Genomic DNA, 276,854 nt, shown 5'->3' with positions numbered 1-276,854 from the left:
ATAGTGCAGCCACGTCTCGATCCCTGAGTCAACAGATGGGGACATTGGCAAAACAACGACCATCTACACGAACAGTTCGACGGGTTCAGGAGGATAATACAGAATGCCGTGCTGGATCCCAATGGCCTCGTATCACTAGCAGTCACGATGACAGACATCTTATCAGCATGGATGTAATGGATAGTGCGGCCACGTCTCGATCCCTGAGTCAACAGATGGGGACATTGGCAAAACAACGACCATCTACACGAACAGTTCGATGATGTTTGCAGCAGCATGGACTATCAGCTTGGAGACCATGGCTGTGGTTACCCTTGACGCTGTGTCACAGACAGGAGCGCCTGTGATGGTGTACTCAACGACAAACATGGGTGCACGAATGGCAAAACGTCATTTTTTCAGATGAATCCAAGTTATGTTTACTGCATCATGATGGTCGCAGCCGTGTTTGGTGACATCGCGGTGAACGCACGTTGGAAGCGTGTATTTGTCATTGCCATACTGGCGTATCACCCGGCGTGATGGTATGGGGTGCCATTGGTTACACATCTCAGTCACCTCTTGTTTCCATTGACGATACTTTGAACAGTGGACGTTACATTTCAGATGTGTTACGACCCGTGACTCTACCCTTCATTCGATCCCTGCAAAACGCTACATTTCAGCAGGATAATGCATGACCGAATGTTGTAGGTTTTGTACGGGCCTTTCTGGATACAGAAAATGTTTGACTGCTGCCCTAGCCAGCACATTCTCCAGATCTCTCACCAATTGAAAACGTCTGGTCAATGGTGGCTGAGCAACTGGCTCATCACAATACGCCAGTCACTACTCTTGATGAACTGTGGTATCGTGTTGAAGCTGCATGGGCAGCTGTACCTGTACACGCCATCCAAGCTCTGTTTAACTCAATGCCCAGGCATATCAAAGCCATTATTATGGCCAAAGGTGGTTGTTCTAGGTACTGATTTCTCAGGATCTATGCACCCAAATTGCATGAAAATGTAATCACATGTGAGTTCTAGTATAATATATTTGTCCAATGAATACCTGTTTATCATCTGCATTTCTTCTTGGTGTAGCAATTTTAATGGCCAGTAGTGTAAATGTAAAGCACCAGTTTGGTTTTGTTTCACAGTATTACTTTTATGGTGTTAACCAGTTTCTGGCTTACAAGGCCATCTTCAGACATTAATGGGTATTGTCACCAAAGTAGTTAAAGTGTTTGCAAACAACACTGGAAGAGAAGTAACACCTCTAGACTGAAGCAGAAACATATAGTAAGTCACATCTTTGACAGTGTGGTGGTAATGCAATGAAAAAGTAAAAAATTGAACAGTAAATAAATAAAAATGGAGTAGACAGGAAAAACTTTATCAGGAAATAGGCACAGCATTCCTAGAAAACAGTTTCTATTAATAGCAAAACGAATAAAATAAAATAAAATTAGTACTTGACAAGGCTACATCAGGAGTTGTAAAACTTGGAGAGTGATACACAAATCTATTAAAAGTAGAAACAATTATCAATGTTGCTACAGAACACATAAGGAAGTTAAGCAATACCAATAAGATAAACAGAAATAAATAAATGCAGGAAAGTGGAGGAGTTTGAGGGAATATACAGTAACTGGAATCTTTGAGAATGTGGTGTTACTGCATTTTAACATTAACATTATATTCAAAACTGTGGATATGTAACAGTTTGCATTGAATAACTGAACCAAGTAAAATATAAACAGTATCTGATGAGACAACTACAAGAGGTTAAAACATGGATAGTAATACAAGTACCAGTTAAAAGAAAGCCTTAACTATTAAAACTACAGTCAATATGGAATACATAGACAACTTCAATAAAACAAAAGAACTTAATGAACAAAGGAAAATGGAAATATGTAGGAGCAGATAACATGGGAAGTAAACAAGAACAGAGATGTTCATATGAAGTTTGGGAGAGGGGAAGTGTTGAGCTGTGTCTTCTCATTTAGGATTAGATCTGGACTGTGAGCTAGATGTTTGTTAATTTCCAGGGATTCCAGCAGGTTGAGTTTATCGCCTTTGTATGCTAAGCCAAGTACATGGGACACTGGCTTGTAGTTGCGGTCCTCACTCAGTACATGCTTAGCACATGCAGAGTCAGAATTCGGCAACCAGCAGCTATGTTCACGCTCAGCCAGCCTAGTTGCTATGTCCCTGCTGACTGAGCAACGTAAAATTTGTCACAATCAGGACAGGTGATTTTGTATACCCCACTGCTGTCTAATAACTTGATCTTATCTTTGCTATTAAAAATACACAGAACTGTTGTGTTCGTAACATAGTGGGAAAGCCTATACTTGCAGGCTTTCAGTGCTTCAGCTACAACCTGTGATACCTCACTTAGATATAGTAGTGTACACTATTTCTTGCAGACGGAGAATGGGGAAGCAGGTGAGACATACAGGAGGGGTATAATTTTCTGTTTTTGTTTGATGTGCAAGATGTCGTCAATAAGAACTAGACTGTAGCCATTGGCTGTGGCAATAAATTTTATTGTATCTAACTCTGCTTTAAAATCATCTCTGCACATGGGGATGGATATGAGATGGTGTACCATTGAGTGGAAAGCTGAATGTTTGTGAGCTATGGGGTGTTGTGAGCAAGAAGGCATTACTGTGTCAGTAGTTGCAGTTTTTCTATAAATTTTTAAATAATATCTATGTGTGTTGTGGTGTCAATGGTGAGATCTAAGAAGTTTTTGGTTTTGTTGCCAATCTCCATTGTGAACTGAATATTTTTATGTTGACTGTTAAGGTTTTTCAAAAATGTGGTGAGTTGTCTTGTTGTACCAGTCCACATATGCAGGACATCATATATATATATCTAAAGCAATATTTGATATTTGCACTCAAAGGTTCTGTTTTTAGAAAATTTTAGAATATTTTGTTCAAAATGGTCCGTAAAAATTTTAGTCAACAGTGGATTAAGAGGGGAACCCATTGCTAAGCCATCTAATTGTTTATAAAGAGTCCCTTGGAACTGGAAATAGTTCTGTGCCAAGCATGTCTGAGTGGCCTGTCTCAAGTTATTCAGTTCCACAGGATTGACACCACATTTGTGCATCAGCTCTGTCACAATATCAGTGTATTTCACCACTGGTATGTTGGAAAACAAACTGTAGACATATACCTTTTAACTTATTTACTAGGTCCACAGAGTTTGAAATACCATGCTTTGGTTTGAATTTAGTCTTGCTCTTATTTAGGACATCCAGTTTACTAGTTAGTTTGTAGGATGGAGCAGTGAATGATGATACAACTGGATGAATAGGAACATCTTGTTTATGCAGTTTAAGCAACCTGTACATTCTAGGAGGCACTGGGTTCTCATTAGTTAGCAGTTTTGCTTCAAACTATGAGAATATGTTTTTGCATGAATTGGTTGCATATCTAACATCCAATCTGAATAATTTAGTACGGTCTTTAGGAAGGACTCAGAAGCCTGTTCAAAAGTACAATACTGTTGCCTTTATGAAATTTTGTGGCAATGATGTCTTGGTGTTGTAATTTCTGTTTTAAGGACCAGAGAGTGTGAAAGTCAATAGACCAAGCGATGTTACACACAAATCTGGTTTCATTCCTTAGTGCATTGGCAACCAAACATTTTACAGTGGTGTTTTTAGTTAGAGCATATTCGGTATGTAATTTCATAACATCCAGTTGTTTCTTTCTAAACTAATTTTAAATCTATGTTAATGAATAACTTTTCTATCGATTATACTAAATTTCCAAATGGCAAAATAAAACCAGAATCAATTAAGGTTAAATTAATTTTTAAAGTATACAAGTTGTAAGTATGAAAGAGCCAACTGATATAAATGACGTGGTGAAAAGACAATATTTAGTTAATGAAGTAAAGAATCTTGTTACTAAAGCTGAATATACAAATATTTTAGTATATTTAAGTAATTATATCAATAAAATCGTTTTTACCAGCTTAATAAAGCTAAATCCGGCTAATTACTTTAGAAAAGTTTTTTCACAAGCCTTACACAATAACTACTGACATCCAATCAGTAAAAATAGTATGTAAATCACATTTTCTAATTGTAAGATAAAGAGATTCGGTTAAAACTGTTCCAGTTGATATAAAGTAAACTATATTTGGTAAAATAATTTAATTATTTTTTATTCTAGTGGAGAATAATAATCACATAACTGTTCGAAATGTAAAAAGTTTACTAAAACACATAATCCTCGTAGAATGAAAGTTAAAAATGGAAAACAAGGAATTGAAGGTCTTTGTTTGAATTGTAAAATTAAAAATAAAGTTTGTTAAAAATTGTAGGTAATGAGTTAAGTATTCATGAAGAAGTTAGCAATAAATTACATAACCAATGAGAAAAAATTTTGAAAGAAAAAATGTAATTTCTTTGGAATATACGATTTATGGCAAGCCAATTTAGTAGAAATGGATTCTGAAATTCAAAAGGAATTTCAAAAACTATTAAGAATATAAATTTTTATTAACTGTTATAGATAATTTTTTCAGTTTGGTTTGGATATTCCCAATAAAAATATAACTGAGGAATAGTGTTGACTGTTTTGAAAAAATATTTGAGTCAGGAAAATCAAAAACTTAACAGACAGTGGTTAAGAATGTTATCATACAAAAATTTCTAAAATTCATTAAAAAAACTTAATAGTAGTCGTTATTCAACTTTTAGTGAATTAAAAGCGTATGTTGTTGAATGATCTAGTAGAACATCAAAGGAAAAAAATGTGGACAAAATTTGACTTAATTGGAAATTATGAATTGGTTGAACTACTTTCGAAATTAGTTCTGCGCATCTGACGTCACAAAACACAGTCAGCCAATGAACAGAGAACAACGTTGCCAGATCTTGACAGCAGTGCAGAGCACGGACGAGTGTCTTCAGTTTTAGAAACGTTCAGTCATAAATAACGTAATAGAACAAAAGCAATGTCTTGATAGCAGACTTTCTTTTACAGAAAGTTTGGAAAAAGCTTTCTTTATACCAATTGCTTCATATTCTATTAATTAATTAAACGCCGGCCGCAGTGGTCTAGCGGTTCTAAGCGCTCAGTCCGGAACCGCGCGACTGATACGGTCGCAGGTTCGAATCCTGCCTCGGGCATGGATGTGTGTGATGTCCTTAGGTTAGTTAGGTTTAATTAGTTCTAAGTTCTAGGCGACTGATGACCACCGATGTTTAGTCCCATAGTGCTCAGAGTCATTTTTTGAATTTATTAAACCAAACAAGCAATAAGACTCCTAATTCAGGCGATAGCAAGGAAAGGTGTTTGTTTCAATCTCATGAACTGCTTTTTTGCAGTAAAGAACAGCGGTAATTGTTTATTTCCTATTGTACTTCGACGAAGCGTGAGTAATTCATAGTCATACCAACAGTGTTTATAAATAGTTGCATGAGGTGTTAGAGTCCTTACGGAGATACACTGTTCGATGAGCTGAGGTAGCGGAACGGTTAAAGTGTTGAGCTGCCAAGTGAAAGGTTATGAGTTCAAACCTTGTGCGGTGCTTAATATTGTCTTTATTTAAAAACAATATTGGAGTGCCTTACTTCACGAATTTTATTCGTTTGAATGAAATTTCTAGTGCTTTGCCTCTTCATTAACTTTTTCGCTGCTGCAGACACGTGCTCCCTGCATTCCGTGCTGTGCCCGATTTTGCCATCACTGCACTTCTCGCCTGTGCAGACACATGGTGTTCCCACTGCTTTGACACACTTATCATTCGATTTCACAAAAACTATTTGGCAAAAAATTTGATTTTTACACGTCTTCTTGCCTGATACCTTCCCCCCATAAATGACTTAATTTTGTTTTGATGTGCAGCATTAAATGCAGTAAACCATTGCACGAAATTTTGAAGAGTTTGCAGAGGTAAAAGTCCATAGCGTATACTTTCCGTATGGTCGATTTTAGTTTCCACAATGTTGAGAATGAAATGTGGACAAGATACTTAAATTTCATATAATATTTACTGTATAACATTATCTTATTTAATTTAAGTACCACATAGGTGTTGTATGTAATATTGAGAAATATTCCGTCTTTCACGACTGTAATAAAAGTTTTATATACACACGGCGCGTTTGGCTTTATTTTAAAGCACTTCCATCGGTGCAAGGTATGGCACATACACAATGGTATTCATGTTCTATTTCTTGTTTTTGTTCCACAGTCGCAGTTTTACCAATGATATTGAAATATATCCCTCTTCTGCAACTGTAATAAGTGACTTATTTAGAGCAGACGCGTTTCTCTCTTTTGAAGCATCGTAAGAGGACTGTATTTAGTGTCCTCCATTGCCAAGTCACCTTTCGTAGTTTTGTGCTGTGGTAGCACAATATTCAACGTTTGTGTTGGCTCATCAGTGTTTTAGCAAATAAATGCTGTTTGTGTGTGCCAGACACAAAATTATATTTGACATAGCTCTGAGCACTTCACTGACAGACGGTATATTCAAGTCCTAATGTTTTTGTAAGTCCACAGTTTTGTTTAATGTATTTTGTCTACTTCCTTTTGATTGATTGAAGTGCTTCAAAATAAAGCCAAACGTGCCCAGTGTAAGTAAAAGTTTTGTTACAGTCGCGAAAGGTGGAATATTTCTCAATATTACATACGAGACTTATGTGGTACTTAAATTAAATGAAATATATAGGTATCTTGTCCACATTTTATTCTCAACATTGTGGCAACTAAAATCGACCACACAGAAAGTATACTCTATGGACTTTTACCTCTGCAAACTCTTCAAAATTTCGTGCAAAGGTTTACTATATTTAATGCTGCATAATAACTGCGTTGAACAGTGAAACAAAATTAAGTCATTTATGGGGGGAAGGTATCAGTCAAGAAGTTAGGTAAAAATCTAATTTTTGAGTCAAATAGTTTTTGTGGAATCGAATGATACAGAGTGTCAAAGCAGTCGGAACGCAATGTGTCTGCACAGGCGAGCAGTGCAGTGACAAAATCGCCCACAGCGCGGAATGCAGGGAGCACGTCTTTGTAGCAGCGAAAGGGTTAATGCGGCCGTGGTGGCTTTACTTCATGAACTGCGCGCTTCCCCCTACACGTAAGCTTGCGAACTATGCTATACTATGGCGCTGCTTCTATTGGCGCGTGCGTCGTGTGCAACTGGCAACGCAGCAATCTCCAGCGTCCGGGCGGGCATGCGCGAGCCGCCAAGATAAAAGAATTGAACTATAGTCAACAATAAAGAGGAACCCAAGGGATCTAAACAAAGAAAATGTAATAAAATTAGTGAAAATGTTCATATAACAAATATATTAGATATCAATCCCAAATATAAAATTTGTGGTAAAGTAATAACAAGTAAATTAAAAGGATTTTTCGAAAAAGATATATATTTCAAATGTGTCAACAGAAATTTTTGAAATTGATGAAGTTATTTATTCTAATCCAATCGCATATAAATTTAAGATTTAAATGCTGAAGTAATAAAAGAAAATTTTTATGAGTTTGAACTCTTGAAAACGAATTTTCAAGATGATAATCCTGTAAAAATTTTGATAAAGGAAGGTAATAAATTATATGTTAAGTGGTTAGATGCTGACAATTCACAAAATAGTTGGGTAAATAAATGTAATGTAATTTTTAAAATTGCTAATATATATATCTATACAGCCTTAGTTACTGAAAAACCAGACATCTCTGGTATTGATTATAATTATTGAGTATAATTATCATGATGATCATTGTTTTATTAAAGAAGATTGAGTATATTATGATATTCAAATATGCATTAACAAAAGTGATTAAATGTTTGAATATTTGAAAATTTTTGAATTTGAATAAATTGAGTCCAATACTTTAATGAATGTTTATTAAATGTACATACAAATCGTTATGAGTATTAATAAAAATTTGATCAGTTAAAAAGGGAGTTGAAAATTTGTATTATAAAAATCGTTTGATAGTTTTTTATGTCACCATACAATTGATCCTACGAAGAAGTATTCATAGGACTGAAATAATTTAACAATAAATAAATCTTGAAAATTCGTTGATATGAATTTACTGAACTTGTCACATAATTAATTCTTAATAATGCTTCAATATTGAATGTCTATTTCTCACAAAATTTATTTGTTTTTTATATTGAGTTTGTATAACGTAGTAATCGAAAACATGTAATCTTAAAATAACAAAAGTTGGTCTTACATTCGATCAATCGTTTGAGGAACGAAATGTGGTAATAATCTATTTATTTGTTCATTTCTTTCACTTATAATTTCGACTGTTCTCTGATATATTTTATGTGATTTTTAATATAATTTTCCTTAATTTTATTCCGGTTTTAAGTGATTTGTATACCTTCATAGAAATGTTTCACATTAATCTTTATTTTTCATTCGCCATATTTTCTTATTCTTTTAAAGTTTTGGTTACTTCTTTTTTTATTTAATTTTCGAAGCATATAATCCAGACTCATTAATAAACATCGTCTGTTTTTCGGTATAAGTTAAGCCCTCCAATTTGGAGGATCTTAAATTTTCTAAATTTCTTTTGTCTTCCTCTTCTCTGTGTTTAAAAGCCTTATATATTTTGTTATACTCTGAAATTTCTACAACATTTTTTGCTTTAAATGATGGGTTATTATTTTCATCAACCTATTATTAAAAATTTTTATCATAATATAATATGTTTGTTATTTTTTATATCAAAATGCAACGCCATTTATATTATAAAAAATTAAATACATCTTATTTTTTTAATTCTAATATTTTTTCCCTATGTAAATGCAAAATGAAGGCAAAATGATTTATCCATTGTACAATTAGTCGAAATTAATTCATAAAGAAATAAAGACAACGAAACAGAATATACCTTCAAAAATGGGTTATATTTGTTGTATACAAAAGAAACTGAAGAATTTATTTGTCAACATGTGCATTATTCCCAGTTTTTCATTGTGAAAATTTTTATTTCCTGCTAATTCTTCACCATGGACTAATGCTAATCTACCAATTAATTGATGTACAGCATTCATCCAGACATATTTGACTGCTTTTTTGCTGAATATTGTTTTACTAAACTGTCACCAGTTTTTTCTTCATCACTTTGCAATGGATCATCAAATTTTTTGTCTCAGTGCTGGAAAAAGTAATCAACAATTTCTTTATCCTATATGAATTTATTTCATTTACATAAGATTTTATTTTATTTTTATTATTATCAGAATATAATGCTCCTGTTTGGTATAATATATCTGATTAATTTGATAAATCAGGAACTGTGAATACTGTATTCATATCTTCCAGTTATCTGTTTTATAGTTAAAAAATTCATTAATCCATCTGTATCTTCATATGTCCTATCACCAATAGTTGATTTATGTCTATTAGACTTTACTGGTACTTCACTAACAAATTTAAGTGAGCCAGTTGCTCTTAATAGAGAAACTTTATTTTCACTGTTATTAATATATTGTAACATTTTTCACATACATTTATTTTTTAACATTTTCTCTCTCTCTTTTAGATACATTAGAAATCTTGTGTTTCTGATTCTCTCAAAGTACAGTCATGTTGTGGTGTTTCATATCATTTAGTTGATGATATATCATTAAATTCTTCTAACAAAGAATGAGAATAAGGAAACATTTGTTTTTCAACTTCTTTATTTTCTTCAGTTGCTTTTAATACATTATCACCTAAGCCTTCGATTCCTTGTTTAACTTGTTCAATTTTATCGAAAAGTGGTTGATCCTCTTTTTAAATTTTTCATGTCCAGTTTATTGTTGTTTACTCGATTTTTTAAAATTATTCTTTTAATTGTTCCTTTACTTTTCTATTTAGCCTAGCTTTTTTAACAACTTCTGGATCATATTTTCCAATTATTTATTGGAGATGGAAAACAGTAACTAAACATTTTTTAACATTTATGTTTAATGTTTATGTTTTTATGAAGTTCTGTGTCTTATTTCTGAACTTATCTTCCTTCGGTTTTCTAGTCATGTCTAGCATAAAAAATCCAAATTGATGCCAACATTTACTACATATTTCTTTAAAATCATATAAAGTTTAAATCACCACCAATGACCTCATAACTAATGTGATTTAACATTGTATCATCTTGTCTAAAAATATTTAAAAAATTGTGATTATCTCTAACTAATTGTTTTGGTATTTTTGAAGGAGTTTGAGCTATTCCTTTATGTTTTCCTTTAGTAAAATATCCTCTAACTATATCTTTATTGTCAAGAACACAGTCACCGAATACTACTATCAATTATCTACACATTGATCTAATGGAATAATTTCATCATTATTTTCAATAAATGTGGTAATATTTTATTATGTTTATTTTCCTTTTCTTCGTGTCTTTTTATAAATTCGCGATATTTTGATTGTTATAAGCTTTTAGAATAAATGTACAAATGATTAATTTTTTTCCAATTCAACCATCCTGGAGCTAGAATATAATCATGAATCAATAATGTTTTTTCCCATAACCACTTGGGCCTATAATGGCACATTGAATAGAATTTGGCAAAAATACGTCATGTTTATTTTTTCTTCCTTTTCTGGAATCCTTATTTTTATTCTCAATCTGTGCATCCACTAAAGCAGTCTTGATTAAGTTTAATTTATTTAATAAAAATTTTTAATAGTAAATGAACATATCATTTCAATTGAGTGATAAGTCATCTGTTCTCAAAAAGAGATTGACTGTACTATACGAGATAATTTTAGTAATGATGCACTCGTTGGTTTTTATTCAATGTTATTAAAATGAAATATTACTTCGAAAAATAATAAACTATATTGATACACAGAAAAAATAAAAGTTCGTGTTGGTCAGTACAGTTCGAAAAATTTAGAAATTTATTCAGTCGAAAAGCAAATATTTATATTAATGCAGATGAAATTTTAAATAGAGTTATTATTATTGAAAATGATGTTTAATTATTTATGGATAAAGAAGATTGTGTTGGTCAAGTTTTAAGAATTAATAATCAAATTATTGAGGCTAATCAAAAAACTATTGCCAAAGATGCTCCTAAAATCATTCCATTTGAATTAATTAATGTAAATTATAATTTGGCTGATGGTATGTTTTTTAAACATAATGATCATTTTTATGGAGAAACTAATAATATTGCTTCATTCAATCCCATTGCTGAATTTGGTGGTCGAATAATTCATGAACCGCATTATCCTGTATATATTCCAATTTTTGAAGCTACTCAAGATTTAGAAATTATTGTAACTGATGAAAATGATAATTTGATTGACTTTAATGGTGCTTGTGTAACAGTAATCTTAGAAATCTTATAGTCACAGACTAAGTTGCAGACTAAAATCAGTTATTTGCTGATGCAAAAGTCTGTTTTTTCTAACACTAATAAATTTTTTTGTTAATAAATCCTGAACAAAATCGAGAGTTCCAATTTTACCCATTCCTAGGAAATGAGAAGACAAAAAATAATGTAAATCATCCCAACAAGAACACAGAGACTAAAATAAATATTGGAGATTGTTGGGTTCATCTAAATCATGCTCATTTGTACATGAGCTTTAGTATTATTGGCGCTAATGGTACATATTATCCATCATTTGATGGAAAATCAAACAAAAATTAACTGGTAACTCTGTTGCAAAGTTGTTTGAGGTCATCACTATAAAGAAAGGAAACCGTACCTTGTCTAGAATGGAAGATCCGTTTATTTCTTCGTCTGTCATGAGATTAACACCATCAATAGCTCATGAGTTAACCATTGGAGGTCATATCCTTAATAACGGTGAGAAGAAAAGTAAAAAAAAAATGAAGTACTTTTACAACTAGATTTGTTTGGTTGGTTTTTCAAAGATTATAAAGAACTGCTGTGGGAAGGAGATTTTAAGAGTAATTTTTTCTTGGAATTCAGATGCTGGAGCTGCTATTCTTAAATGGATTGATAAATACGATGCTGGAGTTGTAATAAAAGAAACAATTCCAAAAGAAGGTAAAACTGTAATAGAATCAATGGAAATTCGATTTCCTGGTGTAAAATATGAACTAGAATGTTCACTAGAGTTAGAAGAAGAAAGACTAAAAAATCCAAAAATTCCAGTTTCTTTTTTTTTAATCATAAAGAGGTGAAATAGCCATATTAGAAGGCAAAAGAAATTTTGAAGTAGATATTATCAATTATTATAATTCTTCAGAATTTGATTTTCGTTGTTTGCCAAACTAATTGAAAAAATAGTGAACTAATTGATTCTTCCTTATTTGATCATGACAAATTAAAAAATATTTATGCGAAAAATGGAAGAAATTAAGTTTTTCCTCAAGAATTATGGAATCTTGATCCACCTAATAATTACGTGAAAGCATATGACGCTTTCCTCGATTTGAAGAGAGTCACTCAATTGTATGATGATGTCAATGTAAATCCCTTCAGACCTACTGAAAATTTTCCTATTTTTGTTATAATATGTCTAGGAGAATGAATGTGTTAGCCTCACAGAAAACTTTTAATGATAAGATTCTGAAAGATACAGTTGTGTGAATAGTTAGTATGGTATCAAAAATTTAACATATGATGCTCAGCATAGAATTTTGAGTGAAAATATTTAATGTTTTTATTTTTCATTCCTTATAATTGGATACTCTGCTGAAAAAGCTTAATAATGCAAGCAATTCTAATTTGTTTAAGAAGATTAGTGAGCTAGAAGTAAATGAATTGTATTACACTACAGGATGTGAATATTTAAAAACTAGACATGGAGAGAAAATTTGTATGGAGCTTGATACAAAATTTAAAATTATTTTGCCAGACAGGTTTAATAAAATAATAACTAACTGGGACTTCCAGTTTTTGAAGATGGTAATATTAAGCTAAAATATAAAGGAATAAAGAGAACTAAAAATAATTATAACGAATTTCATGATCTGGAGTTCATTGTTTGAATAAATTTTTATTGATTTAAATTTTTATATTTTATTTTTGTGGTTGAGTGAGTTTGATCATTAAAAACCCCCCTATGCGCTCAATGTGGCCACTTACTACTTGTGTGTACAGACATTATCTTGCTTAAATGTAAGTCCAGGTTAGCTTGCCACGAAGGGCAACAAAATGGGATGTACAATATCATCGACGTACCACTGTGCTGCAAGGGTGCCATGTATGACAACCACAGGGATCCTGCTATGAAATTAAATGCCACCCCAGACCATCAGTCCTAGCTGTCAGGACTTATGGCAGATGATATTCAGCTCGATATCTCACCACTGCTCAAGGCGTCTCCTGACCCATCTTGGCTGGTCTTCATGGCTCAGTTCGAAGTGGCTGTCATCAATGAAGACTATTCTGCTCCAGTTAATGACATTGCAGGCCGTAAATATATCTGGAGACAAACCCAGACTGTCATAGGATGTTCATCAACAGGACATCCAACAAAATTATCAATCAATGCCAAACCAAATAACAGTTTGCATAAGGGCCAGAGATGGACCAATGCATTATTGACTGTCTCAGTTTGTGAAGTTCCTTCTCTTCAATAAATCATCCAATTTTTCTGAACCTATCATTTTCTTTTTCTTTTTAATTTTTTTCCCTTGGAAGGTATCCAATGTATATGCAGCTTTCTGGACGCTGACATTACTATTCACACACAGTGACATAATTATTCTTGGTTATTGCTCTCAGTTTGCTGTTCAGGGCTTTAGCATTTGTTGTCGACGATTCTAGGCCTTATGTTTGAAGTCTTCTCAGTTTTGTCCTTTCAGGTTTTATGTTCGGCTTGCTGTCGTCCACTCGGTTCTTTTCGATCGCTTACCATTTTCTGCAAAGCCCCACCTGTGTAGTGTATTACTACAGTGGCTATGAAGCTGACTGTTGCGTGCGAAATAGTTCGTAACAATGAATCGAAAGTTTCTGGAGTTTTAGCAGCGTCAAATAACGATGCAGAAAGAACAGGAGGAAGAGATGAGAGAGCAACACTGGATACAAGAGAAGCAGATGCAGGACCTGATCAAGCAGAACGTGGAGCTAATTTAAACCTTGGACATGCAGCCTGCTGGCAGAGTACCTGTGAGGTAACCTTCGCCCCCGCACCTGTCATTTGCTCTTTCTGATGACACAGTAGAGAAAGGGGAAAAATATTCAGATAGATTTATGCTCTATATCAAGGTAAGAAACAAATCAGATCTCTTAGTCCAGTGTGCTCTGTTACTTAGCAGTAGCAGTAGTCTTCATGAAACTGTGCAAAACCTCCGTTCATGCATGGTCCAGAAAGGCTTCAAAAATGGTTCAAATGGCTCTTAGCACTATGGGACTTAACTTCTGAGGTCATCAGTCCCCTAGAACATAGAACTACTTAAACCTAACTAACCTAAGGACATCAAACACACCCATGCCTGAGGCAGGATTCGAACCTGCGACTGTAGCGGTCTCGCGGTTCCAGACTGTAGCGCCTAGAACCGCTCGGCCACACAAGCCGGCTCCCCAAGGCGTCAGAGTTCACAGAACTGTATAGTCACCTGTCTGAGGTGGAGATGGAGTATATTTACCACATTGACACAATACACTCGCCCTGATGTGCTTGGGGTCACAATACACAGTCTGCAGACATGCAAACTACTCATAAATAACGAAACAGACATTTTTGCTAATTGTAGCCTACACACATTCAAACTACTACACCGAAATAATTTCAGTACACACCTTGGAACAACGCCTAAATAATGCTGCACGGTGGTATGCAGATACAAAACCGTAAACTGTCCAAATAGGGCATAGCGCAGCATACAGACCGGCTCGCAGAATAATGCAACAGACACTCAATCAACGTGCGCAAGCAGCCTCCAACACCTCCTGTCCACTAGACTGCACAGGAGGTTAACGGCAGACCCCGTGATGTGACGCGGTCGTTACCTGTTAAACCACACACAAACGCCCCTTAAAGTCCTGCACACATGAGGTGGTGGCGCTCCAGTCATACTTGACATCTGAGGAATTCCTCTCCAAATACATATTCACATAGGCACCGTTGCTGACACAACGGGAAGCGTGCGCTGTCACAGTCGTGAGCCACCATCGGACGCAGGTTAAAGTTGCCTCTATTTTCGAGTATACAGTCACTGTTATACTAACATCAAAGAACTCCAAGGCGTGCTCATGCAGCCTCCATATGCAAGACACCCCCGGGCAGTATGTGTCTTTACTGTTGATGACAGAGTAGCTTCAAACCTTCGCAAAGGCATTTAACAATGTTATCAAGCTTATACTCATGTCACGTGACTTTGTGAAAAATGAGAACTCACTCGACCTAGCGGAAATTGTGTATTGTCCCAGAAATAGTTAATGCTATCTTTCTTGATGTCTCAGCTTATATGTACGAGAATTCTTGCCCTAACAGAACCTGTTTACGAAAACAACGCGGAACAACGCGGACCTAACGTGATAGCCAGTCCATCACGTGTTACCCTTGCTGCTTTCAACACACACAAACGGTCCCTCTGCTATGTAGAGACTCCTATATCCCAACACAAAGGATGTGGATGAATCGAGTGTTATGATTGGCTTTTATAGCATTTACCTGCCGTTATCAATGCACCATCCACCTTTTCTTTCGTTCTGCAGATGTGACTTTCAGAAGTAAAATTATTTTGCACAGATCGCTAAAGTGCATTGACAGTTAAACACGTAAAGTTGTCTACACATCATCAAATACACATGAGACTCACAAGAATATTGGAAGCCAGGAACATATTTACCAGTCTAACTACAATTAAATATTATTACGATGCCGCAACAGTCTGACACCGATCGATGTACACGTAATTTCTGCTCTTGATGGTTGTGCTTCTGGAATGAATCTCATTATCCATAGCGCACATAATTTACCACGTAAAAAAATCTCTGGCGGTTATTGAAGTGCTGAATCTATACATCTATCATGATATGACATCCAGTCATCCTATCAAGTTATTCCACAACATAAAGCACAGTAACTTTACAATGCAATTTATACACATTTTACACAACGTAAGCCACAGTAACTTCACAATACAATATATACACATTTTACACAAACAATGCAGTTTTCTTTTATATCTGTACAGCACCAGAAAAAATTATCGTATGCCTACACTCAAACTTGCTATACGTCACGATGCTCCTCAACCCTAGGGAAGAACCGTCAGCCTTTTTTTCTTTCTACAAATGTGACATTCAGCGGCAATAAATTATTTTACACTGATCACCATATTGCGCCGCCAACTAAACCTCACAAAGTGCCATACATATCTTCAAATACGGAAAGACTTACTCAATTACACTGCGCTCCCACTGAGGACAGGAGCTTGAATATTGGAGTGTGCAACCGATCTCCATCCCAGCAATAAATCACCACATAACGTATCGATCTAGTACGCATACAATTCATATCCTCCACCAAACAAAAGCGTCCCTTTTACATCAGAGCACCCTCAGCGGGCCAAAGTTGGACTCAGAACTGTTCTACAAATTCGGAATTGTCAGCCCTCGGCACAAATGCGTTACTGTTTCTGATCCAAACGAGCTTCCTGCTTGCTCGCTTTCCTACACACATCTCCAGACTCGGGAGTTACAAGAACACGTGTATTTTTGCGTGGTTCACCATAATATTATACCATTTTCGCGGTATTTCTCGTTATCAAGGACTAGGCAGCATCCTACCGATCGCTAGCGCGACATAGTTCCCAAGATATAGACTGGAAATTATTTCTCTACAAACCCCAAACTTTATTGAGGTGCATGCTGTAAACCACTGAGTAACTAGAAACAAACAGAGGACACTGATATTTCCAGTCTTGAATACCGATGTCGGTCATGTAACAGATTCCAAATCATCCCTATAATTTACAAGCCAACTAAGGTCTTTTCCATATTTAGAGAACAGGCAAATGTGTCTTCCAAATGCTACATCCACACACGACAATCGATCTACCACATTAAGTCCGCAAGGAAAACTGCATTCGGTGTTATTCCGCGCTGTTTTCGTAAACGGGTTCTGTTAGGGCAAGAATTTTCGTGCATACAAGCTGAGACATCAAGAAAGAGAGCGTTAACTATTTCTGGGATAATATATAATTTCTGCAAGGTCGACGTAAGTTCTCAAATTTTACAAAGTCATGTGACATAAGCATAAGCTTGATAACTTTGTTAGATGCGTTTGTGAAGGTTTGTAGCTAAACAGTAAAGACACATGCCTGCCAGGAGGTGTCTTGCACAAGGAGGCTGCGTGAATGTGGCTTGGAGTTCTTTGACATTAGTATAACATCGAAATTATACCCGAAAATAGAGGCAACTTTCACCTGCATCCGATGGTGGCTCGCGACTGTGACAGCGCACGCTTCCTGTCGCGTCAGCACTGGTGCCTAGGTGAACATGTATTTGGCGAGCAATTCCTCAATTGTCTAAGTATGACAGGTGCGCCACAAGCTCATGTGTTCAGGACTTTAACGGGCGTCTGTGTGTGGTTTGACAACTGATGATCGCGTCACTTCACGGGGTCTGTCGTTAACCTCCTGTGTGATCCAGTGGACAGGAGGTGGCAGAGGCTGCTTGTGCACGTTGATTGAGTGTCTGTTGCATTATTCTGCGAGGGGGTCTGTAGGCTGCGCTATGCGCTATTTGGACAGTTTACAGTTTCGTATCTGTGCTGCATTATTTAGGCGGAGTTTCCAGGCCTGTACTGAAATTATTTCGGTGTAGTAGTTTGAATGTGTGTAGGCTACAATTAGCAAAAATGTCTGTTGTGTTATTTACGAGTAGTTGGCATGTCTGCAGACTGTGTATTGTAACCCCAAGCACATCAGGGCGAGTGTTTTGTGTCAATGTGATAAATATACTCCATCTGTAAGTAAATTGTTCCAAACAAAGCACACTCCTTGCTCTGTTCTGCAGTCCAGCACAGGCCGAGTTATTTTCCCACCAATTCCTAGGAAGAGGTGAGCTTTGTATCCCACAATTTTCTAGGTTGGTAGACAAATCCCCAGCTACCTTTCTTTACTGCCAAAATTGAAACTCTGTGCCAGTTCATACGATGAGGTGGCGGTCGGGGTGACTTAGGTTAGTTGAGGTAGTCCCAGTGTCCATTCTTTCACGCCATTTTCTTAGCTTAGTAGAGATACGCGAATTAAGTTTTCTTCACCACCAAAATTCAAACTTGGCGCCAGTTTGTAGGAAGAGGTGGTGGTCGGGTGACTTAGGTCAGCAGATATAACGATGGTGTGATGCATTATCATGTTGGAATTTGAACTTCCCATCATTTTTCTGGGGGTGGCGAGGGGAGGGGGGTTGGGTTAGTGGATGAAGCCAAGTGACCTGTCTTCCGCCAAAATTCAAACTTCAGGCCAGGGGGTGTGTGGCAATTCTGTCCCCAACTGACGTCACAGCTGCCATCTTGGATGACGTCATGCGCTGTACACGTTAGTACACCCTATTGCATGTTAGTGCACGTTAGTATACGCTTGTTCACGTTAGTACACGTTAGTGTACGTTAGCCCGACAACATGGGTTGGTAAGGGGACATGGCGGTCGGTTGAGGATCGTAGTGGAGACTTTAACTATTTCCTTCCAAGTCCAGGTGAGTGTGGCATTCGCCAAAATTCATTCAAGTCCACGGTAGCGCTCTCTGGTGGTGTCAATACGTACTAGGCCTCGTGGTGAACACACTGTTTGCCGCCATCTTAGATTATGTCACAGGTGAGAGCGCCCTCTGATGGTGGCGCTGTGTACCAAGTCAGTTGGAGTCCGGACCTCTTAGAGAACACAGCGGATGGTTGTAGTGCATGAAAGTGTTTAAATAAAGACTTATGTCCAAGTCTTTTTCCCACGAATCCTTAGGAGGAGGTGGCAGTCATGTGACTGAGCTTAGTCCAAGTGTGCTTTCTGTCGCACCATTTTCTTAGCTTAGTGGAGATAACAGTGGTGTGATGCATTATCCTGTTGGAATTTGAACTTCCCTCCATTTTTCTGGGTGAGGGGGGTTAGGTTAATGGAGGTAGCCCAATTGGCTTTCTTCCCACCAAAATTCAAACTTCCCACCGAAATCCTCCATCTTGAATGACATCATGGCCACCATCTTGGATTTGGTTTGTTTTAGTTTTATATTGGTTTTAGGGCGCAAAACTGCTATGGTCATTAGCGCCCGGTCCGTGACTTAGGAAACAGTAAAAAACCGAAATTGAAAACCAGCAGCAATGGGAACGAAAGTCATAAAATTGGAGAAACTAAAAGCAGAAGGAAGACTTAATAATCCACTACAGAAAGGGGTTGGTTGTCCCCAAAAAAAGCTTCAAATGACTGACGTCATTTCACTGGCACTAACAAACTTGAGAACGCAGTCGGCTGAGCGCGTGTCATCTGTTAAAATCGACGATATATCAGGCAATAGCTGGAGACGGGAGCGTAACGGATTAAAATAGGGGCACTCAATTAAAAGGTGTCTTACCGTCCACAGCTGAGAGCAGTGGGGACAGAGTGGGGGAGGATCGCCGCTTAAAAGATGTCGATGGCTAAAAAGACAGTGCCCTATCCGGAGTCTAGTTAAAATTACCTCCTCCCGACGACGCGTTCGGGAGGAAGAGGTCCAAGCACAAGGAAGAGCTTTCACGTCCCGCAATTTATTATGGGGAAGTGTCAACCAATGCGTGTGCCATAAATGAACAACACGACGACATAAAAAGCTCCGTAGATCGGCGAAGGGAATCGATTGAATAGCTGGCCGAAGAAGAGAGACTGCAGCCTTGGCTGCAATATCGGCCGCCTCATTTCCAAAGATACTAACGTGTCCCGGGAGCCAGAGGAACGCCACCGAGACGCCCCCCAGGTGGAGCAAGCGCAGACAGTCCTGAATCCGGTGGACCAGAGGGTGCACAGGATAAAGAGCTTGGAGACTGAGGAGAGAGCTGAGAGAATCTGAGCAGATAACGTACTGTATCCGCTGATGGCGGCGGATGTAGTGGACAGCCTGGAGAACAGCGTAAAGCTCCGCAGTACAAACCGAACACTGGTCGGGAAGCCGAAAGTGATTTGGGGTGTCGACAACAATATAGGCACTCCCTACACCTAACGATGTTTTCGAGCCGTCTGTGTAAATAAATGTGGCGTCCGTCATTTGTGCACATAGAGCAGCAAATGCCCGACGATAAACAAGTGAAGGGGTACCATCCTTGGGAAATCGACAAAGGTCACGGAGCAGGCAGATCCAGGGACGGAGCCAAGGTGGTGCTGTACCCCAAGTTGTCAAGAAGGTTTTAGGAAAGCGGAAGGAAAGAGAATGGAGCAGTTGACGGAAGCGGACTCCCGGTGGTAGTAGGGTGGAGGGGTGGCCTGCATACCCTACATCAAAGGAGGCGTCGAAAAAAAGGTCATGGGCTGGATTAGCAGGCATGGAAGACAGATGGCTAGCATAACGACTCAGAAGGACTGCTCGCCGATTGGACAACGGAGGTTCAGCAGTCTCAGCATAAAGGCTTTCCACAGGGCTGGTGTAAAAAGCTCCAGACACTAAACGTAATCCACGGTGGTGGATAGAGTCGAGACGCCGAAGAATAGACGGCCGAGCAGAGGAGTAGACTATGCTTCCATAGTCCAATTTCGAGCGCACTAAGGCGCGGTAGAGGCGGAGAAGGACCACTCGGTCCGCTCCCCAGGAGGTACCATTCAGGACACGGAGGGTGTTAAGGGATCGCAGACAGCGAGCCGAAAGATAGGAAACGTGGGAGGACCAGCACAGTGTTCTGTCAAACATAAGACCCAAGAATTTAGCGACGTCTGAAAACGGATGGTTGACAGGACCTAGATGTAAGGAGGGCGGAAGAAACTCCTTACGTCGCCAAAAATTAACACAAACGGTCTTACTGGGAGAAAAACGGAAGCCGGTTTCGATGCTCCAAGAGTGGAGGCGATCGAGACATCCTTGAAGACGTCGTTCAAGAAGGCTGGTCCGTTGAGAGCTGTAGTAGATCGCAAAATCGTCCACAAAGAGGGAGCCCGAGACATCAGGAAGGAGACAATCCATAATTGGATTGATGGCAATGGCAAACAGTACAACACTCAGCACGGAGCCCTGGGGTACCCCGTTTTCTTGGGAGAAAGTACGGGAGAGAGTAGTGTTCACCTGCACCCTAAATGTGCGCTCTGTCATAAATTCGCGAAGAAAAAGGGGCAGCCGACCTCGAAAACCCCAAGAGAACAGTGTTGGCGTTTCCGGAGAAAATTGTTCATGATATAAGTGGAGAGAGCAACAAGATGGTCAACTGCAGAACGATGCTTTCGGAATCCGCATTGGGCAGGTGTTAAAAGACTGCGGGATTCCAGCCACCATGCTAAACGGTAATTCACCATACGCTCCAAAACCTTACAGACACTACTCGTGAGAGAAATGGGGCGATAGCTAGAGGGGAGATGTTTGTCCTTTCCAGGTTTCGGAACAGGAACGACGATAGCTTCCCGCCATCGTCTGGGAAAAGTACTGTCGGTCCAAATTCGATTATAAAGGCGAAGGAGGTAACGCAGACTATGGGTTGATAAATACAGCAACATGTGGACGTGGATACCATCCGGTCCTGGGGCGGAGGAGCAGAAGAAGAGAGTGCATGTTGGAGTTCCCGCATGGAGAAAACAGTATTGTAGCTTTCGCGATTTTGAGAGGAGAAAGCAAGAGGTCGCACTTCCGCTGCACGTTTCTTCGGGAGAAACGCTGGCGGGTAATTTGAAGAGCTCGAAATCTCAGCAAAGTGCTGACCCAACGAGTTAGAAATTGCGATGGGGTCCACTAATGTATCATGTGCGACAGTGAGCCCAGAGACCGAGGAGAAACTAGGTGCGCCTGAGAACCGTCGAAGCCGACTCCAAACTTCTGAGGAGGGAATGAAGGTGTTAAATGAGCTAATAAAGAATTTCCAGCTTGCCTTCTTGCTATCGCGGATGACACGACGGCATCGCGCTCGGAACTGCTTATAGCGGATACAGTTGGCCAAAGTAGGATGGTGGCGGAAAACGCGGATAGCACGTCGCTGCACACGTAATGCATCACGGCATGCCTCGTTCCACCAAGGAACTAGGGGGCGCCGGGGCAATTCGGAGGTGCGTGGTATTGAATGTTCCGCAGCTGTAAGAATAACGTCGGTAGTATGTGTGACCTCATCGTCGACGCTGGGAAAGTGACGGTCATCGAATGTCGCTAGAGACGAAAAAAGTGTCCAATCAGCTTGGGCAAACTTCGAGCGTCGCGGGCGCATGTATGACAGTTGAGGCTGCAGTCTAAGGACACATGGAAAGTGGTCACTCGAGTGTGTATCGTCGAAGCGCCGAGCTAGCGGAACAGTACCGACCGCGAGGTCCAAATGAGAGAAATTTGTCGTGGAGGCAGACAAAAATGTAGGGACCCCGGTGTTGAGGTAAACTAGATCCGCTTGGTGGAAGACGTCTAGCAATAGTGAGCCACGTGAACAAGGATGCAGAGATCCCCAAAGCGGGTGGTGGGCATTGAAGTCCCCAACCAGCAAATAGGGGGGTGGAAGCTGACCAAGAAGATGAAGGAGATCAGCTCGTGCCATTGGTGTGGACGATGAAATGTATACAGTACAAAGAGAGAACGTGTATCTGGAAAGGGAAAGACGGACGGCGACAGCTTGGAAGGAAGTGTTTAAATGGATTGGGTGATAATGGAGAGTTTCATGGAGAAGAATCATGAGTCCTCCATGCGCTGGAGTGCCTTCAACAGAGGGGAGATCATATCGGACTGACTGAAAATGAGGGAGAACAAAGTGGTCATGGGGACGCAGCTTTGTTTCCTGAAGACAGAAGATGACCGGCGAGTAGGATCGTAAGAGGATCGACAATTCATCCCGATTGGCTCGAATACCGCGGATATTCCAGTTGATAATGGACATAGGGTGAACAGAAAATGGAGGAATGTGATCAAGGTTGCTGTCAACTCATCGACTGCTCAGAGCTTGCGACCGACAGCATGGAATGGCATTCAGCCGAAGGCAGAAGATCCTGATCCATAGGTTGTTCTGGAGCAGCTCCTGCCAACAGCACTCGGCCGGTTGACCGGCCGCCAGCAGTGCGCCTCGGCGACACAGAAGACGGCCGAGGGCGATTTCCGCCAGGTGGTGCTGTAGATGGGACACACCTTGGCGGAGAAGGAGAGGAACTGGGTTTCTTTGTAGCCTTCTTGGAAGTATGATGTTTAGATGAAGGAGGAACCGATGGTTGGGAAGTTGCGGTACGTAAAAACTCTTCACGAATATGCTCTTTTTTCGAAGTCTTGGTGTCTGACTTTTGGGCTCGAGATTTAGCAGAACCCGACGAAGGGTGAGCCAGAGAATAGGCAGGCGAAAGTGGTGAGGTTTAACAGGCGATCTTTGCGCTGGCCGACCTGACGACCGTGGCACTAAAGGTGAGGTCGCAAGTCTGCGTGGCCGCCTCCTTTGTTGGCCGAGGAGAAGCAAGGACAGTGCTGTATTTTCCTGTCTGAGGCACGGTGGGCTTTCGACTGGTGAATAATTTTTGAGCAGCAAAGGGAGGGTATGCAGCCCAGAAAGGAAGGAGGGCCACATTAGCTCGGGGTCCCGTGCTCGCTATGCATGTATCCACAAACGAGTTGTGGACCCCCTGGGGGGACCATCTTGGATGATGTCATGTGCTGTTGCGAAGTCTACATGCCGCCATCTTGGGTGACGTCATCGCCGCCATCTTGGATATCTCTTGCAACAATGGAAAATGAGGCTGTACCAGTTTTGTCCCAATACTTATAATTAGCAGTACTGTCTGCTGTGAGAGTCACCTGCAGTGCACCCCTCTACACGATGTTATCTAATTTAGATACCAACCTAGTGACTGGAACAATTCTCATAACTGCCACTACCTGTGTTAAGTTGCTAACTGTCAAGTTTTACAGGAGTCTCAGGTAAGCAGATCCAATCAGCAGCTGACTAAATTAAATGGCATATAGAGCTCGCCATCTGTCTGCTTGGTGCATGTGTAAGGCGTAAATGTAAAACTTGTTTGATGAATCCTCTCATTAGAAAGTGTACACACTTAGTTTTCTTGTTATCTCCTGTACTTTTCTGCAAGGAATGCAGCAGCCTAGACAGAAGGTAAGATCGGAAGAAGGTTAACTTTACCATGGCTTTATCGGTGCTTTCTTAAGTCTCCCAAGTACTCTGGGCGGATTCAGTATGGATGTTCTGATCCATTGCTCTTCAAAGGGGTATCTAGATACTGGAGCTGCTCCTTAACATCCAGAGTTGGAATCTGAAAACCACAAATCTGAAACATGCTTCGAGCCTGTGAAGCACACATCTCAGTGCCTGGGATACGCACAAATCGGAGTGCCTTGCACACTGCGGGTTTGAATCCCGTTTAGTTTCCATAACGAACTTATCCACCAACCACAAAGTAATTTCATGCCGTCACGAATGTTTAAAAGCAGCACTATTCATCAGCGACGTCAATTTCAGGGATTCGAGGCTCTTCAATCGTCCCACATACTCCTCTCAAACGTCTCTCATGAGATCATCCACAACAACATTAACGATAACAGACTTGGTGGGTCTTTCTGGTTAACAGCTTCCTTAGTCAGGATATGACCTATTACTTCCCAGACTATCTAAAGTTGTGATATAACTCCGCTACAAGAGCTCTGAATGTACTGCAGTGTTGCTTCATTGACCACATGAAGCCAGAGTGCCTGATAGATCACGTTACAGAAGACTTGATAAAAGGCCTTCAGTTAGGTCCAGAGCAACTACACACCACAGATTTTCTAACCTAACTGTCTTCTCTAATTATAACGTACATCATTGTAGTCATATTCCCATCAACAGACAATAAATCCCCTTAAGGTACTATGAAAGTCAATAACTTTTGACAACTTAAGGTAAAGGTCTTGTTTAACAGCCTTGTTATCTGCACTAAATAATGATGTATCTCCAATTTCCTTGAAGCGAGCCGGCCGCTGTGACCGAGCGGTTCTAGGCGCTTCAGTACAGAACCATGCTGCTGCTATGGTCGCAGGTTCGAGTCCTGCCTTGGGCATGGATGTGTGTGATGTCTTAGGTTAGTTAAGTTTAACTAGTTCTAAGTCTAGGGGACTGATGACCTCAAATGTTAAGTTCCATAGTGCTTAGAGCCATTTGAACCTTGAAGCAAGAAGTTCCTCTCTTTACACAAAAAAAAGTCTTGCTCTTAATAAATACAGACAGTAACTGCCCTTGTTTGTGGCATTATACACAGCCATTAACCCAGCTCAAGGAAGATAGGGCACCTACCCTCTCAAACACTTGGGTAATTCTTGCCTGGTGCATCCACGCTGCAGGTGTGGGCATCCTCCCATCAGTAAGCCAGTGTGAAAGGATGACTAAGTTCAGGTAGGGACACAGCCCCACAGGGTATAACGTTAAACACATGCCCTTGGCTAAGGGTGAACACCTTAACAGCATTGTTGGCAGACAAGGAGGCATTTGGAATGGCGGAGATGGTGGATGAGTCAATCCATCCTCCCTGTGGATAATTATAAGAGGACACCACTATCTTGTGGAGAAGATGGATCTTTAAAGGCTAAGGGAATAAACCCTGAAAGAAAATCCTCACCTGTATTATGCCTAGCAAGTCACCAGCTGAGCAAGTATATACTGCTTTCAAACCTAAACCAATGAATTGAACACAAGACATGATAGTTCTTCTAGTACCTCTCAAAGTAATGATGGACAAATGCCTGATGCTCATCGAAGATACCAGAAGGGACAAAACCCTCCAAAAAGGAACGACTTAAAATTGATAGACTCAATATCCTCACTCTCACCAACAAATGTGAAGAACTAGTAGATCTTATGGACAGGGGTAAGCTCAGGATATTGTGGTTGAGTGAGACAGAGTGGATAGCTGCGGGAAGAAACCACTGAGAGATGAATATATGCTATACTGGAGTGGTAACAGCAGTGAATCCAAAGATGGAGTTGGCTTCGTCCTCCATAAAAATATAGACATACAGACAGATGTAAAATATGTGAGTGACAGGATCATCCAGATGACGCTAAGAGCTGGTAATACATAGCATAGTGATTTCCAAGTGTATGACCACAGACAGGATGCTCCATGGACGAGAAAGAGCATTTCCTTAATGAACTTGAAGAACAAATAACAGAGGAGAACACCATTGTTATGAGCGATCTGAATACTCAAGCTGGTAAAGAAAGACTAGGATGTCCTCATGGTTATGGGAACAGAAACCCATAAGGAGAGAACCTAATTGATTTCTGTGTGCAAAACAACTTAGACATAAAGAACACATGGTACCAGAAGAGGGAAAGTCATAAAATAAAAGATACAGCTGAAGACTACAATAGACTTCATCATCACTGATAGAAAAGCTGTTTAGTATGTTACGGATGTTAATGTCATACCCAATGAGTGCCTAGATAGAGACCACTGGCTGTTAACCACTGACCTAAAAGATGTTCAAGTGTCAAAATTTAAACAAAAGAGAATGCGAAAGATTAAGACTTGGCTGTTGAAGGACATGGAATAGCAGCCAAGTTACCCAAAACTGAGGAAAGAGGAGCAGAAGAAGAATGGTCCTTGTTCAAAGAAACCATTTCTAGAGAAGTCTCGGACGTCTGTGGAAAAACGAGGGCCACACCAAAAGAGAAGGACACAATTTGGTGAGTTGATCGGATAAAGACAGCAGTAAATGACAGGAACGTACTGAAAAGCATAAAACAGATGATAGACGAAATGAATTAGCAATTGAACATCAAACTCAGGAATACTGGAGAAGACTTTACTACAAGGACAGAGCAAGACTGTCAGGTAAGTAGTACTAAAGAGTAAACGAAATGACTATGTAAATATCATTGCCCTGGAAACAGATGATGGTAACTTAATACGAACAGAGGATGGGATCAGGGATGAAATGAAAAAGTACTTCAACAGGCTGCTAAAAGGAGATGGGGACATCACAACCATAAATGAGTATAGAATAATCAATGAAGTCCATACCAACTGAACCAATTAACATTGCGTGAGGTAGAAACAGCATTAAAGAGCATGTGGAGTGGAAAGTCGACAGTCTTTGATGATCTCAGCTCGAACATGATAATGGCAGCTGGTATATTAGGCTTAAACTGGCTATATAGAGTATTATCAGTGGTTTGGAAAGAAAACAAAATCCCAGAAGACTGGAGTAAAGGAGTCATCACCCTCTGTTGAAAAAGGGCAATCTACGAAAATGTGGAAGTTACAGAGTCATCACACTGCTGTCACACACCTTGAAGTTGCTAGAAAAGATCATAGAAATGAGAATTAGAAAGATAGTAGAACCCTCGTTTAAGGAAGAACAGCATGGGTTCAGGAAAGACCGACGTAATATGGATCTTATTTTTGCAGTAAGATTGTTGACATAAAAGTACTGGGAATATGGAAGAAATCTTGTGATTGAATTTGTGAACATTGAAAACCATATGACAGTGTTCCTTGAAACAAGATATCAGAATGTTTGGAAGACCTAAGGGTGCCAAAGCACCTAATCGACAAAGTCAAGATGCTGTACCAAAAGTGTTACAGCTGTCTCCAGACAGGAAACGGACAATCAGAATGGTTTGAGGTATCCTACAACGAAGTCCCCTATCACAACTACTGTTTTATTAGTAATGGACAACATCATAAAATTTATCAAGAAAATAGACAGCGAACTAAATGCCCTGGTTTTTGCTGATGATTTGATAGTGTGGGGACAGGCAGAAGCTGAAGCACAGAAGAAACTTAATGATTGGAACAACACATTCAAAAATTTCAGAGTAAAAATAAGTAACACAAAGACAGTAGAAATGACCATCAACAGCCAATATATATATATATATATATATATACAAGGAGTCAAAGTAGAAATTGTTTTACATTTCAAGTAGCTAGGAAGTATTATCTCGAAAAACAACACCATTAAGCAGGAAATAATCTGCAGGGCACAGAAAGCATCCAATTTTTACAGTCAAATCAGAAATCTTCTCTGGGATGATAAAACGCCGCGAAAAGCAAAAGCGACCGCGTACACGTATTTTGTAACTGTCCTAACAAATGGTTTTGAAACATGTACCCTCTAAACAAAGACGTCAGCAGAATTCAGGCAACGGAAATGAGATTCATTAGAACTCTGAAGCAAACAACAAGAAAGAACAAAATCAGCAGTGAGGTGAACAGAAAAGTAGCTGGTATTGAGACACCTGTTACCAGTGTCACAAAGAAACGCAGGCTTCAGTGGTGTGGGCACACAATGAGAATGAACAGCAAAAGACCTGCCAAAAGGTATTTCAACCTGAGTCTCATAGGAAGAAGACCACGGGGAAGAGCAAGACTACACTGGGTACAGACTGTAAAGAGAAAGGCCACAAGTGGGAAGCTGTCCTGGAATAGAAGATCTATGAAGACAGAACGAGACAGTGAGCGCTTGTACACCACACCGAGGAAAATGGAGCTGGAAAACGATGATGATTATGATGATTTACCAAATACACTGACGGATAAAATCGCAATACCAAAAAATAATTAATGTAATGACATTTTGGGACTAGATTTAAGCAATTAACATTGTAAGATCTCAGGTTAATGTAAGCTAGAGGTAAACCATTGCAAATGTTAAATGCTGGTGCATTAATAAACGGTGTAACCGCCAGAATGTTTAATGCAAGCATGCGAACATGCATGCTATCTTTTGTACAGATGCCAGATGTCAGTTTATGGGATGGAGTTTCATGCCTGTTGCGCTTGGTCGGTCAATACAGGATGGTTAATACTATTTGTGGATGACGCTGCAGTTGTTGTCCAATGATATCCCATATGTGCTAGGCTGGAGACAGATCTAGTGATTGGGCAGACCAAGGCAACGTGCTGACACTCTGTAGAGCATTTTGGGTTACAACAGCAGTATGTGGGCGAAAAGCACCCACTGGTATGCTGTTCATGAATAGCAGAAAACAGGTCGAATCATCAGACTGACGTACGAATTTGCAGTCAGTATGCGTTGGATAACCACGAGAGTGCTCCTGCTATCATACGAAATCACGCCTCAGACCATGATTCCAGGTGTAGGGCGAGTGTGTCTAGCATACAGGCAGCTTGGGTGCAGGTCCTCAAGTGGGCTCCTTCTAACGAACACGCAGCCATCACTGGCACCGAGCCAGAACCAGTTTTCGTTTCAGAGCACAACATTCACCCTGCCTGCCAACGAGCTCTCGCTTGACACCGCTGAAATCGCAAATAGTGGTGGCGTGTGGTAGGTGGAATACATGCTACAAGGCATCGGCTTCGGAACTGTTCTCAAATTAACCAATTTGTAATAGCTGCTTGTGTCGTGTGGTGCCAACTGCTGCTCTTGCTGCTGCAGATACAGTATGACGCGCTAGAGTCATGTGACGACACTATGGTCTTCCCTCTCGGTAGTGCCACATGACCATCTTGAGCCTGGTCTTCTTGTGGCCGTACGTTCTCGTGACCAGCGCTGCCAGAAATCATGTACAGTGGTAACATTCCTGCCAAGTATGTCTGTAGTATCGCAGAAGGAACATTCAGCTTCTCATAGTCCTATTACACTATCTCATGCTGATAATGGATTACGAACCCGAGCACTTACCGCTGTGCCACGACGCTGTAGAAAATTATTAATCGTAGAGAGTATTTCACTGCAACGGTTTCTTTTAAATGTCGATTTTCTCGACAACGGCTGAGAAGTGCATCTTGGTGCTTTGCCACATTACACCTCTAGCCATGAGCTTTTATTATGCGCAGTATGAATCGAATCTGAATTTCACAATTGGCGGCCTCCCCTTGTCAGTCCGGAACCGCGCGACTACTACGGTCGCAGGTCCGAATCCTGCCTCGGGCATGGATGTGTGTGATGTCCTTAGGTTAGTTAGGTTAAAGTAGTTCTAAGTTCTAGGGGACTGATGACCACAGATGTTAAGTCCCATAGTGCTCAGAGCCATTTGAACCATTTTTTTGCAATATCTCCCAGGGAATCACACAAACACGGACTGGGCCATGTATTGATTACGTTTGTTTATATAATATGGTTATGGGTTACATTATCACTGGTTTAGACTGAGATTTGTTTGGGTGAGGTTACATTTATATTTGAGTTTAGTTTGTTGAGGATAGGATCAGTTTAGAGTAGGTTAGAATGGACTAGGCTATATGTGGTGAGGTTTAGCTTAGCTTAGGTCAGGTTAGGTTGGGTTATGCAACATTGCCCATCAATGACCTATGGTGGCCAGTTTGACAGAGCATCACAAATGTGCTGTCATATCCTGCTTGCAGCTGCCATCGCTGCAGGCTGGCATTGCACACCACCATCACATATATATACATACCACACACCGATGGTTGCCAAATCGAGTGCCACTACTCGCTGCGATATTGGCCTATTACTTTATGAAGTAGGATGCTGCCCCACCATCAAGCATGTACACTCCTGGAAATTGAAATAAGAACACCATGAATTCATTGTCCCAGGAAGGGGAAACTTCATTGACACATTCCTGGGGTCAGATACATCACATGATCACACTGACAGAACCACAGGCACATAGACACAGGCAACAGAGCATGCACAATGTCGGCACTAGTACAGTGTATATCCACCTTTCGCAGCAATGCAGGCTGTTATTCTCCCATGGAGACGATCGTAGAGATGCTGGATGTAGTCCTGTGGAACGGCTTGCCATGCCATTTCCACCTGGCGCCTCAGTTGAACCAGCGTTCGTGCTGGACGTGCAGACCGCGTGAGACGACGCTTCATCCAGTCCCAAACATGCTCAATGGGGGACAGATCCGGAGATCTTGCTGGCCATGGTAGTTGACTTACACCTTCTAGAGCACGTTGGGTGGCATGGGATACATGCGGACGTGCATTGTCCTGTTGGAACAGCAAGTTCCCTTGCCGGTCAAGAAATGGTAGAACGATGGGTTCGATGACGGTTTGGATGTACCGTGCACTATTCAGTGTCCCCTCGACGATCACCAGTGGTGTACGGCCAGTGTAGGAGATCGCTCCCCACACCATGATGCCGGGTGTTGGCCCTGTGTGCCTCGGTCGTATGCAGTCCTGATTGTGGCGCTCACCTGCACGGCGCCAAACACGCATACGACCATCATTGGCACCAAGGCAGAAGCGACTCTCATCGCTGAAGACAACACGTCTCCATTCGTCCCTCCATTCACGCCTGTCGCGACACCACTGGAGGCGGGCTGCACGATGTTGGGGCGTGAGCGGAAGACGGCCTAACGGTGTGCGGGACCGTTGCCCAGCTTCATGGAGACGGTTGCGAATGGTCCTCGCCGATACCCCAGGAGCAACAGTGTCCCTAATTTGCTGGGAAGTGGTGGTGCGGTCCCCTACGGCACTGCGTAGGATCCTACGGTCTTGACGTGCATCCGTGCGTCGCTGCGGTCCGGTCCCAGGTCGACGGGCACGTGCACCTTCCGCCGACCACTGGCGACAACATCGATGTACTGTGGAGACCTCACGCCCCACGTGTTGAGCAATTCGGCGGTACGTCCACCCGGCCTCCCGCATGCCCACTATACGCCCTCGCTCAAAGTCCGTCAACTGCACATACGGTTCACGTCCACGCTGTCGCGGCATGCTACCAGTGTTAAAGACTGCGATGGAGCTCCGTATGTCACGGCAAACTGGCTGACACTGACGGCGGTGGTGCACAAATGCTGCGCAGCTAGCGCCATTCGACGGCCAACACCGCGGTTCCTGGTGTGTCCGCTGTGCCGTGCGTGTGATCATTGCTTGTAGAGCCCTCTCGCAGTGTCCGGAGCAAGTATGGTGGGTCTGACACACCGGTGTCAATGTGTTCTTTTTTCCATTTCCAGGAGTGTATAACTCATGCATCACTTGTGGTTCAAGCAAGGCCATGACACTGTCAAATACCCTCTGCCCTCGTTGTTGTTTGGCAGCAGCTGTTCGCCTGGTGCACAAGGGCCATGTTCAGACCATTCAGTATGGATACGCGTCAGTTCTGTAGAGCCTTGTCAATGATATGTGTTGGCCTGTGAAATTCCGCATTGTGCCGTGAAGTACATCTTATGCACTGTGAAAGGAAAAAAAATGTTGTGGCCAAGGGGTCAGTGTCCAATCTGTGGCGCCCTGTAACTGTTCTGCTTTGGCCACTGAGAGGAAGTGTCACCCACCAGATGCTGGGGTGTTAGTGAGTGGACCAAGGACTCGTGCAGTACCTGCTGTTCACTCATGCTCACAGCAGTTCTCCTGTACCCAGACCGTTCAGACTGCATGGAAACTTTAGGTAGCTGAATGAGTTACTGAAACTCCCAAAAGCCTAAACTATATGTAATAGAAGGTAGCCCAGCTGTGCTCTACGTCTTTGTGCCTGGGATCGATATGTGGTGCCTCTACTGGTAGTATCTCTGTGGTGATGTCCGAGTCTCTAGCCTCCATGGGATGGAATTTGGTTGTAAATAAGTTACCGTACGGGTAACCAAGGCTAACAAAGGAGTGACTGATCTTGCAGCCAATCATTTGAAGTGTTACAACAGCCTTATCCTGTACTAATACCCGAGATGGGTCTGAGTACCAGGACTGTAGTTTGAGGTGTCAAGACAGTTATACTGCATCAGTATCTGAGACAAGTCCTTAGTTGACATAGACCTATGGGCATGGAGTGCAGGTTTTGTGGCCTGACCACCTGTGTCTTGAAACAGACACTTTAGAATTGCAACTGTACAAGCAAGTGGATTCACATTGGAAGACTGATGAAATAGCTCTCCCTCTTATTTGGTGGATTCCATGTATGATGACATACACAGTATGGAATGGAATGCATCAGGTTTGGGTGGCAGTGCTATGTGCTCTGAATGTTGTGTGCATTTATTAGCAAGAACTGTGCATGGCAGGAACAGCAAATTAGGTGATTTATGGGTCACTGTTGTGTTTCAAATCAGGACATGGGTCTAAGTGCTCACACCTTAACCAGAGTTTTCCAAATGAAATTGGACAAAGATGGCATGAAAAGTGCAGCCAGTTTGTAAAATTTAATAGAACATCGCTTGGTAGGCTGGCACCAGCTCGATGGGGAGTCTGAACGGATGTTGAAATGGAAGAGATTGCTATGCTGACATTGCAGTTGTCTGAGTCCTACTCTACTCAAAAATGATTGAATACCAAATTGGAAAAATGTTTAGGGCGTTCTGTGGATGGTATTACGAAGCAGGACATTCATCCAGACCATAGACAGATCCTAGATTCAAAGCAAGAAAGACTACATCAGGAAGAATGGTCAGATAAACCTCATTCTATTTTTGACAGAGAGATAGGAAATGACCAGGATACTGTACCTATTCCTGATAACATGGATGTTGGATGAATTGCGAATCCTTTTGTGACAGAACACCAGAATTCTTTTAGAGAACAGTACTCTAATTACATCAAGTGTGTGATTGATATATACTCCAACAGCTTGAATAACTGGGAGGAAATCGACTACTGGCTTCGTTAATAGTCTTGTACCCTGGTGGGCGGAGACAAGATGCATGCAGAACTGCAGGTAGGTATGCAGAGCGCCTTAGCAAAAAAATGATGTGAAAAGAGAGGCCTGTTGGGAGGACAGAGCCAGTAGATTCTGTAAAATACAATACAGATGGGTCAGTGATAGAACTGAGGTCATTCTGGATGCAGATGCAAGTGGAGAGACCATGCAGCCAGAGGTTTTATGAGACCTATTACTCAGTAGGGGATGGGATTGAAAAGCAGAAAGAACTTGTCTATAGGGAACCAGAAAGCATTAAATCGAATTCGTCTGCCTTGTCGCTGCAAGAATCTCAACTTTGTGTGAGGAAGTTAAAGAGAACTGCCGCTTGTATGGATGGTGTCACTCGTGAGCACATCAAACATATCCAGACCTTGCATCTGAATACCCACTTGGCCGGCCATAGTGGCCGAGCGGTTCTAGGTGCTACAGTCTGGAACCGCGCTACTGCTACGGTCGCAGGTTCGAATCCTGCCTCGGGCATGGATGTGTGTGATGTCCTTCGGTTGGTTAGGTTTAAGTAGTTCTAGGGGACTGATGACCTCAGAAGTTATGTCCCATAGTGCTCAGGGCCATTTTAACCATTTTTGAATACCCACTTGAACGTCATACACTGATGGAAAAAAATCTCAACACCAAAAAGGAACCGTGGGACATAAAATAAAGTAGACAGGTGTGTTTCTACATCTGAAAGATGGTCTACACAAATTTTGCGCCAGTCACATGTGAGTGACGCTAGCAGTGCTAGCGCGAGGATGCAAACCAGGTTTGCTTTAAATATACGCTGTAAAAGTCCTAAACGTTGGTTATCTTTGAGACTGGACATGGTGAGTTGATGTTTGTTAAGGTCCTTTTTAGCAGAGTTAGATGTTTCCTGTTTGACGATGTTCCAGGCTGCTTTGCTCTTGTTTTCAGCTTCAAGTAATATTTTGTTATTTGAAAGTTTTTTTGCGGCTAGTAACACCTTTCTGTAAATTTTCCTGTACTTTTTGTAGCATTGCAGAACTTCTGGGTTAGATTGATTATTTTTTATGGAGTTGAGATATCTAAGAGTTTCTGAGGATTTTTTGATACCTGTAGTCACCCACTGATTCCTCTTTGTAGTTTTAATTTGGTAAAGAGTTTTGGGAAACATCTCTTCAAATCTGAGTTTAAAAATTGACATGAACTTGATAAATTTCTGATTTGCGTTGGTTTTTGCATAGACTTCCCTCCAATCTTCATATTCTAGCTGGGATTTAAACTGATGCAGGGCTGATTTGGAAAACATTCTTTTGTATGTACAAAGTTTAGGAGGAGTTTCTACATGAATGTTAGTTTTTAAGATCTGGCAGAGGTGGTCTGCTAGGCCAAGGTTTTGGACAACAATATGACATTTTTTACTATCAATATCTGTAGCTACATGATCTATAGATGAGGAGGATTCTTTCGTTATTCTAGTTGGACAATTAACAAGGGCGGATATTCCATAACAGCTTAGAATATTCACATATATGTTGCTAGCCTTATCAGGCTTCATCATATTAATGTTTAAGTCACCACAGATAATTACATTTGCTTTTGGTCCAGAAACCTTGTCTAACCTTTGATTCAGTTTTGAGAAGAATATATCAATGTCTCCACTAGGAGAGCGGTACACACAAAATATGACCAATTTTTTTGCTATGCCAGGTCCTATTATTTCAACAGCGGAAAGTTCGAAATGTTTGTCCTCACCTAGATCTAAAAGATCATATCTTACTTTAAATGACATACCTTTTTTTACATAGATACATGAACCTCCACCATTCATTGAGATTCTGCTATAGTAACATGCAAGGTCAAATGAGGCTAATGCAATGTGTTCAATTTGCTTCCCTTTGCACCAGTGTTCAGTGATACACAAAATTTGGCTATCAAATTTTTCCAATTCTACTTCTAGCTGTTGTGCTTTGTTCTGTATGGCTTGAATGTTTTGGTGAAACAATGTTAGGCATTTGTTTTCACTTATCTTGGTGGCGCCTTTCCCTTTAGACCTGATGCTAAAAAATCCTTCAGATGAGCTGGTGGCATGGTTATTCTTCTGTTAATGACAGTGGAGTTGAGTCTGTTGCCGGTTTGACTTGGAAGTTGGTGTATCTGAAGGTATCTGCCTTATGTTAGTCTTCTAACTGAGGCCGGGTACCAAAAATCCCGCAGAGTTGAAAGTTTCCTGGTTCTTGTGCTTCTTCTGTTTGCTTCTGTTACTGCTGATGATGGTGAAGCTGGTGAAAAGTCTTTCACTGTTGAAGACTGAGGAGCGGCCAATACTGATGAAAGGTCATTGGCTGTTGGCACATCAGGCGTTTTTTTTTCTTGTTAATGATGCAGTTGCGTAGTATGTAGCTGCTTCTGCTGAAGCTGGTTTGGAAACTTCTGTCCTAGTTGAATCATTTATCTCAGCTGTTTTTGACGAAAGTGGAGATTCTAGCGCTGGACCTGTTGTCAGTGATTCAGTTTCATTTTCTTGTTGGAAATTTTCAGTTGCTGTGTTTGGTGGTGGAAGTGGTATGGTCGTGCTATTCTTGTCCTTAACTGCCTTCACTGCATTAAGGATTTCTCGACTAATGAATGATATTCCGAGTTTATTTCTGTGAAGCCCATGCCTTGTAAAATGACTTCTCTCTGCGGACGGTACGTCCACATATGTGGCATTTGGGAGGCTTCGGCAGATTTTCTCAAATTTCCTATTAGTAACTGTGATTTCTTTGTTGACACAGGATTCTTCTATAAGATCATGTCTTTGTGGGATACTGGCAATGAAGAAGTTAACATCTGTAATTTTCTGTAATGTACTTCTTAGAGCTCTTGTGGCGAGTTTGCCATCGTTCCCATAAACATCATTAGCGCCTCCTATTATTAGACAGTTGCTTCCAAGCTTCAAAGAATGTTCACAGTCTTTTAAAACTGCGCGAAGGGTCACCCATTTTCGTTATTCCACTAACCTTGAATATACTGTTCAAACAAATTTCGGGCTTGCAGCCGGTCGTCGTTCAATACTTCGCACGATATTTCAACTGGGCACCTGCCAGTCATCTTCAGGTGAGCCGTCGCAGACTGGCGATAAAGTTCTCCGCTCCGCAATATATAGCGTACTGTAACTGTTCTGCGCATGCGTCGAAAACTTGATAGTTGAGCCAACACTGCCCGCCGGCCGCGCCCTCGCTGGTGGAATAGCGGAACTCAGTCGCCCTCTGCGTTGCTGTTTGCCACGGCCATCGACGCACTCTGTCGTCTTCGATTTGAGCAAATCGTGGAGATGATGGGATTCCATGCACTGTCCAGCTGGTAGCCGCTGTCACGGTTTAACAGATTTTCCGCCAGTCGTATTTCTACGGATTCTTTAATAATGGAGTCCCAGAAAGACGTTGCTGTAGACAAAATCATTGTTTTCTCATACTCCATTGAATGTCCAGTAGAAATACAATGTTCAGTAACAGCGGACTTGCTTGGCTGCAAAAGGCGGGTGTAACGCTGATGTTCAGTGCAGCGTTCTTTCACGGTGCGTGTGGTTTGACCTATGTAAGCCATACCACATTGGCACGGTATCTTGTAAATTCCGGCCTTTCGTAGTAACAGATTGTCCTTAACTGATCCCACAAGGTCCGCAATCTTCGATGGTGGGCGGAAAACCACTTTTACCTGAAATTTTCGGAGGATTCTTGCTATTTTAAACGAAGTGTTGCCAACGAAAGGAAGAAAAGCTAAAGATTGTTCCGGCATGTTCTCCTCCTTATTCACTTCCTGCTTCTTAGTTTTAACTGTTAGTGCCCTGTTAATCTGCCGGATGGAATACCCATTTTCGATGAATACTGTCTTTAGATGGGCGAGTTCTTGAGATAAGCTATCTAGATCTGAGACAGTATGAGCTCTATGAACAAGCGTTTTAAGCAAACTCATGGTTTGCGATGGGTGATGGCAACTCGATGCTTGCAGGTACAAATCAGTATGAGTGGGTTTCCGGTAAACTGAATGCCCTAGAGAACCATCATTCTTCCTTCGAACCAGGACATCCAAGAAAGGCAAACAACAATCTTTCTCTATTTCCATGGTGAACAGGATGTTGCTATGAATGGAGTTGAGGTGATGTAGAAACTCCATTAATTTATCTTCTCCATGAGGCCACACTATGAAAGTGTCATCCACATAACGCCAAAAAACTGTTGGCTTCAGGGCAGCTGATTCAAGCGCTCTCTCTTCAAAGTCCTCCATAAAAAGGTTGGCGACCAAAGGAGAGAGGGGGCTACCCATGGCGACACCGTCAGTCTGTTCAAAATATTCTTGATTAAACATAAAATAAGTTGAGGAAAGTGCGTGCCTGAACAAAGCAGTGATATCAACAGGAAACATGTTACCAATCAGTGTCAAAGAATCTGCAAGAGGAACTTTTGTAAAAAGTGAGACCACATCAAAACTTACTAGAAGGTCTACACTGCTAAGACGAAGAGCCCCCAGTCTATTGATAAAATCAGCTGAGTTTCGTATGTGATGTGAGCACTTGCCTACAAAAGGTCTCAGTAAGGAAGCGAGATGTTTAGCTAAATCATATGTAGGAGCTCCAATGTTGCTCACTATTGGACGCAGAGGAAGACCCTCTTTATGAATCTTTAAAATTCACAAACCTTGAATATAGTTTGCATGATACACAAAATGTCGGCTAAGCCCTTTCCATGACTGTCTGAAAGTATGAAAATATCTTCTTTTTTCTTCTTACCTGTATTGGTAGATATCTTGTTTGCACGATAAGTATGTTCCATGTATTTTCTGGTATTTACTTTCTTGTTATTACAGGACTTCGTAGGCCTACTGAAATGATTTGTGGTCGCTGCATTTGATGGAAGTACTTCCTTTCTTTGGCTCTTTTCACATATTTCATATTCATCACACGTTAAAAATTCAAACTTATTTGCTTGTGGGAGACGAAAGTTGTTTTCGTTACGATTAACACGACAAAACTTTTTAGGCCGTTTTGTTCGTTTACAACCGTTTCACTATCCTTTGAATGGTCTACCACTTCTTCCAGTTTCTGTACACTATCACTGATTCAAGCTTCTCTATATATAGTTTAGCTAACATAAGATCATATTTTAATGAAGAAGTCGTGCATTCTTCTTCGCATTCAGTTTGTAAACACACTATATGACGATAGTTACAGTGCACATTTCCACAGTCACAGGTCATGTTTTTTTCCTCTAAGACATTTAAACATTGACGATGGATCCATTTCTGTGACCACGAACATAATTTAACACCATATTTCACCTTCTTACTGCATTTTACACACACAGGATTTAAAAACTCGTAATTTTCCGCGGATCGGTTTATTAGTACGTCTACACGCGCCGCCATCTTACAAATGACCTTTATGAATTGTTCTTGCTACTCCCACAAATAACAGTGATGACTAAGTTGACTGGCTCATTGTCCTGCCTACCCATGTAAGGCTCGATACTCTGTGAGGGCGCACTCCTCCCAAAAGCTTTGTTTGCAACGCTGTCCCCCCAGTGCCATGCATCCATCTCCACAGACTGGGTTGGTGAGGCTCTGGCATCTCTCCTCATTCATGTTTTATCTCTGCTTTGGGCTTTGCCCAAGTTCGAGGGACCTTTTACCAGCAAACACAGCCTTTCTTAAAGACTGGTCACTGCAGTAAGTTAGGTATCTCAGAGAAGTTAGAACCAAACCAGGGCACTTTGAAATCATATCACGAATGATTATGGTGTGCAGTTTCATAAGAAAGTCTTATACAACCTTTTCCATCGAAGAAGTAGAAGCACTGGCTCTTCCACAGAGAGTTATAGTTTGTTGTGTAGTTCCCACACAGATTGAGTGCCCTGCATCAAGGAGCATTGCAGCAAGTGCACCTGAATACCAGGTTCTGGGCTGCCCCTCGCTGATGGCCCATGAGTCAGTTGGTGGTACCTCTGATAACTGGCCATGGTGGAACAGCCACGGGCCAGCTTAAAAGTGACACCCACCTCTCAGCCAGGGACATGTTTTCCCTTTTCCAGCACAAGACATACTGCACAGCACAATGCAGACTTCCACATCGACAGACAATTGTAATGGCATGCCACTTCTGAAACAATGCCTGGACATGTGTACCTGACTGGCCCATACCTGGCCCTGACACTTCATGTGAACTCCTGCAGCAAGCAAACAGTGGGGCTTATGCTGGTGCGGTTTATGTAGTGTCATGGACTTGGGTGGCTACAAGTTCTGGAGCTACAGCGTGGCCCAGTGACAGAGTGGCACTCGAATATGTTGCCCCATAAACTACTGCTCCAGTTAGCCAAGGCACTTGAGTGGGTGGCTGGAGACCATAGGCATGAAGTATGGGCACACCTGCAACAGCAGTCAGCAGTGTGTGATCCCAGCCTCCAGAATACTCGACGATCCTTGTCTGTTAGTAGATGAGGTCTGCCTGGGGTTGGTTTAGGTGAGAGTGCTCCTTTGCTTCAAATTGTTCCTTTTCAAATGGCTCTGAGCACTATGGGACTTAACATCGATGGTCATCAGTCCCCTAGAACTTAGAACTACTTAAACCTAACTAACCTAACGACAACACACACATCCATGCCTGAGGCAGGATTCGAACCTGCGACCGAGTTCCTTTTCACAATCACCTTATCAACAGTCGTCGACCTCGTCAGCTTTAAAAGAGTTGAAGTTCCCTAATGGATATGTTGCACAGGTGACATCCAATTATTAGCCCAAGTCGAAGTCACTGAGCTCTCGTGACCAAACCATTTTGCTGCTACTGCTTTTCTGCTGAGAACCCAATATGCCCTGCGTCCTTTTATACTGAAGGGTGCATCTCTTGCAACATCTGGTGATCAATTCTACACTGCAAAGGATACTACTGGTCAGAAAGTGCGTTCACACCACAGTGTACTGGTCAATTATAATTAAACTGAAAGTGTGGGCTATGTACATCACAGGATGCTGAAACATCGTAGGTATGTTCATTAATTCCACTTTCTGCGACCAGATGAAAATATGGCGCTGCAAGCATCAGAATGTAAAACGTTTCCCGCTGTTTGTCGCTTGGTGAGGCATGTTGACTTCTTTCGTGACGTGACTGTTGGTGTAAAGGGTCAAGAAGGTTGACGTTCTCCACACAGAACGCAATGGCTAAAAAATAATGACAATAGACTGCTGGTGAAGTTGTCTTATAAAAACAGTAGCAGTGGCAGCGCTGCATTGCGGGAATATCGCTGATGGAAACAGCTGTGAAGAGGCCCCATGTCCACAAATGGGCTATAGAATATGATCAACAAATCTGAAGAAACAAGTGATTAGGTGGCGCAGTGTAAGAAGGAGTTGGCCCATTCCCAAGGCAGTTGTAGTCAAAGTTGCTGTCGCTACATCCTACTGTGCAGCACATGGCTCAGATTTAGCAACCAATGCTCAGGCTCTGCCATGGAAATCGCCTGTCCCCTGATCAACAATTCAAAAGATTTTGCGGAGCACTTTACACTGGTATCCCTATGGAAGAGCAGTTGAACGGAATGGATAGTGTCTTGAAAGGAGGATATAAGATCAACATCAGCAAAAGCAAAACGAGGATAATGGATAGTAGTCGAATTAAATCTGGTGATGCTGAGGGAATTAGATTAGGAAATGAGACACTTAAAGTACTAAAGGAGTTTTGCTATTTAGGGAGCAAAATAACTGATGATGGTCGAAGTAGAGAGGATATAAAATATAGACTGGCAATGGCAAGGAAAGCGTTTCTGAAGAAGAGAAATTTGTTAATATTGAGTATAGATTTAAGTGTCAGGAAGTCGTTTCTGAAAGTATTTGTATGGAGTGTAGCCATGTATGGAAGTGAAATGTGGACGATTAATAGTTTGGACAAGAAGAGAATAGAAGCTTTCAAAATGTGGTGCTACAGAAGAATGCTGAAGATCAGATGGGTAGATCACATAACTAATAAGGAAGTATTGAATAGAACTGGGGAGAAGAGAAGTTTGTGGCACAACTTGACTAGAAGAAGGGATCGGTTGGTTGGACATGTTCTGAGGCATCAAGGGATCACCAATGTAGTATTGGAGGGCAGCTTGGAGGGTAAAAATCGTAGAGGGAGACCAAGAGATGAATACACTAAGCAGATTCAGAAGGATGTAGGTTGCGGTAGGTACTGGGAGATGAAGAAGCTTGCACAGGATAGAGTAGCATGGAGAGCTGCATCAAACCAGTCTCAGGACATAAGACCACAACAACAAACAACAATCCCTACAAAAATCAGACTGTGCATCAAATGAAGCACTAGATAAGATACAATGCTGTGACTTTACGTTGTTTTTGGCATGCTTGGAAATGGATGACATGTTGCTGCAGGATATTCTTTGGGTGGACGAGGCTCATTTTACTCTACACTGTACTGTGAATGCACAGAACTGTCGCATATGGGGTTCTACTCCGCCACATGTTATGCAGGAACAGCAAATGCACTTAGCTTGTGTGACTAAGTATGTCTTTTCACAAGCTCCTTCATTCTCACTCCATTGTCCTTTGAGGAGATGACACCTCCTGAGGCTTCTAGGTGTACAGTGGCATCTGCATCTGATAAGGACCTCCTTGTGCAACATGTGATTCAGAAAGCAGGCCAGCACAGGGCTTAAAGACACGCTGAAGAGAATAAGTGATAGAACATCATCTTGCCATACAGGCCTGAAAGGCCACACCAGAGCTGACAACTTCCCACCACCACAGCTAACGATTGATCTCATCTCATGCCATCCTGGAATCCGTGAAGTGGCAGCTAGACTGAAGGCCTCTTCCATTCTCTACACAACAACCAATGCAGCATGGAGTATTCTGTAGGTGATGGAGTGGGTGGCTGGTGGTCCCAGAGCCACAATGTCATCTAGAGAGAGAAGTTTTGGGCCCAACGATGGGAGCCCCATAATGGCTGAAGAGACAGCCTGGACAACTGGAAACACAAAGGCGAAGGCTGTCAAGATGGGCAGAGCTCCTCACTTACTGCTGTTGTACCCAATGGTTTTATGGGGCCTGAAGGTGATGGTCGACCCTTTCAGTGGTGAAGAGGGCAGCAACAAATTGGGCTACCTGATTCTTGTGAACCTACCCACTCTATTGGCTTTTAATGAGCCCCAGCAAGCATTCAGGTAAGGTCTTGATTAAAGAACTAGCAGCCTTAATGGAAAAACCTGTCTCTGCACAGGTCAGGTGGCGCAATTCCTCACTTGACCAACTTCTTCCTAGAAAATGTATTCTCTGCATTCAGGGCAGCTAGATGGGCTTGTCAATGATGGACACCGAGTTCTGTTTTGGTGGTGAAGGGCCTGTTGCACTCTAGGCAGATGCTGGGGAACAAAGGCACTAAACCGCACTGGTTGGCGGGTTTGTGGATCCTACAGTGGCATGGCCAGCAGGATATTCATTACCCTTGTAGCTTCCATATGATGCATCAGCTATTGAAAAGGGGACAAGAAAGGTGGCAGCCACAAACCCCCTGAAGATTTACCCTGCTCTTTCTGTTTCAAGACCACTAACCAATATCATACTGTGCAATGATTAACAGTTCTCATAATGAGTCCTATCACGTGAGGGTCGGAGCTAGGATTTCCCCCTGAGGGGCTAAGCAAGATCATTGTCTGTCCAACATTGTAAGGAAGCTAAAGAGTGGACTAACAGCATCCACATACACTCGAAGAGAAAAAAAGGATGCATCATGAAGAAATTAACCAAATGGGATGGAAATCAATAGATATTATGTACGTGTACAGACAAACAAATGATTACAATTTCAAAAAAATTAGATGATTTATTCAAGTGAAAGAGCTTCGCAAATCAAGCAAGTCAGTTATGTATTGGTCCACCTCTGGCCTTGTCCAAGCAGTTATTCAGCTTGGCATTGATTGATAGAGTCGTTTGATGTGTTCCTGCCAAATTCTGTCCAATTGCATAAGATTGTCAAAATCCTGAGACCTTTGGAGGGACCTGCCCATAATGCTCATTTGGGGAGAGATCCAGTGATCAAAGTACGTTTTGGCAAGCTGTGTGTGGTCGAGCATTATCTTGCTGAAATGTAAGTCCAGGATGGCTTGCTATGGAGGGCAACAAATCAGGGTGTAGAACATCATAGATGTACCATGGTGCTGTATGAATGCAGCTATAAAAGGTACTGCTATAAAAGGAAATGTCATCCCAGACCATTACTCCTGGCTGTCAGGCCATATGGAAGGCGAAAGACAGGTTGGTATCCGATTGCTGTCTGGGGCGTCTTCAGACATGCATTTCACCTGAAATTTCATTCGGTGGAGTAGAATTGTCTTTGGCGATAAGTCCTGCTGCAAACTGAGCTCTAATGACCAGCAAAGAGGTGTATGGAGACACCCTGGACACTGGTGGGATGCCAGACTATCGATCACCATACACCCGACAACCAGGAGTGATGGTTTGGGGTCCATTCCTTTTCATAGCAGGAACCCTTTGGTTCTCATCCATGGCGACCTTACATCACAATGGTATGGTGACAGCGTTCTAGGCCCCATTTTATTGCTCTTCATGGGAAGCCATCCCACACACAACGAAAGTTTCTATAGCTTGTCTCTGAGCTTGCCAAATCCTGCCTTGGTCAGAAAGGTGCCCAGATCTCACCTCAATTAAGAATGTTTGGATAATTATGGGCAGGACCATCCAACCATCTCGGGATCATGGGGATCTAGTGCGCCAATTGGATCGAACTTGGCACAATATTCCTCACTAGCATATCAAAAACTCTATCCAAAAATGCTGTTCCGGGGTGGTGACTGAGTGGACAACCCATCTCATGACCAGGCACCTGTTATTTCTTTCTCTGTTCACACACCATTCTGTACAGTGCAATGCAAAGTTCCAAACACCACACTGCACTTTAATGACTGATGAACCAATTTTGGCCTTATTTTCCTGACTGATGGGCATGACTTGCACAATATCATGCCCTGCTCAGAGCACAAGTGGTGTGCACCACTGTATGGTCCCACATTAGCTAGTGCCGAACTTTGTGGTACACTGCTGGGTACAGCAGCAAATGGAGAGGTGGTCATGGACCACAGGTTTGCACTAGCATGTACATGAGATTAAGGTACGCAAGCCTGGCCACAGCAACAGTGGGTGTGGGCGAGGCAAAGGCAGGACATTTGTGGCTGATGAAATCGACATCTGCTCTTCCGGGCTGGAGGCCATGGGTTGCAGGTGTGCAATGTTGTATAGCCCAACCTATCCTGAACTAATTGAAATTACACCTAACTTCCCCTAGCCTAGGCCCACATAACTAACCTGACCCAATGAACCCAGGCTTAAACATTATGTAAATCCCTCATAATATAATGTAACCTAACTCAGAGTGCATAACTTAATCAAACACACCCGACACTCAGCTAAATGCCTGGATGGGTCCGGAAGTCTTTTGCACCACTCACTGGGAGATATTGCAATGTGTCCCTGATGCCCATGTCTGCTCCATTCAAATAGTTCAAGGCAAACATTACATTCACTCCATGGTCAGTATATTTCCAATCTACAAGTGCACACCTGCAATTACATGCATAGCAGTAGAATCTGGTATGATGATTGTTTCTGCAATACACTGCCAATACTTACAATATATTACTGCAAACCAAGCATCCTTACACCCTCTAATGTACAATTCACCTTCTAGCTTATTGGTTTGTACTAACAGTCCCATATGCACATCTTGGACAATGCCCCTCTGATGTAACATAACTTCAAGTTGCATCCAGACAGGTAGTATTCAACAAACAATATATCTTTTGGGTTACAAGTGCCCCACCAGACTAGTAATGGTTTTCCACCTGTTCCTGCATGCGTATCAGTATCTTTGCTGAAATGATGGGTGTGTTCTTCACACTGCCCATTCCACATAAAAGGGCAAATGGTCACTATTCAGAGAACAGCCACATATTTTCGCCCACTATAACACTGATCTGTGATAAAGTAAAACAAAATAAAAGTATATTAGGGATAGTGAGAGTCAGTACAAAGTCTATGACAGACCACAGGGAGAACTCCACCCCCAGGTAAGTCAGCTTAGAGTCCGGCCCAGCATATGGGAAACTGTCCCCACATTCAAATTAATGGGTACAGAGAATGCCATACCTAACTTTTTGAGGTACTGTATGTGATGTCTAACAGGTTGCTTATATTCTTTGCAAAACTTTCTGGTAGGATTATATAATTCGCAGTGCATCTCTGGACTGAAGCTGGTGCAGTTCTTACCAGTTTACATTCTTTGACCTACTTTCTCTGAGACCATCTTCTTCACTTGCACCTTTGTCTTCTCTTGACCTCACAACAGATAAGTTTATATCTGGGCAACGTGATCCTTCTTTCCAACCTTCCTCCCCTTTCCATATTTTCTCCATAAGGAAGGGACTAACAGTTCTACAAGCTAGGTATATATTTTTTCTTTTTTTAAATGCATCTGATGTGTGGCGAGGATGGCCTGTTAAATTTCTTGGAATCTCTAAATACATTCTCCCAGTTACATTCCTTGACGTTGATGTCATCCTCACTGAAGGTCAGCTACACACTTCTGTCCACATTAAACTTACTAATCAATGACAGTACTTAAATTTTGACAGTTGCCATCCTTTCCATGTCAAAAATTCCCTCCCATACAGCCTTGGCATTTGAGGCAAATGTTTTTGTTCAGATGCAGGCTCTTTACAGCAATACACAACGATTCTCATCTTGGCCTTCACTGGACATAATCACCCTATCAGCTCAGTTCAAATGCAGCTTTCCTGGACCATCACATCCACTCCTGGTACTGCTGATTCTTCCAAAACATAAGTTAGGAGTATGTCACTTGTCACTCAGTATTATCCTTGTCTTGAACATATTAATCAGCTACTCCAATCAGGCTATGACTTCCTAAAATCAAGACTTGAAATGAGGTCCATTCTGTCTCACATTTTGCCCACCATGCCTAGAATAGCTTTTCGTTGCCCTCCAAAACTCTGCAATACCCTTCTCAGGCTCCATGTTTCTTCTCCTTCCACCTCCCCACCCTAAGGGTCCTACCCCTGTGATCATCATCACTGTAAAACTTGTCCTATGCACCCTCATATCACCAACTGTACTGGCCCTGTAACTGGTAAAAGATGTACCATCAAAGGGAGATCCACTTATGAAACAACACATGGTATAACAGCTGTTATGTAAATGCTGTTTGATCTTTTACTTCGACAGGACTACCACCAAGTTATCAGTTGGGATGAATGGGAATAGGCAGAGGGTGTACACTGGCAACATCAAATATCCTGTTGCAGAGTGTGCTCTACAGTATGACAACTGTGACCTCGATTCTTCCTTCATCATATGTGCCATCTGAATTCTTACTCCAGACGACAGTTTCTGAGAATGCTGCAGGTGGGAACTGGCCCTACAGCATGTCTTTCATTCTTGACACACACCTGGCCTTAATTTATATTAATTTCTTCAGCCTCAGAATTGCTTCACAGTAACTATGCCTTACTGTACTTCCTTTTACATTTCTAAATCTTTCATTTTCTGACCTGTCTATTTTTTGCTGTCCCCCTTCCCACACCTGTTACATACAAGGCAGTTAGCTTTTCACTCTTATTAACACATGCATGATGTTTTGGCCATAATCTTTGTTGTGACGTAACAAGACTGTTACGCCACTTGAGGTAGTAGCCGGTGGAAAGGCACGCGTACACACACGCCGACGGGCGTCAAGTACTGGAACAGGCTACGTAATTAATGCTATGAAGAAAAGTACGTAGCTGGATTAATACTTATCTTTAATCAATCATTGTGGTACATCGCTCTTGACGATACACAGGAGACCTTAATTACAATCACGGTAAGGCTAATGGCGCCTTGCTAGTTGGTAGCCATTAACTTAGCTGAAGGCTATTCTGTCTCTCGGCTAATGAGAGAGAAAGGCTTCGTACATCTAGTCGCAAGCTAGGTCGTCCGTACAACTGGGGCGAGTGCTTGTTCGTATCACGAGACCTGTCTTGTGGTGGCGCTAGGTCTGCGATCACACAGTGGCGACACGCGGGTCCGACATGTACTAAATGGACCGCGGCCGATTTAAATTACCACCTAGCAAGTGTGGTGTCTGGCGGTGACACCACAATCTTTGTCTTGTATATTACCCAGTCTTCCACATTTAAGCTCTCAGGTTTTCAAATCTCATCCAGTGCAGTCCCCAACAGTCAGTCTTCGTTCTCATCTGATCTGGTAAGTCTCCCCTGACCTGGGGTTCTGGGCAATTTTTCCAAACTCCACCTCTTTTCCTACATCTCATCAGTCTTTTCCTTCACCCCTCTTTCTTCCCCTTCAACCCTACTGCCAGAAGAAGTCGTCACTGGCTCTGAAACCTTGCAAACTTTAACACCTTTTACTGCATGTGTGTTCTCCTGTCGTTGCTTGGTGAGTAGATTTGTTTTATCTATTCAGTCACTTTATACACTCCTGGAAATTGAAATAAGAACACCGTGAATTCGTTGTCCCAGGAAGGGGAAACTTTATTGACACATTCCTGGGGTCAGATACATCACATGATCACACTGACAGAACCACAGGCACATAGACACAGGCAACAGAGCATGCACAATGTCGGCACTAGTACAGTGTATATCCACCTTTCGCAGCAATGCAGGCTGCTATTCTCCCATGGAGACGATCGTAGAGATGCTGGATGTAGTCCTGTGGAACGGCTTGCCATGCCATTTCCACCTGGCGCCTCAGTTGGACCAGCGTTCGTGCTGGACGTGCAGACCGCGTGAGACGACGCTTCATCCAGTCCCAAACATGCTCAATGGGGGACAGATCCGGAGATCTTGCTGGCCAGGGTAGTTGACTTACATCTTCTAGAGCACGTTGGGTGGCACGGGATACATGCGGACGTGCATTGTCCTGTTGGAACAGCAAGTTCCCTTGCCGGTCTAGGAATGGTAGAACGATGGGTTCGATGACGGTTTGGATGTACCGAGCACTATTCAGTGTCCCCTCGACGATCACCAGTGGTGTACGGCCAGTGTAGGAGATCGCTCCCCACACCATGATGCCGGGTGTTGGCCCTGTGTGCCTCGGTCGTATGCAGTCCTGATTGTGGCGCTCACCTGCACGGCGCCAAACACGCATACGACCATCATTGGCACCAAGGCAGAAGCGACTCTCATCGCTGAAGACGACACGTCTCCATTCGTCCCTCCATTCACGCCTGTCGCGACACCACTGGAGGCGGGCTGCACGATGTTGGGGCGTGAGCGGAAGACGGCCTAACGGTGTGCGGGACCGTAGCCCAGTTTCATGGAGACGGTTGCGAATGGTCCTCGCCGATACCCCAGGAGCAACAGTGTCCCTAATTTGCTGGGAAGTGGTGGTGCGGTCCCCTACGGCACTGCGTAGGATCCTACGGTCTTGACGTGCATCCGTGCGTCGCTGCGGTCCGGTCCCAGGTCGACGGGCACGTGCACCTTCCGCCGACCACTGGCGACAACATCGATGTACTGTGGAGACCTCACGCCCCACGTGTTGAGCAATTCGGCGGTACGTCCACCCGGCCTCCCGCATGCCCACTATACGCCCTCGCTCAAAGTCCGTCAACTGCACATACGGTTCACGTCCACGCTGTCGCGGCATGCTACCAGTGTTAAAGACTGCGATGGAGCTCCGTATGCCACGGCAAACTGGCTGACACTGACGGCGGCGGTGCACAAATGCTGCGCAGCTAGCGCCATTCGACGGCCAACACCGCGGTTCCTGGTGTGTCCGCTGTGCCGTGCATGTGATCATTGCTTGTACAGCCCTCTCGCAGTGTCCGGAGCAAGTATGGTGGGTCTGACACACCGGTGTCAATGTGTTCTTTTTTCCATTTCCAGGAGTGTAGTTTCAAAAATAGACTATTACAGTGCATGCTAAGTTTCACAGGAAGTGTTTGGATGCTTATTTAATGGCCTTTGAGTATGTTTACCATGGAACTGGCTTTGACAATTGAAGTTATATATTTACATGTTCTTTTTATTTTTAACACATTTACAAATTGACGAGTCTCATTTCATAATTAACTTTCTGGTATATTTCATTACATGTCTACACAACCATTTTATACACACTGCCTCTTATATTGCATAAGCGCATGTTAATTACACAACACATATTCTTCCAGTCTCTCTCTCTCTCTCTCTCTCTCTCTCTCACACACACACACACACACACATTTCCAGAAGCAGTTGTGGTATGCCACTTGCTGGATTGCACAAAGGGCCATCTGTGAATTTTCTTTTATCTTACCTGTCATTGCAAATTTTCATCCTTTCAGGGGGGCTTTCAACTTTGGGAATAAAAAACAGTCCACAAAGGCCATGTCTGGAGAGTATGGAGGATGAGGCAGCACAGTGATTTTATTTTTTGTGCAACAGTCATGCACCAACAGGGATGAATGTGCCGGTGCATTATTGTGATGCAAGAGCCATGAATTGTCTCGCCACATTTCACGTCATTTCCTTCTCATATTTTCTCTCAGGCATCACAACACATTCCGATAGTACCATCAATCAACAGAATGTCACTGTGGCATGAATTCATAATGAACTGATCCTCCAATGTCAAAGAAAACTATCAGCATGGCTTTGACTTGACCTGATGAGCTTTTTTTGGTCCTGACCCATTGTGAAGACTGAACCTTGGTCTCAACATGATGAAAGTAGTCTCACATTTCACCACCAGATATGATTATCTTAGGGGACGTCTTGTTCTCATTTGCACAATCCAAAAGCTCTTCACAGACTGCACGCTGAAGGTCTTTCTGGTCTTGACTCATGAGCCATGGGACGAACTTGGTGGCAACATGATGCATTCCAAGATGCTGTGTCAGGGTCTCATGACATGATCCAACAGAAATGTTACATTCTTCTGCAGTCTCTCAGTCAGTCAGCTGTCAATTAGCACACACAATTTCATTAATGTTCCTGAAGTGAGTGTCATTGGTAGATGTCAAAGAATGTCCTGAACAAGGGTCATCTTTAACTTCCGTCCAGCCATTTTTTAATCATGTGAACCATTAGTAACACCCAGTGTGGCTTAAGCACTCATCACTGTAGGCTTCCTGCATCATTTGGTGTGTCTCTGTAAACGTTTTCTTCAGTTTCATGCAAAATTTAATGCAGACACATTGCTCCTCTAACTCTGCCATCTCAAAATTCACAAACTGTGTAACACAACATTCTACTCAATACAGCACTCAGTAATAACTAACAGACATACAACAATGAAAAGTTACACATTAAACACATGCATGTGCAGGCATGCCAATGACCACTGGTTCGAAATCACAAATGTTCCAGAATTTTTTGAACAGACCTTATATGTGATAATGAGTACATTAATGAATAAAAAAAGATGCTGATGTTGTAGAGAGATATTGGGTTTTTTAGTAGATCGAGAGAGAGAGAGAGAGAGAGAGAGAGAGAGAGAGAGAGAGATTTTGCAGAGCGGTGTTACAGAGATTTGATGTACTGGCTTATAGATGAGAGCTAAGCATAGTTAATTTACTGAGAGTGATGATGTTCCACTAAATCAGTGTGATTACAGAGTGACACTGACATTTTAATACATGCTGCAATGCCACCACAGAGGTAGTTATAACAGTCTGCTGAAATTCTGAGAGGTAATAGTGAATTATTGGCAAATGAAATACGGATTGGCTGGGCAGAAGACAGTTTAAGTTTCTCATTTCTTTCTTTGGTTGAGGTTTTATGTGCATTTATTTTCCTTCCTCTGCAGCAAAGCAAATGTATGTGATATTTTAAGTTTTCCTTCTTTACAGAGTATTGTGCAGATGAAAGTATGAGGTGATGTATATGGATCTCTTATTGATCAGTGATGTCATGAGTGTGGTGTGTGATTGATGTTATGAGTTAATAAACTAATATGTAACTATGTGAGGATGTGCCTCATTGATTAGTGGACTTATTTTAATGAATGTTGAGTGATTCTCATATTTATGATGGCCATAATTTTACTTCATGTGTTCTGAGGAAACACTTTCCCTTTTGTTACATTAGGAACAATTTATCCTCTCTCTCTCTCTCTCTCTCTCTCTCTCTCTCTCTCTCTCTCTCTGTGTGTGTGTGTGTGTGTGTGTGTGTGTGTGTGTGTGTGTGTGTGTGTGTGTAAAAATCATAGGTATTTATAATGTGTAAAGAACCAGCAAATTATGTGATATGTCTGTACCACCATCTCAACTGATTTAGGTGGTGCATACTTTATCCATTACTTTTCATTATCTCTTATCTATCACTTTTCATTTCATGTGTGAGAGGTATGTGCCATTTTCTTTGGAAATGTTTCAGAATCATTGCACAGATACAACTCTAAAGAAGAACTGATTTCTAAAGCTAATCATTTGAGGAGAGGAAAGGAAATGCCAGGATTTTGTGATTGTTTATGGACTAGACAGCAGAGGTATCAAAGAAAGAAGAGATGATTGAGGAATCTGGTTTTTCTATCAAATCTTGTAACGTTTGAGTAGTTAAGTTTTGTGGTATATTATATTTAGTGAACATGAATTTTTTAAGGGGTGATAATAAGCATGCATGAGTCAGGACACAGTATGCGGACTTATTGCTTAAGAGTATTAAAAGAGGCTTGCCTCTCAATCGACATATGTGTCTCACTGATGTTTGCAAATAATAGTAGCTGGGGGTGATTGTAGATGATAGCATGTTAAGATTATGGGTAATTAATGACAGTTTTGCTTCCAAAAAACCAGCCACATGTGGTAACTCAACCCTTAGCTGCACTTTCCGTATTAGCGTAATGCATAATTGATGCTGAGGATGTATATTTAGATATTATGATTTATATTCTGTTACCAGTGGCCAGTTACTGAAGAATTCTTGTATCCTCTACACTGATTGTAACATCATAGATAACAATGTGAAGGATGTGAAGTATGCAAATAATTTATAAAGATTGTCACGTGAATCAGGTCACTTTCAACACGGCAACTTCTATGGGTAAGTAACATATGTTGTTGACACTGCCATAAACTTATTCTTGATTATGAAAGAAGTGACAGTGATCAAAATTAATTGCACTGTATTCATGATAAGTAAACTATAGACATTACATAATTTTACTTTTCTTACAAGGTAACCTAAATCGTAGTGAGCTTGCAATATAAAGAAACTTTATTGATGAGTTGTATCAATGTATTTTTGGGGACTGATTCACACTTCGATGTCTTGATGATGCGAAATTTTTGTAAAATTGTTCCATGGTACACCAATGTGATGCAGCAAGGTGGACGCGTGGCCCCAGCTTCCAGGAATGGTGCCTTAGCAAATCAGAAATCCTGTCGCCTCCCGTGGTGCAACGATGATTGGCCAAGATGAGTGATCAGCTCAGTGGCACATTGTTCAGGGAACCTGACCTCCACCCCCAATGCACCACGGCAGCCGAACACAGGATCAATATCCTAGTTGTGGCGGTGGAAAGGCATAGGACAGAATACTGAGCAGACTGCAGTCTCCCTGATCATGTAATGGGCTAACCCTTCATAATGCCAGCTGGCTAACTACATGTGACCAAGCCACCAAAACACTGTATGGAGGAATGAGATCTTGGCAAAAACAGGTGAAAGTGGTATTCTCTCTGTTGTGAAGCCACAAGCTGACAACTTAAGCCCATTTTTTGGAACCGGTTGCTCCTTTGAGACCATGGCATGTTGAAAAACAAAGAGATAGCCCATGTGATGCTTCCCCACAGAACAGTCACGAGAGGTGGTTTCTTGAGACTGCAAAAGTCTAATGGCAAACAGACTAATTATGCTGTCAAAGTTGACTTTATGAAGATTATTTCTCTTGTGTCCATCTGTAAACAATGGACAATTCTAAGGTTATTACTCAATCCCCAGCAAGATCATGTGGCTTGGTGTGTATAAGTTCACATGAGAGATTCACCAACACATAGCTGGTTGTGAACTGCGGACAAATTGCAGTGTTGATTCAGAATGGACACAAGACATTCTTGACATTCTGTCAGTCTTGCACACTGAGTACTGTAAGGGAACTGTGAAGAGTTTCATCAGCAAGGACAGTTAGCACTACTTACACTGAAAGGTGTAAACGGTAAATAGAATAGACCAACATAAACCTTGATCAACTGGAGTTGTACAGTTTTAATACTTTGAAAGGGGCTCAACTGTAGGCATAATTGAGCAAACAATTATAAGCTAAATGCTGTTAACAGAACCAACATGACTTTCATGTGAGGCATGATCATTGAATAAGCTATCTATCGAGTACACAAGCCAATCTTTGTTGGATGTGTGCTGTGGAGGCTAGTTGTTGGAGAATCAAAGAGAGAGAGTAAAACTTACCAATGTTGTAAACTTAGAAGATGATAGATGGCCATCTGGACTGCACAATCTTCCACTTCACAAAAGCCATGTCTTTGACAACTACATCGTGTAACTGCCACCGCCCCTGTCACCTCTGAAGTTCTTCATATCATTCTCTGTGTAACAGGTGCACACAGTGAATTGCTATTATAAAGCGTCGTGTATAATGGCTCAGTAGTAAGCTGAAGTGTTCTGGAAAAGGAAATGTTTGTTCAATAGGTATCAGAAAGAAGACTGATCTACTTTATTGAGTTCTACTGATGGTAAAATCCAAATGCAATTTATATACGGTATGTCCATCGCCAATTTCCACTCAGTGAAAAACATTGTGTGATCTGGTGCACTCATTCATGTTGTTGTTGTTGTTGTGGTCTTCATTCCTGAGACTGGTTTAACGCAGCTCTCCATGCTACCCTATCCTGTGCAAGTTTCTTCATCTCCCAGTACCTACTGCAACCTACATCCTCCTGCATCTGCTTAGTGCATTCATCTCTTGGTCTCCCACTACGATTTTTACCCTCCACGCTGCCGTCCAATGCTAAATTTGTGATCCCTTGATGCCTCAGAACACGTAATACCAACTGGTCCTTTCTTCTCGTCAAGTTGTGCCACAAACTCCTCTTCTCCCCAATTCTATTCAATACCTCCTCATTAGTTATGAGATCTACCCATCTAATCTTCAGCATTCTTCTGTAGCACCACATTTTGAAAGCTTCTATTCTCTTCCTGTCCAAACTATTTATCGTCCATGTTTCACTTCCATACATGGCTACACTCCATACAAATACTTTCAGAAACGACTTCCTGACACTTCAATCTATACTCGATGTTAACAAATTTCTCTTTTTCAGAAACGCTTTCCTTGCCATTGCCAGTCTACATTTTATATCTTCCCTACTTCGACCATCATCAGTTATTTTGCTCCCCAAATAGTAAAACTCCTTTACTACTTTAAGTGTCTCATTTCCTAATCTAATTCCCTCAGCATCACCCGACTTAATTTGACTACATTCCATTATCCTCGTTTTTCCGTTATTGATGTTCATCTTATATCCTCCTTTCAAGACACTGTCCATTCCATTCAACTGCTCTTCCAAGTCCTTTGCTGCCTCTGACAGAATTACAATGTCATCGGCGAACCTCAAAGTTTTTATTTCTTCTCCATGGATTTTAATACCTAGTCCAAATTTTTCTTTTGTTTTCTTTACTGCTTGCTCAATATACAGATTGAATAACATCGGGGATAGGCTACAACCCTGTCTCACTCCCTTTCCAACCACTGTTTCCCTTTTGTACCCCTCGACTCTTATAACTGCCATCTGCTTTCTGTACAAATTGTAAGTAGCCTTTCGATCCCTGTATTTTACCCCTGCCACCTTTAGAATTTGAAAGAGAGTATTCCAGTCAACATTGTCAAAAGCTTTCTCTAAGTCGACAAATGCTAGAAATGTAGGTTTGCCTTTCCTTAATCTTTCTTCTAAGATAAGTCGTAAGGTCAGTATTGCCTCACGTGTTCCAATATTTCTACGGAATCCAATATGATCTTCCCCGAGGTCGGCTTCTACCAGTTTTTCCATTCGTCTGTAAAGAATTCACGTTAGTATTTTGCAGCTGTGACTTATTAAACTGATAGTTTGGTAATTTTCACATCTGTCAACACCTGATTTCTTTGGGATTGGAATTATTTTATTCTTCTTGAAGTCTGAGGGTACTTCACCTGTCTCATACATCATGCTCACCAGATGGTAGTGTTTTGTCAGGACTGGCTCTCCCAAGGCGGTCAGTAGTTCTAATGGAATGTTGTCTACTCCCGGGGCCTTGTTTTGGCTCAGGTCTTGCAGTGCTCTGTCAAACTCTTCATGCAGTATCGTATCTCCCATTTGATCTTCATCTACATTCTCTTCCATTTCTATAATATTGTCCCCAAGTATATCGCCCTTGTATTCATGAGCAAGTCTTTTATTATGGTCCGGCCAATTTAAATTGTGATATAATGTGTCTGTTGTGCCTTTCTTTCCTGTGTTTCAGTTCAATGTATGTGTCTGTATTTGCTGTTTTTTCATAGATATACATGCATACAGAACTGTCCTCCTAATAATGCAGACCTAACATCATTGGAAAACCTCCCCCTTCCTCCTATCACTCAATAATTGTAGTGTTCTAAGTGATCTTGATTGTGTCTCATTCTGTGTTTATTACTCATTGTTTATATGTGATAGCTACTGATTTGTTGTACGTGTAGAAAAGCTACTCTTGCAATATATGTTGCCTAACATTACCTTTAATTAACTCTTTGAGACTGAACACTTTACTTTACATTTCAGCCTTGTAACTTATATTTATGTTTGATGTAAAGTACTTGGAGACTAGTGTCGACTTGTTGGAGCCCAATTGAGGTGGTCAGTAATTTTATTCTTGAGGTGTTGTGATAACATGATGCATCCTTCATATCCTATCGTATTTGACTGTCTATGTGTTGATATCACCTAACTGAATGCTCACCACAAAACAAAGAACGAAGACAAAAAATGGATGATTTGGAGCTAGAGTTAAACCCGTATTTATTTTGTAGCCACACACAGAAGATGTAACAAAAATTCCTGCACCCTTCTCTTTTATAAAAAAAAATGAGTCTCTGGAAATTTTTCTGCAGGTATCCAAGTGATGACAGGTAGATTCTACTTGCACGTATCTTTCATAATGTGGATTTTGTTTGTGTGTAGCTTCCATAATTTCATTTCTGAACTGTTGTGGTTTTATATTTAATCTTTACGTAATCCACATTGTTCTGTAACATATTGATGCATGGGGAAAGGATTTCTAATAGACAATTTATCTTAATTTCATCATGTGACTACTGAGTTCAGCAGCCTCATTTGTTTCCATATCCCAGTTCCTTATGTAGCCACTTTTGAGAAAAGAGCAACATAGCATCTCTGGGGCAAAATTGAGGTGATTCCTTTCTATTTTTCCTCCACACCAGAGACAAGGGAAATTCATTGGCTTTCTCAAACCTTGACTGGCAGCAGTGAGCCACAAAGGTCACAGTGCACTTTCCCTCCGTTTTGAAATCCTAGTCTTTCAATCAGTGATGGGTAGATCCAGTGAAGAAGGCATGAGAAAGTCCTCTGTCTTCAAGGCACTGTGCACATTTGCATCCTGTGCTTTCTGCTGTCACTTTGACTGGCTTACTGTGGCACATCATGCAGTGGGCATTGGAGACTGCGACTGCCCCCATTATAAGATTTTTGCTCTGGACTCAAGTGTCCAGCAGAGGATGTTAAGTTCTGTGGGAGACTGCTGTGTCAGGCTTCAGGTAGTAGAAATGCTTCTGCCAGAATGTGGATCTAAGTAATAACTCAGGTTGAAATTTATGAGTTAGCAGGTGTTTAAATCTGATGGCATTAGCACCTCCAGGAGTGGGCAGTAATTCACAATATACATTGTGTTTATCGTTAGTGTATATTAATTATTTCATGTGAAGTTTTGGACTGAGCATGTGGGTCTTATGTTAGCCATGTATCACCCATGTAGTCATGTCATGATGTCAGTGGAGCATGGGGAATTTACACTTTTCTTTGGTTACTCAAATGCAGTTAAGATTGTGAAGCACTCACTCTGCAACATTTCTGAAATTATCATTTCAGCTGTAGTTTGCACTATTAAAGTGTGCCATAGGTTGCCAGTTTAAAGAGTGCCAATTTTCCCTGTTTCAAATAGTTTATTCAGAGCTTCATTGTTCTCAGCTGGAGTTGGTGATGAGACCATTCGCCTTCTTAGTTTCTGTCTGTGTGATCCCTTTGGTTGTGTGCATGTCTGATTACCTTTCACAAATTAGATGAAATTCACTGTGTCTGATGAGGCTAACTCATGCTGAATTCTCACAACCAAAACATATTTCCCTGTTCATATGTAAGGGGCTGTAGTAAGTCACTGATGTTTAATTGTGTTATGACTTATGCTGAATTTTTGTAATAAATTTTCAGGTAACTTAACACAAATTAATTTTCCTGATAGATAATTCCATATTACTCTCTACCACAGAGTATCCAGTCAATTCTTCAAAGAGTATCAAAGAAAATTCACACTGAATGCAATTCATCGCTGCATGGTGTACTGGATCTTACCCCTTTCTATTGCATTCATTTATTCCTTTGTCAATGAGATATATGAGAGAAATTTAGGGCCTTATATCTCAATCTGAATCAGTCATGGCTCAGTGCAGCCATTGCACATGCAGTGACTGGCTTAACTGCCAATGTGGTGCCAATGACAGGTGAAATCCTGCTCCGAGTGCTGCCCTAATCTAAATTCCATCCCCACTGTACGTAATTGCAGACACTGCAGAAAGGATAATAGACCATAACAGTAGTAACCCCCTTTCAGCTTTTCTCCATAGACAGAATATAATTTTTATTCTTAAAATTGTATCCCAACATTTTTGAAAACAAGTTATTTTCCTATGTAGGTTGCTTTTTGTCATATACTTGACATAAACTCTGTATTTCATTATTATGGAGTAACTAATTTTTCCCCCTTGGACATTATCAAGCTACATCAAACCAAACATTACATTACATTAAAAGCATAGTATGACCCCACAGCAATGTGGAGAGAACAACATGGCATCCCATATGTAGGTTTTGTCACTGTACAGTACATATAAGGCACTACCGAAAGTACATGAGAATATCCCCATAAAGATCAGAAAACTTACCTTACATCTTAATTTCAACCATTACCTTCAAAGTAGTACCCTCATACTTGTATGCAATGCTTCCAGTGGTTCTCCCATCATCGATAGTAGTGCTCGAAATCTGCTGGCTGAATCAAGTTCAAACTCAGTTGCAATTTCACTTGAATCTCCTCTATAGAATCAAAATCCTGCCCATTCAACTTCAATTTTATGGAGAGGAAATAATCTCAAGGCAATCAGGCAAATGGGGTGTGTGGAGGAATATTTGTCATGTTGCTGTTTGCCAGGAATTTCCTCACAATGAGCGATGTATGTGCACGTGCATTATCATTATGAAGCAACCAGCCTCTGTTCTCCAATTTCTCATGTGATGTGCATCTAACATCTTCCCTCAGTCCTCTCAAAACATCACAATACAACCTCCCTATGACTGTACGACCATCTGGAAGAAATTCTGTACAGACAGTTCCATAATGTTTCACTTTTTTTTGTTTGTTTGTTAAAACCACATACCCACATTATCATTGTCTTGATGTTGCTATGATTTTACACAATTTTTGGTCCAAGGATAGCACAGTGTCTTCCATCGTGAAGAATGCTTTTTTTTATTTCAGCATCATAACCGTAATCCATGATCCATCGGTACTTATGATTCTGGTTAGGAAACTTTTATCTTCTTGAACTGTTGTTGTAGCTCAGTGCACACATGATCCTGGCGGTCTTGTTGGTCACTGTTCAAAAGATGAGGAATGAATTTCACTGCAATTGGTCAGTTCACCAACTAGAATGTGTTGACATGTCCTATATGAAATTCCATTGTTTTCACAAACATTCAGGACTGTCTGCCCTCTGGATCACTTTATGGAAATGGGATTGGTAATTTGGATATAGAAAACTTAATATATGTCGTAGCTCATATATATTTACACTTAACACTGTGTCCATACAGAATGAACTATAACAAAGAACTGACTAAAGTAAAGTTATGATGGAGGCTTGACAGAGCACTTAGAGTTTACAGAGATTAAGTTTCGTGGTCAATACGAACTACCCACACACACACAGTACGGAGTACTATAGATGTCCAAGGGTGAAGGCGTGCAGGCGTCGACATCAGTGGAAATCTTGCGCGTAGGCAGGCGCACCACAGGTACTTCCATCTCGAACGAGGTGGATTGTGCAGGCGGAGCAGTGATAGGCAGGTCCACTTCATAGTCAGTCAGCCACTGTGGCCGGATGAGACGGCGGCCAGCCCGGGAGTAAGCGGGTGGGGCGGTCAACGGTGTGGTGGAGGCGTGTGTGGCCCTTAAGTGGATCAAGCCGTCCACAGAAATGAAACCACATAGAGATACTTGGTCACACTCGCACCCGAGTGTGAGGTTGTGTATCATGTTGACGCATAAGGGACCGTCCGATGGTGGGACCTCAGTGTCTGTCAAAAGAATGAGCACTCAGTTGTCGAACGTCACTACTGAAACGTCGTTCACTCGGTGCAGCGGCATGCTGCAGGACAAACTGATAATAAGTGTGTGTGTCTCCGATGTTGGAGGTGAGGGCACGAAACCTGCACAGGGTGAAACAGGGGGCGAGGTTGGGAAACCAGCGAATGGTGGAAGAGGTGTGTGGTGAGGTTGATGGGAGAACGTCTTCGTTCTTGGTCAAGGATGGATCATCTACAGAGTCCAACTATGGCTGTGTGAGACCATCAGGGTGATGAAAGCCGGTTTCAGAAGATGCAGAAAAACTGTCTGTGTGCGGTCTTTAATCATGATATCGAAAGTCATGTCCCCCACAGGACCTTGTAGGGTTGACTAACTGCATCATCACGCAGCATGACATGGGAGCAGTTGGAGAGTGCAGTGGGAACATAAGCCTTGGGCAGTGAGTGACTGATGGGTGGGTGTAAATGCATTCGTTGAAAATGCATGCACATTCGGCTAATGAAATCTGGTGAGGGGGGAAGATCCTCGCTAACATGGGAAAGAATAAGTTCCCCCAGTAGGACTGGATTCTCGCCAAAAACAAATTCGGATATAGTCCCCTGTAGGTCAGGTTTGTAGGTCAAGCGTAGACCAAGTAGCACTCACAGGAGAGCTTCTGAGCAGAGACAATCATGGCATCGAAGGGCCGTCTTGAGGGTGCGGTGCCATCTCTCCATCAACCCATTGCTCTGTGGGTGATAGGCAGTAGTGTGTATTTTTTTAATACTGCAGATATTGCAGAGGATGGTGAAAAGAGAGGATTCAAACTGTCAACCTGGACCGGTGGTGATAGTGGTCGGGCACCCGAAACGAGCAATCCACGAGCCAATGAAAGCCTTGGCTACTGTCTCAGCAGTAATGTTAGGGAGAGGGACACCCTCGAACCAGCAAGACAAATGGTCGATAGTTGGTAAGATATATCTATGGCCCTCTGAAGGAGGAAGAGGCCCGATCAGATCAATATGTACATGACAGAATTGTCCTGCAGGAATGTCGAACTTGCCCAAAGGCAGGGAGGTGTGGTGGCTGATCTCGTTGTGCTGGCAAGCGATGCAACTGCGTACACAGGTTTGACAGTCCCATTTGATATTCTCCCAAACAAAATGTTCTGACATGAGATGTGTGGTGGCTTGGCGGAACAAGCCCTGCCTCTGCCGGCCGAAGGTCGGTATGCGGGGGAGGCTGTGCCAATGAACGGTATGGAATGAACCGGCTGATGTTGCCGCAGCAGCGAATACAACTGGTCAGCGATGCGTAGGCAGGAGCCAATGGACTCGAACGAGTGTGGTAACTGATGGATCTGTAGATCGGTAGATGGTTTGGCAGACCATACAGCCCATAGCATGGCGTCAGGCATGGTGTGCTCGTTCACGAGCAATCGAAGTTGGTGCCAGAGTTGTGAAGGCGTGCATTCCTCCTGGGGCTCCTCACAGAGAATCTTGATTATTAGCTCTTGTGGCAAGCACACAAGTCGTTTCATTATGGTCTTCTTTCCAAACTCGTATTTTGGTGGAGGTAGCGGCGAAAGGAGCAGGTCACAAACCAAATCTGAGTTGTTGTGGAGGCATGTGATGAGACAGAGAAACTTTGAGTTGTCATCAGACACATGATGCAACTCGAACTGATGCTCGACGAGTGCAAACCATGATGCCGGGTTGTCCTCGTATAAGGGCGGTAGCTTCGGCAGGTGGCCAGGAGGGGGTGACAATGGCGGCTTCAGTGTCTCCTGGGGTAGCGGCTGAACTAAGTTTAAGTCAGAGGCTCGTGCAGTAGGCCCGTATTTAAACCAGGCGAGCGAATCCGTAGTAGCGGCAGCTGGCATAGTTGACTGTGTGTCATGAAAATATGGTGTGGTAGGCATGGATGGTACCGTGGAAACGGGTGGATGGATGGCACACAAGAGGGGCCTGGAAACTGGACCGTGAGTGACGAGTGCTGCATGGAAACGACCCGCTTCTGGAACAGGGTGAGAGACTAGCGTGGCAGACACAGACAGTGCTGTGGGAGCAGCAGGCAGTTGAGAGACCAGAAATAGGGATCCCCGCAAGTGGGGGAGGGGGGTTTGAGAACTTTGGAAACTTTCTGATGCATAACATGCCTGTAGTGCATGTGGCGGGCCACTGATGCGAGGTAAGGAGGTCCATGTCACGTAAAACACCGAGTTGTGCATGTAAATTGGACACAACTGGAACAGTGCATGCACAGAACAGATCCGGCATGGTTTGTAGTAATGGGGGCATTGCACATGGCCTGACAGTAACTGATGTAGCATGCTGGTGGGTGGCTAAACACGTGTTCAAAAGGAGATCACTTTGTTCTTGAAACACTCAATGTGAAGAGACACAATTTGAAATACTGTTCAGTTCACATTTCACTGTCGGATGGGCATAATCCGGTGGCACAAAGCCTGAGTCCATTGTTCGCTCTAATGGCATAGTTGTCGACTGTTGAAAACTAATTATGTTAACACACGGTGTTGGTTGAGAACATGAATCACTGTGAGTAAATGATGAATACGCCGTTGGCGAAGAAACAACAAAACTCGGTGAGCGGAATTGTGCTTCCACATCTTTGAACAAGGCATTGTTTGGTGTGGTCATTGCATAGTGCATATAACCTGTTGCATAAACACCGGCCTGGAAGACGTGAAACGCGAACAAACTGCAGGGTCAGCACTATGGGAATGGGATCGGTAATCAGGATATAGAAAACTTAATTCCCATATATGTCATAGCTCTTATATATTTTCACTCGAAACTGCATCTGTACAGAATGAAGTATAACAAAGAACTGACAAAAGTAAAGTTAAGATGGAGGCTCGACAGAGCACTTAGAGTTCACAGATATTAAGTTTCGTGGTCGATATGAACTATCGATGCCACAACTTCATGCATTTAATTGTGCTAGTTTCCAGGGTTGTGCCTGGAGTGTTGTCATCCACAGTCTTATGGCCATCTTTAAATCACGTAAACTACTCAAATATTCTTCCTTGCATACAGTGTGTTTCATCTGCAATGTGTGGAACTTTAGTCAAAACTAAATGCAGATCCTTTGTTCTTTCAAGTAAATCATTTCTAAATTCGCAGACACAGTAGAACAGGGTGTAAGGAAATCTGAAACAAAGTTCACACCGATAAACTCAGAATGAAGACACTTGGCAGACTGGCTGTTGAAAGACTCAACTTGAGGTGCCTAGCAGTGGGACTTTCTGCTTCTGATTTTTTGGGTGCAGTATTCTAATTCTCGCATATTTTGGGTAGCACCTTGTGACACATTAAAACAGGTATGCATAGTTATTCAGATTTTGACCACATGATATTTGTTTTCAGCTCTTCAGTTCAATTCTTTTAAGAAATTTATACAGTGTCGAAAATCAGTACAAAGAAAGGTTTCCTGAAGTGAAAGTACAAAGTCTAAAGCATGTATGTATCAAATTTACAATAGGAGTAGTAGATACACTTAAGACAAACAATAATGATCAAATTACATAGTTTCTTTCATAATACGAGTAACAAAATAAGCCATTTACATTTTCTGTGTGGAAATTGGTAAAAAGGCACTCATTGTACTGTTGTGTTACTGCACTATTTGTACTTTGTCCAACATCCACTCCGTTCTTCATAATTACCTCAGAAATTCTCTTTGGCATTGATTTTGTTAGGTTTTGTAGTTCTTGCAATGAAATTGTTGGCCACTCTTCTTGTGTCACTCTTTTCAACTCACAGAGCCTCAAATTGCCTTCCATTGTGATAAACACATTCTGCAAGTATTCCCCAAATGCTTTCCATGGGGTTCAGACCCAGGCTACATGCAGTCCAGGACAAGACATTGCTGTCTTTATCTTCAAACTACATTTTGGTTGTAGCAGAAAAATATACAGATGCATTATCTTTTTGAAACATTACACTTCCGTATTCTAGGTCCTCATACAATCTACTCAATTCCATCTCTAGCATTTCAGTGTACATGTTAAAGAGTTCATTCTAGTGTTCAGCCCAGCAAGGGGTGATTTACCTACGGTATAGCACAGAAGGCTCTCCAAACTTCTGCTCAATCTTACCTGGCTCTCTGTTCTCAGACCATGCCTGTAACTCTGAAATCCTCTCATCTATCTAAATTAAACTTCTTCTAATCACTGAAGATTACTTTATCCCATTCTGAAGTCCACAACAAATGTTTTTAAGTAAATTTGAATCCACCCTGTTGATGTTTGGATGTTAGAGCAGGTTTCCTCAGTCGTTTCTTGAATGCAAGATGTTTATCATGTGTCAAAATTTGTCATATACATCTGGTAGTTACTGGCAACAGTAAATCAGTAACAAGCTGAGACAAATAACAGTTTGAGGGTCTTGCTTTGTGCAAAAGTAACCATTTCGAAGCCTCAGATAATTTTCTAATTAGCATATATTTTCCATTCTGCTCATATCATGACCAATCTAACAAAATTATCAACAACTCTACTAAATGGCTCAACTTCTTGTCGATTTCACAATGATTTTAGCTTTTTTGTCACATAATAAATCTTTTCCGTACGGCATTGTCACAATCGTGATTTATGAACACACATGCACTGTCACTAATGGTGGCTGTGTCCTATTTGCAATTAAGGTATGTACAGACACACTAAAATGGTACAGAGCCAATTTCCCTTATACCGAACTTCACCCTCTACCACCTAAATTGTTGAAGTCTTGTTTTGTACTGTACTACTGAGATGAAATGCGATACCATTCAACTGCATTTGACATTGTACTGGATCAGATGCTATTGCATATACATTGTGTGCAACTATTCCAACCCACAATGTTAGTTTTCCCACAAATTTCAATTCTGTTATACTGATTTCCACCACTGTAGGAATGATGGACCCACACATTTAAAACTCACATCATTAAACAAAAACAGATAAAGTCAATAATTAGTTTTTTCTGAGGGTAGTAATGTAAAACTTTTTTTCACCATGTTTTCAAGTGTCCTACATGTCAGTGGTAGGTGATAATCTGAGGTTGGGGGTGGAGGAGAAGATGTAGAAAAGTTCACACTATGGAGTAACTCACAGGGCACTGTTACCGTGAATGAAGTAATACTTAAAATGCTTCCATAATGTATATCACTGACTTAAGGAAACTGATCTGAGTTATCGTCGAAGTTTATATTTAACATCAAGTCTTCAAGAAATATATATTATTTTTTCAGTCCCAAAAGAAACGTAGGAATTGGAAAATGTTTCAGTTGTTTTTATTGTGCGAGTTGAGTCGTGTGAAATTAGCACCCCTTTTTCGAGAAATATACATTTTTTCATAGTTCTTGATAGGCGTGCCACAGTTCTAGAGTTCTTTGTACAAAATTTCAATAGTTCTGCTCAATTTAGCGAATAAAACAACAATACTCGAAAAAATTTGGTCATGGAAACCATTCTTTGCAATTTTCGCAAAAAGTAAATTCGTACATCACTTCTGAAGGCAGTTTGGAACAGAACAGAGCAAAACAAACACATGAGCGGATACATTCACACGCGTCACTAACCAGATGGTGTCACACCTGTTGAGAAGCGCACCAGAGGTACAATGAGCTGTGGCGGGAGAGCAGTTGGCGTGGTTACTATGCAACTTACTTGATGGGCCCCAATACACCATTATATTAATATACAATTTCATGTCAACAAAGAAATCGCTGTTACTAATAGAAAATTTGAAAAAATATGCCAAAGCTTCCCGAATGCCACGTATGTGAATGTACCATCTTCAGAAAGAAGTCATTTTACCAGGCATGGGCTACACAGAAATAAACTTGGAAAAGCATTCATTAGTCGAGAAATTCTTAATGCAGTATTAGCAGCTGAAGACAAGAATTGCCATACCATACCACTACCACCACCACCACCCATCTCAGCACCTGAAATTCTCCAACATAAAAATGAAACTGAATCACTGGCAACAGATCCAGCAGTAGAATCTTCACTTGCTACAAAAGTAGCTGAAGAAAATGAAGCCCCCACAACAGCTTCAACAGTATCAGTAGCAAGATATGTGCTTACGGCCAGCGAGTCATCAGATACAACAGGAATTCCAGTATCAAAAGTTGCAGCACATCCAGAAGAAAGAAAGACAAGGTGCAGGAAATCTGTGTCCCTAAAGGAGTTTTGGTACCCAGCCTCAACACGAAGAAACCGTTGGCACCAGACAATACAAGTAAGAGTTCCTTTCAACTGAGTTGCAGCAGCTTAAATTTACTTAGCCTTAATATCCAGTGTCTCAAAAATAAAATTCTAGATCTCAAGATTGAGTCCATTGAATATTGTGTTGATTGTATTTGTATTCAAGAGCTTTGGTGCAAAAATTATGAATTAGAAAATATTAATATTTCCCATATACCTTGGTTAGTCATTTTTCTAGGAAGGAAGCCAAGAATGGGGGTATCTACATTTATGTAAAATCAGATATTAAAGTGAAAAACAGGCCTGAAGCTGAACTCCTGAGCGTAGAAAAACATTTTGATGCAACAGCAGTGGAAATGAATGTAAAAAATAGGAAAATAACAGTCATGTTAGTGTAGAGATCACCATGTGGTGACCCAGAATTTTTTAAAATAAGATTGAAGAACTGCTGAACATCTTACATGATGAGAAGTCACCAATAATTGTATGCGGGGACTTTAATGTCAATATGTTGGTAGACAGTTCATTTAAAATTAAATTCCTCAATATTCTACACAGTTTCAACTTATATTCTAATATAAACAGTCCTACAAGGGTAACAAACACTTCAAAAAGTCTTATAGATAACATATTTTCAAATATAGAAAACCCAGATACAGAAGTTTTAAATAGTGACCTAGGAATATCTGATCATAACGCACTTATTATTAAAGTGCTCACAGTTCCAGTACATACAAAAACAGTACATCTTATGTATAAGAAAATTTTCTCTCCTGAAAACTGCAACCAGTTTGGTGTCACACTGACTAACCAATCGTGGGCAGAAGTATTGTAGCAAACTGATACAGATGCTGCATACAATGTTTTCTCCTCTCTTTTCATGACAAATTTTGAAATGTGCTTTCCAAAATGATTAGTTAAAATCAACACATTTAGCCATAGACAACAAATTCTTGGATCACATCTGGCATTAAAAACTCTTCCAAGACTATGAAAAGACTAAACTCTGAAGTGAAAACTAATACTGATCTTAATTTTGAAAACCATGTTAGTAACTACCAAAAGGTATATAGAAGGGTAATTAATCTAGCAAAAGTATTAAGTAATGATAGACTAATCAGGAAGTCAGACAATAAATCAAGGACCACATGGGAAATTGTTACAAGAGAAATGGGAAAAAGCTCTAAAGACCAGGATATTGTACTTAAATCTAGTGATAACATTGAAATAAAGAAGGAAGTCTCACCCAATTACATTAACAACCACTTTCTAAGTGTACCTGATAATTTAAGCAAGAGCAAACAAGAGAAAACAACAGCACCAAAAGTAGTCAGTAGTATGATAATAAGTCCCACTAATAAATATGAAATACTGAAAGTAATTAACAGTATGAAACTCAAAATGTCTGCAGATCTGGACGAAGTGCCAGTGACAATAATAAAAAAAGTTGCCTCACAAATCTTGGAACCACTGGTACATATTGCCAATTTATCATTCAATGAAGGTGTGTTCCCCAAAAGGCTGAAAATTTCTAAGGTTAAACCATTATTTAAAAAAATGGGAATATACATAAGGTAGAAAACTATAGACCTATATCCCTCTTTCCATTTTTATCAAAAATTTTTGAAAAACTGATGAAAATTAGACTCATAAGCTACCTGGACACCTTCAATCTTTTAAATTGTAATCGACATGGTTTTCGTACAGGTCACAGCAATGAAACAGCTATACAGGCCTATACGGAAGAAATTATTATAAATTTAGACAATAACAAATGTATGGTGGGAATCAACCTAGATCTTTCCAAGGCCTTCAATACAGTAGATCATCAAATTCTCCTTGACAAACTGGAGGCAGTAGGCATCAGAGGAATTGGGAGGAAATGGTTTGAATCCTATCTCCAAGATAGAACTCAGGCTGTGGAACTCACCTCAGCTCAGAATAAGCAAAAAATAAAGTGGGTATTTGATGCTAAGAAAGTGGCAGTAGGTGTCCTTCAGGGTGGTGTTCTTGGCCCCCTATTATTCCTAATCCATATAAATAACATTGAAAGGCCGAACAGATCATCAAAAATTATGTTATTTGCAGATGATACAAGCATAATTATAAGTGATGACAGCAAATCTTTATTACCTACAGCTGAAAAGGTTATGAAGAGTGTGCAACAGTGGTTTTACACTAGTAAGTTAACACTCAATTTAAATATAACAGATTACATACAGTACGGTGAAGTAAATGAGAAGGATGATCACCATTTATCATTGAGTGACTATGGAATAGAGAAAGTCTGGTGTACGAAACTTTTGGGCATGTACATTGATCAGCATTTGAGCTGGAAAGGCCATGTCACATACATATCCAAAAAACTCAGTTCAGCATGTTTTGCACTGAGAATAATTACTAGAGTTTTCAGTGCAGAGTGTACAAGATTGGTGTATATGGTCTATTTTGATTCTATTATATCCTATGGAATAACATTTTGGGGTGCAACTAAAAGTCGCTTGAGAGAGGTTTTTAAATTACAGACAAGGGCCATTAGAATTATTACACACAGCTCTCCACAAACACACTGCAAGCTGTTGTTCATGCAGCTAAACATACTAACAGTACCATCTTTGTACATATTAAAAAGCATACTGCATACAAGAACACACTTGAGTAGTTTACATGGTAAATTCGGATCTTCATGACTACAATACACATATCTGTAAGAATCTGCATGTAGAAAGAACAAGAAAAACACAAACTCAAAAACATGTGAGCCACTATGGAATAAAGCTTTATAATGCTCTGCCACTCTGCATCAGGGGAACAGAAGATGAAGGAAAATTTAAGTCAGAAATAAAAAAAAGTATCTGATATTTTTATAGCACAGAGGAATATTTTGAATACTTAAATCACTAACTGATAGTTGTATTGTCAATATCATGTTGTTCGCAGTGTCAGTTCTATATCTTCTTTATACTCTTTCAACTCTAAATTACGTGTAATATGTGTTTTCCGAAATGTACTAAATATATATAAATCCATCACATACGGTACATGTTAAAAGAGCATGTAAAAGAACAACCCAGTAATTCAATGTTATAATTTTCAGCATATTATATAATGTTAATTTTGTGTGTTTTACTCAATATTTAAATTTTCAACATAATGTTAATTTTATGTGTTTGATAGAAATTTGTAATATTCTGCTGTACAAATTCTGGACAGTATTATGACGATTTCTATATCATGTAAATGATGCAAAGGATGATAATAAATGAAATGAAATGGAACCCCAAGAGCTCATATATATATATATATATATATATATATATATATATATATATATATATATATATATATATATATATATATATATATATATATATATAAAAAAACAAAGATGAGGTGACTTACCGAACAAAAGCGCTGGCAGGTCGATAGACACACAAACAAACACAAACACACACACACACACAAAATTCAAGCTTTCGCAACAAACTGTTGCCTCATCAGGAAAGAGGTAAGGAGAGGGGAAGACGAAAGGAAGTGGGTTTTAAAGGAGAGGGTAAGGAGTCATTCCAATCCCGGGAGCGGAAAGACTTACCTTAGGGGGAAAAAAGGACAGGTATACACTCGCACACACGCACATATCCATCCACACATACAGACACAAGCAGACATATTTCAAATGTCTGCTTGTGTCTGTATGTGTGGATGGATATGTGCGTGTGTGCGAGTGTATACCTGTCCTTTTTTCCCCCTAAGGTAAGTCTTTCCGCTCCCGGGATTGGAATGACTCCTTACCCTCTCCTTTAAAACCCACTTCCTTTCGTCTTCCCCTCTCCTTACCTCTTTCCTGATGAGGCAACAGTTTGTTGCGAAAGCTTGAATTTTGTGTGTGTGTGTTTGTGTTTGTTTGTGTGTCTATCGACCTGCCAGCGCTTTTGTTCGGTAAGTCACCTCATCTTTGTTTTTATATATAATTTTTCCCACGTGGAATGTTTCCTTCCATTATATATATATATATATGGTTGTAATAGAGGGTAACATTCCACATAGGAAAAATATATCTAAAAACAAAAATGATGTGACTTACCAAATGAAAATGCTGGCAGGTCGACAGACACACAAACAAACACAAACATACACACAAAATTCAAGCTTTCGCAACAAACTGTTGCCTCATCAGGAAAGAGGGAAGGAGAGGGAAAGACGAAACGATGTGGGTTTTAAGGGAGAGGGTAAGGAGTCATTCCAATCCCAGGAGTGGAAAGACTTATCTTAGGGGGAAAAAAGGACGGGTATACACTCGCACACACACACATATACAGACACAAGCAGACATATTTAAAGACCACATGTCTGCTTGTGTCTGTATATGTGTGGATGGATATGTGTGTGTGTGCGCGAGTGTATACCCGTCCTTTTTTCCCCCTAAGATAAGTCTTTCCGCTCCCGGGATTGGAATGACTCCTTACCCTCTCCCTTAAAACCCACATCCTTTCGTCTTTCCTTTCCTACCCTCTTTCCTGATGAGGCAACAGTTTGTTGCGAAAGCTTGAATTTTGTGTGTATGTTTGTGTTTGTTTGTGTGTCTGTCGACCTGCCAGCACTTTCATTTGGTAAGTCACATCATCTTTGTTTATATATATATATATATATATATATATATATATATATATATATATATATAGACACACACACACACACACACACACACACACACACACACACACACACACACACACACACACACACACACACACACAGGGTGTTACATAAAGGTACGAGCAAACTTTCAGGAAACATTCCTCAGACACAAAGAAAGTACTTTCCATGTGAGAGCTCATTTTATTACTTTTCTTCAAATCACATTAATCACGGAATGGAAACACACAGCAACAGAACGTACCAGCGTGACTTCAAACACTTTGGTACAGGAAATGTTCAAAATGTCCTCCGTTAGCGAGGATACATGCATCCACCCTCCGTCGCATGGAATCCTTGATGGGCTGATGCAGCCCTGGAGAATGGCGTGTTGTATCACAGAGGTCCACAGTACGAGCACGAAGAGTCTCTACATTTGGTACCGGGGTTGCGTAGACAGGAATTTCAAATGCCCCCATAAATGAAAGTCAAGAGGGTTGAGGTCAGGAGAGCGTGGAGGCCATGGAATTGGTCCGCCTCTACCAATCCATCGGTCACCGAATCTGTTTTTGAGAAGCGTATGAATGACTGAAATGTGCAGGAGCTCCATCGTGCATGAACCACATGTTGTGTTGTACTTGTAAAGGCACATGTTCTAGCAGCACAGGTAGAGTATCTCGTATGAAATCATGATAACGTGCTCCATTGAGCGTAGGTGGAAGAACATGGGGCCAAATCAAGACATCACCAACAATGCCTGCCCAAACGTTCACAGAAAATCTGTGTTGATGACGTGATTGCACAATTGCGTGCGGATTCTCGTCATCCCACTCATGTTGATTGTGAAAACTTACAATTTGATCACGTTGGAATGAAGCCTCATCCGTAAAGAGAACATTTGCACTGAAATGAGGATTGACACATTGTTGGATGAACCATTCGCAGGAGTGTACCCGTGGAGGCCAATCAGCTGCTGATAGTGCCTGCACACGCTGTACATGGTACGGAAACAACTGGTTCTCCCGTAGCACTCTCCATACAGTGACGTGGACACGTGGTCAACGTTATCTTGTACAGCAGCAACTTCTCTGACGCTGACATTATGGTTATCGTCAACTGCACGAAGAATTGCCTCGTCCATTGCAGGTGTCCTCGTCGTTCTAGGTCTTCCCCAGTCGTGTGTCATAGGCTGGAATGTTCCGTGCTTCCGAAGACGCCGATCAATTGCTTCGAACGTCTTCCTGTCGGGACACCTTCGTTCTGGAAATCTGTCTCGATACAAACGTACCGCACCACGGCTATTGCCCCGTGCTAATCCATACAACAAATGGGCATCTGCCAACTCCGCATTTGTAAACATTGCACTGACTGCAAAGCCACGTTCGTGATGAACACTAACCTGTCAATGCTTCGTACTGATGTGCTTGATGCTAGTACTGTAGAGCAATGAGTCGCATGTCAACACAAGCACCGAAGTCAACATTACCTTCCTTCAATTGGGCCAACTGGCGGTGAATCGAGGAAGTACAGTACATACTGACGAAACTAAAATGAGCTCTAACATGGAAATTAAGCGTTTCCTGACACATGTCCACATAACATCTTTTCTTTATTTGTGTGTGAGGAATGTTTCCTGAAAGTTTGGCCGTACCTTTCTGTAACACCCTGTATATATATTCGTACAATAGTTCTGATGACAGTTCTGGGCACCACGTGAAGAGTTCAATCGAAAAACCTAGTAGCATTTTTTTGGCAGACAATAATTGATGAGGTAATTGCAACTTAATTAGGAACCTCATAAGATATCCAACTGTAAAGTTGGAACCCTTTTTTCAGAAATACACATTTTTCACAGTTCTTGATAGATATGTTATAGTTCTAGAGGTTTTTTGTACAAAATTTGAATAGCCCTGCAGAATTTAGCGAAGAAAACAATAATACTCGAAAAAATTTTGGTATCGAAACTATTCTTTCTCGATTTTCGCAAAAAATACATTCGTACAACAGTGCTGAGGGCAGTTCTGAACAGAACACCAAGAGTTCTATCGAAAATCCTAATAAAATATTTCCGTGGCGATGATAGTTTATACGATAATTGCTTTAATGTTAGACCCACTTTCTCCAGAGAAAAAAATAAATTCGCACAAAAGTTTTGATAAACAGTTCTGGATAACACCCAAAAAGACTTCTATTGATAATCATAACAACATTTTTTTGTGGTGCTAATAGTTTGTAAGATAATTGATTAATTGTGGGGCTCACTCACTCTACAAGAAAAAAATATATCCATTCGTACAATAGTTCTGATGACAACTCTGGATAGTATTGTAAGAGTTCTATCGAAAATGCAAGTAACATATTTTGTGCAGATAATTGTTTACCAAGTAACTGCATTTAATAAGGAATGCGTATGAGCATTTCCCGTGACGTTTGCACCCCTTTTACGAGGAATACACATTTTTTCATAGTTCTTGATGTATATGCAATAGTTCTAGAGTTCCCTGCTCAAAACACGAACAGTTCTGCAGAATTTCGGGAAGAAAACAATAACTCGGCTAAATTTTGGTACAGTAAATAATTATTTGTCAGTTGGGAAAAAAATAATTTTTATAACAGTTCTGGATAGCACCGAAAGAGTTGTTTTAAAAATCCTCATAAAATTTTTATGGTGCAAATAGTTTATGAAATAGATTGTGTGTTCACTCTACAGTGGACGTGCGTCGATGTGAAACTTGCTGGCAGATAAAAACTGTGTGCCGGACTGGGTCTCAAACCCCAGGCTGTGACGAAGCAATATCTTCACAATATCCTTTCTTCCAGGAGTGCTGCTTCTGCAATTTTCGTAGGACAACTTTTGTGAAGTTTGGAACGTAGGAGATGAGGTACTGCCGGAATTATAGCTGTGAGGACAGATCGTCAATTCTCAATTTTGTATAGGAATTATGTGAGACATAATGTGCAGTGCAGTGCACAAGAAGCTCTTTTATCCGGACTAGGTGGGACAAGATGAAATCTGGAATACCGATAATCAGGTATTCTACTAAATACAAAAAGTCTAAATGTTCAGCAATGTGCTAATGCCGGTACAGCTTCTTAACACTAACTGTGGTACCCGTAGGTGGAAGCGTGGGATGTGCACGCTTAGATGATTCAAAGAGAGAAGGCTCGTCAGTGCAAAACATACAGATAGCTGAGAGAGCCGATACAGTCACACGTGCCACTAACCAGATGGTGTCACACCTCTCGAAAAGTGCACCAGAGGTACAATGAGCTGTGGTGGGAGAGCAGTTGGCGTGGTTACTATGTAACTTATTTGAAGGGCCCCAATACACTGTTATATTAATGTGCAGTACTTGAGAAACATTGTCATTCACACACTCTGAGCTCCTTAATCACTCAGTACTAGACTAAATTACTGTCCTAGTGATAAGCAGCCTATGTACCCTACCAACTACATATTTACGTGTTATAAGAAAAAGAAGAGTAAAAGACCAAGGGACACAAAATATGAACCCGGATAAACCGGAAATCCGGATTAGTGAGGGCCAAATAAACGAGGTTCTTGTTTACAAATTTTGAACTCCTTATTAACGTTAATACTGTATCCCTTCAACATAACAACAACTCTATCAGTCATTTAATGAATTAGGATTTTAACACACTACTTAGATCTTTTGTACAATATATTCATTTAAATATACTTATATTTCTAGGCATTGTATAGACTTTTGACTCTCATTGTAGTGTAACTAATTAAACTCCTCACTGCCTTTCTAACCAGAACAAATGTTTGCAACAATATTAACGATAGCAATTTCAGATTTACTCGTTTATGCACAGTACGTATTTTTTTGTATCCTAGAGTCTGGTGATGCTGCCACTTAACTTTCATTCGTGAGGGTCCTGGGCATATTTTTAAAACTGTTAGTGGGCCCTGAATGTCATGAGAGCTCAAAAAAAATAGTTTTACATAGTAAAATTCTTCTGTTTCTTCCTCATTCTAAAAACGTACACTTCATGTACAGTACCTCGTCATTCTCGTGCTTAAATGTCATTTTGTTTAATTTGGGCGCCGCAATTTCCGTAGAAACTCGTTATGTAATATCTTTGAAGAACCAGTTGACTGTCGTATCTGTAGGAAAAATGTTTACATGGCATAAAACAAAATCAGAATGCATTTCAACAGTTCCATTTGGGAACACTTGCCGAAATCTGTTTTTGTTGGCATTTCAGCGTTTCACATTGGTGGAATGGATGTAATAATATGTTTTAATGATGGAGTAAAAAGCAGATTAAAAACAATGAGCAGACGAGGCATCAAAACTAGGAACATGAAAATTGTGCTGACTGGACAGGCAACATGTCACAGAAATTGAAAAATCTGCTGAAAGCATGAAAAACGAGGCCAGAATAACAAAGAAAAGAAGTACAACTAAAGAAAATGAAAATGACACGAAAGGAATCGACAAGATTATCCAGGAATGTCGTCATTGAGAAGTAAATGACATACAAATCTTTAGTTTCACTTTTCTGTAATCAATGTGCTTGAATACAAAGAGATTGTTACCGGTATCTCATCCACTATTAAAGCTACATAATTCAAGTTATGGATGAACAATAATATAGTGCTTGCCTGCACACTGAACCACATTATTTAACAATGGATTAAATATTTTAAGCTGGAGTATGTCATATTATGTTCTTAAATTATTAGGAGAAAAAATTGACTCTTAAAATATATTTTTTAAAAATAATCAAAACATAAACTTATCAATAATACTGGTTTACTGTTTCAACAAGGTAATAATTCAAAGAACAAAATTTGTTTTTTAGCTTTTATTTGAAATAGTGTGTAAGTACATTGAACCTAAAATAACAATTACATGTAATTCAGTATGTAAGGAAAACATCAATGTGCACTGCACAATGTATTCCACTGATTTACAATTTTTTCAGCTAAAGCTCACAATATACTAATTGTTTGATAAAAGTTTCATTCCCCGATCTATTGACAGTCTTGCATTATTAAAATTCCAAACTACCGATAAAAACTATAGGCCATTATGTACAGGTCCCCTTAACAGCTCTCTTCAGGAAACACTAAAACACAGAAAGAAATACATATGCAGGAAATTCAGTAACAAATAAGCATAGAAGTTATGAGATGTCACACAACTAAGAAAAATAGGAACAAAAAATATATACGTGAAATTTAGGGCATAAAATGTTCATATTCCAGTAACTAAAACAGGAAGGCTGTGGTTCCAGAAACTAAGAATTAACGTAAGAGCTGTATTTGTAATATTTTTGCAGTTGCTTACCTTATAAAGCAAAGTTCCTATGTACAAACTACTTGTTTCATCTCGTCAGTCTTGCAGCTGCCGTTTGAAAATTTTCCTGTCTTGACATATATGAACAGGTGTGGAGTAATTATCGTTTCCTTTGAAACTCTCTGTGCATATTTATACAGGTCATTGTACTGCTTCCAGTAGGTTCCATCGAAGACATACGATGTGTAGCGTTTGATGGAGCTATTATAATGAATGGGACAAACGAGAGTGTTCTCTTGATTGTTGACTACGATTTCTTTCGTGATCGTTTGCAACACACATTTCTTCCTTTGATTCGGAGGAAACTGATCTTCAGTTAGTGGACAAGTTGTTATACTAGTATCCATCATCAAGTAGCATCTGAATTCCTTTTCTTTGACTGTTTCTCCTTTACATTTCTTGCATTTTATGATAGTCTTTAGACCTCCATTTGTTGCATCTACAGCCTCTTGTATAAAGTTATAACCAAGTCCGAAAAGCACATACATATCAACGGAAATATAATGTAGCTTCACATAGCGTGAATTTATGCACGTCAGACACAATATCTTTTTGTTGCAAATCGTGATATCTTTTAATATTGTTTCGTATAATTCCCCAAAATTTGACTCTGCATTCTGAGACAATATTTTTCGAGAGATTAGTCCTTTTTTTTTTTAGGAACAATATCACATATAAAATATCAAATCTCTGCTTAAAATGCTGGGAGTTTATGATTCTTTTGTCCAAAACATCCAAAGCCAGATCCAAAAATGGATGGCTCACCATTTGAATGGTACTTTTGAAATCATCGCTGAGTGATATTGCTTGCGTGAATAAGGTCATCAAAGAATCGAAACCGATGTTCCCTTCAAGTTTTAGGTAGCAGATTTGAATTTGCTTGAGGACCCATTTGAGAAAAGTGGAAAATTATTGTCTATGAATTTCTTAGTCGAATTCCAGTTTGGGCAATCATCTAAGTAGTTTTTCTTGCTCTTAGTTTGCATGCTCGATGTGACAATGATTTCATTTTGAAGCTTTTTCAGCATTGTACTCTCCTCCATTTCATTGTTACAGGTTTTCTTCTGTTTTCGAACCACAGGATGAAATTTCAATGGCATCCCCTGTGAAGTATGATTCGCGATAGTCTTGTATGGAATGAAATATCTCTTTAGAGTCCAAATTCGGCAGTAAATTATAATCTGTAAAGCGCTGAAAATACACACTGTTGTTCTCTGTATTCATAACACGTGTCCTCGAAGTAGGAGAAAATCTGTCTTCAAAACTATTCAAAATTTTGTTTAACTCTGTCCCATTGCCATCTTCGTGTTGGGGGTCACTTCATACGGTATTGTTCAGTGTGGTCTCAGAATTATCGAGTAGAAGATTGCTTTTGGAGTTTATTATCTTCAGCTTCTTATTTTTTTCCTCTCCAGTTTTCTTCTTCATGGTAAGGCAGTGATGCTTCAGTTGGTTTGTGCTTCACAGCTTGCTTTGAATCTTGTTCTTCCATCATAAGTGGCGCTAACAGTTTTGTTTCCTCATGCAGCCAGTTGAAATGATGAAAAATGAATTTATCTACTCATAAAGGTAGCATGTCAAAGCCCATTGTCTAGATAAAGGAATATGGAAAGAAGGACACATCACAGCTGTCCACAGTGGTATATAGTACATAAACTCTTTCAGCATCTCTGCAGCATTAGGAATGTTGTACAAATTCACATCAAAGAGATTGTCATCCTTAGTCTAATTCACAATGACTTCAGCTTCATTGTAGATACGTTTTGACCTATCAATCCATGCATTTCCAGTAGATTCCTTAGAGTTCAAAACTGATCCCAAAAGACAGTTATCATTGTTTTCAACATCATCAGTTTTCTTGTCATAATCTTTCTTTTCGTCAATATATGAATGATGTGGACCACCTCTAATAATGTTATCAAGGTGGCGCTGATGTTCCATTGATGAATATTCTTGACTGCACTCATCAATACCAAGATGTTCACTCAACCCAACAACCAAAAGCGAGCGCAAAGCGCTTTCACATCACGAAAATCTGTCATCATGTAAATGAGGGCCAAAACGCGAAGATAAAAATTGTTTGACTTGTGATTTGCCTCTTGAAAAAACATTTTCGCCTCAATATCATGACCATAAAGGTTTAAATCTATTCTCAAACAACACAGGGGAAGAATTACTCTTTCATGCAAAACAATATGACTATAACACCTATTCAAATAATCTGTTCAGTCCGAGCAATTGGCTATTGCTCTAGAAATTCCAACCAAAAACGGTTACTATGATTTTTGGTCTGGGAGCTCCAGATCTTACGATTTCCATAAAGAAAACTGACAAGAATGATACGTCATGCCTAGAGGATATCATCTGATAAGTTGGGCAACTGACTGATGGTAGATTGACGATATTTGGATCTTTACTAATGACGTTTACGTCGCGGATGCATTTGTACTGATACAGGTATATGTACTTTTACTTAATTTCCACAGAGTCAGCCCTGTTTCACAGATCCCAAAATCGTGAAATAACTCGAAATGCAACGCCACCTGTAGCATCTACTGAATCATATAAACTGCTATGATTTGACGACAATATTTGAGCAACTGACTTTAATCTTTCAACCAATATATATACAAGAATGGATCCAATCCGATTGCGTCAATTTCGTCCCGATGGGTTGTATGTTTTGCGATTTGCAGGTTTTCAACAGCTTACTAGTTGTTATACCAAATCGTTAGTCCCTTTCCTCTTCTTTAGCTTTTCTCAAGACATCAGCATTTGGAGGAATCGTGTCTCCGAAAGACATATTTTTCGATTCAGTATTTCACCAAAGAGCTGCAGGCATCCTGTTATCAACCAGTTTAGCAGCTACTGTTGTCTTCTCGTGCCACGAATTTATCTTCTTTGCAGGTGATTACTATCGTCTGAAAACTTTGAAAGTCTGCAGTTCAGAATAATATTGTTGTCCTCTTTTGGCTTCTTCAGAGCAATCCCTTCGAAAGTGGCTCTGCATTCTGAACATCTTCCTTTGATCTTCAAGAAGTACTTTGAACTTGATCTTTCACACACTTCCACGTATTTGAATGAAAAGGCACATGGAACTTTGTGATATTCATAAATTTTATCAGCCATCAAATCGATTTCCCTATTTCCAGTTTGAAGGCTTTCCAAGTTTCCTGTTTGTTGGTTTTATGGTAGACCATTTTTCTGCTGACATAATTGGGTCAAATTGCTTTGTCATGTCCTTGTTGCACGAAGAACCAAAAACATTCCATGACTCATCTTTGCTGTTGTCGTCTTTTTCTTCAACGAAACATTCCACCCTGAAGGCGTTCCTAACAAAAGTAAGAAGATCATGATGATCTTCTTTAACTGTTGTGTAAATATGTTTTGAAGACATTTTCGAGCCGATGTCGGCCATGGCATCGGACATTTTTGGAAGGCCGGATCAGATGAAGTGAATTGATTGCCTCTATCATCGATCATTTTAAATTTCTCCATGCTGATAAGACGTTTCAGTTCTTGTAGACTGAACATTGTTATGGGTATTGCGGTTCATAAATATCACTTACACAACAGGCACTGACTGCACAACAGGCACCGACTGCACAGGAGCTCTGACTGAAAGAGCATAATGATTATTCGCATGAGTGTGAGTAGTATTGTTGCGTTTACTCATTAGGGGCAGATCAAGGAGCGAAATGCGACGCTGGCGGGCGCCTCCACACGACGCAGTGCCCGAGATCCAAAAAGTGCAGCTGTTGTTGTCATTAGTTTTGATGATACCGCGAGAAGCTTTGACGCTACCACTATTGTAATTGCTACGCTGACGTCATTTGCCGATTGTTTAAAAGCGGCAGTACACGTGTTCATTGTTTTCAGATGTAGTGCCACAACTTCTGCGTTGTTGCTGTGCTTTGTTCATTATTTTTTCGTCTTGAGAGGTCTTAGGATGTATCATAGTTCTTATTATCCTTCCATCAGGCGCAGCTGTTCAGATTGATACACGTCGAAATTTTCTGTAAATTACTTTTCAACAACTGGTAGTATTGGCGCCTTCTCCATATGCTTTTCATTGTTGTGTGATTCTGTAAATTACTTGTCAACAAGTGGCAGCACTGGCGCCTTCTCGTAATAGCTTCCTTTCTCTGTATGCTTTTCACTGTTGTATGATTCAGTATTAGTCATGCACATAATAGTTCGCGACTGGGAACGTTCAGTTTAGTTCGCGGTTCCGTTGTGAACTACGTCACTCTTTTAGTTCGTTAGCTCCCATCTCGATTTCCAGAAAGACAGTTCGCTCGCTTTGCTACCGCTACTGCACACGCTCTTTTATTCGTTATGCTAGTCTTTTAAATAGTGACCAGTGTTGCCAATGCCTTTATTATTACAGTTTTATCTCGAGTAATTAGACTTCAAAAGGGCAAATAAACCAGTTATTCACACAAATGGGTCAAATGTGGTAGTCAACTAATTTACTTTATATGCAGTGCACTCGTAGTGTTTTAATATTAAAATATATTTATTTATTAGTTCATTGTAGGAATATTACTTACAGAATATGCTAAATGCGTTTTTTGTGAATAAAAATACACTCTCATAAATAATCGACTTTTTAAAGTTTTGGAAATAACCAACAAAAAATGTTTCTGCTTTAGGTACAGGTTAAGTACTATATGGCACAAACAATAATACCTTTATCATTAACAGAAGAAACATTAACACTTATAATTTCTGATTTGATCCGTTATAAATGGTTATAAACAAACTTATAATTTCTTACCAAACAATTAGACATAGAAAAATAACTGTGACCCCTGAGTGAGATCGTATTCTAAAGCATACTTTTTGTGCTTTGCATTATCATTCTTTAAATAATCAGTCTTCTAATTTTCAAGTGAAAAATTACAAAATTTTACATATTGTTATGTAAAATCATTAATTTGGAAACTTTGTTCGTTGATAACAGTGTTCTTAGTTCATCAAGGATTTGTCCCGTCGCCGAAAAAACGCGTTCGCTGGGCACTGATGTCGCTACTATGCAAAATCTCTTTAACACATATGCATATACATGAGGATATAACTGACGACGCTCGTGCCACCACTCAAATGGATCCTCTTTTCGATCTAAATACTCTTCATTGAGGTATTTATCGAGTTCGCGAATACCAGCAGCAAGTTGTTTATCTGGTCTAGTGATTTTGCTTATTTCTTGGTCATACTCGTCCCATATAGAGCCTTTTTTATTTTCATTACTGCTGCTACTAGAACAAGACGCCGAAGGGTCGCTAGCAGTAGGACAGCCACTAAAATATCTCGATTCTCCCTCTGAAGTAACTGCACTCTGCCAACTTTATTTTTGAGGCGTTGTATTGCAACTTCACAAGCTTTTTGATTTCTAAATCCTCTCTGTCTAAATCAGGGGTCCAGAATGGTGCACTCAGCGTATAGAATGTTATTCTCTAAATCTTTAAAACGGTCTTCCATGCCTTTCTTGAGCACTGATTGCACAGCGACAATTTTTTTATTGTTAGAAGCATGCTTCTGCAGAAAACTGTTGAGCAGGTTACAAAACACAATAACTTTTGACAAAAGTGAGATTTCTTTCGGCACTTATTTTTACCGTAATTTCATAGAATGGACGAAGTAAGAGCAAAACTCCTATTATTTGCCAGTCACTTTCTGTTATTGTTAGGTCAGAAAGCAGAAGTGCTAACGTAGCAATCACTGCATCCTTTACCTTCATTATTCGCTGAAGAATGTCAACAGTAGAATTCCAGCGGGTCTGGACGCCCTGTTTGAGCTCGAGGACAGGCAGATTCATTTGCTGTTGTATAACAATCAGTTTTTTTTGGCCTTGTGTATTACGATTGAAAAACTCGACAATATCTTTAACTTGCGCCAAAACGTCAGATATTTCTTTAGTAGATTCTTGTACAACAAGATTTAGAGAGTGGGCGAAACATGAGACTGATCGCCACTCACCAAGTCTGACAGCAGATAAGATATTTGCAGCATTATCGCTAGCAATAGCAGCAACTTTGTGGGAAATATGCCAGTCTGTCATAAGGTCTTTCATGAAATTCGCTCTTTATAATTAATACAACCAAGTAATGCCGACTGAAGTTTAGTCTCTTCATCTATAAAGTGGGCTACAATGGCTATATAGCTTTCATTATTCCTCGACGTCCAACCATCAGTACTGAGAGAAAACGTAGATACAGCTTGCACCTTCCTTTGTACTTCATCCATTATGTCATTGTGAACCCTTGATATTAAATTTTCCGATGTTTTTCTTGATGGAAGTTTGTAGTTTGGGCAATGAGAAACTAGTTCTATCAGGTTTCGAAAATCTTTTTCTTCCACAATTCGTAGAGCGTGATGCCCTTTAGCTACCATCTTGACAACTTGTCTATTTCTTCAACCTTTCGGACTGACGATGGTCTACTAATATATTGGTTCATTGATTGTTGGGAGGCTGATACCGAAATAACATTCTGCAATAAGGAGTTTGATTTGCTTGCAGTGAGTTTAAACTAGATATTATCGGTGGTTGTCTTTCCATCGTTATTGGGATTAAAGCGTGATTTGTTTTCATATGCTGGGTTAAATTTCCGTTTGAACCTCCTGCAATACTTATTAATGTTGAGCAGTGGTTACATTTTGCTTTTCTTTTATCTGTGTCTTCCGTGAAATGTGTTCACAAGGAGCTATGTTTCCTTTTTGATGACATCGTAATAAACAGCCTAAAACATAGTAACCCTATAATCAACCGATACGCATTACCGTACTCCACATCATCGCATTGTAGAAGTCCAATGTTATGTGATGATAGTCATTTTACATTACACATTTTAGTTACTGTACTTACCTAACGCTGTGTACGATTTTACTTCTTGACACAATGGTTACATGTTAGACACTGCAGTGCAGAATACCGTAAAACAGAAAATTCGCAGCACTGAACTATGTCACTGCAGCTGGCAGACGCTCAGCACGATATGACGCTTGTTAGGGGGGGGGGGGAGGAGCACGCGATTTTTTTAAGCCTACTGCGGACTCTCGCTCCGTCTCGCTATTGTCCGTCGGTCTTCGGAAAAGAGCGAACGAACTAAGTAGCGAGGTTATCCGTGAACTAGTTCGCCTGTGGGAGTGCTCTTCCGAACTAGTTCGTTCGCGAACTGCACAAGACTATTCAGTATCGACGCTAGTGCTCTGTTGATGAGATATGAGGCGACTGCTCATTTTTATCCACTGCGCCCTTTCGTATTTCATTTCAACAATTAATTTATTTGTTTATCTACGTAGTAAGTAGTACAAAGCTAATCCAGAATGTAAAATGAACAAATTCTTTTTGAACTGTTTAATCGTCAGTGTCCGCTGTCTGAACTTCAAATATGAAATTAATATACTGCGACTGATTGAGTTTTTTATATGACTTTTATTAAGGGGGATGTACTAGATCATGTTGAAGAAATCCAAAGCATATTGTTCAAAGAGGATAATAATATTCGAAATTTACCTGGACCAATAGGCGCAGCCAAAGCAGTAGTCTTTGTGATGCTGCTATTGCCTCATAGATGACGATGCTTTGTATATTGTAGTTTTGTATTCAAATCAGCATTTTGAGAGCGTCAAAGCTTCATTTCAGCGTGAGAGAGAGGTAAAATCAATATATGTTATTGAATTGAAAGCCTTCATCAGTATCTTGAGTTTAATTGTTGTTCACAAAAGCAACAGATAAAGCCTTCCGGATGATCTGTGTGGAACTGATGGGAATGGCATTGAAAAATTCCGCCTCTTAATGAACATAAAACGTTTCAACTCTTTTGTGGGGTGCCTTAGATTTTACAGTCACGCTATTCGTGATGAAAGAAGACAAGTAGAGAAGATAACAGCAATTCGGGAAATATTTATTGTGTTTGTACAAAAGTACCAGAAATACCCTCCGAGAAAATGTTGCAGTAGACAAGAAGCTGGAAGGTGCAGTTTTCGCCAATATGTACCTAGCAAAACAACAAATATGGATTTAAAATCTATGCTTTTGTGGATTCTTAAGTATTTTACTTGTACAATTTGGAAATATACGTTGTGTTGCAATCAGAAGTATTGTACCAACTGAGCAATAAACATTTCGATGTTCTGTGACTGTATATTTTTAATGTGTAAACTTATATATCAGTAAGATCGAAATGTGAAATCTGACAACTGGTTTACTATTATTGGATTAATAATAGAGCTATGAAGGGAGAATTTTTCTTTTGTTGGCACGATGAAGAAAAACAAGCGTGAGATTTTTCTAGTTTGCTATCAGTAAAGGAAGGGCTGCCCACAGTTCCATTTTTGGCTTCCACAAGACTGAACTCTAGTTTCCTCCGTACCTACAAAGGGGAAGTGTGTGATCCTGGCATCACGTTTGCATGAAGATAATTCGATACATGCTGACACTGGAAAAAACGGAAGCTATCCACTGTAAATTTTTTCAATAGCTGAATGCTTTGTAATGGTCAATACGGTTGGAATCTAGGCACAAGTGATCTATTGTGGCAACAGTAAGAATTGTATGAGAAGGGTTCCTGAAGCAGCTATTTTATACTTAGTTGTTTTCTTCGCAATAAGAACTGTTCAAATTTTGTACAAAGAACTCTAGAACTACGGCACATCTATCAAGAACTATGAAAAAAATGTACATTTCTTGAAAAAGGGGTGCTAAGTTCACACGACTTTCGAGTTGGTCTCAAAGGAACATAAATTTTTGTAATTTTGTTTATACACTATTTGAATAACTGAATGTTCATTGGGCCTTAACATCATCACATTTTACTGTTATATTTTTATTTATGATGTAAAAAGTACTCACATTTATGGAAATTTGGCAAAACAATTGTTTTTAAAGACACAAATGTACTTTGCACTTTTTACAAATCACTCTGGTATGTGACTTACATCCTGGTAACTGGCAACTTGAGGCTAAACTACTCTCAATGTGTTTCAGAAGGTGGTCAATCCTATTGCATTTCTTTTCAGTGGTTGGCTTTGGCACAACTTGTATTTGTACTGTCATCTGTGGGATGGTAATAATCTTCTTTAACTGTCCAATATTTCTACCTCACACTCAGAGAAATTTCTTTGGGCAGTGTTAGCGATTATACAATTTTTGAAGACTTTATCAAGTCATTAGCCAAATGAATTCTAAATTTTATAGGGGACATCCATTTTTTGTATCCTTCCACTAAAGAAAATTTTTTTGGTACATAATCCATGAGTTAATGATGGTTAAATCAGTGAAGAAAAGTTTGGTAGTCCACTTTTTGGTTCCGATGCTGGACCTGTAGCATGCCAGGAATCTGTTGCACCCATATTGGAATTATAGCTTTTTACTGTGGCTGGCTGTGTAACACTAACCTTTGCTTTTTCTGAACTGGACAGATGTTTCCCGGTATCCTCTGGTTCACTTCCTATGACTGAAGATAACAATATGAAGGGTTTATTGTCCTTCCATTTTAGGGTGCAAACATTCTGCTCCTCCCTTGTGTTCCTACAGGGTGTTTCAAAAATGACCGGTATATTTGAAACGGCAATAAAAACTAAATGAGCAGCGATAGAAATACACCGTTTGTTGTAATATGCTTGGGACAACAGTACATTTTCAGGTAGACAAACTTTCGAAATTACAGTAGTTACAATTTTCAACAGATGGCGCTGCGGTCTGGGAAACTCTATAGTACGATATTTTCCACATATCCACCATGCTCGCATTCGGGAGGACGACGGTTCAATCCCGCGTCCGGCCATCCTGATTTAGGTTTTCCGTGATTTCCCTAAATCGCTCCAGGCAAATGCCGGGATGATTCCTTTCAAAGGGCACGGCCGACTTCCTTCCCCGTCCTTCCCTAATCCGATGAGACCGATGACCTCGCTGTCTGGTCTCCTTCCCCGAAACAACCAACCAACCAATCCACCATGCGTAGCAATAATATGGCGTAGTCTCTGAATGAAATTACCCGAAACATTTGACAACGTGTCTGGCGGAATGGCTTCACATGCAGATGAGATGTACTGCTTCAGCTGTTCAATTGTTTCTGGATTCTGGTGGTACACCTGGTCTTTCAAGTGTCCCCACAGAAAGAAGTCACAGGGGTTCATGTCTGGCGAATAGGGAGGCCAATCCACGCCGCCTCCTGTATGTTTCGGATAGCCCAAAGCAATCACACGATCATCGAAATATTCATCCAGGAAATTAAAGACGTCGGCCGTGCGATGTGGCCGGGCACCATCTTGCATAAACCACGAGGTGTTTGCAGTGTCGTCTAAGGCAGTTTGTACCGCCACAAATTCACAAAGAATGTCCAGATAGCGTGATGCAGTAATCGTTTCGGATCTGAAAAATGGGCCAATGATTCCTTTGGAAGAAATGGCGGCCCAGACCAGTACTTTTTGAGGATGCAGGGACGATGGGACTGCAACATGGGGCTTTTCGGTTCCCCATATGCGCCAGTTCTGTTTATTGACAAAGCCGTCCAGGTAAAAATAAGCTTCATCAGTAAACCAAATGCTGCACACATGCATATCGCCGTCATCAATCCTGTGCACTATATCGTTAGCGAATGTCTCTCGTGCAGCAATGGTAGCGGCGCTGAGGGGTTACCGCGTTTGAATTTTGTATGGATAGAGGTGTAAACTCTGGCGCATGAGACAATACGTGGACGTTGGCATCATTTGGACCGCAGCTGCAACACGGCGAACGGAAACCCGAGGCCGCTGTTGGATCACCTGCTGCACTAGCTGCGCATTGCCCTCTGTGGTTGCCGTACGCGGTCGCCCTACCTTTCTAGCACGTTCGTCCGTCACGTTCCCAGTCCGTTGAAATTTTTCAAACAGATCATTTATTGTATCGCTTTTTGGTCCTTTGGTTACATTAAACCTCCGTTGAAAACTTCGTCGTGTTGCAACAACACTGTGTTCTAGGCGGTGGAATTCCAACACCAGAAAAATCCTCTGCTCTAAGGAATAAACCATGTTGTCTACAGCACACTTGCACATTGTGAACAGCACACGCTTACAGCAGAAAGACGACGTACAGAATGGCGCACCCACAGACTGCGTTGTCTTCTATATCTTTCACATCACTTGCAGCGCCATCTGTTGTTGAAAATTGTAACTACTGTAATTTCGAAAGTTTGTCCGCCTGAAAATGTACTGTTGTCCCAAGCATATTGCAACAAACGGTGTATTTCTATCGCTGCTCGTTTAGTTTTTATTGCCGTTTGAAATATACCGGTCATTTTTGAAACACCCTGTATCTCAGTGTCCCCACTGCAGCTCTTGATCCTTCTTGAACTTAGAAGCAACTGCTTTCATCTTATTTGTCATCACAGTTCTTGTACAAAATATATTCTTTTCTAATGAAACCTGAACAGATTTCAGAGTGGTGATAAATTTGTCACTGTAAATTACATGATTGCAATAAACACTGCAGTAAGAAAGTTAAATTTGTTTCACTTGCCAAATTATCCTTTGTTTTCTCTGGCATGCAGGAGCAAACCATAAATTTCATGGAATCAAAAAACTCCCATTTGCTCCTGTAAAAATCGTATCAGTACTTTGGCCACTTTTACATTCTTCATTTTTTTTTTTCATTTTGTTGATTTCCTGACCATATTGTTCACACAAATTATGAAATTTCCTACATAGGCCTACTTCTGCATCTGTTGTTTCATACTCTGTTGCAATATTTTCCAATGTATCCTGCTTCTCAATTATACTTTTAAAAACCACGACTTTTGTACTCACAATACAGGAATGGTTTTGACACTCTGAATTAACTGCAATTTCCACAACTCAACTTGTATTTTGATGCTGAAATTTCATACTGTATACACAATAACCTACCCCCATGAACCATGGACCTTGCCGTTGGTGTGGAGGCTTGCGTGCCTCAGCGATACAGATGGCTGTACCGTAGGTGCAACCACAACGGTGGGGTATCTGTTGAGAGACCAGACAAATGTGTGGTTCCTGAAGAGGGGCAGCAGCCTTTTCAGTAGTTGCAGGGGCAACAGTCTGGATGATTGACTGATCTGGCCTTGCAACACTAACCAAAACACCCTTGCTGTGCTGGTACTGCGAACGGCTGAAAGCAAGGGGGAACTACAGCCGTCATTTTTCCCGAGGGCAGGCAGCTTTACTGTATGATTAAATGATGGTGGTGTCCTCTTGGCTAAAATATTCCGGAGGTAAAATAGTCCCACATTCGGATCTCCGGGTGGGGACTACTCAAGAGGACGTCGTTATCAGGAGAAAGAAAACTGGCGTTGTACGGATCGGAGCGTGGAATGTCAGATCCCTTAATCGGGCAGGTAAGTTAGAAAATTTAAAAAGGGAAATGGATAGGTTAAAGTTAGATATAGTGGGAATTAGTGAAGTTCGGTGGCAGGAGGAACAAGACTTCTGGTCAGGTGAATACAGGGTTATAAATACAAAATCAAATAGGGGTAATGCAGGAGTAGGTTTAATAATGAATAAAAAAATAGGAGTACGGGTAAGCTACTACCAACAGCATAGTGAATGCATTATTGTGGCCAAGATAGACATGAAGCCCATGCCTACTACAGTGGTACAAGTTTATATGCCAACTAGCTCTGCAGATGATGGAATGTATGATGAGATACAAGAAATTGTTCAGGTAGTGAAGGGAGACGAAAATTTAATAGTCATGGGTGACTGGAATTCGAGAGTAGGAAAAGGGAGAGAAGGAAACATAGTGGGTTAATATGGATTGGGGGAGAGAAATGAAAGAGGAAGCCGTTTGGTAGAATTTTGCACAGGGCATAACTTAATCATAGCTAACACTTGGTTCAAGAATCATGAAAGAAGATTGTATACACAAAAGAATCCTGGAGATACTAGAAGGTATCAGATAGATTATATAATGGTAAGACAGAGATTTAGGAACCAGGTTTTAAATTGTAAGACATTTCCAGGGGCAGATGTGGACTCTGACCACAATATATTGGTTATGAACTGTAGATTGAAACTGAAGAAACTGCAAAAAGGTTGGATTTTTAAGGAGATGGGACCTGGATAAACTGAAAGAACCAGAGGTTGTACAGAGTATCAGGGAGAGCATAAGGGAACAATTGACAGGAATGGGGGAAAGAAATACAGTAGAAGAAGAATGGGTAGCTCTGAGGGATGAAGTAGTGAAGGCAGCAGAGGATCAAGTAGGTAAAAAGATGAGGGCTAGTAGAAATCCTTGGGTAACAGAAGAAATATTGAATTTAATTGACGAAAGGAGAAAATACAAAAATGCAGTAAATGACGCAGGCAAAAAGGAATACAAACATCTCAAAAATGAGATCGAAAAAAAAAAAAAAAAAAAAAAAAAAAAAAAAAAAAAAAATGGTTCAAATGGATCTGAGCACTATGTAGATGAAGATGAAATGGGAGATACGATACTGCGTGAAGAGTTTAACAGAGCACTGAAAGACCTAAGTCGAAACAAGGCCCCGGGAGTAGACAACTTTCCATTGGAACTACTGATGGCCTTGGGAGAGCCAGTCCTGAAAAAACTCTACCATCTGGTGAGCAAGATGTATGAGACACGCGAAATACCCTCACCTCAGACTTCAAGAAGAATATAATAATTCCAATCCCAACGAGGGCAGGTGTTGACCGATGTGAAAATTACTGAACTATCAGTTTGATAAGTCACAGCTGCAAAATGCTATTGCGAATTCTTTACAGACGAATGGTAGAAACCGACCTTGGCGAAGATCAGTTTGGATTCCACAGAAATGTTGGAACACGTGAGGCAATACTGACCCTTTGACTTATCTTAGAAAATAGATTAAGGAAAGGCAAACCTACTTTTCTAGCATTTGTAGACTTACAGAAAGCTTTTGACGATGTTGACTGGAATACTCTCTTTCAAATTCTAAAGGTGGCAGGGGTAAAATACAGGGAGCATAGGGCTATTTACAATTTGTACAGAAACCAGATGGCAGTTATGAGAGTCGAGGGGCATGAAAGGGAAGCAGCGGTTGGGAAGGGAGTGAGAGAGGGTTGTAGCCTGTCCCTGATGTTATTCAATCTGTATATTGAGCAAGCAGTAAAGGAAACAAAAGAAAAATTCGGAATAGGTATTAAAGTCCATGGAGAAGAAATAAAAACGTAAAGGTTCACTGATGACATTGTAATTCTGTCAGAGACAGTAAAGGACTTGGAAGAGCAGTTGAACGGAATGGACAGTGTCTTGAAAGGATGATATAAGATGAACATCAACAAAAGCAAAACGAGGATAATGGAATGAAGTCGGTCGTGCTGAGGGTATTAGATTAGGAAATGAGACACTTAAAGTAGTAAAGGAGTTTTGCTATTTGGGGAGCAAAATAACTGATGATGGTCGAAGTAGAGAGGATATAAAATGTAGACTGGCAATGGCAACGAAAGCATTTCTGAAGAAGAGAAATTTGTTAACATCGAGTATAGATTTAAGTGTCAGGAAGTTGTTTCTGAAAGTATTTGTATGGAGTGAAAACATGGACAATAAATAGTTTGGACAAGAAGAGAACAGAAGCTTTCGAAATGTGATGCTACAGAAGAATGCTGAAGATTAGATGAGTAGATCACATAACTAATGAGGAGGTATTGAATAGAATTGGGGAGAAGAGGAGTTTGTGGCACAACTTGACAAGAAGAAGGGACCAGTTGGTAGGACATGTTCTGAGGCATCAAGGGATCACAAATTTAGCATTAGATGGCAGTGTGGAGGGTAAAAATCGTAGAGGGAGACCAAGAGATGAATACACTAAGCAGATTCAGAAGGATGTAGGTTGCAGTAAGTACTGGGAGATGAAGAAGCTTGCACAGGATAGAGTAGCATGGAGAGCTGCATCAAACCAGTCTCAGGACTGAAGACGACGACGACGACGACAACAACAACAACACAATATTTCTGCAAGTTCCACAAAAACTTCCAGCAACAGGCAAACTCAGCAAGTTGTAGTGACTCATGCTATTTGTGTGAATGGACATACACCGTGATGCAAAGTGCAGGGTTATTACAAACGATTGAATCGATTTCACAGCTCTACAATAACTTTATTATTTGAGATATTTTCACAATGCTTTGCACACACATGCAAAAACTCAAAAAGTTTTTTTAGGCATTCACAAATGTTCAATATGTGCCCCTTTAGTGATTCGACAGATTTCAAGCCGATAATCAAGTTCCTCCCACACTCGGCGCAGCATGTCCCCATCAATGAGTTCGAAAGCATCGTTGATGCGAGCTCACAGTTCGGGCACGTTTCTTGGTAGAGGAGGTTATACACTGAATCTTTCACATAACCCTACAAAAATAGCATGGGGTTAAGTCGGGAGAGCGTGGAGGCCATGACATGAATTGCTGATCATGATCTCCACCACGACCGATCCATCGGTTTTCCAATCTCCTGTTTAAGAAATGCCGAACATCATGATGGAAGTGCGGTGGAGCACCATCCTGTTGAAAGATGAAATCGGCGCTGTCGGTCTCCAGTTGTGGCATGAGCCAATTTTCCAGCATGTCCAGAAACACGTGTCCTGTAACATTTTTTTCGCAGAAGAAAAAGTGGCCGTAAACTTTAAACCGTGAGATTGCACAAAACACGTTAACTTTTGGTGAATTGCAAATTTGCTGCACGAATGCGTGAGGATTCTCTACCGCCCAGATTCACACATTGTGTCTGTTCACTTCACCATTAAGAAAAAATCTTGCTTCATCACTGAAAACAAGTTTCGCACTGAACGCATCCTCTTCCATGAGCTGTTGCAACCGCGCCGAAAATTCAAAGCGTTTGACTTTGTCATCGGGTGTCAGGGCTTGTAGCAATTGTAAACAGTAAGGCTGCTGCTTTAGCCTTTTCCGTAAGATTTTCCAAACCGTCGGCTGTGGTACGTTTAGCTACCTGCTTGCGTTATTCGTCGACTTCCGCAGGCTACGCGTGAGACTTACCAGCACCCGTTCAACCGTTTCTTCGCTCACTGCAGGCCGACCCGTTGATTTCCCCTTACAGAGGCGTCCAGAAGCTTTAAACTGCGCATACCATCGCCGAATGGAGTTAGCAGTTGGTGGATCTTTGTTGAACTTCATCCTGAAGTGTCATTGCACTGACTGATGTGAGTGCATTTCAAGCACGACATACGCTTTCTCGGCTCCTGTCGCCATTTTGTCCCACTGTGCTCTCAAGCACTCTGGCGGCAAAACCTGAAGTGCGGCTTCAGCCGAACAAAACTTTATGAGTTTTTCTACGTATCTGTAGTGTGTCGTGACCATATGTCAATGAATGGAGCTACAGTGAATTTATGAAATCGCTTCAATCATTTGTAATAGCCCTGTACATAAATATTATGTGTGTCGATTTTTCCGTTATGTATTCTTTGATGTTAACTTTTTTCTCTGATTACTCCTTGCTTCTTACTCACTAAAGCAACTAGTGCTATGAATAGCACACACCCTGAAATTAATATACATGTGGACTACATCTGCATTTGAGCAGACTACCACGTATTTGGTGACACCGATGTGATACAAATACATTAGTACTTCAGCGCCAATTTCGACATTCCGAGTCAAATCAGAATGTACATGCATGTTAAATCTGCGCCAGCTGTGTTGGGTTTATTTTCAAACACAAATGAATACTTCAACAGCTATTACCGAGCCAGCCTAGAGTAGTGCGACGACTGGGAGAGTCACAATTCTGACAGAACAGCCCAGTATTATGGTTTGTGCAGCTAGACAGCCAGTTCATTTTAGTGCAAATTTCGTCAGATGAAACAAAAGTATAGTTACATGATTGCAGCACTAACAGGAAACTCGGCCACTGAGGAGCAAGACATCCTCGCAACACCAGCAGCAGTGGAAAGGTATGATGCCACAAAGAATGCTCTGATTCCACACCCATCTCAGTCAGAGCAATGCATGTTGAAAAACTACGGATGGAATAACTAGGAGATTGCACTCCATCACAGCTCCTACAGCACCAATGCACACTAGCCAGCAACACAGTCAGTGATGATGTGTTATGTAATATCTGGTTGTTGAGGTTACTTGCCAATGCTCAAAGAATTCTAACGGTGTGTCCAGGAGATCTGAATGCATTAGCACAAACAGCAGATAAGATCAAGGAGATGTAGCCCTCAACAAGCACTGCAACACTGATGTTGCAACAGCATAACGCAGCTGCAGTGACTTTAGCATGGTTGAAGTCTCAGTTAGCAGAAGTAAGTACACAGGATGTCGCATTGCAAACAGCCCATACCAAACAATGGCTGAATGGACATTCATCGAGAAGCTGTAACTGTTTGCATGCGGCATCAAACACCTGCTGATATCATAAAAAAATTCGCTAAGGACACATGAAAACGCATACCACCATGTAAATGGAAGCATGAAATGGCATCTGTGGCAGCTACAGCTACCTCCGCTAGTAATACGTGCCAATTATTCATCACACATTGCAGCAGAAAGTTGCAATATTTAGTGAACACATGAGCTAAAGTGTCAGTGTATCCAGCAACTAAATTACTGCATAGTAACTGGGATAATTATTAACTTATACGCTGGCAATGTGTTGAAGATTAAGAACTATGGACATGTTATATTCATACTCAATCTTGGTTTCTGCCAAGTGTTCAAATGGCAGTTCACAGTGGCCGATCTTGGGGGCTGATTCCCTGTCTTTGTATGATTTGGTTGCCGACTTGCGATGGCAGTGTGTAAATGATGTGACAACAAATCTAAATCTCAACGGAAGGTCAACTGTACTGCCCCCCATGACAGTATATGTAATCACTGAGGATACACAAAACCCATGACTGTTGAAGGATTTTCCTGAACTGCCAGTTGAGCATGCGACAGTGCACCACATTTCACCACACTGGGTCCATCTACCAACACCCATCCTATGTGCCTGGCATCTGAATAGCTATAAACAGTCAAGCAGGAATTTCGCAATGCATTATCATAAGACACCTGTTGAACTTCAAGCAGCAGATGGTCAGCCCCACTGTACATCATTCCAAAGAAGAACTATGATTGGCATCCATGTGGTGACTGCCACCAGTTAAATGCAAGGACCATTCCGAACCATTATCCTGTGCCACATATGTAAGATATACTCATCGATATGCATGACAAGACAATCTTTCCCACAGTCTAATTAGTACATGTATATTACAAGATACCTGTGGCCATGGAGGATATCCCTAACACAGCTGGCACCACATCTTTTGGAGTGTTCAAGTTTAAAAGAATGCTGTTTGGTCTCTGTAACACAGCACAAACGTTCCAGCATTTCAAGCATAAGGTCATGTGAGACTTCAGTTTCTGCTTTGTTTACTTCAAACAAATTCCACACTGTACTGTAATGTTTCTGGTGCAAGACCATGATTGGTTGTACCACAACAATTTCAAACTTAGGTGATAGCAGCTAGAATGTCAATTTGAAGCATGTCTTTTCAAGGCACTGGCAACATTACTAGTTATTAAATATGTATGTGCCACAACCTACCATCCTACAGCAGATGGCACAGTAGAGTGCCTCCATCGGCAGCCCAAGTCAGCACTGCACAGAAGTGGAATGAGGCACTGCCTATTGTGCTCCTTGGGATATGGCCATCTTGAAAGAGTTGTCTTATAGTCGTGGCAGCCAAACTCATCTATGGCCAAAAATTACAATTTCTGGCAGAATTCATGCATGATGGGACAGACGACAATGTAGCGTCATTGGATTTTGCTGTTAAATTGACAGTGCATACATGCTAGCTTCTGCCCCATCATCCCCAGAGAGCACTTAAACAGCTGCACACATGTACTTTTGCGCAATGACGCTCTTCGCAAGCCACTTACACCACCATATGAGGCATCACAAGCACTATTAAGTAGAGGCTGCAACACATTCAGAGTTGGTGTTCATGATGTGTCGACTACAGTTGCCCTTCACTGGACCAAGCTTGCATTTCTTGATATGCAAGACACCACTAAAAAGGTAGCACCACCAGTTAACAAAAAGCAAAGATGCCGCAACTAAAGATCCTTCTGCATACTGCCTTGCCGACAGGCTACAACAGACACTGGGCATTACTATGCAGAAGTCAATGTCGAACTTACTCACCCCTCAACCAGACATCCCTGGATTCAAGCATGCTGTGACAACACACACTGTGCATCATGTCAGATTCAAGGTGAAATATCGCTGACATGAGGAAAGGGGGGGGAGTAATTATATAGTGATTAGTGCTACTTCTGTGAATATGCAGACACAGTGATACAAAGTACGTAAATATTCTTTGTCTACTATTCTGTTATGTATTCTTTGACATTACTTTTTTCTCTGATTATTCCCTTCTTCTTATTCACTAATGTAACCCAAACTATGAATAGGATACACCCAGTAATTAATATATATGGGGAATAAATCTGCACTTGAGCAGACTACTACAATGTAACTGCAGCAAACTTTAATGGACTGTTTACACTAAGTTGTGGAACCTATGTCTGCAAGTTGAAGAACTTGTGGAAGTCAACTCGCTGGGTGTGTTTCCACATCAAAGAACAAGTGGAAGTAGCTTCTGCATGTGACTTGCGGAAATTTATTTGCTAGTCAACACATCCCTTAACCTTCCTGTGTGTCACTTGTGTCCTGATCCTCCAAATTATTCACAAAATGCAGATTGTTCCTTAATTTTTAATATCTGTCTCTCATCAGTGTTGATGAGGAATATCAAGTTGCATGTTCCTGTGAAGTCTCACCTGGGGCAGTTTCAGTGCACCCATCAATATCCCAATGGAAACAAGGGACAAAATTTTATTATTATTTGTGTCAAAATTTTAAAGCTCTTTTGACTTGACTTGAATTAGTTCCTGTCGTTCCCTCTGGAACATAGGGCTGTAATGAAATTCCTCCACCTGGTACGATTTCTAGCAAGTCTCTTCTCTTCACTCCAGGTTGTCCCATGCTCTGCAGCTTCTCTGTCGATCGTCCTTCTCCAGGTCTGTTTGGGATGACCATGCTTTCTAACTCCTTGAGTTAGACCGACGCCACCCTTCAAACAGCTCCATCTGGTTTCCTCAATGTATGCTCAATCCAGATCCATTTCTTTCCTTGATTTGTATATTGACTGGTTGCTAATTTGTCATTATATCTGGCCATCTCACATTTAAAATGCACTGAAAACAGCAGTTAATAAAAACTTTGAGCTGGCTTTTGATGTTGTTAGTCACATACCCAAGTTTTGCAACCATACGACTACAGCAATGCTGTTTTGGTTGGTGTTACAAGGCCAGTTCAATCATTCAGACTGTTGCTGCTGCAATACTAAAAGACTGCTGCCCCTCTTCAGGAACCACATGTTTGTCTGGCCTCTCAACAGATACCCCATCATTGTGGTTGCATCTGTGGTACGGCTATCTCTATTGCTGATGTACACAAGCCTCCCCACCAATTGCAAGGTTCATGGTTCATAGGGGGGAGGGGGGACGGCAGCTATACATCTTGTATCATACAGTGATATAATTTTGCATGCAACGAAATTGTCAAACAGTAGAAAAAGCTTTGAAAATGTTTGAAATTATGAGTAAAGTTTGGAAGTCCCAACGTGCTCTCATTCTCAAATGCTGGACAAATATATTCTGGGCAATTTGCATACTGTGAGTTACACTGACTCTGGACTTCTACACAGTTTTAACTTTATTACTTCTCTTATTGTATTAAACATTCAGTGTTAATAGCTGTTAATGAACAGATTATGGCAGGATTTTAAATTTTGCCAACAATTACATGAATGAAACTTACTGCCAGATTAAAACTGTGTGCTGGACCAAGACTCGAATTGGGACCTTTGCCTTTCGCAGGCAAGTGCTCTGCCAACCGAGCTACCCCAGCACGACTCACGCCCTATCCTCACAGCTTTACTTCTGCCAGTACGTCGTCTCCTACCTTCCAAACTTTTCAGTTAAGCTCTCCTGCGAACCTTTCAGAACAGCATTCCTGAAAGAAAGGATATTGCGGAGACATGGCTTAGCCACAGCCTAGGAGATGTTTCCAGTGCACACTCCACTGCAGAGTGGAAATCTCATTCTGGAAACATCCCCTAGCTTATGGCTTATTTAAGCAGTTTCAAATGTTTTATAGCAAAACTTGGAACAGTACACATGAAAGTGGCTTTAAAATCCCAGGAGATTAAAACCACATGGTGGACTAGGACTCAAAACTGGACCTTCAACTTTCCCTACAATGCTCTTACCAAGTAAGTTATCTGGTGAAGAAAGAAAGAAAGAAAGAAAGAAAGAGAAGTCATAGCATACTTTGCTGCAGAGGGAAAATTGCATTCTGAATTGAAAATTAACTAATGCATAATGTTGAAAATGTAGAATAAAAATTTTCATTAGATAGTCTGGGTTTCCCAAAAAGCAGAAAAATGTCATTTGGGGAAAGGGGAACTAGGATGTCATAAAGACACCAATATGCACGTACAACAACTTTATTTAAAAGTCACAGTAACAATAATGCAATTGTGAATGTTCATTAATGTTGTTGTGCATTATTTTAAAAGTGGCATAGTGGTTAAGGCACTGGTCTTGCATTTGGATGGAGGAGGAATCAAATTTATGTTCAGTCATTCAGATTTACGAGTGCTATCATTTCCCAAAAACACTGAATAGAAATATTGAGACGCTTCTTTTGAATTAAGATGCAGCTTACTGCGTTTCCCATTCTTCTCCAATTTGAGTTTGTGGTACGATTCTAATGAATAACGTTATTGTTGACAGTATATTAAAGCTAAATTTCTCTTTCTGCGCAATGCTATTTGTCTTCTGCACGATGATAAATGCAAATAAATTATATATTACATACTTTCCAGCTACAATGTCATTTAGGGGATCAATAGTTGGTGTTCACATTGCCGCAGGCAGCATTTTCATTTCAGTACTTGAGCACTGCACAGCTAGCGCTTACTACACAGTGGCACAACAGATACCTGATGCTGCTGAGAACTTCATGCCATAGGGATGGGATACACATATACAAGGTCAGTCACCTGGAATGTATTGGGCAGCAGTCTCTGTAAAATGATTTCAGGGTAAATGGTTCAAATGGCTCTGAGCACTATGCGACTTAACTTCTGAGGTCATCAGTCGCCTAGAACTTAGAACTAATTAAACCTAACTAACCTAACAGGGTAAATGATTTAATCACAAGAAAACCTGCTGACAACCACACATCTACATCTAAGTTTGTAATTTGTAACAATATCGTGAGACGGAAAGTTGCTACTCACCATATAGTGGAGTTGCTGATTCGCAGATAGGTACAACAAAAAAATTTTCACACTTAAAGCTTTCGGCCAATGGCCTCTGTCAACAATAAACACACATACGCACACACACACTCACGCAAACGCAACTCACACACACGACTCATGTGCATAAGCAATTTATAAGGAATCTGCACACGCAAACACAACTCTCACACACACGACTCATGTGCATAAGCAATTTATAAGGAATCTGCAGACTGCCTGCATTTTCCCAGTACCCTATGAATGAAATGAAGTTTACCACATGCTGCCTACAACTGAGCCTATGTGATCATTCCATTTCATACCCCCACAAATTGTTACTCATTATACGAGCTGACCCCCCCCCCCCCCCATGAACCATGGACCTTGCCACTGTTGGGGAGGCTTGCACGCCTCAACGACACAGATAGCCGTACCGTAGGTGCAACCACAACGGAGGGGTATCTGTTGAGAGACCAGACAAACGTGTGGTTCCTGAAGAGGGGCAGCAGCCTTTTCAGTAGTTGCAGGGGCAACAGTCTGGATGATTGACTGATCTGGCCTTGTAACACTAACCAAAACGGCCTAGCTGTCCTGGTACTGCGAACGGCTGAAAGCAAGGGGAAACTACAGCCGTAATTTTTCCAGACGGCATGCAGCTTTACTGAATGATTAAATGATAATGGCGTCCTCTTGGGTAAAATATTCCGGAGGTAAAATATCCCCCATTCGGATCTCCGGGCGGGGAGTACTCAAAAAGACTTCGTTATCAGGAGAAAGAAAACTGGCGTTCTACGGATCAGAGTGTGGAATGTGAATACAGGGTTATAAATACAAAATCAAACAGGGGTAATGCAGGAGTCGGTTTAATAATGAATAAAAAAAATAGGAGTACGAGTAAGCTACTACAAACAGCATAGTGAACGCGTTATTGTGGCTAAGATGGACACGAAGCCCACGTCTACTACAGTAGTACAAGTTTATATGCCAACTAGCTCTGCAGATGACGAAGAAATTGATGAAATGTATGATGAGATAAAAGAAATTATTCAGGTAGTGAAGGGAGACGAAAATTTAATAGTCATGGCTGACTGGAATTCGACAGTAGGAAAATTTTAAATTGTAAGACATTTCCAGGGGCAGATGTGGATTCTGACCACAATCTATTGGTTATGAACTGTAGATTAAAACTGAAGAAACTGCAAAAAGGTGGGAATTTAAGGAGATGGGACCTGGATAAACTGAAAGAACCAGAGGTTGTACAGAGTTTCAGGGAGAGCATAAGGGAATAATTGAAAGGAATGGGGGAAAGAAATACATTAGAAGAAGAATGGGTAGCTTTGAGGGATGAAATAGTGAAGGCAGCAGAGGATCAAGTAGGTAAAAAGACGAGGGCTAGTAGAAATCCATGGGTAACAGAAGAGATACTGAATTTAATTGATGGAAGGAGAAAATATAAAAATGCAGTAAATGAAGCAGGCAAAAAGGAATACAAACGTCTCAAAAATGAGATTGAAAGGAAGTGCAAAATGGCTAAGCAGGGATGGCTAGATGACAAATGTAAGGATGTAGAGTCTTATCTCATGAGGGGTGAGATAGATACTGTCTACAGGAAAATTAAAGAGACCTTTGGAGAAAAGAGAACCACTTGCATGAATATCAAGAGCTCAAATGGAAACCCAGTTCTAAGCAAAGAAGGGAAAGCAGAAAGGTGGAAGGAGTATATAGAGGGTCTATACAGGGGCGATGTTCTGGAGGACAAGATTATGGAAATGGAAGAGGATTTAGATGAAGATGAAATGGGAGATACGATACTGTCTGAAGAGTTCGAGAGCACTGTAAAACGTAAGTTGAAACAAGGCCCCGGGAGTTGACAACATTCCATTAGAACTACTGATAGCCTTGGGAGAGCCAGTCCTGACAAAACTCTACCATCTGGTCAGCAAGATGTATGAGACAGGGAAAATACCATCAGACTTCAAGAATCCCAAAGAAAGCAGGAGTTGACAGATGTGAAAATTACCGAACTATCAGTTTAATAAGTCACAGCTGCAAAATAATAACGCGAATTCTTTACAGTAGAAGCCGACCTCGGGGAGATCACTTTGGATTCCGTAGAAGTGTTGGAACACGTGAGGCAATACTGACCCTACGACTAATCTTAGAAGAAAGATTAAGGAAAGGCAAGCCTATGTTTCTAGCATTTGTACACTTAGAGAAAGCTTTTGACAATGTTGACTGGAATACTCTCTTTCAAATTCTGAAATAAATACAGGGAGCGAAAGGCCATTTACAATTTGTACAGAAAGCAGATGGCAGTTATAAGAGTCGAGGGACATGAAAGGGAAGCAGTGGTTGGGAAGGGAGTGGTCAGGGTCGTAGCCTCTCCCCGATGCTATTCAATCTGTATATTGAGCAAGCAGTAAAGGAAACTAAAGAAAAGTTCAGAGTAGGTATTAAAATCAATGGAGAAGAAATAAAAACTTTGAGGTTCGCCGATGACATTGTAATTAGGTCAGAGACAGGAAAGGACTGTGTCTTGAATGGAGGGTATAAGATGAACATCAACAAAAGCAAAACGAGGATAATGGAATGTAGTCGAATTCAGTCAGGTGATGCTCAGGGAATTAGATTAGGAAATGAGACACTTAAAGTAGTAAAGGAGTTTTGCTATTTGAAGAGCAAAATAACTGATGATGTTCGAAGTAGGGAAGATATAAAATGTAGACTGGCAATGGCAAGGAAAGCGTTTCTGAAGAAGAGAAATTTGTTAACATCGAGTATAGATTGAAGTGTCAGGAAGTCGTTTCTGAAAGTATTTGTATGGAGTGTAGCCATGAATGGAAGTGAAACATGGACGATAAATAGTTTGGACAGGAAGAGAATAGAAGCTTTCAAAATGTGGTGTTACAGAAGAATGCTGAAGATTACATGGGTAGATCACATAACTAATGAGGAGCTATTGAATAGAATTGGGGAGAAGAGGAGTTTGTGGCACAACTTGACTAGAAGAAGGGATCGGTTGGTAGGACGTGTTCTGAGGCATCAAGGGATCACCAATTTAGTACTGGAGGGCAGGGTGGAGCGTAAAAATCGTAGAGGGAGACCAAGAGATGAATACACTAGGCAGATTCAGAAGGATGTAGGCTGCAGTAGGTACTGGGAGATGAAGAAGCTTGCACAGGATAGAGTAGTGTGGAGAGCTGCATCAAACCAGTCTCAGGACTGAAGACCACAACAACAACAACATATGAGCTGACTAATTACAACTGTGAATTCCTGATATTCTACTTACAGGATGCTTTGATTTTGAATTCTGTGAAATACACAGTTTTACATATGTGACCATATATGAATTTTGCCAGTCTATTCATCACTTTGATGTTTTATCAAGATGAGCCTGAATACTTCTGCAACATTTGTAACAGTGCTGATAAGCTGCAGAAATGGCTAGGTTTCCTAAAGAAAAAATTTCTTAAAACTGCATACATTATGCTTAACTAGAAAAAAGTTGACTGAGAAATGAAATGGAGCATTTCCAGTTTAATTCAATCAATGATCAATTAATCCACATACAATGTCTTTTTCTTTCGTTAAAAATAATTATCAGAATGAAGTTCGAAGAAAATGATTGTACTGTTCATGTGTTAAAGAACCAATTTATATTGCTTCCACACTGGAATTCACACTATCTTTGGGTCAACAGAAGCGCCCGATTCCAACCGGCTGCTTTGACATAATGGTGTTGTGGTGTGTGATGTCGTAATGGCGCTTAGTTTATGAGTTGGTTATGTTTGTAGATGTTGTCTTGTTGTGTTTGATGGTGCTCTCTCTCTCTCTCTCTCTCTCTCTCTCTCTCTCTCTCTCTCTCTGTGTGTGTGTGTGTGTGTGTGTGTGTGTGTGTGTGTGTGTGTGGGATCGGTCACTTCCGTAATCCTCTTTCTTTAAATATCTCCACTTTGAACACACACACACACACACACACACACACACACACACACACACACACACACACACACAGAGAGAGAGAGAGAACTAAAGTTCTGTGCAGGAACATATTTTTGCAGTGTTCCTGCAACTACTACTAGGAAATGTGTAGTTGGTTGTCTATGGCACATTAGGTAAGGAATGTACTCTATGAACACTACAGGGCAGCTCCTATACCCAGTAGGCAGTCCACTGCTTTGTATCAGAGAAACAGTGAAAGAGAGAACAATTTTCATTCTAGAGTGGAGAGCAAATGAACTAAGAAGAAATACACAGTTATTTCATATTCTACATCAACTACTGAGATTAAAACTTCACATGCTTTTCATAAAATCATTTCAGACAGCTAGTTCAGTCTATCTGTACTGCCATTCCCTTCTTCTGGCCTGCTTGTGAAAACAAAGTTGAAGTTGTATCTCTAAAAATCTGATCAGAGCTGCTTATTGAGTTTTATATGCAGACAGCTCACTATGTGGCCTAGCAAGACAACTAGAGTTGAGTTAATGTGTGTTTAGGTAATAAAGTATCAAATTTTGGTTGCATTAATGAAAGTGTCTGGCTTCAGCAGGGTGGGCACATCATCATCCAGCTCTTACATAACCTTTTCCTCATGTAAACAGTGCTTTCTCTCATTCAGTTGTCATTAAACTGATGCAGAGTTATAAGACTAATATTCTTCTACTCATTCACTCAAGTTTAATTCCCAACAAGGAGCTGGCTTTTGTATGGCAGAATGACAGGTTATTTAATATAAACGATAACTACATAGCAGTTAAACCATATCTGTAGTGTGTTGGTGTATAATATACTCTATTTATGGGGAACTATCAAATAAAGGAAATTCCAGGTAAAGAAAGTAAATTATAAGTAGTTTTAAAGCTTGTAACAGTAACACTTTCATGAAAGAGATGCAGGAATATACTGGAAATAGAAATTTTGTTGTTAAGTCTACAACTGTCAAGTGAGGAAATTACTTTCAAACATAATAACATTAACAGGATATGTAAGTGATGTTAGTAACACTAAGAAAACCAACATGACAATATTAAGATACATTCAGCATCATTCCACGGTACAAATTTCACTTGCCTGACCGTACAAACTGTTGAGTGGGCCTGTTATCTTACAAAGCTTATAGGCTTATGATTAGTGTTTTCTATCATACCAGGATCACACTGTTCAGAATATAATTGTGTTTACTGAAGGTTCTATTCCTGACTTGGATTTCATGTGTCCACATCTTGTGTTGGGAACAAACTATATACAATGAGAATGAACAAATTTACTACTATAAGCAGTGTTTAAAAAATGATAACTTGTAACGTACTTAGATTACCCTCCTGAAATGTTGTAGTTGTGGTGACAGACTGACCTGTAGCTCAGTCCAAGTGCTACATTAGGTTGAAAGGTAACAATTTGGTTAAGAGTTGGTGAGACCAACAGATGTGAAAGCCAAATGGGGGTTATGGTAACAAACCAACCAGTAGTGTACTCTAATTTTTATGTCCATGCTATATTAAAAAGATGCATAGGGGGCATCCAATATGTAATTTTTACAATGTTTGTGATGTGCCAAGTAATTTTAATGCAGTTGCACACCAATTGACCCACTGTAACTACCCTGTGCTCCTTAATGGAAAACATGAAAGCCCACAACTACACATGATGATTAACTCCAATTTATAAAAAAGGACTCCACAAATAGTGCATATGTAAGTTCCAGAAAAAACTCAGGAGCCTAATACAAAGCTGAGATAACAATTTCCAAATAGTATTGCAAGAAAATTGTAAATAAAATCAGAAACAATGCAATTGAAACTAAAACTGGTAATACCAGAGGTTGAAAATACCGCTTCCGATATTAAATTCCTTTCAACATCCGGTATAATGCTCAGTTGTGGATGTTCATCCAACAGGATTGTTGAAACTAATTATATTAACTATGAATAATGACATTCCTGATCTCCTCCTACTAGACACACAATATAACTTTGCCTTCTTTGGGATTGCAGTAATCGGTTGAAACTGGATGACTTCAGCCCATTATGGATTGTTTCTATCGGTTGCCAACCTTAGCTGGGAAACAGTGCAGCATGCCACAGGGATATTTTGTTGTAGAAGTACCTGCGAAGGCAGTGTTGTTTCCAATGTTCTGCTTGGAGATGACACGAAACTGTAGCTAGGTGAGGGCTCAAGAAAAACATCTTAAACTGTAGGCCTGCCTGATAACTTCTACAGTTATGGAGAACTCGTTAAACCGAAAGTACCTCTATAACATTCACTTGTTGATTTTTAGAAATACCACTGACATAGCTCAAAGTTTTTACGAATGTCCTATCAATATCTAATTTGCAAAAAAGTGGTTAGAGTCTGATGACATCCTCCACCACAGTTTAACTCTTCTGCAAAATGGTGCCTAGTATACATACACTGTAACACTATTTTATCTTAAAATATATGCATATGCGCTACTATATACTGCAATAAATAAACTAATGGCTGGAAAGAAATTAAAAAAAATGAAGCACTACACAACTATAGTATTTTTAGTAACTAATAGTGATATGCAGCAGTCTTTCATACAATGTTATACCTAATCTACTCAAAAGTGATCACCTTCATTTATTCAGGAATTTCCATCGGTCAAAAAAATGAATTTCATTTTCGCAACATTCAATGGTGTTGATGTAACTCACGAACACAGCGAAAGTTTTCTTTTGTGAGAAAAAATCTGATTTTGAATGAAACAAGTTTTTCCTGAAAGAAATCTTTTTTTTTTTCTGATACAATGTACAAAGAACAAAAAATTGACACCTAATGATTCTTCCAGCGAACGAATTATTGGTAGTCAATCTAATCCAATGAAAACTGTAAAGCCTGTTGACTAAATAAAAACTTTTGACAGAATGCTGTTAACTGCTACATGGCCAAACTTTTTAGCGTTGAAAACGCTATCTGGATAAATCTGTTCATACATGATAATTATCATACCAGTTATATTACATACAGTTTCTTAGTTCGAGCATATTCCCCCGATTAACACCACCAGTCTTAGGCATTACCAATTTACCAGGCAAATAAAACAGCAGCATGACATGGGACACGCATTTCAAAGCACTTCTGTAAGAAAACACCGATATTCCTAATCTATTTTCATTTACGTTGCACATGGTCAGAGTAAAGATGGCGGCGAATGTGCCCGTTGTTGCAGGTAATGGTGATACTTTTTTCGTATACTGCCTACGTGTGAGTCTAACAGAAAGAACAAACTTTTTCTTGGTACACCATTTTTCATACTAATTGATATCTGAAACGACAGGGCTGGTCAAAGACACGTAGCACAATAATTTGTATTCGTGAATCCCGTGCTGCTGTTGTCACCATACGTAAGGGTGAAATAGATTTTATGGAATAGTATAAGACATCGAAGGTAAAGAAGTTGACTCATTTGATAAACACGTTACGGGAATTTTGACTACGAGGGCCCCTTTATTGTAGAGTTACTTTTGCAACTGTGCGAATCTAGGTTATGCGAGAGCATGTTTCTTTTCGTTTTTTACCGGCATTTATGTCTATCCAGGAAGTTCATTAGTGTAAACCATAATATTTTGCAAAACTAGACAACTCTCGCTTTATCTAGATTGTTGGCAGACACGCGTGTTTTATGCAGAGTTTGATTTTGTGTTTGACAGTTCGGGGATCAACGGGCATTTCAATCAGTTTGGGTCCACCCAGTTATGATCTTGTCTCATCGTTTGCAAGAGAGGACAGCAAAACATGCAGGACTATGGCATTCGATCCAACTGGAAAATACTTTGCCTGGGCGAACGGAACATGGTGAGTGAAGATGTTTGTTTTAAATCGCGGCGCTGCTACCAATGTTTCTTGTGTTGTACTCTGCGTTTGTGAATAGTTTTATGTAATGCTGTTGCAATAATTCTAACATTTTTGCATCCATTGGCAAATTACGTTTATGGACCAGTATGATCAATTACCATCCACTATTTACAGTCGCATTTGCTATCGGACCTCATGAGTCTAGTTTTCCCCATCTTTAAATAACAAGGGATTGTTTTAAAAAATGCCCCCTTGCATCTGAAAAACTACTGATGTATTACAGTGCAACAGCCATATGTCATATGTTTATCCCATCCTCCCAACATGTTAGCTGCACTAAAATGTCGAATACATGTGATGTTTTTGACTGGAATATTTAGCCTACTGAACTGGCCATTTACTTGAGGGCACCATCTGTAAATAACATTCTTTTTTCAGCGGCTGACACTTCTTTAAGATCTCTTCTATAAACCACAAATGCTGAAGAAATTTTGCCAGGAACTGTGTTGAAATAAATTTCTTCTCATCCTTGGTCACACAAATTGCATGAGAACCAGTTTTACTTTAACCAGAGTGCTGTCCTCCTCATTTTCAAGAGTTACTATGTAATGTATCCAGATCAAATAATTTTGCTTAATAAGAAGTTAAAACCAGATATGATACAATTGTGACCACAAGCCTGTAAAACCGTATTAAATAAATTTATTTGCAAGATGGTCAATGTGTTTCCCTTAAGCAGCATGTGTAGCCTTTGTACCTGTGTTGAATACCATAGGGATCTTCGTTGTTATGGAACTCATGACATCATCAAATATTGACAGTAGGCCTATCATATTTGCGAATGAATGCATGTAATTAAATATGTAATGTGAAGATACTGGGGATAAAGAGGAATGTTTGATACTAGTTGTCAGCTTTGGTCAGTGCCATAGGAAGCATGCGACAAATGCTGTAAACAGCGTAGCAATCGTGGCATCATATCAGTGGATATAAAAATGGGTGCAGCTAAAGGTCATACTGTCACCGTAGCCATGGATTTTTTCCCCCGCCTTTGCTAGCTTCCCCAACTAACAACTGAACTTTCAAAACACAAACCAAAAGGTGAAACCACAGCAACTGTTGACATTAAATCACTGGTCAAAGCCAACATTTAGTATCGAATTTTCCTATTGATCTGACACTGAAAGGGGGAAGAAATTTTCCTGCTGAAAATTTGAGCTGTTTTCCATTAGAGAGATATAGAGTGAGTTGTTTGTAAAATGTCATGGAATTTTTGATGAGAGTATTGCAACTATGCTTATTCATCTGTGAAATATGAAATATCTCAAATTACTATGTAATAGTAGTTACTGTAGGTGGTTTTTGGTTCTTGAATATAAGTAAATGACATAAAATAGAGGAGATAGAGCTTCATATTTTCTAAGTGGTTTTATTAAGGTCTGTTACTGCTGCACTGACTGATATTTCATTAAATGGATTCTTAGAGGGGCCTTCACTTATAACTAACTTAATTTGATCTTGGTTACTTATGAAATATGTAGATGTATTGTTGCCACAGTACTTTGATTCTGATTAAAATTACTATTTATTAACACTACTTTTGTTGCACATGAACAAAAACAATAACAACACCCTATCACGAGTGTGCATACATTTTAACAACTATGTTGCCAGGGATACCATAAACAAAAGTAAAAGACTAATTAATGCATTATGTGTCAATACTTGTAGCAGAATTTGCATTTTACAGTGTCAGCTACCCAGCCACATACAACTACCCCCTTAAAAACAATGTACAGGTATTTCTTTGGGAAATGCACTATGCAACCAGAATGGTTACTTTGTTGGATTGGTTGATGACACTCTGGAGTTTTAATGGCTGAAGCCGGCTGTTTACTTGAAGTTAATGTGGGCTTTATGGGATCTGTATTCTTCACCAGGAAGTCTGGCTTCCATCTGTGTATGGATACGGCCTTCTGACCTAGAAGTGTTTCAACAACAAAGTGCTTTTCAGAGCATGTACCAAATTTGGTCCATCCTAGATAGATGGGACAGGTGTCCTCTGTGTATCATGTGTTACAAATACTTTGAAGAGGTAGTAATTTCATGGTGGATTAAGGTAATTTTGTAGCATGATCTGGACCTGTATCAGTTTAAATAATGCAGCCTGCTGCATCGACTTGAAAATAAGGGTGGAATGTTCACAACCCACTGGTGTAGGATTAAAGAAACAATTGGAAGCCTTGTTGTCATGCTGTAAGTCATTTCTGCAGCAATGGAGTTATGTTCTGGAATCACATAAGCATGGAGACCCATTAAAATCAGACACTTGATGTTGCCTTAAGGCTATGATGTTTGTGGTCAACTTAACCGTCTGATGCTGGAGGTAAGCGTTGATTTTGATGAGGAGTAGACCTAGGTGTTTGTGAGGTGAGCGAACAGCTGACAGTCTCTGTCATCCTCTGTTGGTGGTGTTGGTTTTTAGGACTCCAAAATGAGCAAACCACAATGATAAGAGTGCAGTCAACATTTTCTGCAGAGAAGTCCTCTGGGCCATATGTAAGCCTGTCAATCACTGTTAAGAGATACACAGAGCACTGAGAGCAAGATAGTGGCCTCACCACACCAACGTGGGTATGCAGGAAGTAATTGTTAACTTCACAGGAAGTTCCCTGCGCAATGTTTGTATCATCAGAAACTTTTGCTCATTAACAGCAAATTCATGTTTTTGCCCACAACTTTACATCTTTTTTCAGTGAAGCCCATATGAAGCACTGTGTAATCCAGTCCACTGTGCGTCTGATGCCAGGATCAGTAAACTCGTGTAGTACATGGAAGACTTGTTGGTAGGATAGAACAACATGTGGTCTGAATTTACCTGTGGAATTATCAGAAAGTAGCTGCGACCCATCAGGTGAAAAATATTGTTAAAAATGGTAAAGAATATTTCTGGATCATTGCCTTCTGCCCTAGCAATGCCTTCATAAAGGCAAATGTTAATGACTTATGGCCTACATCTGCAGTCTACAAACCACTGTGAAGTGCATGGGAGGGAGTACATTCCCTAGTACGAAGGGCTTTTTTTTGTCCCATTTATATGTGGGTAGCAGGAAGAATGGCTGTTTAAATGCTCTTGTGCGTGCTATAATTAATCTAATCTTGTGCTCCTTATCCTTGAGTAATGTGTAGGGGGTTGTAGTATATTTCTAAAAGTCAACATGTAAAGCTAGTTTTTGTAACTTTGTAAGTAGGCTTTCTTGGACTAGTTTGTCAGTGCATGCCAGTTCAATTTCTTCAGCATCACTGTAACTCTCTCTCTTGGGTAAACCAAACCTGTGACAGTTCGTGCTGATCTTCTCTGTATACATTCAGTATTACCTGTTAGTCCTATTTGGCAGGGGTTCCACACACTTGAGCAGTATTATAGGATGTGTCACATGAGTGATTTATAAGCGATCTCCTTTGTTGACTGATTGCATTTCCCTGGTTTACCACCAATAAATCTAAGTCCACTACCAGTTTACCCATGACAAATGCACAGGTATTTGGAAGAATTTATTGATTAAAACTGTGGCTTGTTGATACCGTAAGCATAGGATACTACTTTTTTTGTTTCTGAAGTGCGCCATTTTACATTTCTGAACGTTTAAAGCATGTTGCCAATCTGTGCACTGCTTTTAAATCTTACCAAGATCTGGCAAAATATATATGCAGCTTCTTTTTGAGTGTACTTGATTGCAGATAACTTCATCATGTGATAAAAATCTGAGGTTACTATTAGTATTGTTTGAAGGTCATTAATGTACCCTATGAACAGCCACGGACCCAACTTCCTCGGGGCACACCCAAAGTTACATGTACATCTGTCAATGAATCTCCATCCAAGATAACTTGCTGCTACCTCCTACCAAAAAATCTCCAATCCAGTCACAGATTCCCCTTGATACACCATACAATTGTACTTTTGATACTAAGTGCAGACGTGGTACTAAGTCAAATGCTTTTTGAAAATCAAGGAATATGACAGCTATCTGACTGCCTTGATCCATGGCTTTCGGTACGTCATGTGAGAAAAGTGCGAGTTGGGTTTCACATGACTGACATTTCCGAAATCTGTTAGTTGGTGATGGAGGAGGTCATTCTGTTGGAGATAATTCGTTATATTGGAGCTCAGAATATGTTCTAAGATTTTACAAGTCAGTGTTGAGGATTTTAAACAAGGGTGATGATTCTTTTGGAAAACCTGGAATTGGTTTACATTTTAGCAAGAAGAAACATGGAAGTCTCAGGGAATTTCAGGAATTCATAAAATCTCAGGGAGTTATTTGTTTTTAACCTAACAGTGTAGTTTAATGTTATTGAGCTTTACAATTCAGAAGTTTTAAAATACTAAAAATGTGTGTCAATTGTTTGAATATTAGTTCATATAAATTATATCATTATTATTATTATTATTATTATTATTGATATTATTATTACAGGATTAATCAATAGAAAGATTAATTGATAACGTCTTATTCTATTCCTGTTATCCTCCACTAAACCTCTTTATCTAGCGCATCTATCTGATTTCCGAGGCTCCACTTTAAATTCTTGAGCTTGTGGAAGTTTCTCCCTGCAGGTCCGGCGGTTAGAATAGGCCCGAGGTGTTCCTGCCTGTTGTATGAGGCGACTGAAAGGAGTTTCACACATTTCGGCCTTTATGTGATGGTCCCCTGTAGGGTTTGACCTCCATTCTTCAAAATTTTCCTGAAGAGTGAGCCAATTGGCGAAGGGCGCCTTATGAGGTGCATCGTGTCCATAGTGCATTGAGATCTTTAGCTCAGTTTCTCGTCGTTGCATTGCAGTCCTGCCCATTCTCCATCTCTTGGGCGAGGACACCTTCCTGGGTGTGTTTTCCACCATGCACTACGCAGTGTCGATTTCTGCATCGACGATGACCATGCACTTCTTTGCACCTGATACTCAACACGGTAGCCAGTCTGTTGTGGTGGGGCCGCCATGTACCCTGTTCGTTGTAGCCCCCTGACCACTCAAGGATCGCTCCGCTGATGCCTGCGCCATTAACTCCCCACGTATGCCAAGGGGTAGATGCCCATTCCCCTGGGGCATTGGGACTCCCGGCAATGGCAATCCTGCCAAGTGGCCTTTGCTGCGGCTGGGTGGCGCCCGTGGGGAGGGCCCCTGGTCGGAGTGGGTGGCATCAGGGCAGATTACATGCGATAAAATGTAGTCCATCATCTCTTGCTGGTGGTGAAACACCAGCTGTTTCTAAGCGATCACGTGCTCAATTCAGCACACAGGAGTACGACCCCCAAATCGTTCACCTCCCTGGCCACACCATGGGAGGAATTTCAGGCTAAGGATGGCAATGGATCTTATTCGCACCGGTACCATGTATGTTTGAGATTTGATGGGGAATCTTTCATGACAATGAAGCCTCAGTTTTTTGTTGAGCATTTAGAGGACAAGTTCGGGGAGGTGGAGGGCTTGTCCAAAATGAGATCAGGGTCAGTCTTGAGCAAAACAGCATCCCCTGCCCAGTCACGGGAGTTACTCGCTTGTTACAAGCTGGGGGATGTTTCTGTAACCATCACGCCCCATAAGAGCTTAAATATTATCCAGGCTATCATATTTAACAGAGACCTTCGTTTGTAGTTCAACGATAAACTGCGCGCCAATTTAGAACGGCGTGGTGTACATTTCATCCAGGATGTCCACCGGGGTCCGAAGGATAACCAGGTCACCACCGGTGCCTTCACTTGACCTTTGAGGGTGATACATTGCGCGAGATGGCCAAGGTGATGGTCTACCGATGTGAGGTAAAGCCCTATATCCCTCCCCCAATGCGGTGCTTTAAGTGTTGGAAGTTCGTCCGTATGTCTTTCCTCTGTACTTCCAGCATCACATGCCGAGATTAGGGACGCCCATTACAACCCAATACTCCATGTGCCCTCCCTCACATCTGTGTCAACTGCGGAGAGCACCATTCGCCTTGCTTGCCTGACTGCAGGATTCTCCAGAAGGAAAGGAAAATCATGGAGTACAAGACCCAGGACAGACTGACCTATACTGAGGCGAAGAGAAAATTTGAACGCCTACATCCTATGTAGGCTTTACTGTATGATTAAATGATGATGGCGTCCTCTTGGGTAAAATATTCCGGAGGTAAAATAGTCCCACATTCGGATCTCCGGGCAGGGACTGCTCAAGAGGACGTCATTATCAGGAGAAAGAAAACTGGCGTTCTATGGATCGGAGCGTGGAATGTCAGATCCCTTAATTGGGCAGGTAGGTTAGAAAATTTAAAAAGGGAAATGGATAGGTTGAAGTTAGATATAGTGGGAATTAGTGAAGTTCGGTGGCAGGAGGAACAAGACTTTTGGTCAGGTGAATTCAGGGTTATAAATACAAAATCAAATAGGTGTAATGCAGGAGTAGGTTTAATAATGAATAAAAAAATAGGAGTGCGGGTTAGCTACTACAAACAGCATAGTGAACGCATTGTTGCGGCCAAGATAGACACAAAGCCCATGCCTACTACAGTAGTACAAGTTTATATGCCAACTAGCTCTGCAGATGATGAAGAAATAGATGAAATGTATGACGAGATAAAAGTAATTATTCAGGTAGTGAAGGGAGACGAAAATTTAATAGTCACGGGTGACTGGAATTCGTCAGTATGAAAAGGGAGAGAAAGAAACATAGTAGGTGAATATGGATTGGGGGGAAGAAATGAAAGAGGAAGCCGCCTTGTAGAATTTTGCACAGAGCATAACTTAATCATAGCTAACACTTGGTTCAAGAATCATAAAAGAAGGTTGTATACCTGGAAGAATCCTGGCGATACTAAAAGGTATCAGATAGATTATATAATGGTAAGACAGAGATTTAGGAACCAGGTTTTAAACTGTAAGACATTTCCAGGGGCAGATGTGGATTCTGACCACAATCTATTGGTTATGAACTGCAGATTGAAACCGAAGAAACTGCAAAAAGGTGGGAATCTAAGGAGATGGGACCTGGATAAACTGAAAGAACCAGAGGTTGTAGAGAGTTTCAGGGAGAGCATAAGGCAACAATTGACAGGAATGGGGGAAAGAAACACAGTAGAAGAAGAATGGGTAGCTTTGAGGGATGAAGTAGTAAAGGCAGCAGAGGATCAAATAAGTAAAAAGACGAGGGCTAGTAGAAATCCTTGGGTAACAGAAGAAATATTGAATTTAATTGATGAAAGGAGAAAATATAAAAATGCAGTAAATGAAGCAGGCAAAAAGGAATACAAACGTCTCAAAAATGAGATCGACAGGAAGTGCAAAATGGCTAAGCAGGGATGGCTGGAGGACAAATGTAAGGATGTAGAGGCTTGTCTCACTAGGGGTAAGATAGATACTGCCTACAGGAAAATTAAAGAGACCTCTGGAGAGAAGAGAACCACTTGTATGAATATCAAGAGCTCAGATGGCAACCCAGTTCTAAGCAAAGAAGGGAAGGCAGAAAGATGGAAGGAGTATATAGAGGGTTTATACATGGGCGATGTACTTGAGGACAATATTATGGAAATGGAAGAGGATGTAGATGAAGACGAAATGGGAGATAAGATACTGCGTGAAGAGTTTGACAGAGCACTGAAAGACCTGAGTCGAAACAACGCCCCGGGAGTAGACAACATTCTATTAGAACTACTGATGGCCTTGGGAGAGCCAGTCATGACAAAACTCTACCATCTGGTGAGCAAGATGTATGAGACAGGCGAAATACCCTCAGACTTCAAGAAGAATATAATAATTCCAATCCCAAAGAAATCAGGTGTTGACAGATGTGAAAATTACCGAACTATCAGTTTAATAAGTCACAGCTGCAAAATACTAACACGAATTCTTTACAGACGAATGGAAAAACTGGTAGAAGCGGACCTCGGGGAAGATCAGTTTGGATTCCGTAGAAATGTTGGAACACGTGAGGCAATACTAACCTTACGATTTATCTTAGAAGAAAGATTAAGAAAAGGCAAACCTACGTTTCTAGCATTTGTAGACTTAGAGAAAGCTTTTGACAATGTTAACTGGAATACTCTCTTTCAAATTCTGAAGGTGGCAGGTATAAAATACAGAGAGCGAAAGGCTATTTACAATTTGTACAGAAAGCAGATGGCAGTTATAAGAGTCGAGTGGCATGAAAGGGAAGCAGTGGTTGGGAAAAAGAGTGAGACAGGGTTGTAGCCTCTCCCCGATGCTATTCAATCTGTATATTGAGCAAGCAGTACAGGAAACAAAAGAAAAATTCGGAGTAGGTATTAAAATTCATGGAGAAGAAGTAAAAACTTTGAAGTTCACCGATGACATTGTAATTCTGTCAGAGGCAGCAAAGGACTTGGAAGAGCAGTTGAACGGAATGGACAGTGTCTTGAAAGGAGGATATAAGATGAATATGAACAAAAGCAAAACGAGGATAATGGAATGTAGTCAAATTAAATCGGGTGATGCTGAGGGAATTAGATTAGGAAATGAGACACTTAAAATAGTAAAGGAGTTTTGCTATTTAGGGAGTAAAATAACTGATGATGGTCGAAGTAGAGAGGATATAAAATGTAGACTGGCAATGGCAAGGAAATCGTTTCTGAATAAGAGAAATTTGTTAACATCGAGTATAGATTTAAGTGTCAGGAAGTCGTTTCTGAAAGTATTTGTATGGAGTGTAGCCATGTATGGAAGTGAAACATGGACGATAACTAGTTTGGACAAGAAGAGAATAGAAGCTTTCGAAATGTGGTGCTACAGAAGAATGCTGAAGATAAGGTGGGTAGATCACGTAACTAATGAGGAGGTATTGAATAGGATTGGGGAGAAGAGAAGTTTGTGGCCCAACTTGACTAGAAGAAGGGATCGATTGGTAGGGCATGTTTTGAGGCATCAAGGGATCACAAATTTAGCATTGGAGGGCAGCGTGGAGGGTAAAAATCGTAGAGGGAGACCAAGAGATGAATACACTAAGCAGATTCAGAAGGATGTAGGTTGCAGTAGGTACTGGGAGATGAAGAAGCTTGCACAGGATAGAGTAGCATGGAGAGCTGCATCAAACCAGTCTCAAGACTGAAGACCACAACAACAACAACAACATCCTATGTGTATGACATCATCTTACGCCACCGCTACAACAGGTCTGGCACCATCAGCTCTGCCAACCCAGGTCACCTGTCAGAGCCGGAAGACTACTCTTGGCCCCTTGATGGTGGGGGGCATTTTCCTCCCTGTTGCTCCTGCTCCACTTACTTCGGGAGCAACACCCCCCCCCCCCCCCCCCCCCCCCAACTATCAGGGATGTCCGTCCCCACTTCTAAGCCGGAGAAGCGTATGTCTTCTTCGGCTTCTCTCGCTAGGAAGGGAAGGGGTCTCTTGGGTCATTCCCTTCCCAGGTTTCTTCTAGTGGGAGAGACGACACCTCCCAGGGGCTGAAGAGCCCAAAAGCAGCTGGTTGTAGGGCTTCACGCTCATCCTCAGTCCTGGAGACTGACCCAGTGAAGTCCTGCCAGCCAGGTAAACCCAAGGAGCAGTGAGCAAAATCCAAAAGGAAAACCCATAAGACCAAGGAAACTGCAGTGGCACCTATACCACTGCTACCTACAAGCTCTGAAGATGGGATGGAGATTTTGGCGTCTGCTGAGGACCTAGATCTCTCCAGACCCTCAGACACAATGGATATAGACTGCTCAGGCAAACGGTCAGTGGCAGCAGGTGACTCTGAGGTGTAAACTGCCTCATTGAATGTTCCATGCCTTCCCAGTCTCACAGTGTCATCCTCCAGTGGAATTGTGGTGGTTTTTTCCACCGCCTGGCTCAGCTATGGCAACTGTTAAGCTTTACACCTGCTATCTGCATTGTCCTCCAGGAAACCTGGTTCTCAGCGGTGCGGGACCCCTGCCCTCCGCTGCTATAAGGGATATTACAGGAACCGTAGCGACTATAATCGAGTGTCAGGTGGAGTTTGTGTTTATGTCCTGAACTTGGTCTGTAGTGAACATGTGCCCCTCTTGAAGCTGTGGCTGTCAAAATAAGGACGATGCAGAAAATAACTGTCTGCAATGTATATCTTCCTCCAGATGGTGCAGTACCCCTGAATGTATTAGCTGCACTGATTGATCAACTCCCTAAACCTTTCCTACTTCTGGGAGATTTTAATGCCCATAACCCCTTGTGGGGTGGTACCATGCTTACTGGCTGAGGCAGATATGTCGAAACTTTACTGTCTCAGTTCGACCTCTGCCTCTTAAATACTGGGGCTGCCACACATTTCAGTGTGGCTCATGGTAGTTACTCGGCCATTGATTTATCAATTTGCAGCCCAGGACTTCTCCCATCTATCCACTGGAGAGCACATGACGACGTGTGTGGTAGTGACCACTTCCCCATCTTCCTGTCACTGCCCCAGCATCAGGTGCACGGACGCCTGCCCAGATGGGCTTTGAACAAGGCAGACTTTCACCTCGCTGTCACCGCTGAATCTCCCCCATGCGGTAACATCGATGTGATGGTTGAGCAGGTGACTAGCACAATTGTTTCTGCAGCAGAAAACGCGATCCCTCGCTCTTAGGGTGCCCGAGGCGTAAGGCAGTCCCTTGGTGCTTGCAGGAAGTCGCTGAAGCAATTAAGGAGCGTCGACAAGCTCTACAGCGGCATAAGTGGCACCCTTCCCTGGAGCACCTCATAGCCTTTAAACGGCTCCATGCCCGTGTTTGCTACCTTATCAAACAATGGAAGAAGGAGTGTTGGGAGAGATATGTCTCCACCATTGGGTGCCACACATCACCTTCCCAAGTAGGGCAAAAATCAAACATTTTTTCGGGTACCGGGCCCCAACAGCTGTCCCCGGTCTTACCATAAATGGTGTGTTATGTACCGACGCAAACGCGGTTGCCGAGCACTTTGCTCGAGCCTCTGTGTCAGATAATTAACCCCCAGCCTTTTGCACACTCAAACTGCAGCTGGAAGGGAATGTCCTCTCATTCACTACACGCTGCAGTGAATCCTATAACGCCCCATTTACAGAGTGAGAGCTCCTCAGTGCCCTTGCACATTGCCCCGACACAGCTCCTGGGCCTCATGGCATCCACAGCCATATGATTAAACGTATCTCATCTGACTACAAGCGACATCTTGTCATCTTCAACCAGATCTGGTGCGATGGCGTCTTTCAATCGCAGTGGCGGAAGAGCACCATCATTCCGGTGCTCTGACCCGGTAAAAACCTGCTTGATGTGGGTAGCTATCGGCCCATCAGCCTCACCAACATTCTTTGTAAGCTGCTGGAACGAATGGTATGGCGGCAGTTGGGTTGGGTTCTGGAGTGACGTGGCTTGCTGGCTCCATGTCAGGGCGGCTTCCGCCAGGGTCGCTCTACTACTGGTAATCTTGTGTCCATCGAGTCTGCCATCCGAACAGCCTTTTCCAGATGGCAACACGTGATTGTCGTCTTTTTTGACTTACATAAAGCATAAGACACGACTTGGCGACATCATATCCTTGCCACATTGTATGAGAGGAGTCTCCGGGGACCACTCCCGATTTTTATCCAAAACTTCCTGTTGCTCCATACTTTCCATGTCCAAGTAGGTGACTCCCATAGTTCATCCATATCCAGGAGAATGGAGTCCCGCAGGGCTCTGTATTGAGTGTCTCTCTATTTTTAGTGGCCTTTAACAGTCTAGCAGCAGCTGCCGGGCCCTCCGTCTCACCTTCTCTGTATGCAGACGACTTCTGCATTTCATACTGCTGCTCCAGTACTGTTGTTGCTGAGCGGCACCTCCAGGGAGCTGTCCACAAGGCACAGTCATGGGCTCCAGCCCATGGCTTCCAGTTTTCAGCCGCAAAGTCATGTGCCATGCACTTCTGTCACCGTCGTACCGTTCATCCAGAACCCGCACTGTACCTTAATGACAATCCACTCACTGTAGTGGAGACTTATCAATTCCTAGGACTTGTTTTCAGTGTTCAATTGACTTGACTCCCTCATCTTCGTCAGCTTAAGCAGAAGTGCTGGCAGCACCTCAATGCCCTCCATTGCCTGAGCAACACCAATTGAAGTGCAGATCGCTGTACGCTGCTGCAGCTTTACAGAGCTCTTGTCCAATCCCGAATTGACTATGGAAGTGTGGTTTATGGTTCAGCAGCGCCTTCAGCATTGCATTTACTTGATCCTGTGCACCACTGTGGGGTTCAGTTACTGACAGGAGCTTTTAGGACAAGTCTGGTGACCGGTGTACTGGTGGAGGCTGGTGTCCGTCCACTGCAGGTCAGATGTGCGCAACTGCTTGCCAGTTATGCAGCAAGCATTCATAGTTCCCCTGAGCATCCGAATTACCGTCTACTTTTCCCGTCTGTGGCAGTCCATCTTCCACATCGGCAGCCCAGATTGGGGCCAACGATTGCGGTTTACGTGCTGTCCCTTCTCTCTGAACTGGAGTCCTTCCCTTTACCACCTCTACTTGCGATCCTTTCACGTATGCCTCCATGGTGTTTGCCTCGGCCGCAGCTTCATCTGGACCTTTTGCATGGCCCTAAAGACTCCGTTAACCCTGCTGCTCTCTGCTGTCACTTCCTCTCGATTCTTGACGTGTTCCGAGGCTCTGAAGTGGTTTACATCAACGGCTCAATGGCTGATGGTCATGTAGGCTTCGCATATGTTCATGGAGGACATATTGAGCAGCACTCCTTGCCAGTTGGCTGCAGTGCTTTCACTGTAGAGCTGGCGGCTATATCTCTCGCTCTTGAGTACATCCGCTCATGCCCTGGTTAGTCATTTCTCCGGTGTACTGACTCATTGAGCAGCCTACAAGCTATCAACCAGTGCTACCCTCGCCACCCTCTGGTAGCGTCCAATCAGGAGTCCATCTACAGGGTGTATACGACCCGGGAGATCTGGGAAAAACCCGGGAATTTTTCGTTGTTTTAGTTTTCAGTTAAATTTTTGTAATTTTGATGGTAAGAACCGATACTCTAACAAAGGATATTACTGTAGCCCACTACTGCAGAACAAGCATTAAAACATGAACAAGAGAAAAAAAAGAAATAAAACTTAAATTGCAAAGGAAATGCACCATATAAAATAACACTGTGCACATACAAGCGTCTGCCAACAGCAAAATGGGTCAAAGGCTTTAGGAAGAACATGCAATGCTTCATAACAAATTACCTCCAATGAGCTTGACATTACAAGTGTTTGCATTAGATTCATTTAAGCAGTTACAAGCGGGCTCAGGCAAACGCGCAGTTACGTCGCATATGAGTAATACCTTCTCCTGCTTCTGGCTACAGAAGTGTGACTGTTGGCTGTGTAAGCAGCAGTAGCAGCAACCAGCCACATGGGGTACACGGAAGAATTTTACTGGCGTGCCCAAGCTGCCAGGCTCATGTGTCCGCAGCTGGCCCGGATCTAGTGGGGGACGGCGGCAAACCATGGTATCTGGACCGGGCGGCAATTTGGGGAGGGGGGGGGGCAAATTCATATTCTTGAGGAAAAAAAAACTTGTCTCACAAAGCACCTAGCATCCAGCCCACGTCGGGCTATCGATTATTCATATTCATATGATTTTGAAACGCACCCCTCCTGGTTTTTGGACATTTTTGAACACAGTCTATGTTGATTATTATAAAATGATTTTTCAATGTGTGCATAGTGTACGTGATGTCTCTGCCAGGGGAATCCTCGTTGCATCTAGAAACGAACTTTCCTGCAGACAAAACGGGATGGGGCTATACGAGTTGAGTGGAATGAAGCCGAACCAGTGAATGCCAACTGCTGCTTGTTTATGTGGTTGATTCGGTTTGCAAATGTTCAGCGTTGTTATAATTACTAATGAAACCCAGATTCAGACTACCAGAGTGGAAATAAACGACTAACACGAATAACAGGTAAGAAAGGTTATGTATTATCTTCACGGTGTATCCAAGAAAGTGAAATTCTGACAGAACACTTTTGGCCAGATCTCTACATGAGACAGGGCCAGTTGTTGTCCCCGGCTTAAGTTCCATTCTGGGAGTAGCGCAGAAAATGCATTGTACGAACACGTAATATAGCCTAACCGGAGAATAATCGCTTGGTAACTAAATCGGTGATTGCGGCAGGGTTAGTCAAGTTAACTGGAAAATGAGTTTTGACAGTGGTAGGAATAGTTACAGAATTAGTGATGACAAGATTGTTTATTAGAACGAGGAAGGAGAAGAAACGGGGACATCACACAAATTATGGAAGAATATGACGATTCCAAATTTATACAAAAATTTCATTCTACTACTTTTCGCTCTCGTGCATGAGAAACTGGAGCTAATGAATGAAATGTGAAACTATTTCCTAACATAAAGCTTTTTGATTGTAGTAGGCCAAACAGGTATTTCGTATTGGTACTTCGTGAATTATATTGTCGCAGTATAAAAATGATCATTATTGCCAAAGCAGTCTCACTTTTTTGGTGTCTGTTAAAATTGCTGCAATATTAGAAAGGCCTATTTCGTTTTGTCCAGCACATGGTGACAAAATAGATGTAATCAGATTGAGAAACCACACCAGTCTTGGGTACTATTTGTATTAACAGCTTTTTATGTATTAGACAATGACATTTCGATTTTTCATGTAGCAAAACATTTGATGAAGTTTGATGAAGTAATAGTTCTTTCCCAGAAAGGAAAGCATGCCATGTAAAGCTGTAGCAAGATCAGAGAGAAAAATCGCTAGGACCTAAGGATTGAAGAAATGTGTGCTAATTTTTTAATTTTTTTTTTATTTTTAAAAGGGGCAAGATGTCAAACCGGCCTACTGGGAGCAGGAGAGGCACCACAGGACATTTTAATTTCCACTGTCCTGAATATAGTTTGATGGCATCCATTACAAAATATACACGTTTGAGTTCCGCAGAGCGAAATACAGTGACGTGCGTTATAAGAATGTTGTTTGAAGAGGCGTGGCACTGCACTTCGGCACACTTAAGACCAAATAACATGTCTTACATTTCCTCGAAGGTATATCTTTTTGTATCAAACTCCTCAGAATGATGTGTGCTGCAAAATGAACTTATTTTTGAAAAGGTTTATTTTTATTTATTTATTTTTTACCTTCTGATGCACAGAGAAGTCAGAGTTAGAGGGGGAGGGAGGATAGTCACCACGTGACCCATCTTTACATTTTCCGCTTCATTTACTGCTCTCACGTCAAAAGAAAACAAGACGTATTTCTGTGGCTGGTAGCTATCAAGTGAATTAAAATACATCACATAATTATGGAAAGCTAAAAAATATGTTACTAGTTTCAGATTTTATTTTATTTTATTTCCACCTTTCTGACAGTCAAGTATTAATCCCCTCGCAGAGCAATAAAGGTTTTTTTTGTCTGTTTGCTAAAGAAATTTGGCTTTTATTAAGCTTTCATGCTGAGGCAGTAAATTTATTTGAAATGAAGTGTTTAATTCCACACTATTCGGCTAGTTTCAACTGTTCGCTGCATTTCATGTGCACGTTTTCACCTTCTAGCACGTATGGCATTATGCCATAATAAAGAACCAAACATGAGATAATACAGCACTGGTACTCCGAGAAAATTTACGTCCTGAAAACCACACTGAAAAGTTTCATATCAGGTCGAGGTATACGTCATTTGGAATCTGGACATACAAATGTGCACTGTATGGCGAACCATGCATTTTAGTGTGGTTCACGAAATTCTGACGCTCTTGGAGTATCCTCTCATGTCTTGTTTCTTAATCTTCGAGACAAATATTATACCATAAAACCATATCCATTCAAAGGATTGATAAGTTTTACTGTTCCGACGGAAAATCCCCGGCAATGAACTTAGCGACAGGCTGGCCAAACAGGCGACACAGAAACTGCATTCTGTCTTACACTGCAGGTTTTTCCGGCTTTGGGAGACGGAATGGCATAACAGCACGCACAAAAAACTGTGTGTCATTAAGGAGACTACGAATGTGTGGAAGTCTTCCATGCAGGCCTCTCGCAGGGAATCAGTTGTCCTCTGCCGGCTTTGCATTGGCCATACATGGCTAATGCATGGTTACCTACTCTGTCGCGAGGACCCACCTCAGTGTCGCTGTGGCTCCCAAATGACAGACGTCCACCTCTTGCTGGACTGCCCACTTTTAGCCGCTCTGCAGCAGAGTTTTAACTTTCCCAGCACTCTGCCTTTGGTGTTGGGCGACAATGGCTCCACAGCAGCTTTAGTTTTACGTTTTATGCGTGAGAGTGGGTTTTATACTTCTATGTAGGTTTTAGCGCATATCATTTGCCCCTCTGTGTCCTCCAACCTAGTGCTTTTAGGGTGGAGGTTTTAATGTGTTGCAGAGCGGCTGGCTTTCCCTTTTTATTCTCGTGGTTGGCCAGCCACTGTAATCTACTCTCATGTTTTACTCTCTTCTGTTTCTAGTGTTTCTCTGTTGTTTTCCTGTCCTCTTTTGTTCCTTTTAGTGTTCTTTGCCTTCCCTTCGTTCTTGAGGCTTTTCCTTTTTTTGTTTTGTGTTGTCTGTTTCGTCCGTTGTATCCTCACACTTGTGGCATTGTTTTATTAGGAACAAGGGACCAGTGACCTCATAGTTTGGTCCCTTCTCCCGCCTTTAAACCTTATGGAAGCTTTTTTGTGGATAATGGGGTGCTGGCCCGTTAACCCAACCCCCAACTAGGAGGACCAGGATTTGACATCAGGGTTTACTCCCCTAGGAGGGTTGCCTTCACCACACCTATAGAGACCCCCATTCCCTAGGTGGGACAAATTTCGTCTGGCTCCTCCATTGAGGCCTGTCCAGCTTGGATGACCCTGCCAGTAGCTATGCTACCACTGGCATAGCCCTCAACTTCACTGGAGTACACAAATCCTCCTGCCCAATACTGAAGGTACCTTCGATAAGGCAGTGTCCCTTGGGAGGGAATATAAATTATCAATGTGTAAAAACTCCAGTTAAACTACAGGCTACTGCCAAGAGGAAAGAAAAGTCACTATTGTGATGTGCCTACTCCCCACTCACCCATCCACCTATAATTTCTCCATAGCTGGAATTCTCAGGAAATTTTTTTTCTTCTTAGTTTGGGTAGCCACCTTGTTGGACAGTAGTTTTGTGGGTCACTTCTACTACCCGTCTTGTGGATAAGTGTGACCTGCGCTTTTTTTTCCAGCTGCTTGGTAGGGTTTTTGTTAGTGGGATCTACGATAAATTATAGTTGACAAAGGGGCTAGCCCAGATTCAAACTGGGTACAGAATCTGACAGGGATTCCAGCACTCCCTGGGACTTTGTTCAGTGTCAGTTATTTCATCTGTCTCTCAACAGCACTGACACTTACATCTGTTTCACTCATCTTTGCAGTGGAATGAAACTTAAATTGGTGTAATACTCCTAAGTTTTCCTTTGTAAAAGAACCTTTGGAAACAGAGTTTGTGAATAGTGTGAATTCTCTGCCCTCTATAAGATAAAGAAAGTGTTTGACTACCGAATAGGCTGCCACCTAGTTAGTTTCATGACCTATGGATCATTTGCACAATAAATTGTGATGATGTGGAATGAGTCATTTTACATCGTATCGCAGATTAATTTATATATGCAGATACATGGTGAGCATTTATGAGTGTTTATATATTGCAAAAGTCATGATAGCTATCTTTTGTCCCAAAAAATGGTAACAAATTAAAAAAATTATGAAATATACAAACAGAAGGTCAGTTAATATTTAAATATTACGTGTAGGGAAATGGACGAACACGCACACCACCATAAAGATAAGAAAAAGTCGAAAAAAATGTTTGTCATTGCAAACATGTTTTACTGTCAATTGCAACAGCACACCTCAGTACATTACAAAGTATGCACATTCCATGGCATCAGGAGTCTCCCCAAGAGTCCAAAGTAACATAACATGATGTGATGCTAGTTGGCAGTCCTTTCCAGGAGAATGAAGTGTGAAGAGATACCACAGTGTAATTTCAGCAGCCATTCAGGATAGATGGTCCCCAACTTGAATAGTGCTCTTACATAAAGACTGCAGCTCACCATGGAAGGAATGCGTGACAATGAGGCAAGGAGCTTATGGAAGTGGTAGGAAACGCCATTCTACGTACTAAATGGTTGCTCGATGGGTAAGTCCATTCAAGCATGGCAGAGCTGCAAGGGCGTATCTGCACCGGTCCGGGTGGCCTGTCGGTGTGCGTACAGACTGTGCTCGTACCCAGGTCGTCCAGTGCTTGGAGAATGACAGAAGGTGGGCGCTGGAGGAATTACTCTGCCATACTGGTATTAAGAAGACAAGTCTACAGGATTTTATGCAACAAGCCACACATGCATTAGTTTGCTGCTAATTGGGTGCCTCGTGCACTAAGTGATATGGGAAAGTGGACACATTATGGAACTTGTAGTGTTCATCTAGCACATTGTGAGACAAGGGAGACAATATGCTTACGAGAATTATCACCATAGATGAATTTTTTGCCAGTGCCTATTAGCCATAACTGAAATGCCAGTCTGCAGATCGGCGTCTTCCACGCTCACCACGCACGCATAAATTTTGTCGCAATTTTTCTCCTGTCAAATTAATGTTCATCATAGCCTTTGATGTTAGAGGAGTGTTTTTGTGCCATTTCATGCCACATGGACAAACTGTTAATGTACTGTACCACTGTTGCACATTCCTGCAATGACGCCTACAAAGTGCTGTTCAGGAGAAACATCCTGAACATCTACACATTGCATTATGACCTCATACCAAAACTGAAAGGATGACGCCTACAAAGTGCTGTTCAGGAGAAACATCCTGAACATCTACACATTGCATTATGACCTCATACCAAAACTGAAAGAATCAAACATGTGAAGACATTGCCACAGCAGTGACGCTTGAGATCTGACGATTCGCTCATGGTAACATTTACATATGAACTAATCTTCCACACAGGTCAGAATTTTTAAATTAATTACCATTTTTGAGACAAAAGATAGCTGCCGTAACATTGTAAATTATGTGCAACAAACTTCATGAGGGAATAAATGTACTGTCAAGCAGTAGCCAAAATTCTCACTTCCTTAAAAAGACATTTAAAGGATGATTGTGAGTGAGCACTATAAATTATTGTTACAGCACATTTTGGAGCAATTCACATTTTATTTTAGATAAAATTTCAGCGAAATTCTTCAAGAAAAATACAAATGGTTAAGGAGTTTTTTCTCATAAGTTCTTCATTATCTTTTTGGATGATTTGTCGGCTGTATCAGTCCTTGTAAGAGGATCAGTCCATATGAAATCAACCAATGGTCTGGTTCTTTACATATCAGATCTTGATAATTTTTATGTGTATTTGTAGTGGTAATTGTTTACATGAAAAATCTCAGATTGAAGTTTTTTGGACCTCTCATTCCGGAATTACTTTTTAAAACCTCCAAAATTATTTATAAAATTCATATCATTTTATTCTGTTTCTTGTAAGCTTTAAAAATGTGTGCTAATTGGCGATATTCATAAGAATCCTGAATTTTCCCAGATTAAATTATTTTTAATTTTGGAAAATTCAAAATCTGATTTTTTTGTTTTGGGAAAAAAGTGTGTTTTATTCGTTAATGCATATGCCAGATTTCCTGATGGTATTCCAATGAGAACATATTAAAATAAATTTCATTTTACTGGTAAGTGCAGCACCTGATACGTAGCCTGTAGGACTTTGGACTTGTTATTGAGGTGTAAGATGGCAAAAACCAAGTAAGGGTGTCAAATTATTATTTTTTTATTTAGTGACAATCAGTTCATTCCATTATTAAAACTACATTTAAATTTAAATTCACATTTGACTATCCCGTGTTAACCGTGAACATATTTTAACACCAACATTGACTCCATATGAAACTTCTATGCACAATGACAGTACAATATTATAAGAAAGCGTAGGAATATAGCATTCAGTCGCAATCCCGTAGGGTTTTTATTATTTGTGCATATCCAGATTTCAACTATACATAGCCATCTTTAGTGCATTTGAGTGAGTTATAATCCAACGAAGTCCTAGCGGTTTACGTCACGATAGGACTTTATTGGTGTACAGGCAGGAGTTTGGTGACATGTATTGCAGGGAGTTTGTTGAGTTATAACTCATTGAAATGCACTAAAGATGGCTATGTATAGTTGAAATCTGGATACGCGTGAATAATAGCAAACCAATGGGATTGTGACTGAAAGCTATATTCCAGTCTTTCCTTATAATATTTTAACATACAACTAACAACACATGCTTAAAAAAGACTGTGAATAATTTACTTAATTATACATTCATTTTTCAAATACATTAATATTAAATGTTTTTTATTCCAGTCTTTGATCTCAATATCAATTTTGAGTAGCCAGTTGCAATAATGACTGTGTGAACAATGTGGCCTATTCTACACCCTATTTTAGATCTATGTGGCAATGTTGTGCTGATTATATTTATGTGTTTTGATGATGCCATTATGGCCTTATAACTTTAGGACATGATGTAAAAAAAAAATATGAGAATGGTCATTACGGACTGAAACCGGACATCGTCTAAAGAATTGATATTGTGATCAAAGACTGGAATAAAAATCATTTGACAGTATTGGAACACTGTTTGTATATGCGACTATGTCGCAGTTGGGGAAACATTAATATTAATCAGTATTATTAATTAAACAGTGATATAGCTGTTGTTATTTAACAGTGTATTAATTGAGTGTCTTGAAAAGAGAATTTTTTTATTCGTCTTCAACAAGAAAGATGTTATGATGACACACTAATTATTTTATTAGAGTCTACAATTGTGTATTGCAGTTTTCTTTCAAGTGCCATGACCTAGTACTCCCAAGCAATAATGGCTGATTATTGATGTAACAACATGCCCTTTCATAATATAATCTGGGGCTTTTTGATGCTCTTCATCTGATAGTCTTTATGTTCTTCCCATGGTAATTGTGGGATTTAACTTAAAAAGTTTGAAGTTTTTTAATTGCAATCGATTCATCTGGTATTGTTGATTATCAAACAAGAAAGTTGTGTTCCACAGTGATGTGTAAATAGAAGGTTTACGTCTACTTTCCTATCTCTTGATAGCACAGAGGCTGTCCACCATGTGCTGTAATGGGCACAAGCCAGAAGTCCTGTAATCTATTCAAAAGCTGCAACATCTGGACACATTTGAATTTTATGAACATCAAAACACTTAAAATCAGAAACAGTTGTAGCTTTATGTTTGACTTTGTTTATAAGAACAAATGGATAATACTTTGAGTCCCTGTAACTGCTGTGGTGTTATAAAATTCTTTTTTATGGTGGAGGCTCATCATTTGTCACATAGAAAAACTGACTGATTATATAGATGCTTTGCCCCCAAGTTGTGGTGCATTTATCCAGTAGGAGTGATAGGTGATGTGATATTGGACAAATAAGACAGCAAACAGTTTTCACATACTTTGACTTTACTGGAATCCATTTACATACAATATGTACAGTGCACTTGTACACTGCATAACCATAATTTGTGTTCACATTACAAACAATTTCAATTTACTAAATGTTTAAAGTTACAACCATTAACTTTGATGCATTTCTGAAAATGTGCTTCAAAAGAGTGTTGAACATGCCTCAACATTTCTTTGCTGATACCGGTAGACACATTCGTAATTTGTTGACATAGATTTTTGGGTGTAGTTGACATTTCTTGGCAAACTTTGTCTTTAATGTATCCCCATAAGAAAAAGTCTGGAGGAGTGAGATCCAGGAAGCAAACAGGCCAAAGAACAGGCCCTCTATATCCTATTCATTGATCTTGATAATCTCTGTTTAGTATATCGCAAGCTGTAGCTGAGTAATGAGCAACCGTTGTGTTGATAACACATGGCACCCTGTTCCGCAAGGGGCACATCTTCTAGCATTCTAGCAACAATGGAAGTTCTCGGTCCAAAAGCTTTCCGTATTTCTGACCATTTAGTTTACCATCAATGAAGTATGGTCCAGTGATACGTAATCCCAGAATTCCACACCAAACACTCAAGACTCCACTGCTTTTGATGCTCAGCTTCCTGTAACCATCTTGGATTTTCCGCTGACGTATTATGCCAGTTCACTTTAGCATGATTTGTGAATGTTGCCTCATCAAAAAATAAAGTATTTGAAAATGTACCATTTTCAATTTGTAGTAGAGCCTGTTGTATCAAGCATCCATGATTACAAACTGGAGTTCACTAAGAATAGTAGGTAATGTTCTTATGGCATTTAAATTGGTGCTGGATAAACATGTGCCGATGTCAACAAACCTGTAAGAGTATCACTATTAGAGTACAAATAAAAGATCAACAAACAAGCTGACTTAAACAAATGAATTTCTTTCATTGAATAACAATAACAAAAGAAAAATAGAGATAGAGAGAACTCAAAATGTGTGAAAACCATTTGCTGTCATATTTGTCCAATATCACATTACCTGTCACACCTGTTGTATAAATTTATTACAATTTGTATGCTCAAAATTGAATGCCCTTTCCATTTCTGTAGAGGAAAATACACTATTGCCTTTAAAAAGATACTGAGAATGGCATTTTAAGGATGAGTTATGGTCAATCTCTTATGTCCCCGTATAAATACTGCAATGGCGGAAGATAGAACCAAGATTAATCAAGGTCATAGTGATCTCTGTAAGGAGGAATTGATCTATGAATTTACAATGAGAGGAAGATGTTGAAGCAGATGGAGGAGGTTGACTTGGAACAACCAGTAGTGTTGTCCAAGGAGGAGCATGAGATAGAAGCTGCACTTCCAGTCATTGAGACAGTGTTGAAAGAGCTTGATATTTGTCAAGACCTCTTAGTTAATTCTGTGCCATCCACAGGTCAGGTTCAGAAGCTGGGCGCAGGGCTGGAACATTACAGGAACAGAATTAAGGATTTGATGTTGGTGACTAAAATAACTTCTAAGTGACTAAAACTACTACTAATAGATCACAGTTGGTGGAACTGCAAAACAGCTGTTTTACCTTCTAACTGTGGTGGGCTAGTTTTAGATTGAGGTCGAGAGAAGAGGGGGGTTTGGTAGATAAAACTATAGGGAATATTGGGTTTAGTCACTTTGGTAAGATGTTCAATCTGCTTTGTAGAAGGGGGGGGGGGGGGGCACTGCAAGCAGTTAAGATTTTGTATATTTTTGATTAATTGGAAGAGAAGGGTGGAGCCTTAAACATTAGACAAGAGGAATTGTTAAGAGTAGTAGCCATGAAGGTTGATGGGGTCATGTTGGAGAAGGTGCAGAATTGTCATTTTTCAGGGTGAAACCTTGCATGAATTTCATTACACGATATGCAGGGGATCCTTACCCCATAGGGTGATGCAGGAGCTCATTTGTTTGAATCATGGGTGCGAGCAAGATCTTCAGCAACAGTTCACCTACTGTGTAGGTAGAGTTAAGTCGGAAGTTTACAGCATATTCTAGAGGGTATGGAGCCGGAGAACTGACAAGAGATTGGTGTTGTGTAAAAAAACCCTTGATTTTATTACGTTGAGTGGTATGGTTGCCATGCAAGGGATTGCTTATGTCAGTGAGCAAAAGAAAGAGAAAGGAACTGTGGAAACCAAACTATGTGACAGTGCCACGTCTGCGGCCGAATGGAACTTCAGGTTCTTTGCTTGTGGATGACGCAGTCACTTAGCCTGGCATTGTCCTGTAGGTTGAGGCAGGGGAACAGAACAGTGCCAGTCGGACCACTCATCCTGTGTGGTGACTATGGGAGAAGTGCGGGTTGGGGCAGTTACAAGTGTAGAATTGAGACTGTCTAAACAGATGCCGTAAATATTTTGTTATGTTCATAATGAGCCAGTCGGTGGCTTGCTGGATTCAGGCAGTGTTGTGATGACATTGGACCTGCAGTGGGCCAGTAGAAATAGTAGTTTTTGCAAATGGGGAAAAACTGAAAAGGAATCAGTGCCGTCAGTGGCAGCTAGCAACACCCAGCTGGATGTCCAAGGACTGCTGGTTATCGGATTGAGAATGCAAGATGGAAGGTTAAGGTTATGATGATTGTGTAATCATTGGCTCACAAGTGATAAGGAAGATCAGGGTAGTTTTTGACTGGGCGGCAGTAGTTACTCTTGTAAGTGTGCTCAAATTCTGAGGTATCGGTTGTGTGATCATGATAGGCCAAATGATACGAGGAAATGTTCCTGAGGCAGAAGGGGAGGCAACACCAGTGAGGGAAGGTGGCACTTGAATGATTTGGAGCATTTCAGTAATGATCAGAGGCTCCCCAAGTACCTGAACAGTGTTGTATTGAGTTGGGAATCACTTTGCAAGTGGAATATGAGGTTGCTCATTAATCAAGTGCCCGCGAGGAAGGTGCCATACCGATTATCTGCACCCAGACTAAAGGAGCTTAAAGGGAGCTATGGGTGGTCATTACACTGTCGAGATTTTCTTATATGGCATCGATATTTTTAATCCCCAAACCAGATGGAGGTTCAAGACTGGTTGTAGATTATAATGAGCCTATATAAAAAGGTGGTTCTTAGGTCAGTTCCAATACCTGATTTTCATGTTTCGCCTGGTTCGAGGGCACACCACTGTTTACAGTACTTGATTTGAACCAGGCCTACAATCAGATCCCCTTACATAAGGACTCTAGGAAAATCACTGCATTTATTACAGACTGGAATTTATTTGAATTTGCAAGGCTCCATTTGGTGTGGCCACTGGGACGGCAGTATTATTACAGTTCTTGAACTCCCGTCTTCTCACATATTGAGTTAGAGTTTGTGTTCCAGTGACTGTGTGATATGCTTGTGTGTAATAGGGCTATGGATGAACATTGGGGTAATTTGAACAAAGTCTTTGGTAGATTGTGTAATGCTGGGTTGACTGTTAACTCGGATAAGGCGAAGTTTGCACAGAGAGCATTTCTGGGTCATATAGTGTTTGCAGAGGAAGTAGTTGTCGATCCCCAAGATCTGTGTTGTCCAAGATCTATCATAGCCAGTTTTATTGGCATGGCAAATGTTTTTAGGAATTTTGTCCTTCAATTTGCTTAAAAGGCATCCCTGTTGAACCATGTCAGACGAAACAGCAGAAGTTTGAGTGGGATCCATCACAACAAGCTGCCTTTCAGGCACTGAAAGAAGCATTTTCCTCAGCTCCAATATTAGTGTTGCCCGATTTTGGATTGCGTATGCATTGGGGGAATTATTTGATGCGGAGAGGAAATACTCAGTTTAGGAGCTTGAGGCACTGGCAGTTCTTTTTGCCCTGCAGAAGTTCCATTATTATATGGAACATACCACCTTGCAGCTTGAGATTGATAATTGGGCATTGAGAAGCTGTCAGAAGTAGTTTATCTCGTTGTGAAATTGAAGTAGATAGTTCCTGCGAAATAGTAAGGGTAGAGGTCATACTTGACAATTGGACTAAACTATTAATTGGATTGTTTTACCGACCCCCCAACTTGGAAGATATAGTTGCTGAACAGTTCAAAGAAAACTTGAGCCTCATTTCAGATAGGTACCCCACTCATATAATTATAGTCGGTGGTGACTTCAGTCTACCCTCGATATGCTGGAAAAATTATACGTTTAAAACCTGCGGCAGACATAAAACGTCACCCGAAATTGTACTAAATGCTTTCTCAGAAAATTATTTCGAACAGTTAGTTCATGAGCCCACTTGAAGTGTAAATGGTTGCAAAAGCATACTTGACCTCTTAGCAACAGATAATCCTGGACAAATAGGGAGTATCGTGACAAATGCAGGGATTAGCAACCGTAAAGTAGTTGGTGCTAGGCTGAATACCGTAACACCTACAACCATAAAAAAGAAATGCAAAGTACAGCTATTTAAAAAAGTTGATAAAAATGCTCTTAATGCCTTTTTTAGTCTATAGAAGGTAATTATCATAAAACCAACTCCAGGAACTACTACAAAATCTTTGGGAAACAACTACAACAATATGAGGCCCCTACACTAATACTGAAAGATGAAGATGGAAGAATGACACACAGTAACAAGGAAAATGCAGAAATCATGGCAAAAGCATTTTACAAACTTCTGAATTGCGAGGAACCCAAAGAACCCTTACAAATCAACATAAATACCCCAATAAAAACCAAACCTAACAAACTAGACCCTCCAACTTTCCAAGAAGTAGAAGAAATTCGTAAAGAACAAAAAAATTATAAGGCATGTGGAGAAGATCAGGTTTTTGTTGAAATGTGGAAATATGCAAGTGACACAGTCAAGACCTCCTTACACATGGCTCTAACAAAAATTTGGGTAACAGAACAATTTCCCGAACATTGGACCACAGCTATCATCCACCCACTACACAAAAAGGGAGATAAGAGCAACTCAGACAACTACAGAGGAATCTCTCTCCTAGATTGCACATATAAAATTCTATCCAAGATCCTATATGAGAGAATCAAGGAGCAATTAGAACAGGAGTTAGGGGAATATCAGGGAGGTTTCAGACCATGGAGAAGCTGTGCAGAGCAGATAATTAGTTTTAAATTGATTATGGCATACTACAAGAAACTGAACAAACCTCTGGCAATAACATTTGTAGATTTTAAGAAGGCATATGACTGTCTCCACAGACCTTCAGTATTAAAAATTTTAAGAAATCTAGGACTCTATCCAAAACTAATTAAAATAATACAACTCACTCTAACCAACACCAAATCAAAAGTGAAGTTTAGAGGAGAAATATCGGAACCATTCCTCATAAAAACAGGCTTAAGACAAGGTGACTGCCTATCACCATTACTTTTCAACTGTGCACTGGAATACATAATGAGAGAATGGTACAAGGACAATCCAAAGAGGATAAGAATTGGAAGTGCAAAAGATGATATTAGCTTAAACTGCTTGGGATTCGCTGATGATCTTGCTCTCCTAGCCAACACCGTTCAAGAATCCAGGCAACAAGTGAAATCACTACAAGAAATAGCAGAGAAAGTAGGCCTTAGAATATCATTTGAAAAAAACGGAGATTATGCTAACCGATCCACCACTTGCAAACAAAATTACAATAGAACAGGAAATCAAAATTGTTGATAAATTTAAATATTTAGGCGAAATAATTACATACAATCTAAATGAGAAGCCATCATGGCAAAATAGAATAAAAAAAACTGAACTATGCAAATTACATTATCAAAACTACATACAACAAAAAAAGCCTATCTATAGATGCAAAATTAAAACACTATAAAACAGTTACACAACCAGAAATAACGTATGCAGCTGAAACTATCTTCAAAATAACTAATACAGCAGAAATTGACAGAATACTAAAAATAGAAAGAAGAATAATTAGGACATGTATAAATAAACAGTATAAATAAATGGACATTGGAGAATAGCATCAAATGAAATAGTATATAAGAAAATAGAACCAGTCATGAGCACAATCAGGAAGAAACGCATCTCATTCTTTGGACATCTGATGAGAACTCCAGAAAACAGAATTAGTAAAAAAATAATACAAAAATTGTGGAATAGCAAGAGCGACATTAAATGGATCACAGAAATTAAGGAAGATATAAAAGAACTTCAAATTACAGTAGATGACCTAAAAAACAAGACAGAGAAAACAGAATACTGCAAGACCCGAAAACCAGACTACAAATGAAAATCAATAAAAGGATTACAGGAAGAGTTGTCTCAGATGAAGAAAGAAAGAAAATATCTGAAAGAATGAAGAAATATTGGGCAGACAGAAGAGCAAAACACCTTTCATATAAGAATAGCCTCTAATAATTATATTACATAAATATATTAAGTTATTGTCGAACCAAATTGTATCCATGTGTAACAACTTGTTTAGAACTTTGTATTTTTGACTGCAGTGGTCCAATGAAGGCCATAAAATAAATAATAATAATAATAATAATGCCTTTTTTTAAGACAGTCTCCACTCCTTCTGATCTGATCATGTAAGCATAGAAAAGATGTGGAATGATTTCAAAGAGATAGTATCAATGCCACTTGAGATATATATATACCACATAAATTGATAAGTGATGGTACTGATCTCCCATGGTACACAAAATGGGTCAGATCACTGTTGCATAAGCAACGAGAAAAGCATTCCAAATTTAAAAGAATGCAAAATCCCCAAGATTGGCAAAGTTTTGCAGAAGTTTGAAATATAGTGCATACTTCAGTACGAGCTTTTAATCATTTCCGCAATGAAACTGTCTCGGAATTTGGCAGAAAACCCAAAGAGATTCTGGTCATACATAAAGCACACCAGTGGCAAGATGCAATCAATGCCTTCACTGTGCGGTAACAACGGTGAAGTCACTGATGACAGTGCCACTAAAGCAGAGTTATTAAACATGGTTTTCCGAAACTCCTTTACCAAAGAAGATGAAGTAAATATTCCTGAATTCCAATCAAGAACAACTGTGAAGATGGGAAACATTGAAGTAGATATCCTCGGTGTAGCAAAGCAGCTTAAATCACTTAATAAAGGCAAGGCCTCCGGTCCAGATTGTTTACCAGTCAGTGTCCTTTCAGAGGATACTGATACAATAGCTCCATATTTAGCAGTTCCATACCTAAAGACTGGAAAATTGCGCTCAAGTCACACCAATACCCAAAAAGAGAAATAGGAATAATACACTGAATTACAGGCCCATATCACTAACGCCAATTTGCAGTAGGGTTTTGGAACATATACTGTGTTCAAACATTATGAATTACCTTGAAGAAAACGATTTATGGACACATAGTCAGCACAGATTCAGAAAACATCATTCTCGTGAAATGCACGTAGCTCTTTATACTCATGAAGTAATGAGTATGTCAAATTGATTGCATATTTTTAGATTTCCAGAAGGCTTTTGACACCGTTCCTCACAAGTGTCTTCTAACCAAACTGGGCGTCTATGGAACATCGCCTCAGTTGTGCAACTGGATTCATGATTCCCTGTCAGAAAGGTCACAGTTCGTAGTAATAGACGGAAAGTCATCGAGTAAAACAGAAGTAGTAACCGGTGTTCCCCAAGAAAGTGTTATAGGCCCTCTATCGTTCCTGATCTATGAGATAGGAGACCATCTGAGTAGCCCTATTAGATTGTATGCAGATGATGCTGTCATTTACCGTCTTTTAAAGTCATCAGATTACCAAAACGAATTGCAAAATGATTTAGGTAAACTGTATGCTGCAAAAAGTGGCAGTTGATCTTGAATAAAGAAAAGTTTGAAGTTATTCGCATGAGCACTAAAAGAAATCCGCTAATTTTCGATTACGTGATAAGTCACACAAATCTTAAGGCTGTAAATTCAACTTAATGGATTACAATTACAAATATCCTAAATTGGAACTACCACATAGATAATGTTGCAGGTAGAGCAAACCAAAGACTGTGATTCATTGGCAAAACACACAGAAGGTGCAGCAGGTCTTTTAAAGAGGCTGCTTACACCACACTTGGCCGCCCTATTCTGGAGTATTGCTGTGTGGTGTGGGATCCGCATCAGGTGGGACTGACAGATCATCATCATCAATTAAGACCGATTATGCCTTTCAGCGTTCAGTCTGGAGCATAGTCCCCCTTATAAAATTCCTCCATGATCCCCTATTCAGTGCTAGCATTGGTGCCTCTTCTGATGTTAAACCTATTACTTCAAAATCATTCTTAACCGAATCCATGTACCTTCTCCTTGGTCTGCCCCAACTCCTCCTACCCTCTACCGCTGAACCCGTGAGTCTCTTGGGTAACCTTGCTTCTCCCATGCGTGTGACATGACTCCACCATTGAAGCCTGTTCTCCCTGACTGCTACATCTATGGAGTTCATTCCCAGTTTTTCTTTGATTTCCTCATTGTGCACACCTTCCTGCCATTGTTCCCATCTACTAGTACCTGCAATCATCCTAGCTACTTTCATATCCGTAACCTCAACCTTATTGATAAGGTAACCTGAATCCACCCAGCTTTCGCTCCCATACAACAAAGTTGGTCGAAAGATTGAATGGTGCACAGATAACTTAGTCTTGGTACTGACTTCCTTCTTGCAGAAGAGAGTAGATCGTAGCTGAGCGCTCGCTGCATTAGCTTTGCTACACCTCGCTTCCAGTTCTTTCACTATGTTGCCATCCTGTGAGAATATGCATCCTAAGTACTTGAAACCGTCCACCTGTTCTAACTTTGTTCCTCCTATTTGGCACTCAATCCATTTATATCTCTTTCCCACTGACATTACTTTTGTTTTGGAGATGCTAATCTTCATACCATAGTCCTTACATTTCTGATCTAGGTCTGAAATATTACTTTGCAAACTTTCAGTAGAATCTGCCATCACAACTAAGTCATTCGCATATGCGAGACTGCTTATTTTGTGTTCACCTATCTTAATCTCACCCAGCTAGTCTATTGTTTTCAACATATGATCCATAAATAATATGAACAACAGTGGAGACAGGTTGCAGCCTTGTCTTACCCCTGAAACTACTCTGAACCATGGACTCAATTTACCGTCAACTCTAACTGCTGCCTGACTATGTATGTAAAGAGCTTTAATTCCTTGCAGAAGTTTGCTCCTATTCCATAATCACATAGAAGAGACAATAACTTCCTCCTAGGAACCCGGTCATATGCCTTTTCTAGATCTGTAAAACATAGATACAATTCCCTGTTCCACTCGTAACACTTCTCCATTATTTGCCGTAAGCTAAAGATCTGGTTCTGACAACCTCTAAGAGGCCTAAACCCACACTGATTTTCATCCAATTTGTCCTCAACTAATACTCGCACTTTCCTTTCAACAATACCTGAGAAGATTTTACCCACAACGCTAATCAAAGAGATACCTCTGTAGTTGTTACAATCTTTTCTGTTTCCATGTTTAAAGATTGGTGTGATTACTGCTTTCTTCCAATCTGATGGAACCTGTCCCGACTCCCACGCCATTTCAATTATCCTGTGTAGCCATTTAAGACCTGACATTCCACTGTATTTGATGAGTTCCGACTGTCCAAAATACTTGTCATTTCCTTCTTACCTCCCTTTCGAAGACTGCTAATTACACTCCAGAATGGTTTTCCAGCAGCTTGACCCAAGGTCTCCAACCTGTTTCCAAAGTCTTCCCAAGATTTCTTCTTGGATGCTGTAATTATCTGTTTGGCTTTGTTTCTTTCATCAACATAACTTTCTCTGTCTACCTGAGTTCTAGTATGTACCCATTTTTGATGTGCCTTCTTTTTCCTTTTACAGGCTGCCTTGACTGTGTCATGCCACCAAGCTGTTTGCTTCATCCTACCTTTATACACTACTGTTCCAAGACATTTTTTGGCCACTTCTAGTACTGTGTCTCTGTACCTTGTACATTCCTTTTCCAGTGACTGCAATTGACTACATTCAACTAACTGGTACCTTTCTGAGATCACTGTTATGTACTTGTGTCTGATTTCCTTATCCTGAAGTTTCTCCACTCTTATCCTCCTACACATGGACCTGACTTCCTGCACTTTCGGCCTCACAATACCAATTTCACTGCAGATTAAATAGTGATCAGTGTCATCAAAGAATCCCCTGAATTCACGTGTGTCCCTCACAGCCTTCCTGAATTCCTGATCTGTTATTATATAGTCAATGACAGATCTGGTATTCCTGCCTTCCCAAGTATACTGGTGAATGTTCTTATGTTTAAAAAAGGGAGTTTGTGATTACTAAGCCCATACTGGCACAGAAATCCAAGAGTTGTTTCCCGTTCCTGTTGGCCTCCATATCCTCTCCAAATTTACCCATAACCTTTTCATACCCTTCTGTTCGATTTGCAATCCTGGCATTAAAATCACCCATGAGCAGAACACTGTCCTTACTCTAACAACTACATCACTGAGTGAGTCATAAAAACTATCCATCTTATCTTGATCTGTCCCTTCACAATGCGAATATACTGACACAATCCTAATTTTCTTGCTAGACACTGTCGAATCTATCCACATCAGTTGTTCGTTTACATACTTTATTGCAACTACACTGGGTTCCATTTCTTTCCTGATGAAAAGCCCTGCACCCCATTGTGCTATTCCTGCTTGTATTCTCCCACTTTCTCTTCTTTCTCACCCCCTTACCGGAATGTCACTAACAGCTAAAACAGCCAACCCCATCTTACTTGCAGCCTCTGCCAACTCTGCCTTCTTCCCAGAGTAGCCCCCATTGATATTAATAGCTCCCCATCTCGTTACCATTCGTTTGCCGAGTCATATCTTAGGAGTCCCTGGTTTGTCAATTAGAGGTGGGACTCCGTCACCTCAAAAGGTCCGAGGCGTTTTGCTCTGATTGTTGCCAGCATCATATTTATAGTACCAGGGAAGCAGGTTGCTAGCCTTACTTGCCCCAGGTCCCATTGAGTTTAACCCTAACGGTTGAGGGACTAACCGGTGGATTTGGTAGTCTTTGCCATCTGAGCACAAAGGTGGCCACAACTCGGAATATGTCTGAGATGCCCAGCCATATTCCAAAGTAACTGGTATCCCGACTGTCAGGACCACTTACTTGGCCACTCATACGTTGCCCGTGGTTCATGAACTAGGACATGATACCAGGAACCCACACCATGACTGACAGATGATATCGAAAAAGTTCAAAGAAGGGTAGCTCGTTTTGTACTATCCCAAAATAGGGGAAATAGTGCCACAGGCATGATACATGAATTGGAGTGGCAATCATTAAAACAAAGGTGTTTTTCATTGCGACGAGATCTTCTTATGAAATTTCAGTCACCAGTTTTCTCCTCCGATTGCGAAAACATTGTTGCCACCCACCTACATAGGGGGAAATGATCATTGTGATAAAGTAAGAGGAATCAGGGCTCACACAAAAAAATTTAAGTGCTCATTTTTCCCGCGTGCCATTTCAGAGTGGAATGGTAGAGAGACAGCTTGAAGGTGGTTCAGTGAACCCTCTGCGAGGCACTTTATTGTGAAAAGCAGAGTAATCACATATAGATGTAGATGTGGGCTGTCGACCGCGTTTTACTTTTTGTCTGTCGCAGCAATATGGAGAAAGACATGTAATCTTTAGTTTGGGACTTCTGCTGTGTGTACAGCATATTTTGTGGACCTTTCTCCAAGAGGAACCCCTTGTTCTTAGCTGTCTTTGGTCCCATCGATTAGGCTTAACATTTAGTTGCTTTTAACTTCTTTTTCATATTAGTGTTGTAAGGGGGCTTATGATCTCAGTTGTTTCTGACCCTTTTGGGGGGGGGGGGACATTTTGCCAGCTAATTTTGACAAAAGTATAAAGAAGACATATATCTGTTGACAACTTTCCGTCCAAGATGACTTGCTGTGTCGTCCTACCAAAAAGTCCTCTCTCCAGTCACAAAGTTTGATAATAAGTGTAGGTATGGTACGGAGTCAAATACTTTTCGAAAATCAAGAAGTGTAACATCTACTTTACTGCCTTGGTCCAAATATTTCAGTATGTCCTGTCAAAAGTGCGAGTTGGGTTTCACCTGATGAATGTTTTCAGAGTACATTTTGATTAGCATGAAGGAGGTCATTCTGTTCGAGATTTCTCATTATGTTGGAGCTCAGAATATGATCTAACATTCTAAAATAAATCAGTGTTTAGAATGTTGGACAATAATTTTGTGGCTCACTTTGCCTACGTTTCTTGGAAACTGGTGTGACCTGCACTTTCTTCCAACTAAGTGACAGTTTTTTGTTCGAGGGATCTTCAATAGATTATAGTTAGCAGAGGAGCTAACTCAGCCGCAAATCTCAGTATATAAAAGGCAATGTCCTGGATGACTTACTTTTCATTGTCCAGCGCAAATAGCTAAGGATAGAAACTTGAAATTTGGAGGTGTGGGTCTTATACTGATAGGTGTCATTTAAGAAAGAAGTTTCCGAAATTCCATCCCTAAGAGGGTGAAATATAGGGGATGAACAATTTTTTTGAAAACTGTCACTATCAAGGCAATTTTGAAGCTAGACCTACAGAAATTGCTATTTGGTTTCTTGGTAAGAAATAAATACGTGTTTCAGTCTTTTTGGAAATCCAACTGCTATGGGGGTGACATAGGGATGAAAGTTTTTATGGAAATATTTCATTCTGCAAGCATATTTGAAGCTAAATCTGTGCAAATTTGTATTTGGCTTCCCTATTACAAATTTAAAAAAAAATGTATGTCACTGTTTTTGGAAATTCAACCCCTAAGGCAGTGCAATAGGGGACGAAAATTTTCAAGAAAATATTTTGTTACATTAAAAAATTTTAAAGCTAAATTTATGAAAATTTGTAGTTCAGTTCTTGGTTAGATACAAAGAAATATTAGTTAGGGTATGAAAGTTGCTACAGAAATCTCTCCACAAGAATGCAGAAGGCATGATTAACAAAAACTTTGGACTTCAGCTGCCAGAACTGCTTTTTGGTCAGAACTATGTTCAGAAAAGACCATACTTATATGGCCTTAATTAGCGTAAAAAGCTAAGAAGTTGCTCCAATTTGTGAACAACATAAAAATTCGATTAAATAAAAACAAAAAAACTCTGCAGGTCATACAGCATACATGAGCAAAGCAGTGGGCACTAAGCTAGTTCGGTACACAATGTACAGGGATTCCATTGGTCCCTGAAGCTTTGTTCAGTTTTAATGATTTCATTTATTTCTCAACACCACTGACAATAACACTTACTTCACTCATCTTTTCAGTGGTATGAGGATTAAGGTGGGGCAATACTCCTGGGTTTTTGTTTGTAAAGGAACATTTGAAAATGGAGGTAAACATTTCAACTTTTATTTTGCTACTGTCAATTTCTGTTCCTGTCTCATTCGCTAGGGACTGGACACTAACTTGGGTGCCACTAACAGCCTTTACATATGACCAGACTCTCTTTAGGCTTTGTGAAAGATCATTTGAAAATAGTAGTCAGTGAAGGCATCATGCATCGCCGACTTGACAGCCAAACACATTTCATTTAGCATTTCTCTACGTAAAGTCCTATGCTTTGTTTTACACCTATTACACAATCTCTGTTTCTGTAGAAGTTTCTTTACAGTGATTGTATACCATGGAGGGTCCCCCCTCCCTTTTATGAACTGTTCTACTGTGCACTTACCTATCCGGTGCATGGTCAGCTTTTCTTTTTTTAAAACTGGGTCCATAGTTTCTCTACACACTGCTGTCCTGTTGTAAAAGTTTCAAGTTCTTCATTGAGCTATGACACTACTGCTGCTTGTGTCGAGTGTGTTGAACATATATATCTTCCAACTTGTTTTACTTGCCCTTTGTACTTTGGTAGTCATTGGTGCCACAACCACCTCATTCATGGTCAATGGTACCAGTTTCAATGTGGACATCCTCATAGAGATCTGGTCTATTTGTTGCCATTATACCTAATATTTTTCCATCACGATTGGAGCCTGAACTGTGTGTTCTAAGTAGTTTCCAGGGAAGGAATTTAGTAATGTTTCTCAGGATGTCTTGTTAGAGCCACCATTAACAAAACTGATTCTTCCAGTTGATTAATTATTGAAGTTGCCACCAGTGATTACAGTTTGAACAGGGAGCCTATGTACAAGTGAACTGAAGTTTTCTCTAAACTTTTCAGTTACCTCTAAACTTTTCAGTTACATCAAGAGGTGGTCTGTAGAAGAAACCAATTATAATTATATACCCACTGATACTGAATCTTAACCAAAAAATCTCGCATGCAGCTCCAATTTTTATCTCGATGGATTTGAGTCTCGTCTACTGTGACAAATATGCCACCTCCATTTCCCCATTTGCCTGTCCTTTTGATATATATTTAAATTTCCCCCACAAATCTCACTAGTGTCGGCTTCATGTTTTAACTAGCTTTCTGTACCTAGTACTACGGGAGCTTCACTGCTTCTCATGAGCACTTCAAATTCTGGCATCTCATTGCAAGTGCTTCGGCAGTTTACTATTTTAATACTCTCACTTGTGGGAGTCATTTCTTGCGATTTTACATTGATGTTTCTGGGTTTCCTACTGCTATTGTTATCTGGACTGGATGGATTGCTGCCCAATCCAAAAAACCTTTCTGTGCACCCCGCATACTGTACACTACCTGTGTAGCAGCCTCTAACGTGTAGTGCACAGCTGACCCTACAGTTCTCAACACTATGGTGCAAGTCCAAGAAGGCACAGAACCCTCAATCCTTCCACTCAACTCCGAACCAGGGGCCTCTGCCAGGGACTTTATTGTGAATAGCAGAGTAATCATGTAGACGTATTTATGGGGGCAATGCTGTAAATTGTGAGCTTCTCAACCTCTTCTGCCAGATGCAGGTATTATTCAAGTCCAGAGTCCAGAAGACTGACATCATTCATTTCAAAGTGCACCACAATCTGCAGTTGGCTGCACCCTATTCCCTCAGTGGCTGCTAGGATAGCCTCTTCAACTTGTTGCATGAGGCCCCCAGGTATACACACTGCGTGCACCTGGTGTTCCTTCTTCTGCCCTACACTAAGGGGTACCATTATTTGTTATATGTTTGAATTGCCAATGATTACGAGACCTTTACCCTTTTATTGGTAGTTCCTAACTATTTTGAAGGTGTAATCCAGTATCGGTGTTTCTGTACTTCTATCTGTTCAAAAGCCACGCTGATTATTATTCAGTAGACTGCGGCCACTTAAGTATGTGGTGATTCATTGTCTCATTAATTTGTCAGTTACTTTAGAGAATATTGAGAGGAGTAAAAAGGATTAATAATTTTCAACTTTATGCTTGGTACCACTTTACGACAAAGGTATCACTTTCGATATTTGCAGTGGGAGGGGGGAGGGGTCAGTCTCCCAGCGAAAAACTAATAATATGAGCTGAGGGTTTTGTAATCTGTGAAGCAGTATGAATCATCAGCTGTTTATGATTCACTTGTATAACATAACAGTTTGTAGATTTTCTGAAGTTGTTTTGGATGTCTTCACTATATTTCATTTTGATCCTATAACATATTTGGATTTCTTTACTTTTATTGTGTTTTAAAATAGTTTGTACACCATTAATAAGTTATTTTGTACCATTTATATTTTTTGCTTGCTTGCTTGTAGGATTAGTTTAAAGGCAGACTTCGGTAGAGGAAATAAATAGGAACTCCAAAACTATATACAAATGATGATACACAAGTTAAAACTATATATTTATATTCTTTCATTTATTTTATGTTTTAGTGTGAAGATTGCCAGCACAAACACGTGGAAAGTGTTGGCAGAAATTCCAAGACCAAAAGTTTCCAATATCACCTTCTCACCAAAAGGGACATACATCATGACTTGGGAGCAGTACATGGGTAACAAATTACGTCCTTCCTTTCTTCAACTTTTTTGAAAAATCTTTACTTTTAATAAAGGCCATCTAGATATAAAGTTGAAATTTTTATCAATGTGTATTGTTCAACTAAATCAAACTTCGGGTTTGAATATCAACAATATAAGGAAAAGATAGGTTGCTGCTCACTGTAAAGATGACAAATTCAGTTGCAGACAGGCACAACAAAAAGACACTTACACATTAGCTTTTGGACAATGCCTTCTACAGAAAAGTAAATAAATACACACATTCCTTCATACAAGCGAGCACACCTCATGCACACCTGACCGCGATCTCTGGCAGCTCAGACTGGCATTCCAGTCTGATCTGCCGGAGATGGTGGTCATGCATGAGTGAGATGTGCCTGTTTGTGTGAAGGTGTGTGTGTGTGTGTGTGTGTGTGTGTGTGTGTGTGTGTGTGTGTGTGTGTGTGTGTGATTTTTTTTAAAAAACTGGAAAGGTTTGATTTTATACAACAATAAAATGTGCAGAAGAATAGAAGGTTTTATTGTGAAATATTCTGCATTGAATTTTAATTGGGTGCAGATTTACATCAAAATTAATTCCAGACGTTACCTCAGTTTATGGGCAACGAGTGCTGTGCAATATGTTCATTCCAAGAATTTTGTCTTCGACGTGCTGCAGTCTTTAATAGTTACGATGGTGGAGTGTGCTCTTGTTGTCTGAAATATTATCAGAATGATTGCATCCGTATTTATGTCTGTGCAATAGGCACTATAAGAAACTCCTCTGCATGTATTACAGGATAGCTGCAGTTTATGAATGAATTAGATGAGATTTACAAACAAACTGAAAAAATAAAGTAGACACGGGATAAACTGTGTGCTTTCAAATGTTCTGCTGAGGTATTATTTCCATTCTAATGGAGAAGGATCCAATAGCTCAGCGGAATACCCTAAGCACACCATTAATTAATCAGGCCTAATAAACCTGAGAGATTTCATTAGACAAGGGTAGCTATTAAAATAATGGATACACGATGTGTTCATAAGCTGATAATGCCAATGAAAGCTGCATTAAATAAGGTAGTGTATATTTTGTGTGTTTATGGAAATGATTGGACATAGGTACAGCAGTGGCACATCGTTGGTGGATGAGATTTTTTCTTTATTTTCAGCATTTAGTTGCTTGACCATGTAGCCACCTATAATGTATCCACATTAAAAGTTATCAGTTTTGAGTGTTACCTATGTACAGAGACGGTCATGTAGTAATAACAATATTATAGCCGTTACAGAAAAGAAAAAAATGCATTTCATTTACCAGTAAAAGGCGTAAGTTACACAAATTTGTTGTTAAATTCTTTATAGATGGTGTCAAGTAATATTGATATGACTAAAGGTTATATTTACTTTACAGAAAACTGTGTGCAATTAAGGAATTAAATGAATGTTTAAAAAGCCTTCAGCAAGTTGTTGATATTTTCAGGTGAGAAAATGCTAATCAGAGAAATAAAAGCTGTGAGTTACAAACATTGGTTTCAAATAGTATTCAAAGCAGTTTACAAGCTACAAAAGTGATACGGAAAACAACAAATGATATGATATACTAATATGCAGAAGTGTTTACAGTGTGCTAGTGAAGAAAAATAGCCAAAAGTGTGTAAACAATTCAGGCATTCTTCCCAGTGGAAATAACAGCCAAAAGTGTGTAAACAATTCAAACACTCTTCCTTGCTCTCTTCGAACGCCTAACAAAGTGATTAAATACATGCTTCACTTTTGACAGAATTCATTGTATAAAACTAATCTCTTATGCACAAGCAGGTATAGTGTTTTATTGGAAAGCAGCAGTGACTTCATAAACATTTAAAGTGAACATTTCAGCCCGTGTGAAAGTCAATATAAAATGGAAGTAAAGTCAGCAGCAATAAAAAAGAAAAGTCTAGGGAAGGCAACATGCTGTTTCTAGCGGACAACCTCAAAAGAAAGTTGGATAGCATTTTACAGGCCATTAATATGAACTTTTGTGCAACCGGCGTTGTGAAATCCGGCACGAAAATGAAAAACGTTATTGAAGACCTCTCAAAACATAAGAATGTACTGAAGGATAGTGACTTTGTTGTTTATGTGATTGGTGCAAACAATGAAGCCAAAAATTGTATAACAGGTTTGAAGAATTTTTTAGGCATGAACAAGATGAAAACACTGTTGTTGCGATGATACCTCATAGACATGACCTGATTTTTAATTCATGTGTTAACAAAGAGATCCTTAAAACCAATGTTAAAAATCACACAACTATACTCTACTTCGCAAAATGAAATGTAATAGATATTAGTAGACTAGAGAAAACTCAGCACACTGAACATGAGAAACTTGTGTGTCAAAAGATAAACATAATTGTACATGAAATTTGTGAATGCAACAGTCTCATTTTAAAAGACAGTCTTTCTGTGCATGTTAGTATACCTCATTTTTAAGGGAAAACTACATTACAAGGGAAGGAAGGGTAAAAACCACATTAAGAGAAAACTGCAGCAGACTAATTCATTTAGACAATGGTGCCGTTTTAGATCATCCAGTGAAAATAAATGATTGTGTAAGACATGGTGAAATCAAAATACCTTACTGTACCAAAGTTCTCTTTCTTCGTGTAAATGTACAATCTCTTAGAGGTAAAGTCAGTGATCAACAATACTGGCTTGATAAAATTAACTGCGGTGTTTTGTGTATCAGTGAACACTTGGTGAGTGAGTCTGAAATAGACCTGTGTGTTCCTCATGTACACTTGCTAGTTACTATCTACTGCAGAAAAAGCGTGCCACTTGGTTGGGTCTCAATCTACATTAAAAGTAATTTTACATTGCTCAATCATAGACCTTAGCAGAATATGCCTTGAAGACATATTTGAAGTAGCTGGTATGCTAATGCACACACAAATTGTAATACTTACTTACTTTCTGTGTCCGGAACTAGACTTCAGAATTCCAAAAATCAGCAGCCAATATGGCCTTGTCCTTTGGCTCCAATAAGTCATTCATTGTGCAGGGCTGGTCTAAATATGGACAGATAGGCAGGTGTTGAGGATCCTGGACAGAACCACACAGACAGAGTTATGTTCTCATTCTCTTTTAGGAAACCCCATTGCTGCAGGTTTGTCTTGCACGTTGGCACTTCTACCCTCGTGCGGTTTAGGGTTCTCCAGACTGTGTATGATAGGTCTCCACCAGGCACCAGTTCTTCTTTTACATCTTTATTGGGGTTTCTCAGGTCGATTTCCCACCTTTTCACACGATTCTCTGCAGCCGACCCTTCCAGGGCTGGGGTACGTGACAGGAATCTCTTCCTCGAACAAAGCCGTCAGTCAGCAGGCTGGTGTCCATATAAAGGGTGACGCATGTCCTTTTCTTGCTTGGTTTTTTCGGCTTCGGCAGCAATGTCATGTCGTATGTTGGGCGGTGCGATCCCCATGATTAAGTACATCTTGTGCACTGGGGTTGGCCTCGCATCCGGTAACAATCCGTGCCATTTCATTCACCTCGACATCAACTTTTCTCGCATGTGTTGATGCAGACCATACTGGAGCGGCGTATTCTGTGGCGGACACACTGAGCGCAAGGGCTGAAGTTCTCAGGACTTTTGGGTTTGCACCCCAGGATATGCTGGTTAGTTTCCTGATGATATTGTTTCTAATTGAGACTTTTTCCCTTGTGGCATTACAATGATGTTTATAGGTCAGTGTGCGGTCCAACGTGACACCAAGGTATTTGGGCATTTTACAGTGCTTGAGACATTCACCTCCATATTACATTTAATTCACGATTTGCCTCCGTGTTCTTTAAATGAAATGCACAGACCTGCGTCTTGGAAGGGTTCGGCCTTAGGTGGTTTGCCTCATAATACTGGGAGAGAGAGCTTCCAAGGTACTGGTTAATTTCTCATCTACATCCGTAAAATTGTTACCTTGGGCTGCAACTGCAGTGTCGTCAGCATACATAAATTGGCGCGTGATGTTTGGCACTGGTTGGTCATTTGAATATATATTATACAGAGCTGGGGCGAGGACGCTTCCCTGAGGTAGGCCATTCCTCTGATTTCTCCACCTGCTCTTCTTGCCCTGGAGACAGACGAAAAATCTATTATGCAGGAAAGTACTTATCAGTGATGTTAAATGGTAATCTCTGCTGGTTTACAGTATCACATGCAGCTGAAAGGTCTATGAATGCCACTCCCGTGATCTCTTTCCTCTCAAACCCATCCTCGATATGTTGGGTCAGTTTCAGGACTTGACCGCAGCATGATTTGCCTGGTCGGAAACCTGCCTGCTGTGGGATGATCTGTTGTTCCAAGATGCTTTCTATGCGACTTAGCGGCAGGCGTCCCAAGATCTTAAAACAGTGACATAAAAGAGACACAGGTCGGAAGTTTTTTGGATCATCAGAGTCCTTTCCTGGTTTCAGAAGTGCAACCACTCAGGCTTTCCTCCACATATTTGGAATATGGAGCCTTTCTACACATGTGTTTTATCAAATCTAGCAGCCACTGTAGGGTATTACTTCCAAAACTTTTAATTTGCTCGACTCTTTAAGTTCATAGATACCAGGAGCTCTGTTAATCTTCAAGCTAGAAATGGCTGCAGTAAGTTCTGACATTGTAAATGGTGCCTTGAGGTGATGGTTTTCCTCTGCCGGATCATGTGCTAATGGTTCCTGGTACTTTCTTCCGTGGGTTTTGCCATTCAGAAGGAGTGTAGTGGCGACTTAGTGTGCCGTGCCGTTAGTAAATTTATCATTTGACTTTGTGGCGTCACCGTTAAGGTTCTTTATCAGTTTCCAAGCCTGCCTACTGTTCACTTTCGTGTCCAGGTTCTCCACGAGGTCACACCATTTGGCTTTGCAGTTCTCATCTATGACTGACATGAGTTCATCGCCTGCTAGAAGTATCTCATCATCAAATGGGTTGTTATTGAAGAGCTTCTGGTATCTTTCCAGTAGTGGTTTTGCGTCCTCAGACAGTCTCATAATATACGGTGTTTTGCATCCTTGTGGTATTGTTTTCCTAGACACCTTGTGAACGAGTTTGACAAGAGTCGTACATCTCAGGTTGTGGGGGGATTTTTGTTATTTCTACATCAATGAGCTCTCTATTTTCCTTCCAGTTGGCCTTTTTAAAAGTGAACCTTCTTTTGAAAGGAACTTGTTCAGGCTTAGCAACTGCATTGACCGTGCAAATTATGGGCCGATGCTGCGTATGGGGAATTGGCTCCCCAATCAGTTTTCCACATTGGCCAGCGAGTTTCTTGCTAACAAAGATGTTACCGGGATTGTACCTTTTCTTCCATCTGCCACTATTAAAGGAGCTTGGCAGTTTCGGGTCATACATGAGCAGTAGATTGTGTACCTCAGCCCAGGTCTTCAGTTCCACTCTGCTGCTGTTAGTTTCTTTATAGCCCCATGTAATGCTCTGACAGTTGAAATTGCCCAATACAAAATTAAAGTCTTGGTAACTGAAATTGCCAGGCTCAGTGAAGACAAAACCTGATTCTGGGGGCTTGTACACAGTGGTAATGTTATACTGCTGAGTTCAAATGGTTAATATCTCAATGTCTTGCCTGTCAGTCAGTGATGCAGAAGTGACTCTAATTCCTGGCCTGGCGAAGATGGCACTACCGTACCGTTTATGTGGTCTCTCCAAGATCATCTTCATTCCATCTATTTTGGGTGTGGGTCTTGTACTGCCCCGATGAGTTTCTTGAATCAGGAGGAAGTCACATTGATATTCATTACACAGGTCACATAATAAAACTTCTTTGTCTTTCGATATTCCTTCAATGTTTATCGACATTGTCACAAGTGGCCTTAGAAAAGACCGTTTGGGTGGGGTCTTATTGGTCTTCATTTTCTCAGAAGTCCGTTCCGATTGTTGTAGGATTAGCCACTGATAGATTAACGTTGCCTAGGGTGCGCTTGATTGCGGTTCTCGTTATCTTGCTGTCGCAATCTTCAGGGAGGTTTCTTCATTGCACCCCACAAATTGTAATTGTCTCATTTTATTGAACTCCTGGCTCTGATGTGATTGTATTTATAGAGAAACTTGGTACTTTAATATTGCAGTTGACCAAATATAAACAGCATAAATTTATAATTGTAGATGATGATAAATGTAATTAGTAATGTACGCAGAGACTCTCTTGAATATGATGTCATAGAATAGGAATGCCAGATCACGCAGGGCTGTGGCTTCAAATTAAAAATTCAGCTAAAGAAAATAGATTGCTCTCATAATGGATAATAACAAAAGATTTTGTCAAATGCTTTTCCATTTTCTTGACTGAGATTAAGTGCATAGTAGAAAAGATGTGCCCCACTATAACCAAAAGATATCATACTGATATTACTCATAAGCAGCATCATACCAACAACTGGTACACTCCACAACCTAAAAAAACTTAGGATACTGCTATGAATTGTGAAAGATAAGTTTCATAAAAATGACTGAAAAGAAAAATTACATAAACATGAGAAAACCCTACAGATCCAAAATAAAAAATGCTAGGCCCAGTGTAAATGATGAGTATATTTTAAATTCCAAAAATAATTGTAAAGCAGCTTGGAACTCATTAAAAGGGAAATTAATAGTATCAATAAAGAAAACAGTATCCCTATTGACTGTGATACACTTAGTGAATATTTTTTTGAATAGTGCCAGCACTACCACTCCACTCAATAATTCTACATTAGGTGCAGAATCCCTGCCAACTCATGCAAAACATACAAGTGAGAAATTTATTTGAACCCAATCACTTTAAATGACGTTTATAAATCGCTATGTAAACTGAGCAATTTTAAAACAGAAGACTATTTTGCACTCCGTAGTTTCTTCACAAAGTGTATAGCAAAGGAAATCAAAATACCACTTCTCGCACTGTTTGACATAGTACTAGATGAAGGAATTTTCCCAGAATACTTCAAGCTCACGGTTACATTACCTATGTATAAAAAAGGTGATAAAACCTCCTAAGTAATTACAGACTCGTTTCAAAAGTACCAATCATACCCAGGATAATAGAAAATTGTATTCATAAATAGATATACATATAATAGAGGGAAACATTCCACGTGGGAAAAATATATCTAAAAACACAGATGATGTGACTTACCGAACGAAAGTGCTGGCAGGTCGATAGACACACAAACAAACAAACACAAACATACACATGAAATTCAAGCTTTCGCAACCAATGTTTGCCTCATCAGGAAAGAGGGAAGGAGAGGGAAAGACGCAAGGATGTAGGTTTTAAGGGAGAGGGTAAGGAATCATTCCAATCCCGGGAGCGGAAAGACTTACCTTAGGGGGAAAAAAGGACAGGTATACACTCGCACACACACACACACACATATATCCATCCGCACATACACAGACACAGACACAAGCAGACATTGTCTGTGTATGTGCAGATGGATGTGCGTGTGCGTGTGCGTGCGCGCGCGAGTGTATAACTGTCCTTTTTTCCCCCTCCTAAGGTAAGTCTTTCCGCTCCCGGGATTGGAATGACTCCGTACCCTCTCCTTTAAAACGCACATCCTTGCGTCTTTCCCTCTCCTTCCCTCTTTCCTGATGAGGCAAGAGTTTGTTGCGAAAGCTTGAATTTCGTGTGTATGTTTGTGTTTGTTTGTGTGTCTATCGACCTGCCAGCACTTTCGTTCGGTAAGTCACATCATCTGTGTTTTTAGATATAAATAGATATACAGGTATTTTGAAAGCAACAAAATTTTAAATGATCAACAATTCAGATGCAGGTCTCACATATCTACTGTAAAAGCATTTGAAGCTTGAATGAATAATGTTTGAGGGGGATCAAAAAAAGCCTATCTATGTCTGAAACACATACTGACCTAACAAAGCATTTGACTCTGTGTCACAAGGCATAAGCATCAATATGTTACAGTATTGTGGCATAGAAGATAAATCATGCAGTTTATTCAAATCTTATTTAAGCAGTAGGTTACACCTTGTTTATGCGTATAAGCAGAGATCAGCAATACTGAGGAATACCCCAAGGCTCTGTTCTTGGACCTTTCCTTTCTGTTCTCTGCATTAATCACTTTTCAAGTTAGGTGACATGTAAAAACATACTACATGCTGCTGATATGACGTTAATAACAACAGCTGAGAATTTACAAAGTGTACTACCTAACAACAGAGAAATAATGCAGATAACTAACTATTTGAGTCAGGCCAATCAGCTGTGCATAAACCAAACAAAAACATAAGAAATAATTTTTAATCAAAAGATAACCAAAAATTAAAATAAAACAGTAAAACTATTCGGACTGTTCATAGGCCAAAAACCATCTGTGCAGCACGCTAGCTCATGTCCTTTTTATGTATAAATTAAGGAACAGTATGAGCAAACAGTTCTAGCTCCACTCATATTTTGCTCTCTTCATTTGTCATCTGTATTATGGAATATTGCTCTGGGGCAATACCCCAGGAACTACACGTGTTTTCAGATGGCAGGAGATGACAATCAAGTATGTAGTAGGATTATCAGCAAATAGTCCTGTAGAAACCCCTTTAAATGTCTTGGCATAATGACATTACCTAGTCCATAATAACTATAAATACTTGAGCATAAAATTTTTCAATAAGCTGCCATACTCAGCTTGTACAGTGCCATGTAAGAACATATTACACGCAATGAATTCTATTCAGTTGAAGAATTCCTAGAAACTAAACATTATAATATGTGTTTTTCCTTTTTATTTTCTGTACATGTAATTGATTATTGTATAAAACTTGACACCGAAGCCAGTTTTATGAAAAATACTGAAAGGTGAATGAAAATATTCTATTCTATTCTACATGTATGCACAACAATGTGTGTGTCCATTCTGCCTTCTGTTGTGCTGAGTACTTAATTATTTCTCCAGGTGATTCCTTTCTTCATTTCAGTTCTTGCTGATACTGACACCTCGGAGTGGCTGTATTCACATGTGGTCTTGTATTGGAGGTCTTCTCTGGCTCTCCCCTATTCCAGAATGCCCTTTCTAGCATATGTACAGCAAAAAAAAAAAAAAAAAAAAAAAAAAAAAAAAAAAAAAAAAGGCAGCTCCTTGAAGTTTTTGCAGTATCCAAATTTTCCAGTGACTGATAATATGGAGGATTGCATACAGCAGTTTATAAATGCTGCCACCTCCTGTTCTGTTTGCAATAGAGTGGTAATCCAGTGGCTTCTTTGTACCCCATAACACTGAACTGCTTCAGTGTTTGATCTAAAGCTGTAAGGCTTCCTTTTCAGGAAATCCTGAGGGTATGTGGTTCACATCTCCCGCTCCACGCATATAAAGAAATGCATCAGTCAGCCCCAGTCCCTGCAAACGTTTTACGAATGATAATTATTAAGTTACATATATGCTAAAGTTGCATAAAACATTCTTAACTCCATTTGCCTGATACACCAATGAGTAGTCATGATTGTAGGGTGTATTTCTATTTGATATTTGTTTGTTGTTATTTTCTCTTTGCTAGAGCAAGCCTAACAAAGACCTACAGCATACTTTGCGTACCTTCAGCTATACTGTCAGACATGACAGAACGTATGACCTACATTTAATTAGACAGGGGAAGGTACTGGATGGAATGTAACAATTTATGGGAGGAGTAGCTGCTACACACCATATAGCGGAGATACTGAGTCATCAATAAGTACAAGCTAAAGACTGTCAGAAAATGAGCTTTTGGTCAACAAGGCCCTTGTTGGAATGCGCGCGCGCCCACACGCACATGCACGCGACCACGACCATCATCTGTCTGCAAGCTGTAGATGGCTCCCAGTGACCTGAACAATGAAAGGGGATGGGGGCAATGGTCAAAAGGAAGCACATCATTAATGCACTAGCACAGAGCATTGTAACTTGTACAGCATCTTTAACACCCTTTATATATTCGCAATCTGACATTAGCTAACTCAAATTCGAACATTAGTGTCTGGGTAATTATTTCCAAAGTTTCAGTCATTGCTGAGACTAAAGCACAAGTTTTTCTGGGCCTAATGAGCAATGACCCTTCCCCGGCACACCTCTCACATCGTTCCCCCTCCCCTCCCTTTCCTTATTCTGGTTATGTCATTCGATTCTAAAGGTCCTGCACAGTATGCTTCATTAAGAAATTCATACTGAGGCACGTTCTGAACATCGTCAAATTCATTTGATGGTGATGGGTGGCTTAGAGTCAAAAAATTGTGGTATAATCTTTTTCCAGTCCTTAAGCATATGTCTTGATATTTTCGACACACTACAACTACAACCTTGACTATCTTAAAATTCGCCATTGCAAAAAAAAAAAAAAAAAAAAAAAAAATATCTATGAATCAGAGGCTACCTGAATGAGGTTTTCATTCTGCAGCTGAGTGTGCGCTGATATGAAACTTCCTGACAGATTAAAACAGTGTGCCGGACCGAGACTCGAACTCGGGACCTAAGCAGATGCAAAGGTCCTGAGTTTGAGTCTCTGTCCAGCACACCGTTTTAATCTGTCAGGAAGTTTCAGAGGCTACCTGTGTGTTCATAGGTGGTTTGCTTATGAAAAATTAATGGGAAGCATCCGAAATGTTAGAAATTTAATATTGCTTTTGGGGAATTTCTTTTTTGCAGTTACCCCAGCAAATCCACAGGGAGGACCAAATCTTTACATCTGGAAGTCGGACACTGGAGATTTAATAAAAGAATTTGTGCAAAAGAAGCTTTCTGGCTGGTAAGTTTAAATAAGTAACTTACAGATTGTGTGATGATGTAATGTAGATGTAACATAAAGTAGTTCCTTTGACGACAGAAATTACTCTCAAATAATAATAAATTATCATTGTCGTCGCCCTTACAAAATTTCATTCACAAATAGGTCCATTCACTCAATTTTCTTATGTTCTTTCCCCCTTCTAACTGGCAATGGTATACCTGAAACTCGCTAACTCTACTACTGTACACCCTTTGCCGTGATACAAATGTAAACAAGAGCTCAAATTCAGTTATTCCAAACATAAACGAGTGGTAAGTGAACAATTCTACGCCTTGTTCATAGCCAATAGCTAAAGTCTTAATCTTAAAAGTACTGATGATATAACATTTAGACAATTGAAAATGACCTACTGGTACCTGAAATAGAAGTTAATAGCCACATACTAAATGAAGCACTGTTAGTAAAATGTCTTTGTGGTTCAGCTGGGTAGCAACCTTAAATAGAGTCAACATATTCACAAACTGATCAAGAATCTTTGTCTGGCATGTTTATCACTTCAAAAGTATCTCTCGTTGATCTGACTTGTAGAACATGATGCCGGCTTTTTTTATTACTTTCACTTCCTTCTTCTTATGCAACCATCTTCTGGGGCAGTACAGCTAACGTATGTAGAGTATTCATTCAACAAAAGCAGGCATAAAGTACTTTGTATGGAATTGCACGTATTGTTAAGGCCTCTTCAAACATATTTAAGTTTTGGTACTCGTTTCCCAGTAGTTTTAGTTCTTAATGATACTTAGTCTTAAAATCAAAAATCAGTTTCAGTTGAAATGTGACTGACATAAACACCATACAAGACAGGAAAATAATAATTTACATGTAGACCTTCACACCTAGCCGAGGACTCAGATGGATGTAGTGTTCTGGTGTGCAGATCTTGCTATTATCTGCTTCACCACTATTTTATAGAAGAATATTATCTTCATCTAGTAAGCATATCAAGCGTATTATAGTAAGAAATTCAAAATCCTTAATGCGCGTATGACAATTGTCTGAAATGGTTTTGTTGGCATTATTGCATGGGAGATCCATGAAAAATCAGGAATTTTTGCATCCGGGAAAAATCCAGGAAATACTTAGGAATTTTTCAGGATTCTGGAAATTTTTCATTATTTTAATTGTCAGTTAAATTTCAGAAATTGACAGGTAAGAACTGATACTCAAACACATAATTTGACTTTAGTCCATTACTGCAGAATAATATTGCAGCAATAAAACATAAATAAGACAACACCAAAATAAAACTTAAGTTGCAAAGAAAATTTGCTGTTCACAACAAACCACAGTGCACATACTGCATCTTCCACCAGCAATATATGTCAAAAGATTTAGGACAAAGACTATGCAATTCTTTGTAACAGCAAACTGCTTTTGATGAATTTGACATCACAGCTGTGCACATTTCTAACAGGTCACGGGAAAATATTGTGAATGGTGGTTTGAGAAACATTGCTTTTAAAGTAAATTTCCTTCTATGCAAGATGAATTATGCTACATGTGAGAATGTGCAATTAATTTCTTAAATCATGGAGTATTTGACTGTCAACATATAATACTTTGAGGACCAACCACGTAGAAAAAATTCAGGCAGAGGACCAGCCATTTATACCATCAATTAAAATTTTTTGCGTGTGATAGATCTTAAAGGGTGACACACGTTGAAAAAGACCAGTCTTCAAGGCTAGTTTTCATATTTGTTTTAGTTCTTTCTTTCATTCATTACAAGTTGCGCAGTAATGATGGCAAAAAACATAATTATACATTAAAAAAGTGCAAAGTGAGTTGTTGAGAATTTCACACATAATCAGCTTATCTATGGAAAAAATCCTGCCTAACCACAATCTCGAGGGGGGGGGGGGGGGGGCAGGCAGACAGGAAAAAAATTTTGACGACCAGTGTTATATATCAAAGATTAGCTTTACTTGATGAAAAATATCATCTAGTTGTCATATTTTGCAAAGTGAGAATAGATGTTATCGCTCCAATATTTTCCCTAATTCGAAGTTCACTGCCAGGCGACTCGGAACACTACTATGGTTTCAGTTTCTGTATCGTTGCATGGGTATCACAACCTTTTGTACTTTTGGTGTTCTGTGTTTGGAAAATGCCGTGCTGTATTTGGCGAATTCGAATTTATACTTTCGTAATACCAAAATATGCTGTAAATGTTGCTGCGCATTAAAGATATTTCCAAAATGTGTTGTTTTTTTGCTGTGAGTGCCAGGGAGCTCTGCGGCAGTGTGTAAAACCCTCACCATTCAAAGGATTGATACGTTGTATGGCTCCAACGGTAAATAAATTGACACATAACACAGAAAAAATGTGCTTTTGCCCAGGGTATAGTGTATTTTCGCCCAGAAAAAGTGTGTTTTAAACCAGGAAATATGGCAATTTTTCTTTCTTGTCGACATACACCCCATGTTAAATGACCGAAATATACATAAAATTAGCAGTAATGGATGAGTAATGCACTTTTCATTTTATTTTTAAATACATTTATGTGTAAAAGTTGTATCATGAGTGTATAAATATGTATTCAGTGTGACAATTCTACTGACAACCTGGAATTCTCAGGGAATTACATTTTACCTGGAAAAATCAAAATCTCAAGGAATTTCATAAAATCTCAGGAAATTCTGTGTTTTTAAACTAGCATTGAAATTTCATGGTTCTGATTTTTCTAAATCACAATTTTTAAAATACTTAATATTTCAAGGTGTGTATGAATATTATTCTAGGTACATTATTGCTGTTTAAAAACTGCAGTTAAACTACTGCTTATGAGTAATATATCACAACTGAGAACGAAGGAAAGTTGTTACTGTGGTAAGCTCCCACACCCACACTCTCGCCCCCTGGAGCTGCTTATGACACCATCTTCCTTCACGTACCTGGAATTCTTGGGGAACTTTTTTTCTCGAGTTTGAGTAGCCGTACTGATATCCTATTGAATTGTTAAATGTCATATTTCCTTCGGCATCACCCTTTCATGGCTGTTCCTCTGCTCTCAGAAACTCTTTCTCGAATAACTGGCGATTAGTTCCTTGCATCAGTTTTGGACTTCCTTGACTGATAAAAAAAATTAGCTATCTTTTTCAATAGCATTTACAATCAGAGCATTAGCAACTGTTGTTTCCTCAAGTACTTAAAAATTCCGCGTCCTCCCCCACCTGCCACCATGAATGTCCGATGATTCTCCAGCATGTTTTTATAGTTGCCTCCATTCTAAATGCAAAATTTCCAATTTTGATACGCAGTTTCTCTAGTGCTGTATCGGAATTCCTTCTTCTTCCTTTCAAATCTTAACCTCCAGAACAACTTGATTTTCAACTGCTGTATCGGAATTCATACTACTTCCCTTCAAATCTTAATATCCAGAACAGCTTGGTGCACAAGTAATTTACACACCAGCAGCTCATTAAAGAAAGCCATTAACATTTAATCCATGCATGGGAGTGTCCAGTTATTTCACGCAAGAGTAGATAGACTAAGTAGGCGACTATAAGACCACACTCTATATAAGATTACATCAATTTTTTTTAAAGAGACTCCTTTATTTTTAACATATCCTGACTAATCAAAATTTGAAACTATTACGATATTATGAAATGCATAGATTGATATTCACCATATAGTGGAGACGTTGAGTTGCAGACAGGCACAACTAAAATGCTGCTAAGTCAGTCGGTCTCAGCAGCCAGAGACAATGGTCATGTGTGTGCACATGTGCATGCACGTGTGTGTGTTTATGTTGTCTAATTCAGAAGAAGTCTTTTTTGCCAAAAGCTTACTTGTTTAGCAGTCTTTATTGTGCCTGTCTGTGACTCAACATTTCCACTACATAGTGAGTAGCAATCTATCCTTTATATAATTCCATCCTGAATTATGTTCAAAATTGGAAACTATTTTATTGACATAAAATATCTCAAAACTTCATTTATGGACTTTGTTAATACAAGGAGAAATAAAAAAAACCAAAAAGAAATGGCTTATAATATTATGAGAAGGAAAGTTGCTACACACACACACACACACACACACACACACACACACACACACACACACACACGCTGTATGGTGAGTAGCAAATTTAACGGTCAGGAAGTCTTTTATGAACGTATTTGTATGGAGTGTAGCCATGTATGGAAGTGAAATGTGTATGATAAATAGTTTAGACAAAAAGAGAATAGAAGCTTTCGAAATGTGGTGCTACAGAAGGATGCTGAATATTAGATGGGTAGATCGCATAACTGAGGAGGAAGTAATGAATAGAATTGGGGAGAGGAGAAATTTGTGGCATAACTTGACTAGAAGAAGGGATTGGTTGGTAGGACATATTCTGAAGCATAAAGGGGTCACCAATTTAGTATTGGAGGGCAGCACAGAGGGTAAAAATCGTAGAGGGAGACCAAGAGATGAATACACTAAGCAGATTCAGGAGGATGTAGGTTGCAGTAGGTAGTGGGAGATGAAGAAGCTTCCACAGGATAGAGTAGCATGGAGAGCTGCATCAAACCAGTCTCAGACTGAAGACGACAACAACAACAACAACAACAACAACAACAATATTGTTACATTACATCCTGGATTTTCCATTGTTATAAATGCTTTACATGAATTTTTATCCTCTCTCTCTCTCTCTCTCTCTCTCTCTCTCTCTCTCTCTCTCTCTCTCACTCTTTTTTTAAGCCAGTATCCGCAGTATCACTGTCTTTCTAATGATTGTGATGATGATGATAATCCATATGTAAGCTTGCTGCCATCTCTTCCTTCCTGGATGCTCATAATATGTCATCTTCTGAGCCATCCATGGCATTTGATATGTACCACTTTCTGAATCCTTTCATTATAGATTCTCCTCAAAGTCTGCTTCAGCTACAACCAATGGAATCTGATTGATGTTCCCCATATTGCCTAACAGTCATCCTTTTCTTAGATAGCTTATACGACACTGATATGCAAATAATATTTTGTCCAGTGCTGCAGAAAGTCATGGAGGTAGTGTTGGTGTGCTATGTAAGCCCCATCCTCTTCATGATCAAGTACCACCTGGTACTTGCTCTGAATGCAGCAATACATGTAGTATAAAGATTCTTCATTACTGTATGAGCTTTCATTTGGATAATTTCTTTGAGTAATTGGGAAGCCTTCATTGTGTTTCTTTTACACATACTGAATGACCTGCTGCTCCAATTCATGAAACCTTTCCTGCTTTGGACCCCTGAAAGTTTGACATGTAGAACTGGTATTCTTCATATGTTGCCACCTTGGAACTTTCACCTCTGTGACATCAAATTTTCTTCCTGCCTCGCGGTTTTTTGTGGGCTTTATTTCATGAGTCACTGATACTTAAAATTAGATCCACATGGTCTGCGTGAACCATTTGTGAGCTGTGGACTTTTAGAACCATGTTTCTCAACAGAGTCATGGCTGTGAGCTGCAACCGTTATTAAGTGCTACAATTTACTGCTCTTACAGTGCTGACAATCTAAGCAAACTGAGTAATGGAAATACGTTGTCCTTTGCTGAAATGGCAGAAATTGGGTCACTTTGGGCTAACTGTACACTTCACCATTTGTTGCCAACCTTGAAAATTAATAGTGTTGTGAAGCGGTAGCATCTTTAGTGCCCCTGTTCCCATTACATCACTACACAGGCCTCTATTCCAACAATGCACTGACAGTCTTTTTACTTCTCTCCTTTTCCACTACACTCCCCTCCTCCCTTTCCCGACATCTAACCTCCCCTCCCGACTGCATCTAGGTGCCGTACCCTCTCTCCGCCTCATCCCTGTACACTCGCACAAGCAAAAATATACTGTCCCCCACCCTACCCTGCTACCCCTCCCTCTCAGTGCCCCAGCATCCTCCTTACCCCCCACCATCTGGTTGCTTCCCCTATAGTGTGTTGCTGCTAGCAGTCTGGCCTCAGCAGCCAGAGACTGTGTGTGTGTGTGTGTGTGTGTGTGTGTGTGTGTGTGTGTGTGTGTGTGTGTGAGATAAAGGCCTTGTTGGCCAGCAGCTCACATTCTGACAGTCTTTTTGTTTTACCTATCTACGACTCAGCATCTCTGGTTTATATTGTTTATTATGTTTATATAATCTGCATTCGTCTTAAGGCTAGATTTAGTGAAAATCTTGAATATTTTAATGTGAGTGCCTCTCTGTTAATGATGCAGTGGGTCCACACTTGAGTTAGAGAATTGTTTTTAATAATGGCCTCCAATATTCCATAATAGCTGAACATTTAGCAATGACATCATACAGATACCAACACACTTTCTGATTTCTCGTTTATATGTATCATGAAAACCAAATAAATAAATAAATAAAGGTAGTGAAAACAAGCAGCATTTTAAAGGGTTCCCATACACTCAATATTTACTGTGCTATACGGAATATTGCACAATATCGTTGGCCACCTGAGAGCGGTACAGACAGTTTGTGCAATATATTTAAGGAGACTGAAGAGTTTTACATATATTGATGCATGCTTAATGTATTGTGTAGTATGTTGAACCGCCTGGTGGGATATTGTGTAATACATATCGGTTCCTGTCGAGACTTCGTGGTTTACGGACATGCGAACAACTAAGACAGTGACCTCATATGATGACTATGAATACATGAGGAAAGGTAGGTGAAAAGAATCATCTGTTGAAATACACAAAGGGGAGTAGTTTGATTACATATTTAATATTTATTTAGTAATTAGCTATAGAAACAGTCAGCAAAAAGTAATGTGTCTAAAGTAATGTATCTTAGTCTTTTCAGGTTTATAGATCACTACTAACATTGTGGAAAGCAAAGTACAATGAGTATATGATTGGTATCTTTTCTTTGTAAATAAGATATGATGAAGTTCACCAATTCATTGAAAGATTCATTATTCATCCACAAAAGATTTTGATAGTCATCTTGCTGTGCTGCATATTCTCTTAGCATGTCAGTATAGTGCTGTGTGAGAACACCTTCGAAGCTATTTTTTCACCATTCACCACTTTGTCTTGCTTGTGACTGGAATCTCAATACATGTGAATTCTACATTATTGAGCACCTCCATGGTCACTACGAAGGCAGAGTTCTGAGGACCTTTAAGACATAATATGGAGTATTAATTTTACTTAATGGATGCATTTCACCGTAATTATATGACTTAGCATGTTCCTTGAAAGTGTCAGATTGTTTTCTCAGAAAACACACTCACAGCACAACAGTAACAGATATTTTATGTTTAATTACCTTTAATATTAACTTAACAGAAATCACTTTCTTTTGCAGGGAACCACAATGGAGCCAGGATGAGAAGATATGTGCCCGAATTGTGAACAATGATGTTCTTTTTTATGAAAATGCTAATTTTAATGCAGTTGCAAATAAGATTCATATTCAGAAGGTGGAAAACTTTAGTCTTGCTCCTGGTACTCCACCATACCACGTCCTCTGTTATTGTCCTGGTGAGTGTAATGATACCTAATGTCAACAGTGGTTCTTAAAAGTAATGAATCTTTATAGAATTAATTTGAGTGATATGCTATGAATGGTAACCAAGGTATGTTACTAGTGTGACTCACTCTATTTTCAAGTTTTTTCAAGTCTGGGTTATTTAAAATTTTTAACTGATAGATTACCCCATCAGCCTAGTTCAAAATCAGATTCTCCGGGCCATCACACCGAATCCTGGTATTGCTGATCCCTCCGAAAAACAACTGCAGAGCTGTGCTCTCACTCGGGATTATCCTGATCTTGAATGTATTAATCAGCTACTTCGACAAGGCCATGACTTCTTAAAATCATGCCCTGAAATGAGATCCATTCTGTATGAGATTTTGCCCACCATTCCTTTTCGTTGCCCTCCCAATCTCCGCAATGTCCTTGTCAGACTGTGTGTTCCTTCTGCAACCATCTCCTTACCCTATAGCTCGTATCCCTTTGACCATCCCCACTGCTAGACTTGCTCTGTGCACCTTCCTACCACCACCTATACCGGCCCTGTAACTGGCAAGACATATACTATCAAAGAGAGAGCCATTTTTAAACGACACATATTATATACCAGCTATTAAGTAATCATTATTCAGCCTTTTACATCAGCATGACTACCTCCAAGTTATCAGTTAGGATGAATGGGCATAGGCAAATGGTGAATACTGGCAACACGCAATATCCTGTTGCAGAGAATGCTCTACAACATGACAGTTTTGACCATGGTGACTGTTTCACCACAAGTGATAGGTTGGAACTGGCACTATGACATGCATGTCCGTGGTTCTAGCCACCTGCCTGGCTTTAATTTATGTTAATTTCTAACATCTCAGAGTTTCTTCACAGTTGCTACTCCTGGCTTCACACTGTCTTTTTTTCTACACGTACGTTGGTAGATATTGTTCTAATTCTTGCTCGTTCTGGAAACAGGTTGGTTTAGTAACCTGATGGGCAAATGACTGACATACCTACATCCATATTTACATTTACATCTACATGATTGCTCTACAGTTTACCCTTAAGTGGCTGGCAGTGTGTTCATGAATGGCCTTAAAGCTATTTCTCTGCTGTTCCACTCTTGAACAGTGCTTGGGAGAAACACACTTAAATCTCTCCTAATAAGCTCTGATTTCTCTTATCGTATTATGATGATTATTTCTTCTTATGTAGGTGATTGCCAAAAAAAAAATTTTTCATTTGTAGAACAAAGTTGGTGACTGAAATTTTGTGGAAAGATCTTGCCACAATGAACACCTTTGTTTTAATTGTTCCACCACAACTTGCATATCATATCCATGAAACTCTCTTCGGTATTTATGATAAATGTGGTGGCCTTCTTCGAACTTGTTCGATGTCCTCTGTTAATCCTATTGGATGTGGATCCCTTACCATACAGCAGTACCCTGTAGGAGGATGGATAAGCATAGTGTAGGCAGTTTCTTTAGTAGACCTGTTGTATCTTGTTAAGTGTTCAGCTAGTAAAGCTCAGCCTTTTATGAGTTTTCCCCATAACATTTTCTGTGTAATTATTTTATTTTAAGTTATTTGCAGCTGTTCCCTAAGTATTTAGTTGATTTCACAATTGTTGTTAATTATAAAGTGTGAACAACACAGTTTTACTTATGAATGGTATATATGCTCAAGATACAACTTTACTTTATAATTTAAACAAACTTCAAAGAGATTACATATAAACAAGAATATTTCAGAAGTAGCTAAGGAATAACACTTTACACTGCATGCTAAAACATTTTTCATTTTAACACAACACTTGCACCAGAAGGGGGGAAAAAAAATCAATCCAATATAACAAGTTACTGCTTGACTTCCTGCACAGAGTCCTCTGCACACAGCAAACTAAAGTGAACTTACTCAAGTGGCTTTGTCAGAAGATCAGCCAGCTGGTTCTTTCCAACTATACATTCCAACATAATTTCGCCATTCAGAAACCTTTCACAGGCATAAAAGTGCTGGACCTCTATATATTTTGATTGGCGACTATCCTAAGGTTTTTTTTTGTCAATTTTACTACACTAGCATTGTCAGTATAAAATGTTGGAGGTTGTCATAGCATGTCAACTAACTTACTTAATAAATGACGTAACTAAATGAATTCTTTAGCTCCTTCACTTGCTGAAATAAACTCTGCTTCAGTTGTAGATGTTGCCACAACCTTCTGCAACTGGCTTGTCCCTGGTAATGCCCCACCAGAATACTCTGCCACAATGCCAGATGTTGAATGTTGTGCCTACTTGTCCCCAGTGGAGTCAGCACCACTGTAAATTCTGGAATTTCCTTCTCTATCGTAGATAATACCATAGTGAAATGTACCTTTCAGTTACCGAAATGTTTCAGTCAGTTCCAGTCCTCAGTGGATGGTTCTTCCATAGCTCAAGCAGTTTTATTCACTCCAGGAATTATGTCTGTACAAGCTGCTTTTGAGAAATACATAAGACATATAATTGCCACGCGATAGGGGACTGAGGATGAAACTGTTTCATCTTGGTAATTTTCTTCGTACCCAGTTGCAGTTGAAATCATGTTGGATTCTGCCTTTAGAAATCTTTCCAATATTTGTTTCTGTGTTTTTCTTGACTTATTGTAATTGCTCAATCTTCATTTTGCTTTTTTTTTATGCCAAGGAAACTGTCAAGGATCCCCATTGGTATATAAAATTTATATTGTAAAATATCCAGAAAAACTGTAATTTCATCTTTGTCGTTGCCAACAATTGGACCATCATCATCGTAAATTACTACTTACAGTCTGTTTCCATTGTACTTACAATAAAACAAACAAGGATCTGCAGCACTGTTTTGAAAATCCACTTTACTCACGACTCCCATAAAATGTTTTCCAGCAGCGTGGTGCTTGTCTGGGTCCATAGGGACTCCCTTTCAAGAAACACACTCGATGTCTATAACTTCAAAGCCTTCTGTTTGTTTCGTATACACTTCATCCTGAAGTATTCTATTCAAAAAGGCCATCTCCACATCAAATTGTTTCATCACCATCATCTTTAAGCAGTTACCGCTAGCAAAACTTGATTACTGTCATAATGTGCAACAGGACTATATGCATCTTCCAGAATGAGTCTTTCTGCCAAGTTCGCAGAAGAGCTTCTGTGAAGTTTGGAAGGTAGGAGACAAGGTAATGGCAGAACTGAAGCTGTGAGGGCAGGTTGTTAGTCGTGCTTGGGTAGCTCAGTTGGTAGAGCACTTGCCTCACGAAAGGCAAAGGTCCCGAGTTCGAGTCTCAGTCCAGCACACAGTTTTAATCTGCCAGGAAGTTTTATATGCATCTTAATAATCAATTCCTGCTTGCTTACAACATGCACAGAGGCATTCGGTCAGTCATTGTTCCTGTGCTCCATGTGGGGATGGAATGGGAGGAAAAGCTAATAATTGGTATAATGGGATGTACCCTCTGCTGTGCACTTCATGGTGGTTTTCAGAGTATAGATGTAGATTTTGCAGTACATTGGCATTTGTGGGACTTTCAACTAACACCCACATATTATTTCTCTTGAGTGTTTCTGTTTCTTCATTAATAGCTTGCAGCCTTTTTCCTTTTCATTTGAAAGCAAAACGTCAGAAAAAAAATTGAAACTTTCTGTTTGCTAGCACTGACTTTTGTTAGCATTAAGAACTCGCCACTTTCTATCCAGGCTGGTTTTCTTCATTATCTTCTGCCCTCCAATTTATATTCATCAGAAAATTTTTGAGTTTCGGCTTTCAGGAATTCTGTTGATTCTATGTTATTGTCATCTGATTCTTGACTTCCTCCATAATTAAGTGCGTTAAATTTTTCTTCACTTTGTCTTCCTCCAGAAGCAGAATGCTCAGGAATGTCACTATGGAAATGACAAACTATTTCTGGCTTAAATTTTGTATCATGACTAAAGACCACTTTCTTTTTGGAAGGAATCCAGACTCTAAATCCATCTTTGACACTGGCATACCCAATAAGCCTTATCATCAAACTTCGAACAAAAATATTTATGTGAATGGAGCAACCTGCGCCAAAAATTCTGAGGTGATAAAGTTTTCCTACACCACAGCTCATAAGGAAATTTGCCTGAACCTGAATAAGACCTTCCAGTATGATTTAAAATATAGATTGCTGTATTACAAGCTTCTGCCCACAATCCTCTCGGTAGTTTGATTGTGTTCAGCATCGAACATGCAGCTTTAGTAGTCGTTCTATTTTCACGTTCGACCAAACCATTTTGTTCAGGAGTATAGGGTGGGGGAATTAGTAATTCGTCTAGAATAAATGATGACTAACTGAAACCCTCAGCTGCCGACAGGTGGTGTTGATATACCTCAATGTGGACAGCTGAAAATGTGTGCCCTGACCGGGACTCGAACCCGGGATCTCCTGCTTACATGGCAGACACACTATCCACCTGAGCCACCGAGGACACAGATGAACAGCGCGACTGCAGGGACTTATCCCTTGCACGCTTCCCATGAGACTCACATTCCCAACTGTCCACAATCCTACCTTCTCCCTTATCTACGAGCAGTTCCTTAACTCTGTTGTTATTAAATTCTTTACCTCCATCATTTCTAAACTGTTTAACAGCATGACCTTTGGTTTGAGCTTCATTTAAAAATTGTTTAAGCACGTTATACGCTTCATGTATGTGCTTCAAAAAGAAAATTTAAGGAAATTTGCTGAAATCGTTTGTAAAACATACATAATAATGAGCACCCCCAAACAACTCTGCACTTAATGGTCCTTTGACATCTGCGTGAATTAATTCGCCAGCATCTGTGGAGGGATTTGCTCATTGTCTGAATGGTAGTCTCTACATCTTCTGTAATGCACAACCATTACAAAATTCATCCTTAAAACCTTCTACATTGATGTTCCAGGGTGTATATGGCCCGGGACAACCGGGAAATCCGGGAAAAACCCGGGATTTTTTTCATCCGGGAGAAAACTGGGAAAAACCCGGGAATTTTTCGGAAATCCGGGAATTTTTCATTGTTTTAGCTTTCAGTTAAATTTTTGTAATTTTGACTGCAGAATTGATTCTCTAGCAAAGAATGTTATTGTATCCTGCTACTGGAGAATGATACTGCAGCAATAAAATATAAATGAGAGGGAAAAATGTAAAACTTTAGTGGCAAAGGAAATGTGCAATTTACAACAACAAAAAACCGTGCACGCACAAGCATCTGCAAATAGTAAAAATATGTCAAAGGCCCTAGGGCGCAGACTGTAATTCTTCGTAACAATAAACTGCTTGCTATGAGCATGACGTCACAACTGTTCACATTAGGTTTGTTTGACCAATTGCCAGCTGTCTGTTGCGCATGCGCATTTGACTCGCATATAAGCAGTACCTTCTCCCGCTACTTGAAGTTTGGCTGTTAGCTGTACCGGTAGTAGCAGCAAGCAGCCAGATGCAAACGAGAAAAAATTTTCTCGTGCGCCCTAGCTGTCAGATTCACGCTTGCACAGAGTTGTCTGAGTTGTAGTGGGGAGGGGGTTAACTTCCACGTGACCCGTGTTTATGTTAAGTGATTTCGCTGCTCATCTCCATGTACAGCTCCTACGTCAAATGAAAACAAAACAGATTTCTGTGGCCGGGAGCTATCAAGTGAATTAAAATACATTCACATAATTACGGAGGGCAAAAATATATTATTAATTTCAGTTTTCTGATTTTATTTTGTTTCCAAGTTAGTAGCAATCAAGCATTAATTGCCTTGCAGAACAGTGAAGTTATTTTTGCAAGTTTGCTAAAGAAATTTGGCTTTATTAATCTTTCCGCCGAGGCAATCATTTAATTTGAAACGAAGTGCTTCATTCTACAGTATTGGCTAGTTCCAGCTGTTCGCTAAATTTCAAGTGCAATTTCAAGTGCACATTATCATCTTCTGCCATATATGGCGTTATGCCATAATAAAGAACCAAAAATGAGATCGTAGAGTACTGGTACTCCAAGAAAATTTACATCCCAAAAACCACACTGAAAAGCTTAATATCAGATGGGACCTACTTCAGTGTGAATCTGGAAAAAGCCAATTTGCACTTCAAGCCGAATTATGTATTTTAGTATGGTTTACGAAATTCCGATGCTCTTTGGAGTATCCTCTGATGCACTGTTTCGTTTATGGTGTAATATAAGCTCTCTTAATGCTTTATACACACGAACATACGGGCTTCCTACACCACTGCAGTTGTACACGCACAATAATGCCTGTTTTCTGGCACTCTCTGGCAACTGGTAAATCGAACCTATTTCTAACAGTCTCCAGATAGTATTGCAAACGGTGCTTAGAAAAGCGTTACTTTCAAAGTAAATTTCTTTTTACGCAAGATGAATTATGTTACGTGTGAGAAAGTGGGAGGATATCTAAATCACAGAGCATTCAAAACTGAACAGTTTGAGGACCAGCCACTTACAAGAATTTCGAGCCGAGACATTTATGTCATAATTTTAAATTTACTGGCACATTTGTGTGATGTGTCTTAAAGTATAACACACGCAAAAAAGATCAATATTACATGTGAAAGCCTAGCTTCTGTGGTAGCCTGTTAATCTTAGAAACTAACTAAAATGGTTCAAATGGCTCTGAGCACTATGGGACTTGGAACCCGGGCCCGGGAAGCGAGAACACTACCGCACGACCACGAGCTGCGGACTTAGAGACTAACATTATATGTGAAAGCTTAGCTTTTCTTGTAGATATACGGTACTGTGTACATTAATGTAAACCGTTAACTTTTCCTCTTGCGTGTTCGCCCTGTGTAACCAGTGATCTTGCTACTGGCTGACTATAACACGTGTCCTATGCTCTGAATAGCTGCTGTCATCAGCTGACGAGATCTAGTGGCTTGAGATATGACTCGCTTACAAAAGGACATCGCAACCTCGGTTTCAACGCTCCAGAAACTAAGCGTTGTGTTTGGTGTAATTCCAATTTATACTTTCGTAATATGAAAATATGCAGCGTATATGTTGCTGCAAATCCTTTTTTTTTCCCTTAAAAGTCTCTCCAAAACTTCTTTCCCCCTCCCCCCCCCCCCCCCCCCCCGCCCCCCCTCCCCCCAGGAAGTTCCATGCGATTGTATAAAACGTTAACCATTCAAAGGATTGATAAGTTTTACAGTTCCGAGGGAAAATCTACGGAAAACCTACTGTCACTTAGCACAGAAAAAGTGTATTTTCGCCCAGGAAAAAGCATATTTTTTAAACGGGATATCCGGGAGAAATCTGGGAATAATCCGGGAATTTTTTTTCCTTGTCCCCGTATACACCCTGTGTCAAGTTTCTTCAAGGTGTTCTTGACGTGTTGTTTATTCTGGTGACCTAATCTTCCACGGTACATTTGTAATATTTCAGAAGATGTCAATATGTTTGCTTGATTACCCTTTTCTGGTCTAATAACATACATATTCAACATGTACAGCTCATTTTCCACATACCATGCCAGGACGATGTCACCACTGGCTTTTTCCCGAATTCCAATACTTTTGCTGTCAAATATTATATCATAGGCAGTACATGCAATTGCTCTGGCTGAGAACAGATGAGTGCTTGCATCGCCACATATCAAACATTTTCCATTCTAGCACAGTACCATTTATTGTGTTGTCTTATTTTGACACAGACTGTTCCTTGACCAAATGCATGCATGTTAGTACCGTCCTAATGAAACCACTTCAGGAATATCAACGGAACACCATAGATGTGCCATTTCCATTTTGGCCAATTGTCAGGTCTTTCAAGTTCATCAGTGTTCACTTTATAATCTCCATTTGTAGCCATGTTCTTACTGTACAACTCATTTCAACAAAAAATTCTTGTGCCAGCACACATTGGATTGAATCAATTTATTTATTTATTTATTATTTTTTTAAAACTATGTTTCGTTCATTTAGATGTGATCTGGGCCCATAACCTGTTGTAAATTATAAAGTCTGAAGAACACAGTTTTCCTTAGGAACGGCATAATTTTTCAAGGTACAGCTTTACTTCATAAATAAAACAAATTTCAAAAAAATTATTTATATAAAAACAAGAATATTTCAGAAGTACCAAGGAATAACGCTTTACAGTGAACACTAAAACATTTTCCCTTTTATCACAACAACAATATTTAGATTAGTGCAATCATGTAATCAAAATATATTGGATGGATTCCTTTTAGTATTCATGTGGATGACTTCACACTTTTCATTATTTTGAGTTAATTGCCACTTTTTGCACCATACAGATATGTTGTTTAAATCATTTTGTAGTTGTTTTTGATCATCTGATGACTTTATGAGATGGTAAAAGACAGAGTCACTTACAAACATTCTAAGATGGCTGCTCAGATTGTCTTCTAAGGTGCTTGTAGAGATTAGGAATAGTAAAGGGTGTATAAAACTTCTTTGGGGAACGCCAGATATCAGTTTTGTTTTACTGGTGGATGACTTTCTGCCAATTACTACAAACTGTGTGGCTTTTGTGACAGGAAGTCATGAATCGAGTCGCACTACTGAGACGATCGTCTATAGGCACATGCTTTGATTAGAAGTTGCTTGTGGGGAATGGTGTCAAAAACCTTTTGAAAATCTAGAAATATGGAGTTGATGTGAGGTCCCAGCATATCGCACTCATTATTTTGTGTAAATAAAGAGCTAGTGATATTTCATAAGAATGATATTTTCTGAATCTCTGTTGACTGTTTGCCAATAGATAGTTTTATTCAAGATAATTCATAATTTTCAAACACAGTATATGTTCCAACATCCTACTCAAATCAACATTAGTGATATAGATCTGTAATTCAGCAGTTTTCCTTTCTTGAGTATTGATATGAACCGCACAACTTTCCATTCTTTAGGTCTGGATCTTTCCGCCATGCTAGCGGTCGTAAATGATTGCTAAGTATGGAGCTATTCTGTGAGCATACTCTGAAAGGAATCTAATTGTTATATTGACTGGAGGATTTTCCTTTATTAAGTGATTTAAGTTGCTTTGCTATGCCAAGGTTATCTGCTTGTAAGTTACTAATTTTGTCAGTTGTTCTTGATTTGAACTGAAACATTTAATTTGTCTTTTTCATGAAGGACTTTCAGAAAACTGTGTTTAGTAAGTTTGCTTTAGTGGCACATTCATTGATAACATTACCATTGCTATCACACAGTGAAGATATTGGTTGTGTCTTGCTGCTGAGGTATTTTACATACAATCAGAATCTCTTTGGATTTTCTGCTAGATTTCGAGACAGTTTCATTGCGGAAACTATTAAAAGCATCTCACATTGAAGTCAGTGCTAAATTTTGAGCTTCAGTAAAACATCACCAATTGTGGAGTTAGGCATTCTTTTAAATTTGGCATGCTTTGTTTCACTGTTTCTGTAACAGTGTTCTTAACTGTTTTGTATAACACGGGGAATCAGTACCATCTCTTGTTAATTTACTTGAGATATATATATATCTTAATTGCCGTTGAAACTACTTCTTTGAATGTAAGCCACATCTGATCTACGCTTACATAGATACTTTGGAAGGAGTGGAGACTGTCTTTTAGGAAGACATCAATCAAATTTTTTTTCCACTTTTTGAATATATGAGGTGCTATCCAAAATTTTCGGAACTGGTGCTGGCAATTGTTGAAAACCTTACCTTTGGACTAATAGTCACCATCACCCTCGAAGTAGTTCCCATCCGCACATACACACCGATCCCAGCACTTCTGCCACTGGTCAAACATTTTCTGGAAGTCCTGTTCTTTGAGGGCGTTTATCACTGCCAGCGATGCTTCTTGAATCATCTCTAGAATGTCGAACCGATGACCTTTCAACTTGAGTTTCAGGTGTGGGAATAGTGCAAAGTTGCAAGGTGCCAGATCTGGCGAGTATGGTGGGTGGGGTACAACTGCCATATTGTTTTTTGCCAATAAGGTCCTGGTGAGCAAGGATGTGTGATAGGGCATGTTGCCATGATGCAGCAGCCAGTTCCCTTGACGCCAAAGTTCGGGCCGCCATCACCGCACGTTTTCATGGAGCTGTCCCAAAATGTCACAGTAGTGTGTGGAATTTACTGTTTGGTTGGGTGGGACAAATTCTTTGTGCACAATTCCCTTGGTATCAAAGGAAATGATGTCCATGCTCTTCACTTTGCTGTTCACCTGTCTCTTGGAGAGCCCGGGCTCTTCCACTGGGACGATTGTTGCTTTGTCTTTGGGTCATAACCGTATATCCAGCAAGGATCTCCGTAGCACTTTTCCTGAGATTTGCACATGATTTGATACACATGTACTGTTCTGTTCGCAGAACTATCGTAAAATGGCCACATACCAAACACACAGTATTATGGAAACCACTGTGGACACGCAACACGTCCTCCCAGCTGAATGCCACTCCGCACACTGACTCATCGGATATGCAGCTCCCGCCACCTAGCGGTGCAAAGATCTACTACCCCTACTTTCCAGATGGCAGCACCAGTCCCAAAAATTTTGTATTCTATCTCGTATTTTGCATTTATTTTTAGAGGATTTGAATATTATAATATTCAGTAGTCTTGCTACAACAATCTTGTGGTCACTAATCCCCATGTTCCCCTTTATGCTCCCTATTTGCCCAGGATTATTTGTTGTTAAGCCATCGGGTATGTTTTTGCAACCATTTACATTTCGAGTGGGCTCATTAATGAATTATTCAAAATAATTTGTAGAGAAAACTATCAGTACAATTTTGGTTGATGTTTTATGCCAATGACCGATTTTAAACATGCGTTTTAACCAACATATGAAAGGTAGATTGAAGTCGTCCCCAAATGTAATTGTGTGGGTGAGGTACTTAATTGAAATGAGACTTAGTTTTCTTGGAACTGTTCAACAACTGTCATTGGAGTCTGGGATCGTTAAAAGAAGCCAATTATTAATTTAGTCCGGTTGTAAAGATAAACTCTACCCTACTGACTCACAGCGACTACAGTATCTGTTCGTTTCGCTACAAGGTAAACTACTTCTAACAGCTCTAAATACTTCATCACCAACTGTACTTAAATCTGCCCTTTCAGAACACCATTAGGTCCATCGCAAAAATGTTGGCTGAAATTATCTATGGCTTTAACCAGCTTTCAGTACCTATAATGATTTGAGCTTCAATGCTTTCTGTTGGCACTTGGATCCCTGGTTTTTTCCAAACACAGCTGTGACAGTTTACAACAACAGTATTGGCTATTGCTAGGTGTACCCTCATCCTGCATTTGCCCCACATGCTTTGAGACTGGAACCTTTCCTGTAATTTTCTGAGATCCTCTAAGCTGAAAACCTGCCCAGCCCATTCCATACAGCCCCTGCTACCCATGTAGTTGCTTCGTATGGACAATAGACCGCGGACATACGAAGTGGAACCTGAAAACTCACCACCCTATGGTGCAAGTTGAGACGTAGGTTACAGAATTGTCTGAGCCTCCGGTTTAGACCCTCTGTTCAGCTCTGTACCAAAGGTGTGCACTCGGTCCTGTTGACGATGCTGCAGATGGTGAGCTCTGCCTTCATCTCACAAGCAAGACTGGCAATCTTCAACACTTCAGATAGCCACTCAAAACTAGAGAGAATCTCTTCCAATGCCAAGTGACAGATATTGTTTGCACCTACATGAGCCACCACCTGTAGTTGGTTTCATCATGTGCTCTTCATGACAGCTGGAAGCACCCATTCCACTTCTGGGATGACTCCCAACCCCAGTGTGCACACAGAGTGCAGCCTAGACTTCTTCCCCTCCTAGGCAGCCATATCCCTAAGGATCTCAATTATGTGCCCAATGTTGGATCTCACAACTACCAGTAATCCCACCGTCTGTAACTGTCCAAATCTTGCAGATGAAGTGGCTTTCTCTGAAACAGGGCAAGTGATTCCATTTGGCTCAGGTACTTCACCAGACACAGATAGTGCCTGAAATCTGTTATTCAGACGAACCAGAGAGGCCTCTTGATTCACACCCTGGGAAGTTTTTCATTGCCTGCCACACCTGGCAACAATCTCCCACTTGGCCATGGGTGAGGGGTCTGTCTCACTGCAGGCAGTAATGGGGGCAGCCACAGTAGTGGACAGATTGAGGGCACATGGGATGTGCTGGTGGACGTCCCTGAGAATGCTCCTCCCCCCCACTGTAATGCCCATGGACAACAGCCTCAAGCTGCATAACCAAACCCAGCACTGCATGGAGAAATGAGCAAAGGGTCACCAACTTGACTCGCATCTGTAAACAGCAATCACAGTCCTGATCCGTACAAAAGAAGGTGGCATTTCACACTACACAGATGTTACAATGCAGAACTATTTTTGGTAAATACACGAACACACAAGAAAGAACAGTTTCATTATCAAATTTAGCACCACTATTCCTACATATGTTACAGGTCCCTAAACAGTAGTTTAAATGATGATTGTCAATTACTAATTAATTACAGAGTGAGTCCTAAAAATGTGTACACATAGCTGTTCTCTAGTTGGTGGCCAAGTTATGGCTCACTGGATCATTGTCCAGTGTTTTTACTTATAGAGGAGTGTATGAATAATTATTGAATTTTGTAAATACATTTTGATTTACTCTTATCTATCTGAGCCAAAAAGTAATTTGGTTCACCTGGGGATTGGATGACTGGAAAAGTGATCAAATTGTATGTACCATATTGTGAATGCCCTGTCTACTCCTGTGACTCCCAGTTTCCACCAAATTTGGGTAATTTATGTAATTTTCTAGATCAAACAATGGAAAATCCAGGATGGAATGTAAAAATATTATGAAAAGGATAGTTGCTACTCACCATGTAGTAGTGATGCTGAGTCGCAGATAGGCACAACAAAAAGACTGTCACATAATGAGCTTTCGGCCAACAAGGCCTTTGTAACAGTAGACACACACACACACCACACACACACACACACACACACACACACACACACACACACACAAGCACACCTCATGCACCCAACTGCCATCTCCGGCAGCTCAAACTGGAATTCTGGTCCAAGCTGCCGGAGATGGTAGTCATGCATGCATCAGGTGTGCTTGCTTCTGTGAATGAATGTGTGTGTGTGTGTGTGTGTGTGTGTGTGTGTGTGTGTGTGTGTGTGTGTGTATGGTTTCAAGGAGCTCTTAACATGCACAATTACAATTACAGTTATTGGACACTTATAATAAATAATGTTAGTGATATTGTTGACTCCTGGACAACATTGTGGATACCACACAGTTTCTTCTGAAATAAGGCTGACTTGTAATATGGTGAATCATCAAACAGCTGCACTTCTATGGACTTATTAGCAGCGTAGTTAACCTGAAAATTATGTAAGCTAAAACATTGTGAATGCTATTATTTTTGTTTTTGTACTTCTTAACGGTTCTCCACGTCACACTTCTTCCATATTGTATTTTTCTAGGAAAATCTGGACAACCATCCTTTGGCAGACTATTTCAGTATCCGAAATTTGACAGCAACAGTTCCTTAGCAAACAAGAGCTTCTTCCAGGTAATTTTATCTTTTGGAAATTAATCAGCTTGTTCTTTTTATGGTTTTAGAGTGTGAAGTGAATATGGTCATCTGTATTACACTGTTAGATAGCTGTTGTGGTTTCTCCATGTGCACGTACACTTAAAGACATGGTGATCTTAATTATACAAAGCTGTGAACATTATCACATGTAACTAACATTAAAATCTTTTTAAGAATTCAGACTATAATAAAACACTCAATTGATGTAAAACGAGTGTTTGGTGAAGCCACAATGTACTCCTCTTTCAGCATGTTGTGGAACTCTTTTTTTTTGTGATATATTCCCTATCAGCCAATTCTCTTTAGACTCTGTTGGCAACTTTTTAAGGAAATAGATGTATTAGCTGCTATGACAACACAGACACATTTCATTGATTACCTTCTTCATTAAAAAGGTGGCCTATGAGGAAATTATATTTGGTATATCGCAAAGAAAGCCTACAAATACGTAATATATGCAAACATTGTCTCTTTCCAGTACAGCGTCATAAATGGGCGGCACAGACAATGTTAATATCCATTACTCTCCTGACAAGATGATTCATTTTATACTACCCATGATTTGTAATTGTGTAGGACACCCAGTGGTACCAGAAATTAAGCTTCTCATTAGTATAAAGTGGCACTTGAAAACATACTCTGGTATATGACCACCTTCATAGTAATTCAGCATATCGGTGTTACTGTCAGCATTAAAGGACCTTTACTGTAGCACTGTCTACACAAATATTATTTACACTGACAGACTCTGATCAGAGCAGCAGAGTTACAAGTCTGTACTGTCACATTAGTTGTCCGTAGAGAAAGAGGGTACTGGTAAGGGCAGCAGAGTTGAATTATAAGAGTGAACAGCATTGCAAAAACGAGTGAGCTAAGTGTATGTTTACTTTGTGAGTACAAATAAAACTGTAATCCAGATCCAAAGTTATGTGTGTAGCAAAGCCAGTCAGCGTGCAGTGTTTTACCAGCAAAGTATGGTTTGTTGGTGGCCATTTCATACAAGCCTGCGAACTGAAGACATGTTGTTGTTTGGCCGTATTTGTGCCACATCCCTAACAGATCCATTCATTTCGGTTGTCGGCAGCAATTAGCAGAAGCAGTTGGGCTGTGACAGCTGTGAGCTCTTGCCTCAAAGTATTGTAACCTGATCATATTAGAGTCTTCGTAACAGGGTGCAAATGGGTCCATAATTGTCGTACATGTTAGTCAGTCAGATATGTGATATTTAGTAAGGAATGTTTTTTAAGTGCAATATTTGCTGGTAAATTCAGAATCAGATTGCACCTTATGTGAGTTACACTGGAGAAGTTTGAAACTGATTAAGTTGTCACAGTTTCAAGAAAGATTTATGATAATTCTTGTTACAATTTTCAGTGTTATTAAGGACCTCCTTTGTTTAATATTTGGCAACTGTAAGTTATGTAGTGGAAACATGACCATTTCTGTGTAATATTTAAATTTATGTTTTCTATGTGGTTTTGAATGTGAAGTGGTGTCATGAATCGTAGAGAATTGGGCTTCTCCTCCTCCTCCTCAAATAGCCACCATCCTTGGTTGTCTCAAATAAATTCAAATGAGATGTATTTTCATGCATAGAAAATTTGGTCATGTTCCTAAACAACTATTGATAAACTGCTCTAGGAATATGATTTGGATATATCTAAGGCAAATATCACCATGTATGAGGTGTGATCAAAAAGTAATGGAAATTTTTTAATTTCACGGGCTTTATACATTTGATTTTCATAACTTTGCTTTAACTTTGTTGGTACACACATTACTGATGTATGTTTGCATTTTCAGCTGGTTTGAGTCTTTATTGTTGACAATCAAAAATGATTATAGCTGTTTTTGAATGCTTGGAAAATTTTTACTTACAAGAAAGATGCATCAAAGAATTTGCATTCAGTTTTGTTTGAAAAATGGAATAAAGTGCAGCACTGCCTTCAAAACGTTGATTGTGGCTTTCCGTGACTCTACTATGAGTAAGTCAGGAGTTTACGAGTGATCTAAATGTTTTAGAGAAGGTCGAGAAGATATTGAAAATGATATGACGACGATGACTGCACTGGACGCCCTAACAAGTCAGTTGCTGATAACAATGTGGAACAAGTAAAGAAAATATTTCTGGAATGTCACCGAATCACCATCAGAGAGGTTGCTAATGATGTCGGCATATCCTTTATCTCATGTGAAGCAATTTTTTTGGATTTTTTGGGCATGAAATGTGTAGCAGCAAAGTTTGTTTCAAAATGGTTGAATTTTGACCAAAAACAAAGCTGTGTAGATATTGCCCAGGAACTGCTGAATGAAGCTGACAATAATCCAGAACTTCTAAGGAAGGTAACAACAAATGACAAAACATGGGTATACAGATACGAAATCGAAACCAAGGTTCTGTCATCCCAATGAAAATCTCCTGAAGAGCAAAGACCAAAAAAAGAATTTGACAAGTTTGATCATTTCTGAAGGTTCTCCTCACTGTTGTGTTAGATTACAGTGGGATAGTGCATCATGAGTACCTGCCTTATGCTTGTATGGTCAATAAGGAATGTTTTGTGGAAGTTACGTGCCAGTTGTGTGAAGCAGTCCAAAGAAAATGGCTGGAATTGTGGCAAAACCACCCCTAGAAATTGCATCTCGATAATGCCCCCATTAACACCTCAGTGCTTATTCATGATTTTCTGGCAAAAACTTAACAGGTTATGTTGCCTCAGGCACTGTGCTCATTGGTCATGGCCCTCTGCAACTTCTTTGCAGTCCCGAGGTTGAAGAGAACCATGAAAGGACATCATTTTACCACCATTGATGAGAGAAAAACAGAATGGGTGAAGCAGCTGATGAACGCCATGATGAAAAGTGAGTTCCAGAACTGCTTCCAAGGTTGAAAAAAGTGCTGGCACAGTTGTGTTATATCTGAGGGGGATTACATTGAAAGGGGCAGAGTTGATATGGATGAATAAATAAAGACAAAGATGAGGTGACTTACCGAACGAAAGCGCTGGCAGGTCGATAGACACACAAACAAACACAAACATACACACAAAATTCAAGCTTTCGCAACAAACTGTTGCCTCATCAGGAAAGAGGGAAGGAGAGGGGAAGACGAAAGGAAGTGGGTTTTAAGGGAGAGGGTAAGGAGTCATTCCAATCCCGGGAGCGGAAAGACTTACCTTAGGGGGAAAAAAGGACAGGTATACACTCGCACACACGCACATATCCATCCACACATACAGACACAAGCAGACATATTTAAAGACAAAGAGTTTGGGCAGAGATGTCAGTCGAGGCAGAAGTGTATAGGCAAAGAAGTTGTTGAAAGACAGGTGAGGTATGAGTGGCGGCAACTTGAAATTAGCGGAGATTGAGGCCTGGTGGATGACGAGAAGAGAGGATATACTGAAGGGCAAGTTCCCATCTCGGGAGTTCGGATAGGTTGGTGTTGGTGGGAAGTATCCAGATAACCCGGACGGTGTAACACTGTGCCAAGATGTGCTGGCTGTGCACCAAGGCATGTTTAGCCACAGGGTGATCCTCATTACCAACAAACACTGTCTGCCTGTGTCCATTCAGTGTCTTTCCGCCGTCCACCTAACCTTCGTAACCTGTTAGTTCATCCCTATGAAATCCCCAAACCACCTTCCCTACCCTCTGGCTCCTATCCTTGTAACCGCCCCCGATGCAAAACCTGTCCCATGCACCCTCCCACCACCACCTACTCCAGTCCTGTAACCCGGAAGGTGTACACGATCAAAGGCAGAGCCACGTGTGAAAGCACCCACGTAATTTACCAACTGACCTGCCTACACTGTGATGCATTCTATGTGGGAATGACCAGCAACAAACTGTCCATTTGCATGAATGGACACAGGCAGACAGTGTTTGTTGGTAATGAGGATCACCCTGTGGCTAAACATGCCTTGGTGCACAGCCAGCACATCTTGGCACAGTGTTACACCGTCCGGGTTATCTGGATACTTCCCACCAACACCAACCTATCCGAACTCCGGAGATGGGAACTTGTCCTTCAGTATATCCTCTCTTCTCGTTATCCACCAGGCCTCAATCTCCGCTAATTTCAAGTTGCCGCCACTCATACCTCACCTGTCTTTCAACAACTTCTTTGCCTATACACTTCTGCCTCGACTGACATCTCTGCCCAAACTCTTTGTCTTTAAATATGTCTGCTTGTGTCTGTATGTGTGGATGGATATGTGCGTGTGTGCGAGTGTATACCTGTCCTTTTTTCCCCCTAAGGTAAGTCTTTCCGCTCCCGGGATTGGAATGACTCCTTACCCTCTCCCTTAAAACCCACTTCCTTTCGTCTTCCCCTCTCCTTCCCTCTTTCCTGATGAGGCAACAGTTTGTTGCGAAAGCTTGAATTTTGTGTGTATGTTTGTGTTTGTTTGTGTGTCTATCGACCTGCCAGCGCTTTCGTTCGGTAAGTCACCTCATCTTTGTTTTTATATATAATTTTTCCCACGTGGAATGTTTCCTTCTATTATAATGAATAAATAAAGATACGCAAAGAAAGAAAGAAAAGAATAAATAAAGATATTTTAAGGAAAACAAAAATTCCCATTAGTTTTTAATCACACCATGTAGAGTGCGGATGGATAGTAGCGATCTCTAAGAATTTGTATCAAAGCTTTCATGTCCTGAAAGTTGGCTGTTAGTGGATAGAAAATCATTTAATTTACCAATTATTGGCTTTGAAGCTTCTCTTCAGATGAATAACTGCACAAATTCACAGAGTCATTAAAATTATTTTCTTGACGGAGAATTTTAGATTCATAAAGGTAGTTCAGTTTCCCTCGTACTCATCCTTAATACCTGATCTTTGCCATGTATTCCTTGCTGCACTAACTCAAGGGAGGATAGAACAAATCACTGCCTATGGGTGGTTTTGTAGGTAAAAACATCCTATTACATTGTTATAGGAGAAAGGGATATTTGACTGTATGTCACACCACTTTAATACATCGGCATTTATTGTGAACCATAGTAAGAACTTTTTTAGTCTTGTTGTATCTGTTACAGGAGAGGTGTTTGGTAATTTCTTTTATGTTCTGTTCCTTAGAATTGTAGGAAACTAGGTGCTTAGTTATAGGTGGATAAATTGTCTACCTGTAATAACTATATCGGTGAACAATATTAGTGAAGGATGGTTGTTGCTGTCCTGCGTTGTGACTAACCGAAGAATACTTTAATTTTGGATCATTTCTTGTCAATTGGGAATGGTTGACTATCTCCAACTGAACTTCTTTTGGCACAGCGATAGTGAGTTTTGTATATGTAATTTATGAAATAAACTATGTTGTTGTTGTTGTGGTCTTCAGTCCAAAGACTGATTTGATGCAGCTCTCCATGTTAGTCTAACCTGTGCAAGCCTCTTCATCTCTGTATAACTACTGCAACCTACTTCCTTCTGAATCTGTTTACTATATTCAGGTCTTTGTCTCCCTCTATGTTTTTTATGCCCCACACTTCCCTCCAATACTAAACTGGTGATCCGTTGATCTCTCAGCATGTGTCCTATTAATTGATCCCTTCTTTTAGCCATATTGTGCCATCAACGTGTTTTTCCCCAATTATGCTCAGAATCTCCTTATTAGTTAGTTCAGCATTTGTATGTAGCACCTCATTTCAAAAGCTTGTATTCTCTTCATGTCTAAACTGTTTATTGTCCACAATCCAGACAAATACCTTCAGAAAAATGTTATTAACAAACTTCTCTTCTTTACAAACGCTTTTCTTATCATTGCCAGTCTACATTTTATATCCTCTCTACTTTGGCCATCATCAGTTATTTTACAAAACTCGTCTACTACATCTCGTTTCCTATTCTAATTCCCCCAGCATCACCTGATTTAGCTAGACTACATTCTGTTATCCTTGTTTTGCTTATGTTGATGCCCATTTTACATCCTCTTCTCAAGACACTGTCCATTCCATTAAAATGTCCTTCCAAGTCCTTTGCTGCCTCTGGCAGAACTATGACGTCATTGGCAGACCTCAAAGTTTTTATTTTTATTCTCCCTGAACTTTAATTCTTTCTCCATATTTTTCTTTGGTTTCCTTTACTGCTTGCTAAATGTGCAGATTGAATAACATCATGGGTAGGCTAGAACCCTGTCTTACTACCTTCTCAACCACTGCTTTCCTTTCATGCCCCTTGACTCCAACAGCTATAGAATATGAAATGTCCAACCATTCCCATTCATCTGTGTGAGGACAGTAACTCTTTTGCAAGCAAATTTCAAGAGAAGATGTGCGTATCAGAAAACTGCTCAGAAGTACTGTTACATTTCAAGCACAAACCCCAAAACTTTCTGTTGGCAGCCCTCAAAATTAAATAATAAATGAATCTGACTATTTTTTGTACGTGTCCAAATAAAAGTTGCACATTGCAAATAGGCTGTTGTGTATAAACGTGTTCCAGCAACACAATATATGCTGCGTTTTTAATTTTCGTACTTCATATGCTAAATAGATATTAAAACTTATTAAATTTGTGAAGTTTGTGTGTTTACAAGCACAGTAATTCATCTGTTGAGAATTTTGTAAGTGAAGACCTTTTCAGTATTTGATTATCTTTTACATCTTCTGTATGTATTTTCTATCGTCCTGTTTGATCCTTGCTTTGGACATACTTGACTTTTACTCCCCCCCCCCCCCCTTGCCCCCCGCCCCCCCCCCCCCCTCTCTCCCCCCTGCCTTCTTTTTTTTTTTTTTTTTTTTTTTTTTTTTTTTTTTTTTTTTTTTTTTTTTTTTTTTTTTTTTAAGCATTCTCGATGTAAGGTCATCCTTACTATACAGTTAGTCATTGTAAAGTTTCTTTCCCTTTTTTTATTTATTTATAATGATAAAGTGTAAAACATGGGATAACATGTAATGCTATTGTGCATGTTCTGCATTCTCATCTGGTTTCTTGCAGTACTTTTTGTTTCAAGCAAACTACCCACTGGCAAACTGGCATATCTGTCTTTGAGTGTTCACTCTCAACAATATTTGGAATATGCCTCCCAATAAATAATAGGCAATTTTTTATCATCAGACTGTCTTTTCTGCTGGATTTTACTCTTGTGTGACATAAGCTTGAACGAGTTTTCACCAGATGCAGATGAAACTTTTTTCATGTTGTTACCACCTCATAAAGAGCATGACCATTAAAAATGCACAGGTCCAATGTGTGGAAAATGAATTTCTTGTACCACTTCAGTCTTCTGTACTGATTTGGCAAACTCAGTTGCATGTCAATGCCTCATACTCTAATTGTAAATCTACAACTCAGTACAGTTTCTTGATTCTTTGACCAGTCTTTCCGTTAGTTTTTCCCCATCTTAAAACTATTATGAGATATTCCGGGCTGTCAAGTTTCACACTTTTATTGCCCCACTTAATGGCAAGCATTGTATCAGTGGACATAAACTTGGTTTCTTCTTCCAGAATGAGATTTTCACTCTGCAGCGGAGTGTGCACTGATATGAAACTTCCTGGCAGATTAAAACTGTGTGCCGGACCGAGACTCAAACTCGGGACCTTTGCCTTTCGCGGGCAAGTGCTCTCTTGCTTCAGTTCTTTCTTCTTGCTTCAGTTTGTGCTGTAGTTTTGGCATCTCGTGCCTATTCTTGAGAACATCACGAAAAGTGGTTATCCCACAGTTAATAAGTCAGAGAAACAGGTCTGGGGCAGTTGTCGACACTAGTCGTGTGTCTCCATTCAGAATACAACTCCATGAGTGTTACCACAACACTCCCACTTTTCCCCAGTTTGTGGAAGCCAGATTTTGTTTTTGCACCTGTCTACACAATAAATCCAATACATAAGTCCAACATTCATACGGTACAAATATTCCTTTGGGTGGAATATATTATTTTAAAAATAACTGCCCTTTGAAGTGTAAGAGCTTTTTGTCAATGCACAGATTTTGATATGGACAAACTGTCCACTGTGAAGTACTGTACAAACATTATCGACGATGCATCTATTGAAACTTCCTGGTGGATTTAAACTGCGGCGACCGAGACTTGAACTTGGGACCTTTGCATTTCGCGGGCAAGTGCTCTACCAAATGAGTTGTCCAAGCACAACTTGATGACCCATCCTCACAGTTTCGCTTCTGCTAGTTCATCTCCTCCTACCTTCCAAACTGCACAGAAGCTCTCCTGCAAACCTTACAAGACTAGCACTTCTGGAAAAAAGGGTATTATGGAAACATGGGTTAGCCTTAGCCTGGGGGATGTTTCCAGAATAAATTTTTTTCTTTTTATCCTTTCTTCCAGAAGCACCAATCTTGCAAGGTTCACAGGAGAGCTTCTGTGAAGTTTGAAAGGTAGGAGACGAAGTTACTGGCGAAAGTGAAACTGTGAAGGTGGGTCTTCAGTCATGCGTGGATAGCTCAGTTGGTAGAGCACTTGCCCGCGAAAGGCTAAGATCCTGAGTTTGAGTCTCAGTCTGCCACACAGTTTTAATCTGCCAGGAAGTATCATACCAGCACACACTCTGTTCTGGAAGGCTTCTGTTATTGAATAACCTGTCCGTCACTGGCAGAGTTGTAGCTGAAGTGAAGCATTCTCAGAATTAACAGAAAACCATCTCTGAACATAATTTTACCAAGCGAAATGGTGCAGTGGGTAGCACACTGGACTTGCATTCGTGATGATGACAGTTTGAGTTGATGTCCGACCATTCTGATTTAGGTTTTCCGTGATTCCCTAAATCACTTCAGGCACATGTCAGCATGGTTCCTCTGAAAGGGCAAGGCTGACTTCCTTCGCCAGCATTCCCTAATCCGATGGGGCCAATGAACTCACTGTTTGGTCTCCTTCCCCAAACAAACCAACCAACATAGTTTAGCTGAAAACTGAAATATCCAGAAGTATGTCTTTGCACCAATAGTCACTAATTTTCGGCCTTCTCATGTGTGTCATGACACAAGAAAACAAATAGTAATGATGGAATACAGTTCTTCCAATCTCCTTTCCTTCCATCATGTTAATCCAGCCTTAAATTCAAAACGTCCTGGATCACGGGTTCGAACCCAGTCACTGCTTAAATTTTGAATAAAAATCATCAGCAGTGGCAGTTGAAGACTACGAGCATAAGAAGTCACCCTCGCTCAGACCATGGCCTTGTCAAAGTAGGCAGAGGAACATATAGAGATTCAGGGCACTCACTTGTCCTTGTGTTAGAAAACTGCCCCAAAAAGGCAGAAGAATCGGCAATGATCAATAGCATGACAGTGGAAGCCACTGCATTAAAGACATGTAGTGTGTATCCACAGGGGATGTGGCCTGTAAATGAAAAAGTGTCATGATTATCTTTCCATTGGCAAGAGATACCAAATTGGTCCCCCATTTGGATTTCCGTGAGGGGACTGACGAAGGGGAGCTAAACTTGGGAATAAGCCACAAAGGGATAACATTCTATGAATGGGCTAGAAAATCCAAAAAGGAAAATGCAAAAGCTCATTTTAGATAGAGTGGGGATCAGTGAAGTGTAAAAAAAAAGGGGGGGGGGGGGAGAGAGAGAGAGAGAGAGAGAGAGAGAGAGAGAGAGAGAGAGAGAGAGAGAGAAGAATTGAATATAGGGTAATATCAACAGCAACAGAAAATAGTATAATGGGAACAGGCTTTGATACCACCATACCACCATTAGGGAAGTAGGCCAGAAAGTGAGCCACTAATTTCATGCTAAACTTCAGTCATCTTAGTATGGCTTGATAATTCATTACTGAAATAAGAAGAAAGCAAGGACATACTTCTGAGAAGATAAATTCTAATGAGGAATTAGTCTGTCAGAGCCAAGCTTTGGATTTATAACTGTTTTGCTTGCGCATATGTTTGTCTTTTTTAAACAATGGAAAATCTGGGATGGAATGTAACAATATAATGAAAAGGGTAGTTGCTACTCACCATTTAGCAGAGATGCTGAGTCACAGTAAGGCACAACAAAAAGGCTGTCAGAAAAATGGCTTTCGGCCAACAAGGCCTTTGTCAAAATAGCCAACATACACACATGCACACACTCTTGCAAATGCAACTCACGCCCACATGTCCACAGTCTCTGGCATCTGGAGCCAGACTCTGGGCAGAGTCTAGTTCCAGGTGCCAGCAACTGTGGTCGTGTATGTGTGAGTTTTTTGCATGAGTGTGTGCATGTTTGTACTGACAAAGGCCTTGTTGGCTGAAAATTAACTTTCTAACAGTCTTTTCGTTGTGCCTTTCTGTGACTTGGCATCTCCACTATATGGTGAGTAGCAACTATCCTTTTCATAGTATTGTTTGTATATTTTCATAGAGGCAGTAATTTACTTCTTTCACACAATTTGTTTTCAGAAACAGAATTTTCTTTGTGTGTCTTGAAGTATTCCCAGTATTATTCCAAGAGGTTTTGGGATTGCAGCCAGATGATGTCTACATCTTGCCATGATATTTTGTGTGACAACCATTCCCAAAACTTCATGGAAAAATTTTCTTTATTTTGAAACACTGATTTGATGGAAAAATTAAAAAAAAAAATAGGTTTTGTAGAAAATTTGTAATTCAGTAATGTCGTACTTGTGTAATTATGTAACAAACTCTTACATTTCAGGCTGATAAAGTTGAAATGATGTGGAATAAGAAAGGAAATGGTGTGCTGCTAATGACAAGTACAGAGGTTGACAAATCAGGATCCTCATATTATGGAAAACAAGCTCTTCATTTTATCAGCACTAAAGGCGAAACTGCGATGGTTTTGCTTAGTGAGTTTTCCATTTGTGTGTTTGCTTTTGAGATCTTTCATACCTTTGTATATGCAGCATCATTTACTGCTTTCAACTTTTTTTATAGGTAAAGAAGGTCCAATTTACAGTGTGGAGTGGAGTCCGAAGGGCAATGAATTCTGTGTTATTTATGGTTTTGTTCCTGCGAAAGCTACTTTATATAATATCAAATGTGAACCAGTATTTGATTTTGGCACAGGACCTCGTAATTGTGTGCATTACAATCCTCATGGGAATAATATCCTTTTTACTGCAATTTGTATTTGTTTATCGTTTTTTGAGTTGCATTCTGACAATATATTTAACTTGTGGTTGTATTTAACACTTAGTTATAGACTCTGTATAAAAATGAACAAGTGGTCACATTCATTGTGTGTATTAAGTATGTCTAAATTCAGGCTAGAGTAGTGTTTTACTACTTGCTGATTATGCTGAATATTCAAGGACTGCTATTTGATGCATGCATCCAATGTTTTGTCATTCCTTTGTAAAAACCTGTTCCAACATCAGAGTGATCTGTGGCTTACCTTTGATTCAGTAGTCAGTTGAAGACATTTGAACCTGCTAGCTGTTTTCCAGCCTTGGTCTCCCTCTACAATATTTGGAGGGCTTACGGAAGAATTGCAACCATTTTTAAATCTAATATGCCAACAAACATTTTAAAAAAGCTGTTTTCAATCAGTGTGGTCTTTCCATACTAGCATATGGAATTGACTTTGAACTGGTTTTTCAAAAGAAAACGACGAGTAACTCAGAGTTATGGGAAGGTTGCTAGGTACCACTAAGAAAGGTCAGAAAAGAAGTGAAGATGTAAGAGCAATAACAGGCATTCAGGATATTGTCGAAATGGTGAAAGCTCTAAAATGGAAATGTGCAGGACATATCGCATTAACAAACAATGGAAGATGGAGGATCGCAGTACCTCAATAGGTATGGGAAGGGGGGGGGGGGGGGGGGGGAGCAGGGGCTGGCAAAGCTTATAGGTGACAAGTGCAGTGGGTGGTGGTGGGATCACTCATGGAAAAATTCTTGTAGTTGTTGGTGTTAAAGCTGCACCTTTTTTAGATTGAAGTCACTGTTAGGTATACTTGCTTAAATGAAGTCCCTCTAACTAGGAGATAAATGTAGTGAACTGCTTATAGAAGTTGATTCTGAAATTATTGGTATATCGGAGCACCACTTAAATTGGACAAGCCAGAGGCTTCCTTTACCAGGATACAGATTAACTGGCTGTTTTTCAGGGAGTTCCTTGCGGGGTGGGGGAGTGGCTATGTATGTAAAAAAACAGTATTCCATTTGAGTCCATAGACGTATCACGGCACTGCACTGAACAGATATTTGAATGTTGTACAGGGTTAGTTGAATTTAGTGAAACTAAACCTCTAATTGGTTGTTTATAGGTCCCCTAACTCTGACTTCAGAGCATTTCTGTTCAAGCTAGAGAGGGCTCTTAATTCACTTTGTAGGAAGTACCAGAAATTAGTTACATGTGGTGACTTCAATGTGATTTTTTTATATGACGGTACAAGAAAAAGGATGTTCGTAGATATCCTAAATTTATATGATTTGTTGCAGACTGTGTTTTTTTTCCAACTAGGGTGCAGGGGAACAGTAGCACAGCCACAGATAGTATTTTTATTCATTCTTCATTACTATATGGGCATTCTGTTAGTAAAAGGGTGAATGGACTTTCAGACCGTGATGCACATATTTTAACAGTACAAGGCTTTTGTACTCAAACAAATGTCACATATAATTACAAACTATGTAGGAAAGTTAATACAACAGCAATAGAGTGTTTTTAGACCTTGTCAGTGAACAAGAGTGGCAGGATGTTTATAGTGCTGATGACATGGATGACAAATATAATGCTTTCCCCTAACACATTTCTCATGCTCTTTGAGAGTTGCTTTCCATTAGAACATTCTAAACGAGGTACTAGCAGTAATAGGCAGCCTGGGTGGCTGATTAGTGGGATAAGGATATCATGTAGAACAAAGTGGGAATTATATCAAAATGTTAGAAGTAGTCACACTCAAGCTACAGTAGCCCATTACAAACAGTATTGTAAGGTGCTTAAAAATGTCATTAGGAAGGCAAAGAGTATATGATATGCAAATACAAGGTATACAAATTTGCTTCCGAAGAGGGAGCCAATTGGGGAAGGGCGCCTTACATGGTGCGTTGTGTCCATCGTGCATTGAGACCTTTAGCCAGCTTTCTCATGGTTGCATTGCCGTCTCACTCGTTCTCCATCTCTTGGGCAAGGATACATTCCTGGGTGTGATTTCCATCATGCACTGTGCAGTGTTGCTTTTTGCGGAGACATTGACCATGGACTTCCTTGCACCTAATATCCAGCAGGGTAGCCAGTCCATTGTGATGAGGCCGCCAAGTATCCTGTTGGTTGTAGCCCCCTGACAACACAGGGATCGCTCTGCTGATGCCTGCACCGTTAACTCCCCACGTATGCCAGGGATTATATGCCTATCTCACTTGGGCATCAGGACTCCCGGAAAATTGCCATCCTGCCAGGTGGCCCTTGCTGAGGCTGGGTGGCGCCTGTGGGAGCGCCCTTGATCAGAGTGGGTGGCATCATGGCGGATGATCCGCAATGAAGTGTGGCACATCATCTCTTGATAGTGGCCAGCCGCCAGCAGTCTCTAAGCGTTCTCGGGCTCAATTCAACACTCAGAAATACGATCCCAAATCTTTCCCCTCCCTGGCCACACTGTGGGAGGAGCGTAAGTCTCAGGATGGCAGTGACACTTATTCGTCCCAGTTCCTAGTTTGTTCAAGAGCTGAGGGGAGTATTTCATGTCAACGAAGCCTCAATTCTTCGTAGAGCATTTAGAGGACAAGTTTGGGGAGGTGGAGGGCTTGTCCAAAATGCGCTCTGGGTCAGTATTGATAAAAACAGCATCCTCTGCCCAGTCACAAAGGTTACTTGCTTGTGACAAGTTGGGGGATGTTCCAGTTACCATCACACCCCATAAGAGTTTAAATATGGGGTAGGGTATTATTTTCCATAGGGACCTTCGTTTGCAGTCTGATGATGAGCTGCGCACTAATTTAGTGTTGAGGTGTTCATTTCGTCCGGCGCGTTCATCGGGGTTCGAAGGATAATCAGATGGCTACTGGTGCCTTCATCTTGGCCTTCGAAGGTGATGCATTACCGGAAAAGGTCAAGGTGATGGTCTACCGCTGTGATGTCAAGCCCTATATCCCTCCCCCTGATGCGGTGTTTTAGATGCTGGAAGTTCGGCCATATGTCTTCCCGCTGTACTTCCAGCTTCACATGTCGAGATTGCGGACGCCCATCACATCCCAATACTCCCATGTGCCCCGCCTCCCATCTGCGGAGAGCATCGTTCACCTTTCTCGCCAGACTGCAGGATCTTACAGAAAGAGTGGAAAATCATGGAATATAAGACCCTGGACAGACTGACCTATACTGAGGCTAAGAGGAAATATGAACACCTCCATCCTGTGCAAAAAACTTCCTCATATGCCCCCGCTACGACAACCGTGATAGCCCCATCTGTTCAGCGCATTGCAGTCAGCTCACCAAGCCGTACAACTCCACCTGCCCCCTTGCCCATGGGGGGGCCACTACCCACCCTGTTGCTCCTGCACCACCTACATCGTGAGCAACACCCCCTCCTCCCCCCCCCCCCTCATGCCACCCCGCCTCCCCACCCATCGGGGACATCCGTCCCCGCTTCTAAGCCGGAGAAGTGTCCCAACTTCTTCCACTCCTCTTGCTTGCAAAGGTTCCCTTGGGTCCCTACCTTCCCAGGTTTCCGCAAGTGGGAAGGATGACACCCGGCAGTGGCATAATTGCCCACAAGCAGCTGGTCGTAGGACTTTGCGATCCTCCTCTGTTCCAGAGACTGATCCTCCTCTGTCCCAGAGACTGAATCAGTGAAGCCCTCCCAGCCAGTGAACCCCAAGGAGCAGCGAGAAAAGTCCAAGAAGAAGTCCTCTAAGACAAAGGAACTTGTTGTGGCACCCACCCCACCGCAACATACAAGCTCTGTGTCTGAGGGTGAGGTAGAGATTCTGGCGTCCGCTGAGGACCTAGATCTCGCCAGACTCTCGGACGCAATGGATGTCACTCACACATGTACTCAATCGGTGGCAGCAGGTGACCCAGCAACCCAGCAGCGTAATCTGCCTCCTCGGTCCCTTCACGCCTTTCTCGGCCATGGACAGTGTCATCCTCCAGTGGAACTCCAGTGGTTTTTTCCACCATCTTGCTGAGCTCCGACAACTTCTCAGCCTTCACCCTTTCCTCTGCATTGCTCTTCAGGAAACTTGGTTTCCGGCAATGCGAACCCCTGTCCTCCGTGGCTATTGGGGTTATTATATGAACCGGGCAGCTTATGAGAGGGTATCTGGTGGCATCTGCATCTATGTTCTTCACTCCCTTTACAGCAGGTCTGTCCCTCTACAAACACCTATAGAGGCTGTCGCTGTTCCGGTCTGGACGCCTCAGGTTGTTACTGTCTGCAGTTCTCTATCTTCCAACGGATGGTGATGTCCCGCTGGATGTCCTGGCTGCGCTGATAGGACAATTGCCGCCACCTTTTCTGTTACTGGGTGACTTCAACTCCCATAACCCTCTGTGGGGTGGATCAGTGGCAACAGGCTGAGGCAGCATCGTTGAGCAAGTATTGGCACAGCTTGACCTTTCTCTTTTAAATAATGGTGCCTTCACACATATCAGTGTGGCGCATGGCACATACTCAGCCATCGACCTTTTGATCTGCAGCCATAGCCTATTACCATCTGTCCAATGGAGTGTGCATGACGACTTGTGCAGTAGTGAGCACTTTCCAATCTCTCTGTCACTGTCACAGTGTCACTCTTCTGGGCGCCCCTACAGATGGGCTATGAATAAGGCAGACTGGGACTTGCTCACCTCCATTGCCACTATTGAGTCTCTTTCCAATGATGCTATTGATGCGGTGGTTCGCTCGGTCACCAACGGCATCGTTAATGCTGTAGAATCTCCCATTCCCTGTTCTTTTGGGTCCCCTCGGCAGAGGACTGTGCCTTGGTGGTCGCCCGAGATCGCTGAGGCGATTAAAGATTGCTGGCGGGCACTCCAGCATCACAAGCGGCATCCCTCATTGTAACACCTCATTGCCTTTAAACGGCTCTGTGTGCGAACCCGCCGCCTCATTCGCCAACACAAGCAGGAGTGCTGGGAAAGGTATGTCTCCACCATTGGCCACCGTAGCTCTCCATCGCAGGTTTGGGCAAAGATTAGGCGACTCTATGGCTATCGGACCCCTGTCAGCATACTTGCACTTTCACTGAATGGAGCAGCCTGTACTGACTCCAACACAATTGCAAACTGCTTAGTGGAGCATTTTGCTCAGATTTCCACTTCTGCGAATTACCCACTGGCCTTCTGCTCCCTGAAAGAGCAGTTGGAACGTCGAAGCCTTTCATTTCACATGCGCACCCTGAATCGTACAATGCTCCGTTCAGTGAGTGGGAATTCCAAAGTGCCCTAGCCGCTTGCCTGATACGGCATCCACTGTCAGATGCTCAAACACCTCTCAGTGGACTGCTAGTGATGCCTCCTAGACCTTTTCAACCGTATCTGAGTTGAGGGTGAGTTCCCGTCGCAATGGCGGTAAAGTGTCGTAATCCCTGTGTTGAAACCTGGCAAGAACCCACTGGAGGTGGACAGCTACTGCCCCATTAGCCTCACCAACATTCTTTGCAAGTTGCTCGAATGCATGGTGAGCCGGAGGTTGAGTTGGCTACTTGAGTCTTGGCGGCCTTGTGGCTTCGTCTCAGTGTGGATTCCATAAGGGCCGCTCTGCCACCGATAATCTGGTGTGCCTGGAGTCTGCCATCTGTACGGCCTTTGCCTGCCATCAGCATCTGGTCGCCGTCTTTTTTGACATGCGGAAGGCATACCATACTACATGGCAACATTGCATCCTCTCCACACTTCAAGGTTGGGGTCTTCGGGGTCCCCTCCCGATTTTCATACAAAATTTTCAGTTGCTTCGTTCCTTCCGTGTGCAAGTTGCGGCCTCCATAGTTTCTCCAGAGTTCAGGAGAATGGGATACTGCAAGGATCTGTCTTAAGTTTCTGCCTCTTTTTGATTGCAATTAATGGGCTTGCTGCAGTGGTGGGAACGTCTGTCTCAGCTTCCTTGTATGCTGACAACTTCTGCCTATACTGAAGCTCCACTGGCATTGCAGCTGCTGAACAGCAGCTGCAGGGCGCTATCCAAAAGGCGCAGTCTTGGCTGTAGCGTATGGCTTCCAGTTTTCGGCTGCCAAGTCCTGTGTTATGCATTTCTGCCAGCGACGCATTGTTCACCCTGAGCCACGGCTTTATCTTGACAGCGAACCTCTTGCTGTGGTGGAGACGCATCGGTTTTTGGGATTGGTTGTCGATACCCGGTTGACTTGGTTGCCTCATATTCGGCAGCTTAAACAAACGTGCTGGTGGCATCTTAACGCTCTTCGTTGCTTGAGTCACACCAGCTGGGCTGCCGATCAGTTACCCTTCTACAGATGTACCAGGCATTAATTCAGTCCCATCTAGATTATGGGAGCGTGGCTTATGGTTTGGCATCCCCTTCCGCATTGTGGTTGCTGAACTCCATCTTTCACAGCCCTGTGAATAGCATACTTGTGGAGGCAGGTGTCCTTCCATTGCAGTTCCGGCGCCAATGATTACTGGCCTCTTATGCTACACATGTTTGTAGCTTGCCCGGGCATCCCAATTATTGTCTCCTGTTCCCTCAGTCGGTCGTCCATCTTCCGGAACGGTGGCTCTGGTCAGGGTGTATGATAGCGGTTTGCATCAGAGCTCTTCTCTCTGGACTTGAGGTTTTCCATCTTCCACCTCTTTTCCAGGCCCCTCTGCATACACCCCCGTGGTGTGTGCCCTGCCCATGTCTTCAGCTCGACTTGGCACAGGGCCCGAAGGACTCAGTCCCTCCTGAGGCCCTCCACCGCTGATTTCTTTCAATCTTTGCCGCGTTTCAAGACTCTGACATTGTCTATACTGACAGTTCGATGGTTGCTGGTCACGTCAATTATGCTCTTACTCTTGGGGGATCATTATGAACAACACTCATTGCCGGCCGGCTGCAGTGTTTTCACTGCTGAGCTGGCCGCCATCTCTCGCACCCTAGAGTATATCTGCTCCTGCTCAGGTGAGTCCTTCGTTATCTGTAGTGACTCCCTGAGCAGTTTACGAGCTGTTGAGCATTGTTTCCCTCGCTCTCGTCTGGTGATGGCTATCCAGGAGTCCCTTCATACTCTTGCTTGTTGCGGCCACTCTGTGGTCTTTGTGTGGCCCCGGTCATGTAGGCATCCCGGGAAATGAACATGCTGGCCAAACATTCTGTCGGTGCACCAGCCTTGGAGATTGGCCTTTTGGAGACCTCAGGTCAGTTTTGCGGCAGAAGGTACTTCGCACCTGGGGTGAAGAATTGCGCGCCCTTCCTTCAGCCAGCAAACTTCGGGCCATTAAGGAGGCTACCGGTGCGCGGCGCTCCTCCTTGCGACTCTCTTGCAAGGACTCTGTTGTCCTCTGCCAGCTGTGCATTGGCCTCACCTTGATGATGCACAGCTATTTATTGTGCCGCGAGGACCCACCTGTATGTCGCTGCGAGTTAGCTTTGACTGTGGTCCACATATTGTTGGACTGCCCGCTTTTAACTCCGCTCAGGCTCAGGCAGATGTTTGAGCTGCCTGGTACGCTTCCTGCACTTTTATCAGTTGACTTTGTGGTGGCAGATTTAGTTTAGGATTTTATTCATGCAGGGGTTTTTTATCGCTTGATCTAAGTGTTTGTCCTTTTTTTTTGTTGAGTCTGGCCTTTGACCTACAATTTTAGACTGGTGCATTTCTTGGTGGTTGGCTTTCCTCCCCCCACCCTCCTCCCCTCCTGTGGTCGGCCAACCACTGTCACATTCGGTGTGATTTTAATTCCTTTTGTCTGGTCTCTGTCTGTATCTTTCTTGTCCTGTGTCGTCTCTTTTCATCTCCATTGTTTGTATTCCTTGTGGGTGCTTCAAGTTCATGGAAAAAGGGACCGATGGCCCTAGTAATCTGGTCCCTTCAATCCCAGAAACCAACCAACCAACAGCGAGAGGCACGATAAAGTGATTTTTCAGCTCGACAACACTCGACCCCATGTTGCAGATGAGGTCAAAATGTACTTGGAAACGTTAAAATGGGAAGTCCTATCCCACCTGCCATATTCTCCAGACGTTGCTCCGTCTGACTATCAACTGTTTAGATCAATGGCGCATGGCCTGGCTGACCAACACTTCCAATCTCATGAAGAAGTCACAGATTGGATCGATTCGTGGATTGCTTTAGAAGATGAACGATTTTTTTGACGCGGGATTCATACACTGCCCGAAAGACTGGAGAAAGTAGTGGCCAGTGATGGAAAATACTTTGAATGATACATGTGTAACCAATTTGTTTCATTAAAGCCTCAAAGGTTGGGGAAAAAATGGCAGAAGCAAAGTTGTACACCTTGTAGAATAACTAATACACAGGATAAAATTAAAACCATACAGTCAGTTGTGAAGGAAGTGTCTGGTCAGCAGCACAAGGTCGACAATATAAAGTCGGTTCATAGTAAAAATATCTCTGTTACTGATAACTCTGATATATTTACAGTATTTAACAATCATTTTCTGTGAATTGCTGGTGAATTAAATAAAAATTTAGTTTTTTACAGGGAATCGTATAACTTTCTTGGCAAGTGCCTTTCTGAGATTGATGTCTGAAATACTTGTCTGTGATACAGACAAGGCGGAGATTGAGTTAATAATTAAATCACTGAAGACCAAGGACTCTCGTGGATATGATGGAGTGCCTAACAGAGTATTAAAGTACAGTGCTGCACATGTTACCCCTGTGTTTAGCCATATTTGTAATTTTTCCATTACAAATGGTCAATTTCCTGAACAATTAAAGTACTCTATAGTGAAGCCGCTTCATAAAAAGGGAGAAAGGGATAATGTAGGCAATTTTAGACCTATTTCTATGCCAACAGTGTTTGATAAAGTTATTGAAAAGGCTTTGGATGTAAGAATAATAGATCATTTTATATCACACAATTTGCTGTCAAATGTACAGTTCAGCTTTAGAAGTTGTTTAACAATTGAAAATGCCATATTCTCTTTTCTCTGTGAGGTACTGGATGGGTTAAACAATAGGTTTCGAACACTAGGCATTTTTTTTTTTTTTTTGATTTAACTAAGGCATTTGATTGTGTTGATCACAAGATCACAAAATATTGCTCCAGAAGTTGCACCATTACGGAATATGGGGAGTAGCTCACAATTGGTTCACTTCTTACTTTAGCAACAGACAGCAAAAGGTCATTATTCACAGTGTTGAGAATGGCTGTGATGTGTGAGGTCTGAGTGGGGTACAGTCAGATGGGGGGAGGGGGGGGGGGGGCAGGGATCAGTGTTGTGGCCACTCCTGTTCCTTATTTATATAAATGATATCCCCTTTCATATTACGGGTAACTCTAACATATTTCTGTTTGCTGATGACACTAGCTTGGTAGTAAAGGATGTTGTATGCAACATTGACTTGGTTTCAAATAGTGCAGTTCATGAGATAAGTTCATGGTTTATAGAAAATAAACTAACGCTAAATCACAATAAGACTCAGTTTTTACAGTTTCTAACACACAGTTCAACAAAACCCGGCATTTTAATTTCACAGTATGGGCATATGATTAGTGAAAGTGAACAGTTCAAATTTCTCGGTGTTCAGATAGATAGTAAAGTGTCATGGAAAGCCCATGTTCAGTATCTTGTTCAAAGACTTAATGCTGCCATTTTTACTATTTGATCTGTATCTGAAGTGAGTCATCATTTGACCCAAAAATTGGTCTACTTTGCTTATTTTCATTCACTTATGTTGTATGGTATTATATTTTGGGGTAACTCTTCCCATTCTGAAAGGATGTTTTTGCCTCAGAAACATGTAGTTTGGGCAATAATTGGTGTAAGTTCACGAACCTCTTGTCGACCCCTGTTCACGAGTCTGGGTATTTTGACATTGGCCTCTCAGTATATATATTCCTTACTGTCATTTCTTGTTAACAATATTAGCTTAGTCCCAAGAATAAGCAGCTTTCACTCAGTTAACACTTCGCAGAAATCAAGGCTGCATTTGGACTGTTGCATTCATTTTCAATAAGCTACCAGTAAAATTCAAAAAACTTAGCAGTAATGCATGAGCTTCCAAATCGAAACTAAAGAGTTTCCTCATGGCTCACTCCTTCTATTCTGGTGGGGTTCCTTGCAAAATTAAGCTGATTCTTGTTGTATTGTTGATTGTGTATACTTAAACTTTTGGACTGACTTTTTTCAGGTTCATAAACATTTTATTTTTATCTGTTATTGCTTTTGTGTTGTAATGTCATGTACTAATACGTTCCATGACCTTGGAGATTTGCTCCTTGGTTTGGTCCTACAGAACTTGACATGTAAATAAAAATAAAAATAAATAGATTGGGGTTCCAGAAAAGTAAAACTAAGACCACAAGGCAGATTACCCAACTGCTGGGATAAAGAATAAATTGCATGCAACTGGCGGAAGACAGTAGGATACAGAGACATGGAACAGCTACTAAAATTGTATTTGTTAGTTTAAGATTGAAAAGTCTACACCTTGTAAGGGCTGAGTTAGCTGAACAATAAATAAATACTAAAAATTTGAGAGGGTCATGGGCTCTTCAGTACCTGGGAGGGGAAAAAAATAACAACAGTAGTGATTGACATCCTATATTGAAGAGAGCTGAGACATAAAGAACCATAACAAAAGCATTCTAGGTAAAAAGAAAAGCTTATAGGTAAACAGTAAAAGAAATTAATGAGGATGACATGCTAATTAAAATCCAATAAAAACCAAGCAAATTGCCCACACAATCCTGGGAAATAATTCTTAAAATAATTGACAGGGAGACAAGGAATGTATACAGAGTATCGCTTGGCAAGATTGTGACTAGTCAGTGGCCAGATGTGACTAGCTGGGTGGGCTGTGGAGACTAAAATCAGATTTCCATTAAGATTCCCATGGATAAACAAATATGAAGAAAAGCATGTTGTGAGATTGTAATTCAGCAATAGTGAATGAGAAATGAAAATAGCATATCATGCAACAATATGTGGCGTTAATATGTTGCGTTGCTGTGGTATTAGACCTAAGATTGGTATGATGCAGCTCTCCATGCTACTCTATCCTGTGCAGGCCCCTTTTTCTTCAAACAACTACTACAACCTACATCCTTCTGAATGTGCTTATTGTATTCATTTCATGATCTCCTTCTACAATTTTCATCCCCCCCCCCCCCCTCCACACACACACACACACACACACACACACACACACACACACACACTTCTTTCCATTACTAAATTGGTGATCCCTTGACATCTCACAATGTGTCCTATTAACCAATCCCTTCTCTTAGTCAAGTTGTGCCTCAAACTTATTTTCTCCCCAGTTCTGTTCAGTGCCTCCTCAATTAGTTACTTGATCTATCCTTCTAATCTTCAGCATTCTTCTGTAGCACATCGTTTCAAAAGTTTCTATTCTCTTCTTGTCTAAACTGTTTATCGTCCATGTTTCCCTTCCGTACATGATCACACTCCAGATAAATACCTTTGGGAAAGACTTCTTAACTCTTAAATCTGCATTCAGTGCTAACAAATTTCTTATCTACAGAAATGCTTTTCTTGCCATTGCCAGTCTACATTGTATATCCTCTCTACTTCGGCCATCGTCTGTTATTTTGCTGCCCAAATACCGAAACTCATCTACTATTTTAATTGTTTCATTTCGTAATTTGATTATTTCAGCATTGCCTGATTTAATTCGATTACATTTTATTATCCCTTTTTTTATCATCTTATATACTCCTCTTGAGGACTGTCCATTCCGTTCAACTGCTCTTCCAACTCTTTTGCTGTCTCTGACAGAATTGCATTGTCATTGGCAAACCTTGAAGTTCTTATTTCTTCTGCATCAACTTAAATTCCTTCTCCAAATTTTTCTTTAGTTTCCTTTATTGCTTGCTCAATTTACAGATTGCATAACGTCATGGATAGGCTAGAACCCTGTCTCACTGACTTCTCAACAACTGATTCTCCTTCATGGCCTTCGACTCTTTATACCTGCCATCTGGTTTCTGTACAAGTTGTAGATAGTTTTTTGCTCCCTTTTTTTTCTGCCCCTGCTACCTTCAGAATTTCAGAGTGTGTATTCTAATCTACTTTGTCAAAAGATTTCTCTATGCCTGTAAATCATGCAGATTTGCCTTTCCTTAACATATATTCTAAGCATAGTCATAGGGTCAGTATTGCCTTGCATGTTCCTACATTTTCCCCAAATCCAAATTGACCTTCTCCAACCGATAGTTCAGTAATATTCACATGTGTAGCAGCTGCATTCTTTGGAATTGGAATTATTACACTCTTCTTGTAATCTGAGGGTATCTCAGCTGTCTCATACATCTTGCACACAGGATGGAATAGTTTTGTCATGGCGTTCTCTCCCATGTATATCGGTAGTTCCGTTGGAATGTCATCTACTCCAGGTACCTTGTCTCAACTTATGTCTTTTGTGATCTGTCAAATTCTTTTCCCATCTCATCTTCATCTATATCCTCTTCTCCTGATATAATAGTGCCTTCAGGTTTATCTCCCTTGTATAGATGTTCTGTGTACTATATTTATCCAAATGTCAGCAGACATTTTTCTCCAATTTTCATGGTCTGAAAATTCTCCTGCACCTTAGAAGTTTCAAAAAATGCCAGTAGAAGTCAGCAAAAGGAGTTGTTTCACCACAGAAACCATTGTGTTAGTGTCTCCAGTATTAAATGTTAATTATTTTTCAAATTAAAAAAAAAATCAGATTTAATATTGCTCATCTTTGAATTTAGCAGTTTTTCAAATATTCATAGTAATGTCATTTTGTTCTGTTATGTGTTGTCAAGTTATTTGCCACATTATTGAGGGTTTCTTCATACTTCATAGCACAGTCTATTTGGTCTACCGTAAGCACATGTGAGCCTCCAGATGTCATTCGATTTCACACCCTCCTCCTCCCTATTGAAATTCTGGAGATGTTGTACAATCTCTATGGCCTCTCTCTGTAACTGTCATGGTATCTGCTTGTGGTTCCCAGTATTTGAGTCCTATAGAAATAAATGTGGTGGTTTCGTGGCTGCAAAGCATTTTCTGCAACAGCTGGTCTGTCACTCCCCCCTCTTCTGCAATTGGTTTTGTGCTCTTCTAGTCGTTTTTGACTAGTCTTTTTGTAGTACCCACATACACCTCCCCATAACTACACAGACTCCTATAAATTCCTGGTTTCCCAGCAGTTGGTGAGCATCCTCACCTGATCTTAGCTGATCTTGTATCTTCAGGGTGGGTTTTTACGTTACCATGATGTTCCACTTTTTCAAGATTTTTCCTATGCGGTCAGTAACATCCTTACTGAAATGCAGGAAAACTTTTGATTTCACCAGCACTTGAGCATTGCTATGATTTATATGCAGTGGTCTGAATGCTCTTTTCACGCCAGCGAATGAATAACCATTCTTGAGCAATGAATGCATTGGTGAAATGTTTCAATTCTGTGTCAAGCAGCTCTGGTTTGCAGATTTTCCCTGCTCTATCAGCCACTACTGTTGTGGGTGGTGGTTTGAATCATAGTGTATGTAGCGGTCTGTGTGCATGGGTTTTTGGTAAGTTGACTGGCCTAAGCTACCATCTTCTTTCTTGAAAACTAGCACATCAAAAAACTTCAATCTTCTGCCTGCCTCGTCCTCCATGATAAACTGAATCTTTGGATTGATGCTGTTCAGATATTTATGAAAACAATCTAGTTACTCCCTCCCATGCTGCCACAAAACAAACATATCATTCATGTACCACAACCAAATATTCGGTGTATTGTTTGCAGTTTTCAATGGCAGCTTCTCAAATTTTTCCATAAAGAAGTTCACTATAACCGGGCTTAAGGGGTTCCCTATAGTGACACTATCAGTCTCTTCATAGAACTCACCATTCCATTTGAAGTATGTGGTTGTGAGGCAATATTTAAACAGTTCTGCAACATCAGGAAGAAAAATCCTATTCAGCTGTTGCAACACCTCATTGAGTGGAACCATAGTGAATAGTGATACCACATCAAAACTAACTAATACATCCTCTGACTGTACCATTATGCCATTTAATTTACTGACAAAATGTGCCAAATTCATGATATATGAATCCAGTCAGCCCACATATGGTCATAATTAAGTAGTCAAGAACTTGGCAATCAAATAGGTAGGCAAACCAATAGCACTCACTATAGGCCTTAGAAGAACATGATCTTTGTGCACATTTGGCAATCCATAAAGTCTTGGTGGTAGCACAGCTGAATTGAACAGACTTTTCTGAATGCTCTGTTTGACAGAGAACTTCTGTATCAACTGCTTAACAGTTCTAAGAACATTCAGTGGGTTCCTTACTCAGTTTCTTATATGTCTGCAGATCTAATAAGTTGTGACCAATTATGATAGAAAGACTATGACCAACTGTGATAGTGATTATGACCAACTATGATAGTAAGATTAACGACTTATTAGATCAGCAGACGTAAAGGAGGCTGAGTAGAGACCCCACTGACAAGATGCTTAGAACTGTTATGCAGTTGATAAAGAAGTCTTCTGTCGAACAGAGCATTCAGAAAAGTCTATTGAATTCTGTTGTGCTACCACCAAGACTTTATGGATTGCTGAAAGTGCACAAAGAACTTGTTCCTCTAAGGTTTATAGTGAGTGCTATTGGTTAGCCCACCTATTTGATTGCCAAGTTCTTGACTACTTTATTATGGTGGTATGTTGGCCGATTGGATTCGTATATCAAGAATTTGGCACATTTAATCAGTAAATCAAACGGCATAGTGTTACAGGTCATATTAGTTATATGTGATATTGCTGTTCACTATGGTTCCACTCAATGAAGTGTTGCAACAGCTGAACCAAATTTTTTCCCCTGATGTTGCACAACTGTTTAAATATTGCCTCACATCCATGTATTTCAAATGGAATGATGATTTCTATTAACAGATGGATGGTGTTCCTATGAGGAGCCCTTTAAGCTGAGTTATAGCGAACTTCTTTATGGAAAAATTCAAGGAGCAGGCATTGGAAACTGTGAACAAGAAACTAAATATTTGCTTCTGGTACTTGGATGATAACATTTGTTTTGTGGCAGCATGGCAGGGAGGAACTGGATCAATTTCATAAACATCTGAATGGGATCAGTCTGAAGAGCCAGTTTACTGTGGAGGAGAAATCAGGCAGAAGACTGAATTTTCTTGATGTGCTAGTTTTCCAGAAAGAATATGGTTGCTTGGGCCACATGGTTTACTGAACACACATGCACATAGACTATTACCTGTCCAGGGATTCGAACCACTACCAACAACAAAAGCGAGGCATCATAAAAATGGTGGCGTACAGAGTAAGGAAAATGTGTGAACCAGAGCTACTTGATGCAGAATTAAAATATCTCACCAATGCATTCATTGCTCAAGAACGGTTATTCGTTCGCTGAGGTGAAAAGAACATTAAGACCACTGCATAGAAAGCATAGTAATGCTCAAGTGCTGGTGAAATCAAAAGTTTTCCTGCATTTCAGTGAGGACTTTACTGACCATGTAGGAAAAATCTTGAAGAAGCAGAACATCTCAGTAACATACAAACCCACTCAGAAGATACAAGGTGACCTAAAATTGGCTAAGGATGCTCACCAAACACTGGAAAAAGCAGGAATTTATAGGTTTGTGTATAGTTGTGGGGAGGCGTATGTGGGTACAACAAAAATAACGGTCAAAAACCGACTAGAAGAGCACAAGGACAACTGCAGAAGAGGGGAGACTGATATATCAGCTGTTGCAGAAAATGCTTTGCAGCCAGGAGACCACCACATTCATTTCTATAGGACTCAAGTACTGGCAGCCAAAGACGGATACCATGAAAGGCTATAGAGAGAGGCCATAGAGGTCGTAAAACACCCCAGGCAATTTCAATATGGAGGAGAAGGGCATGACATTGAATGACATCTGGATTCAAGTGCTGAAGAAAATGTGTACCAGTCTTCCAACTTTGGGTGACGATAACAGCAGTCAACAACAGCCAACTTTGTTTGCACATTCAAAAACATGAGACGTCGCGCCACTGCGCAGAAGCGGAATTTTGCTGTAGTCAGTAGCGAGCCAGGGTGTGAATCGGTCATTCAAAGAAGCTACGATCCATCATGAAAATGTCCTCTACAGATGGGGGCGAAACACTGGGTTTTGAAGGTGAAATCCATTCGACCACAGCATAATAGCCAGGAGCATTTTATTAATTATGACATTTCTGGCCTTGTAAGTTTACATTTTATATTGTTTAGAATGTTAAAAAAGTAATCTCATAAAGTATCTTGTCTGAGTTCTAACAGAAACAATACAAATCAGTGTCGTGAATGTACATTGCACTTCACTAAATTTGTACCTTTAAATCAAGTGTGATACTTTGTCAAGCCAAAATGTAGCTTTGATGAAAACACTATATTTTGTTGAAAGATAAAATACTTTGGATAACAGTCATGTGATATGGGAAGACTGATGAATGACTCGAACACAGGTTGCAGTACAGACCTAAAAGTCTTTGTGGGCCCAGCTGCCTGAGTTCCGCTTGGAATTTCAGTACATATTGTGAATTCTCAGTGCTGCAGTGTTTGTGACGTAACAGTAATTTTAAGTGCCCAACAAGCTAAATTTAATTCCATGTAAATTGCTGCAAATAAGTACTATCCCCCATAAATCACTGAGAGGTGGAGCCATTTTATATACTTCATCCTTCATAGGATGAGCAACATTTTATTTTTAAGTATGGCAAGAATTATTTTTAGATGCCTGTATTCCCTTTCGCCTGCTTTATCTGGTGCATTTTTATATTTTCTCCTTCCATCAGTTAAATTTGACACCTCCTGTGGTATCCAAGGATTTATACTAGCCATTGCCTCTTGCCCTATTTTATCCTCTGCTGCCTCCAGTGTTTCATGTGTCAAAGCTACGCATTCTTCCTCTACTCTATTCTTTTCCTCATTTCTTGTCAGTCATTACCTAATGCTTACTCTGAAACTTTCTACAATCTCTGGTTCTTTCATCCTATCCAGGTCCCATTTCCTTAATTTCTTGCGAGATGGCACAGTGGCTTGCACACTGGACCCGCATTCGGGAGGGCTATGGTTTGAATCTGTATCCAGCCACCCAGATTTGGGATTTCGTGATTTGCCAAAATCACTTCAGGCAAATGCTGGGATGTGTCATTTTAAAGGGCATGGCTTGTTTCCTTCCCCATCCTTTAACACTCCAAACTTGTGCTTCATCTCTAATGATCTCTGTTGACAGGGTGTTAAACCAAAATCTTCCTTCCTTCCTTCCTACCTTTTTACAGTTTCTTCAGTTTCAATCTACGGTACATAACCAATAAATTGTTGTTGGAGTGTACATATGCTGATGGAAATGTCTTATAATTTGGTTCCAGAATTTCTGTCTTAGCATTATATAATCAATCTGAAACCTTCTGGTCTCTCCACGTGTCCTTCATTTATACAGCCTTCTTTCATGAGCAGTAAACCAAGTGATAGTGATGATTAACTTTGGTCTGTGCAAAATTCTGCAGGGCGGCTTACTCTTTCATTCCTTTCCTCCAGTCAATATTCTCCTATTTGTCCTTCTCTCTCCTTTACTACTATCACATTCCAATCCCCCATCACAATTAAATTTTTCTTCCCTCTTAACTGTCTAACCAATTTCTTTTATCTCATTGTGGCTTAATATAACACAAAATGTTTCATTAAATATAAGAATTTATGTTTGAGCATTATGTAATATAGGGTAGTGACCCATTTCAGATAACATTCCCAATAGGTACATTTATCTGTTGCAGAAAATGAGATTTTCCATATCCAACACTTAGGAAATTATGTTATTGTTATATCTGATCAGAAAGAGTGGAAAACTGTGAATGTGCCACATTTAGATGGCACCATGTCATGCAAGGAACACTGAGTCCTTGCATGTGGCCTGGCTTCATATTTCATGACAACATGGATCACAAGCAGATGAAAAAATTCAGTATTATTTGATTATTTTAGGCACACTGAAGACAGTAAAATTTATACCTAGCACAGACTGTCAGCATACGGACAGAGACAAGACACTTTTGTCGAATTTTGTCGGTCAGGTTGCCATGTAATTGCAACTTTCCAATTAATTTCATAGTTGAGAAAAGGCTTTTCTACTAATATATAGACAGAAACATTGTATTGTGTTTGCGACGTCTTTATGGAGACATGGAAATTCTTCCTGAGGAAAACAAGTAAGACTAGTGGACTATTTTAACTTATTTTTTAAGTTTTAAACTGGAATTGCATTGCAGATCAATCAGTTCCATCTACACATGCACAGGGGCACATTCAGCTGAAACAGCAAATGATCTCAAAACCAGCTTAAAAACAAAAATAAGATTGGCAGTGTCTTCAAAATGTTTAGAAAACTATTCTTGTAACTCCTTCAATACCACCATGAATTCTTCAGAATACATGTGCTCAGGGAAATGGACAACTTTTTGGTTAGAAGTTAGCCCTACCACAATGTGATTTTCTTTCGTAATGTATCCCGAGCAAATCAGGAATAGGATGTTTTTTACCTTGCAGTAGTTTACCATGCACAGTGTGTAGTAAAGTCCATCAAAATGCGAAGTCTACAATCCATTCTGGATTATCTAATTTTTCCTTCCTACTTACCTTTTTCTTTCAGAAACTCTACAACAGTAGGTCTTAAATTGAAAAATCATTCCAAACATCCCCCTCGACTTAACCAATGTACTTTGCAATAATATATAATGTCTCCACACTTTTCGTTCAATTGCATGAACAACAGTTGTAACTGACAGTCTATACCACATGTGACTTCAGAAAATTTAGTATTCATACCACCAATTGCATCACATGCTCCATGCCTGCTAATTTAGCACAAAGTGCTTCTTGATGTACAGCACATTGAGTCTGTTGATCATTGTAATTTTTTGCTCTTTCATAGTCAACTAAATCTTTCTTTCTGCATGGTGATGTAATGTCATTCTATTGAAAATTTGTGGTACCCATCAATTGTGTGATTGCAAAATAACCATTGACAATTCTCATCCTTCTATGGTTTCTACACATTTTTAAAACTTTAGATTATAAATCACTATACAGCCTCTATTTTTGCAAACAACCACTTAACCTGTGAACTCCCTTTATTCCACAAATAAATGGTGAAGGATAAATAGCTCCAAAACTAGATTCCATGTAACTGGAGAGAGGTGTACCAGCCAAAAAATTCTGGATAAGATGTTGGAAGAAACAGTGTCACATAGCAGGGCTAAATGAAATGTCATGCTGTTCAGAATGGTTTAAAGGAGGACTGAGCAGGGCAAAGACAGGCCAACACTTTGGACCATGCGCTTGCAGCACACTGTGCACATGTGCAGTTTTGCATGCCTCGGCTGACCCTGGCTTAGTTCATAGCATACTTTGTAATATAATTATAAATTTGGTTCTTGTAAAGTTTGTACCTATCATATGAACTGCATATTTTGTCAGTTACCATATTTTAATGGTACAGTGGATGGTCATTTCTTAGTTTAAAATTACATAAATAATGTACCTGAGAGATTGTCAGTTTGTTAATAATGTCCTTACAGCTGTTTGCCTGTGAACAGCAGCGTTTCACAGACATAACACCAGTTACTGCTCATGTTAGTATTCACATTATTTTTTATATGTCCTGTCACTAGGAACATATTTGCTAGATGTACTGATGTTTCCCTGTATCTCACAGTTTTGCAGTGATTGTGTGTTTTTGTTAGAAGTTGTCCAAAATTGCTTGTGGTAATCAGTAGCCAGTAGCATTTAATAAGTTGCTGTTAGTTCTTTATAGCAAATATTTTGGTGTTAAATGACGTGGTGGTTTTTGCAAGACGGAGGGGGATGGGGGTAGCGACTTGATAGTTACATAACTGTCATGATGTTATAACTGTGTATTAACGGCATATAAATTATTGTATTTTTTATCATATGTATTCCTTGACTTTTATCTACTTCTTTTGCTGGGAGGCTTTGGTAATTTGCAAGGCTATGTAGAAATCTGGGACACACAAGCAAAGAAGCTGATAACAAAAATGAGTGCCCCTGATACAACATTACTCTTATGGTCACCAGATGGTGAACATTTCATGACTGCCACAACTGCTCCACGGCTCAGAGTGGGCAATGGGTAAGTAAAGCTATGATTGAATTTCTTTTACTACTATGTGTTGTAGTCGTGGAGATTCCCAGAGTTCCTGTTATTGTCTCCATGAAAGTAAAGCTGTAACTGTCTAAATCTTGAATAAAAAACCTTACTTAAAAATAATTTTAATTTCAGCATGATTTTTCTAGAATCAGTTACCATTAAGCTTTTCATGTTATATTTAGTTTGATTTAACCTTAGATTATGAATGTTGTTGCTGCTGCTATCTCCAGTAGATATGAGGAGCTGATCATTACCAAGTTACTACTACTACTACTACTACTACTACTACTACTACTTCTTCTTCTTCTTCTTAAAAACTTTGTGTTTTATGCTACAGATAATCTGTCCTAATTGTCATTTCTTTGCAAATGGCAGTGAATATGAAAATATCTCTGAACAACATTGAATGAGCTTATAGTGGCTTGTAGAGTTAACTTGTGCCACCAGTCTACACCTGCCAATGATGACCATTGCAAAATTTTCTTTAGTGTTGTGGAAATTAAATATTCATCTTGTCGTGCTCTAACGTTCCAGAATCTGCATATTGCTATAATGCTCATTGTTCTGTAACTGCCAAGTATGTAAGAAAATAGTCTGTGACAAATAAAAAAGATATTTACTCTTGATAATTTGAATGAGGATATGTGATACTTGGCAGGTAGAACAGTTGTGTTAGTGGATAAGCAAATTAGAGCGTCCTAAAATATTGATGTGTCAAAATAACATTAATTCTGAATCTGAAAGTGAAAAAAAGTCAGGCAAAATACCCAGTTTTATTAAATTTGACATCAAAATCATATGAAGAGACCTGTGACTAATATTTGTTTACAAAAATACATACATCATGGCACAATCACAAGTGTATTCTAATAATACCACTTTCAACCAAACCACAGAACCATTTTAATATAAGTGTGCAGCATGGTGGCTTTAGTCTTATTGAGGATCCTGCATTGACTTCAAGACTTAAAAACACATTGCTGCATATTGATCTGAAGGTGACAATTTTGTACAGTTGAAACAGCTTATGCACTTGTCAGGCAATAAATATTTTTAAAAAAAATCACCATTGTTTTTAGAAGCAGTATGGTGATACAGCTCTACTGTACTGCTTCATTTCACAGGAGCGCTTGATATTGTAGAGGTGAAACAACTGGATAGCATTCCCATACAGCAGTGTATCCATAGCACTTTCACACAGTACTCCACTAGAAACAACAGAAAATTCTGATTGAGCAAATGGCCCAGTGATTAAAACACTGAATTCTCATTCAGGACAGGAGTTCATATCCCCCTGGTCCTTTTTGATGTTTCTTTTCCATGGTTTCCTTGAAATGCCTATGGTGGATGCTACAATGGTTCCTTTGAAAAAACTGTCACCAGTTTTTAACTGCATGTCAATTTGAGCGAATGCACTATTTCTAATCAACTTGTTATTGTGGGACATTTATCTTCCCTCTCCCTCTTCCTCCCCTAGTAAATTTTACCTAGCATAGTCAGTATCAGGAAAACACTATCTGCATCCTCTTATTAGATGGAAGTGGCCAAATTTCTGATATTGTAAAAATTGTTGCCCATTGCCGCACAATGTATGACGACATGTAGATCAATATGCAAAATAGTCTGCATAGATGGTGTTAAGAAGTACTAGAGCACAACTGCTTTCGTCTTGTGTATCTGACAAGATTAATTGTAACTGAAAGAAAGAAGCACTTACAGGTCAATGCTTGCATGATACACAAATGGCTATTTCTATCAATGCCTGTGCGATCTGAAGACCAGCAGTGCAGTTAGTATTGCTATTTATTTTACCTTGGATCATTTTACAAAATGACATTATGTAAATTAAGTTATACAGAAGCTTTTTACATTACAAACATAATTAAAATATTATTTTATTTTACCCAAAATCTGTGCAGATATATTTGTAAACACTTTCACACCAATTTGCTCACTACTGACATCATTTTCCAAAACTCTTGAGGAGGTCATATGTTGTTCAGTACCATCTTACCTGAGCAACAATAATATTTTCCTTAAATCACAGTTGCAACCATGGTCTAAGGGTAGCATCTTTGACTAGTAATTAAGAACATCCTAGGGCCCGGGTTCAAACCTCGCCACTGCTTAAATTTTGTGTAAAAATTATCAGCAATGGTGTCTGAAGACTTACAGCACAATAAGTCACCGCCTTTCTGCCAATGGCCTTATGAAAGAGGGTGGAGGAGTGGATGGAGTTTCAGGACACTCTCCTGTACTTGGGGTGGGAAACTGCCCTTAAAAGGTGCAAGGATCAGCAGTGATTTAAGTCATGAGAATAAATAAGGCAGTGGAAACTGCTGCGTTAATGACAAATAATTTGTATCCATAGGACATGTGGCCTGTAATTGAAAAAGTGACACGACGATCTCTCCATGGGCTAAAGATTCCAGACTAGTCCCCCATTTTGATCGCTGGGAAGGGACTGCCAGAGGGGGGTCACCATGAGAAAAGATTGAATAACCAAGGAAAGGATAAAGTTCTAAGAATCAGCGCGTGGAATGTTAGAAGTTTGAACATGGTAGGGAAGCTAGAAAAACTGAAAAGAGAAATGCTAAGACTTAATTTATCGGAAAGAAGACAAAGATTTATGGCCAGATGAGTACAGGGTAATACCAGTAGCAGCAGAAAATTGTATAGTGGGAGTAAGATTCATTATGAATGGGAAATTAGGGCAGAGAGGTAGGTACTGAGAATAGTTCAGTGATAGTGTTGTTCTCATCATATTCGACAGCTGATCAACACCGACTACAGTAGTTCATGTATGCATGCCAATGTCGCAAGCTGAAGATGAAGAGGTAAAGAAATTATATGAGATATTGAATGGGTAATGAAGAAGATTAAGGGAGATGAAAATATAATAGTCATTGGAATACGGTCATAGGAGGAGGACTGGAAGGAAGGATTAAGGGGGAATATGGGCTTGGTAGTAGGAGCGAGAGAGGAGAAAGACAAAAAGTTCTTTAATAAATTTCTGGCAGTAATATGGAACACCCTGTTCAGGAATCACAAGAGGAGGATGTATACTTGTAAAAATCCTGGAGATACGGAAGATTTCAGTTGGGACATCATGGCCGAGAAGAGATTCTGATATCAGATATTGGATTGTAAGGTGTACCCAGGAGCAGATAGAGACCCAAATCACAATTTAGTAATGATAGTGAATAGACAAGTCAGGCAGAATTAATGTGCTGAGTAGTGGGATGTGGAAATACCAAGGAATGATGAGATATGCTTGAAGTTCTCAGAGGCTCTTGATATTGTGATAATGAATAGTTCAGTAGGCAGTTCAGGCGAAGAGGCATGGACACACTAAGAAGGGCAATCACAAAAGTTGGTAAAGAAAACAAAGGTACCTCAATTGATTGATGAAATAAGGAAGTACAAAAATGTTTAAGGAAGTTAAGGAATACAGAAATACAAGTCACGTAAGAATGAAATAAATAGGAAGTGCAGGGAAGCTAAGGTGGAATGGCTGAATGGAAAATATAAAGAAATTGAAAAAGAAAGGAATGTCGGAAGGACTGGCTTGGCATATAGAAAAGTCAAAACAACCTTCGGTGAAATTAAAAGCCAGGGCGGCAACATCAAGAGTTCAGTTGGAATTCCACTGCTAAATGCAGATGAGGGAGTGGGTAGGTGGAAAGAATACATTGAAGGCCTCTATGTGGGGAAGGACGTGTCTGGCAATGCGATAGGGAGGGGGGAAACAGGAGTCAGTAGGGAAAAGATGGGATTCCAATATTAGAATGAGAATTTAAAAGAACTTTAGAAGACCTGAGATCAAATAATGCAGAAGGGATGGATATTATTCAATTGGAATTTCTAAAATCATTGGTGAAAGTGGGAACAAAACGACTATTCACTTTGGTATGTAGAATTTGTGAGACTGGCTGTATACTATCAGACATTTGAAAAACATCATTCCCCGTGTTCCGAAGACAAAAAGAGTTGACAAGTGTGAGGATTATCACGCAATCAGCTTAACAGCTCATATGTCCAAGTTGCTGACGTGAACAATATACAGATGAGTGGAAAAGAAAACTGAGAATCTGTTGGATGGTGATCATTTTGGCTTCAGGGAAGCCAATGGCCTTGCCACAATGGTAACACCGGTTCCCGTTAGATAACCGAAGTTGAGCGCTGTTTGACTGGGCTAGCACATGGATGGGTGACCATCCGTTCTGCCAAGTGCTGTTGGCAAGTGGGGTGCACTCAGCCCTTTTGAGGCAAACAGGAGCTACTTGATTGAGAAGTAGTGACTCCGGTCTTGGAAACTGACATACAGTCGGGAGAGCAGTGTGCTGACCACATGCGCCTCCATATACGCATCCAGTGACATCTTTGGGCTGAGGATGACGCGGCGGCCTGTCTGTACCATTGGGCCTTCATGGCTTCAGAACTTGGGGAGAGAGAAATTAGTAAGTTGAAATATTTTGCATGTTTTCATTCAATAATTTCATATGGAATATTGTTCTGGGGTAATTCATTTTTAAAAAGGAATTCTGCCTCGCCCAAAAATGTGTTGTAAGGCTGGCATGTGGTGCTCACACACAGTCATCTTGAAGGCATTTGTTTGAGGTGTTAAGCATTTTTACTACTGCTTCACAGTACATTTATTGCCTTATGAAGTTTGTTGTAAATAACCCACTGTGGTTGAAAAGGAACAATGATGTACATAATTACAATACAGGAAGGGAAAATACAGTTGTCTTTAGCACAAAAGGAGTGTTCAGTGGTGAAGCCAAAAACTTTTTATCACTTATCCAGTGATGTAAAATGTGTGACAGATGGAGAATTTGAAAACAAGCTGAAAAAATTTCTCCTTGACAACTCGTATTCCATAAAAGAATTTCTATTATTGTAATGTGTAAGAGGTGATGGCTAGATATTAGTGACACACTTTTATGTCATTAAAATAAAAATGAAATAAACACCTATAAATAATCAGTATGCAGCCATATTTACAAAAAAGTTTCTGATGTGAATATAAAATGACTCATTCCACTTCATCATGATTTACTGTGCAAATGGTCCATGGAACATGAAAGTAATGTAATTTCATTCACTGCATGTCTCTCTTTTTGTGCCTTGCTTCCATTGCCTGTTCTGTTCTTGAGAGTAACTTAAACAAATAGAACAAACCAAGCAATAAAAATGTTTGTATATCATAAACTCGTCATTGATACAGCATGCATTTTATCTGTGTGTTTACTACATTTCAAATAATGGAAAGTCCAGGATGGAATAACGACAATTATGTAGAAAGGATATATTGCTACTCACTTCTACTTGAGATGGCATAGAGGACGCATTAAGTCACAGATAAGCACAATGAAAAAGAATACTAGAAATACAAGGGTCATCCACAAAGTAAGTTCCCTTTGGTTATATAAAACAAACGTGTACAGACACAGAAAAAATATTTATTGTACAAAAATCTACAACTGATAAACTACTTTTCTACGTAGCTTCCGAAATTTTGTAGGCACTTGTCTTAGCGTGGCACGAGTTTTTGTATGCCTTCTTCATTAGAAGGTTGCTGCCTGTGTATTCAACCATGTGGTAACATGTTCTTGCAGCTTGTCATCATCGTTGAAGTGTTGACCACCAAGGACAGATTTTAGGTGTAAGAAGAGATGAAAGCCACTAGGAGCGAGGTCTAGGCTGTACAGAGAGTGATCAGACGCGTCCCAGTGAAATTCCCGTAAGAGTTGTTTGGTCACATTCGCCGTGTGAGGTCGGGCATTATCGTGGAAAAAAAACACCACCTTTTGACAGTAATCCTCGGTGCGTGCGGTGCAATTTCTTAATGGTCTCGCAGTAATCACATGCATTGATTATTTGACCTCATGGTAAAAGCAGCAAAATGCCTTTTCTGTCCCAAAAAACAGTGCACATGACTTTTCGAGGTGTCAAGATTTGCTTAGGCTTAACCTTCGTTGGGGATGAAGTGTGCCTCCACTCCATTGATTGCTGTTTTGTTTCAGGGGTGTCGTACAATACCCAAGTTTCGCCCCCCCCGTGACTATCCGAGAAAGAAAATCATCGCCTTCTCCATTCTAGTGCGTCAAAAACTGAAGTGCACTGCCCATCCGTTGTTTTTTGTGTTGTTCAGTAAGAATTTTGAGTACCCAATGTGAACAAAGTTTTTGAAATTTCAGTTTTTCAATGAATTAGTGATTGTGAGATTTGTGGAACTTCCTTTGCAAGGGCACCAAGTGTAAACTTACGGTTTTGCTTAATCTTATCTTCAATTGTGTGAACCAGTTCATCAGTAACCACAGACGCGTATCCACTTCATTCTTCATTGTGCACTTGATCACATCCTTTGTTGAACAGTCTGATCCATCTTTTAGCCAGTGAAACACTCAGCATTTTGTGCGTAAACCTCGCGGATTTGCCGATGAATTTCCTTTGATTTAATTTTCTTTGCATATAGAAAAGGAATCACAGATCTGATTTCACACATGACGGCATTTTCAGTTACGGCTGATATTATAAAGAACCACTACAAAGCACACTTCGGCAGCAGCGATCTGAAAATGGCGTACGTGTCTTCCCCTTGAGTCAGAGTAACTGCTGCACATGCTCGGAACTGTGGTAGTAGTGCTGCAACAGATAGAAATAGAAACGGAACTTACTTTGTGGCCGACCCTTGTATTTCAGCTTTCACACAAAGTCCTCCTCCACGCATCTTACCACCACCACCACCACCACCACCACCACCACCACCACGCACGCACCTTTGAGCTTGTGCATGCGTGTTTTCTACTTCTGGAGAAAGACTTTATCTGAAAGTTGAAAAATTTATAAATTCTTTTTCATTGTTCCTGTATGTGACTTACTGCCTTTCTGTGTGGATATGCTTTCCATATGATTGTTATTCCATCCTGAACTTTCCATTGTTTGAAATGTAGTAAACATGCAGATAAAATGCCTACTGTGTCAATGATTAGTTTATTGCTTGCAATAAATATGTTCTTATTGGGAAACTACCTCTAACATAATAATTAATGGTTGTTGTTGTTGTTGTGGTCTTCAGTCCAGAGACTGGTTTGATGCAGCTCTCCATGCTACTCTATCCTGTGCAAGCTTCTTCATCTCCCAGTGCCTACTGCAACCTACATCCTTCTGAATCTGTTTAGTGTATTCATCTCTTGGTCTCCCTCTACGATTTTTACCCTCTGCACTGCCCTCCAATACTAAATTGTTGATCCCTTAATGCCTCAGCATATGTCCTACCAAGCGATCCCTTCTTCTAGTCAGGTTGTGCCACAAATTTCTCTTTTCCCAATTCTATTCAATATGTCGTCATTAGTTATGTGATCTACCCATCTAACCTTCAGCATTCTTCTGTAGCACCACATTTCGAAAGCTTCTATTCTCTTCTTGTCTAAACTATTTATTGTCCATAGAAACGACTGACACTTAAATCTATACTTGATGTTAGCAAACTTCTCTTCTTCAGAAACGTTTTCCTTGCCAACGTCAGTCTACATTTTATATCCTCTCTACTTCGACCATCACGAGTTATCTTGCTCCTCAAATAGCAAAACTCATTTACTACTTTAAGCACATGATTTCCTAACCTAATTCCCTCAGCATCACCCGATTTAATTCAGCTACATTCCATTATCCTTGTTTTGCTTTTGTTGATGTTCATCTAATATCCTCCTTTCAAGACACTGTCCATTCCGTTTAGCTGCTCTTCCAGGTCCTTTGCTGTCTCTGACAGAATTACAAGGTCATCAGCGAACCTCAAAGGTTTTGTTTCTTCTCCATGGATTTTAATTCCTACTCTGAACTTTTATTTTGTTTCCTTTACTGCTTGCTCAATATACAGATTGAATAACATCGGGGATAGGCTACAACCCTTTCTCACTCCCTTCCCAACCACTGCTTCCCTTTCATGTCCCTCGACTCTTATAACTGCCATCTGGTTTCTGTACAAATTGTAAATAGCCTTTCGCTCCCTGTATTTTACCCCTGCCGCCTTCATAATTTGAAAGAGAGTATTCCAGTCAACATTGTGAAAAGTTTCTCTAAGTCTACAAATACTAGAAATGTAGGTTTGCCTTTCCTTTATCTATTTTCTAAGATAATGGTAAACTTTAGTATATGTGCTTTTCATTTTCTCTGTTTTCGGTTACAAGGAAGTCATGTTTAAAGTACATGTGCAGCAGTTGCATAAGTGCTTTCTGTTAGAAATAAATAAACAGCGGACTGCTACCCTCGATTCCTTAAAAAATCAAAGTACCATGTACACCACGCCATGCCACCTGAATTATGTGCTGTACAGTGATGTTGTAATTTTGCAGCTACATTCAAATTAAATGTCGTGACTGATGCTGAAATTTTACTCCATATACAGTGAAATCATAGTAAGCAGTAAACTTTGTTCCTTTCGTTATTTTGTGAGTAGTGTCAGGGAGGAAAAAAGTTTCAAAAAGGTTTGAAATCATGTGTAAAGTTTGTTATAAATCCCTAAGTGCTCTTATTCTTAAACACTACATGAGACGGCTCCAAGAGACAAACACAGTTTATACCTGTAATACTTGACTTTTCATGTTAAACCTTTAATGTAAGGTTAGACATTGGAACAGTTATATTACAGCAGAATTTTGGAAACAAATTTTAAAATTGAAAATCAAATTTGATGCCCCTGGGAGCTGTTAGATAGGCAACCTGCAACTAGGGCCATGCGCCTATTAAGTCGTTTAGTAATATTGGTAACACTGCACTTGTTTCATTTTCATTCCTCTGCTTTATATCTCTGAACTATTAGAATCACACGTTCTGTTTTTAAAATTATAGTGGAAAGAAAAGCAAGTATTTCTGTTAAGGCAAAAAAGTCCTTGTGTAAGTAATGTTTATTAGATAAGAAATTAGAACTTTTGAATAAGAAGTGATATTAACATTCACCAACATATCTGATGTTTATCACTGAAATCTAATTGTGTAAAATACACACAAAACAAGAATTATATTTATTCTCATGATACCACATTATGTAGATTTGCAAACTTGCAACCAAACTCATCACTTCCACTCCAACCTTGACTTATATGTTCCTAGTAGAACTGTTCATGATAGTTGGTTCAAATGGCTCTGAGCACTATGGGACTTAACTGCTGTGGTCATCAGTCCCCTAGAACTTGGAACTACTTAAACCTAACTAACCTAAGGACATCACACACATCCATGCCTGAGGCAAGATTCGAACCTGCGACCGTAGCGGTCATGTCGTTCCAGACTGAAGCGCCTTTAACCGCACGGCCACACCGGCCGGCCACGATAGTTGGTTTGACCTTCCATGTATAAGTCATTGCAAAGAAACTTTTAAAGTAATAGCAAATTCTGCACAATGACTATGAAGCAAAGCATAGGGCTATAGAGAGAGAGAGATGCTGAATGTAACATGTTTTGTTGTTAAGAGGGCAATGAGTGAAGTCTCTCATTACTACTGCAGAAGAATACTATTAAATAATCTCACATATAACAGAGAGAAATTCTGGTCATTTGTAAAAGATGTCTCTGGCACAAATGTTAGTGCCCAGACACTCAAGGATGACACGGGATCCAAAATTGAGCACCAGTGTTGCAAAAACACAAATGCTGAACTCTCTTTCCAGATATTCCTTTACTGATGAAGATACCAAGGACTGCCCTCGTTCATGTCTCGCATCACTGCAAAGATGAATGATACATGTATATGAGAAACAGCTGAAATCATTAACATTAAACAATGCTTCTGGATCATATCACATTCTGTACAGATTTGCAGCAGAGTTAGTCCCCATTTTAACCATAATGTATAACATCACTTGAAAGAAATACTGTGCCGATTGGAAGGAAGCGCAAATTGCACCTGTCTACAAGAATGGTAGCAGAAGTGAACAACCACAGTACTAGCATTTAATCTCTTCGATGTCCATCTGTTGTAGAATCCTAGAACATATTCTGGCCTCAGACAAAATGTGGTATCTCAAACAAATGACCATCTCTGTGACAAACAGCTCAGATTCCACAAACATCAATCATGCAAAATCAAGTTCAGCTATTTTCACTTGTTATCCTGAAACGCCTCGGTCAGGTCAACCTGGTGGATGTTAGACTTCCAGAAAGCATTTGATTCAATGCCACACCAATGCTTATTATCAAAAGTACAATCATAAGGGGTATCGAACGAAATTTGTGACTGGGGATTTCTGATACACAGGGTGCAGTGTATTTTCTTGAATGGAGACTCATTGACAGATGTAGATGTAAGACCAGATGTGACATAGGGAAGTGTGTTGAAATCCTTGTGTATCTTGTATATTAATTTTGTGGCAGACAATAGTGACGTTACACTTTTAGCAGATGATGCAGCTATCTGTAATGAACACTATCTGAAAAAGCTGCACAAATATTCAGTCAGCTCTTGAAATAAGGTGGAGACACACACACACACACACACACACACACACACACACACACACACACAGAGAGAGAGAGAGAGAGAGAGAGAGAGAGAGAGAGAGATATTTAAACAGTTACTCTTCCCGCACTCCATACTCATTTGGAACTAGTATGTGTCACTGTGCCAAGTACCTTCTGCCAAGCGCTAGAGTGGTTTGCCGTCTATCTATGTGGAGGTAGCGACAGATGTAGATCTTGAACTATTCTGCAAATCAGTCTGTCACCACAATCTGCAGTCCAGAAAATAATATAGAGGCAAACTAAGTGTATGTCATTGTTCCATTCTGCTACAATTATATTCCACCCATTTATTCATGCCTCGTGTTCTGTTGATCACATTAAAGAGTAGGACATTGAGGGGTGTGGAGTAGTCAAGACAGACCTTAAAAATAGAACTGTAAATTTCAGGAACTTAATCTGTACACTGTATTAAAAGCAGACTCACTCTCTCGACTACTACTACTACTACTACTACTACTAAGTAATACTTACGCTTACACCATCTTAATGCAACCTAGCAAATCTGCACTGTTGCTTCCTTAGTTATTTAATATAACTGCTATTTATTTCATACTGGTAGCGCAATATTCACAAGAATATAGTATTATCATAAAAACATAGCTACAACTATAACACCACATGCCTGTTTACACTGTATTACTACTCATGAAGTAGTTTTACGATGAATGTGGCTGCTTGCCATGTAGCCAACAGTAAATTTCAGTCCTTCAGTACATTCGTAGGAATTGCAGATGAGGTAAATTTCTAATTTTCCTTTGAATTAGTTTGGATTCCCAATTTTTTGTTGTTGGAAGACCATGGCACCAAAGTAAGTAGCTTCATAATTTTCATTGGGATAGGGTCTGCAGCTGCAGTGAATTTTTTGAATGATTTCATGATGCCTTCAACTGCCATTCTCTCTATTCCATGTGCAGTCGTTGAGTTTTCGCCGTAAACCATTTTATGGATGATTCTTTAGTGGTATATTATGCCATGAACATCATTGCCCCTACGACTGTGTGAAATTGTCACAAAATAAATTAGAAAAAGTTTTTCGTTGTTTTATGAGCTCGGGCTCAAAAGTAACATACTCCTGAAATAGCTAAAAACCTTTTTTATCTTATTTTGTGACAGTTACATGCAGGCATAGGAGCAAGGACATATATGCTGTAATATATCACTAAAGAATTGTCTATAAAATGCTTGAAAATAGTCTGAGATCAAAATTGTACAATTGCACATGGAATAAAGATAATGGCAGCTGAAAGCATAATGAAATCATTCAAAAAAATAAATAGTTTCACTTTGAACTGTAAAAAGAAGACAAAGCCTACTTAAAATTATTTTTGTATCTTGTATTGTGATTGTATGCATTACAGTTAAGCCAGAACTGATTTTTATCAGTAACAAAAACCATTAAGGAATAGGGTGTAAGAATTCCAGAACCCTTTGCAGTTATGTAGTTATCTACTGCACACAACATACAGAGTGCCCCACAAAGTGTATGCACTGTTAAATTGCTAATAATTTCAAAATTGACTTCAATGTGTCTAGATGGGTAGCTGTTCAGGATTGTTTGCTGCAGTCTTGATATTCATCCAATTTCATGAGTTTTGGCCATAAGCGGCATCTTTTGGTGTTCTCTGTAGTTAAAAAGGCCTGAGATGTTGAGTCTGGAGAACATGGTGGATACTCAACAGTACCTCTTTGGTCTATCCATCGTGTGGTTATATTTTTGTTGGGGTACTCCCGGACATGATCAAAATAGTGGGATGGGGCATAATGTTGTTGAAAGTAAAACCTTTCATTCCCATATAGTTCACAGATGACAGGTACAATGGATGTCTTTAGCTCCATTGGGTAAACTTCATTGTAACTTTTCCATCAGAGGAGATTGATCCAATCAAACCCAAAATCCCCAATAAGATTACCACTCCACACATTTACTTGTGGTCCATTCGCGGCTTTGTCCACGTTGGCATGCAGATACGCGGCAGCCCAGTAGATGCGATTGTGGTGATTACTTAGCACTGAGTTGAAAAATAGTGCCTCATCAGATCACACAATTATCTCTGACATCGTATCATTGCCGCACACCTTGCCATTAACACACTCGTTGTACACCGAAGATTTGGTTGCCCTCATCGTAGGCAACCCACCTGTCTTCAGGCCAACAAAATGAGAGAGACTACCAATAGCAAAACATGCCAAAATGAGATTCTTGATTCTACAGTTGTATTTTTACTATTTATACTGCTAGACGCCAACGAATTTTACAATCAATTTAATTTAGTAGGTCATTAATGTATAATTCTGTTGTACATCAGTTGCATGATGCGAGTCTCTGTGAAATTAAGGCTTGAACTGTTAGCTATGAACTAGCTGTAGGCTTGTAAACTATCTTTTGGTCATGTTTAGTAAGGTTTTGGTGAGCCCTTAATCAGCATACTGTCATCAACAAACATTACTCTTTTGAAGTGTCCTACATCCATACTCAACAAGCCAAGGTACATGGCGGAGGGTTCCATGTAGCGCTACTAGTCATTTCCTTTCCTGTTCTACTCATAAATAGAGCGAGGTGAAAACAACTGTCTATAGATCTCCTTACACTGATTTTTCTTATCTTCATGGTCCTTATGCAACACATATGTTGGTGGTGATAGAATTGATCTGCAGTTGGCCTCAGATCCCAGTTCTCTAAATTTTTGCAGTAGTGCCTCATGAAAAGAGTGTCATCTTCCCTCCAGGGATTCCCATTTGAGTTCACAAGGCATTTCCGGAATACTTGGTTGCCGATCGAACCTACTGGTAACAAATCTAACAGCCCCTCTCCGAATTGCTTCGATGTCTTTCTTTAATTTGACCTGAAAACACACTAGGATTCTATATGCCATCTCCTTTAGAAATGAGCTACACTTTCCCAAAATTCTCCCCACAAAGCAAAGTCCAGCATTTGCCTTCATGACTATCAACATGGGATGCTCATTCCATTTCATATTGTGTTGCCACATTATGCCTAGCTATTTAATTGATGTGACTGTTTGAAACTGCACACTACTAATGCAATATTCAAACATTAGGGGATTGTTTTCCGTACTCATCATCTTTAACTTCATTTTTGTACATATAGAGCAAGCTGCCATTCACCACACCAGCTAGAAATTCTGTTTGTCACCTTGTATCCCCCTACAGTCACTCAAGGATAACACCTTCTTGTACACCACAGCATCGCCAACAAAAAGCCATAAATTGCTCTTCACCCTGTCTGCCATATTATTTATGTATACAGAGAATAAGAGCGTTTCTATCACAATTCGCTGGCATATTCCTCACGATACCCGTATCTCTGATGAACACTCACTGTTGGGAGAAATGTGCTGGGTTCTGTTACTGAAGAAGTCTTCGTGCGACTCTCATATCTGGGAACCCATTCAGTATGCTCATACCTTTGTTAACAGTCTGCTGTGGGGCACCATGTCAAATGCTTTCGAGAAATCTAGGAGTATGGAATCAGCCTATTGCCGTCTCTCAGTGGTTTGTTAAGGTATCAAGTGAGAAAAGGGCAAGCTGAGTTTTGCATAAGCAACGCTTTCTAAATCTGTGCTGTTTTATGCACAGAAATTTTTCTGTCTCAAGGAAATTTATTATATCCGAACTTGGAATGTGTTAGAGAATTCTGCAGCAGACTGATGTTAAGGATATTGGTCTGTAATTATGCAGGTCCATTCTTGTACCTTTCATATATATAGGAGTCACCAGCACTCTTATCCACCCACTTGGGACGCTGCATTGGGCAAGAGATTCACGATAAATGCAAGCTAAGTAAGGGGCCAGTTCTGCAGAGTACCCTGTGGAAAACCAAATTGGGATTCCATCTGGACTTAGTGACTTATTTGTTTTCAACTCTTTCAGTTACTTCTCTATGCCAAGGATGCCTAATTTTGTGTCCTCCATGCAGGAGTTTGTGTGACAGTCAAATGACGGTATGTTTGTACAATCTGCCTGCATGAATGATTTCTTAAATGTGAAATTTAAAACTTCAGCTTCCCTTTAGCTGTCATCTGTTGCCAAACCAGATTGGTTAAATCGTAATTGGATAGAAACCTTCAACCTACTTAGTGATTTTATGAATGACCAGGATTTTCTCGGGTTCGCAGCAAGATCTTTCACTTGGCAGAATATCCTAAGAAATTTTGGTATTATGTCAAAGCAATAGGTGGATCAAAACAAAATGTCCAGACACTCTGTGACCAAAATGGTACTGAAACAGAGGATGACAGACTAAAGGCCAAAATACTAAATGTCTTTTTCCAGAGCTGTTTCACAGCGGAAGACTGCACTGTCGTTCCCTCTCTAGATTGTCGCACAGATGACAAAATGGTAGATATCGAAATAGACGACAGAGGGATAGAGAAACAATTAAAATCGCTCAAAAGAGAAAAGGCCGCTGGACCTGATGGGATACCAGTTCGATTTTACACAGAGTACGCGAAGGAACTTGCCCCCCTTCTTGTAGCGGTGTACCGTTGGTCTCTAGAAGAGCGTAGCGATCCAAAGGATTGGAAAAGGGCACAGGTCATCCCCATTTTTAAGAAGGGACGTTGTACAGATGTGCAGAACTATAGACCTATATCTCGTAACGTCGATCAGTTGTAGAATTTTGGAACATGTATTATGTTCGATTATAATGACTTTTCTGGAGACTAGAAATCTACTACAATCAGCATGGGTTTTGAAAAAGACGATTGTGTGAAACCCAGCTCCACAAGACTCAGAGGGCCATAGACAAGGGTTCCCTGGTAGATGTCATGCATCACATTATGTCCTCCATTCCGAAGTTAATTTCACTTCTGGGACACAGTATGACTCTGTGAATGTCTGCTTTCTGTTAAAAAGCTGACTCGAATGCATGAGGGATGCTGTTAATACCTCAACTATTTAATTTTCCCAGTAACTAGATCACTTGCTAGATCCGCGATTTCTAGGTCTAGCATGATTTTTTGCTGTGGAGAATCGTTTTTTGGAAACCCAGCTGAAGGCAGTTGACAAGTCCTGCTCAGACTAATGAGCTATCTTTCTGTTATAGGCCACTTTCTTAAATTTTTAGCAATACTGGAAGACCTTAAATGGGTCTGTAATAAGAGGTTATTTGCTTAGCTCTTGTAGTGTGAGTGGGTGTCACTACAGCAAGAAATGTGCCCCATGTCATTGGCTGATAGTGTAGGGGTTGTCATATCAAGGTTTTAATATTGAACATTTCCTAGTCATATGGTAGGAATATCAATTGAGTAAGCATTTGTATGGACAGAAAATAATTTTTGCCACTCACATGAATCGACAGCAACAGTCACATTGATGTGGTGTGATGTAAGGTTGTCCATAAGCGCCTTTCAGATTATAAGTGTCATTACATCACTAGTACAAAAAGATCCCATTCAAAAGTAAAATGGGCTTCCTACCTGCATCTTATAGGTATTGTAATAATTTGAATTTGATATCTGGTATGATCTTGGCTTAAGCCTTTGAAGAGATAAATTCCAAGGGTATTTCACATGTTTGCAGCAAGCATTACAGTTGAAATGTTACTGTGTACATGTGCGTTATAGGAAAATAAAGAATAGTCTAATCACCATTTTTTATACATATTCTACAATACTTTATTGTTTTGTTTCATCTATTTTTTATGAATTATGCTGTGGCTCCATTGCAAAACGGCTTCGTAGTATGCCAAAGTGAAAGTATCTCAAAAAAATTAGAATTTTGAGCTGTCACATCCAGCAAGTTATTGATTTACCCCACTCTGAATTATTTTTCAACATGAAATCTTCTGTTTTTATTTTCTGGTACAATCTTATTAATCTTTGTTCATCCTTAAGAAAACAAAAATATTAATTGCACATAATCATTCATGCATCATAGGAACTTCATGATTACTGCAGAAAAAGCACATTGGTTTGGAAAAATGATTAATGTGAAGCAAAGAAATGACTCAGGTTTTCTTATATAAATTTTATCTGCAGGGCAACGTTGATGAAAATGTGTGCACCTTCAACAAACTGATCAGTAGTACACTCTCATACTACCAAAATTATCCAATGCATATATCATAAATATATGGCCATACAGTCACATAAAGTAGTTCCACAATTTTACTTATGCCTTCATTATAGTGTGTTTCATAATAATCAACACACAAAGTGCTTCTTACTAGTATGATAGCAGTAATTAACCTTTAGGCAATGAAAACTATGGAAAAGTATGAAAAGTACCTTTTCCTCCTCTGACAAAAAATTCAAACTGCATCCATTGCAGCAACAATTCAGCACCATTGTTGTTACTAGTAAATAAATGTGTAAACACAGAGGCAGTACATAAGTTTATGTCTTGCTCCAAAATGTAAACAACCATATCATACAGTGTCCTGTAAATAATTCCGTTTGATGTTTGCCACATGGACCATACATTGTGCTCACTGTTCTGAGCACAAGCTGCTAATTCCAGGAATTATCCCTCCACTGTCCATGCATCTGTTTAAAATAACTCCTATTGTGAAGACTTCTAAGCCTAACAGGGCTTCATTGTTGATACCATATTTCAAGAGAAAAGTTTGGTTCAGGCTTTTACAAAATACTGAGCGAAATGTTCAAGACAACCCTGAATATAAGACAATGGAGGAGGAGGAGGAGAAGACGAGGCAGCTCGTTGAGAAATTTTTGTTTTTATTGAATTCTGACAATTGAATTTAGATACTGCTTTATTAACATAAAATATCTTGACATCTGCCTAAAAAATGTCAACACTTTGTTTCTATCTGTGTGTCTCTTGATGGATTGATGTGATGCTGATGTGCAAGTAGTTACTCGCCTAAAGCTACGGGAAGTCTGTAAGTTTGTGTTTGTTTTGCATCATAATGTAAGCCCCACCCTCTTCATTGCAGTCATACACCGGCTTGTGCTTGCTTTGGAATCTGCGACGTATGCAGTTGGAAAGTTCCTCTTTATCTACGGTGACTTCATTCAGATAATTTCTCAAGTAATAGGGAAGCCTTACTTGTGATTCTCTTGCATATACTGAACAACCTGCTGCTACTCTTTGTGAAATCTTCCATGATTTGGTCCCCTGAAAGTTTGGTGTGTAAAAATGGTTATCTATAATTCGTTCTCCATTTGAAGCTACATACAAACATTTGTTTCTGTTTTTGTGTATATAGACTGAAGAAATGAGTGAAAAATTGTACCAAGGCTGCTTACTAGGCAGGTGCATTAGCCACTAGCTACGTTAGCACAGCGGTTCACAAAACTGCATGTATTACTCTGACACACTGTTCGTGTGTAAGGGGGAACTTAAAGTAGACTGCAGTGGCAGTGAGGATTTGGATCGAGGAGGGAGGCGTGCCAGGGTGCTCAGTGGCTAATGCACCTGCCTAGTAAGCAGATGACCTGGGTTTGATTCGTGGCCTTGGTACAAATTTTCACTTGCTGCTTGAGTCTGTACACATAAATTATATCTGTATGAGACCAGTAAAGTCTCTGAAATTTTGTTGTTTCATTGCATTTGTTTCTGTGACATCAAATTTTCTTCCCGTTGCCGTGGTGTGTGTAGCCTTTGCATCATGATTAACAATAAACTTAAACTTAGTTTTGTATTGTCTGATCCAACCAGTTGTGGACTGCAAACTCTTAGATCCACATTTCTCAACTGTTGTGGCTGTGATTTGCATCCATTATCAGTTGCTATAATTTACAGTTTTTACAACTTTAAACAAACTGAGTAACAATATTATGTTAATCTGCTGAATCAGCCGAAATGGGACCACTTTGAGGTAACAGTGTACTTCATCATTTGTTGCCAACCTTGAAAAACAATAGTGCTGTCGGACAGTAGTTGTTTTAGCACCTTTGATGACCTTCATGTTTAATTTATTGTGTCACATTTCGAATGTTCTGTGTGAACATATTTATTAGAATTAATTTGCCTCCTGCAGGAATGTGTAATATTGCTGAGTATTTACCCATTTGTAAAGTCAGTCAGTTCCAACTACATTTAGATTCAGATGAACTGCAGTTCAAATGTGGTAGACGTTCATAAAAAGCCAGATATATGGGATAGTTGGCAGCATGACAAATATTTGCTGCCTGCTGGCTTTTACCCTCCAAACATTGGCCCGGGCTGGTGGCACCACACCCCATCCCATCCTTTTCAAATTGTCAGATTAAACACAAGTGCAACCTCAGCTGCCAAAACACTGTCTGTGAATGTAAGACAGCCATATATTAAGCTATTACACAATGCTTTACCCTGAATGTAAGACAACCATGTATTTCTCGAATGAAGAATATTGGGGGGGGGGGGGGGGGTCTCGTCTTAATAGTCAACTCAGATAAATAGAGTATGTACTATTTAAGGTATTATTACAGTTATATAGTGTTTTTGAGTGCTACCCTTGATTACCGAATAATGTTCACAGATTTAAAATATGGCACTACACTGGTTCGTTGTTGTATGAACGCCCTTGGAACAAACAAGAAGAATTATGGGAGGTCCTCTGGCAGCAGTTTCCTCAAGGAGTATTTAAGGAACCTCCAATCAGTTACAAACCTGTAGAAGGAATTCAGCCTAGCCAGACTCCAGGTAAGAACACTTAAAAAAATTGTAGTAACCACAAAAAGGGTAATACAGAAACTGTGAACAAGATGAGGAAGCGAAAGAATGATGAATTGTCAGTGAAAGGTGTAACAGTCGAGTTACGAAAATAAGTCTCTCTAAATGTGATTAAGTATCTACTTGAACTAATACAAGCAGTCTGCGATACTGATTAGATCCCTTACAACTGGAAGTGAGCATTGATACACCTGTTGTATGTGAGAGATTTTACACTTTATTTTTTTTTTCTTTTTTTTTTTCTTTTTGATAATTCAGTCAGTTTCATCCTATCTTGTTTTCTATAACTGTATAATACATAACTGTCTTGAAACACTTGCTTCTGTGTACTTCATCAGCAAAATTTTTATTTTCCTCTTTAGCTAATTTCAGGAAGTGGCTGTTAATGATATTTCAAGATTCTGGTAGATCACCAACAGTGCTATTCTCTCATAAGAGAGATCTAGTATGTTCAGTTTGCACCTTATACCTGCTAAAACTGACCATGTATTTTCAATTTTGTTCTTAGAGCTCCCTATTAATCCATAGCTTAAGCTATCTGATATCGTTAGCATTTAATGGTATTGTCTGCATGGAAATTGTGTTGTTGTGTTGTGATGGTCCTTTATATTTTACTACTACTGTTACTTCGTATTGTATTATAGCATTATATTCTACACTCCTGGAAATGGAAAAAAGAACATATTGACACCGGTGTGTCAGACCCACCATACTTGCTCCGGACACTGCGAGAGGGCTGTACAAGCAATGATCACACGCACGGCACAGCGGACACACCAGGAACCGCGGTGTTGGCCGTCGAATGGCGCTAGCTGCGCAGCATTTGTGCACCGCCGCCGTCAGTGTCAGCCAGTTTGCCGTGGCATACGGAGCTCCATCGCAGTCTTTAACACTGGTAGCATGCCGCGACAGCATGGACGTGAACCGTATGTGCAGTTGACGGACTTTGAGCGAGGGTGTATAGTGGGCATGCGGGAGGCCGGGTGGACGTACCGCCGAATTGCTCAACACGTGGGGCGTGAGGTCTCCACAGTACATCGATGTTGTCGCCAGTGGTCGGCGGAAGGTGCACGTGCCCGTCGACCTGGGACCGGAACGCAGCGACGCACGGATGCACACCAAGACCGTAGAATCCTACGCAGTGCCGTAGGGGACCGCACCGCCACTTCCCAGCAAATTAGGGACACTGTTGCTCCTGGGGTATCGGCGAGGACCATTCGCAACCGTCTCCATGAAGCTGGGCTACGGTCCCGCACACCGTTAGGCCGTCTTCCGCTCACGCCCCAACATCGTGCAGCCCGCCTCCAGTGGTGTCGCGACAGGCGTGAATGGAGGGACGAATGGAGACGTGTCGTCTTCAGCGATGAGAGTCGCTTCTGCCTTGGTACCAATGATGGTCGTATGTGTGTTTGGCGCCGTGCAGGTGAGCGCCACAATCAGGACTGCATACGACCGAGGCACACAGGGCCAACACCCGGCATCATGGTGTGGGGAGCGATCTCCTACACTGGTCGTACACCACTGGTGATCGTCGAGGGGACACTGAATAGTGCACGGTACATCCAAACCGTCATCGAACCCATCGTTCTACCATTCCTAGACCGGCAAGGGAACTTGCTGTTCCAACAGGACAATCCACGTCCGCATGTATCCCGTGCCACCCAACGTGCTCTAGAAGGTGTAAGTCAACTACCCTGGCCAGCAAGATCTCCGGATCTGTCCCCCATTGAGCATGTTTGGGACTGGATGAAGCGTCGTCTCACGCGGTCTGCACGTCCAGCACGAACGCTGGTCCAACTGAGGCGCCAGGTGGAAATGGCATGGCAAGCCGTTCCACAGGACTACATCCAGCATCTCTACGATCGTCTCCATGGCAGAATAGCAGCCTGCATTGCTGCGAAAGGTGGATATACACTGTACTAGTGCCGACATTGTGCATGCTCTGTTGCCTGTGTCTATGTGCCTGTGGTTCTGTCAGTGTGATCATGTGATGTATCTGACCCCAGGAATGTGTCAATAAAGTTTCCCCTTCCTGGGACAATGAATTCACGGTGTTCTTATTTCAATTTCCAGGAGTGTAGTTCCAACAGTTACTAGATTGGTTGCTTATTAATACTGCCTATAGCTTTTTAATGGAAAGAACCATCAAATAAAGTGAAGAATATTATTAAAAATATATTTGCCATACAAATTGTATTTGGTCTTCTTGCCAAGTGTGCTCGTGCACTCTTTGACTTCAAATGTGTATATTTAAAATTGACTTCAAATGTGTATATTTAAAATACTTCAGTATATTTACATCTTTGCTTTACTCCCTTCAGGTATGATTGAGTCTTGATTCCTATCACTGTTAATGTTTGATCATCATGAAATAGGACCACCAATATATTTTCCCCGCAGTATGTCTCTTAATTAAATAATTTAAGTATATGAAGTTATCTCTGACTGTGCTGCTTTTTTGTCCTAGATCTAAAGTACGTTGTCACTAAAAAGTAAAAGCTTGTATGGAATTGATGGCATAGTCAACAGAATACTAAAAGCTCGTTCCCAACAGATAACCAGGCTTCTCAGCTGCATTTCTTGTAGCTCACAGAAGCAGGGCATTTTTCCAGATAGACTGAAATGTACCATTGTGAAATCATTGTATAAAAAGGGGGATAGGTCTGATGCTAGCAACTACTGCCCAATCTCGCGTTTGACAGCTTTATCCAAAATTCTCGAAGAAGTAGTATATTCAAGATAAGCTTCACATATTTGTAAAAGTGAAGTACTAAGTAAATGTCAATTTGTTATTCAGAAAGGTTTTTCAAAAGAAAATGCTGTATATGCTTTCAATGATCAAACATTAAATGCTCTGAATAACAGAATATCATCCATTGGGATTTGTTGTGACCTCTCAAAGGCTTTTGGCTGTGTGAACCATGAAATTCTTCTAGATAAGCTTAAGTATTGTGAGATGAGTGGGACAGTTCACAAATGATTTAATTCATATTTAATTGGAAGAATGCAGAAGGTTGAAATTGGCAGTACAGAGAGTCTGCAAAAATCAGCAGAGTCCTCTAGCTGGGGAGGTATCAAGAATGGTATTTCACAGGGTTCGGTCTTTGGTCCCTTATTGTTCGCAATTATATTAACGACTTGCCACTCTGTATGTATGAAGATGCAAAGCTAGTTCTTTTTGTTGATGATACAAGTATGGTAATGAAACCCAACAAACAAGAATTAGCCGAGGAATAAATAATGTCTTTCAGAGAATTATTAATTGGTTCTCTGCAAATCGACTCTCACTAAATTTTGAGAAAACACACTGTCTACAGTTCTGTACAATAAATGGCATAACACCAGTGATAAATATAGACTTTGAACTGAAGTTTGGTGCTAAGACAGAATATTCAAAATTTCTTGATGTGTGCAATGATGGGAAGTTGAACTGGAAGAAACACATTGATGATCTGCTGAAACATTTAGGTTCACTATACTCATGCCATTAAGTTTATTGTAAATTTTGATAAGAAACATATCAGTAAATTAGCCTACTGTGCCTATTTTCTTTCACTGCTTTCATATGGCATCATATTTTGGAATAATTGGTCATTAAGATAAAAAGTATTCATTGGACAAAAGTGTGTAATCAGAATAATAGCTGGAACCCACCCAAGATCACCTTGCAGACGTTTATTCAAGGGTGTTGGAATATTCACAGTACCTTTACAATACAAATATTCGCTTGTACAGTTCGTTATTAATAACCCAGTCCAGTTCAAAAATAATAGCAAAGTGTGTAGCTATAACACCAGAAGAAAGGATGCTCATTACTATTCTGGATTAAATACCGAGCGAGGTGGCGCAGTGGTTAGACACTGGACTCGCATTCGGGAGGACGACGGTTCAATCCCGCGTCCGGCCATCCTGATTTAGGTTTTCCATGATTTCCCTCAATCGCTCCAGGCAAATGCCGGGATGGTTCCTTTCAAAGGGCACGGCCGACTTCCTTCCCCATCCTTCCCTAATCCGATGAGACCGATGACCTCGCTGTCTGGTCTCCTTCCCCAAAACAACCAACCAACCTGGATTAAATTGGACTTTGACATGGAAAGGGATGAATTATGCTGCCACAAAAGTCATTTTTCATTTACCAAGTAGCATTAAAAGTCTGACCAGAGAGCCAATCAGCATTTAAAAACAAATTAGAGGAATTTATGTATGACAGTTCATCCTACTCAATAGAGGATTTTTTAGATGACGTAATCATCATAAAAATAAATAAAAACAAAGATGAGGTGACTTACCGAACAAAAGCGCTGGCAGGTCGATAGACACACAAACAAACACAAACATACACACAAAATTCAAGCTTTCGCAACAAACTGTTGCCTCATCAGGAAAGAGGGAAGGAGAGGGGAAGACGAAAGGAAGTGGGTTTTTTGAATTTTGTGTGTATGTTTGTGTTTGTTTGTGTGTCTATCGACCTGCCAGCGCTTTTGTTCGGTAAGTCACCTCATCTTTGTTTTTATATATAATTTTTCCCACGTGGAATGTTTCCTTCCATTATATTAATAAAAATAAATAAATAAATAAATAATGGTATTGTGTAAAGAAACCTTAGGGCTATGTTAAACTGACATGTTCCACATCATTACAAAGTGTCGTATTCATGCTCTGTGTAATTTAAGGAGATGGGACCTGGATAAACTGAAAGAACCAGAGGTTGTAGAGAGTTTCAGGGAGAGCATAAGGGAAGAATTGACAGGAATGGGGGAAAGAAATACAGTAGAAGAAGAATGGGTAGCTCTGAGGGATGAAGTAGTGAAGGCAGCAGACGATCAAGTAGGTAAAAAGACGAGGGCTAATAGAAATTCTTGGGTAACAGAAGAAATATTGAATTTAATTGATGAAAGGAGAAAATATAAAAATGCAGTAAATGAAGCAGGCAAAAAGGAATACAAACGTCTCAAAAATGAGATTGACAGGAAGTGCAAAATGGCTAAGCAGGGATGGCTAGAGGACAAATGTAAGGATGTAGAGGCTTGTCTCACTAGGGGTAAGATAGATACTGCCTACAGGAAAATTAAAGAGACCTTTGGAGAGAAGAGAACCACTTGTGTGAATATCAAGAGCTCAGATGGCAACCCAGTTCTAAGCAAAGAAGGGAAGGCAGAAAGGTGGAAGGAGTATATAGAGGGTTTATACAAGGGCAATGTACTTGAGGACAATATTATGAAAATGGAAGAGGATGTAGATGAAGGCGATATGGGTGATAAGATACTGCGTGAAGAGTTTGACAGAGCACTGAAAGACCTGAGTCGAAACAAGGCCCCGGGAATAGACAACATTCCATTAGAACTACTGATGACCTTGGGAGAGCCAGTCATGACAAAACTCTACCATCTGGTGAGCAAGATGTATGAGACAGGCGAAATACCCTCAGACTTCAAGAAGAATATAATAATTCCAATCCCAAAGAAAGCGGGTGTTGACAGATGTGAAAATTACCGAACTATCAGTTTAATAAGTCACGGCTGCAAAATACTAACGCGAATTCTTTACAGACGAATGGAAAAACTGGTAGAAGCGGACCTCGGGGAAGATCAGTTTGGATTCCGTAGAAATGTTGGAACACGTGAGGCAATACTAACCTTACGACTTATCTTAGAAGAAAGATTAAGAAAAGGCAAACCTACGTTTCTAGCATTTGTAGACTTAGAGAAAGCTTTTGACAATGTTAACTGGAATACTCTCTTTCAAATTCTGAAGGTGGCAGGGGTAAAATACAGGGAGCGAAAGGCTATTTACAACTTGTACAGAAACCAGGTGGCAGTTATAAGAGTCGAGGGGCATGAAAGGGAAGCAGTGGTTGGGAAAGGAGTGAGACAGGGTTGTAGCCTCTCCCCGATGTTATTCAATCTGTATATTGAGCAAGCAGTAAAGGAAACAAAAGAAAAATTTGGAGTAGGTATTAAAATTCATGGAGAAGTAGTAAAAACTTTGAGGTTCGCCGATGACATTGTAATTCTGTCAGACAGCAAAGGACTTGGAAGAGCAGTTGAACGGAATGGACAGTGTCTTGAAAGGGGGATATAAGATGAACATCAACAAAAGCAAAACGAGGATAATGGAATGTAGTCAAATGAAATTGGGTGATGCTGAGGGAATTAAATTAGGAAATGAGACACTTAAAGTAGTAAAGGAGTTTTGCTATTTAGGGAGTAAAATAACTGATGATGGTCGAAGTAGAGAAGATATAAAATGTAGACTGGCAATGGCAAGGAAATCGTTTCTGAAGAAGAGAAATTTGTTAACGTCGAGTATAGATTTAAGTGTCAGGAAGTCATTTCTGAAAGTATTTGTGTGGAGTGTAGCCATGTATGGAAGTGAAACATGGACGATAACTAGTTTGGACAAGAAGAGAATAGAAGCTTTCGAAATGTGGTGCTACAGAAGAATGCTGAAGATAAGGTGGGTAGATCACGTAACTAATGAGGAGGTATTGAATAGGATTGGGGAGAAGAAAAGTTTGTGGCACAACTTGACTAGAAGAAGGGATCGGTTGGTAGGACATGTTTTGAGGCATCAAGGGATCACAAATTTAGCATTGGAGGGCAGCGTGGAGGGTAAAAATCGCAGAGGGAGACCAAGAGATGAATACACTAAGCAGATTCAGAAGGATGTAGGTTGCAGTAGGTACTGGGAGATGAAGCAGCTTCCACAGGATAGAGTAGCATGGAGAGCTGCATCAAACCAGTCTCAGGACTGAAGACCACAACAACAACAACAACAACAACAACAACAACAATGTATGTATGTATCTATCTATCTATCTATCTATCTATCAGGCTGTAGGACTCCAGCAGATCATTAACATTCTTTTGTGTAACAAATCAGTCAAAAAAAATAAGTTGAAAGCACTACGCAAAATCAACTTAATTTCTTTCTTAAGAATTGGGTGTAACACAGTGACCAGTATGGTGAGAGAAATTCTGTGCTCTGAATGGGGAAATCAGTAAAGTGCCATAGTTGCACATTTTTTTCCTGAAAATACTATTCTATTGCATACCATTAAAAGTTTTGTTCAGTATATTACAAGGTTTTAGTTTGTCAGTTCTTTTGAATGAAACATTACATTTGACACAAATGACCATCCCTACTATCTGTAAAAAAACTCCTCTTGTAGAAGCCAGGTGAGATATATTCCTTAGAAGAATATCTTAGTAGTCACCCTCGTGGATAGCTGTGCAAGTTAAATTGCTGCTTCCAGAACTGGGAGGTGCACCACTCCACTCAATAGATTAAAAATGAGTGTTCTTGTGCCAGCCATCCTGGATGTGATTTTTAGGCAGTGTTCCACATCCCACTAGATGAATATAAGACTAGTACCCAAGTACTGCCTCAATTACACAATTCCCAAACATTTGGAAGACTTTCACTTGCCTTCACCTGAATAACACTAACTGCAGACAGTTTGAGTACACATATTCCATCCCAGGATTAACAGGATGATGACAGAAAAGGCATCGGGCCACCCCTTAAACTGATTGTGCCCAATCCATTCATAACTGTGCTAACCCTATGCTGATGTGGACAGAGGCACAAGAAACAATAGTAGTAGTAGGAGGAGGAGGGGGGAGCTCTTGGTATTTAAAAAAAAAAAAAAAAAAAAAAAAAAAAAAAAATCCAGTTCCAATTCGTTGCGAACTAGTGGATGTTTACAGAACGAGTCAGCTGTCACAAAAGCAGATGTTGTTGGAGCCACAGATTTGATAAAGACACAACAGATGTGAGAATGAGCAAAGATCAGGGTGACCAAGCATGTGTAAAGGGTTGATCCAAACTGATGGTTGTATTCACGTGAGCCAGATAGCACTCAAATTCAAAAATCTTTGTAAATGTTGTTCCTTTCTCAAGAAGGAATAGCTCTTAACCAGCTTCACCCATAAAAGGTCAAATATTCATGTAGGTTATGACAGGAAGTTCAGCTCGATCCAGTGTACCTCATCCATTACAAGCGTAGCCAGTCCTCCCTAATTTGATTCTTGTATAGGTCTGGTTTAGTGTGACCTATAACAACAAAAATAATCAGTGTTTGACAATATAATGTGCGTGGATAGATAAAACAAGCTACTTGCCAAGTAGGGCCTTGGTGACTATAATATCCTGTGGACGCTGTCAACTGGGATCACTTGAAATGTCTGTCTTGCCAACAGTGAGCAGCATCCTCTTTTTCTCATATTACTTCACCTTAAGGCAATGTCCAGATTATGTTGCATATGACACCATAATAAGTGAATGTTAGTGTGTAAATATGAATTGCAATCCTGTCCAGCTCATGAGAGTACAGAATTTTTGCGGAATTAAATTCAGGATTTTCTCTTAAAAGCCAGAGGTGTGATGACTCGTGTATCCTTATCATCTGTGAAAGAGAAAACTTGTTGTATGTCAACGCTACAACAGAGAGTAAGCTTCAATTAATGTGCAGGGGCACATTTTTATACATATGATATCATGTGTTACCACAAATATTTGTTTGTGTTGTATTATAATATGGAGTTTACGACCCATGTGGACTGCTTAAAGATAGCCACAGTATAAGCAATGTTAATCCTTCAGTAAAGAACATTAGTCAACAATGAATTGTAAAATATTGGCAGATCTGAAACTTCCTCGCAGATTAAAACTGTGTGACGGAACGAGACTCGAACTCGGGATCTTTGCCTTTCGCGGGCAAGTGCTCTACCAACTAAGCTACCCAAGCACAACTCATGACCTGTCCTCATAATTTCACTTCTGCCAATACCTCGTCTCCTACCTTCCAAACTTCACAGAAGTTCTCCTGCAAAACTTGCAGGACTAGTACCACTGAAAGAAAGGGTATTGCGGAGCCATGGCTTAGCCAAGGCCTGGGGGATGTTTCTAGAATGGCAGATCATTTTAGAGTGTGTTAAGAGTGTATCCACACTGAAAATGTATATATCTATACGTTCATGGTTATATTAGGTAAGTGCATAAGTTTGTAGCTCTTTTCCATAAGTTTAATAAACACAAAGATACACATAACAGGGACTTTAGTCATCTATAATATATTCTCCTTCACTGTTTACAACAGTTTGCCAACACTGGGGTAACTTTTTGATTCCGCGACTATAGAAATCATGTTGTTTTGAAGTGAAGAACTCGTCAAGCCATCTTCAGAGCACATTTTCATCTGGAAAGGAAATTCCTTGAAGGTTTTTAGGTAGAGAGTGGAAACATGAAAATCTGAGGGTGCAAGATCAAGTGAATAAGGTGGGTGCAGAATGACTTCCCAAACCAACTCTTGTTTTTCATCAGTCTAGCAGAATGCGGGCAGGTGTTATTGTGGAGTACCATCACTAAACGCAGTCTTCCTGGTTATTGTTCTTGGATTACATCTGCAAAAAGTCTCTGTTGTTGACAGTAAATGTCAACAGTGATCATTATTCATCAGGGAAGCAGTTCGTTGCACACCACACCCTGTCGCTGTTCCACCAATGCATAACATTATCCCTTGTGGATGCATGCAGGTCTTTGTACTGGGAGTTACTGATTTGTATGGGCTCAGCCATTCCTTTCTTTTCCTTATGTTAGAGTAAAGACATGATTTGTCATCACCAGTAATGATACAGGATAGGAACGGTCAGTGTTGTTCACGAGCCAGTTGATGCCGAGCAAACAGAGATGTACATATGGTCACCCACAGAATTTTTGATTTTGGCTTAAAGCATGCGTTACCCATAGTCCCAATTTTTGGATTTTGCCCATTGCTTGCAAATGTTGCACGATGGTGGAATGATCACATTTTCTAGTTCTCGAGTACAACGTGGATCATTGTGAATTAATGCATTCAAACAATCTTCGTCAAACCCTAAAGGTCTTCCTGAATGTGAAGAATCACTAATGTCAAAACGATCCTCCTGCGAATGAGAAAACTATTTTATTCCCATGCTCTGCCCAATGGCATTATCCCCATTTATGGCACAGATGTTTCTAGCTGCCTCCACTCCTGTCACCCGTCTATGGAACACAAACAGAAGATATGTCAGAAATGTTCTGAATTCTCTACTTGGCACTCCATATTTTACCATCCACATCTCCACTCCCTATCTCCAAATGACAGTATGACAATATTTAAGTGCAAATAACAACAGTGAACTACAAATAAAAAATGACAGTCGATAAATAAACCCATAGCAACTGGAATACCAACATGCAAAAGAAAAATGCTGTGAGCTTATGCACCAGCCTAATACAATCCATTATTTAAAAAGTACAGAAGAATAGTAAATGACTAATATATTAAAACTAAAATTACATCAGGATAATATGTTTGATTTTGCCACCCAGAACCATCCCATGTGGCGGCCCTGAAGTAAGATACGAATCTGGAAGGAAAGGACATTGAATTGAAAATTAAGATAAAGAGATGTAAATGTCGTGTCACTAGGGCCTCCCGTCAGGTAGACCATTCGCTGGGTGCATTTCTTTTGATTTGATGCCACTGCGGTAATTTGTGCGTCGATGGGGATGAAATAATGATTATTAGAACAACACAACACGTAATCCCTGAATGGAGAAAATCTCCGACTGAACTGTGCGTTCTCCACAGTTTGATTCCTCTGCCTCTTAATGTCACTTGCAGTATTAATTTCAATTCCTGCCACGTGCCTTATTTTCTTGACTAGTGATCCCAAGGGGCCGCTGTGTGCTCTGTGTGAAGCTGTTCCTTGCTGCATGCGCAATTGGGGGTGAGCGGGAAGGCTGGGAGTGATGAGTGGTCACAAGTAGTGTGACGGTTGTCGATGCTCTATGCTTAGTGTGGATGTGGCCTCAATAAGGTTACTGGCTTTGGGTCTCAATAGAGGTGTCTGATTCGAGGCATTACGGAAATTCTATCAGTGCTGTTTCCTCTATTTTGCCGGTGTGGTAGTAAGACTGTCTCTCCGTACCAGTAGCTATTCATTGGCGTGTGCATCAGTCAAAGTAAGACCTATCATACACCTTTGTTCAGCCGTGTTTGACATTCACACTCTGCTAAAATGGTGATTCAGTAACCTGGCCATATTGCCAAAGTTAGTCGTTGTTGCTACTGTTGACTGTTCCTATCAGATGCTTTAGTATTCTCTTCCGTTTCTTCCGCTGTGTGCTGTTGGGTTCATTTCAGTGTTAATATTCAGCCCAATGTGTTAGAAATGAATTCTTGTGGATGAGTTCAGGGTTTGTTTGAATCGATAACCAGCACGTCCCATACTCCTCAGGATGCACGTCAAGCAAACAAGATAAATGTGACTTTTGCATTTGTGTAACTTGTTTATCCACTTTTCTATGAGATTTTCGTTAATTAACTGGATATGTAGCTGCTTACTGCATGTTGATGGTGTACTTAAGTTGACAAAATAATTTTTTGTGCATGATGCCTTTGGTGTGCCATCTTGATTTTTACCATATTTATAGTACATACTGGTGCAATTAAATATATTTTTTTCAAAAAAAATTGAAAATGGGGTGTTTTTAGATATTAAAGGTCAAAGGCCAAGGCCAGTTACCTTTAGTATGAAAATTCTCAGAAACCTGCCATGTGGCATATCAATGTAAAGGTCTATTCGTTAGCTTTCCAGTGGTACCATTTTCATTGCTGTAACTGAATTGAACCAGAATTACAGTAAGTTATGTTGTCACATACGCATGTAAATTTAGCACAAATTCCAAACTTTCCAGACCTGTAACTTTCTTCACAGTTGTAATACGCATCTGCAAATTGATATTTTTCCATCTCTTTATCTGGGTCATTGAATGCACCAAATTTGAAAGAAATCTGAGAGGGTCAGGTTGAAAGGTGTGTTGAATAGAATCTTCCACCAAAAATAGATCTGGAGGCTAGCGTATGAGGGGAAAATGCCAAAGGAACATTTAAAATCCTTTTTTGTTAATGTTGCTAATGTCAATGTCACAAATATCCAGAAGTTTGTACTACTTTTTGGCTCTTGGAGTAGTCACAAGGAAACAAAAATAGTAAATGATTCATTTTCTGGTAAAAACATTGAATGCATGATCACTCTGCCAAAAAATGATAAAATACTTACAGCCTTTGGATTTATTTTTCTTTAAGCAATGTGAAATATACGCAAGAAGGACAAAAGACTCTATAAGGACTCTGCAGTGACTTCGACAGAAAATTAGGAAATGGAATTTTCATAATTAAAATGTACTCTATTATACATATCCAGCTGTTTGCTCCAGTGTATCGGCCTATGCTTCAATATTCCTGGCAAGCAGCTGGTTACAGTACCCCTGTACAGGTTGATGAACTAAAAAATGTGATTCAAGTGGCATTTGATTTTGCAGCTCAAGAATTTGATGCTGAGGATACTGCTTTAGCCAAATGTGCCGATTGTCATTCTGCAGATTGGTTCATGCATTTTGAGGAGAAACCTCATGTACACTTTTAAAGTTTGGTAGTGGACAAAATAAGAGTGTAACACAATCAAATGCTGTCACCATCCTAATCACTGTGGTGTATCAAGCTTCTAAATACAATTTGAATTCTGAGTTCTTGTTCAAGCTGAGAGATATCCTTCCTAAAATCGTACCCACATCACCCTAAGTACCATTCAGGTGCCCACCCAACTGACAGAATATCCTTGTTCATCTCTATTTCAATCCTGCACCGCATAGGCCATTCCCCTATGGCTGACCCAGGTGCAAGACCTATCCCATACATCCACCCACCATCTCCTACCGCAGTCCGATCACAGGCATTTCCTACACTGTAAAAGGCAGTGCCATTTGTGAAAGCAACCATGTTACATACAGGCTATGCTGAAATTATTGTGGAGCATTCTATGTGGGCATGACAAGTAGCCAACTGTCTACTTGTAATGGTAATTTGTAATTCCCAGTCCCAGGTCGACGATAGGTTTTACATGTACCCCGTGGTACTAGCCAGGCCCAGGAAGCGGTGATTGCCTGAGTTGCACCTTCCCAAATTGCTGATTGGTCCCTTTGTCAGGTGTTCGGAAAGTGTGACCTGTGGTGTGTGAACAATCACCTAAGACTGGTGCGCCCCCTTCAATGAGGGGCTGCCAGTTGGAAGGAGCAAGCTGTCGAAGATGCTGGCAATCATGGGGGATTTTGTTACAACGAGCCAATCATCTTCACAGTCAATGACTACGAAACGTAAATTGAATTCCCAGCTGCACCAAGGTTTCTCATGGTTTCCCATACTGAAGACGGTCAGTCCTTTGCAACGGTAAATCCATTTATTATTCAGAAAGGTGTTGATGCAGTTGCTGCGCCTGTGAAATCCTGCTCTTGTTTACACAATGGTACTTTGGTTTTGGAAAGTAATTCTGATTCTCAAGCACAACTACTACTTGCAGCTTCGCTCCTCCTATCATGTTCATGTCGAGGCCCATTGAATTCTGAATTCTTCCCGTGGTGCTATTCACTCTAGGCAATGGTCAGACAGGGGCAGAAATCTAAACGTACCTCTCTGATCAGGGTGTCATAGCAGTCCATAGCTGCCCACACGTACTCTCTTTCTCACTTTTGATAGAGTGGTTCTTACGTCAGATATCAAAGTGGGTTATGACGTTATCACAGTCAGACCATATATTACGAACCTAACGTGCTGCTACCAGTGTCATCGTTACAACCACACTCGAGAATCCTGTCGACACCAAGCCAAATCTATAACCTGTGACAGATATGCTCACGAGTTCAATTTCCCGCCTCCTTCTCTCCGCAGCATCAACTGCAATTGCCACTATGCCACCTCATCCCACGATTGTCCTGTGTATCTCGATGAGTGGGCTGTCGAGGAGATTCGGGTGAAGGAAAAGTTGTCTTACCTGATGGCTCGCAAGTTTTTGGCTAGTCAGAAACCCTGTGTTCTACCATCTGGCACCTACAGTACTATTCTTGCTACCTGTCCCTCCACAAAGGACATGGCCAAGCAGACATGCGACCTCAAATTTAGCACGGCAGTTGTGAAGTCATCCAGTGTCATGGTGGTGTCCGTGTCTCCTCCTTCACCTGTGCAACACACCACCAAACTTTTGCCTCACGGGGCGAAGTCACCAGCTATACAACCAGCAGGCCGGAAAGGATAGAAGGAATTCTTTTGTGAAGACTTCTTACATCCCTCCAACCAACCTTCATCTGAGTCTTGCTCTGCTAACAGGGAAGTCTCCAAGAAGTCAAACATAGGCAAATAGTCTTATCTTTCGCCGACTCAAAGATCCTCTTCACTGGTGTTGCCACACAATATCATCGCCTGGCAGACCTCTGTGTTCCCAGTGCACGAACCTCTGCCGGCTCTCTGGAACCAATTCCCCAATTTCCAGCCTGACAGTAGTAGACAATGTCATCATGGACACTATTGCTACCTCCGACACCTTGGCGCGCTGTTTTGCAGAGTTTTGAGCTCCTTCCACTATCACCCTTCCTTCCCCCATCGGAAATGAGTGGAGGAGGCTTGGGCATACACTTCTGTTCTCAGAATTGCAATTGATACAGTGTCCCCTTTACTATGAGGGAGCTATATCATTCTCTCACTTCAACCCGATCCTTTGCCCCAAGGCCAGACAAAGTTCACATCCAGGTGCTGCAGCACCTGTCTCTTGCAAGCAAGCACTTTCTCCTTCATACATACACTTGCACCTGCGCGGATGGCACGTTTCCCAGATGCTGGTGTGAAGCAACTGTTGTATCCATACCTAAGCCCAGTAAGGACAAACACCTTGCTTCTAGCTACAACCCTATTTCTCTCACCAGCTGTGTTTGCAAGATGATGGAACGTATGATTCATGCCCGGCTGGTATGGAGGCTCAAGTCTTGGAATTTACTGACGACTGCACAGTGTGGCTTTCGAGCGCGCCGTTTTGCAGTTGACCATCTCATCACTTTTTCTACCCATGTCATGAATGGTTCTCTGCGGAAATCTCAGATGCGTTTCCGCGAATGACGTGCCTGCTGTCAACTGCATTTTACTTTTTATCCGTCGTAGCAATATGTCAAAGGACATTAATTTTTTAGTTCTGGTCCTCCGTTTCTCGATGGTGTATTTTATAGACCTTTCTCCATGTCCTCGTTTTTAGCCGTCTTCTCTTCCTTCGATTGTGATTGATCTGTAGTCATTTTTAACTCCTCTCTGTCTTCACGTTCTGTAGTTTTGACATGGGTCCGTACGCCCCTAGTTGTTTTTGCGCCCTCAAACAAAATGAAACTGGTTTCTCCTACTCTCTCACCTCCCCCCAATGCAAATATTCTCTCTCTCTCTCTCTCTCTCTCTCTCTCTCTCTCTCTCTCTCTCTCTCTCTCTCTCTCTCTCTCCCCCCCTCCCCCTCCCTCCCTCCCTCCCTCGTCCCCTCTCCCACTCCCCTTCCCTCCTTGCTTTCTCCCTTCCTTTTCCCACCCCTCTCCCTGCTCTCTTCCCTCCTTGTTTTCTCCCTCCCCTTTCCCACTCCTCTCCCTGCTCTCTTCTCTCCTTGTCTCCCACTCTTCATTTCCTTTTCTCCTCCATCCGGTGGCAGACACTTATAAAACATCCCAGCGGTGTCCACAGCATTAAAAGCCAGTGGGTTCTGTTGCTTCAAGATACAACAAACTGTGAAGTGATTTCTCAGTTGCAATTTATTTTGTCAGTTGGCAGAATGAAGTGGTTAGGTGACTACCCAGTTAAAAAATAAATCTGCCAAACAGTTTTCAGTTTAGAAAGAGAGAACTTGTTCAGGGAATTTAATTAATTACTGAATTTAGAAATACACAAATAAAACAAAACTAAATAATTTAAATTCCTGGGTGGAACATAAATAAAATAATAGAAAGGCAACCACTATCCTATGGTTGACTGATGGTAAACATACATAACAGAAAACAGTGTTCAGCAGCTTTTGAACTCTGTGGGTCATCTTCTCTGTGCTGTACCTCCTCAGAACTCCTTTTGTCTTGTTGTGTGGTCTAAGTCATCTGTCCTTCCCACCCCCTGCCTCACACTACCCAGCTGCTCTTTCTTGTCTCGTGTATCTGTCCCTACCCTGTCCCCACGCCCATCAGTCAGGCAACTGCTCTCGGTGATTGATAATCAATAACCAATGTCACCACGGTAGCGTATGTTTGAATGTCTATGTACTTTCTACCAGAAGAAGAGTCAAGGAGCTCAAAAGCTAATGAACACTATTTCTGTTACATGTGTCTATTTGCCACACATTAGTCTGCTATACATGTGTGGTTGCCTTTCTCTTATTTTATATATAAAACCAAATAGTTTGTTATTAGTTACTTTTGAATGCCAGTTTCTCTGACTTTTCGTATTAATATTTGTTGATTAATAGAATGGCTCTTATAGAGGAAAGTATAACTTTCGGAGCAATTATGCAGACAATTTAAAATATATCAACACAAATAAATGAAATGGATAATAAACTGTATGACTTTGGTTTTCACTTAAATGGAAGGATGGACAAAATAGATCAGTACATTTGGAGGGGGGGGGGGGGGGGGGGGAGACAGGTACAAGATTTTGATGAAGTTTAGATTTAGAGGAAGATCAGACTGAAAATAATGTTGAATGTGCTTGTAATATTAGTTCAGTAAAGGCTGTTACAGTAAATGAAGAGCAAATGTTAGAAACACAATTATTGGAAACAGGTAATTTAGTACAAGTTACAGCTAATAATATAGATACTGTTACAATATTTACACATAAAATGGAACCACAGTTGCAGAGAGTAGAAGCTATTGTGGATTCTGTGATGGTGAAGTTAGTATACATGATAGAGATTTGATAGAGAAGCCACTTTCTTCTGTTAATACTGATAAGTTAATAGATTCATTTACTACTGATAAATTTTCATCTCCTGTTCCTTCTGAGAACTTACTGCTTTCAGTTACCATTGAGGACTTGCCCCCCCTCTGGTATTACTGAGAATTTACCAGTTCCTGTCAGTATTGAGATTTTGTCATCAGTCAGTCACTACTAATATGTTGCTACCACCTGTTACTACTGAGAGTTTACAAATTCTTGTTACTATTAAAAATTTGCTAGATTTGATTATTACCGATAAATTGTCATCATCTGTTATTACTGATAAGTTACTGTCTACCGTTACAACCAGTAAATTGCCATGATCTTTAATTACAAAAAACGTACTACATCTTGCTGTTAACGATATGTTACTGTTGTGCAGTTGAGGTTGGAGCCTCATTATATAACTTAAAAGGATAAGATAACAATTAAATGATTTTAAAAGGATAGGAGGGTACTATACGTGATGCAGATATTAATACGTGACTTCAACCATAATATGTCAGCCACGAATTGAATATTCATTTAAATTATTTATATTTTGGTCCAAAATAGTGCTTGCTATAAATGAGATTAAATTTATTATTATAAAGGAAATAATGAGATATTATTTTAAAAAAGGCAGAAAGTGAAAGTAGTTGTTCATTGCATATATAGAATTTTGTTTTTATTAACTCATGAAATATTTTAGGATTTTGTGTCTGTGGACAATGATTGTCCATTGCCTCGTGGCCAGGGAGAATGGTAGGCATTCTCACTAAATGTATTTCTATGGTGTAATAAAGAGGTTATTATAGGATGTGATGTACCAATCCTTACAGCAGATAGTAATGAATATGAAATAGAAATATTGATAATACATATTTTGGAGTGTGACATTTATTAAGAAAGGCTTACCAAGCGATCAGTGTGCTATAATTTCATAATTTGGTGTACTGAGTTATCTCCAAGCTATGGTTGGTCATTTGGGGAGATCAACATTTGCCAATGCAACACCCTTTGTCATCAGTTTATTGGCAATTATCATACTCTCTGCACCATTTGTACCATGTGCAACAGAGAAATACCAGTTTTATGCTTGGAATTTGCTCAGATAGGAGAGTCCACCAGAAATGATAATGCTAACAATAGTTGGAAGACTAGAGAAAACAGAATAACCTCTTAGAGTCTCCCACTATGAGAGATGTGCTATAATTTAATGAACATCATTCTGAATTAATAAAGGTGTCCATCCAATGACAAGCTATGGATGAAGATTTTATAGAATATAATTGAAAGCAGTGCTATTGATATGGCTTTATGCTTGTCTGGAGCTTTACCCAGTGTGACAAAGTTTTCCAGTATTCGAATGTGCCACACACAATATCCATTACACTGCTAGTGGAGGTGTGTTCATGTTGCGGTCTGCCTCACGTGACTGCGATGATCAGCTTGAATCACCTCATTGACATAATACAAACTGTTAGCTGCGGTTAACATGCTTGGTCACCCTTCACTAGTTTTGCACATCTATACTGCCTTCTCGAATTCATGGCAGGTGAACCATACCTGTTTCCATGACATTACGATCACTCCATAAAATTTTGAAGAATTGCACCTGGGTATTTTTCCTTTAGATGCAAAAACGTAATTAGAGTTTTTGCTTCAATTGCCGACCTATATAGACCAGCAATTCCATGTGGAAACTGTATTTTGAAGTGCTGCGGCGTAGCTACTCCATCTACCAGCAGCATTTGAAAGCTTTCATTCTCTCTTCTTCCTAGATGTGGAATTTAATTTGCATGGGGTATTTATGCATGCATGAGATCTTTTTTTTCCCCCCTTACATATTGACTCTCCCTTGCATAATGGGGAGATGCAATTTCAGACCTCAGGATACTGGAGTCTGTTTTTAAGTTTTTTACTCTTTGCAGTTTCTGTTAGTAATGTCCCTGTGTGAAGATGATGTGGACTGTTGGAACTGTACATCTGTTGTACCAAAGACAACAGTACTTTTTGTGCTTAATAAGCATTGCAGAGGTGGTCCCCACATTTCATTGAAACATTTCTATAGTCTTCCTGTGACATTCTCTCCCAACTGTCACTCAACCACTTACTCTCTGAATATAAAATGTCCTTTTGATGCCCATTGTACATGAAACAAATTATACAGAAAGGGTTGACTAATTTTCTACAAAGGACATTGTCACAATCTCTCTGACTTGGTTCCTAATGTCCAACTAATTATTTCATGACATAATGACTGATAATAGTGTTGGTGATAATAGTGATATTTGTTTTTAATTCTGTTACAGCCTCAACTCAAGTATACAGACCGCCATCAGCTCGTGGCAGGGAGAGCAACTTTCGGCTACATGAAGATGAACCACCAACCAACCTTAAACCAGAGTGTAAGCATAGCATCAAAATTAACATAGTTTCCTTTACAGTTGTGATAAAACATGATCGATGTAGCCAGCTTGACAATTCTAATCTTTCTTCAAAATATTATGTTGATTGACAAAGTCACCTGGCACCACAACTAGATCAGTCATTGAAATATTGGTCGGAAAAATGGAATATTAAGCTCAAATATTATGATTTTTTAATAGATTCTGATTTCAGACTACTAACATTGTTCGCCAAAGGACTGTTTCAGTCAGATATGTAATGATTAATCATTATTGCCCCAAATCAGATAATGAATCATTCTTTATGAAAAATGATGAATTGTCTCAAAATTCAATTAATTCATCACATCTTGATATATAACTGTAGTGTAATGTTCAGAAACTGTGAAGAATTGCAGAAATTTGGGCAAAATTGCTATCAGGACATTGTGAATGCGTTTGCATTCCTCTGTTATATCCTCAGAGAAAAGCTAAGATTTGTCAACCAGGATTTATGAGCTTAAATATCGGCAATGCAGTCCAGTTGTTACCTGGGTACTGAAGCCTGAGCTGTCATCATTGTGTCACAGTGAACACTACCCACTAGTATGAAGTCTTAGGATGTACTCGTAGTTCATGGCGGAGACCCAATTTGAGCATCATGGGTCATCTAATTGCATATTGTATACTGATTTATTTAAGCAACACTGTCTGTACCACCTCCTCCAACACAAATACGGAATACCTCTCATTGTCATGCAGATTGTCACACTATATAAACTACACCTTCAAATAACCAGATTCAAGCAAATGAGAAGAAAGTATATCAAAGCTGTATTCTGCTCAGGTGGCAAAGATTAGTAAAATCATTCTTAGAATAAAATCCCATAAACTGTGCTGATTGTCGTGCCCCTCTACATGTCAGCTCATATAAATTTGCTATCTAAACGATGTCACTTGGCAGCTATTTCAGCTTAACCAACCATTGACTATTTTTTGCTCCTTTGAACCCTCTTTGTTTTGTGATCACTTCCACATGCTCCTTACTTACTTCCTCCCATCTACATGTCACAGCTTGCACCTCGTTCATTTTCTCATTTATTCCTGCAGATAATTGTTTTATAAACCTCATTGTAATTATGTTTTTGTATATTACTTGCATCGTTTTTTGTTGAAACAAAAAGTGTGAGAATAAAGTTGTAATACAGTCAAATCTCAATATAACGAATATCTTGGGACCATGAAAATTAAGCTGTTGTACCAGGGTTCCCCCCTGCGGGTTCGGGGGTTAGAATTGGCCCATGGTATCTCTGCCTGTCGTAAGAGGTGACTAAAAGGAGTCTCCAACTTTTCGGCTTTTCTGTGATGGTCTCCTTTTGGGTTTGACCTCCACCTTATTCAGATTTCTATTGGTAGTGTGTGCCATTTGGGGATGGATGCCTTATAAGGTGTTTTTTGTTTGTCCATCATGCACTGAGCCCCCTCAGTCTTGTAGGTTGCCTACTTCTTGTCTCCTGCGCCATACCATCCTTCGCGCCTTCGACAATTCTGGACCATTTTGCCACCCTAAGTCCAGTGCGGTAGCCAGTCCGTCGTGGTGGGGTTGTCAAGTACCCTCTTGGTGGTAGCCGCCTGACAACACAGGGATCACACTGCTGATGCCTGAGCTATGACCTCCCCGCATATGCCAAGGAGTAGGTGCCCATCCTTTCTGGGGCACTAGGACTCCCGGCAATGGCCATCCCGCCAGGTGGCCCTTGTTGCAGCTGGGTGGCACCGATGGGGAGAGCCCCTGATCGGAGTGGGTGGCATCGGGGAGGCTGATCCTCAATGAAACGGGTTAAATCAACTCAATCTGGTGGATGCTCAGTCCCAGCAGTCTCAAAGCACGTACGAAATGAATTTGATGCTGCGACCTATGATTCTCGATTGTCCCCCCCCCCCTCCCCCCCTCCCTCCCTACCTCCCATCCTCCCCTGGCCACACCTTGGGAGGACCATAGGCCGACTCGGTTTCGTGAGCCGTATGCGCCTTGGTACCTGGTTTGTAGCAGGACTGATGCAGAGACCTTTCAGGCAACTAAACCCCACTTTTTTGTAGACCACCTTGAAGATAGGTTTGGGGAAGTGGCGGCGTTGTCTAAAATGCGCAGTGGGGCGATTTTGATCCAAGCGGCCTCCCCTGCGCAGTCACGGGCGTTGTTCACCTGTGTCAAGCTCCCCGTAAGCGGTGCTTCAAGTGTTGGAAGTTTGGTCACATGTCATCTCGTTGTACTTCCAGTGCCACATGCAGGGATTGTGGTCGTCCTATGCACCCGGGCGCTCCATGAGTGCCTACTCTCACTTGGGTCAACTGTGGGAAGCAGCACTCCCCCTGCTTGCTTGACTGCCCTGTTCTCCATAAGGAGCGACGAATCGTGGAAATATAAACCCTGGACAGGCTCGCTTATCAGGATGCGAAGTGGAAATACGAACAGCTTCATCCTGTGCAGATGACCACATCGTATGCTGAGACTGTGACTTCATTGCCCCCTGTGGCGACGGCTGTCCCTGCGGTTGTTAAGCCTCCAGTGGGCCCTCGGGGCCGCCCTGGCTCATCCCCCCGTGTCTGTGATGGGGGCCGCTGTTTCTTCTGGTACTCCCAAGGCGGCACCTTTAGGAGACCAAGCCCCGAAACTGACGGGGATGTCGGACCCCCTACCCCACCCGCCCCCACCCCTCCCGCCAGAGGTACAGCAGCCTCCTCCGGCTTCTCTCGTGCAGAAAGAGTCCCTTGGAAGTCTATCTTCTAAGGCCTCCTCCAGCACGACAGCTGACAGTCAGTGGCTCAGGGAGCCACGAGCGGCGGATCGAAGAGCTTCCTGCTCTTTGTCTGTCCCTGATGCTCCTTCTGAGTCTCCCTCCCAGGTTGCTCCTAAGGAGGAGCAGGAGGAGGCAAAGAAGAAGAATAAGAAGAAGGAGAATTGACTGGGTAAGACGGACGAGATTCAGGTTGCCTCTGTGCCCCCTGTTCTTCCCAGCTCCGAGTCTGAGGAGGATCTACAGATTTTTGGCGTCCCCCAATGACCTCAATCTTGTCCCTACCTCAGACACACTGATTCTCGATTCAGGCTCTCTTTTTTGGTGGCTGTCAATGACCCAGCAGCTTAATCTGACCCCTCGATCCCTTCACGCCTTTTCCAGCTGCAGAGTGTCATCCTCCTGCGGAATTGCAGTGGTTTTTTCCACCACCTTCCTGAACTCCAACAACTTCTCATCCTCCACCCTTTCTTCTGCGTTGCTCTCCAGGAAACTTGGTTTCTGGCATTGTGAACCCCCGCCCTCCATGGCTATCGCGGTTATTATAAGAATCGGGAAGCTTATGAAAGGGTATCTGGTGGAGTCTGCATTTACATTCTTCACTCTGTTTACAGTGAGCGTGTCCCTCTTCAAACACCTTTAGAGGCTGTCGCTTGTAGGGTGCAGACACCGCAGGCTGTTACTGTGTGCAGCCTTTATCTTCCACCGGTTGGTGATATCCTGCAGCATGTATTGGCTGTGCTGGTGGCCCAACTGCTGCCGCCTTTTCTATTACTGGGTGACTTCAGTGCCCATAACCATTTGTGGGGTGGATTGGTCGCAATGGGCCGAGGCACTGTCGTTGAGCACATGTTGGCGCAGCTCGACCTTTCTCTCTTAAATGATGGTGCCTCAACACATTTCAGTGTGGAGTATGACACGTACTCAGCCATCGACTTTCCGGTCTGCAGCCCTGGCCTTCTACCATCTGTCCATTGGAGTGTGCACGACAACTTGTGCGGTAGTGACCACTTTCCGATTTTTTTGTCATTGCCGCAGCATCACTCTTTTGGGCGCCTTGCCAGGTGGGCTTTGAATAAGGCTGACTGGGACTTGTTTGCCTCCATTGCCAATATTGCACCTCTATCTCATGATGCCATTGATGTGGTGGTTCACACGATAACCAATGGCATCATTTCTGTGGCGAAATCTGCAATCCCCTGCTCTTCCGGGTCCCCTCGGCAGAGGACTGTGCCTCGGTGGTCACCAGAGATTGCTGAGGCGATTCAAGATCGCAGGTGGGCCCTCTAGTGTCATAAGAGGCACCCATCCCTGGACCATCTTATTGCCTTTAAGAGGCTCCGTCCCGAGCCCGTCGCCTTATTCGCCAACCGAAGCAGGAGTGCTGGGAAATGTATGTCTCCACTATTGGCATCCGTACCTCTCCGTCGCAGGTTTGGACCAAGATTGGGCAACTGTATGGCTATCAAGCCCCCATCAGTGTCCCTGGGCTTTTCCTGAATGGAGCCATTTGTACTGACTCAAGACATGATTGCCGAACTCTTCGCAGAGCATTACGCTCAGAGTTCCACTTCTCCAAATTACCTGCTGGCCTTCTGCTCCCTGTAAGAGCGGTTGGAACGTCGGAACCTTTCCTTCCATACGTGCCACCCCAAATTGTATAATGCTCCATTCATTGAGCGGGAATTCCAAAGTACCTTAGCCGCTTGCCCTGATATGGCTCCCAGCCCGGATTGCATCCACTATCAGACGCTCAAACACCTCTCGTTGGACTGCCAGCCATACCTCCTAGACCTTTTCAATCATATCTGGGTTGAGGGTGAGGTCCCCTCTCAGTGATGGGAAAGCATTAGCATACCAATGTTGAAGCCTGAGAAAAACCCACTGGAGGTGGACAGCTACCACCCCATTAGCCTGACCAATGTTCTGTGCAAGTTGTTCGAATGCATGGTGAGCTGGAGGTTGAGTTGGCTTCTTGAGTCTGGAGGCATTCTGGCTCTGTCTCAGGGTGGGTACCATAAGGGCCGATCTGCCACTGATAATCTGGTCTGCCTGGAGTCTGCCATCCGTTTGGCACTTGCCCGCCGTCAGCATCTGGTTGCCGTCTTTTTTGAAATGCGCAAGGCATGTGATACAACAATGCGACATCACATCTTCACCACACTTCATGGGTGGGGTCTTAGGGGCCCGCTCCTGATTTTTATTCAAAATTTTCAGTCGCTTTGTTCCTTCTGGGTGCAAGTTGGTCCCTACCATAGTTCCTCCCAAGTTCAAGAGAATAGGGTCCCTCAAGGCTCTGTCTTGAGTGACTGCCTCTTTTTAGTTGCTATCAATGGACTAGCTGCTGCTGTGGGAATGTTCGTATTGGCTTATTTGTATGCTGATGACTTTTGCCTGTACTATAGCTCCACTGGCATTGCGGTTGCTGAATGGCAGCTACAGGGCACTATCCGCTGGGCACAGTCTTGGGCCGTCACGCACAGCTTCCAGTTCTCGGCCGCCAAGACTTGCATCATGTATTTCTGCCGATGCCGCACTGTTCACTCCGAGCCAAGGCTTTATCTTGACAGCGAACCTCTTGCGTAGTGGAGACACATTGGTTTTTGGGCTTACTTTTTGATACCTGGTTGACTTGATCCCTCATTTTAGGCAGCTTAAACAAACGTGCTGGCTGCTCTTCATTGCTTGAGTCACACCAGCTGGGGTGCCGATTGGTCTACCTTTCTCCATCTGTATCATGCATCGATTCAGTCCCGTCTCGATTATTGGAGCCTGGCTTACGGTTTGGCATCACTTCAGCGTTGCGGTTGCTTGACCCCATCCTTCACTGCGGGATCTGACTCGCCACTGGAGCTTTCCACACAAGCCCTGTCGACAGTCCACTTGTGCAGGCTGATGTCCCTCTGTTGCGGATCAGGCGCCAACAACTGCTGGCCGCTTATGCTGCACATGTTTGTAGCTTGCCCGGTCATCCTAATTACCGTCTCCTGTTCCCCAACTCGGTCGTCCATCTTCCAGAACGGCGACCCCGGTCAGGGTGTCCAATTGCAGTTTGCGTCCGGTCTCTTCTCTCTGGGCTTGAGTTTTTCCCTCTCCTGCCTCCTTTCCGGGTCCGTGTCCATCTGCCACCGCTTTCTTTTCATCCTTGCCACGTTTGCCAGCTCCGCTGTAGTCTTTACCGACAGTTTGATGGTTGCTGGTCGAGTTGGTTATGCTTTTACTCTTGGGAATCGCTCTGAACAACACTCGTTCCCGGATGGCTGCAGTGTTTTCACTGTGGAGCTGGTAGCCATCTCTCACGCCCTCGTGTATGTCCGCTCCTGCTCAGGTGAGTCCTTCGTCATCTGTAGTGACTCCCTGAGGTGTTTACAAGCCATTGACCAGTGTTTTTCTCGCTCTTGTCTGGTGATGACTATCGAGGCGTCCCTCCATACTCTTGCTCGTTGCGGCCGCTCTGTGGTTTTTGTGTGGACCCTGGGTCATGTCGGCATATCGGGTAATGAACGGGTTGACAGGTTGTTGGTGCACTGGCCCTGGAGATTGGCCCTTCGGAGTGTGATCTCCTGTCCTTTTTGCGGCAGAAGGTCATTGGTACTTGGGGCGATGAATGGACCACCCTGCCTTCACCCAACAAACTTCAGGTCATCAAGGAGACTACCAGTGTGTGGTGCTCCTCCTTGCGGGCCTCTCGCAAGGACTCCGATGTACTCTGCCAGCTATGCACTGGCCACACCTGGCTGACGCACGGTTATTTATTGCACCGTGAGGACCCACCTCTCTGTCACTGTGGTTCAGCGTACAGTGATCCACATTTTGTTGGACTGTCCACTTTTAACTGCGCTCAGGCAGACGTTTGCACTGCCTGATACACTCCCTGCACTTTTAACGGATGATGCTGCAATGGCAGGCTTAGTTTTGAGTTTTATTAGCGCAGCGGGCTTTTATCGCTCAATCTGAGGGTTTGTTTCTTTTGAGTGTTGAGTCTGGCCTGTGGCTTACGGTTTTATATTGGGGTTTTTAGTGTGTCTCTTGGTGCTTGGCTTTTCCCTTTTTTTGTTTCCATGGTCGGCCAACCACTGTAAAACTCTGTGTGCTCTTATTTCCTTTTTTCTGGTCTTTGTTTGTGTCTTTCTTGTTCTCTCTGTTGCTTGTTTTTCTTCCTTGTGGGTGTTTCATGTTCGTGGAAAAAAGGGACCAATGGCCTTTGTAGTCTGGTCCCTTCAACCCCCCACAATCCAACCAAACTGTACTAGGGCTATTTTTATAATGAGGTTTTGTTGCCATGACTCGGAGCAAGGAAACATGTTTTCATGGCTGAGAAGTGCATTACTGTAGTACTTTTCTGATTAAAAATAACATTAAAAGACAAATAATGAAACACATTTTGTTCACTTCATTATTAATACTATACCTGTTGAATATCTTACATTATTAATACTATACCTGTTGAATATCTTAGTTTTGGGTACAGAAAAATTCACTTATTTTCCTTTGTTTCTTTTCTCTAAATATTCTCTTTGTGCATATTGTCGTTATCTCCTCTACTACAATCAATTTCTGTGCTGAAACACTGGGGATTGAAGATGCTACCTGCTGAATGGTTTCCAGCTGACCTATTAGCTCATCAGAGGAGGGGGGATCGCACTTATCACATCACTGTCATCGTCAGAATCTTCAATAGGTGAATTATTCTTTAACTCCTCAATTGTAGATTTGTCGGTATATGCTTCAAACACCAATGCCTCGTCATCCACTGACAAGTATTCAACTACTGAAGCACCCTTGGTTTTACCAGTAACTGCTGAATAAATCTCCAGATAACTTTGAATATCATCCTGTGTTAATTAATCCACCACAACATTCTCACCAACATCTTCACTTTAGCAAATTCTTGCATTTTTCCAGCAGTTCACAATCACGTTCGGCTGTACACTGTTCCAGGAACTAGCAGTCATGTCACAAACCTGCTTCACATTGAAACTGTTGGAATTGCTCACCCCATCTTTCAGTGTTTGCAATCATGTGTTAAACTAAACATGAGCGGTATTTTCTCTTAAAGTTCTTAATTTTCCCCATATCTAGTGGCTGAAGAATTGAAGTACAGTTCAGGAGGAAGTAGCATGCTGAAGAATCGAAGTACAGTTCGGGGGGAAGTAGCATAGTTCAGTATTCTTCAAAGCTGGCATGTTGTTATGCACACTACAGTTATCCACCAGCACTGCAATTTTCTTATTCTTCATTGACATCTCTTTATCAAGCGAAAGGAACCACTCACTAAAAAGAGTAGACGTCATCCATGCTTTTCGATTTGCCTTGTAATTGACTGCAATAAAAGAAATCACATTCACAATAAGTCTGTAGCAAAACATTACAGCTGAAGCTATACTGTACTGAATTAACTTATAAGTTATAGGAAGGTAAAAAATGTATGTACCCTGTTACTTGGTAAGCTTCTTACATTTTTGAAGCACCATGGGTTTGCTGATAGTCCGATCACCAGTTGGGTTAATTTGTGTGTCCCTGATGCACTGCTGCAGAGAAGAACAGTTAGGCATACTTTAAATTGCTTCCCTCCTTTACACTTTTCTCCTCTAAAGGCCATTGTTTTCTCTGGTATCAGTTGATAAAACAATCCCGTCCCACCTGCATTGTACAAATTTTTAGGACTGTATTTTTCTAACAGTTTACAAATGGTGTTTTTCCTCCAACATTCTGCATCACCTAAAGATGCTGATTTTTCTTCTCCTGAAATCGCTTTAAAAATGATGCCATGCCTGCCCTTAAATCTTTGCAACCATCCTTTACTTGCCTTAAAATTAGAATCGCCAAGCGACTAAAGCTTTTTGACATATCAATAGACCATCAATTGGTACATTCTGTGCATAGATCTCATTAAACCACTGTGGTTTAGCACTGTCCACATCAGCAGCAGCAGTCATCTTCATTCTTTTTCTTGAAGGGTTAAATTTGCCACCTACAAAACTTTCTTCAATTTCTTTTCATTTTTTATGGGTTGTAGATAATGTCGATCATGCAAGTCCATACTTCCTCACCACATCTACTTGTTTCATTCCATTATCAGTGTCTTTGGAAACCTCCATTTTTGTCTCCAACCTTATTTATTTTTGAGTTCCAGTCATTGTCCAAATTTTAGCAAAGCCCAAAGTGTTTTCATCAATTAAAAACATTCACAGATTGGAAAAATCATGCAGATAAGCTGCTTGTGAGCCCAACAAAATACTTCTGTTTGCTACTGAATCTCAACAACAGACAAACTAAACACTCGTTCAAACAAAGGAGCTCTCTGACATTTCTGCTCAGCACAGCCCACCTGTGGCTGTATGCTATTCTCTTTACCGCTGGGATAAATACAGTTTTGTGTAGCGAAACTTCAGGAAATAAAGCGCTGAAAGTCTAGTAGCTAAATAAACAATACATACCACTATAGTGAGCTTCTTAGCAGTAGGAAACAGTAAATTGGTCAAAATTTTGTCTTCGTTATAACAGGGTGTTGCTAAATTAAGTTCATCATTGTAATGAGGGTAATTAACATAGTACATATAGGAAATCAGCCGGGACCATATAAAATTATTGCTGTACCCAGGTTTATCGTTGTATTGGTAATTGTTATACGGAGGTTTGACTGTAATAACAACAATAATAATAATTGTGAAATTTAGCCACAAAATTTTGTTTTTGAAGTATGCTTCTGTTTTTTTGTATATATAGAGAAAATGTATTTTTTTCCCTACAGCCAACCCATCCAAAGCTGCCTTGAAACAAAAAAAGAAACGAGAAGCCAAGAAGGCACGGAAAGAGCAAGACAATTCTCAGGTTGTTACAAATGGAGAATCAGCTCCAGTAACATCACACACAGTGAAGCTCCCACCTGCAATTGCAGAAGTGGAAATGCCCGATGATCCCGAGAAAAGCAAGAAAATCAAGAAGATAAAGAGTGTAAGTTAATTATTTATTCTTAATGTGCGCATGCGCACACACACTATATATAATAGAGGTAAACATTCCACGTGGGAAAAATATATATAAAAAAAACAAAGATGCTGTAACTTACCCAAACAAGACAGCGCTGGTAGATAGACAACAATAAAAAACACACACACAAATTTCAAGCTTTCGCAACCCAAGGTTGCTTCATCAGGAAAGAGGGAAGGAGAGGGAAAGACGAAAGGATGTGGGTTTTAAGGGACAGGGTAAGGAGTCATCCCCCCCCCCCCCCCCCCCCCCCCCCCCACACACACACACACACACACACACACACACACAGGCAGACGTATGTAAATGCCCAACATTTACATATGTCTGCCTGTGTCTGTATATGTGCGGATGGATGTGTGTGTGTGTGTGTGTGTGTGTGTGTGTGTGTGTGTGTGTGTGTGTGTGTGTACGCGTGCGCTCGCGAGTGTATACCTGTCCCTTTTTTCCCTCTAAGGTAAGTCTTGGAATGACTCCTTACCCTCTCTCTTAAAACCCACATCCTTTCGTCTTTCCCCCTCCTTCCCTCTTTCCGGATGAAGCAACCTTGGGTTGCGAAAGCTTGAAATTTGTGTGTGTGTGTGTGTGTGTGTGTGTTTTATTGTGTCTATCTACCAGCGCTTTCTTGTTTGGTAAGTTACAGCATCTTTGTTTCATTCAAAGGCTAGTTCAGTTTTCTAGGCTGTTTTAGGGTGTCTGTGCATCATCTGCCGGTCAGCTGAATGTGAATGATTGCTCATTTATGTTTTCATACAGGAATTTCCCATTATCACAGTTAAAAAAACCTCTAACAATAGTTCTTATGGTGTTTATATGTGGCCATGTACACAATGTCAAGAGTCCCCCCAGGCGGCTCGCCACTCTTTGGCAGGTTCGTGCTTGGCTACCATGGGGCCCCCACCTGTGCAGCACTTTTTACCTTCCATGCTGTATGTCTGTCCTCTTGCTATTCTTTCTCCCCTCCCTTGGGGAACATGTTTGGGGTATTATTGTCACTGTTCTGCATTCTGTCACTGATGTACGAACAGTCACAACTTTGTTTTTGGCTCCCTTTTCCTTTCTTTGTTTACCGTCTCCTCTCATTGCTCCGTTTCAGTGTTTAAGGATCCTTTCTTGTTCTTCTTCCTCCCTGTGCACTTCTGAAGGCTGGCCCACACATCTGACGCATAGCAGGTAACTGGGTAACGCGTAATTCCCAGCCCCGGGTCGACAGGTAGGGTTCGTGCGTAGTCCCTGGTACAAACCAGGCCCAGGGACGGGTGATTGCCTGAGCTGTAACCTCTCCAAATTGCCGATTGATACCCCCGTCAGGTGTTCGGGACGTGTGACCTGAGGTGTGAACAATCACATAAGGCAGGTGCACCCCCTTGTGAAGGGGCCCCCCCAGTTGGAAGGAGCTCGCCATCGGAGATGTTGGCAATCATGGTAATTTCAATCATCCTCCCCATCAATGTCTATGAAACATAAACCTAATGAGGCTCCTGATTCAAAGATCATTCCCACTGCACCACAGATCCTTTTGGTCTCGTGTACTGAAGACGGTCAGTCCTTCGCCACGGTCAATCCGCTTATTATTCAGAAAGGTGTTGATGCAATTGCTGGACCTGTGAAATCCTGCTCTCATTTACGGGATGGCACTTTGCTTTTGGAGATGGCTTCTGATTCTCAAACACAACAACTGCTTCCTGCCTCGCTTCTACACGGCTGCCCTGTTTGTGTCGAGGCACATAGAACTTTGAATTCTTCCCGTGGTGTAATTTACACCAGGCTGCTTGACCGTCTAACTGAGGCTGAAATACAATCTTACCTCTCTGATCAGGATGTTATTGCCATCCATCGTGTAATGAAAAAGATCGATTCCTCCTTGGTGCCAACCTGCACTATTTTCCTCACCTTTGATAGGGTGGTGCTGCCGTCCAAGATCAAAGCAGGCTATGAAATTATCACATTCAAGCTCTACATTCCAAATCTGATGCACTTCTACCAGTGTCATCGTTTCAACTACACTCGAACATCTTTTCGACACTCAGCCAAATGCGTAACCTGTGGCAAGGATGCACACAAGGGTGAATGTCCGCCGCCTCCTCCCTGCTGTATCAACTGTGATGGCGGCCATGCCATCTCCTCTTGGGATTGTCCCATGTATCTAGATGAGTGGTCTGTTCAAGAGATTCGGGTAAAGGAAAAAGTGCCTTACCCAGTAGCTCGCATGTCTCTGACTAGTCACAAACCCTGTGTTCTCCATTCTGGCACCTGTAGTTCTGTTCTTTTTACCCCTCGCTCCATGAAGGACATGGCCTCGCAGGCCTGCAACCTCAAATTCGGCTCTGAGGTTGAGAAATCGCCCAGTATCAAGGTAGCATCGCCGTCCCGCTGTGTAACAAACTGTCAAACTCTCGCCTCAAGGGGCAAAGCCACTCACTACACAACCAGCTGGCAGGAAAGGACGGAAGGAGTACTCCCGTGAAGACTTCCTCCATCCCTCCAGCCAAACAACACCCAAGTCTTTCTCTAACCAGAAGGGCTGGGAAAAGTCCGTTAAAGACAAATGGTCTTCTCCTTTGCCAACTCGAAGATCCTGCTCGAAGGTGTCACAATGTGGTCCCTTAGCCCAACCAGCCTCTGTCTCGCCGGTGCGCACCACCAACCGTTTTTCAGCGTTGGACTCCACAGACCGACTGCACAAGCACGCCGATGCTTCTGTGGACCCCACGGAGCAGGATCCTCCTGCTTATGTGCCCTGTAGTAGCGACTCTCCACCGGCTGTCACGTGGTGGCCGTCGAGTTGACACACCTGCATCTCTTCCTCCTCATGACTGTTCTCCAATGGAACGTTCATGGCCTTCAGTCCCACGAAGAGGATTTACGGCTGCTTTTAGCATCGCAGCATTCCCATTTACTCTGCCTTCAGGAAACAAAATTGTGCCCTCATGACTGCTTTGAGCTTTCACGTTACTTACCGATTTGTTTTGACCGTCCCCCTGAGGTCAGCATTCTCTCATGAGGGCATCATGCTGCTCATATGGGACTACATTCATAGTCAACCCATCTTTCTGACTACCAGTCTTCAAGCTGTTGCAGTTCTCCATTTCCCTTCCCCACCTGACTTTTTCCCTCTGTACCATATATGTCCCTCCATCATTCGCTGTCACCAGGGCCGACTTCTTTCAACTTATTGGGCAGCTACCTTCCCCATTTCTGTTACTCGGTGACTTCAATGTGCATCATCCCCTTTGGGGTTCTCCCAGGACCTGCCAGAGAGGTGCCCTCTTGGCTGGCTTTCTTAACCAACTTCTGCCTTAACTCTGGAGCACCCACTTTCCTTTCGGACTCCTCACACACCTGTTCCCGTTTGGACCTATCCTTTTTCACTGCCCAGCTTGCCCATCGTCTTGAGAGATTCATTCTTCCTGTCGCCTACTTGAGTGAACATTTCCTGTGTGCGCTCCGTCTGCTGACTCCTACCCCATCCGCATGCACACCCAAATGGCAGCTTACTAAGGCTGACTGGCAGCTTTACTCCTCCCTGGCGACCTTCGAAGAACAAGATTTCCCCAGTTGTGATAATCATGTGGATTATCTCACCAATGTTATCCTTACTGCTGCAGAATGTTCCATTCCTCGCACTTCCTCTTTACCACGTCATGTCCCAGTCCCTCGGTGGACTGAGGTATGCCGCAATGCAATTCACGCACGGAGACGTGTTCTCCGCATTTTTAATCGCCACCCTATGCTGGAAAACTGCATTCATTATAAACAGATGAGTGCAAAGTGTCGTCACGTTCTTTGGGATAGCAAAAGAGCTAGCTGGATTTCATTCAATAGTTCTTTTAACAGTTCCACACCTTCCTCTGTCATGTGGGCCAACCTCCAACAGCTCTCTGGAACCAAGCTCCATTCCCCAATTTCTGTCCTGATGGTAGCTGACGATGTCATCATGGACCCTATTGCTATCTCCAACACCTTGGGCCGCCATTTTGCAGAAGTTTCGAGCTCTTCCCACTATCACCCTGCCTTCATCCATCAGAAACGAGTGGAGAAGACTTGGGCGATACCCTTCTCTTCTCAGAATCGTGAGTGCTACAATGCCACCATTACTATGAGGGAGCTGTATCATGCTCTCAGTTCATCCCAATCCTCCGCCCCAAGGGCAGACACCATCCACATTCAGATGTTGCAGCACATCTCTTGTGGGCAAGCACTTTCTGCTTAACACATACAACCGCATCTGGGCTGAGGGCACATTTCCTGGACGCTGGCGTGAAACCACAGTAATACTCATAGCTAAGCCTGGTAAGGACAAAAATCTTCCTTCTAACTATCGCCCCATCTCTCTTACCAGCTGTGTTTGGAAAGTGATGGAATGTACGATTCATGCCTGGCTGGTGTGGTGGCTCGAGCCTCGCCATTTACTAATGAATGCACAATGTGGGTTTAGAGTGCGGCGTCCAGCAGTTGGCCATCTTGTTACTTTGTCCACCCATGTCATGAATGGTTTTCTGCGAAAATCCCAGCCTGGCCAGGTTTTTCAATTTGGAGAAGGCCTACGACATCTTCTGGAGAATTGGTATCTTCTGTACTCTTTACACGTGGGGCTTCTGTGGGTGCATGCCCTGTTTTCTTTGGGCATTTTTACAGGACAGAGTTTTCAAGGTGCGTGTGGGTTCTGCCTTGTCAGACACCTTTAGCCAGGAAAATGGGGTGCCTCAGGGTTCTGTCCCGAGCGTCGTCCTCTTTGCTATCACCTATAATTGTGTGTCTCCCACTGGGCATCTCCAGTTCCCTTTTTGTCGATGATTTTGCCATCTATTGCAGTTCCCCGTGGACCTGTCTCACTGAGCAGCACCTTCAGCACTGTTTTGGCTGTCTTCACTCCTGGAGCATCGACAATGGCTTACGCTGTCAAAACCGTCTGTATGAATTTGTGGCAGCGCAAATAGTTTCTCCCACCATGTCTCCATCTTTGCGCTGTTGCCCTTCCGTTCATTGAGACTACAAAATTCCTGTGGCACCTGCTCGATAGGACACTTTCTTGGTCCTCCCTTGTATCTTACTTGGCAGCCCACTGTATACAGTCCCTCAATGTCCTATGTGTCCTCAATGGTACTTCCTGGGGTGCCGATCAAACCACTGTCCTCCGTTTGTACCGCTCCCTTGTCCGTTCAAAACTCGACTATGGGTGCTTTGTTTATCCATCTGCACGCCCATCCCTTTTACGCTGCCTCAACAGTATCTGTCGTCATGGCTTCCTTTTGGCCATGGGCACCTTAGTACACCAGCCCGGTTGAGAGTCTGTGTGCTGAAGCTGCTGAACTAAGACTGTCCTACTGCTGTGTACTGCTGTGACTTTTTCCTCAGCAGGTACGCATGCCGTTTGTCTGCCATGTGTGGGCACCCCTCCTATGCCTCCTCTTTTGATGATTCCTTTGATCGTCAGTATGGGGCTCATCCGTCTTCTCCGTTACCTCCTGGAGTCAGCTTTCGCCACTTGCTACAGTGGCGCAACTTTATACTACCTGTAACTTTCCCAGTGGGAGTGAACCCTTCACCACCTTGGCTTCGTGAAGCAGCCCATGTTAACCTTGGCCTTCATTCGCTTCCTAAGGACACTACTCCAGCCTCAGTCTATCACCTTCAGTTTCACGACCTTCACATGGAACTTCATGATAGTACCTTTGTATACACTGGTGGCTCTGGAACTGACCATGGGATTGGGTGTGCCTTCGTCATTGGCACCCGTGTCTTTCAATATTGGCTTCCAGCACATTCCTCAGTATTTACAGCTGAGCTTTTCGCCTTGTATCAGGCCACGAAGTACATCCAGTGACATAGCCTTCCCAATTGCGTCCTCTGCTCGGGCTTACTCAGTGCTCTCCAATGTCTTTGTGTGCTGCTCACTGCTCATCCCTTAGTGCAGCGGGTCCAGGGAAACTGTCACTTGCTTACTTTTGGTGGAACCAATTTCATGTTTCTGTGGGGGCCCTGGTCATGTTGGTCTGCCAGGAAACTAGGCTGCTGACGCTGCTACCAAGGCTGCAGTTCTTGTACCTCAGCCTGCAAGTGCCTATATTCCCTCCGATGATCTCAGCATTGCCATCTGTCAGGAGGTGGTGTCCCTTTGGCATCGCCAATGGTCCTCCCTTCACAGGAATAAGCAATGGCTTATTAAGCCTCTCCTGGCCCCTTGGATGACCTCTCGGCTCTCCCACAAGGAGGAGATTATTTTAACTCTGCTGCGTATTGGGCACAGCCTTTTTAGCCATCATCATTTTCTCAGTGGCACTACCCTGCCGCTTTGTAAGCATTGTGGTCAAATTTTAACTGTCTGCTACTTCCTGTTGGAATGACCTTTTTTTAACAATTTACGTTCCAGCTTGGGTTTGCCGTCTGATTTATTAACCATTTTAGCGAATGACGCGTGGGCTGTTGACCGTGTTTTACTTTTTATCCACTGAAGCAATGTGGCGAAGGCCATTTAATTTTTAGTTTTGGACCTCCATTTTTGTGTGGTATTTTTTAGCCCTTTTTCCACATCCCTGTTTTTTAGCTGTCTCCTACGCTTTCCATTGTGTCTGACGTATAGTCATTTCCCTCCTCTCTGTGTTCATGTTGTATAGTTTTGACTTGGGTGCGTATGACTCCAGTTGTTTTTTTGCACCCTAAAAACAAAGCAAAACAAAACAATGTCAAGAGTATTTTATACATTTCTCTTGTATTCCTTAAATAAATGTAATCATATTATCAGTTGATTTCACTCTGTTTTGACAAATAACAAATCATCAGAATAGTGACAGAAAATCTTGAAAAGAGCATCTGTTTCATAAAAAGTGAGGTATGCAGCTGTGTCTGTACTACCTTGAAATAGCTTATTGAGCAATCATTTACTTACCTTTACATTTAGTGATGAGAATTTTGACAAAGAGCTATCTTATCCCTAAGTTTCATTAGCCTCCTCTTCCTCAGGAAATTCCCTTCTTTCCTGTGGCCTGTTTAAAATTTGGTCTCCAGCAGTGTAGTGAAATTAGATCAAAGGCACATCATCAGAGATTGATGGTTCAATTTAGTGCTTGAAAATGTTTGCCATTATCATTGCACGAAAAAATTATTGACTTTCAAATTGAAAATGTAATAAAGCAGAAATTATTAGCATATAAGTTAAACAACAATCATAAATTGTCAATACAATATCAATGAACATTGGTAGGTTATGCTATGAGAAGTGCTCAATAATTAATGCAACACCTTTTTATGAAAACAGGTTGATTTTATTCAGTATTCCCATACACCATGTTATTCCCCATTCTTTTGGCAACAAAACCATATTTTTCAACATAATCTGCATTAAATGTGACAGCCTTATCCACCTTACTGGGAGGGCCTTCATGCCGACATAGTACCATTGTACTGGTATCTGGCATTAAGGGGTTAAAGAAAAGGCCAAAACTGACACATGTGTATCCACACTCCTAATCTCCTGACACACAGTACGATACATATTGTGCATTGCAAGTCCTGTAGTCTTCAAATGAACATTGTAAGGTTCTGATTGGCTGCATCAGATTTGGATTTAGCAGCATTCTTCCTATATTCAGTTGCCTTCTACTAAAATGGCAGTACATAATTCTTTTCATCCAATTTTACAGGATCAAATCATTCTTTTTTTCTGAGACGCTTTCTATGTGGAAATGACCAGCAACAAACTGTCCACTCGCATGAATGGACACAGGCAGACAGTGTTTGTTGGTAATGAGGATCACCCTGTGGCTAAACATGCCTTGGTGCACGGCCAGCACATCTTGGCACAGTGTTACACCGTCCGGCTTATCTGGATACTTCCCACTAACACCAACCTATCCGAACTCCGGAGATGGGAACTTGCCCTTCAGTATATCCTCTCTTCCCATTATCCACCAGGCCTCAATCTGCGCTAATTTCAAGTTGCCGCCACTCATACCTCACCTGTCATTCAAAAACATCTTTGCCTCTGCACTTCCGCCTCGACTGACATCTCTGCCCAAACTCTTTGTCTTTAAATATGTCTGCTTGTGTCTGTATATGTGTGGATGGATATGTGTGTGTGTGTGTGTGTGTGTGTGTGTGTGTGTGTGTGTGTGTGTGTGTGTGTGTGTGTGTGTGTGCGCGCGCGCGAGTGTATACCCATCCTTTTTTCCCCCTAAGGTAAGTCTTTCTGCTCCCGGGATTGGAATGACTCCTTACACTCTCCCTTAAAACCCACATCCTTTCATCTTTCCCTCTCCTTCCCTCTTGCCTGATGAGGCAACAGTTTGTTGCAAAAGCTTGAATTTTGTGTGTGTGTTTGTGTTTGTTTGTGTGTCTTTCGACCTGCCAGCGCTTTCGTTCGGTAAGTCACATCATCTTTGTTTTTAGATATATTTTTCCTACGTGGAATGTTTCCCTCTATTATATTCATTATCTATTTTGATGGACATGCAAATCTTTCTACTTCTTTTTGTTTCCATTTATAATGTGGTAAACACTGTGGCTACAGCTGCCTTATGGTCACTGATACCAGTTACAAGTGGACATCCTCAGGTCTATCTGTAGGCAATAGAGCCAATATATTTCTATCATGAGTAGACTCTTGAAGAAAGGTGGGCCAAATGGGAGCATTTTAGGTACGCAAATATGCAAGTTAAGCCTCGGAAATTCTCTGAGCCATCCAAATATTCCAAAATGATGATTAAAATCCATTTCAAATGTGAAACATGTTTTGTAATAGCAATGACCAACTTTTAAGCCTCAGGAAAGATGTGCCTTGAATATGCTTATCTTCTACAAATCTGGTACCTTTTGATTGCTAACTTTCAACAGTAGTGGCAAAGTCAATAGGAGAGGTTATAGTGCATGTGGGCATGTATCAAAACACACACAGAACAAAATTTTAATTTGTTCAGTGTGAGCCACATAATGCAAAACCTTCTTAGCTACTTTTGTAATAGTAGTAGTAACAAGGAGAGGAGGAGGAGAAGATAGAGTGATTATGATAAAAGTGGAGGTGAATTGTTGACATTGTGTTACTTATGTTGAATCAAAAGGTTATTTGATTGTTTCTGTTTTTAGAAGCTGACTGAAATATCACGCCTGAAGGAGCAACGTGCTGCAGGTCGCCAGCTGGAACTCAATCAGCTCGAAAAGATTAAAAAGGAAGATGAGCTGCTCAAGGAATTGCAGAGCCTCGTCTTGTGATAGTGGACCAGTGGTTACAGTTTGAGGGCTTCCGACATGACAAAACGATATACGGCTCGGGTTGTGCAATCTCAAAATGTTGCCAACTCGTAAACAAAAAGTTCCCGCACAGTTGAAAGCAAACAGTACACCTCCAAACTTATGTCATTGATTTCACATCAATATTGAGCAAAAATGAACTGTCAATTGCTTTGCCTGACTCATCGCTACAGTTCAGAAAGTATTTTTTTGTTTGTGTAATTATTTTTGGATATCTAATTGTGTTATAGAAACAGCTGGAAAATCAGTCTTCTTTTATTTTCTTGAAGAGGTATGTATGCAGTTTATACTTGGTGCTTTGATGTGAATTACTTTGCCTGTTGTTTGTGGACGTATCAGTATAAATTTTCTTTTGTGATATAGTGAATAGTGTTGTTATGGGACTTAGCTTTACATTGATTTGAAAAGTAATGTTCAAACAATGTAAAGAATACATGAAATGGATTAAAATTATACTATATTATTACTGATTGGGTGGTGCTACATATTCTCTATGAGAGTTACACATTTTATTATACTTTAATGAAAATTTATATGTACATAATTTTACTCTGAAGTTTAGAAACAAATGACCTGAACAAGAATAAAAGTGAGTGTGTAACTGAGTAATTTTGGATGTGAACAACTAAGACCAAAACAAAACATTTGTGGAGCACATTCAGTAGTAGAACATAGTCAGGCATTTGGTCTCTGTTGGAATTGCTTATGCCGGATCAAAATGTGAAATTTGTATGATACATGGAAATAGATAAATACAGAAAAGATTCCTTTATATATTGCTGAGGAGTGTATTTTGTCAATGTCAAGCTGATTCGTCACGTAATGATCTTTTTAAGATGTATTTAAGTACTGGAACAGTCCATTAAAACAAATATAAATTATAGCTGTTAGATATGTATATTAGCTGACAAGAAATATGAAAAAATTACAGTAGGAAAACTTATTTATGTACTGTCCTAAATGTAAATCTAAATTCAGATTTTGTGTCCTCATGTAACTTTCTATATGAGAGTATAATAGTAATTTTCCTGTATAAAGTCTAGAGCTTGCTCTATGTATTTTTTTCATTTTGTGATAGTAAACAAAATTTCTGATCATGTTATTTTGCCCAGTTTGCAAACATAAATGTATACTGGAGTGCTTAATTTGTATTCTGAATTTTGTGATTGGTATTACTTTAATTTAATAGCTCATTTGAACATAGAAAAAGGCAGTGACATTCAGTTGTTTATCAGTGTTGCAACATACATATGTCTTCATATGAATAGTAGCTTAAATAAGTTCATTGCAAAATATATTTTTATATACATATATATCTATAAATATGATGTGTATAGATGGCGTTGATGAGTCCATGAACATAGTTATCTAAGCGCAGTTTTGTTTCTTTTCAGATTTAAAATTTTTGATGTATTATAGTGAATCCTCAAACTGGAAAAGAATATAAAACAAAATACGATAACATCTTGTCGACATTAATTGTCAACAGTTTCAAAGAAACTGTGTTATGTTCGCATGTGAAACTTCTCACCATCCTTTGGGTTTGAATAAAATATCTGATAATGAACTTTGCAATTGCTTTGCCAGATTATTGTTTATTCTTCTTTCTTCTTCCTCTTTTTTTATGTATAAAATTTTCCATATTGTAATTTGGAAATTGATACATTATGCAGTACAGTAATTATGGTTGCAAGTGACAGAAATTATGTACCTATTATGATTATTTAAATGGCTGTGTGACATTTTATGTATATTGAGTCGGCATGTTATGTACAGGAATTGTGTTAAAATCAGCACTTAATTAAAAGAAGGCAGTAAATTGGAGTAATTTTTCTTTCAGCAAGTGTTACTAATACTTTTATATAGAAAGTGGGCATAATTCACGTAATTGGTGCTGATTTACCTTTGTTTCCTGCATGCTGCATTTTTTTATTATTGTTGTGAAAAGAAAATTCAAATAATACTGCTGTGTGCGAGACAGCTGAGGGGTAGGTACGTAATCAATACGAATTTCAGAACAGACTTTTTTTTACATTAAGAATCTCATTCATAACTTCTTTGTACTTCAGGATCTGATGATGCTCTATAAAAATAAAAAACTGATTTGCAGTGTATGTTGTCCAGTATAGTATTCCATTACCTATTGAAATGACAATATATTGTCATTTTTACAGTCATCACACAGTGTCACTTGGTAAGGAAAAAAATTAAAAAAAAATTATGTACTGAATAAACACATTGGCATATCAGTGTTTCCATTTTTCTTTAACACTATAATATTTGTTTGTGACAGAAGTGATGACTCTGTTGCCTCAGTGCAGTATGATTTCCATACTTCATAGCTGAAATAATTGCTTTTTGTGTACTCTTACTGCTGTTAAGTGTGCTTGTACAGTCTGCTGTTATGAAGGGGTTATGATTTTTAAAAATATATAATTACACTTATATTGGAAGAGATGTTAGCACAGTTACTTGCCTATTATGTTCCTTTTATGTAGTATTGTTCTGTAGTGGATTACAACCAAAGACCTGTTAAGTATAAGTGCTATAGAAAACTGACTGTGTTTTAATTAATCAGTCTTATGCCATTTCTCTCTGTTTCTTTCAGTTCTCAAAATTAGTGGTTGTATAGATCATCCACATTTGGCTGCTTTGAAAACAGAATTCTTTTATTTAATAATGCACAAATGTCACAGATGTGAATCAAAAACTAAAGTTAATTGCAAATTTGACATTGACTTCTTTTTAATATATGTGTGTTTTGAAGGACTTATATACAATAGTAAGGTCTAGCAGATGGTTAGCTGTGTTTTAGGAATACTGTCACAAAAGCAGTTACATTTGAGAGTGTTTCAGCTTTTCACCTTTTATTACTGTGATGGTGAAATTTTTTTCTTCAATGGAGTACGGAACGTAATGTTAGATAACTTTATTCTGAAAGTTTTGTGGTTGTTTTCAAGTGGAATTTTTTTACCATACAAAGACCTACATGCCTCTATTATGTTATTACAGCAACTTTTTGACAACTTAAAAAGTGTGATGATGTCATTAGATCTTTACGTAGTTGTAATTGCACAATATATTGTTACAACGAGATGGTAATGTAATAAGGGCTTATATTTATGAATATTCTAACAATGATCTAACAGAAAAAAGGCTGTAATAAAATTATGTGAGCTGCATTGTGCATTTGTTGACATAAAACCAGAGCATTTATTTGCCAACATGAATTGTGTGTGCATGTTCTGAAATTATTTATCTGTGCACTGTGATTGTGAATACTACTAACATTTAATGTACATGTACAAATCATATGAGCAAGATTCATGAAAGAATAATATACAGGACAGTATTCTGATGACAAAAATTAATCGTTTGTTCATTTTGTATGCTCAAATGACCAATACAGCAATCTAGCAAGAAAATTAATACATCTTGTTTTTCTGATAAACAGCTAAGTTGTTAAATTTCATGTGCACTGTTAAATAAGAATGCTTTACATTATCCTGTGCCGGAACAATGTCGGAGCTGATGTTGGCCTTTTACGGTGATACCTAATGATTACAACTACATACTGATGTTCAGGAGTGGGACTGAAATCTTCACTGAGCTTTCTGAAATATTTCAGGTAACTGTTAGGATGTTTATTTGTTGGTATTAAATTCACAATTGCCTTAATTTGGCTGAGATGGATGATGCCTGTCACCTTTTTAGATATCTGGGACAGATGTTCACAAGCATAACTGTGCTCAAATCTGAAAAATACATTATTTTCTTTGGGAAAGTGCCACAAGTTTGCATCTGGCAATGGTATAGCATTATATGAGTATCCCATATAGTTCAGGAGTCATCAATATGTACTAAAACAGAATGCTTTATTAACACCTGAAGGTAATTGCCAGTAATGTTTTTGAGGACAAAGTCTTGAGTTACTGAAGAAACTTACATGGTGATAAGATACAACTCATATTTGGAGAAGTGGGTTTAAATCCTGATTTACATTAGTCTCAGACTCCCTGCTGGCAAATCCCGTAGCAGATTCGGTTCATTGTCAGCTGAATATAGATTGCACCTCTAATATGACTGTTGGTGGAATTTGAACTCTGACCTGCTACCACACACCACCAAATTACACAGACGCTTGTGACTTTACGATATGCTTGCAGACGCCTAATCAGATGCAAAGAGTTGACTGTTAGCACCCATTCATGTGTCCATGATAATTACAATTTTTTATGGAGGTGTAAATAGAAAAAAAGAAATACATTGCTTTTGAAAAGCTGCTATCAAATTGATGTGTCTCTTTAAATGAACATCTTTGATGTGGAGTTTGGAGACAAAATGTATAAAATTGTATTAATATTGCAAAGCACTGTGCTTCTGGGACAGTTTATTTTGTGCTCTGTTGCACAATTTCATCCCTCACTTTCTTCCATTAGTATGTTGTGAGCTGTAGGCTGTGGATAATGTGTCCTGCCAAGTATGTTTAGTAAGCAATTAAAAGTTCAACAGCTAATTCAAATTAAAGGTGTTTCAATCCTTCAGGTGTAGAATAATGCAGACAATAGAAAATCCTAAATTGAGTCAACCGAGATGTGCTACCATTGGTACCAGAAATGATTACGCTAGGAGGTACAAAATCTTGACTGAATTGTGTGTGTGAGGCCACTAGGTGAAATGAAATGATGGAAAATAAAGGATAGAATAACAAAATGAATTCAGATAGATTGCTACATACCAAAGAGAAGGCATTGGAAGGCAGACAGGCACATTTTAAAGTAAACTAAGTTATCAGACAAAAACTAGATACACACACACACACACACACACACACACACACACACACACACACACACTCTCTTCTCAGAACCAATGTACTGTAAATCCATGCTTCCGCATAGAAAAATTATTTGATGAACATTTCATAATTCAGTCATGAAAAATGTTTCAGTTGCCATTCAGAATTTAATGGATGATATACTATAAGATAATGTTTACTGTCCTGAGAGGCAGTACGAGTTCCCAACACCACATCACTCACATAATAATAATAATAATAATAATAATAATCAAAGTCCTTCATGACATGAAAAGTTTGTTTCCTGGTTCGTGAACACTTGGGGAAGAAAACATGTCCAGTGAAGACATTGTATAGAAATAGTCTTAAGTCCCATACTATTTCAATGTTCTGACGTGCAAGATGACCAAACAACACAGATCCTCTCACCAAACAACATGAGACAACTTGCTTGCTCTGGTATCCAGAAGCATTGTAGTCCACTAAATGAGACCACTTATCTGCCCCAGTAGCAAGTGGTCACTGGTGGTTTACTGCCATGCTGGGTTTGATTCCTGGTTGGGTCACAGATTTTATCCGCTTGGGGACTGTGAGCTATGTTGTTGTCATCCTCGATGTGAGAGTCTCTGAAGTTACTTCAAATAAAAAAGGACTTGCACTAGGTGGCTGATCTACCCCAGATGGGGGTTTCCAGCCAGCAATGCCATATCATAATTTCATTTCCAAGCTCAGAAATGTAAGATGATCCAGTTCTATTCTTTATTCAATTGGTCAGTCACTTTCCTAGGTGACTTGCAGCTTTCCTGCTTTCACAGGCCGGTTTTTCTCTACAAGACAGTTCAGTCAGAACATGTGCTATACATAGCAATTTTTCTTGCATAAATAATAATTTTTCTCTACGAGTGTTCAATTTGACCCAGAACAGTTGTATTAATTTATTTAATCTATACCAAAAAGTATGTACTATGTCTTAAATATTTCTAGTACTCCATATGCAACTGATATAGAAAAAAAGTGAAATATCATAAAATTTCAGTAATGCGCAAAATAAGAATGGTGACTAAGTGTGGTTTGTAGGGTGGAGTTTTGTGGTGAAGTAACAGTTAACTGCAAAATTTCAGCTTTGTAGCTCTTAAACTAGGCTACTTCAAAAGACCGTAAATTTTAGAACAGCTATTGAATAAAATGTGATCACACATATATTTCCAATCTTTGTTAGATGAAATGCAAAAAGGTGGTCCGTATTGACTGAAACTAGTATCACACTTCAGTAAAGTTGATACGCAGATGTATATAAATATGCCTTTCACTAAACTTACTAGATTCTCCATAATGAAGGCAGCCAAGGACACTGTGGATCTCTCTTGTGTGACTGTACACTTCACCCATAACCATTCCCACACTGCCTGAGTGAGAAGATGGGGAAACTGTGGATGTGCCACATTAGATGACAATGTAGTCTTGCAAGGAAATTTGAACTACTTGGTTTCATGTTTCTCGCCGAAGACGTAATAATATTTATATTTGGCACAAACTGTTGACGTATGAATAGACACGGACTTTCGCAAATTTTCATCACTTAGGTTTCCACGTAACTGTGCCTTATTAAGTTTCATAATAATAATTATTAAAGAAGCATATCATGTACACAATATTGTGTAAAGGAAAGTTGCTACTCACAATATAGTAGAGATTCTGAGTCGCAGATAGGCACAACAAAGAGACTCACAAATATAGCGTTTGCCAGTAAGGACAACTAACACGCACTTTCACAAACGCAACTCACCCACACATGACTGCAATCTCAGGCAAATGAGACCACACCCTGAGGCCACACACTGAGTGTGGCCTCAGTTGCCTGAGACTCCAGTCGTGTGTGAGAGTTGCGTTTGCGAGAGTGTGTACGTGTGTGTTTGTCATCTAATTTTGATGAAGGCCTTACTGGCCAAAAGTTTTTTGTTGTGTGTATCTGCAATTCAGAATGTCTGCTATATGGCGAGTAGCAACTTTCCTTTTCACAATATTGTTACATTCCATGTTGGATTTTCCATTGTTTGATATCACACACACATGTTGATCAAAAGACTGACATCACTTTTGCAGCCTCATTATGGAGATGTGGAAAAACTACCTGAGGAAAACAACGTAGTACTCCTGGACAGTTTTAAAGTAAAATAATTTGGCTTTCAAATGGGAATTACAGATCAGTCAGTTCCGTCTGCACATGTACGTGAGCACTTTCAACAGAAATGGTTAACTATCTCAAAAACAGATGTGAGAGTGACAGTGTTCTGAAAATTTTTGGAAAGCTGTTCCTATAGAAACTTCCTAGCAGTTAAAACTGTGTGCCAGACCAAATCTCGAACTCGGGACTTTTGCCTTTTATGGGCAAGTGCTCTACCAACTGAGCTCAGGTCCCGAGTTCAAGTCTCACTCCAGCACACAGTTTTAATCTGCCAGGAAGTTTCATATCAGTGCACACTCTGCTGCAGAGTGAAAACCTCATTCTGGAAACATCCCCCATGTTGTGGGTAAGCCATGTCTCCGCAATATCCTTTCTTACAGGAGTGCTAATTCTGCAAGGTTTGCAGAAGAGCTTATGTGAAGTTCGAAAGGTAAGAGGCAAGGTACTGGCAGAAATGAAGGTGTGAGGGCAGGTTGTGTGTCGTGCTTGGGTAGCTCAGTTGGCAGAGCACTTGCCCATGAAAGGCAAAGGTTCCCAATTCAAGTCTCGGTCCGGCACACAATTTGAATCTGCCAGGAAGTTTCATATCAGCACACATTCCACTGCAGAGTGAAAATATTCTGTTCATATAGACTTTGCAACACTGCAAAGAGTTCATCAAACCTTGGGTTTCCTTTAACGCCAGAGAGCTTAGGAAAATTGGTGTTCTTTGTCAAAAATTTTGTCTTCTAAAAATGCAATTTTCAGTACAAATGCACCCACTTTCCCAATCAAATCAGAAATAAGTTGCTTCTTGTCTTACTGAGGGCAGTGCGCAATGAAATCCAATAAAAAAGCAAGATCTGCAATCCATCCTGGATATTGTAAATTTGGCTCCTTTATAAACTCAGCAGTAGCAGGTCTTAAATCAAAAAAACATTCCATACATACACCCTGACTTAACTAATCCACTTCACAGTAATAATACTGTCTCCACACTCTTTGTTCAGTTTCATTAACAACTATTGAAACTGATGGTGTAATAATGAGTGCTGCTTCAGAAAATGTACTATTTGTACCACTAATTTGATCACATGCTCCATGCCTGCAAATTTAGCACAGAGTGCTTCTTTATGTATAAAACGAATCCTGTACAAATTGTCAATTGATCATTGTAACTTTTTGTTTTCTCATAGTCAAGCAAGTCTTTATGTCCTTAGTGACTATTCGTGTTATTCCATTCTACAGAAAATTTGCAGTATTCATTGATTATGGAACCTTTTGCACAAAGAGTCACTGGACATTTCAAATTACTTTACACTTTCAGCAATCAGCGAAGGATAAAAAGTGCAGCCCCCATGATTCTGCCGCACTGAAGAAAGTCGTACTGACTGTAAAATGCCATACCACCGGTTGAAGGAAACGATGTCACCTCCCACTGCTAAATGAAATGTCGCACTGTAGTGATGTAATTTGGAGAGGGATCAAGCAAAGCTGAAATGATGAAGAAGTGTTGAGGTAGGCCAAGGCTGAGAACACAGAGAGTTTTTGAAGGTGCTGAGTCACAATTATGATACATTTCTTAAAAGAGTAAACTGCCATTTGACTGTGTATTACTATATTTATCTTCTGTGCTATCAAGATTTCGGCATTTATGCCAATTGCTAAAAGTTGCTAGACCATTATGTCATATCTGTTAAGGCAGTTCAAAGCAGGTTGACAAGATTAACACATCTTGTTTAAATCAAACAATGGAAACTCTAGGTAGGAATATCAACAATGCAAAAAAAGATAAGATTGCTACTTATTGTAAAGAAGACACATTAAGCTGCAGACAGCCACAATTAAGAGACATTTGCATAAAGCTTTCAGCCACAGTCTCCATGAGCAAACGAGAAAAACACACCATTGCTACCTACAAGCAACCACACACAAAACATGACCGCCATCTCCATCATCTTGGGCCAGAATGCAACTATCATGGGGAGTGTAAGCAGAAATTTGGAGGGGACAGGGAAGAGGAAGGGGTAGTAGTTTACGGGTGGAGAGAGAGACAAACACTGTGTGACAGAGTGTGCAGGACTAGAATGTCAGGAGGTTGTGGGGCAGGGTGGTGGGGAAAAAGGAGCAAAAGAATTAGAAGAGCAGGGAAAGATGGTCGGGTGCATTGGTAGAGGGTGACAAACAAAAAGGGTGGGAGCCGAGAATGAGGAGGAGGTTATGGGAAAACGAGATGGAACTGTTGGGTGAACGGCGTGGGGACAGTATGTAACGAAGGTTGAGGCCAGAATAATTAAAAGAGCAGAGAATGTGTTGTAGGGATACTTCCCATTTGCGCAGTTCAGGAAAACTGGTGGTGAGGAGAGGATCCAGATGGCTTGGGTAGTGAAGCTGCCATTGAAATCAAGCATGTTAGGGTCAGCGGCATGTTACACTATAGTGTAGTCTAGTTTCCTCTTGGCCACAGTTTTGCAGTGGCTATTCGTCCTGGTGGATAGCTGGTTGCTTGCCATGCTGATATAGAAAGCTATGCAATGATTGCAGTAGAGCTGGTAAATGACATGACTGCTTTCACAGGTGGCCTGGCCCATGATGCGGAAGGATAAACCTGTGACACGGCTGGAATAGAAAGTACTGGGTGGATGGACTGGGCAGGTCTTGCTCCTGGGTCTCTCACAGGGATATGATCTTGTGGTGAGAGGTTGGGATGGGGGGCAGCATAGGGATGGGCTAGGATGTTTTGGAGGCTGGGTGAGCGATGGAACACCACTTCATGTCCCCTCAGGGGGCTCACTGCTCTTTGACGGGTTTGTGCTTGGCTCCCACACAGCCCCAGCCATTGCAGGATCTTTTCCCTTCCATGCTGCATGTCTTTCTTCTTGCTGTTCTTATTCCCCTTCCTTGGGGAACATGTCTGGAATGTTGTTGGAAATGTGTTCTGCATATTCAATCGCTGATATCAGAACAGTCTGTCCAACTGTCTTTTGTTCCTTCTTTCTTTTTTCGTTCCCCATCACCTATCCTTCCTCTGTTTTCTTGTTTGAGCTTCCTCTTTTTCTTCTTCCTCGCTGTGCACTCCTGAAGGCCAGTCCGCACATCTGACGCATAACAAGTGACTGGGTAATGCATTATTCCCAGCCCCAGGTTGACAGATAGGGTTCGCACATACCCCCTGGTACAGGCCAGGCCCAGGAAGAGGATCCTGGCTGAGCTACTACCTTCCCAAATTGCCGATTGGTCCCTCTATCAGGTGTGTGGGAGGTGTGACCTGAGGCGTGAACAATCATCTAATGCGGGTTCACCCTCTTCTGAAGGGGGCTTCCAGTTGTACTGAAGATGGTCAGTTCTTCGCTATCAGATCCGTTTATTATTCAGAAAGGTGTTGACGCAATTGCTGGCCCTGTGAAATCCTGCTCTCATTTATGCAATGGCACTTCGCTTTTGGAAACTACTTCCCATTCTCAAGCACTACTGCTGCAGCTTCAGTCCTCTATGGCTATCCTGCTCGTGTCGATGTCCATCGAATGCTGTGGCATGTCTCCCTCCGGACATTCCGGCTCCTTTTTCGTTGACGATTTTGCCATCTATTGCAGTTCTCCGTGGACCTGTCTCATTGAGCAGCATCTTCAGCAGTGTGTCGATTGTCTTTACTCATGGAGCATTGATGACAGCATTCATTTTCCACTGCCAAAACTGTTTGTATCAATTTCTGGTGGTGCAGTTGGTTTCTTCCACCGTCCTTACATTTGAGCCAGTTGCTCTTCCGTTCGTTGAAACTAGGAAATTCCTGGGGCTCACGATTGATACAAAACTCCCTTGATCCTCTGACATGTCTTACCTGGCAGCCCACCGTGTATGGTCCCTCAGTGTCCTACATGTCCTCATGGTACTTCCTGGGGTGCAGATCAAACCGTTGTTGTTGTTGTGGTCTTCAGTCCTGAGACTGGTTTGATGCAGCTCTCCATGCTACTCTATCCTGTGCAAGCTTCATCATCTACCAGTTCTTACTGCAACCAACGTCCTTCTGAATCTGCTTAGTGTATTCATCTCTTGATCTCCTCCTACGATTTTTACCCTCCTCACTTCCCTCCAATATTAAATTTGTGATCCCTTGATGCTTCAGAACATGTCCTACCAACCGATCCCTTCTTCTTGTCAAGTTGTGCCACAAACTCCTCCCCAATTCCACTCAATACCTCCTCATTAGTTATGTGATCTACCCATCTAATCTTCAGCATTCTTCTGTAGCACCACATTTCGAAAGCTTCTATTCTCTTCTTGTCCAATCTATTTATCGTCCATGTTTCACTTCCATACATGGCTACACTCCATACAAATACTTTCAGAAACGACTTCCTGACACTTAAATCTATACTCGATGTTAACTAATTTCTCTTCTTCAGAAACGCTTTCCTTGCCATTGCCAGTCTACATTTTATATCCTCTCTACTTCGACCATCATCAGTTATTTTGCTCCCCAAATAGCAAAACTACTTTACTACTTTAAGTGTCTCATTTCCTAATCTAATACCCTCATCATCACCCGACTTAATTCGACTACATTCCATTATCCTCATTTTGCTTTTGTTGATGTTCATCTTATATCCTCCTTTCAAGACACTGTCCATTCCGTTCAACTGCTCTTCCAAGTCCTTTGCTGTCTCTGACAAAATTACAATGTCATCGGCGAACCTCAAAATTTTTATTTCTTCTCCATGAATTTTAATACGTACTCCGAATTTTTCTTTTGTTTCCTTTACTGCTTGCTCAATATAGAGATTGAATAACATCGGGGAGAGGCTACAACCCTGTCTCACTCCCTTCACAACGGCTTCTTCCCTTTCATGCCCCTCGACGCTTATAACTGCCATCTGGTTTCTGTACGAATTGTAAATAGCCTTTTGCTCCCTGTATTTTACCCCTGCCACCTTTAGAATTTGAAAGAGAGTATTCCAGTCAACATTGTCAAAAGCTTTCTCTGAGTCTACAAATGCTAGAAACGTAGGTTTGCCTTTCCTTAATCTTTCTTCTTAGATCGAACCACCCTCCTCAATTTGTACCAGTCCCTTGCCCATTCGAACTACATTATGGGTGTTTTGTTTATGCATATGCACATCCGCCCCTCTTATGATGTCTCTATATTATCTCCACCATCGTGGCACCCATTTGGCCCTGGTGCCTTTTACGCTAGCCTGGTTGTATGCAGAAGCTGATGAACTACCACTACCTTCCTCTGTGACTTTCTCCTCAGCAGATATGCATGCCATTTGTCTGCCATGTTTTGCCACCCATCCTATGCCTCCTTCTTGGATACCTCCTATGATCACCAGTATGGGGCACGTCCCTCTTCTCTGTCACCTCCTGGAATTCGCTTTGGCTCGTGCTCTGGCAGCTTAACTTCATGCTGTCTGCAACTTTCCTGGTGGGTGTAAATCCTTCACTGCCTTCGTGCAGTAGCCTTTGTTCGTCTTGGCCTTCATTCACTTCCTAAGGACACTACTCCAGCTTGGCTCTATCGCCTTCAGTTTCATGACCTCCACATGGAACTTGGCGATAGTTGGCTCTTGGACTGAGCGTAATGTTGAGTGTTTCTTCTTCGTTGGCACCAATGGTTTTCAGTATCAGCTTCCAGAACACTGCTCAGTATTTGCAGTAGAGGTCAGACCATGCGGTACATCCGGCGACACAGGCTTTTCAGTTGCATCACCTGCTCAGAGTCTCTCAGTGCCCTTCAAATCCTCTGTGTGCTGCACACTCTTCATACCTTAGCCCAACAGATCCAATAAAGCTG

General features: G+C 40.6%; 1 protein-coding gene across 1 annotated transcript; it reads left to right on the top strand.

Moving 5' to 3' along the window:
* The first annotated feature begins 105,771 nt into the window (after positions 1 to 105,771).
* Positions 105,772 to 266,213, top strand: LOC124802523 (eukaryotic translation initiation factor 2A). Its single transcript, XM_047263368.1, has 13 exons — positions 105,772 to 105,834; positions 106,316 to 106,460; positions 143,641 to 143,759; positions 154,398 to 154,497; positions 161,820 to 161,995; positions 175,429 to 175,517; positions 186,138 to 186,288; positions 186,377 to 186,547; positions 206,523 to 206,697; positions 225,686 to 225,849; positions 244,990 to 245,085; positions 254,617 to 254,819; positions 263,937 to 266,213. The coding sequence occupies exons 1-13, from the start codon at positions 105,792 to 105,794 to the stop codon at positions 264,060 to 264,062; spliced, it is 1,758 nt and encodes a 585-aa protein (XP_047119324.1). The 5' UTR covers positions 105,772 to 105,791; the 3' UTR covers positions 264,063 to 266,213.
* Positions 266,214 to 276,854: the final 10,641 nt, after the last annotated feature.

The sequence above is a fragment of the Schistocerca piceifrons genome, chromosome 6 (genome assembly GCF_021461385.2).
Source record: "Schistocerca piceifrons isolate TAMUIC-IGC-003096 chromosome 6, iqSchPice1.1, whole genome shotgun sequence".
Classification (NCBI taxonomy): Eukaryota; Metazoa; Arthropoda; class Insecta; order Orthoptera; family Acrididae; genus Schistocerca; species Schistocerca piceifrons.
The sequence above is the reverse complement of the archived record's forward strand: the minus strand, read 5'-3'. Positions and strand labels throughout refer to the sequence as shown.

What these genes read in the sequence shown, in the direction of transcription:
- LOC124802523 (XM_047263368.1), top strand. Translation starts at nt 105,792, where the DNA reads ATGGTCAGAGTAAAGATGGCGGCGAATGTGCCCGTTGTTGCAG. An exon ending in AACTGCGATGGTTTTGCTTA is followed by an intron (nt 186,289 to 186,376) that starts GTGAGTTTTCCA and finishes CTTTTTTTATAG; the next exon opens with GTAAAGAAGGTCCAATTTAC. An exon ending in CGGCTCAGAGTGGGCAATGG is followed by an intron (nt 206,698 to 225,685) that starts GTAAGTAAAGCT and finishes TAATGTTCACAG; the next exon opens with ATTTAAAATATGGCACTACA.